Source organism: Carettochelys insculpta, chromosome 11 (genome assembly GCF_033958435.1).
Source record: "Carettochelys insculpta isolate YL-2023 chromosome 11, ASM3395843v1, whole genome shotgun sequence".
Lineage (NCBI taxonomy): Eukaryota > Metazoa > Chordata > Testudines > Carettochelyidae > Carettochelys > Carettochelys insculpta.
The window spans coordinates 2,853,739-3,116,105 of NC_134147.1; the positions used below are offsets into that span (position 1 = coordinate 2,853,739).

General features: G+C 54.2%; 4 protein-coding genes across 6 annotated transcripts; 1 reads left to right on the forward strand and 3 right to left on the reverse strand.

Annotated features, from left to right (window-relative positions):
* The first annotated feature begins 25,206 nt into the window (after positions 1-25,206).
* On the forward strand, positions 25,207-150,183 carry DNAH1 (dynein axonemal heavy chain 1). Its single transcript, XM_075005859.1, has 78 exons — positions 25,207-25,433; positions 28,186-28,258; positions 31,472-31,646; positions 32,294-32,450; positions 33,070-33,202; positions 35,119-35,280; positions 35,711-35,963; positions 40,296-40,453; positions 41,973-42,184; positions 43,677-43,975; positions 44,664-44,814; positions 45,250-45,443; positions 46,458-46,683; positions 47,421-47,540; positions 48,711-48,793; positions 49,419-49,560; positions 51,007-51,162; positions 53,240-53,438; positions 54,693-54,946; positions 55,733-55,945; positions 65,015-65,179; positions 66,156-66,277; positions 66,989-67,094; positions 68,295-68,474; positions 69,342-69,482; positions 70,196-70,359; positions 71,212-71,325; positions 72,398-72,586; positions 74,064-74,169; positions 75,781-75,894; positions 77,910-78,059; positions 78,586-78,672; positions 79,689-79,875; positions 82,435-82,526; positions 83,501-83,655; positions 85,253-85,430; positions 86,031-86,225; positions 86,957-87,076; positions 88,618-88,776; positions 89,067-89,171; positions 90,259-90,399; positions 90,962-91,122; positions 92,024-92,181; positions 92,283-92,456; positions 92,785-92,823; positions 94,320-94,498; positions 96,357-96,587; positions 98,987-99,183; positions 99,870-100,005; positions 100,831-101,039; positions 101,699-101,870; positions 102,223-102,414; positions 103,812-103,922; positions 107,916-108,101; positions 115,934-116,125; positions 117,129-117,296; positions 119,266-119,457; positions 120,380-120,511; positions 121,102-121,227; positions 123,974-124,093; positions 125,228-125,377; positions 125,666-125,826; positions 127,391-127,616; positions 127,718-127,913; positions 128,990-129,141; positions 132,764-132,960; positions 133,378-133,522; positions 135,215-135,373; positions 135,934-136,065; positions 142,417-142,587; positions 142,993-143,172; positions 144,007-144,183; positions 144,933-145,103; positions 146,866-146,996; positions 148,025-148,169; positions 148,556-148,762; positions 149,241-149,475; positions 149,951-150,183. Exons 1-78 carry the CDS (start codon positions 25,218-25,220, stop codon positions 150,070-150,072), a joined length of 12,678 nt encoding a protein of 4,225 aa, XP_074861960.1. The 5' UTR covers positions 25,207-25,217; the 3' UTR covers positions 150,073-150,183.
* On the reverse strand, positions 111,127-114,180 carry LOC142019247 (HAUS augmin-like complex subunit 3). Its single transcript, XM_075005858.1, has 4 exons — positions 112,966-114,180; positions 112,414-112,850; positions 111,672-111,888; positions 111,127-111,342 (listed from the first exon to the last, which is right to left on the reverse strand). The coding sequence occupies exons 1-4, from the start codon at positions 114,178-114,180 to the stop codon at positions 111,127-111,129; spliced, it is 2,085 nt and encodes a 694-aa protein (XP_074861959.1).
* Positions 150,184-150,336: 153 nt separating the features above from the next.
* BAP1 (BRCA1 associated deubiquitinase 1) lies at positions 150,337-164,986 on the reverse strand. Of its 2 annotated transcripts, XM_075005856.1 has the most exons (17): positions 164,871-164,986; positions 163,413-163,442; positions 163,264-163,318; positions 162,677-162,809; positions 161,633-161,752; positions 160,554-160,615; positions 160,323-160,465; positions 158,878-158,956; positions 157,148-157,271; positions 156,609-156,756; positions 156,001-156,185; positions 155,209-155,342; positions 153,331-153,803; positions 152,996-153,156; positions 152,193-152,285; positions 151,644-151,716; positions 150,337-151,313 (listed from the first exon to the last, which is right to left on the reverse strand). In XM_075005856.1, the coding sequence occupies exons 1-17, from the start codon at positions 164,905-164,907 to the stop codon at positions 151,180-151,182; spliced, it is 2,184 nt and encodes a 727-aa protein (XP_074861957.1). In that variant the 5' UTR covers positions 164,908-164,986; the 3' UTR covers positions 150,337-151,179. The 2 variants fall into 2 exon arrangements, with proteins under 2 accessions (XP_074861957.1, XP_074861958.1); XM_075005857.1 differs by lacking the exon at positions 152,193-152,285.
* Positions 164,987-172,007: 7,021 nt separating this feature from the next.
* Positions 172,008-241,147, reverse strand: SEMA3G (semaphorin 3G). 2 transcript variants are annotated; one of them, XM_075005136.1, is made up of 16 exons: positions 240,963-241,147; positions 211,487-211,647; positions 207,344-207,406; positions 194,879-194,998; positions 193,126-193,216; positions 192,555-192,671; positions 191,741-191,883; positions 186,222-186,336; positions 185,693-185,762; positions 184,014-184,158; positions 183,089-183,320; positions 177,370-177,464; positions 176,225-176,266; positions 175,247-175,472; positions 174,620-174,759; positions 172,008-173,601 (listed from the first exon to the last, which is right to left on the reverse strand). In XM_075005136.1, the coding sequence occupies exons 1-16, from the start codon at positions 241,075-241,077 to the stop codon at positions 173,143-173,145; spliced, it is 2,334 nt and encodes a 777-aa protein (XP_074861237.1). In that variant the 5' UTR covers positions 241,078-241,147; the 3' UTR covers positions 172,008-173,142. The 2 variants fall into 2 exon arrangements, with proteins under 2 accessions (XP_074861237.1, XP_074861238.1); XM_075005137.1 differs by lacking the exon at positions 240,963-241,147 and adding an exon at positions 236,655-236,925.
* Between the last annotated feature and the right edge of the window lie 21,220 nt (positions 241,148-262,367).

Here is a 262,367-nt window from a genome sequence, read left to right on the forward strand (position 1 = left end):
TGCTTCCAACTCCCAGTTCCAATTCAAACCCCTCAGGCTGCATCTCCTCCTTTGTCTGCAGTACAAAGGTGTCACCTGGTCACCAGGTTACCCTCAGCAGGAGCCCCCAAACTCTGTGTGAGACACAGGTACACACGTATCCCCCCACTCCATCACAATACCACGTTCACCACTTCTTCCTTATCCACAAGACTTGTTATTCTATCAAACCAGATTGGTTTGGCATGATTTGTTCTTTATAAATCCATGCTGGCTGTTATTTTCTTCCAGATGTTTGCAGATGAATTCTTTAATTACTTGTTCTATTATCTTTCCCAGCACAGAAGTGAAACTGAATGGTCTGTAGTTTCCAGAGTTATTCCTTTTTATAGATGGGCACTATATTTTCCCTTTTTCCAGCCTTCTGGAATCTCTCCTGACTTCCAGGACTTCTCAAAGATGATAGCTAAAGGCTGAGATACCTCCTCTATCAGCTCCTTGAGTACTCTGGGATGCATTCCATCAGGCCCTGGTGATTTGCAGACATCTAATGTTAACTTTTTTTTTTTAATTTTATCATCTAAACCTATCTCCTTCTCACTAACGTTCACTATGGTAGGCACTTCTTCATCAGACTTCTTGGTGAAGACTGAAACAAAGAAGTCATTAAGCATCTCTGCCTTTTCCTCATTTCCTGATACTGTTTCTCCACCCTCACTGAGCAGTGGGCCTACCCTGTCCTTGGTCTTCCTCTTGCTTCTAATATAAAGTGTCTTCTTGTTCCCCTTTATGTCTCTAGCTAGTTTGAACTCGTTTTGTGCCTTTGTCTTTCTAATCTTGCCCCTGCAAACATGTATTTGTTTGCTTATATTCATCCTTTGTAATGTCTCCTAATTTCCACGTTTTACGTGATTCCTTTTTGATTTTGAGAACATGCAAGATCTCCTGGCTAAGCCAAGGTGATCCTTTACCATACATTCCAGCTGTCCCAGGCAGTGGTATAGCTTGCTTTTGGGCCCTTAATAATGTCCCTTTGAAAAACTGCCAACTCTCTTTAGGTGTTTTTCCTCTTATTCTTACTTCCCGTGGGATCTTACCTACCAGCTCTGTGAGTTTACCAAAATCTGGCTTCCTGAAATCTATTGTCTCTGTTTTGCTGTTCTGCCTTTTGCCATTTCTTGGACTCATGAACTCTGATTTCACGGTCACTTTCTCCCAGGCTACCTTCCACTTTCAAATTCTCATCCAGTTCCTCTCTGTTTTCTAATCAAATCTAGAACAGCTTCTACCCTAGTAGCTTTTTCCACTTATGGGAAAAAAAAAACTGTCATCAAATGTAGTCCAAGAACTTACTGGACAGTTTGTGCCTCACTGTTAGTTTCCCGACATACATCTGGAAAGTTAAAGTCCCCCATCACCGCCAAATCCTGCTCTTTGGACAATTTTGTTAGTTGTTTAGAAAGAGCCTCGTCCACCTTTTCTGTCTAGGTAGGTGGCCTGTCGCAGACCCTTAGCGTGATGCTACCCTTGTGTTTTATCCCTTTTTAACCTAACCCAGAGACTCTCAATGTGTCTCTCAGGTCCACGTCAGTCCAGGGGTGCCCATTTTTTAATAATATAAGGCAACATCTTCTCTCTGTTTACCCTGCCTGTCCTTCCTGAGTGAGCTGTTCCCTTCTATACCAATATTCCAATTGTGTGTAGTATCCCCCCAAGTCTCTGTGACACCAACTGTGTCATATTTGCTTTGTTTATTACGACTTCAAGTTCTTCCTGGTCATTACCCACACTTCTTGCATTGGTATATAGGCATCTAAGATATTGATTTGCTTTTTTTTCCCCAGTTCTGTCCAGTCCCTCTTTTTTTCTCTGCTATTGTAGCCCATGATCCCTCCAGTTTCCAACCCAACTCCCAGGTCTCCAGGCTTTTTATTTACCTGTGGGCTTTGGTTACCTGTCCCCTTTGAACCTAGTTTAAAGCCCTCCACACAAGGTTAGCCAGTCTTGATCCAAATACCATCTTCCCATTCCTTGGAAAGTGAACCTCATTCCTGCTTAGCAGTACTTCTTGGAATAGTGTCCTGTGGTCCAGAAAGCCAAAGTGCTCCTGATGACACCATCTTCACAGCCAGGCATTCACCTCTAGGATGCACCTGTCTCTGCCTGGGCCCCTGCCTTTGACAGGAATGGTTGACGACAACACCACTTGTGCTCCAAACTCCTTCTCTCAGACTCCCAGAGCCCTGTAGTCACGCTTCATCTGCTCAAGGTTACATCTGGCAGTACCATTTGTGCCCTCGTGGACGAGTAACATGGGGTAGTAGTCAGAAGGCCAGATAATTCTCGACAGTGGTTCCATAATGTCTCAGATACAGGCTTCTGGCAGGCAGCAAACATCCCGAGGTGACATGTCAGGGCGACAGATGGGTGCCTCCGTCCCCCTCAAAAGAGAGTCTCCGACTACCACTACCCTACGTCTCCTGCTTGTGGTGGCAGCAGACCTCCCAGCCTTGGGGGTTCAAGGCTTCTCTTCTGCTGTAGGGGGTGATTCCTTATCTCCTGTGTCTTCCACATCCAGAAAAACATAATGGTTTCCCAGTACCGTGGTGGGAGGGTTGGGAGCAGAAGTGACCAGCTGCCAGTGTCCCCCTGAGCCATCTCTTCCTACTCCAGTGGTGTGTCAGACTTTTGTAGTGGGCCAGCTACCTTAGCCTCAGCTGTCTCCACATGAATCTCCATCATCAAAAACCATGGGCCCAACCCCAGTTGGTGCCCGCTGCCTCCCTCACTGTTTCCTTCTGTCTTTCCCTGTCCATGGTGGAGTGGCTTAGTTTGGTGCGGAGCTAGTCTACAGAATCTGCTATATCATCCACCCTTTGTGGGGTCTGCCTCTTCTATTTGAACTGTCCATTATACCAAATACCAGGGTCTTGATTTTTCTTTCATTCTGCAGATATGCCTGAATAGCTGTGACTTCCATTGTACAATTTTCTGCAGTGGGTTCTCTCCTCAGCTGCGTCTTCCTATATAATTCCTCGTTGGTGACCTTCTGCATCCATCCTATTCTCAGGATCTTTCTATAACAACACCTCTTGAATGCCAATCTCCTTCTCTTTGAATCTTTCATTAACACCATGTCTCACATCTGTGCAACAGGCTGCTGAATACACACATTTTCAAGATGCTCAGCTTTGTTCCTAAGCTAATTGCTTTGCTTTTCCAGATCTTATCCATCACCTTCAAACTTGCTCTTGCTACTATTTCCTTCTTACAATCTAGATCATACACACACATCTCTAAGAGCTGGAAGGGACCTTGGGAAGTCACCTAGTCCAGTCCCCTGCCCTCTTGGCAGGACCAAGCACCATCCCTGGCACCTATTTGCCCCAATCCCTAAATGGCCTCCTCAAGGATTGAGCTCACAACCCTGGGTTTAGCAGGCCAATGCTCAAACCACTGAGCTATCCCTCCCCCTATGCTTCCCACCTAAGTGAACTTCTCTACGTTCTCTAGTCCAATCCCATCTACACTGATCTTCTTTCCTATTTCCTTATCTCCAAATACCATTGTTTTTGTTTTATCAATGTTCATAATCAGCCCCTACCATTTCTCTTCCTCGTTTAGCACCTGCGCTGTTCTTGCTAGCTTGTCTTCATCTTCAGCGATAACTGTATCATCCGCAAACCTCAAGTTGTTGATTCTCATCCCGTGCACAGATATCCTTTCTACCTCTTCCTTGATCTTGTCCATCACGCTCTAGGTGTGTGATGAAGATACTCGGTGATATCTGATCTCCTTGCCTCGTACCTCTACTCATTCTAAACCAACTCCCCAACTCCGTAAATGTTCTCACCGCTGCCTCCGTGCTGTTGTTGATATCCTTCAACAACCTTATCAGTGTATCCACTCCGCACGACTCCAGCGCCACCCAAGTTACTTTCTGATCTATACTGTCAACCATGCCAGTCCCAAGCCTGGATAAAGGAGGAGGGTTGGTCAAATGAGTGAGAGTGCACTGATCGTTAAACAACAGTATGAATGAAGTCTGATGCCTGTATGACTAACTGATAAACGATGCCAGCTCAGAAGTTGCTCAGATAAACAAGGTCTGCGGCACCAATCGAGCAATCAGGGTCGGGTCGATAAGTTGGCTACCGAAAGAAAATTATTGCCAAAGGATAAATGGCCATAAATCTGACATGAGGAATGTTACACAAACCTGTAAGCCATCATTTTAACCTCCCTGGATATTCAATAATACATTTAAAAGTATCCACTCTTCTACATAAGAATTTTACCATAAGATTACCAAGGGAGACATCTGAATTAGAATTCATGTAGAAATTTAACACCTTTACCATTGGCATGAATAGAGATCTTAATTGGCTTGTGCCTTACAAGAGCAATTTCCCCACCTTTGACATTTGCAGGAATGAGACACAGCCTACTTGATTTGCTTCATTACCTGGTCCTGCGAGTGGTAGGTTACCCTTTTTCCTCGCTCCCCCTCTCCCCCATCTTGCTGTATAAGGCCTGGATGTTGTATTTCCACTCCCAGTCCCTCTGAAGAAGTGGGTTTTAACCACAAAAGCTCATGACCTAATACACACATTGCTCTCTAAGGTGCCACAGGATGGCTTATTATTTTGAGGAACTTAGGCTACGTCTACACGTGCACCCAACTTCGAAATAGCTTATTTCGATGTTGCGACATCGAAATAGACTATTTCGATGAATAACGTCTACACGTCCTCCAGGGCTGGCAACGTCGATGTTCAACTTCGACGTTGCTCAGCCCAACATCGAAATAGGCGCTGCGAGGGAACGTCTACATGCTAAAGTAGCACACATCGAAATAAGGGAGCCAGGCACAGCTGCAGACAGGGTCACAGGGAGGACTCAACAGCAAGTCGCTCCCTTAAAGGGCCCCTCCCAGACACGCTTTCATTAAACAGTGCAAGATACACAGAGCCAACAACTAGTTGCAGACCCTGTATATGCAGCACGGACCCCCAGCTGCAGCAGCAGCAGCCAGAAGCCCTGGGCTAAGGGCTGCTGCCCACGGTGACCACAGAGCCCCGCAAGGGCTGGAGAGAGAGTATCTCTCAACCCCCCAGCTGATGGCCGCCATGGAGGACCCCGCTATTTCGATGTTGCGGGACGCGGATCGTCTACACGTCCCTACTTCGATGTTGAACGTCGAAGTAGGGCGCTATTCCCATCCCCTCATGGGGTTAGCGACTTCGACGTCTCGCCGCCTAACGTCGATTTCAACTTCGAAATAGCGCCCAACACGTGTAGACGTGACGGGTGCTATTTCGAAGTTACTGCCGCTACTTCGAAGTAGCGTGCACGTGTAGACGCAGCTTTAGAGTGAAATTCTCTGCTCTGTGTGGTAAGAGGAGCTGACCCTCTTGGTCCCATCAGGTATTAAAATCCATAAAGCCATGTGTGTGGCTTTGTGGGCTTTGCTTTACTGCAAAGCACCAGTGCTGAGGGAGAATAACATGCTGTCCCAGAGCGTGGCTGGGCTTTGCCATCCAGCAAACGCAAGTTGTGCTTATGCCTGTGCGAGACTCCTGGGAGCAATAGCCTGTGAAAACCCAGACACGCAAACTACAACCACCAACCTCTGTATGCATCCCAGCTAACTACTCCCCTGGGATTTTCCCGCTGCTCTTTCTCTCGCTCCTTATTCCTGTAATGGGAGAGCAAGCCAACCAGGGAATCTGATACTTTGATCCCACCCCAAGGGACTCAAACTTTCCAAATACTTGCTGCACGAAATTGGATCTAAAAGAAAAGGAGGGGAGGAGAATGGAGATGGATCCATTATTCATAAAGGAGATAGTACTACAACAGTCGTCTTCAATGACCCCAGACTCTTCGGTATAAAGTTACTGGAGTGACACTAGCTACAGATGGCCACCTCTGCAGCCATTTCTTAACAGAGCACAGAGCCTGGCTTTCTTGGTCACGCTGAGCCTTGCAACCCCCCTCTGCAGCTTGGAGAAGAGCAAAATAGGACAGAGCCACCAACCCCCTCAGGACATCTGAGGCTGCATTTGTGCTTCCATGACATGCCCCCCACTTTACAGGCCACAGCCTGAACTCGTTGCAGGATGGGGATAAGCAGGAGCTGGGGATATAGTCTACGGCCCTTGGCAGAGCATGGATTTCAGAGCGGGAAGCGAAGTGGCATGCAGGCCTCAGAGCCAATGGCAGCACAGGTCCAAAGGAAGCTATGTTGCTCAGCTGGCGAGAGCCCCGAATGCCACTCGGAGGGGCTGCCCGTCCGCCAGAACTGCAGATCCATGATCCTTGGGGTTGCACATCTTGTCTCCTTCCTGTGTGTCCATGGGCTCTCCTCCCCTCCACTGTGACTTTAAGTCCCTGAACTCCACGGTGTGACACCCATTTGTAACCCCCCTGCCCAACACGGGAATGCAGGGTGGCTCTGCTCTGAGCCCGTTACTACGGCATGGTGCTGACTTCTTGTGAATGACTCATGCTCGGTCTGCCCCGCATAAGGACCCTTTCTCTTCTTTGCGGCTTTGTCTCTTTCCTCCACTGTAAGATACCGGCTGCTGCTTAGCAGGCTGTTCGCTATGGATTTCGTGGTGCTGGGTTGGTGAGCAGTGCTTAGGCACAGACTCAGAGCTGGAGCACCCCCAGGAGAAAAAGAGTGGGTGCTCAGCACCTGTAGGTGGCCCTGCAGGTCAGCTGCCCCACCCCCATATCCATCTGCCCACTGGTGGGCTCTGCCTATCCGTCCCTTTCCCTTCCTCCCAGTGCCTCCCACCTGTCACAGCTCAGTGGTGCACAGGAGGCACCGAGAGGAGGAGAAGTTGGAGCAGGATGAAGCAGGGTTGGGGTGGAATGAGGCAGGTGTTAGGATCTGGGCAGAGTCAGGGTTGGGTGCCCCTGGGAACTGAGAATATTTAGCATCATAGTGGTAGCCACTTCCAAGCTTTGCAGGTGTCTGTAGACTGTCAGTTGGAATCACAAGGAGGGTGTCACCTAGTAGTTCTCCAGGGGAATCAGCTGGTTCTGGACTCTTCTGAGTGCTGATCTGGTGATGGGGCTGATAGGGGCTATTCCCAGAACATACTGTAGTCGGGACGCAGTAAAGAAGTGGGGGCCCACAGAGAACCTTCACAAAGAGCTGTAGAATTTGTGGAGCTTACTTTCCTCCATGTGTTACCCACAACGGCCTCTATCAGTCGTGCCCAGTTCGTGCCAAATATATTAGATGGCTTTAGCGCTGCTTACTTCTGTTTGCAGATTGTTAATGTTTGTGTTACAGTAGCTTTAAGTGGCCACATTGGGGGTGAGGGGGGAATGACTCATTTTATTGAAGACCCATTTTTCAAGAGTTGTATTATCAGTGGGTGGAGATTTCTGGAAGAGAGACTCAGATCAGAAAGGTCAGACTGGGCATTTCAGTGTAATTCCATTTTGTGAAAAAGGTTTTGATTTTGTTCCCATGGAGGAAGTTGCTTCTAAACTCAATTGTCATCATCTGGTCAGTTTTAAAATATAAAACATAACCCCTGAGACCCGTCCCTGCTTGTATAAATCTACAAACTCAGTCTAGAATGAGAACAAGTGGAGCCACCAAGGAGATGGAGAGACATGAGGGGGGCATCCACTCCACTCTGGCACAGAAGGGGTTAAAAGAGCCCAGGTGAATCTGTGGGGGAAAAGGGCTGTTCCTCACTGCCCATCAGGACCCAGCAGGTCTCTATAAAAGGAAGCCGCAGGGCTCCTGGCCCTGGGAAGAGGGAGAAGAAGGTGCTACGGTTGTAGGGAAATGGCCCAGGGAATTTGAGGTAACACTGAGAAGTTAAGGAGAGGTGACGGGAGGCTGCTAGCTACAGGGATGCTGGGTAAAGACGTAGAGCAGTGGGTGGGCCCAGCCCCACTCCTTGCCACTGGGGGAAGTGACTAGAGTCTAGAACTGAGTCTCCTCCCCACTTCCAGAAGGGATGGAGGTGCTACTGACAGTCCAGCAGCCCTTCTGCGTAGGAGAGTCTCCCACCAGCTCTGCCCTTGGAGCTCTCCATGGTGCTGCCGCTCTTTGTAGCAGCCAGTCCATTGGTCCTCTCTCTTCGAGATCTTCTGTGGCACTGAGCTGACTCTGGTCCTGTGGCTCTTCTTATAAGGTTTTTCTGGCCCCTGATTGGCTGCTCCCTCTGGCTGACATTCTAGCCTCTGTTGGAGGACTTCTCTATGGTTCACTGGTACAGAATGGGACAAGGGCACAAACCTCCAGGAGTGGCTTCAAAGCCCAGTCTGCCTCATCACACTGGAGCACAGGTTCTTAGGTCACCTGTTAGTCCTTTTTGAAGTCAATGGCTGTGGGTAGATAAGATCAGAAACTGGCTCTAGATGGATCTAATTCCTAACAGCCTGCATTGCACATCATCCAGAATGAGGCTGATCGACACTATGGGTTGTGTTTTCATGTGTTCCATTAACTGCTCTTAGCAATAGGCCTTGTCAAAAGAAAAGTGACTTCCCCCTATTTCATTACTCAAAATGGCTTAATATTCTTTTGGCCTCAATGAGACTATTTCAGTCAATCAGTGGTAACAAGAACTAGCCAAGTTCACGGAGGTTAGGTTGGTATGAGCCCTGCTGGGCAGGGAAGGTGTCCCTAGCCTCTGTTCATCAGACGCTGGAAATGGGTGACATGGGAAGGGATCACTTGATGAGCACCTTTTCTGTTCACTCCCTCTGGGACATCTGCCATTGGCCACTGTCGGAAGACAGGATACCGGGCTAAGATGACCTTTGGTCTGATCTAATAGGGCCGTTCTTATGTTCATTTTTATGTTACCCATATTCCACCCTCCCATGCTATATTCTGAGGAATCTTTAATTTTCTTACCTCTTTTATGAGCATTAAGTCATTGTACCGCTTACGTGAATGACGTGAATCACACCCTCCCAGCAGTACACCTTGCTTGTGCAACACTCTGCTTATGTCTGTGGGCTTTCTCAGGTGACTGAGCAGTGTAGGACTGCGTTCTGTGGTTTCGCTAATCATCCTAGCGGGTGATGATACCAAATGATGCTGGACCAAGGGGGATCTCAGGTTCAGACACACTGTCTTGGAGCACAGCCTATGCACTGCAGCTAGAAGCACTTGGTTGTCCCCTGGAATATGCGGGGCAGTGTGTCTGAAAATTCAGTTTTTAACTGCAGTTAGGTTTTTTGATCTTCTGGCTGGTGGTTGGCCTCTTGTTTAAAAATGCCACCCAGCAGCATGTGGGCCCAGTGTTAGGCGGTAAACAGATCCCCATCTGGCTTTAATTACTAGCATCACATTGGCAGAAGAACGAGCTATTTAAACACAAACATTTGATGTTTGCATAGCAAATGTTGGGATGGAAAGCTCTTGCTGCTTTACCAGGTTGCAGGTTACAACTGAGGGGCATTCTGAGAGATGTATGTATCTGAGGGAATTATATGACCCTGCTCACCATAGTGTCTGAGCACCTTGGTCTTTAATGTATTTATCCTCATAGCACCCATGGAAGGCAGGACACTGCTATTAGTTCCATTGTACAGATGAGGGAAACTGAGGTATGGAATGTGACTTGCACAAGGTCTCATAGCAAGTCAGTGGCAGAGCAGGGAATCCTTGGCTAGTCCCATACCCACTGTATGATCCTTCCTTTCTGAAGAGGAGCCCAGGATGGGAGCGGCAGTGCTGAAGCTCGGGACTGAGGTGCACGAGTGGAGCTGGGTGGCAAGTTAGGTCTGGAAAACCAAAGGGTGTACCTGTGAGGAAGTAAGGGTCGCTAAGAGACCTCCTGCCACTGGGGGGGAGCAGGGTGGCTGCTGGCCAGGTGTCTGGTTTTCAACTGAACACACGGTCAAAAAGAGACCCTCTCCAGCCCGATAAAAATGAACGAGTGAGGGTGGGGGGAAGCAAGCAAGGGAGGGAGGGAGATGGAGTCAGTGGGATGGGGCCTCCGAGAAGGGCTCAGGCCGAGATGATCAGTTATGTTTGGTCAGAAAGCTGGCAACCCTACTGCTGAAGGCACAGATGACGTGACACAGGGCGGGCTGAAAGCACCCATGAAAAAGTGCAGCATTGGTGTTGACACTTGGGAGAGCCTCGCTGAGGACCATCCCCAGTGGAGAGTGGTAATCCGTGAGGGGGGATGCAATTTGAGAGGTCCCGCCGCAGCGCAGATGAGGAGAGGCGGCGAAAGAACAGCAAAAGCTGCCCCGTCCCCATCCAAGAGCTACCAACACCTGCCCTTTCCTTGATAAGACCTGCAGCTCAGAATCCAGCTAGGCAGTCATCAAGGGACTCACAAAGAGGAGAGTGACATGAAGACGTCCTACTCGTTATCAAGTGACCACCAAGGAGAAGGACCCTACTGTGGAAAACAAGGTGTTCTGGAGCATTGGGTGAGAGAGGAGCAGACAGTGGAATGGTAGATGTCTAGCTACCTCGCCTGATATGGGTACAGAGCAACATGGCTTATGCTTGCTCCTAGGTGCATATCCCAAGCTGGCTGTGGCATTCCTCTTGAACATTGTACACACATCACCCACAATGCACAGCCAAATGACTAACCAGGGAAACTACAGCTCCTGGGCTACCTCCCTCTTGGGGAAATGGTGCCTGAGCTCACCACAGCTGGGAACCATGACTGAGTTTCCTGTCTTTGCACCGTGTGGCGGCTGCTATCAGAAACTGGCATGACAGCTAATTGTGACTTGACATTTACTTTAGCCTGAGTGAGGTGGAGGGGTGCGTGTTGGAGAAGATGTAAGCATAACAAATGTCTCCTCAATATACAAGTTGGCACAAGAGCTTATTGAAGGCAGCATGTTTGCCTGAGTTCAGATAGCCTTGTTGTCCTCTCCACGGAGCACTGCTCGGCTTGGCAAACTTTAAAGACAAAATGTGACAGACCAAAATCAATCCATCAGTAAATAAATTGTCCGTCTCGTCTCTGGGATCCTGCAGTTTATTTCCTTGGCACTGATGAAAAATAGCGGAATGCTTAGTAGCTTCATGAGACTAATTATGATAAATGGCCCCATTGCTGTTAATATCCGGCCATTAATTCTGAGATGGAGCTGCGGAAAAATGTCAGGAATGGAAATGTCAGCTCTCTAAGAGGACCTGGCAGCTGCTGATGTGGGGACTGTAGCATCAACACACGGAGGGGGAAGGGTTGAGCTAGAAATCATCACAGTGATGATATAAAATAAGAATTTATAATGTTCTGACTTGATATCCCAGTCCTTTCCTATCAGGCTCACCTCCTGCACACTCCTGGCTAGGGTTTACTTAAAACTGTGGATTCTGTGCCGTTCCTCACTTTGAAACAGAAGCACTTGCATCCCCTGGGTGTGTTACACACTCACACCGGCTCATCTGGAGCTTCAGAAGTTCCTCCACCTCAAATCCCCATGTGGACCACTGCTTGTAATGCTGCACTTCAGTGAAGATCACAGGCGGTGAGAAGTGAATCCATAGACTCGTAGGGCTGGAAGAGAGCTCAAGAGGCCATTGAGTCCAAGCCCCTGCTCAAAGCAGGACCAATCCCAACTAAATCATCCCAGCCAGGGTATTGTCCAGATGGGACTTAAAAACCTCCAGGGACAGAGATTCTACCACCTCCCTGGTCAACTCATTCCAGTGCTTCACCACCCTCCTAGTGAGAAAGTGTTTCCTAATATTCAACTTAGACCACCCACACTGTAACTTTAGACGATTGCTCCTGACTGGGTCGTCTCCCACCACTGAGAACAACCTGGCTCCATCCTCTTTGGAACCTCCCTTCAGGTAGTGGAAGGTGGCTATCAAATCCTCCCCACCCCACTTTTCTGCTCGGGATCTGACAAAAAGAGTCACCTCTGTCTGGGCAAAGCGTCTGTAATCCTGTGTCGTAGCCACCATGAAAGGACAATGGAGCACTACAAGTATATCCCAGACTTACGTGGAGGTTGCGTTCTGGTGCAACCCTGCGTCAGTCAAATTTTGCATAACTCGGGGAAGCTGGGAAACTCACCAGCACAGCAGTGCTGGTCAGTTTCTTCCTCCTGTGAGTAGTGGGCAGCCGAGAGAGTCGGGCTCTAGGCTGCCTGCTGCTCACAGGAGAGGGAAACTGACCAGCGCTGCTGTGCTGGTCAGTCCCCAGCTCCCAAGTGGTGGACAGCTCCAAGCCAGGTGCTAGCTCCCCACCACTCAAAATCACGTTAACCCGAGACTCACACAACTTCAGTGCGCGTATCTCGGGTTTCTGTGGTACACAGAATGGGTGTACATTACACAAACTTGTCACAACTTCAACACAACAGCCCCTGCAGTCCAGTGTCCACTGATGGTGTCCACTGGTGACAGCTCCCTGACGTGTTCTCTGCAGCAGAGCTCCACCTTCCAAGATGGAGGATGTCCTTTGACAGGCATCCCATACGTTCTTGCAAATTAATGACAGCTGCTGCATGCAACCCTGTAACTGGGCAGGAGGGACAAAAAAGATTTGTTTATTTTTTTGTGTGTAAAGTGGCTGTATCCAGTCACACCAACTCTCCTGACGAGCCCTGCCCCAAAGTCATGTTGATTCCTTTTAGTTGCACATTATAAACAATCCTCCTTTGTACAGTTACCAGACAAAATATTGCACAAAGTGCTATGTATTGCCTGCTGCCCTTGAATGTTCTCATCATTTGTGTGGGTGTTTCAAAGGGAAGCTGGCCAGAAGATTCACTACTGCGTAAACAGTAAAGCATTCCAAATATGCAGGTAAATAACGGGGAAACAGGGGTGCAGGCAATCTAGCATTCCTGATGATAGAAAGCCCAAGTGCTAGTTGGTGCAGTAAACGGAGTGATGAACAAGTAGCAGGAAGATGCCCTTGGGGTGACTGGGACCAATCTATATATAGGACCTAGAGTGGCATCATGCTACATGAGTCAACAATTCAGATGTTGGCCTGGGTGTATCATATTCCCCTGAAATGTTGGTTTTTTTCTCTAGCGGTTCAGAAGCCTTTTGGTAGTTTTAAAGGGTGTGGATGACATTTCCTAGGAGAAAAAACATCTTCTGCTTGTATCTTCCTATGCATTGTACTCTGCAGGCTGGCATGGGGATAAGCTGGAAACTTTCCAAATCGCTGGGCAGGGCCAGAAAAACATGATCTTCCTGGCCATAACCTTTCCAGCAGAGACTGAGGCCTCTGAGTCCATGGTTGGCCAGCTTCTGAGATTCTGGTCTGCAGAGACTCGTACCTGACCTTGCGAAAGTGCCTGCAGTCTGTGGCATCAACTTGGTGCGAGTAAGGGTATTGTATTGCAGTCGGCCTTTCATTTAATGAGCTCTGGTAATCAGAAGTGTGACTAGTTTCAAGAAGGTGAAGAACAGTCCGCAGCACACTCTCTATGGGACTCTGGAATTAGAATGCCCCTTTCTTTTTGTGGTGCAGTGACTTGTCTGTGCATCATCTGGGGCTGGCTAACCACCTGGCTTTTTTTCCTTTTATGTTGGCTCTTACAAGAGAGCCGGGAGCCCAACTGCCATTTAACTTCTCTTTGCCTCTAAGGGCATGTATATATTTACTGGAAGATGGACCCAGTCAAGGTCCATCTTCCAGGATTCGATTTAGCTCACCTAGTAGGGAAACGCTTAATCGAATCATCAGAGCTCAACAGTTGACCCTGGTACTCTTCATTCTCAAGAGGAGTAAGGGAGGCCAATGGGGAAGTTCCTTTCGTCGACCTCCCTCAACGAGGATGGCCGGGTAAGTCGATCCTAGATACGTTGATTCCAGCTACGCAATTGCATCCTTGGAATTGATGTATCTAGAATCGACTTTCAGGCCTAGCGTTGACCTGTCCTGACCCTTCTCAGTTCACTTTGCAATGTGGACACCAGCTGGTGTCTGTTTCCAGTCGCATCCTCCTTGGGGAAGTTTGAAAACCCGCCTCTTTGAAATTCCATGATTTGTAGTCTGAAAGAACTGATCTAGGGAGACCATCCTGAGCTGGGACACCATGTGTGGCATTGTGGGAAATACTGAAGCAGTCTCTGCCCTATGTAGGTAACCAGCCTAGCTTTACAATTGCCTTATGGTTGCAGTTTCAGCATGGTATTTGCACTGGAAATTGTAGTTAAAGATAAGGATTTGTTCCATTGATTTTTTTTTTGTTTTGCTTATTTTTAGTAAAAAACAAAAGACAAAATAAAATGTGTAGGCTCACTTCTGCACCCTGGCTGCTTAATACCACTCTAGCTTCAAACCAAAATTCCCATCAGCTCACTTTAACTGGCTGGTTTCTGGCTGCTTTGTATTATCAGAGCAGTTGGAAGCAGCTGGAACATAAAGGGAATGTGGCCTCGGATTCTCTCTCTCTCTCTCTCTCTCTCTCTCTCTCTCTCATACAAAGTCAAAGATGTCTTTATCCTTGACTCTCACCATTTCTAGATGACTGTCGGTGATATTGCATTTTAAGGCATGATTAAGTAGTTCTTGTTGGCTGCGTTGTTAGGGTGTTGGCTGAACATGTGGTGTTTACTCTAGTTTAATACCATGGTGCTGGAGCGTGGGAACACACGTAGGTGTAGAATGGCAGTCCAGGGCCTGATTCATCAAGGGCTTTGCCCCTTATGTATCATTTACCCCTTCTGCAGAATGAAGGCTGGGGGAGGGCTGTAAAAACACAGCTGTATCTGACTGTTCTGCACCCACTTTTCCTGGGTGTGAAGGATGACATGAAAACAGCAGCAAATCTTGCTCCTCACATCCGCCCTCATCTTTAAAGTTCAAGGGAGTTGGACACTTTCTATAGGAATAAGGGAATTTCGAAGTGTGCTGGGTCCTTTTGAAAAGGCCCCCATGTAGATGAGCCACGCGCGATCGGAAGCGGCACTTTCGAAGTGCCGCGGCCGCCGTTATGTTAATGAGGCACTGCATACTCCTTGCAGTGCCTCTTTAGCATATCCCGAACTGTCTCATTAGCATCGCCCTTTGAAAGCAGGGTGCTAGTGTAGACACAGACATGATATTGTAGCAAGATCCCAGAAGGTAATTTCTATAAAATTACCTTTATTACTGTATACATTTTTACTGTGTTAAAACTATTTTACCTGTTTCCATTCATATTTTGTCATTAACCTCTCTTATGCACACTCTTTGTGCAACTGTTTTGAAGTTTTTTTATATTTAAAAAACTGCGGCCCACATGTACAGAAAAGCTGTAGACCCCCTCCACCCCTGAAATTCCTGTGTACGGTGCTACCAGGAGAGAGTCAGGTGGCAACCAGCTGATTAATAGACAGCCTGCAGCCACCCAACATTGACCCCATGTGTTTCTATTGGTGGGGAACATCTGCACATGCCTTGGTGCACGTAACAAAATTTATTCCACACATAGATGGAAAAAAAATTAGAGGGAACCCTCGTGCTGAGTTCCCTGCATGGACATGCAGCCAAGCTAACCCCTGAGCCCCAGGTAATGCACTCTCAACACTTGTCTGTAGTCCTCAGAACAATACAGCATCCTGTCTAAATATCTTCAGACCAAGCCCCAGCTGGAGAGGAAGCAGGGTAAAGAACTGTTGTAGTAAACTTGGCTGAGCTCCCGCTGGTGCTGCTGGGCCATGCTCACACCAGAGTGAGGGTGTCTAGATGAGCAGTGGGCAATGATAGTTGATGGAGGCCACACCAAGATTTGGGTAAGTGCTCAAGGGCTGCATCTTTTCTGTGGAGAAAGTGCAGGGTCTGGGAAGGAGGTTAGGTGCTCTCAGGGTAGGGGACTGGTGTGCAGAATAGGGTATGGGGTCTGAGAGGGAGTTTAGGTGAAGGAGAAGGGTGTGATTGGGGTAGGGAATTGGGTTGCAGGGTCCAGGGGGAGGTATAGATGCAGGGGAGGATGCTGGTGTTGGAGGGGTGCAAGATCTGTGATGGAGCTGGGATACGGGAGTGGGGGGCGTGTCAGAGGCAGGCTCTGACTGTGAGGCACTGACCTCAGCAGCACACTCAGGCAAGCTTCCAGGGTTGCTAGCAGCCCTAGAGCACTCCCTGCAGCTCTCTGTGCCGCAGGGGTCTTTGCATGCTGCCCCTTCCCCAGCAAAACTTCTCAATTACTAGTGGTAAGCAACCGGCCAATGGCACCTGAGAGATTTAGCTGGAGGCGGGGGCAGTGCGTGAAACCTCCCTTCTCCCTGCCCCCCCCCGGCCCACTGCACTGCAGGCAGCCGGAGTAAAAGTCACGGTGGGCTGGATCTGTCCTGCCCCACTACAGACACAGAAACAGACGCTGCGCTAGTGACTCTGTCAGCTGACAGCCACCCACGCTTTGTGTGACTCTTACGCACCCCTCTAGACCGGACCCTCCTGTGGTTCAGCCCTCCCGGCCCAAATCACCATCCTAGGGAAACTGGGCATCTGCTAACGAGCGTGGCAAGCAGTCAGCTGCAGGTGGGTATCTCTCCTTGGGACATCAGGCTGTGCCGCTTTCAAAGGAGAGTGGGGAAGAGAAGCAGTCAATACACACTAGTGCTCTAGACTTCCAGGGCTGTCTGTCACGCACCCGTCTGGCCTCTGTTCTGGCTCGATAGCTTCTTGAAAGCCTAAAAGTTTAACCAGCCAGGGCTTCATCTTCTGACTCACTGAAGCATTTTGTATCGACCCTTGAAATGCATGGGAAAGAGAGAGGCGGTGGGGCTGGGCCAGCCTGCTCTGAATTCATTGTCTCCTGTTGCTGAGGAGACAGGGCCAAAGTTAAATCACTTGGGCTCACCACTGGGAATACTCAGCCAGGGTGTACCTACCCAGCCGCTTGCCACCTTGCAGGAAGAGCTGAGCTCCAAGGACTGGGAAATGTAATTAACGATATCAATGCTAGCCAGTGTGCCCCTCTTTAATAAGGCACAAGACCTGGGGTAACCAGCGGGCATGCACCAGTGCGACTTTCCTTAACAGCTGGTGCTTTGGCTGGGGTCTGGGGCAGCTGAGCTCCAGGTGCATCAGCTTCTGGGGAGCTGCTTGTTAGGCTGCCGTGTAGGAGGTGTGTACTGCTGGAAAGGTAACCTGTGTACAGGAAGAAGCTGCTATCCCCCTTCCCTCTGGGAGCGCCCTCCCAGCTCTCATTTCACTCCATCTAACTGGGTTTGCAGGGCGGTTGTAGCAGCGTTGGCCTCAGGATATTCCAGAGACAACGTGGGGGAGGCAGTGTCTTTTATGGGGCTAGCTTCTGTTGAAAGACCTCAGAAGCTTAGCTCCCACCAACAAAAGTTGACCCAAGAAAAGATACTGCCTCCCTCACTTTGTCTGTGCCTAACCTGGATGTTTTAGTGCTAGCAAATTCTACAAATGCACCACTGCTTCCCTCACTGTAAGGAGCCCTGCTCTCCCACTAAGGTGGTTCTTACAGCAAGTAACAAGCCGTGGAATCCTGCATTCATTGTGTGAACTCTGCTGCCCCCCTGAGGCCAGATTCTCTGCCCCGGGCTCTAATGGAAGCCCCCAAGCACAGGGGCCAGAAGAGTCTGGACCATTACAAGGTTAGGTGGTTCTAGCAGAATTTCTGTCCAGCCTCATACAGACAGCCTGCACCTAGCACACCTTTCGTCCATTGCTGCAGCTCTGTGTGTGACGGCACCTGTCATCGAATCCCAGGCGTAAGTCTCTGAGTAGCTGAATTGCACGGTTGCAAGTGGCACATGCCAGCCACATTAGCTCCCACATAGCCAAACCAACCAGCGTGTGTGGGGGTGAAGGAATTTCTACTACGGTATCTGGAAGGCTTTAGGACCAGGAGCAACATTCTGATCATCTGCCTCCGGCCACGTACCACTCACCTCCTTTTGCATTTTAATCCAATTTCATATCTATCTTCCTGCAAGTTCTTCTCTACTTCTCCATCACCCTCTTCCTTTCCTTCCATTTTTACCCTACTTTCCCTCTCTTCCCCCCACCAAAAATATCTATGGAATGAACAAAACAGGTAGCAATTTTCATCCTAACAGCCTGTCTCTAATATCCCTTTCCATCACTGTCCGCTTATTTTAGATTGCAAGTTCAGTCGGGGAAGTAGCAATACCTTCCTATGAGTTGGTAGAGCTCCTAGCACAGTGGGGCCTTCACACACTGTTAGAGTAATAAATAATAATGATGGCTGGCAGATTTCATGCATTACAATTGTTTATGCCTCTTTAAAGTGTACACAATGGCATTTCAGAAATGAAACTATTACAGAGGTAATGCTTGCAGGGGGAGACGAATTCTATGCAACCTTGAGATTAATTAATTAGTCACACTTTTCCCATAGCTCCATTTCAGTGACTTTCCAAACCCCTGAAGTTCAAGCTCAAGCAGCCCCTTTTTTTTTAAATAATCACCCTGTTTCTTCCTTTCTAGATTTTAAGCCCAGAATGAGTCTTTATGATTATCTAGTACAACCATAATTCGGGCCAGAAAAGTTCCCTCACTGATCCCTGCATCAAACCTATAACTTGTGCCTGAGCAAGGGTGTAATCTCAGAAGAGCATCCAGCCTTTGCTTTTGTGAAGATTTCTTCCTTGCCTTGCTCTGCCCCGGTGTGGAGGCTAGCCCTAACCGCCAAATAGCACTAGCCTGAGGCACAGGATGGGCAAAACAGGGACCTGGATCAGTAACAGGTTGTCTTCATTGCAGTAGCTCCAGCACGAGCCAGACCCCAGTGCGTGAGGCACTGTGCACAGTCCTACTGCGAGGCAGCCCCAGCCCCACAGAGCTTGCAGCCCAACCAGAGACACCAGCCCAGGGTGGGGTGGAATTGCACAGCCCCAGCTCACCCTGAGCAAGGACTGGAGCGTGGGTCTCCAGAGTGCCAGACCCACAGGCCATTGCCAGAAGGCCCAGGGGAGAGGCTAGGAAGGCAATGGCTGAGGGACCACCCTAACCCAACCCCTTGGCACTGCAGCAGCTGGGTCTGGGCGCACGAGGTTCCCTGCCATCCAGCCCAAGAGCCTGCACTGACCACCGAGTGCCCTCCCTAGCAGCAAGAGAGGACAACTTCCGGATTGGCACAGGGCATTCTAGCCTACGGCGCAAGTCCTACTCCACTCGTCTTCCATACTCCCCCTCCCCTTCAGGTCTCTGCTTGGACGGAACCAACTTCACTATCAGGGGGAGAGTGCAACGCACGTGTAAATGCCATTCAAACTGCGGGCTGGTAAGTCAGACCCTCTGTGGTGGAAGTAACGCTGGAGGAACGACCCGCGGAGTGTATGGCAGTTACTATTTCACACGCCGTGTGTGGGGGGAGTTGAACCGCCCCTCCCCGCTGGAATGGTTTTGTCCCTTAGCAACGGGCTCAGGCGTCTGAGGCTTGGCGACGAGGCCATTCCGCAGCCCGGCAGGGGGACGCTGGGCGGGCTGGTGCGTACTGACGGCCCGCGGGGCAGACCTGGAGGGCAGCCCATGGTTCAGCCCGGGGGCGGGGGGAGGTTGCTGCCTTAGCTGGGGCCTGGCAGAGGTCCCAGCATGCACTGCTCCTGCCCCATAGGGGGCACCCCAGGCAGCAGAGCCTGCTGGGAAGTGGTGCCCCTGGCATGGGGCTGGCCTGCCCCCCAGCACAACCTGCCCCAGGCACACCCGGCGGGCGGCTGTCCCTGCTGGGCCACGCTCCGCCCCACAGGTGGCAGGAGCCAGGCCCTGCCCCGTTTGCTGCCCGTGGCTCCTGGCAAGCCGCGGCCGTGGCCCCCGTGGGGAGATGGGGGCTCCAGGCCCACCCCTGCGCCTGCCTGGTGCGGAGGTGGCCGTCAGGGGCGGGGGAAGCGGCTCAGAGGTCGCACATGTCCCTGGATGGGTCTGTCACTGCTGAGAAGGGCTGAAATTCTTCCCCTGCTGCGTCGTGCTGTGGTTTGGCAACTGCGGCACTCGGGGAACGGGCGCCAGCCCACCCCCAGATACTCCGCCCTTGGATGGCACGAGATGTGGGAGCCCAGTTTCTCCGCCGCCTTCATTTCGGGGGGTTTCTAGAGACGAGACTCGTATTTGCCCACTCTCCAGATTTCCACCCCTCTTTGCATTCGGACAGCAACAAAAAACACTGAATTTTCAAAGGAAGCTGTTTTTACCAGTCTCTGCCCCTTGTGAGGCCGTTTTCCCCTTTGGGTTTCGATGGCAGCTTGATCCCTTTTTGTATTCTTGTTGCTGCCTGCATAATGGTAGGGTTAGGGCTCAATCCGATGCTTGTTACGATGTGTTAGGCCCTATCAAACACTTTTTGAAGTCAAAGGCACTGGATCAGGTCCTTAATATTTAATTAATTATTTTAATTAGTTTTGTAGTATTCATAAACACTTAGGCAATGGAGTGAATGGAAATATTATTAGTGTTGCTGGTGGAACTCTAACAATTTTTGTTACAATACCCAAGGCTGGTGTAACTAAAGAAAGTGCTAGCTAGTCAACTCTATTCTTCGTTTGATTTCTTTGTGGATTTGGCAGCATTATTTATGGTCTGTGTCACTGTTTTCCCTGTATAGTCGATGCCCTTTGTTGTTTGTTTGGGTCTTTCCTTTAGCATTACAGAGGGAAATAATTAAAAAAAACTGTAACAGGAAAATGTAATTGTAAATCTATCAAGGCTGTCACGGGGAGAGAGGATGGTGTAGTCCTTTATTTTTAACTCAGTTTTTTGAAACAGACAAGATTCAAATAGACTAAAGTTTAAAGGTGTATGCATCATTATGTTGAACTCGTGTTGTATGTCTTATACTAGGGCAAGAAAGAATTCCCATCTATTAGTGTCTAGAAACTGTGGTGACTGGGGCACTAAGAGTGCATACATAGAGATGAATGCTTCTTTTCTGCCTATCTTTCATTCAGCTTTTGCCCTTCTAACTTTTTGTTGTTGGGATTGATTTTTTTTAAAGTAATTTTCTTTGTCTGTTACATTCGCTGAAGTATTTTTGAACCTCATTTTGTAAAAAAAAATTGTTGGTTTTTGGTTGATTTGATTGAAACCATGGATCAAAGAATCGAAGAGGAGGCAAGAGATCAAAAGCTCATACCAGGCTGAGAAAAATGTGTGGGAGTTTGACTTCTTGGTTATGTAAAAACTGGATTTACTGAGAAATTGTAATTATAGTTTTGCTATCCTGCCATGCATACTGTAACTAATGTTGTGTCAGCAGCTCCATTATAATATGATCTCTTTTTGCATAGTCCCATTTAACCACTTCTGCTTTTATATCTACATCTATCTATCTCTAGGGAACAAAGTTTCCAGGTGTCCAGTGATAATTGGGCTTTGTTTGACTGGCATTTGAGTAGTGAACTGCTAGAAAGATGCCTTGAAGTGCTTATTATAGTTAAATGGCTCAGGACTTGACAAACCCAGTTGTCCATTTGCCAGTGTTGTGTGGAGGAAGTTTCTTGGGAAGGCTCTACTTTCTGGAGACATTGTGTACAAAGTTTTCTGAGAGTTATGGGTGTGTGATATTCTCAAGAGGAGATTTTTGACTTCCAGCGAGAATCGTGTGCCTAGCTCTCATTTGTGCCTTTGAATATCTCTTCCACACAGTCAAGTTTCCCAGCATTTGTGGTTTTGAAGAAAATCTTATAACTAAGACGTGAATGTAACCTGCAACCCTGGGTTTAGCAAGCCAATGCTCAAACCACTGAACTGTGAGTTTGCATATCGATGGCTTTATTGCCACAGCTACAGCCAAGGGAGAACAAAATTTACAAGACTAGAGGCAGTTTTGTTGCTAGCATTACAGACTCTTTTGAAAGCAAGGGTGTTGTCCAGAAAAAGGTTAGTTTTACATTACAACTGCAAGGGTTAGCTGTGAGCAGCAGCAGGGGCAACCCTTGAAGAAGAGGATCCAAAAAGCAGAGGTTGAGGGAGGATATTGCATATCTTTGGAGGCCCTGGCCCTCATTGCCTCAGATAGGAAGCTGAGAGGGAGGTGGAGTATCTGAGAAGCTCTTCCATTCAAAAACAGCCCAGAGACTGTGGATGGAGGAGAAAAGAGAGATTGCTACTCCCACTTTTCAGTGGCAGGGCATGATCATTAGAACAGCCATACTGGGTCAGACCAAGGTCTATCTAGCCCAGTAGTCTTCTTCCGATGGTGGCCATTGCCAGATGCCCCAGAGGGAGCGAACAAAACAGCCAGCCATCAAGTGATTCATCCCTATTCCCAGCCCTGACAAACAAATAAGATCCCGTGAGCATCTAATTTACCAGTCGTCTACTAGCTAGAGGCTGATATGAAAGCTGGAGTTCCGAGCAGGATCCAGGAATAGCACTCCAGTAGAAATCCCTTGGAGGGGACTGGAATTTCCTCTGGGTTTGCTGATGCGCCTGCTATCTATTTAAAAACTCTGGCTTGTCATTTTACTTCTTTGTTTGCTAAGTGGCTGGTAAATTTTTCAAGATCTGATTTTGTTCTCTTAGATTTTGGACAGTGTGTCAACGTTGTGTTAGCCACGCAAATACGTTATCGTCTTGTCTTGTGTAGCTGCTCAGGCCTGACAGATGGATATTTACGTGCGGGATGCTGAATAAGGGGTTTATTTTAAATGGTGAATAAATTTAGTGATCATAAAGGACATTCTGGAGGTGTAGATGATTACACAAGGTGTAAAGCAGCGGAGAAGGTGTAGTAGACACTTCCCCCACACAGCTGTCAATGGAACTCAGCCCTGACCTGCAGCAGCTTATGGTATTTCAGTCCTGGGCAGAAATTGCTAATCATGCACGTGGGGAAGAGAGAGAGAGAGAGCGAGGAGGTTTGTGATGTTCACTAACATAGTCTAGGATGAGAATGTCACGCTAATTTTTGCATTATGCAGGCTTTAAACTCATGGCTTCAGAGGTAAAAGGGGTAGCAGGGTAACTTGCTGTACCCGCTTGCCTTCCCACAGACCACTGAGCTGTCATACCAAGAAAGCCTCAGCAGGGTCATTTTGCATTATTCTTGTTGTACGGTCTTGGTGCAGCAGGCATAAAAGAGTCCAGCAGTGATTCATCAGGAGTCCTTGGATCTCAGCTGATACCAATCAATCCTGCTGCGCTGCTAAAACAGATGTGGCCAGAGCATAAAACAACTAATAACAAACAAAATCTGCCATGGAAAATTCATTCTTTAGGGTCTGAGCTCTTCGTTGACAAACAAAAGAGAGGCGCTGGGAGGAGAAAGTGTTGGTGATTTCTGGGTTAGATCCTCTCTCCAGAGTCTCCCCCACTTCACTCATTTACTCACATAATGGGAACCTTAATTTATTATCTCATGGTGTTTTTTAAAGAGTCATTCCAACTGTCCACTGATTTGAGCCCGACAATAACAAGCCTGTGTGCAGATATTCACTGCTATCTCAGGTGTGTATGTGATACTTTCCCTGTTGTGTGTATCTGATTCTTTCTCATAGGCAGGCAGCTAGGTGAAATTTACAATCTTCATGCTCTCTGAACAGAGGAGATGGGATGTTTGTAAATTTCATTTCACTGCCTTCAGGAGCAGAGCGGAGGGTCTCAGTAGGCAAATGCATTTGTTTTGTCACTGCTGAGTGACAGCAAAGCCCAGTACCGTGACAGCACTAGTTTTCAACTATGAGCCTTGACAAGACCTTTTTAATGAAGATCCACTACGGGAAGTTGGAAAACTCTCAACCAGCGGATTGCGGGGCAGACATTTTATCCCCCAGGATTAAACCAGATAGAGCGACAGGTCTTTCATAGGATGAAGAACAGACATCTCTGTCAATCACAAAATCATGGGAATGGGATGGACCTTGAGAGGTCATCTAGTCTAGTTCCCTGCACTCATGGCATGATTGAGTATTATCTAGATCAGGGTAGGGCAGACTATAGCCTGCAGGCTGCATTCAGCATGTCAGGATTTTTCATTTGGCCTTTAGTTTTACCAGTCTTGCCTTAACGCCACCGGTTACTCGCAGCCGCCCCCACCCCCAAGAATATAGGTGGTGGGCGATCAGCCTTTATCCCTGCTTGTTCTGGCAGTTTCCCCCACTGTGGCTCTGCATTTAAAAGGCTGAACCGGCACACAGGCTGTCTCATCTTCTGTCCCCGCTCTGGGGATTGGTCTCTCTCCCATCTTCCCTCCCGTGCCGCTCTGCATTTAAAAGGCTGAACCAGCCTGTGTGCCCGCTTTTTACAAAGCTTTTTCAATGCAGAGCGGCAGGGTGTGGGAGGGCAGTTAACCAAGTAACCAACAGAAATTTTGGTGGTTACACCATAACCAAATTACTCACTCTTTAACATCCCCTATAGAATTCCCTTACATGTATGGTAATAAGCTATAACAGCATAAGCATCTTTATACCTGTGTAACTGCATCAACCCTGTGGGAGCGGCACTACTTTAACTAGTCCCACTTAGTTATGGCAATATATATTTTTTTAAATTAGAGAAGCTCTTAGTTTAAGGGTTGAATTTTTCAGTCCTTCATTTTACATTAGCATCTTGCCAGGAGTCTGAGGGCTTTCACTTCATTAGCATCTGCAACTATGTAAAGATTTTCTTGGTATCTGACATACATGCACACACTGGTAATATTTGCCTGTGCTTGTCTCTTCCTGTTGGTGGAATAGAAGCTGTGAGTTTAGCAAAACCAAGTAAATAAATCCCCTGCAGTAGTAGGGAGTGGGGAGCATCTGCCTAATTTTAATAATCAACAGGCCTCACTTAGCCACTGCTGCTTTAATTGTCTGAGACATGGAGTCAGCACTTACGTCTGGAACTGGCTGGGTGGCTATGAAGGGTTATGTTTACTAAAGTCAAGGTAAGTTTGGAGGGGACTGTTTCCTCTAAGGGATTTGGTAAAGCCCCTTCATACTTGGTGGGAGCTTATCTCAGAGGGGCTTTTCTGCTGGTTCGGTGCAGGACTACTCCCATTCTACTGGTGGCCTCTTGAATGCTGTTTCAGGAGAGCAGCTTTTCACTCATCCACTGTTGAGTTTTCTGTTTCCAAACCTGTGCGGAATCTGAAGCTCCCCCTTTGCTCCAGGGTTAGCGAGCCATCCAGTCAGCTGTGTGAGACAGACGGCCACCAGGCCATAAAAGTTAAGTGCGGTGTCATGACGGGGGGGGACAAATGCACCTCATTACCCACTAGCGAACCAGCAATGCGAAAACTGCTGAGAAGTATTTTACAAGCAGCAGAGACACCATTTGAACAGTGTCAATTGGTTTCCTTTTCACAAGGCCCATGATCGTTTCGCAACATCTTTCCCCTGAATGGTGAAGAGGATGGATAAGACAAAGAAAGACTTGACAAACTCTCTGGGGAGGAGCCTCTATTCTCCTCATTCCAACATCCAGGCTCAGGTCTTGGACCCTAGCCCAGGAACAAGCTCTTCCACAACAGAGAGCACGTACAGGGGAACCAACAGGAAATACCCAATGGTCAAACAAAAGGGATTTTACTCGAATGTCCTCTATCCAGGAGCCGCAACTCTCTTGGGGGTAAGTGCAAAGAGCCTCCTCTTTCTTCATCTTTTCTGCTAGAGTCACAGATCACCCTGCCAGTAAGCCTCCATGGGAAAAGCAGACAATCTGCCAGGCTTGCTCATGTGCAGTGTAGGATGACACCCACCAATCACAGAGCGCCTTGCTGTTCTTTTCTCTTGCCCCAAATTATTCCCTTTTTACTCCTCCCGTGGTTTGTCTCTTCACCCAGTCTCCTCTGCGCAAGGCAGGGAGCTCCGGGGGCCCCATTTCAGATTTTGTGTGTGTGTCACAGGGAAGAACTTTAGCTAGAATGTTCCTGTCAGATAAGAATTTTTAATTCCCAGATAAAGAAAGAAAATTAAATAAATATTAGACCCAATTTGCTCTCATACTAACATGTTCTGACATCTTGTGTCAGTCCACGTAAGGGATTCTGGTTAGGTTTAATATGTTAATGTCTATTCTTAACTCTTGAATGCAACAATTAAAACAAGTGTAGAAAAATCTAGATTACTTTCTATCACTTTTTTTCCAATTCGTGGTGCTTGGAATAGATCATTTTAAAGTTCTGGAAACATTTTAGTAGGGCAAGACCCCTGTAAATTTATACTGCACCTCGCTGGGGTCCTAGAGGTATTAACTTTAAACAGCAGTGACATGGATACTGTCAAATCACCGTCATAATATTGCCAACCCCAAATGTCCCAAAATCATGACTCAGGCTCATCAAAAATCATGAGATTGGCTTTAAAAATAATGGGATTATTTTAAAATAATAGATTTGATGCTCTTTTTATTTACATTCTATTTCAGCCTCTACAGTGAACTGGGGTCAAATTTTGAATCTTTCTGAACAGCCACAAAGGCCAGAAACTTCATTTCTCTTTGAGAATGAAGGATGAAATCATCGTAGGTATATACACTTAACTCCAGGAGCTGGGGCTGTACGGAAAACAAGAATTCTGATGGATATTTTGGAGCATAGGCTTTCTTGGGCAAAGACCTGCTTCTTCAGACACGTGAGCGGTTCTTTGCCCACAAAAGCTTATGCTCCAAAATATCTGCTAGTCTGTAAGGTGCCACAGGACTTCTTGTTGTTTTTGAAGGTACAGACTAACTCGGCTACCTCTCTGATAATAATTCTAATGAGACTCATGACAAAATCATGAGAGCTGGCAACACTGTTTAGGTGAGCTTTCGTGGGACAGACCCACTTCTTCAGACCATAGCCAGACCAGAACAGGCTCAATATTTAAGGCACAGAGAACCAAAAACAGTAATCAAGGTTGACAAATCAGAAAAAAATTATCAAGGTGAATGAATCAGAGAGTAGAGGAGCGGCAGGTGGGGGAGTCAAGAATTAGATTAAGCCAAGTATGCAAAAGAGCTACTATAATGACCCAGAAAATTCGCTTCCCGGTTCGAACCACATGTTAATGTGTTGAATTTGAATATAAAAGAGAGTTCAGCAGCCTCTCTTTCAAGACTGTTGTGAAAATTCCTCTTCAGTAAGATGCAGACTTTTAAGGCATTAACAGAATGGCCCACTCCATTAAAATGTTGGTTGGCCGGTTTGTAGATCAGGAGTGTTTTTATGTCTGTTTTGTGCCCATTAACTCTTTGTCTAAGAGAGTTTGAAGTGTGTCCAATGTACAAAGCATCTGGGCATTGTTGGCACATGATGGCATGTGTGATGTTAGTTGAGGAACATGAGAATGTGCCTGTGATTCTGTGAATAACCTGGTTAGGTCCAGGGATGGTATCTCCAGAATAGATATGTGGACAAAGCTAGGAGCGGCCTTTGTTGCAAGGATGCAAGTTCCAGGACTGGTGTTCCTGCGGTATAGACTGTGGTTGTGGGTGAGAATCCTCATAAGGTTGGGAGGTTGTCTGTAGGAGAGAACAGGCCTGTCACCCAGAGCCTTCTAGCATGGCTTTCTCTCTATTACTATTTCATGTTTAAAGTTGAGAAAAAAAAATTGAGACTTTTCAGGGCCACCGCAGGTGGGAAAGGAAAATAAATGGCACAAGAGCTCTGGGCAGCTCTTCCCCTTGAAAAAAAGTTGGAGGACCAAATCTTCTAGAGGTCAGTCAAGTAAAATTATTGTCATCAGTGCCCCCACTCATAGACATTAACATTGCAGTGAACATGTGGTACCAATTGAGGTCAATAACTATACACTTCATACTTAAATATCTGAGCCATCTTAACCTGAATTACATGTCCCACCTGCACTGGCTGTGTGACTACATTTCCCCACTAGGTGCCTTTGAAAAACTGGCCTTCAGCTTGTGTCCCCAAGGGGGACCGAATAGCAGCTGTGAAAAATTGGGACTGGGATGGAGGGTAGTAAGCACCTATATAAGACAAAGCCCTCAAAATTGCAACAGCCCCTATAAAATGGGGACATCTGGTCACCATAACGTGTCCCTCAGTGCCCTGTCTGTGCAATGGGGGTAACAGCACTGCTCTACCTCACCGAGGGGCTGTGGTGTCAGGTGCTCAGATGTTACGTGTTGGGCACATATCATTGCTATCCTGAGGCTTTGACCCCATCTTTTCACCTGCCCCACTCATGCCTCCCTCTTTTCTGTACTCGAACTTGGCTCAGAAGGCTTCAGTGCTTTCCTGCCGACAAAGCGAAACTGCAGAAGTGCTGACAAAAAGTATTCATGCCCACCTGCTTTTAGTGACAGGGTTGCGGCAACATGGTTAAACGATTGGTGATACTCTCCCCAGTGATACTCTTATGTGCTGGATTTGTAGGATGTGTGTGCTGGTCCCAGCGTGTACAAGAATTTACTCAGACAGGCTGATCTTGAGCAACATACGCCAAAAGGTAAATGCACTGGAAAGAATAATGCCTGTGGCTGTAGGCATGTTGGGAATTGAGGCCTTAAAGGGTTAATGTTGATAGCGCTAGGCATGCTGGGAAATTAGTGCTTCAGCTGATTGCTTTAGGCTAGATGGAATCACTTGGGAATTATGGGGTGATGTGAACCAAATCAGCAGAATTATCCCCTTCTTGAGCAGCAAGTGATTTACTAAGTGTCAGGGCATACTTGGTCCCTGTGATGTCCATGAAGCTTTTGGGTCCATTCCTAATCTTGTAGCTACACCTGTGAGGTACCGTGGGAAGAATAACATGACTGATATTGCTACGAATACGCTTTCCTTCTCGGGTGCATTGTGCTTGCCAATCCATGGTCATAGACATAACCAAAGGCAGTGGAATGTGTCCGTTACTGCTGTGGCTGGTGCAGGACTTGGTCAGACAGGAAATGCACCCTCCTTTTATGACCTGGAGTCCAGCTCCGTATTCACTATAAAACAGAACTTAGCGCATTTTACAAAAGGATCTGCCATTCCCTTCCCATTTGCAAATGCTGCACATACCCTGAAGGTTGGAGTATGGCCAGAGAGACTGGCTATGGGGGGATCTTTCTTTCCCCAAAGCCTGACAGACCCCCAGGACACAGTCTGGTTAATTGAACTGTAGGCTGGAGAGAGATGGCAGCTGTATACCACCTTAGTGTGTGTGACAGGGTCAGGCCAGAGGGCTACAGAAGAGTGATAGGAAAGAAATATATGAGTCGTAGATTAAATAGGTCCCTGTTCCTAGAGTAGACCAGCAAGGGCTAATCCATACCCAGGAGGAATCTGCTAAAATCAGTTGGGGCAATCAAGCCACTTAAAACACTTGGAGCCAGGCTAATTAGGACCCTGGGCCAATGAAAAACCAGCCGAGACTGGTTTTTCAAAAGGCTCCTCTTCTGTTGGCTCAGTATTATGTGAGGAGTGGAGGAGATAAGGAGCTGTGGAGATTCTGAGAGGGGCAGTTACAAAGGGAAGAGCCTGTAGTAAGGAAGGTACTAGGGACCACTGTGGGGAAGTGGCCCAGGGAAATCTTTGCTGTCAGGCAGCTGAGATTTGAAACGTTGCAGGCAGCTGCTATCACAGGGTCCCTGGGCTGGAGCCCAGAGTAGAGGACAGGTCTGGGTCCCCTCCCATCCATTCTGTCATTCCCTATACAGCATAGGAGAAGGACTGATATTGATAGCGGGGTTTGTCCTGCCTGAATCTCGTGGAGGGGCAGCAGAGAATATGGAATTTGGTCTCCCCTCTTTTCCTGATGCTGGCCAATGATGAGAGTAGCTCATCAAACAGTGAGCGGGTGGCTAAACTGCGAGCTGTTGTGAGCCTCTGAGGCAAATAATCCACCAAAAAGCATGGGACCCACCAAGCGAAAGGAGGAGTTTTGTCACAGTGCTTTAGCTATGGTATTTACTGCCATGAATAAAGGAAAAGAACTTCATCCACAAATTACTCTTAACAAAACCACCTCATTGCTAACATGTGGAGACAGATCTTTATTTACCACATACTAGTCATGTAATGCAGGAAAAATCCGGCAGTAAGTATAAATTCTGATGACACGCTACAGATTGACATAAATAACTGATAATGCACAAAGTCTGCAATGAATAGCTTCATAGATTTCAATGAAGCAGAATGCCACAGTTGGAATAATAGCATTTATTGACAATAAATGTGTAAACCAGGACAGTTCTGTGACATAACCAGCCAAGATTTGTGCAGGGTTAACGATATTCTGTTCAAACTTCTGTGCTTTATCGACTCTGCAGTAAAAGCAGATCTTCAAAAATATCATAAACTAGCTGTTCATATGGACAGGTCATGATTCTGTACAATATTTGATAGTGATATGAATAAAAAGGAAATTAAATATATAAAGTAGGTTCCTTAGGATTAGTCTCCATTAGTAAAATGGTCTTTTCGTACAAAGTCAATGGATTCTGATCCTGAAATAACATTGACATTAGCATTTTTGTCTTCAGTGAAAGCAGTAGGTGCTCAGTGCCTTGTGGAATTGGTTTCAAAGGCTGCAACCCTGCAAACTGCTCTGCAGAATTGCTTTGATGTCTGTGCCGCTCTGTATTGACATTAAGATCCAAGTAGACAGAGCAAGTTGCTGCCCCACATTATTAACAGCCTTAATCATGTCCAGGTGTCCAGTTAAAGGCCCCAAATTTCAAGATTCTCCTTGGCCAGCATGCAAGTTTCTTAAGTAAGAGATTAAAAGAGCCCACACTCCCTCAAAGTCCTTCATCTTATTTTTAGCTCTGTAGTAGGTTCTCTCCTGGGGGAAGATGATCTAGCATCTAGCAACCAATTACTTATTTCAGGTAAAACAACTAATTCCCAGTTGTTGCAATTCTTTTATTTTCAGCTATACTTGGATGTAAACATTTGTGTTTTATTTAACGTTATCTAAGATGGCTTTTCTTTGGGCCAAAGTCTTGGAGACCTTTATACCCTTAGAGCATCATTCCTACTGAAGACAATAGGCTGAAGTCCTGAGGTTGTTAAGTCAGTTTATATTGAGTCCTTAATCAAACTTCTGTTGAAGTGAATGGAAATTTTGCCGGAGCAAAAACTGAGGTTTGCCTGAATAAAACATGAAGAAGCACATCGGAATTTAGTGGTTATCTGACTTGCTCTCTGTCTAGATGTAGATGCTCCTTGTCATCATAGTATCTGAGTGCCTCACCGTGATTAATGAATCTTATCTTCACAAAATCCCCGTAGGGTTTCTCCAGTTCTTCTCCATTTTACACATGGGGAGCTGAGGCACTGGGTAGATTAAGCGTCTTGTCCAGCTCTCCTGAGTCCCAGTCCAAAGCCCTGTCCACGAGCCACCTGTTTTATAGTAATTCTTAATGCACAGTATTGCTGTCACTGAGCCCAGAGTGGTGTTTGGGTATTATACTAACGCAATAACATGTATAAGCATACAACAAAAGAAAGCAAGGGAGAAAATAAGGTCGGCTTCCACTCATCAGGACAACCTGACTCAGGATCTGCTTGACTGCTCCAGTTCCCCCATGTAGTACAGTCATTCCGACTCTTGCAGAATGTGCGTGTGTTCAACTCAAGAGGTGGTGTAAATTTGTGTGTAAGTGCATGGGATCGTAACAACATTGTTTGTGAATTTAGGACTTTGCTTGTGGTTTTTTTTTTTTAATGTCAGTCACAACATTTGAGACTCCTGAGAACATTGAGTCTTACCTGGAGAAGCAAGCGATTGGACCAACCACCGAGATCCTGGCCAAATCAGACTTCCCATTGCAAGCATTCAAGCCAAAGGTGCAGCTGTGCTTTCAGGGGCTGCCAGGACAGTGCCCACGGAAGATTGTGATAGAGAGGTAACCTCAAGAAAGGCGGCAAATTGGTAGTTGTTGTATACATCTAATAGCTACACGATCACTGGGTATGAATTCTGCTCTGAAGATGAGAAGGTGCTATGTGGATAACGATGCGAGAATGATAGCGTTTTATTGTAGGGTTTAACTTTACCTCTTGACACCTCTCTGTTGACCTAGGTTGCATAGAGAGAGGATCACCTTTTTGACAGAGTGAATTAAAGTTTGGGTGCTTTGTAGATGTTGGATATGGGAAAGACCTCTGAGATCAGCCAGCCCACCTCTGATAATGCAGGAGTGATCCCTAGAATCCATGCCTGAGGATGGAATTTTCATAGTGCTTGGCTTTGGCCTAATTCGGCCTCTGCTGTGGTCAATGGTAGAACTCCCACTCAAGTCACTGGTACAGAGTGAGGTCCAAACTGAGCACTTTAGGGAATCCCACCCATAATTCGGTGTTCAGTGTAAATATTCCATCCATCTGTTCTGCCTTCCAGGCAGTATCCAACTGTAATGGCACAGGTGCTGTATTGAACCTGTAGTTACTGGAACAGATATCCTTCCCAGGAGCAGATTCAAAGACAATTGAATAATCACAGTTCACATAACTTCACAAAGCATACCATTCAATCTCATTAACTCTGAACTAGGAAGCGACGGCTATATCTCAAACTCGATATTGCTCAGCTCTTAGCCGATGAGGGGATAGATTCTAATCAGCTGATGCCCAGGCACCAAGATCCTGACAATATGCCAACCATTGAGCAAAAGAGAGATCCTCTCTTTCCCATCTACCTCCCTTTGCAGGTAAGCAAGCAGCCTCAGAACTGACACCTGTCTTACTGCTGATGCTCTCTGGACTCACTCAAAATGTCAGGGCATGTGATGGCTACTTTTGATTTAGTAAGTAACAAAGATAAGCAGAATAGAATAGAATAGAAGCCCTGTGGGGCCGGGAATCTGGAGGATTCAATGTTGCATGGGACTGAAAGTTAATGAGTGCCCACAGCTTGTAAGTTAATGAGCGCCCACGGTTTTCATTAGAGTCCATGGGATTTGAAAGCGCTCAGCATCTTGCAGGGCTGGTCCAAAGATGGTGGTTTAGGCTTTTTAAATACTGCTGTTACAGAAATTCAGATTTCCTTCTGGATAAAATGTTGGTGGCATTGGTTGCTTGAGACTTCTCCAGTTGAGAATCTTTTCCTCATTCTTTACTCCCTGGAAGGGCGTCTAGATGCCACTCTTGGAAGTAAGTTCTTCATGTGGCAGCACATTATGTGGTTTCTGCACCTTTGCTGTTTTTCTCTCATTATATAAAATTCAGGGAGTGTGTTTCTTTTCCTCTCATGAACTTCTGTGCCATGTTGTTATCTTCTTCCCCAAGCAGGGATTCATTTCCATTGCTCACACTCTCTTGCCTACGTAGATATTTGATGATGAAGAGTATGATTGCCGGACTCCGGAAGAGTGGCTCTTGTTGGGGTTGGAGCCAGGATTTCAAGACAGAAAACCAGTTCCCGGAAGAGCACTTTTACCTACAGATGATCTACTGGGACACGGTAAAGCATGAATGAGCTGTAGTTCAGGTGCTCTACATGATTACACTCGGCCAATGACACTTACGGAGTCATTGCAATAGAATGGCTAATATTTGGAAAGGAACTTTCCAACTCAGATGAATGTAATGCTGTTGAATGGAACAGAGAGGATTGAGTCACAGTGAGTACTTGGGTAATCTGCTGTAGTCATTAGAGTAGGGGACTAAGAGTCAGGAGAATTGAGTTCTTTTCTCAGATCTGCCACGCATCTGGTGGATCTTGTTTGTAAAAGTAGCCTCTGATTTGGAGCCACATTTCTGTGCCTAGACATAATTGCTGGCTAATTTTATAGTTCTTAAATATTTATCTCTCTGTTCAAACCTGCAAGTCAAGTAGTTAGAAGTTTAGCAATGAAACATGTCTGTATTTGCGTATGAGTGCAAAACTGGAGCTCAAGTTTAAGCCCTTCTGAAAAGTGGAGCCACTGTGTTGTGTGATCCAGTCCTGGTGTCCAGAATTTAAACAATGGGAAGGGTTTACAGAGCACGTGTCGGGAAGTGATTACATGCATGATTATTTGGCATGGTTGTCCTGGGGGACTTTATTTTACTTTTTTAAGGAAAACCTTTAGTTCAGAGCAGCTGAGGTTGACCCTATGGGACATACACCAATGAAGACATACACCAAGAAGCAACCTCAGTTCACTTATTTTGATTGCGAAATCTCCCCTGCCACAAGACCTTGTGGCTACGTCTACGCTAGCCCAAAACTTTGAAATGGCCATTTTTATTAATGAAGGGCTGAAGTACATATTCAGCGCCTCCTTAGCATGCGGATAGCGCTAAGGGGATTTCGAAATTGGTAGGGTCCTTTCGAAAAGGGCCCCTGTCTGGATGAGCCGCGCGGCAGCGAGCTGTGGCAATTTGCAAGTGCCGCGACTGCCCGCATGCTAATGAGGTGCTGAATATGTATTTCAGCACTTCATTAGTAATTGTTGAAATTGTTATTTGCATGGCCATTTCGAAGTTTTGGGCTAACGTAGACATGGCCTGTGAGAATCAACTAAACCCTCTTTTAGAACCTCAAAGCCTAAAAATGGCCATACTGAGTCAGACCAATGGCCCAGTGTCCTCTGTTTCATTGGTCAGTGCCAAATGCATCAGAGGATGAACAAAACACATTACTATCATCTAATCAGTGCCAGCACCTAGCAATCAGAAGTTTAGGACACCCAGAACATAGGGCTATATTTATGACCAGGTTGGCTCGTGGTCTGTCCTCCATGAACTTTTCTAAGTCTTTTTTGACCTAGTTATATTTTTGGCCTTCCCAGCATGCCCTGATAATGAGTCCCACAGATTGACTGTGCATTGTGGGAAGTATTTCCTTATATCTGTTTTAAATCTGTTGCCTTTTAAATTCACTCAGTGACCCTAGGTCTGGTGTTACATGAAGGGGTAAATAACACTTCCTTATTCGCTTTCTCCACACCCTTCCTGATCTTATGGTCCTCTATCATACCCCTGCTTAATCATCCCTTTTCTAAACTGAACAGTCCCAGGCTTTTTAATCTCTCCTCACATATGAGCTGTTCCATATCCCTAATGATTTTTGTTTCCATACCATGTGCTGCTCCCAATTCTGATGTTGTCTTTTTGAGGTGGGGCAACCAGAACTGAACACCATATTCAAGGTGTGGGTGTATCAGGACTATCTATAGTGGCATTGTGATGTTTTCTTTCTCGTTATCTATCCCTTTCCTAATGAGTTTTAATATTGTCTTAGCTTCTCTTTAAATTGCTGCTGCAATTGAGCAGATTTTTTTTATTTGTGGTATACATATCATGTGAGCCTCTGTAATGGTGTTTTTAAAAAGTTTCTGTGCAGCTAGCAGGCCTTTCACTCCTGTGACTTGTAATGATTATATCTTCCCTCAGAGGATCCCAAAAGCCAGGAGCTGATCTACAAGTGGGTCAGCGTTGGCGTCCTGGATTACGACCAGGAGACAAAACTGTACTTGGTCCATAAGACAAATGAGCGGGGACTGGTGCGTGATGGAGAAGGGAAGCCTATCCTAAACGGAGGAGTGACTTCAGAAGGTGTGTTCAGACTGGGTTCGTGAAGGGATGGGAGATGCTAATTTTCCCATTTGCTTCCTTTTCCTCCACCGTGGTCCTGCATTATGGTAAGACTTGTCCCCTCTTCTTCCCACCATTGAGGAGGGCTGGACATCACTCCTCCTGGAACCAGTGCCATTTGGGGGGTGTTGCAGGGGTATTTGAAGTGCACATCATTTGCAGCAGTTGAGGATGCTACCACTCCAGCACCCAGCCACCGCCAACCCAGACCTGAACTCTGATCCCTCATTTGTCAGCCTCTTGTGCTGCCATTCCCCCGTCTGCCTGACCCCGATTGTGCAGTCAACCTAGTGGCTACAATAAATAGGGAATTTGCTTTCCGTAGTCGCTATCGATCCCTTCATGAAGAGCTTTGGATGTGTTACTCATATCTCTCCTTCTTTGCTCCCAGGGAGAGCCCCTCTTCTGCCCTGTCAGTACTGGGTACCACGAATCTGTCTGCTGTTTCTCGCAGAAGATCCCCGTGTGTTTGCTCAGCGAGTGGTGTCTGCCAGTGCCCTGCGAAAGAAAACTCAGGCACTGTTGCGGTACAATCTGTATGTGGACTGCATGCCTGTGGATGGGCTGCGGAGCATTGATGAGAAGAGCCTGGCTAGAATGAAGCAGCTGGCAATGAGCACTTCGCACCTGAGAAAGGAGATGAGGTGAGGGGCCCGGGGGCGGGGGGGGAGTGGAGGAGAGGCTGGATCAGGCTTATTGAAAGCCTCAGACAATGGCTGTGTTTTAGTGTATTGTCCTGGATGTCTCTAGTGGTACAGCATAGCCTTGTCTAATGCTTGAGATGGAAACGGCACGCTTTCAGTTACAGGCACTGGAAGCAGCTTCCACAACACGGGTTGTCAGTGGTTTCCACGTGAGTCTCTGGATCACCAGCTCTTTAACTGCTTCCTGCTGGCTGACAAAGAGCTGTCCAGCTGTCTAACACCAGCTCCCTGTGTGGCTGCTCATCACATGAAAAGAAAGAGGTTAAAAGAAAGGGAGCATGTGAAATCAAATAGATGAGGGAAGGAGCAGCTTGGGGACAAATGAGGAGAGGGGTCCCTAAGGCAGGATGGCAAAGGGGGCAGTTGTCCCCAAGCCCGGCATTTCAGAGAGGCCTGGCACTCCAACCTCTTACTGCCGCTGCCCAAGTTGCAGTGATGGAGATTCAGGCCCCTTTGAAACACTGCAGAGCACTGTGCTACCATTCTGTGTGCAGCTCTGAGGGAGCATGGGGAGAGCGGGAGCAGAGCTGACTGCCCTAAGCCCCACCCCTTTCACCCTTGGTCCCACCCCTTCCAGGAGCAGGGAGTCAGGCCCCCCTCCCACTTTGCCCCTGGGCCCATGGTGATTGTCAATGCTGCTGTCTAAGGCCATGTCTACACTAGCCCCAAACTTCGAAATGGCCACGCAAGTGGCCATTTCGAAGTTTACTAATGAAGCGCTGAAATGCATATTCAGCGCTTCATTAGCATGCGGGCGGCTGCAGCACTTCGAAATTGACGCACCTCGCCGCCGCGCAGCTCGTCCAGACGGGGCTCCTTTTCTAAAGGACCCTGCCTAATTCCAAGTCCCCTTATTCCCATCTGCTCCTGGGAATAAGGGGACTTCAAAGTAGGCGGGGTCCTTTCGAAAAAGAGCCCAGTCGGGACAAGCCACGTGGTGGCGAGGTGCGTCAATTTCGAAGTGGCGCGGCCGCTCGCATGCTAATGAAGCGCTGAATATGCATTTCAGCGCTTCATTAGTAAACTTCGAAATGGCCATTTGCGTGGCCATTTCGAAGTTTGGGGCTAATGTAGACGTAGCCTAAGACAGTTTCTTTGCTGAGATGCAGCCTAGGCAAGGGAAAAGTTTTGAAGTCCCTGGGCTTGCTGAATCACCCACTAGTCATGGTATTGCCTTTGGTCCCTTGGAATGACCCACCGCTTAAACCCCCTTCAGAAAGAGGTGGCTGTGTAATCTAGCTGCAGCTGAGATTGGTAGGTAAAGTCTCTGTTTATGAACAGCTTTCTCCAGCCCCATAGGCTGTCTCTCTTCCGCCTTTCCATTACTTTTCTCCTCACATCCCTCCAGTCCATACTTTATTTCCCTGCCACTTTGTTCTGTACCAGTCATTCAGATATGATGATCCTCATCAGCTGCTAGCAGTACAAGCAGAACAGAATGATAAGGAGACAGCTTAGTAACTGGATGGCAAGGCAGAGAGAGAAAAAGGAGTGCAAGTCATGACTTCCAGCCTGATCCTCTCTCAGATTTACATCCCATCCCCTTGGGTGGAGCAAGTTTGCAGTGTCACTCCTTCATCCTGTGGCTATATACAACTCTCTGCAGGTTCAGCTGCTCTAACCTGGCACCCTTGGGACCTGACTGGTGCCGAATGAGAGAATCATAGGAGAGTAGGACTGGAAGGGACCTCGAGAGGCCATCAAGTCCAGCCCCCTGCCCTCATGGCAGGACCAAGCACTTTCTAGACCATCCCTGAAAGCCATCTATCTAACCTCTTCTTAAATATCTCCAGTGATGGAGATTCTACCACCTCCCTTGGCAATTCGTTCCAGTGTTTGATCACCCTGACAGTTAGGAACTTTTTCCTAATGTCCAACCTGAACCTCCCCTGCTGCAGTTTAAGTCCATTGCCTCTTGTTCTATCCTCAGAGGCAAGGAAGAAGAAGTTCCCTTCCTCTGCCTTATGACACCCTTTTAGATACCTGAAAACTGCTGTCATGTCCCCTCTCAATCTTCTCTTTTCCAAACTAAACAAGCCCAATTCTTTCAGCCTTTCTTCATAGGTCATGTTCTCTAGACCTTTGATCATTCTCGTTGCTCTCCTCTGGACCCTCTCCGATTTCTCCACATCCTTCCTGAACTGCAGTGCCCAGAACTGGATACAATACTCCAGCTGAGGCCTAACCAGCACAGAGTAGAGCGGGAGAATGACTTCTTGTGTCTTGTTCACAACACACCTATTAATGTGTCCTAGAATCACGTTTGCTTTTTTTGCCACAGCATCACACTGTTGACTCATATTTAGCCTGTGGTCCACTATAACCCCCAGATCCTTTTCTGCTGTAGTCATTCCTAGGCAGTCCTTTCCCATTCTGTATGTGTGACACTGATTGTTCCTTCCTAAGTGGAGCACTTTGCATTTGTCCTTATTAAACTTCATCCTGTTTGCCTCAGCCCATTTCTCCAGTTTATCCAGATCCTTTTGAATTATGACCCTGTCCTCCAAAGAAGTTGCAACCCCTCCCAGCTTGGTATCATCTGCAAACTTAATAAGTGTACTTTCTATGTCAATATCTAAATCGTTAATGAAGATATTGAACAGAACCGGTCCTAAAACAGATGCCTGTGGAATCCCACTAGTTATGCTTTTCCAGCAGGATTGAAAGCCATTAATAACTACGCTCTGGGTACGGTTATCCAGCCAGTTGTTCACCCACCTTATAGTAGCCCCATCTAAGTTGTATTTGCGTAGTTTATTGATAAGTATATTATGTGAGAACGTGTCAAATGCTTTACTGAAGTCTAGGTATACCACATCCACTGCTTCTCCCTTATCCACAAGGCTCGTTATTCTATCAAAGAAAGCTATTAGATTGGTTTGACATGATCTGTTTTTAACAAACCCATGCTGGCTGTTCCCTATCACCTTACCACCTTCCAATGCTTGCAGATGATTTCTTTAATTACCTGCTCCATTATCTTTCCTGGCACAGAACTTAAGCTGACTGGCCTGTAGTTTCCTGGGTTATTCTTGTTCCCCTTTTTATAAATGGGTACTATATTTGCCCTTTTCCAGTCTTCTGGAATCTCTCCCGTCTCCCACGATTTTCCAAAAATGATTGCTAAAGGCTCAGGTACCTCTTCTATCAGCTCCTTGAGGATTCTAGGATGCATTTCATCAGTCCCTCGTGATTTGCAGACATCTAATTTTTCTAAGTAAATTTTAATTTGTTCTTTTCTTATTTCAACTTCTAAACCTACCCCTTTTTCACTAGCATTCTCTATGTCAGGCATTCCTTCAGATTTTTCTGTGAAGACCGAAACAAAGAAATCATTAAACACCTCTGCCATTTCCAAATTCCCTGTTACTGTTTCTCCCTCCTCACTGACCAATGGCCCTACCCTCTCCTTGGTCTTCCTCTTGTTACCAATGTATTTGTAAAAAGCCTTCTTGTTTCCCTTTATGCTTGTAGCTAGTTTGAGCTGATTTTGTGCCTTAGCCTTTCTAATCTTGCTCCTGCATGCTCGTGTTGTTTGCCTATATTCGTCCTTTGTAATTTGTCCTAGTTTCCATTTCTTATACGATTCCTTTTTCATTTTGAGATCATGCAAGATCTCCTGGTTAAGCCAAGGCGGTCTTTTGCCATGTTTTCTACCTTTCCTATGCAGCGGGGTAGCTTGCTTTTGGGCCCTTAATAATGTCCCTTTGAAAAACTGCCAACTCTCCTCAGCCGTTTTTCCCCTCAGTTTAGCTTCCCATGGGACCTTACCTACCAGCTGTCTGAGTTTACCAAAATCTGCCAGACCTTGGGAGGTCAGTATTGTCTAGCAGCATTACCAATGATCCCGGTGCTTACTGGGCTCTTAGAAGACATTTAGGGGTAAATTAGAGGTAAATAATAGCACAGAACACTGAGAGCCAGGACTTGGAGCTGGAAGCAAACTTTATGGGACCATGGGAACCTTGGCCGCAACCATGGTAAGTAGTCATCCATCTAACTAAAATCATACTGGTTTATGGGTCTTGCTAGCTGAGAGTGTTCCTGATTAGAGAGGTTCAACCTGTACCAATGATTCTCAGACCCGTAGCATCATCTTCTGCTCTGTTCCTGGACCTTCATAGCTCAGCTAATCTAATTCAGATCTTTTTAGCGAGCAAGCTAAGTGTAAGTGAACCCAAGAGAACTAAACTGGGGGTAAGGCCTTTGAGGATTGGTACAGCTGTGCAGATCTGAGTGGTCAATGTTCATTCATTTTGTAATCATAATCAGTGTGTTGAACTGTCTGCAATGCCTGGAAAAGGAGGTGAGCCTAGACTATGAACGCACCATGAACAAGATCATCTTTGACAGAGTCATCACATCGAAGCCCCATACGTTTTCGTATGTCACCCTGCCAGAGAAAGAGGAGGAGAAAGTGCCAGAGAGAGGTATGGGATCTGGTGGAGAAAGTTGGGGTCCAGCTGGGTTGCAAGAATCCTTGTGGGAGACCTTCAAACACACCTTGGTTAAGATTTTTAATGCAACAGGATATACAAGATGGTAGGTTTGCCAATTATTCTGGGGGACAAGGAGACAGCCAAAGCAGGTGCATACATGGAGAGCTCATTTACACTAGGGGGTTAGATAAGTTCCTTGAACTGCATATGCCTATCCAAGGACAGAATTTGGCCTTGCCTTTTGAGTGAGATTGCACAGGCTGAGACTTCCTGTGGGCCGTCCAGCTTTATGAACAGTTACTGAAAAGTGGGTGTAGGCGGGGAGGGAGGAACAGTGTTCTCTGCAAGCTGAGCACTTGGGAGGCAGCCCAGGAGAGAATCCCATGGTGAGCCGAGCACCCATTGCCATCGACTGTGGGCAGCATGTGTTTTTATTGGCAGAGCACATCTGCACCTGCCTCGGTGCACATAACAAAATTCATTCCACTTGGGGGGTACACTGGTGAGGAAGTCTTACATTTTTCAGGCACGTGCAGAATCTTCATTTCTTCTTTGTGCTGGCTTCTGCCCCATCCCATTCCGGGACATGGCCCCATCCTGACCCATTCACGCATACCAAAAAGGACCTCAGGAAGGAGGACCTATGAACCAGAAAGACAGATCTGTCCCTGGATCAGGAGCCCATTTCTGTGCAGGAACAGGGCAGATGTTTGTTAACGGGGAAGAGGAACCTTTGGTGCCAAGACCAGCCCTATCATTCAGCTTCGAACAGGCAGAACATTTCCTGTCTGTTGGGACTTAGGGATATAGGTTTTACTCACATGAGTAAAGCGTTGTGGGATCAAGCCATATGTTTGGCCCAACCTATGGTGAGACATACAAACCTCATAATGGGCAACATGGAGTTAAAGGATTATTTTGGACTCAGCTAGTCCTGCCACACCTGTTGCAAATGTTCCATCTTCTGGAGGACTTAAAAGGCGGGGAATTAGCTCTTTTGAGAGGCAGCGCTGGAAATGAGCTACCCTACAGCTCTGGCAACTGCAGTGCAAAACAGAGGGAACCCTAATGGCTGTGACACAGCAGCCCAAAGGGGCATTCCCTGCTTGAAGGGAAGGTGCACCCCAGAGACAGTCAGTGAGGGGAGGATCCTGTGGACCTGGGTCATTGGTAATACCCTGTTCTTTATTTTGGTTTGGGTTTCCCCACTGGGGAAAGCCTTGGACTAAGCTGACCAAGGGGCATGGAGAAATCAGAGGGACGAGGTCCAGGGAGGACAGCCTTAAGCAGCCTTGGTTGCCAGACTGCAGTATTCCAGACAGCTTTAGATCAAAGCCCAGTTGCGTGAGTGGGCCCAGGCTGTCCTCTTTACAGCCCACTTGGCAGTCAGGGGTTGCAGTGGTGCCCACTAGGCCTTGATCCCCAGCCAGATCCCAAGGAACTTGACCCAACCTAAAAAGGGATTGCAAACGCTCTTCCTATTAAAACAATCCCTCCTTTTTGCTGGCAGGCCTGGTCCAAATCCCAGACTATCCATTTAGTGAGCAACGGGCGTCTTTTATTTTCGTCTCACTCCTGACCAGGCCAGAAGTCATCCTGGCCTTATCACAGGTACGGGATGAGTGCAACAAAGCTGCAGCCATGTCTCTGTTCCATTCCACCTTATCTAAGTACGGCCGCCTGGAAGAGTTTGAACAGATTCAGACGCAGACCTTCACCCAGGTAAGGAAGGGCAGGGAGAGAACATTTAGGCGAGATATAGAACAATCTACAGGGCATTTAGCATATGCCAACCAAGCCAGACAGATCTTAGCAATCAGGGTTTTATTGCAACTGGACAAAGCTTTTTTAGAGAACATGGGGCAAAATCTGCATGGTAAAGGCTTATTCAAGCACCCAGAAATTTCCAGTACTATTGTTATTCCTTCTCCCCCTAGGGTTTCAGGAACCAGAGCTTTGATTCCGCTAAAAAGGCTGATTTCCTTAACCACAGGGATAATGAAACAATAGAATTCCTCTGAGTTCTTGCCTAATTCAGTGAAAAAGCTTTCGTTAGTAGCAACAAATAGAGCAAAACTATAAACCCTTATAAGGCTCTTATCTTTCACCAGAGGATTTTCATACACTGTGTACAAGGCTGCTTAATCCACCTTTTATGTATGGAAAGCTGAGGCACAAAGAAGCTGAGAGACTTTTCCAAGGCTGCACCATCCGGGATAGAAAACCGCAAGGAAAAGAGAGTTTCATTTGAACAGGCAGAGGGTATATAAGGTCCCAACTCTCCTGACCCTCACTCCTGTACGCTATCAATTAGAAACTGCTGTCTCCCTTTGTCCAAGCTGAACTCCGATTTCTACACGCAAACAGCAGAAGTCCCTGGAACAAGTTTAACTCCTTGTAGCATTTTAATGACTCAAAGCTTTGCAGAAGTCTGCTGCTCTGAGTTCTTTCTCATAACATTCATCAGTTCTAATGGAAGACAGATTTGTCTCCGTCTATTCTCAGTCATATTTTACAGAGAGTTTTGGGGGAAGTGAAACTTATCTTATGATACTGATCTGTATAATACAATCGAGAATAGTAAACTGAAAATGAGGAGAGTGGGGTGAAAATGAAGCAGACTGATCCAGTGTAATCTGGATTGCTTGGTCACCTAGGCGCAAGCAAGCAATGTGTTTTCAGATGGCCAAGTGAAAAGTCATACACATAGGAACAAAGAACATAAGCTGTGCTTACAAGCTGGGGAGGGCTCCGTCTCAGGTAAGTTGTGGTGGATTCTCCATCAGTGGATGTTTCTCTAAAAGACATGCTCTAGTTTAAAGAAGAAGTATTTCAGGGAAGTTCTGTGGCCTGTGTTATGGAAGATGTCAGATTAGATGATCATAATGGTCCCATACGGTTTAATTTATGACAGCAGGAAAGGAAAGCAGAAGCTTCAGTGAGATGGAGAAGCACAGCTTTGATGTTATCTCAGCCTCAGGCCTGTTTATGGCCATTTGTTAAAGAACTAAATAGAAAGCATGTTGGGTATAGATGCATAAATATGAGGATTGTTGGCCTACAGAAAAGGATCAGAGGGGGCACGACTTTTTTCTCAGCAGATTGGTACTGGACTGGGCGTTTGTGGTCCCTGCCAGTGGTCAATAATGGCCCGACTGCCTTCACATCAGTCTTCTGAGGAGAAACTCCTTCACTGTATGTTTCTTTGTTCTAGGTTCAAATGTTTCTCAAGGACACCTGGATCAACACTCTAAAGATAGCCGTGAAGAGCAGTCTGAGGGAGATTGGTAAAGGGTGGTACAATCTGAATCAGTCCAACTGGGGTGTTTACCAGATGTCCAAGCTGCATAAGCTGATGGAGCTCATCAAGTTCAACTTGCAAGACTCTGTGCGCTTCCTGGTCCAGGACTCACTGGTCAGCTTCACTCAGCTTTTGCTGGATGCTTGCTGCAGTGTCCTGAATTGCTCTGAAGATATGGACTGGGGAGAGGACCTCATCAACAGCCCATACAAGTGAGGAGGGGTCAGGCTGGGAGGAGAACAGTGGAGCAGGGAAGAGTGGTGACCTCTTTGTACTTATAATTGCAATCCATTTTTACAGCAAAACTTTGCATTTGGGGCGAGGTTTCAGGATGCTTCTTGCAATGAAGAGCTCCCCAGTTCCATCCCTCCTTCTTGACAAGTCTCCGGCACATACCCTGGGGCTGTGGGCTAATCCCCAGCTGTTGTGTTAGTGCAGGCCTTGTTGGAGGCCAGGGTCTAGTTCAATACTTAAATAATAATATAATTGGAGATACACATTTCCTAGAACTGGAAGGGGGTACTCCTGTCCAGTCCCCTGCCCTCTTGGAAGGATCAAGCACCATCCCTGACATTTGTTTGCCCCAATCCCTAAATGGCCTCCTCAAGGATTGAGCTCACAACCCCAGATTTAGCAGGCCAACGCTCAAACCACTGAGCTCTTCCCTCCCTCCAATACTTCTGTTGTGCCTTACTAATGTTAGCTAGTGAAGTCTCTCAGTACCCCCAGGTGAAAAGCAAGTACCACTAGCTCCATTTTACAGCCTGCCAAAGCAAATAAGGTCACACAGCTGGTCAGTTTCATGGTTAGGATGTAAATATGCAAGGTAACAACAGTGATAGGGGAGCCATTCTTTCTACAAACCACCACACAACAAATAGCCCATGTCTTCCCTTTCAGGCCACGAAAGAATCCTCTCTTCGTAGTTGATCTGATCTTAGATAGCAGCGGGGTTCACTTCAGCACGCCTCTGGAGAACTTTGAGACCTCCCTCATTTCTCTGTTTGACAAGGGAATTCTGGCAACCCACACCATACCACAACTGGAGACGGTGCGTTTGTATGCCAGAGACTAAGTAACCTGCAGGCTCGGAATGTATGCCAGCTGGGGAGGGTAGAGTCCTGAAGGGAAGTGGCATGTAGACTTACTGCCTTAAACTTGTTGGGGAAAGTCCCTTTGGAATATCTTTTTTTCTCCCTGTTGAGAGAGGCTTTTGTCCTCCAAGGTCCTCCCACCTTTCCTCTATGTTTATCTTTGTATTGGGCATGGGGTCGGATGAATGAAGTGCAATGGAGAAGGATGGTTGTCATAACCTTCTAGAGGAGCCATCCCTCTTGATGGTGATTGTACGATCCATCTTACGTGGCCATACATTGTGGAGAATGTGAATTCTTCATGCTGTAAAACCTATTCCCCTTCTGGAGACTGAGAAGCAACAGGGTGGTCCCTGCTCATTTGGATGACCTCTCCCTTTGCACTCTTCCAGTTTGTACTGGAGAACATGTTTATTAGGGGCACACCATTGCTGGAGTCGGTGGGTCTACACGAGCCCATGGTAGAAGCACTGCGTGACGCTATCCGATCTGCCATCCGCAAGGCAGTGATCCCCCTCCAAGCCTATGCCAAGAAGTATGAGAACCAGCTAGAGCTGAATAACAACGACATCCATTCATTTCTAAAGTAAGTAATGGCAGAAAGAAACACCACACACAGGACTTTCATGTTCCTTAGAAGCTTAAGACTGCAGTACGTCCCCATCTCATATATCCTTGCTTGAGTGTGTCTGTGTATTTGCTGTTCTGCTGTCTCAAAAGCATCTGGGATGTACTTCGGCAGACAGGTACAAGGGATTATCTTTACCAAATCTGAACGCTGATGCTTGAGTTCCAGTCTCCAGAAGTAGCCAATAACTGATGCTTCCAGAGGAAGGCAAAACAGCTAATGGTTCCAAGCTGTACATTGGTGGTGAAGAATTCCTGTTTGCCCCTAACAACTGTCAAACTCCCTTCTGATCTGATTGCTTATAAAACTACTCCTCCCTTTTCAAAACGGGTTAGTGTTGCCGACCTATTCAGGTTGATCACAGGGGATAGGAAGTAGTAGTCTTAATGGTCCCACTGCTAAAACCCACACCCACACCTCAGCCATCCTTTTGCTTCAGTTACTTTCACCTCCTTTTCAGGCCCCCTGTCCTCGCCAGTCTTTAAACTGAGCATTAAAACTCTTCTCCCAAGAAAAAGCAGTCAAGTAGCACTTTAAAGACTAGCAAAATAGACTATTTTGCTAGTCTTTAAAGTGCTAGTTGACTGATTTTTGTTTTGATAGTGTATAGACTAGCACGGCTTCCTCTCTGTTACTTCTCCCAAGAACTGCTCCTTTCTGCTGCTTCTCACTCCTTCCTTGAACAGCTGTCTGTTGGTTTAATGTGTGATGTCATCTCTAGCTCAGATTGTAAACTCTCAGAGGCAGGGAGTGTATGTCATTCCGTGGTTCTAAAATATGTAAATTCAAGGAAACGTGTGACTTTAAAAAAAGATAGCGAACGGACCTGTTGTTAATTTCATTTCTTGAACTTTTAGACAGTGGGCTAATGACAGTAATGTTAATGTGTATGTTTGTGGAAGGGAAGGATGAGTGTTCTCATGTGCTGTGCATTAGGGGTTGGTTCGTTTTTGATTATATTTCCGGTTGCAGAGAGTACCAAGCCCAATGCCCCTCTGCCCAAGATGTGAGAACAATAGTAAACCTGCACTTGTCCGAAAAGGAGATGCTGGACAGCACTCTGCCAAGCTCCATCATCATTGGTCCTTTCCACGTCAGCGTCGAAGGCGTCAAGCAAAATCTGTCCAAAAAGCGCAAAGCCCTCGCCACCTCCATGTTGGACCTGCTGGCTAAGAACCTTCACCTGCAGGTGGAAAGTGTAAGTTTCACACTTTTATGTCTTGTCTTGCACTTCAGGTGTCATCACTGCAGGAAATCTGGGATTTAATCGTGGCCAAAATTAGCAATCTGGACCAGGCTCAGGAGGGTGTTTTTTCAGCTTGCGTTGGAAGGATTGCATTGGCAGGAGTCGGGGCAGGAGCCAATGAAAAAAGGCTAGAAGGCAGATGTGAAGAGTGAGCTAAATTCGAGTGCCTGCACTCATCATAAATTCAGTGCAAGAAAGCTACAGCTATTGGCATGGAAATATTAGTGGCTCTCTACTGACTCCTAAATAGTTATGCTCATGGATGTAAAATTGTCCACCTGGCTGCCAGTTCCTGCAGGGAGCTGAGGAGGTTAATTAGAACATACAAACACTTACGTGTGCGAGGCAAGTTCTGAAGAGCTACTAACAGGAAGAACTAAAATAATACAGCATATCTGTAGTTTTCAGACCACCCTTAGAGCGGCTCACCACCATGTTTGTTACTCACGGTGGAGTCCGGCATACTAGAGAGCGGTGCCTTGATTTTTTACAGAAGTACTTTGTACACATTATTGCTGTAATGCTACAGGGAGTTGTGAGTTCTCCGAGAACCAGTTCTTAAGCCTCTACTGTAGCCCACTGATTAAAGGACCCTATAGGAATGAAACCTCATAGCCCACTAGAGCAGGCTACAGCTGCCTCTCTCTTCAGCGAGTGCACATATACACATTCTCTGTGTCCTCCTGCAGATCTGTGAAGTATTCAAAGCCATCAGCCGGAAAATGTATGAAAAACCAAACAGCATTGAGGAGCTGGCTGAGCTGCGGGAGTGGATGAAGGGAGTCCCTGAACAGCTGAAAGTGCAGGAAGTAAGGCATGCTTTTCTCATCAAAACAAGTTGCCCAAGAGATCCACAGCATAAAAACTTGGGAGTAGAGTGGATGTAATGTTGGAAGCAGATGTCTCACTATTCGGACATTTCCTGGGACAATAGCTCATTGAAGAATCTGGTTCAGCTTCTTTAACTTAATCCCAGTTTGAACAACTGAGATCTGGCCAGTCAGTCCAATTACCTGTGTTGTTGCCTGGGAGACCTTGCCTGATCCCAGCTGTTGTGAAGCTTTGAGAGTTTGCATAGTGCTCACAGGCTTTGTAGCTGCCAAGCCCTTAGATCTACATTTCAGATTATATGAAATTTCACCCCAGTGTCATTTAAGCAACTGGCCGTGTGTGTATAAAACCAGTGAGTCTACGCAAATTGTGTAGTCGGATGCCTAGCTACCAGACTGGTATGTGCAAAGGCAGGTTATGTTGCATGCCAATGTCTGGGCAAGGGAAATTTGCAGAGGCATTTGAACCTGTTGTCCTTAATGTGTGCTGTAGATCCTTTCTAGTACTTGGCTATCCATTCAATAATTCTGCTCAGATATTGAATCTCGACTTACTCTGTCTTCAGAAAACTAATTACAAACTTTCAAACCATTAAAAATATTGTCATGATTTTCCTCTCTCTGATGTTAACTCCAGAGGATTCCATGATGTTCCTCCTAAATTGTACTGGTGCAGTATATTCATGTTATAATTAATTTGGCAGTAATCCCACCAAGCGATTAGACAGAGTTTTTCACCTGTAGAGCTCAAAGCACATTACAAAGGGGAATGTATCATCCCACTTTTATAAACAGGGAAACAGAAGCACTGAATGATGAAGTGACCTGCCCAGGGTCATTCAGGAGGCCAGTGCCAAAGCCTGGAAAAGAGCTGGGCTTCCCAGTTCCTTGACCAGTGTCCTACCTGTTAGGTCATACTCCCTTTCATATATGTAGTCTGAGGATCACTCACAGGGGAAGTGGCTGGACACTCAAACCCACTGCTTAGGTGATGCAGAAGTCCTCTTTTTTGTGGTAAGGGTGTGTGATGATGGCCTTCACCAAGTGTTTTTGTGTAAATGTGGCATGTGTCCTGCGAGACAATCCAACATATTCAGGACATGTGATTTAGAGAGTGTGATCTTTTTCTCTCTGTGTGTGCCTATGTAGGAACTGATAAGTAAGGTCATGGAAGATTATGAGGTTATGGAGGAGTTCCTTTACAACCTTACGCAAGAGGATTTCAATGACAAGTGAGCATTTCTCTTACTGCCAAAGCAGCCTGTTCTGTGGTAATCACCATTCTTCAGGGCTTGATTTATATACCAGGTGCTTCAGCACTTTTCCTGTTAGCTGTGCATTGAGTGCCTGAGTCAGCAATTGAGTGCACAAAGGTGTGCAGGTTCACACTGCCTCCTGGCCTGTGTGGGAGGCCAGCTTGGCATGACTGACCTCTTGAACAAACAGAAGACCGTACCTGCCAGCTTATTTTTATTTTATTTTTAGTATTTCTATAACAATAGCAATGTAAAGTCACACCCACGATTGGGACCTGATCTTGCTAGGTCCTGTGCAGGCAGATTGTGAGAAATGTGATCCCCACTGGACTTCTTGAAACTGATTAGCAATCCACTCATCATCTACTAATACACTGGATTTCTCTTTTTCAAAAAAATACCTCTCGTTTCTTAACCTCTTGTAAGTGACCGGTTTAGTCACAGTCACTACATGTCAAATAGTAGAGCACAAAAAATATACTTTGAAATCCTGCATGTTTCTGTCACCACTGAGCCTTCTGATCTAGTGATCTAATCCTTAGCTTTGTTGTCATTCCAATCATATGCCTTAAGTTTGCATTCTCCTTTCATCTGAGCTCAGATGGGCTGCAAGTAACTGGCCTCTGAAGATCGCCACGCAGATGGAGACGATTCGGCAGCAGCACCTGGAAGATGAAGAGAGGTTCCGCAAAATTCAGCTCATGGATCAGAACAACTTCCTGGAACGGCTGGATGGGCTGCAGGTACGGGTGACCCAATGCTAGGGGAGGCTGCCCGAAGCCAAGCCTCATCATAAAGACTTGAAATTGTTGCTGTTTGTTAGCTAGGGAATCTTCAGAAACGTTTGCAATTCAGCAGGGTTCTCAAAGCTGCTTTTGGAGGAGAAATTGGGGCAGTGGGAGAGGGGGATTTATGTAATTACTTTTGCTTGAGGTGTTTGAATTCCATGGATGGTTTTTTTGAGAAACTGAGCTCTCTGCACAGATATTTTGATTCTGAAATGCTGCTGTGTTGCCTCGGGGAGTTATAGTTTGACTACCTCATGCTTGCTGTGGGTTGAGCTCCCAGCTAGACTTCAGTCTCCCATGATGCACCATGAGCATGTCACTACCGTGATACACCGCCTCTCCTCTCCCACAGTGAGGACTCAAGTCCACTGATGGGGAGGCAAGGAGGGGTAGCTGCACTGTGTCTGGTGCTTCAAAGGGGTCCGGAACTCCCAACTGCCACTGCTATGGCAGCCAGAGCTCCAGCTGCCTTTGAATTGCCACTGGACCGCTGCTCCGGAGAGCTCTGAGGGCTGGGACGGGGGTGCGCCACAGTCTGGCGTAGGGCTGACTGCCTGAGGCCCCGCCTCTTCTGCCCAAAACCCTGCCCTGGGGCCCACAGTGGCTGTCAGCCCCCTTGGGAAGACTAGGGTGCCCCCTAAGATGTCTAGTCTGGACAGGGAACCCAGCCTAGGGAGGAGACTGAGATCATGGGGAGCCTGAACCAGGGCAATGGCAGTGGTTCAAAATCGACATATTTTGGAGTTAATCTTCCACCAAACACTTGAAATTTTCCATGGGAAAAACCCCTTATTTTTGGGCCAGCTCTAATCACCATCCAACATATTTCAAAGATGATCCCCAGATGGGTGTCACGAAGGGTAGGGACTGAAAAAGTACGAAGAACCTGCTAACCGTGAGGACTGGTTGGCTGTGGACTAGCCTACCAAAAGAAGTGACAGGAGACCCTGACGCTTTATTAAGGAACGAAAAAGACTGGGTAGGACCCTGGAGAATATAATATTGTGAACATTTGTGGGAGATGGACAATATGACTTAGTAGATCTTTCGTGTTAATTTCTGTGGTTCCACATGGCTGGTGGTGCAGCTCAGTACAGATAAACGTGGGTGTGGATTGACAGCCCTTACTCTAGGTGGGTGGCAATTGATTGCAAGAGGAAGAGGCTGGCAGTGCCCACATTTGTTCTTTCTGTGAGCTGATCTTGATGAGGGCTTATCTTCAACAACACCTTCTCCGGGGCCTGAGAAGAGCTGGAATTAGAATAGGGGAGGGAGAACATGAGATGTAAAATGGACTTTAGTGAGAGTTGTTCAGTTCTCTACATGCTGGAGAACAACGAAGAGTGAGCAGTAAAGCCGAATCTAGTGTTCCACATTCTGCACTTGCCTTTTCTTTTCCAGCTGGTCGTGGCTGGATTTTCTGTCCATGTGGACCTGACCCGAGCACACGAGATAGCAAATGAAGCGAGAAGGGTCAAGAAGCAGTTGAAGGAGTCTCAGCAGATGGCACAGCTTTACAACAACAGGGAGCGGATATTTGGATTACCGGTCACTAACGTAAGTGTCAGATCAGAGGTTCCGTTGCATTAGACCCTATAAAAACAACAGGGGTCTAGTCCTGACCAGGGCCTTTGTGTGCTACTGTAATACAAACAAATTAAATAAATCCCCTAGGTAATATTCCACCTGTAGGATTAAACAGTTTCTTTAGTCCTCCACCATTTTGGCTTATCCCCCAGGCCTTCTGTTGACTAGGGAGGACATTCTGGTGGTCCCTCCACTTCAATGCTCTTCTGCTTATCTCACCTACGTTGTGGAAGAGCTGGTCCAAGAAGAGATGGTGTCTGAGCAAGTCCGTAGGGTGTTTTATAGCCACTTCTGTGGCCCAGCTCTGTCTGTCCATGCTCCTAGATCAAGAGCATGTGGAGCAGTTTTATCCAGGTGTATGGGAGGTTTGGCTCATAGAGATGGGACAGTTCATGATGCAGCAATTAGTTCCATTCGTTGCAGCGGGGGAGTCGCTGCACAGAATACTGGGGGGTGAGAGGCTGCGAATACATTTTACCTGCAACCAGGTTAGGTAAATATCTACCAGGGATGATCTAGATGGTGCTTGGTCCTGCCGTGAGGGCGGATGACTTCTTGAGGTCCCTTCCAGGTCTAGTGTTCTGGGAGTCTGTGTGTCAATCGTGGCTAAGAGTCAGGTGTACAGGAAAGTGAGATGGTGGGTTTGGAAGGCAGAGTGTTGTCTTAAGGACATGACGCTAGAGACTCTAACTGCTCATAAATGCCCCAGCACATTTTCTCTCTCTTTCCTTTATGGCTATTGAGTGGGCTTATTTTCCGTCATTCCTGTGTGTTACCTTTCAACAGTTAGCAGGCAATTTTCTTCTTTACCGTGAAGGACTCAAGTTGCACCTGTGGCTCTAACAGGTACATTCTCACTATGTGTGTGGGTCCATTACAGTCACAAAAAGTCTCCTATTAACGGATGTGATAACAGAGCATTTACAGAGGGAGATCAGCTAACTGCTCGTCAGGCTGTTTGCATGCACAAATGGACGACAGGAAGTGGGTGATAGGAGAGGCATCACTCAGTGATGATTACCTGTTCTGTTCACTCCCTCTGGGGCATCTGCCATTGACCACTGCTGGAAGACAGGACGGTGGGCTAGATGGACCCTTGGTGTGACCTAGTATGGTCGTTCTTATGTTCTTAGATATGGGCTTCTGCGGGTGAGTAAGAGTGTGAGAGGAAGGCCAGGCAGGGTAGGGGTTAAACAGGGCCTGTTGGCCCAACCAGCCCCACCCCAGTTTGCCTGCAGCCAGTGTCAGGCCTGGAGGGGTATAAAGGGAGAGAAGTCAGCCCAGTCTGGGGCTGACCAGCCAAGAGGCAGGAGCTGGCTCTGAGGCAGCAGGGCCCGAGCCAGAGCTGCCACCCCATCAGCCGCCGGAGGGTACGGTCTCAGGACCCTCCCCCAGGCACAAAGCAGGGGAAGCCCCTCCCAGGGAACCCCTTTCCCGCCAGGGGGGAACTTGGTTCTCAGGGCCATGCCCCGAACTTATCCAACAGCCTCCCAGGTGGGGCTGAAGACCCATACCCCAGGCCCTGGCAAGCGGGCCTGCCCACTAGGGCACCTTGTCACTGGTGGGGGCCGGTCACAGGGTGCAAGTGGAATGCCTGCATTTTGGTTAGCATTCCTGGTGCTCCCTCCTTTGAGAACGGGCACTAAATATCATAGGAATAAACAAAGTCATGGTTTTAACTTGGATTGAAGTTAAATGGAGTTGTGCCCATGTATGCCAAGATGAAACTTTTTCTGCGGTTGTCTTGTCTTTATCTACAATTCGGTATTGTTTCATGGCTGATTAGTAAGAGTAAGTTATGCTTTGGGCTGGAAGCTGGAAGTGACGCTATGGCCCTACGCCTGTCTCTTTTGGCTAGCAGTGTGGAGGGGGAGCCTAATAAACCGTCTTGAAGGACGTTGGACTATGCGCATTCCCCTGGCTTATTCAGAACCTCCAAGTAGGATTGTGCCCTTTTGCCAGGGCAAGGTGGTTCTATAAAGTGTGAGACATTGCTGGAGAAAAATACACCCATTGTTCATTAATACTCTTCTTCTTTTTCACAAAGTATGATAAGCTATCCAGGATGGTTAAGGAATTCCAGCCGTACTGGGATCTTTGGACCACAGCATCAGACTGGATGCGCTGGTCTGAGAGCTGGATGAATGACCCCCTCAATGAAATTGATGCCGAACAGCTAGAAAAAAATGTCAATGAATCCTTTAAGACGATGCACAAGTGTGTGAAGCAGTTCAAGGATGTACAAGGTAAGGGGCAGAGTTTGGTTTGTGCATCCCAGCACACAAGGCTATGAGGAGTGGGACGACCTAATTTCTGTGATTTAGCAGGTTAATCCATAGGTATTCTGGGTGCTCGTATGCCGGGCTGCGTCAGACTGCTTCAAGTGACAAGTATCAGAGGGGGAGCCATGTTAGTCTGTATCTGCAAAAACAACGAGAAGTCCTGTGGCACCTTCTAGACTAACAGATGTTTTGGAGCATAAGCTTTCGCGGGCAAAGACCCCCTTCATCAGATATATCTGATGAAATGAGTCTTTGCCTACAAAAGCTTGTGCTCCAAAAAAATATGTGAGTCTAGAAGGTGCTGCAGGAGTTCCTGCTGTTTTTGCTTCAAGTGAACGTCTGCCGCACAAAAATGACACGAGGTTTCAATATGTAGGTAAATTTCCCCATATCCCATTCCAGGATTCTCAAAGATGCATCCCACCTGTCTTTAGCAGTAGTTCTAAAACTCTCTTCCAGTTGGGTTAGAGTAAAATATATTCTACCACGGGAGATTTTTAACCTGATCTGTCCCCTGAGCAACGCAGTGAATCATCCCCAGTGGAGGAGGTGGTGAGTGGCTGTTTGAATGAGTGTGAATCACAGGGTGAGTAGAAACAATGAGAAGACCTGCTTTTGATCTTTCTTTTCATTCGGCTGCTCCTCCAGGATCTAGTACAATATCCAGTACAGCCATAAGGCTGCCAGTCCTCGTGTGACACACAGCAAGGACTGCAAGGCTGCTGCACATCTTTTGCAAGTGCAACCAGAGGCCACACTTGGCTGCAATTAAAGTGAAGCCTTGGGTATAGCAGACATACTAAACAGAAGTGCTACTAAATGGCATGGCCTTTGCCTGTTCAGTGCCTTACTTTAAAGGTACTAGAAGAGGGCACAGTCTGAAGAGTGAATAGTTGTGTCTGAGAAGATGTGGGCTAACCTGTAGCTTCCAACATGCAGATGTAGCACGTGGCTATGCTCTTCCCTTTTCGGCTGTACTCCTGCTTTGAGGCAGGAGCAACTTTACGGTCACCCAGGAGCACCCTCCTCAATGCAAGCTTCAGTTCCCCAATGCTCCTTGTCCTGCTGCTCGCTCGGTTTTTGCCTTATTGGAAAGCACAGCACCCTAACTCGCACTGTGCAGAATCCAACTCTGGGAGGCAGTGGCCTCCAGCCATCATCTCATTGTTATGGTTGTTGTCTCTCTCTCTTTTTTTCCCCACCCCCTTCTCCTTTAAGCGTGCCAGGATGTGGCTGTGGAAATTCGGGGCAGGATTGAGGAATTCAGACCATATATCCCCCTGATTCAGGGCCTGCGCAATCCTGGCATGCGGAACCGGCACTGGGAGATGCTTTCCAAGGAGATCAACATCAATATTAAGCCCAAGGCTAATCTGACATTTTCTCGCTGTCTGGAGATGAAGCTGCTGGACCACATTGACAGCATTGCCAAAATAGCTGAGATAGCGGGCAAGGAGTTCTCCATTGAGAATGTGAGGAGTGCATCTAATGAGGGTCTCCTTTCAGTGTCCTAGTTCGGGCCCCAAAGTTGCCTCCAGATGAAAACTTTTCTTCTGAGAGCTCCATGCTGTCATGGGCATTAAAATTCATTCTGAGCATTTCTGAAATCCCAGGGAAAAGCAGAAAGTGGCTGAGAATGTTGGTGTCCTCACATGATTGGACACACCCTTTGTGTATGCGTCTGGAAGATTAGTCAATGGTATGGTGAATCAGCCACCATGCTTGTTTTTATGGAAATGGGAGGGAACTGGATGGCTCAGGGGATTCATTGATTGTATAGATACAGAGCCTTTCACCTTCCGCTCACAAGTTCAAATAGGGCCTGCGACGGTAAGGACTGAAAGGCACTAAGAGTGGATATCATTCTGTTTTGTGAATGTCCTGGTGAGCTGAGGTCCCAGACGACAGATATCCCTACAGCAAAAGCCATCATTACTGCTGTGTCTAATGGTGCTCTGTTGCCAGACTCAGTGGAGGTGCCGTGGCATCACTGGGTATAGAAATGACACTATTCTGTGTCTTTGAGCCTGGTCCTTCAGAATCTTTGTCTGGACAGGGCAGCTGAAATCTGTGCTGCAGCTGACTGTTCTGTGGATTAACTAGGTGGCAGCAGTTTCCAGTGTGGAGACAAGCACCTTTCACAGCCCCTCGCTTAGGTTTTATATGGTGGTATTTCAGAGACCTGTAACTGGAAGACAGCATCATGCAATGTCCATATATTGAGACCTACAGTTAAATTGTTTCTCTCTGTTTCCCAGGCACTTGATAAGATGGAGAGTGAATGGGTCTCCATCCTGTTTAATGTGCTGCCATATAAAGACACAGAAACGTACATTCTGAAGAGCCCTGATGAAGCCTCTCAGCTCCTTGATGATCACATTGTCATGACTCAAAGCATGTCCTTCTCACCATACAAGAAGCCCTTTGAGGACAGGATGAACACCTGGGAAAACAAGCTGAAGATGACACAGGTACCAATTTACATCAGCTGCTGTGTGCTCAAAGGAGGGATTGGGCTGTTGGAATTGATGAAATATGCAGTTGCAGCTAAGAAACTGGATGATACGTAGATATTCTCAGTACATCTATGGTCAGAGAGCCAGAGATGTTCTGATGCTGCTTCTACTTTAGTTAAAGGAACAACTAAATCATAGAATCATACAATCCTAGGGCTGGAAGGGACCTTAGGAGGTCATCTAGTCCAGCCCCCTGCCTGAAGCAGGATCAACCCTAACTAAATCATCCCAGCCAGGACTTTGTCTCCTCTCGGGATGGAGATTCCACCACCTCTCTCGGTAATGCATTTCAGTGCTTCACCACCCTCCTAGTGAAATAGTTTTCCCCTAATAGCCACTCCCCCTCCCCCTCTGTAACTTTAGACCATTGCTCCTTGTTCTGCCATCAGTCATTACTGAGAACAGCCTCTCTCCATCAGACTTCTTTTGGCCCAATCCTCCAATTTATCTAGGTCACTCTGGACCCTATCCCTACCCTCCAACATATCTACCTGCCCCCCTAGCTTAGTGTCATCTGCTAATTTGCTGAGGCGAGCCCTGCATGACCCCTCACCCAGGTCATTAATAAAGACGTTGAACAATACTGGTCTAGAACTGATCCTTGGGGCACCCCACTTGAAACTGACCATCAACCAGACATTGAGCCATTAATAGCTACATTTTGGGCCTGACCATCTAGCCAGTTTTTTATCCATTTTGCAGTCCATGTATCCAATCCATACTTCCTTAACTTATGGGTAAGAATGTTGTGGGAGACTGTATCAAAAGCTTTACTAAAGTCAAGGTATAGCACATCCAATGACTTCCCCATGTCCACAGAGCCAGTTACCTCATCATGGAAGCTAATCGAATCGGTCAGGCATGACTTGCCCTTGGTGAATCCATATTGACTACTCTTGGTCACTTTGCCCTCTCCCAAGTGTTTCAAAACGGATTCCTTGAGGATCCCCTCCATGATTTTTCTTGGGACTGAGGTAAATCTGACTGGTCTCTAGTTCCCTGGGTTCATCCTTCTTTCCTTTTTGGAGATGGGCACTACATTTGGCTATTTCCAATCATCTGGGACCTCTCCCGATCTCCACAAGTTTTCAAAGATAATAGCCAAAGGCTGTGCCATGACATCTGCCAGTTCTCTCGGTACCCTTGGGTGCATTCAGTCTGGACTCATGGATTTGTGTGCATCTAGTTTTTTAAATAGCTCTTAGCCTGTTCTTTCATCACCGAGGGCTGCCCACCTGCTTCCCATATTGCATTGCCTAGTGCTGTAATCTGGTAGCTGACCTTGTCCGTGAAGACTGAGGCAAAGAAGGCATTGAGTACTTCAGCCTTTCTCACATCATCTATCGCCAGGTTACCTCCCTCGTCCAGTAACAGCCCCACATGCCAAACCAAGGGCCTGTTCCCACAAGCAGCAGAGGTGAAATCCTGATTTTGTTGCAGTTAATGGCAGCACACATTGAAGAATGGGGCCAAGGTTCTAGGTGAGGTGTAGTTCTCCCCAGAAATAGTTCTGGTGACCTGCATAGTAGATAGCACTTTGCCTAGTCCTACCACAATCAAACTGCATGCTAAGGGCTTGATTCTGCACCATGTTGTTCATTTCTGTCTTGATCTGCTAAGCACTTGAAGCACATGCTTCACTTTGATTAGCAAATGAGGCATTCCACTGAACTTTGGTGCTCCACATAAATGCTTAAAGTGAGGCACTTTCTTACGTACTTTGCTGGTTACGGGTAGAAAAGAGTTCTGAGCTCCTAGCAGGGATCATACCCAACTTGGGTGGTTAGTTGCAGATGGAAGCAGGAAAAAAATCCTAATTAGCTAATGTTTGTCAAGTGCTCTGTAAAATATGGGAGTGACACCATTGTCGCTGGTTGATTATTGTAATGGTTTCATTTTGTTTATGGGAACTTACCAGCCTTTGTGTGATTGGGTAGAGGTATGTCACATCTGCTGTGCTTGGCTAAGAGAAGCACATTATGGAAGCAGGTAGTGCAGGGATCTGGCTGTTTATTGTTTGTGTTTTGGCTGTGACACTGTGGCTACGTCTACACGTGAAGCCAACATCGAAATAGCTTATTTCGATGTAGCAACATCGAAATAGGCTATTTCGATGAATAACGTCTACACGTCCTCCAGGGCTGGCAACGTCGATGTTCAACTTCGACGTTGTGCGGCACCACATCGAAATAGGCGCTGCGAGGGTACGTCTACACGCCAAAGTAGCACACATCAAAATAAGGGTGCCAGGCACAGCTGCAGACAAGGTCACAGGGTGGACTCAACAGCAAGCCGCTCCCTTAAAGGGCCCCTTCCAGACACAGTTGCACTAAACAACACAAGATACACAGAGCCGACAACTGGTTGCAGACCCTGTGCCTGCAGCATGGATCCCCAGCTGCCGCAGCAGCAGCCAGAAGCCCTGGGCTAAGGGCTGCTGCCCACGGTGACCATAGAGCCCCGCAGGGGCTGGAGAGAGAGCGTCTCTCAACCCCCCAGCTGATGGCCGCCATGGAGGACCCGCCAATTTCGACGTTGCGGGACGCGGATCGTCTACACGGTCCCTACTTCGACGATGAACGTCGAAGTAGGGCGCTATTCCGATCCCCTCATGAGGTTAGCGACTTCGACTTCTCGCCGCCTAACGTCGAAGTTAACTTCGAAATAGCGCTCGACGCGTGTAGCCACAACGGGCGCTATTTCGAAGTTAGTGTCGCTACTTCGAAGTAGCGTGCACGTGTAGACACAGCTTGTGTGTGTTTTTGTTCCTGGCTGCTGTTCTTATTTTTTGCCTTTTATTCCTGTCATTAAAATCCAGGCTTCCACAGAGTGATTGCACTGACTTTTCTGCCGAGATAGCAAAACTTTTCCACATAGTCTTCCTTTCTCTGATGTAACGAAAGCAGTCTGAAAGTGGGGAAGATGGCCTTGTAGCACTGAGATGATCTAAGGGTTGATCAGCTCAGTTGTTACCAGGTGTACTTGTCAGACTGTCTGGAGTGGTTCACAACTGATCAGTGCCAGACCCTGGACAGAATGTCAAAAAGCAGGGCAGACATCCCAAACTGGTGCTATCATCTGTATTTACATTTCGTCAACCCAGTAACAAATGGGAATGCCTGAAGAGCTCTAAGCCTTATCAAAGGCCACAGACGGTCCCTTTGGGTGTTCCACTCAGCTGGCCTGAGGAGCAAGATAAATCTCAGAGACAGCTGGTTGCCATACACCAAAGGCTGCTTCCAATCCCAAGAGACCAGTCATTTATCCCAGGTCAATTTGTACTTCAGATCAGATCTTACACCAAAGACAAAATCTACAGTAAACTAAGGAGTCATTCACGAAAGAGTTATTTACAGGATAAAGCAGGAAAAAATATACAGCAGTGAGTTCCAGTCTATGGTTTCAGAGGGTGACAAAGAAGTAGCAATCTGTCAGTGCAGAATGTCTTTTAGTGCTACCCCAGGTTGATTCTGGGGGTCTCTGCTTCTGTTTCCTAACTCCAGTCCTGTGACAGTCCAAGCAGCAAAGGAGGTGAAAAAATGTCATGTTGGCGATCTTTGTTTCCTTCTTCCCGAATTCAAGTGGATGGGACAAGTCCCTTTGCACATAGCCTGTGGGAGGGCAATTTGCAAAGCCTTTGTACTCTGATGTTCCATAATGGCCCATTTAGTTTTGATAGTCCCGCCTGGTGGGCAAGAGATAATATCTTTCACAGGCATTAAGCACTAATGAAATTTCTTTTTGTTTCCTCTGAACTATGTAACTCACCAAACATTTTACAGCTGCATAGCGAACACTCATCTATTGCCTTTACAGCCTGGCATATGGACATTGTAGCTGTGTCTACACGTGCACGCTACTTCGAAGTAGCGGCACTAACTTCGAAATAGCGCCCGTCGCGGCTACACGTGTTGGGCGCTATTTCGAAGTTAACTTCGACGTTAGGCGGCAAGAAGTCGAAGTCGCTAACCTCATGAGGGGATCGGAATAGCGCCCTACTTCGACGTTCAACGTTGAAGTAGGGACCGTGTAGACGATCCGCGTCCCGCAACGTCGAAATTGCCGGGTCCTCCATGGCGGCCATCAGCTGAGGGGTTGAGAGACGCTCTCTCTCCAGCCCCTGCGGGGCTCTATGGTCACCGTGGGCAGCAGCCCTTAGCCCAGGGCTTCTGGCTGCTGCTGCGGCAGCTGGGGATCCATGCTGCAGGCACAGGGTCTGCAACCAGTTGTCGGCTCTGTGGATCTTGTGCTGTTTAGTGCAACTGTGTCTGGGAGGGGCCCTTTAAGGGAGCGGCTTGCTGTTGAGTCCGCCCTGTGACCCTGTCTGCAGCTGTGCCTGGCACCCTTATTTCGATGTGTGCTACTTTGGCATGTAGACGTTCCCTCGCAGCGCCTATTTCGATGTGGTGCTGCGCAACGTCGAAGTTGAACATCGACGTTGCCAGCCCTGGAGGACGTGTAGACGTTATGCATCGAAATAGCCTATTTCGATGTTGGCTTCACGTGTAGACGTAGCCTGTAAGTAGGATTAATACATGTACCAATTTACAAGCATTTCATAAAGTCTAAGCACATTTTAACTGTAACCCTTCTGCCGGAAGGAGTCGGCAGCAACCAGGGCCAGGTTCAGCATCTAGGGGTTCCTTTTCATCCATCTCACATAGAACCAGCTTGAGCCCCTACCCAGTACCCTGGAAAATTCACAGACCCCAGGCTCCTCAGAGAGGCAATGCTTCCCCACTCGCAAGCACAGAGTCTGAGTGTAAAAAAGAAACTTCGAATGAAAGAGGCAGAGAAGTCACATGGCATAAGCTTGGGAAAATACCACACCCAGAGTTCATAACCAACCCTCAAGTAACTGTCCCAGCTCTAATGACTTGAGCAGTGTCCTTTGCTTCTCAGACTCACCAGTCCAGTACTGTAGGGATCCAATCCACACACCCAAACGTTCTCCGTACCCCCTTCAGATGCCCCACTTACAACTCTGTCCAGTCCACGCAGGCCCTGACCCAACACCGGATGCATTCCCTCATGGAGCCTGAGGCAATGCCACCTTTGTGCTGGTCCGGCACTCTGCTTGTCCCTGCCAGCTGCCCCACCAGCCGCCTGCCGGTTGCTCCTGCCCGCCGTCCTACTGTCTGCCTGCTCCTGCCAGTTGCCCTGCTGGCCACCTGCTGCTTCTCCTGCTGGCTGGTCGCTCCTGCCAGCTGCCTACTGCTTCTCTTACCAGCCACCCACTACTTGCTCCTGCCAGCCGCCTGTCCACTGTGCTCTGCCGTTTGCCCCCGGTCCTGTGGGTTTTGTTGTAGGCAAAACCCTGTAATTCCAGCTCTCTGTGGCTTCAGCTACCAGTGATTTCATCACTCAGTGATTCCAGCTCATAGTGGCATTGAGCATCTCAGTATCCACCAAGGTGGATTCTGACAAAATAACTATAGACCCAGCTTTAGATCCACCTTTGAACAGTGTGGGGGAAAACTAGGAAAACCAGTCTTACAGCTGTAGGGCCAGAAGGCTCCCAGCCTGGTAGTTCAACCACTATCCCTCCCTCCTTCTACCTCGCAATGCTTAAACGGAGGGAGGCCCGTGTGATCCATATCTTACGCAGCAGTGATGACTGCCCTGTACCCCACAACAACTTCAAGCATTGGTGAGACTCCACAATTCTTACACTGGTTGGTAGCATAAATTGTGACTTTACAACATGTTGTTTACAATAGATGAAACCTCACTGCTTCACTTGCTACCCATCAGGCTTTGTTTCCCGGGTATTACATATGCACACCTTTGCATTTTCATGCAAATGATCTCTAAAAGACACATTCTCCAGATCCTTCAGCAGTATTGCGCTCCTGCTGGCACATTCCTTACATAACCATACTAACATACAGATGATTGGTTTCTCGCAGTGAATTTGTCAGCGACATCTGAGGCCTAAAGCTAGGGCAAGAGCTGTCATCTTCTCTGCCAGCATCACAGTATGGACTACCCTTAAAAGGGGTTACTTTAGACTCTAAATCTAAAAAGACTATCTGCACATTAAAAATCAAGGTAAATTCCATGTGGGATTCTACTTAGTGTCCACAGTAATGCTAAAAGCATTCCTTATTGATGAGATCACAACAACAGCCGAAAGTGGGAACCCTCCTATAGCACTTCAGCCAGACTTGAACATCCCAGACTAGGAGATTTGGCCATCGAATTCCTAGTAATTTAAACTACAATTGGGTATCCAAATCCCTTATATGACTTGAAAATCTCAGATTTAGTGGTTTCCAACTTCATGTGGACATTTGGTTTTGGCATAGCTCTGTGAGTGGTCACAGAAACTTCTCTTCTGCCTGTCTTTGTAGAAAAGACACTTAATTATACAGCTGTCTGCCCATTCAATCTGACGAGCAGTGAGTAAAATAAAGCAGAGAGATGAGGCACACCAGCAGCTGCCAGCTTAGAGGAGTTCTTATCGCTTCTCAGAATCAGGCCCCTGTGCTGCACTTGTAGCCTGGCTAAAACACTTCACTCTGTTAGACTGGGGCCCTCCTGTCCCTAAGTAGCTCTTTTGTCCAGCTGCTCATACAATGCTTTATCCTGCATCACTGAAGTTAATGGGAGTTTGGCCAGTGGTTCCATGCCACAATGAGCATGTCTAGCCCATTGTTTTTCCATAGCTTCTTTTACTCAGTATATTCTTTCTTCCTAAATTAACACTAGGGATGGGACTTTCGAAAGGGATCAGTCTTGGGTTAACTCTGCTAATGAGAGCGGAATTCTTCCAGTGCTGGCTTTTCTGCAGATCCTCCACAATGTGATTATAAGGAAATGACCCTTGGTCTTTATACATGTGGTAGATACTGGCATGGGGTGGATGGCACTCCTGCACTTGATGTATATACACACTCAGCAAGCTGTCAGGTTGCAATCACTTGCTCTTGCCCTTACATAAGTGCAAGATTTCCCTGTGATGAACAAATGGTTTATTACAGGCACAACTGACTCTTTTTCTGGAGTGAGTACATTGTTTGACATACATTCCGTTGTGTTCAGCTCAGTGCTCTGGAAGGCTGCAGGGTAGTTCCGTAACCTTTGTGATCTTGTATGAAAACCCAAGTCACACAGAACTTTGGAGAAGAGCAGTCCAGAAGCACTTTAAAGACTAACAAAATAATTTATTAGGTGGTGAGCTTTCATGGGACAGACCCACTTCTTCAGATCATAGCCATACCAGAACAGACTTCGTTCTCTGTGCCTTAAATATTGAGTCTGTTCTGGTATGGCTATGATCTGAAGAAGAGGGTCTGTCCCATGAAAGCTCATCACCTAATAAATTATTTTGTTAGTCTTTAAAGTGCTACTGGACTGCTTGTTTGTTTTGATAGTATATAGACCAGCACGGCTATCTCTCTCTTACTATTCAGCACTTTGGAGCTTGTTCCTCACAGCTGCCATCTGCCTGAAGGGGCTTTGCTTGAGAGACCAACAGCATGGGATGGTCCAGTGAAGAGGTCATAAGCAGAAAGGCCCTGTCTAAGCTAACCCTTGCTCCACTGATTTACACATGACTGACAAACACAGCTAATGTTACAACATGACTTATTCTTGCTTATGTGGACAGGACCAGGTTTTAATTTAGGAGTCTGCTAGGGTGAATGGGTGGGTTTTAACCTTGATCTGAGATTGCATTTTTTTCCTGCCGCACTGATAAAAATAATTCAAATACATGGGGAGTGGGGGGTTGACTGCATCCCTGTTTAACCAGATCCTTGTAATTTTTGCCCCTCTGTTAGCTGCTTAACTTTCACTGAGCGTGTTCTCTCCCCAGCTGGGTACATCTCCACCAGTGCTAGCAAAGGCAGGAGTCCTGATGTAGGTCAGATTCAGGGATTCTTACCACTGTGTCATTGACAGCTGCTCTGATCGGGGTTGGCTGACACACAGTAATAAAACCAGCAGTATCTGGTCCACTTTAGTAAATGTACCATTGGGGGCTGTACTGGTGCCAGAGAAGTGCAATGAGAAGTTAAGAAAATTTCCTTGTGGATGCAGCCTTCAGGATGTAGTGCCATTAGCTGAATGCATGTCACATCTCAGAGGCACGCTACAAAGCTCTGCAGGGTTCGGTGGAGCTTGGGACACTAAGTGAATGAACGCTGAACAATTATTTCCATGTCTTAGCTGATTTATGAACTGTATTCTGAATCCCTTTCAAGCAATGTGTTTGGTGTGTTTTCTTATCTTGAATGTTTGGAATATGTCCAAATATTTGATTTGAAATGCTCTTAATTGAAGTTTTCAATGAGCATCCTGTGTACAAGGGCAGCTTGAGCTGGCATTGACTGACTGAAGGTTTATCTCTCTGGAGCAGCAATACACACAGTGGGGGTGTGATTTCCAACCTGCACTGTGTTGCGCATTAGTTGGTTGGTATAGCCCCATATAGCACCCTGGCGTGCCTTAGCATAGTACTGTTTGAAACAGCGCTTTGTTCATGCACGCCAGAGAATCTGGAGTGCCCACCAGCCACTCTACACAGACCAGTTAATGACAAGGCCTCAGTGCGCTCTAGAAATTGGACCCCCTAGAGCCTATTACCCCACCCTGTAGACGAGCCCTGCGTGTAATCTGATGTAGGGCTGTCCTCTGCCAGGGGTCAGAAAGAATCATTCTAGTAGCTTAATGCTGCACTGCTAAGGCCGTGACTGTTTCAGTGTTACCTCAACGGGAGAAGGATAGGATCTACGTATAGATGTGAACACCCCCATTCTTCTCTGTGGGTGTTGACGGTGAACCCTCGTGATGAGAATTTAAATGTCAGTACAGCATGGTTAGCAATGGACTTGGTAATTATTTTAGTAGGAACAACCAGCTGCTCTGGGATTATCTGTGGATCTTAGTACCATGGGCAGAAATGTAGGGGAGGATCACCTTTTACCTCCAGTCTGAGCCCAGGGCATGTAGAGAGGAACTGTTTTTGCAGCTGTGCTCATTGCAGTAGCCTCTTTACCTGACTACGTGACTTCCCACCAGGATGTCCTAGAGGAGTGGCTGACATGCCAGCGCTCCTGGCTGTACCTGGAGCCCATCTTTAGCTCAGAGGACATCAATAGACAGCTGCCAGTGGAAAGCAAACGCTACCAAACCATGGACAGGACCTGGAGGAAGATCATGAAGAATGCTCATGACAACAGAGAGGTGAGGCTGTGTGTGTCACTTTGCCTGAGCACACCCAGGTGCTGCGTGCATCCATCTGTGTCTGGGAGGACTATCACAGCTGCAGCTTGTTTTTGTGAGTTCTTCGTTCACTTGCTCAGACTGCGGACTTCTCAAGGAGGTGCCCTGAGCCAAATTTAGCCCAGATGGAAACAGATAGTGAGTTCCTGCAGTGGTGCCCTCTTACACCAAAGCTAAATGTAGTTCCTTTTCCTGTAGCTACATCATGTGCGTGCATGGCCCTGTATGGATAATACCAGTGGTCAGGGAAGCTTGCTTGTTTTCCTCCTTTAAAATGCTGCTTGCAGCCCAGAGGCCGGGCTGTTTCTGAACGGTGTGCCGAGTCACTAGCCATGGCTCTGTCACATCAGTAACTTGCCTGCATCTCCACTTCCAATCCAGTGGAGCTGCAGAGACACACATCTGAGATCTGCCCCACGGTGCGCAGGAATGGGCACAAAGTCTGTTTTCCCCTTACCTCCCATGCAGCAGAGCTGCAGCCTTTAAGCTGCTTTGGCTTCTCCTGATTTGTGCCAGGGGCTGATTCTGTCAGGGCTTTGAGGCTGGGCCTGGCTCTCTCCTGTCGCCCACATCCTTGTGCCTGAGTCCTACTTCCACTTCCACCCACTGCCTGGCTCCCTCTCTTCACCCCATGCTCTGCCTCCTCAGCTCCATTCCTCTGCTGTTGGCACCACCTCTCTGCTGTCTCCCACTGCCGCGCCTTTTCCTCTAGAGAGACTGTGGCATTGTTTGTATTCAGTATTTGAATGCAGCTCATCACTCTTGGACAAAGTCCTTTCCGTAATTCCCCTTTCCTTACCCATGGAGTTCCACACATGAGCCACTCTGATCCCCCCAGTAGTAACTCTCTGTAACCCCCCTTGCCTCTCATGTGGTCACCTAACCAGGACCTGGTATACCAATGCTTTTTTTTTAAATATCTTCCTGTCCTTTCCAGGTGATTTCCCTGTGTCCTGATCCCAGGCTGCTGGAGAGCCTTCGGAAATGTAATCAGTTACTTGACCTGGTGCAAAAGGGGCTGAGTGAATACCTGGAGACCAAGAGAGGAGCTTTCCCCAGGTAATCAGAGGACTCAGGGCCATTCTTATGTTCTACTGAGTCATAGGAGTAGAGTTAGAGAAGTCTCCCAGGAACAAGTGCATCATTCTTTCCCCTCCAGAGCATGATCTGATGGAACTCTCGTGAGTTTGCAGGTCTCAGCAAGGCTTCTCCTTTCAACCCTGAGATCTGATGGAGGGGAAAATAGGGCAGGTTTTGTGAAAGAGAGAACATGCAATGATCAAGGATGGAGGCAGGGATAGACTGATAGCATCACTGCATGCCTGCGCCTTTAAACATCAGCATGTCCAATAAAACCGTGAGGGGGAGGGAGGATGAAGTGAAATGGGGGAAAATAAATAATTTGGCCTTTATTCTCTTTTAGACCTCTACCCAGAATAGAGTTTTTGCCGTACAAAATGGGAGTAAAATGCTGCCATTCTGATTGGGTGTCATTTTATACCCACTCTGCACGGGTATACATGGCTGCTCCAGGGAAGGACATCAGAGAATCGGGCCCTTTTGCTGCGTAGTAGGAATCTCTTTTAAACGGGCTGTGGTCACTTTTCTCCTGCTCTGATGCAAATAATCCATGTGCAGCACAGGACGTCTTGAAGACCACCACAGTCCTGCTCACCAAAATCTCAGGACTCTTGCCAAGGATGCCAGGACCCTGCATTGCACCACAGAGCAGAGACCAAAGTCAGCTGCTCATCCTCTCTCTGTTTTCAGGTTCTACTTCCTTTCGGATGATGAGCTGCTGGAGATTTTGTCTCAAACAAAGGACCCCACTGCTGTACAGCCGCACCTCCGCAAGTGCTTTGAGAACATTGCACGGGTAGGTAAAGCAAGCTCTTTCCTCTAGTAGGCCTGATGCTGGAAGTCCTGTATTATGGAAACGTAGAGGTATTCCCCAGCACTGCAGTAAGAAGTGGGGAAGAGTGGGACACAGGCTCACTGCCTTGGGAGGACAGCACCTGGATTCTTTTCAAATAGCCTCTGCATCTCCCCCTGAAAGAGAAGGATAGAACTGGCTCTGCTCTCCTCTAAATTACATTAAGGTGGCAGGTGGTTGCTGCATGGCTGGGATAAGTTCTACGCTTTTTCTCGGGCAGTAATTACCACAACACATCCTAATGTCTCAATGGAGAAGTACTGACAGCGCCACCACCACACCTGCTTGTGTTGCATGAAGTCTCACGAGAGGCCGAGAACTGAACGGGCTACAGAAATTGAGTTACTCTCTTAGTCCTGGGTGTCCTACCTAAACAGGATTAAAGCTCACTAGCAGGGTCCTATGGAAGACACTTACACAGCTGATTTGCCTGTTTTATTATTTCTCAAAGACTTGAAACCCCAGAGTTGCTGGTTCCACAGCTCACATCAGGACTCAAACTACATTAGCCTGGGCAAAGGCAGAAAGGAAGCTTGGTTGGGGGTCTGATGCAAAGCCTCTTGGAGTCAATAGACTGACTTCCTTGGGCTTCTTTGAGCTTTGGATTGTTTCCTTACACCTTTATTTTTGAAACAAGGAACTCCAGCCATGGGGACTGAGACCTGGGGAAGCGGACCTGAGAGTAAAAAAGGATGTATTGACTCCTAGACGTGCAGTGGGACCAATTCATCCCTCCTGTAACTTGCTTCACTTCACTCATTCCAGGGATGAACATGGGGCTCCATGTTGTCACGTAATCCTGTTCGCGTCAGGCAGAGAGACAATGATTTTGTAGTACATTTAGGATTGGTAACCACAACCAAATTGTGGGTTAGATCTATAACTAGCCAAGATCAATGTAGCTCTAGTGTCTTCAATGGAGCTACACAACTTTGTACCAGCAAACAATCTGGCTCTAGTCCTGTGTGGTTAATTTTGCCATAGACCTGGAGGCTTAATTGTTTACTGTCAGTAGGATAAAATCATTGCACCCACTCTTACGGAAACAACGCATCAATTCTCTGTGTCTTGACCTGCGTTGATAGGAAGGTGGGGCTAGAAGGACAACTCTCCACTAATACCACGCTGTGATTCCTCCATTAGCTGCTCTTCCAAGAGGACCTACAGATCACACACATGTACTCAGCAGAAGGGGAGGAAGTGGCATTGTATTACCCCCTTTATCCCACGGGTAACGTAGAGGACTGGCTGCTGGAAGTCGAGAGATCTATGAAAGCCAGCGTGCGGGACAATATTGAAAGATCAATCCGGGCATATCCACATGTGAGTGACTTACTCCCTCCACTGTTCTTTCGCTCTCCACCCAGCAGTGCAGGCGGCGTTCGGTAGGTGCGTTTGGAATGGCTTTGTTCCAGAGAGAGTGGTCACCAATGACAGCCAGCAGAATTAATTCTCTTACACCCTGTGGTTTTTATAATGTACCCTCTGACCCTACTATGATTCCATTTCTACTCCCCACACAGTTCTGCTCCTTCCTGGGGGTGGGGGTTGGGGGGGTGCTACCTCTTCTATCTTCTCCTCCAGCACTTGGGTCCATCACATAATGCAAAGTGATGACAATAGTAACATAGGAGCAGGTGAATTCCTGGGGCCAGTGACGGCACACCAGGGATGAACCTCAGTCATAAGTTTCTATGGACGCAGGTAGAAAATCGAAATCACACTTTAATTGGTTGTTGGGAGAAAATAATGCTTTAAAAAAAGAGATGGAGCATCCAAAATCTTAGGCATTATTGTACTCCAAGAATGTGATGCTCCAAAACACCGGAATTGGCTGTAGGAATAGAATTTTATTCTCTTGGTTCTGGGGATTCCTCATCTTCGCCTGCATTTGAGTAAAGTTCTCTGTACCTTGCATAGCCAGATGATAGGCTGCAGAGAGGGCACCTGAGCGTTCATTGTCTGGCTGCTGCCCAGTGTCTTGGGGAAGCCTTTTCATGACAACTGGAAGAAATAGGATACAGAACAAAGTAGAAATTGTTATATCTGACACCACATTGGATGGGTTCCAGGCCTGGGGCATGAAAGGGCTGGGAGCATACAGAGACAAGGCACCACGAAAGAAAAGAGATTCATTGTGCTTATTGCTAATACCATGTATGGCGATCAGTTTTGTTCCATTTTTTAAAGATGCCACGTAGTGTGTGGGTCCTGCAGTGGCCTGGGCAGGTGACCATTGCTGGCTGTCAGACTTTCTGGACAAAGGAAGTATCTGAGGCCCTGGAAGCTGGGGATTTGTCCACCAGGCTGTTTCCACAGCTGAGTGCTCAGGTAGGAAAGATGAATGATTGCAGACCACATTTAGATTTCCCAGCACAGAGACCTGGCCTTTTACCACCACCTGTGTGTAGAACAGTCCTGACTTCAAAGCAATCAACAGCCATAACCTGAGATTTTGATGCCACTGCATCCAGAGAAATTCTCCACAGTTAGGTCAACTGTTTTCCGGAGTACGTTACGTTACCATGTGAAAGAATTGAACTCCAAAAATAGTGGGAGAGGGAAAGAGTGAATGAAATGACATGAGATCTCTGAGTTCTGCCACTGTCTTGTTAACCTGTATAGATACCTATCTAGCATATGACCTTATGAGAGCTCTTTGGTCAGTTCACCCACAGCCTGCCTTAAGTCACAGTTCAGTGCCTTCTGGGAAGGGTGGTACCTCCCATTTTCAGAGTGCCTCACCATCTTCAATGTATTTATTCTCATGACATCCCTCTGAAGCAGGGCAGTGCTATTATACCCATCCTATGGATGGGAACTGTGGCAGAGAGAAGCTAAGTGACTGTCTCAGTTTCACAAAGGAAATCTGTGGCAGAAGAGGGAATTGAATCCTGGACTCCCAGGGTCCAGATTAATGCCCTGTGTACAGAGCTGTCCTTCCTCTCCTCCTGCTGCCATCGTTTAGTACCTGATGGGTTAGAGACTAGGAGCCAGAATGCTGTTCAGGGCCAGTTCTGACTAGCTTCCCTTCCCTGGCACAGCTGAGTGATCTGGTAGCCCTCGTTCGAGGAAAGTTGTCGAGGATGCAGCGAACAGTGTTATCTGCTCTCATTGTGATTGAAGTTCATGCCAAGGATGTGGCTGCTAAGCTGATCGAGGAGAATGTGATGAGTGAGAATGATTTTGAGTGGATCTCTCAACTCAGGTGAGGGAAACGGCCGTCATATCTGGTTGGGATTCATTGTCCACCATCCTCTATCGCCGACTATGTTCTCACAGTGTGTCTATTTAAGACTAATCCTGGAGCTGAGTTGATTGAAGCTGTTACACCCCCTTGCCTGCTTAGCCATAATCCAAGTCATGAATGCCTCTGTCAACGTATGTTAAGACAGACCCAAGCTCCGGGCACTTTCTCCTTGCATGTGATACATGCATTAGATTGCTCCATAATGTTCTAAAGGCATTGACCTGCCTCACCTTTAAGAGATGTGCCCTTGATCTCAATGGAACTGCAGCCTGCTGAGGGGGCAGGAGACTGGACTTGATGACCTCTCAAGGTCCCTTCTAGTTCTAGTGTTCTATGATTCTGTGCTTGACAACATCATCAGGTGTCCTGACCGGTGTTCCCATAAGCTGAGCACTTACATGGCCAGCCAGGAGAGGTTCACATACTGCCCAGCTGATGAGCAGAGCGCCCACAGCCAGCAGCGTGTGTTTCTGCTGATGGTGCACAGCCTCATGATTTATTCCACTCATGGATGTAGAAAATTGGAGAGAGCATTTTCCTGACCAGTGAGAAACCTAGAGCACAACCCCTCCTTCATGTAATTGCTTTGTGGCGCCCATAGAGAGCAGGATCGTCCTTCCAGCCAACACCACTGCCCTCCTAAAGCAACTGTTTGTCGTCTCTGACCAGTGCTGCAGTGGTGCATGACTTCTAGGGCCTGAAGTGCAGTGCATTTTACCAGCCACAGACAGTGACACTTCTAGCACTCACTGTAGTTGTGCCCTGCCAGTGCTTGTTTGTCTCTGAGAGCTCATTTTCACTCACCATTAGATACTACTGGACCAGGAATGATCTGTACATCCGAGCAGTGAATGCTGAATTCATCTATGGCTATGAATATTTGGGGAACAGTGGACGCCTGGTAATCACACCCCTCACTGACAGGTACAGAGATTAAGTATCAGAGGGGTAGCTGTGTTAGTCTGGATCTGTAACAGCAATGAAGGGTCCTGGTCCAGCATCTGATGAAGTGAGTCTCTGCTCATGAAAGCTCATGCTCAAAACTTTTCTGTTAGTCTGTAAGGTGCCACAGGACCCTTCGCTGCAGGTACAGAGATTGTTCTCTGAATGATAGCTCAGCATCCGTGTCATTCTGGGGGAACAGATCTCTCTGAGTTAAACCAACAGTCTTGCTCTGCCAGCCTTAGGCATGCTGAGCTGTACTTCATTGCACGAGTAACATTAGGGCTGTTTGTGTAGCCAGGTGTTACTTGGAGGGAGGTAACTTGGACCCCGGCTGACAGTGGATTGACAGGGTTTCTGATGATCCATGCTCCCAGTGACCAGTTAGGTGATGCCTACGCTAGAAGCATCTGTCTACAGAAGTTACTGTTGGAAGAGATGTTTTGACAAAACTCCTGTCATCAGATCCTGTGTACGGGCAAAAGCAGATAGATCTTTTTGTCTGCTTTGTTGACAAAAGGGCCCCCGGAGTGTCCACATGGCTCTTCTGCAGACTTTTTCTGTTGACAAAACACATTGTGTGTGTAAAAGCTCCGTGAGTTTTGTCTACAAAACCCCAGTTTTGTTTACAAAACTCTCTAGTGTAGATGCGCCCTTCAAGAGTTGTGCTGTGGTATGACACTCAACTGCTCTGAGACATATAAAAAAAAATCCATCAGAATAACAAAGGAACCATTCTCTTCCCTTGGCTATGTAAACTGGTATCATGGAGCATGCATGTTTCGTAGTAGCAATAATAAAAAATATTTTAGCTCTCATATAGTCATCATCCTTACGGACAGATAGAGTCAAGCTGTGCAAGGGTTTATCCATGCAAGTCTCATTAATGTAACAAAAGCGGCTTAGCTAAATCCCTATGCACCACCAGTAAAGCATTGACTAATATGGGATGGATTTCCAGAGATCATGCCAGGCAGATGGATAAAGCAGATCACCTTAAATAATGAAATGGGATCTATGGTTTTTACAATCACCGGTTTCTTCATGCTTGTAGGTGCTACTTGACACTTACTGGAGCCCTGCATCTAAAATTTGGAGGCGCACCTGCGGGACCTGCTGGAACTGGGAAAACGGAAACAACTAAAGATCTGGGGAAAGCTCTAGCCATCCAGACTGTAGTGTTCAACTGCTCCGACCAGCTCGACTTCATGGCTATGGGGAAGTTCCTGAAGGGACTCGCCAGGTGCAAAAAATGATTTTAGAAGAAAGAAGTGCCACCCGTGCCGTACAAGTGGGGAAGGGATGGGATGCAGGCAGTCAGTCAGAATGAAGAAGGGTGTTGGGGTGATGGCCGCATAAAAGAGAGGGGACCCTAGGCATCGCAGTCTGGGGAAGTGAAGAGAACCTTCCTTTGTTGTTTAGGTCATCTCAGAGCTTTGCAGGTCCAGAGCAAATGAGTGAGGGGACGGCCATGGGATGCTAGTCCTCCTGCCCCTTGGAAGGAAAGGCAAAGGCATTGTTGTGCCAGTATATAGGAATAAGCGGATTCTTGTCAAGCCAAAATAAGCTGCTTTAGAGCTGCCCACAAATGCTACCAGCTCAAACATACACATCTGAGCCTTTGCATAGTGTTTTACATGTCAGGCTCAGGTCAATTATTGGACTGTCAGAAGCGAGAAACTGCTGAGCGCAGCAATGATTGGGTAGCCTCCAAGAAAGCCTATTGTTAGAGTCCTGTGCAGATACAAAATCAGTATCCTCATCTGCAGAACTGATCTGCAGATATCTGCAGCCACATCCCTGGCAGAAAGCGATAGCTGCAAACGTTTAGGGTTGTAGATGCAAATTTGGTATCTGCTTCCATAGCTGCAAAAAGGGTTATAAAGTGGCTACCTGCAGATTTGCAAGGCTCCTACTGGGGTCCCCAAGGGATCCTGCTAGAATTGGCCCCGTGTTCTCTGCATAACAAACAGAGCTGGTCTGATTGTGTATTGCAGACCTGCAGACAATGCATCTGGATATCTTTTGCCACTACTTTTTTGTGAGTAGTTGTGGGGCCGTTTTAGAACATCCCCATTGATGACAGCACCTTTCTCATGTGCAGCCTTCTCTTCCTGCCATGCAATGCAGGCGTCTTGGATGTCTCAATGATATCAGCTGCATCCACATTATGAGACGCTGAGCTGACGTCCCTTTGGGTAGCAGGCCTGGAATCTGCTGTGTTTGTGTCAGGCTGCCCGTGGGGTTACCTCCCAAGGTAATCCTGGGGTAGAATCCTTGCAGCAGTGCTGAGAACTGTTGGATTCTTTTACTGTCTCTCTCTCACATGGCCACACCCACACAGAGCTGATCCTTAGGGGGAAATTCTAGTAGCTCGACTCAGGGCTGCCAAAGGGGGAGGAGCGCAAAGGGGGCAGTCGCCCTGGGACCTGATGATTCAAAAGCAGCAGTGTCTGGAGCCCAGGCACTTCAAATCACTTGAAACACTGCGCTGGGCAGTGTGCTCTGGATGGTGCTGAGGTCTGGTGGCTGAGGGAGTGCATGTCATGGTCCAGGTGCGGCTGAGGGCTGGCTGTATCTAGCCCCGCCCTTTCTGCCTGAAGCCCCGCCCCTTTCAGGAGCGCGGAGCTGGCCCCCATATGTTGCCCAGCGGCCCGGCTTGCCTGGTTCAGCCTATTTCTGTGTTCCTGACACTGTCCTGATTTCCCTTCCCTGCCTAGCTCCGGAGCATGGGCTTGCTTCGATGAGTTTAACCGCATTGACGTTGAAGTGCTGTCGGTGGTGGCCCAGCAGATCACAACCATTCAGAAGGCCCAGCAGCAAAGGGTGAGTGAAGAGTATGTGGCACCACAGGGAGAAGGACAAGCTAGGCCTTGCCTTTACTTCTCTGTCCTGTGCTTGGTTCCAGTCCTAGCCACACATTCGGTGGCACAATGGGACTGTTGGCCTTAACTGCAGTGCAGAAAGATGTACGTTGTCAATACTACAACCCAGGTGGTCGCTCATAAGCAAGTGAGATACTTCAAGGTGTGTTATCCAGCCTCCAGGTTTTTCCAAAGCAGCCCCTCTTCCCACCACACACACCTGGGAGTTTGTGTCCCCAGACGGAGATTCAGCTGTCGGTAATTCTAGCAGCCACATGCTGTGCTGCTCCTGGGAGGGTTGGTAAAGGTTAAGGTCTGAAGCTGCTTGACATGGGCTCAGTGTTGGAAACTCGCTTGCCATGAATTCTGCTGCTTTATTCACCATCTGAATCTGTCCCAACTCCCTCAAAAGGGATTTCAAACTTTCTCGTGCCACAAATTAATTCTGCCCCCAATTCTCAGCCAGAAGGCATGTTTGATTATAACTGGGGGTTGGGAGCCAGTTAGTGAGGGTCATGGGGCAAACTCACCGCCACAGCGCCTCCTGCTGGCTGCTCAGGGAATTAGTTGCTCTCCTCAGCAGAGCGCCTCCCTCTGGCTGGTGTGCCATCCACCGCCACTCCCCAGTCCACCTCTATGCTCTGCTCAGGACCTACGTCACTCCCAGGATCACTGGGCCTTCTTTGGGACGCTGCCCTCCGGAAGTTCCCACGCTGGTCCTTTGCCCCCTTCCAGGGGGTCTCAGCCCATGATTCCCACCAGGGTGGCCAGCTGTAGCCTCTGTCTAACCACCTGCCTCAGGGGCAAGCCACAGCCCATATTGGTCACCACTGGTGTGACTAGGTACAGTGCAAGGGTGGGCAGAAAGGGACTCAGGCCTGCCCACTTCTCTGAGTCTCAGACCAGGGATCCTCTGGTGGCAGCCAAATCCCACCCTCCTCTTCTTTCCCCTTCACTGCCTCACTCCCTGGGCCGTTTTCCCTATGTCTCCTTGGCTGGGCCTCTCTGTTGGGGCCAGCAGTTTGGCAGGCATCAGGCTGGAGTCTCTCCCTAGCTCCCGTTAGCCTGCCCAGTACCACTCCAGCTGAGGTGCTTGCTCTTACTGGGAGCTGATCCTGCACCTTCCCTAGTCAGAATCTAACTGACCCAGCTCTGCTGGAGCAGCTCCTTATATGTGGGGCTGCTCCAGCAAGCTGCCCTCTGATTGGCTGCCCCAGGAGCCCTTCACTCATTGGCTAGGAGTGTTATGCAGGCTCCCTCCACCCTGCCTTAACCTGTTCCTCGCAGTCCTGGGACACTCACGCTACTACAACGAGCAAAAGAAAAATCGTAAGTGACCGTGAAATCTATGTAAGGGCCGGGCTCCTCAGGAAGGAGAAGTGCTGCTGGTAAGACTGGGTTTCCATGTTGGCGGTAGAGCTGGTCCATCCCACCAGTGGGGCGGCCGTTGCTTCCCCGCTGCTCATTTCAGTAGAATTGTTTCTCGGGCACAGAGGAAGATACTGTCATTGGCTTATTTGATTCCGGGTCCTTGCCCTGATCTCTTGGGCATGGCCGTGCTTTGGTTTGCTAGGTGGACCGCTTCATGTTTGAAGGCACTGAGATCCCTCTGGTCCCATCCTGCGCAGTCTTCATTACCATGAACCCTGGCTACGCTGGACGCACCGAATTACCTGACAACTTAAAGGTCAGTGAACACATCGCTGCACTAGCACAGAGAGACAGCACAGTTCTGTGATCTGTTGGCCTGGGACGGTGGAGGCATGGATCCAGTCTCCTGCTCTGCCACAGGCTTCCTGTGTGGCCATGGGCAAGGCTGTTAGTGTCTCAGTGCCTCAGTTCCCCATGTGTGCAATGGGAATAATAGTTCTGTCGTGTCTCACAGGCATGTTGGGAGGATACATACATGACAGGAGGGTAAAATAAGGACCTAAACTACCCAGATTGCTACTGAAAAGTGAATATATTCTGTACCTCACCTCACATTGGGGTGGGAGTTGGATATAGCTGCCCACTTGGGATTATGAAGTCGCAGTATTTGACCAAAGCTTTCGGGGGTTTGGAGGCCTAACATTAATACGGAAAGCCTGTGACTGCTGTTCCGTACAGTGCAGGAGCATCTTAGCGTGGGCTAACCTGGGAGATTTGACAACAGCCCAGCGTGGAAGACTCAGTTGCACGACCAGCTTACTGACTTCTTGGTTCCATCTCTTGTGGGGAGGTAAAAGGCAGGCCCAGCTAGTGATTACCGTGTCTTGTGGCTGCAGCGTCTTTTGTCCAGGCACACAGATTGTCCAGGTCTTGTGGAGACTCCTTGCTACCTCCAGTGAACTTGTACCACCTGAGGGTTTGCGTTCACATTATCTCCTGACAGAACAGTGCCCTGTGTCCTGGAGGCCACGCAGTAGCCCCGGCACAGCCAGTCTGTGCTGCTCCATCTCCCCAGGCCTTACCCCTTTGGCATTCATGAAGGCTGAAATGCCTGCTGAGACTGGTTTCTGCTCGTTGGGGGCTGGCTGGGCACTCAGAAAACAGGGGATGGAATAAGGAAAATAAAATTACTACGACTGTCACTACTAGAAACATCCGGATCACCATCTTCAGAAAGCCAAGCGATTCTGGGGACTTCAGCTGGAGACCCCTTCAAGGGCCAGATTTCCTGAGCGTACTGAGTGCCCACCCTCAACAAACCTCAAAAATCCAATCAGATGTGTCAGGTTAGGCCCCCGCAAAATGGAGGCACCTAAAATCCCTAGTTTCTTCAGAAAACACAGGCCCTTAATGTCACAAACTTCATGATGAGCGTGAATAAGGCAAAGAAGGTTTCCTTGTTGCTTGCCCCTGAGGTGCTTGTGGCATGGTTTGTTATAACCTGCTCGTTTTATTGGGAGACACTAAATCTGCACTTCCATATGGCCATCTTTATCTTGCACCTTTACCGGATAACTACACATTGGTAGTTACACTATTAATAGTGAAACTGGACTGTGCAAAGCCTGAGGCCAGAGCCCCTGAAACTGTAAATTGCTCATCCCTGGAATCTGATGCCTCAGGAGAAATTCATCTGAAGAAAGGACAGGATCTTGTCCTTGCTGTACTCCTTCAGGGTTTCAGTTGTGGCAGGGAAGCTGTCAGGTGTGTCTGGAGATCCATAGGAGTAAACCTAGGGAGATGAAGAGAATCAGTCTGTTCTCTGGCTGTCTAGGGCATGCCTTTTCCTCCACCAGCATTATGTCCTATATGAAGAGCACTGACCCCCAGCAAACCTCTTGGCACAGAAGAGCTGGTGCGGCCTTTTTGTGCCATTGCAGCTTACCCAGCCTGGACTGAGGTGTGACTCTGAACCATGGTGTCCACCTTAGAACTCTGACCTGACCATGGTGTCCACCTTAGAACAATGTGCCCAGTAGTGTAAGAAGTAGACTAAACTGTGCTTCTGTCAGTCAGTGTAAGCAGGGGAGGTGGTGATCTGGAAGCCCGTGTCACAAGAGATAAGAGAGAATATGCTTTTGACAGGATTCTAGGACTGTTTAGATACCAAAAATCATATCTGTGAGTAAACACTGAGACTGGGACACATCCCACAGAAGAACTCCTACTGCAGCCCAGCAGTAGAATCCACCCAATTCTAGACTTGCTGGAGCAGGGAGTGGGGAACAGAGTGGTGTCTTTGTCTTGTCCTGGTAGATCTGTATGTTCTAGGCTCTGTTCCGTCCTGTGGCTATGATGGTTCCAGATTATTCCATGATTGCAGAGATCTCTCTTTACTCCTTTGGGTTCAATGAAGCCAAGGTCTTAGCAAAGAAGATCACCACTACGTTCAAGCTGTCATCGGAACAGCTCAGCAGCCAGGTCTGTGACTTCCTGACACCTACCCTTTTCAAAAATGGGGAAGTCCTGGAATATCAAAGTGTCTCTCTTCATCCAAATCTCAATAATTGCTCGGTGTTCCCCAAACCCCTCGTGCCTTTCCCATTTTCACGACCACCTCAGTGGCCATCCGTCAGCCATCTCCTCCTTCTTTAATACTGATTTGTAACCAGTCGTGGCCCAGCTCTCCCTCGTGCTTTAATTTTGTTTACACTAATGTGCAAAGCTGCTTTTGCATGACATTTGGGTCCAACAGAAGTTCTAATCAAAATCCCTCATCATCCAGTTGTCCCCCACCTCCTCACCTGGGACAAAGGTTCTGGCGGATAAGATTAGCTGGTAAAGGAGATGATTTTTCTAGATTACCTAGCAAAGGGGTAAGGATGGGAGGGCTTCTGTTCCAAGGAACTAATCACTTCCCCATACCTCATAGACTGAGATTGCAGATTCACTGTTGCAAGGTGATGCCCTGCTGTCTAATTTCTTCATTTCTTCATGCCTGCTACAGGATCATTATGACTTCGGAATGAGAGCTGTGAAGACTGTGATCTCAGCTGCGGGCAATCTAAAAAGAGAGAATCCTACCATGAATGAAGCAAGTACACTCTAGTTTAGGGGTTGGAAAAATCAGCTGTGGACACTTTTATATGGCCTGCCAAGCACTTATCTCTGGGCCGGGTAACTGGTTAGCAGAGCATGCGTACTTACAGCCAGCAGCATGCTTTCAGCTGCCCCTCCTCTGCCTTGTTCTGTCCGCAGCTGAGCTGCTCCTAGGATTCTCCTATCTGCTGTGCAGAGAGACAAGGGGTGGCAGGGAGACGGGTTTGCTGAAGTCACTCCCAGCAGTGCCGGGGCCACCGTGGACCAGGGATGCTCTGGCTGGGCTTCAGCAACCCCTGCTCCTGTACCCCATCTCTTCAGAGCAGAGATCGGGGAGAGGATGAGACACAGAGAAGCTGCTCCAGTCTGAAGCATAGATGGTAAGTGACTCACTCAGGAGCGCAGAGCTGGGGAGGAGAGGGACAGCAGAGTAGGACAGACTTCCCTTAAAGAGACAGAATGTGGCTTCTCTCAGAAACTTACTCAGCAGCAGCCAGGACACACTCTGTGTCACTGTCACACACACACACACCCAGTCTGGGCCCCACATGTCACCGTCACACACACACTGCAGCACACACTCAATCTGTGTCACAAAGTCTGTCTTGCATACACAGTGTTTCTCTCTCATACTCATGCATTCTCTTTGTCTCTCTCTGTAGCCCCCAGCTCCAACCCTTCTGCCCAAGGCTCCTCCCTTCCATTGAGCCCAGAGCTGGCCCAGGATCAAAATCCAGAGTGGCCCCTCTGCGAAAATCATTACCCACTCTGATTCTAGTTTCATCCAGACTGGTTGCACACTCTGTGTTCTATAGTCACCAGCAGAGGCCACTGCCGTCAACAAGAATTCCATGGAGACAGAATTCTAAAAGGCTCACAAAAGAGCAACCTGAGAGAAAGTGAAGAACAAAATAGGCATGACTTCTGAAGTGAGGACTCCGGTTGAGGATGATGGATGTGACAGGCACCTTGCAGAAGTTCATTTACGTTTTGGGCCTTAATTCTTTGTAGGAGCTGATCTGCCTCAGGGCCATCCGGGATGTCAATGTACCCAAGTTCCTGCAGGATGACCTCAAGCTGTTCAATGGTATTGTCTCCGACTTGTTTCCCAAGATCAAAGAGGAGCCGATTGAATACGGCATCTTGGAAGAAGCCATCCGCAAATCCTGCATCAAAGACAACCTCAGGGATGTTGAGGGTGAGTGGAGGAGCTCTTAAAGGTGAATGGCAAAGTGAACTAAATCTTTTGGGTGCGTGGGCGTGAACTGCCTCCTCTGTGGCATGTGAAAATAGCTTCATTAGCTTGTTCCCTGATGTTTTACTGCTCGTTATGAGAGAAATATCCGGTTCTCACTTTCCTCTTTTTTGCAGATGTTTGGAGGACTTGGAAAGTAACCTTAGAGTTGGAGAAAAACAAAGCAGCAGAAATGTAGCATTTTAAAGACTAACAAAATGATTTATTCGGTGATGGGCTTTCGTGGGACAGACCCACTTTTTCACATCAATTTCATTTCCAGTACAGACTGACATATGTAGGCACAGAGGACCAAAGAGAAAAAAAATTGCAATAAAAACTGATGAATCAAATAGGATAGAAGGAAGAGGGTGAGAGGTGGGGGGATGTTTATTGTCCTGCCTGAGATAATTACGATCATCAAAGGAAGGGAAGCAGCCCGTGTAATAGGTGAGATAGTTGATGTCTCTGTTCATACCACGTTAATGTGTCGAATTTGAATACGTACTCTAACTCAGAAATCTCTCGCTCTAATCTGTTGTTAATTTTCTATATTCCAGGACACAAATTCTGAGGTCTTTAGTGGAATGGCCCACTCCATTGAAGTGTTCATTCAATACACATAAGCCTGTCAGTGAACACTTCAATGGAAAGGGCCATTCTGTTAAAGACCTGAGAATTTGTGTCCTGGAACATAGAGAAATTAACAACAGATTAGAGGGAGAGATTTCTGAGTTAGAGTACCTATTCAAATTCGACACATTAAAACGTGGTATGAACAGAGACATCAACTACCTCACCCATTACAAGGGCTGCTTCCCTTCCTTTGATGCTCATAATTATCTCAGGCAGGACAATTAACATCCCCCCACCTCTCACCCCCTTCCTTCTATCCTATTTAATTTATCAGTTTTTATGGCAATATTTTTTCTTTTTGGTCCTCTGTACTTATATATGTCAGTCTGTATTGGAAATTAAATTGATCTGAAGAAGTGGGCCTGTCCCACAAAAGCCCATCACCAAATAAATCATTTTGTTAGTCTTTAAAGTGCTACATTTCTGCTGCTTTGTTTTGTTGGAGGACAGACTAACCCAGCTCCCTCTCTGTTAGAGTTGGAGGTTAGAGCCCAAATGGCAACCCTCTCGCCCTGGGAGACCTCAGCCTTGGATTTCAATCTCCTGCTGTGATGTCACATTCCAACATCTCCAAAACTTGTCAGAGGCCTCCAGAAAAATGGACCAATTCAAAATCTGGCATTTCCAATGCAAAATAGAAGTCAAAAGCTTTAAACAAGCAGAGCACATCTTTGAGATAAGCTCTGTGCATTGTAGCAGAGCAGGAAAGGGCTCCAAGCAATTGTTTTCTGCGGCTTTGCCATTTCCCCTTAACACTGCAGATGATACCAGGTGCTCCCTTTGTTCGGTGCCCTGCTGCTCAGGGAGATTGCTGAGCAGTGAAAAGAAGGGATGCAATACAGAGCGTGGTGCCACTGGTCCTTGATGAGCTATTGAAATGCGACACCAATAGTCAGTTGCTGAGTGATTGATGGGAACTGAATTACTGGGCTACAGTGACACGCAGATTGAAGCGGCTGAGCTGCAAGTATCTCTTTAATGCGTCTCCGGCGGCTCTTTGCAGCACGTGATATTAAAATGCTGTGATTTAATTATTAACTAAGCTAAGTTATTAACCAGTCAGGGTGCCTCTCCTATGTTAATCAGTTGTAGCTGATAAAATAATACTTGGTCAGTTGTTCTGCTCTAAGAAATACACAGAAATATATATATATAGCGGGTTGAAACTCTCTAGTCCAGCAGCCTCAGGACCTGACTGGTGCCGAACAGCGAATTTGCTGGACCACAGGAGGTCAATATTGTATAACTGCATTGCTAACACTTCCACTGCTTACTGGGCTCTTGGAAGACATTGAGGGGAAATTAGAGCTAAATAACAACACAGAACGCAGAGAGCCAGGACTGGTGGCTGGAAACAAACTTTATGGGACCACTGGAAACTTGGCCACACCCATGATAAGTGGTCATCCGGCAAACTAACAACAAGCTAGATTATGGATGTTGCCACACAAGAGAGGTTCAGCCTGTAGTAAATGAAACAATGAATTTGCACTGCCATGGTTAGCGTAGGTAATGCTGATCACTAATTTGGCTTCTGAACTACTGAAGTCTTGGTAGCGCTGCTCTAATGGCTGTGGCCAATGACTGACCAGAAGGGCCAATGACATTCATCATCAGTTGTGGGGTTTCCTGCCAACTTAACTTTGTGGCACCTGCTTAACTTTCAGGATAGGGCTAATCTCACTGTTGCCTGCAGGACTGCTTTTGCTTAACGTTCAGCACATACATGAATGCTTTGCTGCATGGGAGCCAGGGTCATTACAGGTCAATAAAATCACACTGTGGCAATGAGTCCATTGCTCTGCTGGCTTGAGCATGATCTGCTCGGATCTGATGTCAAGCGAAACAGATGACAAGACCCACATGCAGAACCTTGTTCCTTCTCAGGTTTTGTGATGAAGTGCATCCAGCTGTATGAGACCACAGTGGTGCGCCACGGCCTCATGTTGGTGGGGCCAGCAGGCTCGGGGAAGACCAAGGTAAAGCTGATTGCGATGCTGCTTGGAGTACAGTGAGCCTTTGGTGGCATATGACCAGCTAGACAGGAGTGGAAGGGGAAAGCACAAGACACTCATGCTGTAGCATTCCTTGTCTCTCTTAGGGATATAAAATCCCATGTCATTAGTTACTGGTAAATCGTTCCGTTCAGCCCATTAACTGATTAAACAGGGGAGGAGCACCAAGGGGGTGCTGTTTCAGCCCCGCTGAGTCGGAGCAGCCCCTCCTCACCACAGATGGGGCCTGCTCTGGACAGGCTGGAATGCCCCTGCCCATGGTGTGCCTGGTGCTGCTGCAGATCAGGGCTGCTCTGGCCTGGCTGGAGCACACACTGCTCACAGCACTCCTGGGCTGGGCCTGCCATGGATGAGAGCTGCTCAGGCTGCAGTGGAGCACCCTCTGCTCGTGGCAGGCAGGAGACTGCCAGGCCTCACCAGTTAGCTGTAACCAGTAAGCCTCGTCTGTTTAAGGTGAGGCTTACCAGTTAACATCCCTAGTCTCTCTGTGCACTGAACATATGGGAGTGAGAGGGTTTTGCTGGGATGTGAAATGTGGATGAGAATGCGGATTTGCAGCGGTGGTATGAGCAGCCTGCTCTTTTGGGCTTTGCGATCAGGCTCTGAGGCTTTCGAGCAACGTCCTACGCTTCAGAGTGACGTGTTAAAGTTTGGGAATGGCTTTGAGGCAGCTCAGCTTCAGCGATTATCATGTGGGGCTCCAGATATTTCAGCAGCCTCTGTATTGGTGATTTAAGTTCCTACCCTGCTTTTTTGATGCTCATCCTCTTCCTCACTGATCCAGTTCCCAGGCTACTTTGAGACATTTCAGCAAAGTCCTTTATTACACCTCCCCCTTCCTCACTATCTTCTGAATCGTGTCACTGTGTGCTTACTGCGCCTCTGACTGCGGTCTTAGAAGTCATAATGATTAATTCCTTTGCCTCCTGTCTCTGCAGTGTTACAAAGTTCTGGCAGCTGCGATGACCTCGCTGAAAGGTCAGCCTTCTGTCAGTGGTGGGAATTATGAAGCAGTCGACTACTTTATATTGAATCCGAAATCCATCACTATGGGCCAGCTTTATGGAGAGTTTGACTTGCTAACACATGAATGGTAAAGGATAAAGCCCATCCTCCTCCTGCTCCTGTGGTCCAGGGTTTCTTATTTGTCCCTCTAGGTCTGTGAATGCTTTATTTGCCTTAGAGGCAGGAGTGAAATGCCTGTTGTGCTGCGTATATCTGGCTTGTGCCGATGGCGTTCTGTAACTCAGGCCTGGTCTGCACTAGGGATGAAACTCGATCCCAGCTACGCAATTCTAGCCACGCCATTAGCTAGCTAGAATCGATGTATCAGAATCGATTTTGTTCCCTTGTGTAGATCAGGGCTCTTCGGACTTGTGCTGACATCCATTACTCCACGTGGCAGCGAGGAGTACGGGGGTCAGTGGCTGAGCTCAGAAAGATCGATTTTTTTGCTGCATCTTCACTGACATTGCAAAATCGAACTCCAGGGGATTGATTGCGTCACGTCAAACGTGTCATAAGTATTGACATACCCTAAGGGAAGATAGTTAGAGAGCACTTAGGCTCCAAATTCCTAATGGGAATTGGGAGCCTGTCTTCCTGCCTTTGAATATCATCCGTGTATTTATTATTTCAGTGGTTCTCCATCCTCCTTCTGCAGACAGCTTCATGAGAGAGGATCTCTGATGGGCTGTCTCTTCTCTCCACGGCCCACTTTCCACTGGTTGGGTTTTTAAATGTTCCCCTCTGAGGCTGACTCAGAAGGGCTTAGTTGGTTGCTGGAGGTCCACATTCTATTTATGTAAGATCCCCTTGAGTTATTTTAACGCTTCCTGTCGTATCAGTGAGATGTTTAGGAGCAAAGTTAAAGAACGTAAGTTCCAGAAGACTATGAAAATCAATAGAAGAAGAACTCTGAGTAAAGCTAAAGCAAATATATTTCTCATGTTGTACTCTGGAGCTTACTTGCTCTGGGCACCAGTGGCTCTCTTGAAGGATATTCCAGTTAAGCCTGACAGCTTATTTACGATGTGGTTCCTGCCGAAGGGCAGCACACAGGTACATCAGCGTGACAGAAAATACAGTCTCCTTATAAAACACACTTAGAGACATAAATCCATCTGTTTTAATCAGCTGGGCCTCAGACGAGTCTTGTTTTCTTTTGATCTCCAGTACCAATGACTGTGAACATCTGTGGCGCTATAGAAATAGCAATAATTATTTAATAATGGGAGAGCAGTTGAGGGTCGGAGCAGCAATTGTACTGTCAACTTTCACGTATGGATTAAATCCCCAGCGTCAACATCCATCATGCACTGCTCCACTATCCTACTCACCCCCAGCAGCGCTGCTGGCCCTGTATGGAGGCATTGTCTGTGTTATGCTGTGTCCATAGGAGCAATAGACGTTGGGGGTTTTGCTCACAAAGTGGGGAAGACTCAGTCACGTAAGCTGTGCAGGTGCTAAAGATTCTTTTGGGAAGGAAAGAGAGAGAGAGAGAGAGAGAGAGCTTTATTTGTTCACTTTAATAAACTTGTGAGGCCTTCAGATATACAGGAGTGAAATCTGGCTCCAGGACATTGGTGGAAATTTTGCCATTGACTGCAGTGGGGTCTGAATTTCACTTGGAGATAGATGCAGAGAATGCAACTGTTAATCTTCTCTTGCCTCTTCCCTCCCGGTTGCAGGACGGATGGGATCCTTTCGTCACTCATCCGGGTGGGTGCCATCGCCAGCGATACCAAGAAGAAATGGTATGTGTTTGATGGACCAGTCGATGCGGTCTGGATCGAAAATATGAACACGGTGCTGGATGATAATAAGAAGCTGTGTCTCAGCTCAGGAGAAATCATTAAGCTCACGGAGGTGACTAACCTCTCCTCTCCTGTACTCCTGCTTCTCGCTCCTGGGATGTGCTTCTCTTCTCTTTCTCTAACAGGCAGCAGACTTGCCTTTGGGTTTCCCGTTAATGTTATGTGCAGGATGGGTTCCTGCTGAGATTATCACCTGTGTAACAGTAACAGCTAAGAGCCCCCATCAGGGAGTGGGAGCCCGTATGCTAAGCACAATACAGCTGTAGAACAACAGGCCTGTCCCTACTCTAAAGGGCAGACAGGCTCTATTTGGTAATTTTTGTCAGGCTGCAGTATACCCACTGTACCTGTGCAGGAGGGCCCTGAGCCTTAGAGGTGCCAAGGGAGAGTGAGATGGGCCAATGCTATTGGCATTCGAGGGGAGCTGGGAACTCTAACTCCCTAGTTTCGGTTTGAATCCACTGCGATGGAAATCCAGGGACTCCCAGCCTTCGCTTTACCACCTTCCCTCCCTGCACCGGTGGCAGAGAACAGCACTGTTAGTGCCGATCCTTTGAGCTATGTCGGTGACCTGATCCCTGAGCCATGCTGCCTGGCTTTCCTAAGGCAGAGCTGTGCTGATGGGTCCTTGTGTTCCGTCCATGCTTTTCAGACGATGACTATGATGTTTGAAGTGCAGGATCTGGCTGTCGCCTCCCCGGCCACAGTCTCCCGGTGTGGCATGGTTTATCTGGAGCCCAGCATCTTAGGGCTTCAGCCCTTCACTGCATGCTGGCTGAGGAGAATGCCAGATATCATGAAGCCTTTCACGGAGCAGTTAGCATCCCTTTTCAGCAGATTTCTAGAGGTAAGTGCCTGCTGTGTTCCAGATCTCTCCCCAGCTGGCTGACGGACCTGGCTCTCGGCTGCCTGTGGCTTAGCTCCCGTTGGGTTAGTTTTACAGTGGTTGGTCCTTCTAAGGGTCTAAGATTTTAGCCTCATCTAAGGTTAAATGCCTTTAGGATACATTTCATGCTACTGCTACCCAGAGAGAATGTGCTGGTCTTAATAATGAACATACTCACTGATCCGTATAAATGTGTCTTCTTCCTGCTGGCCCAAAGAACTGTGTAATTTTTTAGAATCCGTGTGCCAGATTCATTCCTGTGGAAACACCGTTTCAGTCTGTGAAGTTATTCCGCGGAGGGACCTAACTCTGAATTGTAAAACTAAGCCTTGCTATTTCCATCATTTTGATGGCAAACAACAGAGTATTGCTAGAGATATCTTAAAAGCAATTTATCACCAATGACAGCAGCACAGAGTGGTTGCTGTACAGACGCAAGGAGCAGGACTGTATTATAATCTGTTCAGTATTAAACAGAAGAGGTATTACTCAGACTGGCTCCTGGGCCTCCATTCTCTGGCTGAAGCGAACGGTATTTGGGGCACAGCTTGAAATGGCGAGTATTCAGCTGTGACCGCCCTGATAAATGTAACATGCAGTGAGAAAAGAGGAAGGAGAAGCCCTAGGAGGTAAATAAACTCTTGAAAGGAAGGTGACACAGGAGCTGAGCTGGGTCTGCCTGTTCTTTGCAGGAGTCCATCAGCTTTGTCCGGAGATCAGTGAAAGAGATAATTGCCTCAACAGACAGTAACCTGACCATGAGCCTGCTCAAGCTACTGGAGTGCTTCTTTGAACCTTTCATTCCCACTGAGGTAGGAATTCTTGCACCATCCATTTGTCACTCTTGCTGCTCATAGCGCTGGTGGGTTAAACTGCAGAGTGTAGAAGGAACACAGGAGCTGCCAACTGGGGCACAGTACAGGATGGAAGTTGCAGAAAAAAGGTGTTCTATGAAAAACAAACAAACCACTAACGAGGAGCCCAGTGGAGCCTCAAAGATTAACAAATCTATTAGAACACAAACTTCCACTCAGACTCATGAAGTGACAGAAAGGCTGGGATACAGAGATGGGCGTGTAACATCAGTGCTAATTAAATCGAGGTGGACATGGCTCACCTCCAACAGTGATGAAAAGGTCAAAGTACCTGAAGGGGAAATTACTTATTGTAAGGAGCAAGCCATTCCCAGGCTCTATTCAGATTCCTCCCGAAGGTGTCAAATTTGCATATGAATTCCAGCAGAGCAGGGTTGCGTTGTAGTCTGTTTTCAAAGATTCTTTGCCTGAGAAAGTCAGGTGCTGCAAGTCGTTGCCTGTGTGTCCAGGGAGGTTCAAGTGCCTCCCATTGGTATTTTTCTATATTGCCATTCTTGATGTCTGACTCATGTCCATTTATTATTTTGCATAGCGACGGTCTGGTTTGTCCGAGGTACATGGCAGAGGGCCATTGCTGGCACATGATGGCGTATCCCATTAGTAGCTGTGAAGGTGAATGAGCCTTTGATAGTATAGATGACGTGATGATGTCACCTGGGTAGAATCATAGAATCCTAGGGCAGGAAGAGACCTTAGGAGGTCATCAACTCCAACCCCCTGCTCAAAGCAGGACCAATCCCAACTAAATCATCCCAGCCAGGGTTTTGTCATTCTGAGTAGGTACCTGGACAGAGTTGACAACAAGGTTTGTTGCAGGGATTGTTTCCTGGGTTAATGTTTCTGTTGTGGGGTGTGAAATTGGTAGTGTTTGTCTCAGGTTAGGGTTTATCTGTAAGTGAGCACTGGCCTGTTCTGTAAGCATGAGGGATCATCATTTAAAGTGCTGGAGGGAGTTTTGTCAGATACTCCTGAAGCTCATCTGCATACAACATTGCCCTGACTCATGCAGAATGCAGGGCTATGTTGAAGATTATCTGCAATATACCAGGGAAGGATGACTGGCTCTGTACACAAAAGAGGATTATGCTATAAAGCAAGAGGATAATCTGCTAAACACAGCAATAGCTCCACAAGATAGTGCTGGATGAAATAGGTTGCACATTTATATTTAGCAATATACCTGGGATGGTAATCTCTGTTGATACTGAAGGAGTCAGTAAATTCTAGTATTAAAATCTAGAGGCCGAATTCTGCTTTCAGTTACAGTAACAAAAATTCAGAGTGACAGTGGAACTGCTCCAGATTTGCCCCAGTGTAACTCAGAGCAAAATGTGGCTCTCAGTCTGCAATGAATTGGCTCATCTAAGAAAAGCCGTAAATAAACTAAGTGGAGGAGTCAGGACTTCCAGTGTATTTAATCTCCATTTCAACTGAACTGTGCGTGAGGATTAAATTTGTGCTGCCCGTTGCACGTGCAGGGAATTAGGAAGCTTCCCCGGGAGAAGACTGCTCGACTTGGGGAACTGATTGAGCCCTGGTTCATGTTCGCTTTGCTCTGGAGCGTGGGTGCGACTGGAGATGCCCAAAGCCGCATGGCCTTCAGCTTGTGGTTGAGAGAGAAGATGGCAAAAGAACAGGTGAGTGGACGGAATGGTGAGACCTGCTCATGGTGGTAGCACCTGACAGCAGCGAATTTCCAGAAGAGTTGGGGGAAGCTCCTTCCTGGGGTGTTGTTTCCAGGTGGAAAACTTCAAGCTTCATCAGAATGTCTGCATCAAGGAAAGAGGCTAGAGAAAGTTGTGCTGTAGAGGCTGGACAGAATTCCATTGCTGAAAACCAGTGTTCTCCACACTAGCCTGGCTCTTGTGGATCACCTGATCGAACCAGAGCTGGGTGTGGCATTCATGCTCTACTTTATTCCCCACAGATCCAGTTACTTTTCCCAGCGGAGGGGCTGGTTTACGATTATAAGCTGGACGATGCAGGACTCAGCAGTCCCGAGGACGACATAGATGAAGATGTTGTCAAGGAGGTAGAGACTTTACCCGCCTCTGGCTCGGGGATTAAGAACCCGATTAATTAGTCAAACCAAAGGATAGGAGGGAGGGACCTGAAGCTAAGGTACACGTACAAAGTACATCTACTCATCAGAGGTGAGCAGGAGCCTTGCTGTGCTGGGAGGAGAGGTCTGAGGAGAAAGCAAACATTAAGTTTAAAAAATGGGTTCTCACCCTTGTGCCTGTGAAGTAGATCTTCCAAATGCGCAGCACCTGCCACTGCTCCAGCCTTTCCCCTAGTTGGGAAGTGTCCAGTGTCTGGTCAATTTCATGTCTGTTACTCAGATCCCTGGAGAGGAGGGAGGGAGAGAGAGAGAAGTAAAAATGAGAGGAGAAATGTCAGTTTCGCGGGGCAGGCCCATGGGAAAGCCATAAGCTAAGTGAATATGGGCCCCTCAGCAATGTTCCCTCTGGTTTTCTTCATTCACGTGCAGAATAAATTTTTGTCCTGTGCACTGAGGCATATGGGGATGTGCACCACCAGGAGAAACATACACCAGCAGCTGTGGGCTAATCTGCTAACCATCTGGGCAGCACCTAAATCTCCTGGGCGGCTGCCCAAGTGCTCAGCTTACAGGGAACACTGGTTCTCAGTGTGATGCAGCTGCAAAACAGACCAATACTGTTCTGGGCACTGTTAACTGAAGTGTCGTATGGAAGGCATGGTAGGTAACTGCCTTGCTGTAAGCAGCACTGCTGAGATCCCGCCTGGTGTGCTGGGTCCAATTCTGTGCACCGCTGTTTGGGAAGGATGTGGAGAAATTGGAGAGGATCCAGAGTAGTGCAACAAATTTGACAAAAGGTTTAGAAAATGTGGTCTGTGTGGTAAGATTTACAGCAGAGGGTGTGTTTAGTCTTGGTCACAGAAGACAGAGACTTGATATGTGTGTCGCAGTATCTTGAGGGTAGCAATCAAGGAACCAGGAGTCAGAACACCTAGGAAATCCATTCCTGATGTGTGCATACAGAGCGTTGACGAGGAAAAGCGCAGTGTAAGGGCTGACGTTCAGCCTCCTCGTTTTAGAGGCAGTTGTTTCTTCCAATAACAACTCTGTCTTTCAGGTGGGCTGGGTGAATTGGATGGATTCCATTGCACAGTTCACCCTAGTCCCTGACACCAGCTTCTGTGACATCATAATCCCCACAATGAACACTGTGCAGATGGCCCACCTGCTGGAAATGCTGCTCACCAATCGAAAACCAGTATGTGGCCAGACTTTGTCTCTGCTTTTGGATTGCACCTTTTTCTCATTGGCTGTGGTCTCGTTTTCGTTCTCTTCCAAGGTGACAGGTGCTGTAGAAACAGCTAATAAAGTTACATGCTGCGGACATCCTTCCTATGGTTGGACATGGTGCTAGGCTTACAAGCATCATTTCTTTCCCTTAGTGACTTGCCTGGTGCCAATAGAAAAATACCAGTTTCCCTAGGTATTCCAAGGCAGTGCAGATGCCAGGCTCTGCCTCACCTGCTCTAACATGTAAAATGATGGCCAATCACCACCCAAGATTTTCCTGCTCTCTCGGGCTGCATCCCCTACTTCTCCAGGGTGGTTCTTTCCATTGTCAGAGAGCTCTGCTGTCTTGATCTGTCTCCCTAACTAGGATGGAAAAGTCTGTAGTCCTTGGCTGGCTTGGGAAGCCCGATAGGAGGGGAGTCTGCATTGCCCCGACTCAGCTGGTGAAAGCAAACCAGTGGGCAAATAGTAATTCCGTCTGTCTGGGTTTACCCAGCAGGGATGACTGCCTTTCCTTTTTCTCAGTGCAGGTTCTGTGCATTGGCCCGACTGGCACTGGGAAGACGCTCACTATTTCAGACAAGCTGTTGAAGAATTTGCCTCTTGAATACATCACTCACTTTCTGACGTTTTCAGCTCGCACCTCAGCCAACCAAACCCAGGACCTCATTGACAGCAAACTGGACAAAAGGCAAAGCCCTTGTGCTAGCAAAGGGAGCATTCCTTTAATTAACACACCTCTGTTACTACCATTGCCCTTGGCTTTCACCCTAAGCACTGGATGGACAATTGTCCAAACCTAACTCTGGCCGAGGGAAATAAAGGGCATTCCAATCCTAACTCTGGATCAGGGTGGGCCAGAAACATTGGGTGCAATGGACAATAAAAGACAAGCAGGGCTCTGAGTCTTCTGAGTTTGCACCATTCCTCCTTATCCCTTAAATGCTGCACAATTTGGCCGTCATTCCCACAATGTGGGTACTGGGTCTTTAAGAAAATGGGCGAGAGGAGGAAACTTTAGCAGTTGCATGCATTGCACGCCAGCATGGGCTAGCACCATTAATTCGTAAGCCCAGAGAGTCTGGCTGTGCCTTGTGCCCTTCCATCACCACTCACAGTCTGGTATGTGGCATGCAGACCCTGTCAGATATTCTCTCCAAACACCATTCAGGTTCACGTCAGTTTCTCCTGAATGACGAGAAAGCATTTAGCTGTAGATCCTGTTACTTCAGACTGCAAGTGACTCATCCTCCTTTATGGCTGTCACATGCATTCATCAAAGGCGCAAATAGACTCATGGGGCCAAATCCTGGTCTGTCTTACCCCACGGCAACTATCTGAGCTCCACAGGTACTGCACAGGTGGCACTTGAAACTCAATTTGGCCCCTGGAGTCCTGAGGTAACCTGAGCGCTGTGCTTCCCCTTTGTTGGAAATGGGGTGGAATGCAGATCTAGGGAGAGGGGAGGAACCCACAGACAGCTTACGCCGAGGGTCTTTTAGACTGGGTTGTGTGACGAATGCTTTGGTGATGGAAGTGCTGACCTGCTCTCCCATCACCCATATTCTCACACGCTTTCTCCGGCCGTACAGGAGAAAGGGGGTATTTGGACCTCCCCTGGGCAAGTACTTTGTATTTTTCATCGATGACCTGAACATGCCGGCGCTGGAGACCTATGGTGCTCAGCCTCCCATTGAGCTACTTCGGCAGTGGATGGACCACCAGGGCTGGTACGACAGGAAACAGATTGGTATGAGCCACGTTCTTTGCCTAACACGACTTACATTCTCTATGTTTCTGGTTTAATCTTGGCTGGCTGCAGCCATTAGTCTGTTCTGGTCCATTTCGCAGGTACCTTTAAGAAACTGGTGGATATTAACTTTGTCTGCGCCATGGGCCCCCCAGGTGGGGGAAGGAATGCCATCACTCCACGCCTCACCCGCCATTTCAACTATCTCTCCTTTACGGAGATGGAGGACAGCAGCAAGAAGACAATCTTCTCCACCATTCTCGGCAGCTGGATGGGTAAGTCAGAAGGACCCGACGCTTTCCCTCTTCACTCCACAGATCTCGGCCCACCCACATTCCCTCTCGGTTAAGAATTCAGCTAATGAAGGGCTCAGGAACTGCTGGAAGCTGAAATGTTAATGGAAAGTGCTTCTGAGAAATTATCATTTGACTCCGAGCAAGGAGGCAGCACTGCAGTCTTAGGGCCAAATTCTCTACTAATTGGCATGCTTTCCTTGTATTCAGTGGCAATGTGTCAGTTTACCATCACAGAGAACCTGGCCTTTAAGAGTCTCTATCTCTGTCAGTAAAAGACCATCTTTGTTTTTCTTCCTTGATTTTCTAGCTGGACTCCTTGGAGAAAGAAGTTACAGAGATCCAGTCCGTAAGTGCAAGTGGCAGAACACAAGCTGGACATTGCAAACAGGAGAGTAGTCGCAGAGTGCTGAGAAAGATTCTAAATCTATAGGTTACCTTCAGTGTTGCCTGTAAGCGCAGCTTGGGCAGCTGCCCAGGAGAGAGTCAGGTGCCACTCATCTAATTTGGAGCCCACGGCCACCCACAGCTGGCAGCATGTGTTAATATGGGTGGTGCACATCTGTACATGCCTTGGTGTACATAAAAAAATTATTACACCCACAATGGAAGAAATCAGAAGGAACACTAGTTACTTGTATCCTTCAGTAGATTCAGGCATTGACCAGATGACAGGGCAAGACGTGCTGTATGATCTCTCCAGTTGGCTTCAGATTTTGTTGAAGAAGCAGGGGGTTCTTTTATTCTCCAGCAGCAGTAGCCTGGGAGCAGCTGAGCACTGAGTATGTCAGTCTGTGAAGGTGCTGTGACAACCCAGGAAATGATTTTCAAAGTAGAACCAGCCACCTGGAATTGGTTTCATGTTGTGTCCGAGACTGCTCACCCTTTGTCAGTTTCCAGGTGCTTTTTACTTCCATCCATGGGTCTGCCTGATCTGATCTGGGACTAAGGTGTGAATTTGAAATCGCCTCCACACAGCTGAGCATCAGAGTGTGAACACTGGAAAGGAAAATGAACCTCAGGCAGTAATCAGAGGCCAAAGCAGAGATTCCTGGGCATGGGGGAGAAGGTTGTGAGCAGTGACAGGCTATGCTGGCACCTAGGTGTGAGCTCAGGGCTGTAAGGAGGTACCTGGGTGTGAATCAGAGGTACAAGCAGTGAACTGAGCGATGTGGGTGGGATCTCAGTGGGTATAGACTGTCCCAGGGATGTTACTGAGATGTTTTTTTTATAAGAAACTGGATGAGGATAAATATTTTGGCACCTGGCAATCTTTAAATCTGCCATTCCCCACCACACAGGAAATCTGTCCTTCAAAACCCCACATTGACTGAGTTTCATGTGTGACAATTGTGTCCCGGAAACCCAAGATGCTATAGGGCTGGTTTGTCGTCCCCCCACGCATTCTGTTATCAGTGACATCTCCCATTACTTTCTACTCCATTTTCTTTAGTCTTGCCCCCCACACAAGATGGTTTTGGACACGTTCAGCCACTGCAGATGCTCTGGGCTTGACTCTTGTGCTGCACTGCTGCGTGGCTGGTAAGGGTTGTCCCCTTGGTTGGACAGGCTGGATGCTTCACTCCTGAGCTCACGTGGGCTGACTAGCTGTACAAAGTCTGGCCGTGATTGATGGAGAGTGGCTGGCGAACACTGTGTCTGTGAGCTGCAGATTCAGCACGTAGAGCAAGTAGGCAAGGTCCCCAGGGGAGACCAATAGTGAAGGCTGTTACTAAACACTAGCAACAGCGGCATCCATGCCACGTCAGTCTGCCTGCCTCTTGCGCCTGAATTCTGCCGATACGTCACCCCCCAAGATGCCGCCACTGTCTTCTCTTCCTGCAGCGGGAGCCCCTGGAGTCAAGCACTTGAACGAGCCCCTTGTGGATGCCACCATTCACGTGTATTCTACCATCACATCCCAACTGTTGCCCACTCCAGCAAAGTCGCACTACACCTTTAATCTGAGGGACCTCTCCAAAGTTTTCCAGGGCATGCTCATGGCCGAAGCCTGCAGAATCGAGGTGAGTCCCCCCATGCTTTCCTCTCCATCCTTCCATCTGTCGTGCGTGGGGCAGTCCAATCTCAGTGGATGGAGGTCAAGGTTCAAAAGGGTCATAGGAAAGGCTAGAGGATGCTCAAGGCCTTGCATTATTAGCAGGGCCTTGTTCCCCTTCACAGGGTATTCAGACTTGTGCGTATTGATGCTCCCCAATGTGTAATAAATGCACAGAAATGTCCCATTTGTTGCATCTTCTTGCACAACTGCATGTGAGAACCCACCCTGGTCTCTTGGAATGGATGCTGCTGGAGCAGTTCCAACATCCAGGATGCGATCTTGTATCACTTCCCCCAGTGGGAAGAAAGACATGTGTACACAGCAACGCTATTTCCAGCTAAGCTATTCTGGAAGAGCGATTCCAAAACAGCTTGTTTCGAAATAACACATTTACACACACAATGTGTTTTGAACTAGTCCGCAGCTATTTCGAAATAGTGTCTACACACAATAGAGCTTACACTCATCCCTCGTTAAATGAGTACTTTACTTATGATTACTCACTAAAACGAGGGGCACACATACCTACCTTTGTTCACTAGTTGAGTGAACTCCCCCTGCTAATAAGAGCCTTTCCCCCCTCCCTGCAAACCCAACCCGTCGCAGCCTGAAACCCCACCACCTCCACAGACCCAACCCGCCGCAGCCTGAGACTCCACTGGCCCTGCAGACCCAACTTTCCACAGCCTGACCCCCTTCAGCAGCCCCACAGACCCAACCCACAGCAGCCTGAATCCCCCTGCTGGCTCTGCGGCCCCAACCCGCCTCAGCCTGAACACCTTGCCCTTCCCGGGAACCCAACCTAGCACCAGATTTTAACCCTCCCTCCTGCTCATGGCCCCAGATTGCCCCCAGCCTTTAACCCTCCCCAAACCTCCCCCCACCCCAAACCCAAGATTCACATACCTTTCAAAAGCAGCGCCACATGCTGCCACTTCTTCGCCGAGTTACGAGCACTTGGAACGAATCAGAGACTTTGACTTGTATTTTAATGAGAATGTAGCATCTCTCTCACGAGTTTTCACCTACGAGCAGAAATTTGGGAACCATTTGTGCTCGTATAGCAAGGGATGGGCGTATTTCAAAACAGAGCCATCGGACGCCCTCTGGCTTATTTCAAAATGCGCTCTATCCCCTGTCTCTGTAGCCCCTATTTCGAAAGAGGCGCTATTCATCATGGAATGAGGTTTACCTATTTTGAAATATGCCAACTGCTATTTTGAAATTATTTTGAAATAGCAGTTGCGTTGTGTGGACACTAGCAAAGTTATTTTGAAATAATGGTTGTTATTTTGAAATCACATTGCTGTGCAGATGCACCGAAAGAGAGTTTAACTGAGGATGTGTTGTTTTCTTCTCTTGGAGTTGTTAAATCAAGATGACGTGTCCTTCTAAACAATACGCTGTAGCAAGATACGCACTTGCTACAGGAATTGCTGGCAGCGATTTTTTGGTCTATGTTATGTGAGGCAGGTTAGATGATCATGAAGGGTCATTCCAGTTTTAATCTCAGACCCTGTGACAAAAATAATGAAGGAAGAATTGAAATCTAGTGAGAGAAAATGGAGTACACTCTAACAATGTGGATTTTAAAGTTACCCCAGTGTGGGGAAGAGTATCACAGATATGTGTCATCTAACTCCTCTGGAGAACACATGCAGGGAATGCGGATGAGAAAAGGGCCTAGTGGCATCATAGGCCGTTCTTCTTCCCTCCCAACTAACCTGTGAGTTAGAAAATGGCCAGATGGCCTGGAGATGACCTAGCAATCCTGCAGGGAGGACTCAGCCTAACGGGTGTGTCTCACTGGGACTCTCTGCCAGGACAAACTACACCTGCTCAGGCTCTGGTACCACGAGAGCTGCCGCGTGTTCCGTGACCGCCTTGTGAATGAGGAGGATCGCAGCTGGTTTGATGATCTGATGAAGAGCATGATGGCCGAGTGGGACACCACTTTTGAGGAGGTTATCCCCTACCAGCCAGTTCTCTATGGGGATTTCATGATGCCTGGGGCTGATGTCAAAGTATATGAACTAATTGATGACCAGGAAAAGGTAGGGTGCTGGTAATTTCTCCCCGGTTTTACATGTTTTCTTTTCCATTTCTTCAGCTGTGTTGAACTCTTAGAAGGTGGAGCTGATACAAGCTATGGAGCTTCCCTAGCTGTGTTTGGAATGTGTCCTCTACCGTGTATTAACACTGCCAGCCTGTGTTGAAGGGATTAGGATATGATCCCATGCCCAGTGCTAACCGTGTAAGGCACTAGAGGGGCAGGCTAGGCTGTAAATGCATGAAGGAAGGGCCTGAACAGAACTGAACTAGGAAGCGTTGCCTTCTGAATTCCCCGACTTCCTCTGGTGTTTTGGTACTGCTAAGAGAACCAAACCTGGACAAATTGCTTAAAACCAGACCACTTACAGCCCAGAGTGGGGTTGTCTCCTCTATGAGGCAAACCAGGCCAGTCACAAAAAGCACCTCTGCTGCCTTCCTGGCCAGCAAAACGTTATACAAAGAAGTCCCGTAGGCTTCCCAGCATCCCTGGTCCCCAAACCAGTTCCGCTTCTTACACAGATGAGAGGTTCTGAAAATCAGTTTCACCAAATCCACACAGGTTTTCCCAGCCCCCAAAGGGACCAGCAACATTCCCTGGTCAGTATATACTTAGATCTCACTCAAAACAGCACACTGTACCAATCCTTTAGAGCCTTAAATCTAAAGGCTTATTAACAAAGCAAGAAAGAATAGGGTGAGAGAGAATTGTTAAAGTGGTTACATTACATACACCAATTATAAATCTTTTGATGGGGGCCACAGCAGATGGTAAAGTCTGCTATCTTAAGTCTCTGGAAACACATTCTTTGGGGGATGTGTCCCTTCTCCATTCAGACTTCGCTCATAAGCAGAAAAGCTCTTGCAAACTGCTGAAAAGACGGAAGCTAGAAAGCCTGAGGGATTTGCTTGTGTATCCCCTTGCTAGCTAGGAAGGCAGCAGAGGTACTTTTGTAACTGGCTTGGTTTGCCTCATGCAGTCTGGGCTGGAAGTGGCGTGCTTTTAAGCAATTTGCCCAGGTTTGGTTCTCTTAGAAGTGTTCTGGAAACCTTCTACGCATTGCAGCAGGTAATAATGATCCTGCAAAGAGCTGTAAGCAACCCTCCTGACCTGAGCTCCTCCCGGTCGGCTTCTGACATTGGCCGAATTCCAGCAGGGATACCTCAGTGGAACGCTCAAAACTGTTTGATGGACCAGACAGGCAGAATCCCGGCTTCAGCAGAGTGATGCTGGCCAATAAGATCTTTGCGGTTGACCTTCACAAGTAATTATCAACACCGCAGGGTTCCCTGTGGAGTGGGGAGTGGGAATATGGAGGTAATGTTCATTAAGGCAAAGGTTTTAATGATGAGCAATGTGCTTTGCAGTTGCTACCAGAAACCTGCGATAATCGCATCATCACCTCTCATCTCACGATTGCTAAGCGGGTTACGTTCATGCCTGACGATATCCTCTCCGGTAGCTACATGTTCCCATGCCTATTTTAAGGGTGGATAAAACTCACAGTTGGGCCCAGATCATTTCCATTGATTTCAATCTGGGCTCAAGAGATGAAGTTACTCGCTCAAGTTCACGCTGTGAATTCATGGCAGAACTGAGAGTAGAACCTGTAAAATACTGGCCTCTAGTCCTTTGCACTAAACCCTGGGCAGCACTGCTGAAGAAGGCCCTGATGGAATGGGCACGGGATACTGTTAAAGCAGCAGTGCCGACAGTCACCGTAGGCCCCGGGGCAAGGTCAGAGGTGGGGCCCAGCTCTGCACCCTGGAAAAGGCAGGGCCTTAGGGGAAAGGGCGGGGCCTCAGGCATTCAGCCCTCAGGGCTGCCAGGACTACAGCGCTGCCCCCGGCCCCCCCCAGCCACACACAGCAGTGCTGACGCAGCAATTCAATAGGGCCCAGAGCTCTGGCCACCATCGCTACCAAAGTAGCAGCAGCAGTAATGGCTGGAGCTGTGGGTCCCTTTGAAATGCCAGGTCTAGGGGCAATTACCTCTTTTGCCCCTCCCTCTTCCCCCTATCTGAAGTCCTGTGGTAAAGATATTGTGTGTGTGTGAGACCATTTTGGCTACGGAGGTGAAACTCAGCGCAGTCTTTCATCTTCTCCAAAGGGCTGGAGTCAGGTGTGCCTGTTTCAGCAGCTACTTTTTCCCCCTTGAATCCAGAGAGTGAGACTCAGGTGGCCCCTACTGCGCTGCTCAGTGGCCTAGCCAGCAGGAAACGAGCAGGCGCAGGGCTGGTGGTGCTTCCCGAAGTGAAACCACATCAGATGTGCATCATTTCCACCTGCGTGTGGTTCTCAAGGTCCATCTCAGCCACTAGGGGCTGATCTTTCCCTAGGGTTACCTCTGGGAGGCAGCTGCACTTGCCCCATCTCTGTCTTACCTGTCTCTGTTTGCCTGCAGCTGATGCGTGTGATTGAGGATTACATGGAGGAGTACAATCAGATCAACACCACCAAGATGAAGCTGGTGCTCTTTATGGACGCTTTGCAGCACATCTGCCGGATCAGCCGGATCTTGCGCCAGGCGCTGGGGAACGCTCTCCTCCTGGGTGTTGGAGGGAGTGGACGGGAGTCTCTCACCAGGCTGGCATCTCACATGTAAGAAAAAAGAAGACTCCTGGGCAGTTAGCACCAAGCAGGACCAGAGATGCAAATCTCACAGTCTGTTCGCTAAAACCATAACCACCGTGATAGTGCTAACTCTCACGATTTCCCTTTCTGTCCCATGAGGTGAGCCCAGCCCAGCCTAGTGCGAGAGCAGGTTCAGTTCCTGGACTCTCTCCCATGCCAGCAGGAGCACTGGAGAGCAGTGAGGAATGGCATGAGTTGCAGAGTAGTAGCCCCTTAGTAAGGCATTTGTATTGACAGTCTGTAAGAGCAGTACCAAGTGCCTCCAGAGCTGGAAGGTGTGGATCTTGAGAGCACAGGCGTGTAAACATGGGAGTAAAAGGGTCCTTGCGACAGAGAACAGCTCTATAAAAATATACTCATTGCTGTTTCTCAGAGAAGTAGATTCTAACCCTCTTGCAAGGTAAATATGAATTTTATTCCAACCTTCCCATTTATCTCTGAGTGCACTGCAGTATCCTGCTCCTGGTGGAATGTGCATAAGGATAGCCACAGGTCATCATGAGGAGGTGGACCAAAATGTATGCAATGTGTTCATTTCGCACAGTTAGGGTTACAAAAAATCCTGGAGTGGCTGCTGGAGTCTCGTGGGAAGAAGCCGAGTCCTGTTTAGTGCATGATTGTGCAGTTCTACTTGGAGTCTCTCACCCTTCTAGGGCTGACTATGAGTGTTTCCAGATTGAACTTTCCAAAAACTATGGGATGGCAGAGTGGCGAGAAGACGTCAAGAAGATCATGCTGAAGGCTGGCTTGCAGAGACTGCCCATTACTTTTCTATTCACAGACTCACAGGTACTGGTGTGGCATGGCTCCTAAGTTCTAGCTCCCGGGAACTTCTCCGGGAAGTTCTAACACATGAGGACTTCACTTGGAGCTAGACCCTTCTCTTCCTCATCATCCCACCACTCTTCGTGCCTGTCATCAGTATATGAAAACTGGCACAGCATAATCTGAAGCAGTGGGGCTTCCCCTCAGAAGCTCATGACCTAAGAAATTTGTTAGTCTTAAAGGTGCTACAGGACTGCTTATTGTTTGTGAATCTACAGACCAACATGGCTACCCCTCTGAGACTATTTACCATCTGTGCTCTGCATGCATGGGGTTGAATGCTGTCATTATTGGGTGCTTATAGTCTTGGGCCGGGGGCTGGACTCGATGACCTCCTGAGGTCTCTTCCAGCCCAAGGATTCTCTGAAATAGCTATGAAATCTGTAGCGTATAGCTGTCCGTTTCACCACCCCAACCCCTGCTGGCCCACTGGGTTATAACTGTTCCAAGCCTCATCTCTGGCCCTTTGCTACCCCCTTGTGGTCATTCTCCAGTATAACTATTCCTCCTACCAGACCTCTCCCTTTCCATTTTATGAGAAACAATCAAATTCCAGGCACATCCCATTGTCCTGGCAAAGCAAACTCTTACCTTGCTTAAAGTTACAATAAGAGGAAGCCGCATACCAAATTTAGCGGTCCAAGCTCTTACCGTTTAGGAAGAGGTCTTGAACAGACAGATCCACAGACAGATGGACAGACAGACACGCAAGTTGCTAAAATACGTAGTAGATATCTGGAGAACCACTCCTGGGCTTACCATGGACGCTCTTTTTATTCTTCTGTCTAGATTAAGAGTGAGTCCTTCCTGGAGGATATCAACAATGTGTTAAACTCCGGAGACATCCCCAATCTGTATGCCCCGGATGAGCAGGATCAGATCATGACTACTATGAGGCCTATCGTTCAGGACCTCGGACAGCAACCTACCAAGGCCAACCTGATGGCGGCCTACACGGGACTAGTTCGGAGTAATATCCATATGGTCCTATGCATGAGGTATGAGCCCTCCCAGCCTATGGGTGAAGTTGCAGCGTGATCCCAGGGACTGCAGAGGTTCCTAGATTAAGCACGCGGCCTCCTCTCCCCTTGTGCACAATTATTCCTTTTGTTCGGGGTAATAAGGACTCCACACTAGCTCATTTGGGGCTTGGTTCCACTGTGACTCCTCACATAAGTAGTGCTTGATTACTGATTGCAGTGGGGCTGCTTGAGGAGCAAGGCGCTGCCCCATATGGCAAGGATGGCAGGACCAGGGCCTGGTGATACAATGCTACAATACTTGCTCCAGGTCACCTTAACATCAGCTTTACTTCTAAGATACTACTTGCAGGCTGACTGTTCCTGTACTGTTGTTATACTTGGGTAGGCCTCTGACAATCCAAGGAGGCGGATTTCCCTGAGTACACCTTAGACCTTCCAATGAGATACCTGCCCCAGAGCCATGTCTGCTAAGGTACCTGTCTCTTGCAGACCTGTAGAGCATTGCACACGGTGATCTCCTGTTCGTTCTCCTCTCACAATTTGTCCTGTCATTGCTAACTGCACCACCTTCTGCTGTTGGTGCCTAGCATGCGTTTAACTGAGAGTCAGTATTTCTCCCAGCCTATCATAATGTGCCATTCTCTGTCCCCCTCAACCCAATCCTTGCTGCTTAGTCCTATTGGAGAGGTCTTCCGGGCCCGGCTGAGGCAGTTCCCCTCTCTCGTGAACTGCTGTACCATTGACTGGTTTAATGAGTGGCCAGCAGAAGCCTTGGAGTGTGTTGCATCTTCCTTTTTGCAAGATATCCCAGACCTTGAAGCCACCTCTGAAGTGATCTCTGGAATGGTAAGTGGCATCCTGTGTGGTCAGCGTGGGTTTGTGCTGGGTGATTGTAGGACCTAGGTAGAAGGTCCCCATTTGCCTTGTCATGGAGAAGTATTTTCTGGTGTGTGTCAAATCAGGAACTAACTGTCGGAGTTCGAGATGGTCATCTCTTCTTTTCTTAAACTGCTGTGCAGTGGTGGCTTTCAGAAGGGACTGCTGGGCCTTCCTTTCCCATTGTAGCCCAACTGCATGTAAGGGAATAGTAGTTTGACTACTTCCGTGCTCCTCTCCAAGTCTCATGCCACCTACTTCAAATCTGGGGGTGCCCGTACCCACTCCTAACAGATTGGCTGGCTTTCCCTGCTCCTTGCAGATTCAGATGTGTGTCACGATCCACCAGAGTGTAGCGGTGAAGTGCAAAGTGTACCTGGCGGAGCTGGCCAGACACAATTACGTGACTCCCAAGAGCTACCTGGAGCTCCTGAGCATCTTCACAGCCCTGATTGGGAAGAAGAAACAGGAGCTGAACACTGCGAAGAAGAGGATGAAGAGTGGCTTGGACAAGGTTGGTTCCTCAGAAGCAGGGGAGCTTTGGGCTACCAGCTATTTAATGAGCATACTCCTACAGCGAACGGCCCTTCTGTGATACCCCCTGCCCCCACGCTGCCACGTAGCCCTTTACTCATCGCTATTCATTGAAAGAAATCATCTACCTCTAGCTCACACTAATGTAGCATGGGGCGATCCCCCCTTCCGCATGTAGTAGCCAGTCCCTGGAGAGGTTCTGTGAGCCTGCTTCAGACACTACATTTGGTCTTCAGCTCGGGTAGTCAGGACTCACGGTTTTAGACCCAGAGGCCCCTGGGCTCAATGCCAGTTGCCAGTGGCCCATCAGGGTGGCCTACAAGGATGTTTCTTAAGGCTCGAGAGGGTTCTGAATTTCTTGGGCTGAAAACACAATTTGATTGACTGCCTGTGGGCCCTAAATGTTCCTTTTGAGAACTCTGAGTCCTATTGCTGCAGTCGTGGCTGTAGCACATGCACCGGCGTGTTCTGCCTGCAGAAGAAATCAGCCTTCGGGGTCTCAGGAGAGCCACCTGTAGTTGTGGTAACTACTAAACCTTTGGCTAAATGTGGTGTGTTCTCCCCTGGCCAGGGAAGCTTTGGTGTGGGGTGGGAGGGAGTGTTGGCACCCTGTGTTGCCCTTTTCTTGCTCTTGAGGCACGAACTTGTAGGCCGCACACCTGCTGGTTGTGGTTCACTGTCCCACGTAGTGGTGCCCAGACCACTGAGAGAGAGAGAAAAAATGAGTCTCCTCTACTGCCTTAACTAAGAGCAAGCAGGCTTTTAGCTCAAGCTTTAGAGGCTCCCAGCTTAAGCTCTAGAGGACCCAGGTTCAAGTCCGCCTGTGGGCGGTTACACACTCACATCCCTTCTGGCTGTACTCATTTTGTGTGGGCAGGATGGAAGAGGAACATTTTTTTCCCTGTGTCCTCCCACCCTACCATGCTGCACGTAAACTTTACACAGTCCTGCAGCTGTGGAAATAGGATCAGCCCCCACCACAGCATCAGGCTATCACTGCTGCACGCGAGGTGTGCTTTGCAAAATTTTCTTTCGGCCCTTTTACATAAGGGGTGTATCTGTGCCAGACAGCTGCTCAGACAAATGCCCATCGAGCGACCCAGATGCATGCGTGTGCAGCAGACACCCACAGCTGAATATGCGACCCACCTGTCAGATACTGTGAAGCTTCTTTCACGGTAAGATAGTCAATGAAAAAGGGCATTTGAATGCCCCCTGCAAACATCCACTTATTGTCAGACACCGCACAGCCCGTTCCATCCCTGGGGGCAGCATGCCTGACCTTCACTTCACCTTCTCAAATGCTATGTCATCGTGTTATCTTGGCTTTCACTGAGCACGGGACTGGGGGGACTGAATCATTCTCGCTTCCTCCAGCTACTGCGAACAGCAGAAGACGTAGCAAAGATGCAGGAAGAGCTGGAATCAGCACGTCCCCTGCTGGCAGAGGCAGCTAAAGACACACTGGCAACTATGGAACAAATAAAGGTAGGGGATGTGTATTTAGAGACATGGCCTTGCCGCCAGCCAACGGTGTAGAGGACAAGGGAAGAGTTAGATGGGGTAGTTTATACTTCAGAAACCATTGTTCTCTTTTCTCCCTCCCCACGCCCTGGAACGTGGTGTAATTGACATGGGAAGCAGGGAAAAAAAACCTGCTGTATCAGTTCATAGATTATAAGGCCTGGAAAGACTTGTTACAATTGTGTAGTCGGACTTCCTGGCTTGCATGGGCCAGAGAATGTCTCCCCAGTAATTCACAGAGCAGAGCTTTTAGCAGCACATCCCAGCTTCATTTCAAAAGGGCCGCAACCTTTGATATATTGCTCCAGGGGTTAATTACTCTCACCATGAGAGCTGTACGCTTTGTTTCCGGTCTGAGTTTGCCTAACTTTAGCTTCCCACCACTGTCTCATGTTAGATCTTTCTCTGCTTGGCTAAAGAGCTAATAATGGAATATTTCGTTCCCTGTGTCGTTTTAACCCACACACCTACTGGTTCACTGTCATGCACTGAACTCCAGAGGTGCGAGCTTTGGCTCTGCCTGCCAGCATTACAGAGGTACATACACACTGTGATCAAGTCAACCTTTAACCTTTTTGTTAAGTTCAATAGAGGCACTCCTGGAGTCTCTCATTATAAGGCAAATTTTCTAATCCCTCATCATTCTCACAGCTCTTCTCTGAACGCCTTCCAATTTATCAACCTCCTGGAACTGCAGGCACCAGCACTGGCCCAGCACTCCAGCCGCAGCGTTCCCTCTAACTTTTCCATCCAGGTGCGGAATATGCCTTCTAGGTGCACCTGGACATGTGTGAATGTGTCCGACCAGTAGAAGTAAAATACCTACCTGTGGGCGCTCTGCTAATAAGCTGGGCAGCATTTGCATCTCTCCTGAGTGGCCACACAAGCGCTCAGCTTTAAGGGAGCACTGTTCAGCAGTGGTCACACTAGCGCCAAATACAGCAGTAAAATAACCTCTCTACTGCTACTCCAGGAGAATTTCTCTGCCTATGACTCCTAGGATCCTAGGTCCACAGCATCAGATGGGGAGCTCCTGTTCAGGTGATTATCCTCCATGACCCCCAAATCTTTTTCAGTGTCACTCTTCCCATAATAGATCCCTCCTTCCCTCCCTCATTGGCTGACGTTCCTTGACCCTAGAGCAGTGGTTCCCAATATTTTCGAGACGGTGACCCGTTTTCACAATTCAGTAAGACTTTATCACCGAAGGCAATTCAAAACCTGGGGCGGGGGGCAGTGGTCTCCGCACTCGGCCCCAAACCATGCCCTACTTACCTCATGCGAGCTCCGCTGCTACCCCCCGCTGCTCCTTTGCTGGGCTGCCACCTCCTCTGTGCTGCTTCCCCCAGCCCTCCTACTCCCTTCTCCCACCTGCAGCGTGGGCAGTTCCCTGCCCCGCCGCACTGAAATGGGACTTAACTGAATTGGCTTAAGGGCCAGATCCCTCCTGGGAGCTGGAGGAGGAGTCAGATGTCAGTGTCCGGAGGCGAAAATGGCTCCTTAAAGAGCCACATTCAGCTTGGAGCCTCCCAGCCAGCGACCCTCACCAAATCTAATGGCGACCCAGGTTTGGGTTGGGACCCATAGGCTGGGAATCCCTGTCCGAGATGAATACATTTGCACTTAGCTGTATTAAGGTTGCCAACTTCCTAAGATCACAAAACCGAACACCCCTGCCCTGCCCCTTCCCTGTGGCCACGCCTATGCCTCGCACCTTCTCCAAGTCTCTACCCACAGGGCTGGCCATCTGGCTTCTCCCCAGGACTATGCAGCCCACCCACTGGCTTTACCCTGGGGCTGGCCTGGGGCAAGGGGGGCTGCACAGGCTTCCCACTGGCTTCTTCCAAGGTCTGGCCTGGAGCAGCGGAGGCCACGTGCTATGGTGGCCTGGAGGCAGCCTGGGGCAGCATGGACTTCAAGGTGGCCAGCATCTGCTTCCCGGGGCAGGCCATGCTGCCAGCCAGTGGCAGCTCCCTGGGGCCGGGGCACTTGCTGCCCACCCCCCCCCCGTGGTCATTCATGAAAGTAACTGTCTCTCCCATCATACCCCTCCCTTTCCATTTGATTCAAAAAAATCACATCCCATGCTCAGCCCATTGTTCTGGCACTGCCAAGCCTTGACCTTGCTTTAAGTTAAGACAATAGGAAGCTGCATACCAAATTTGGTGGCCCTAGCTGTGACCACCAGTTTAGGAGGAGCTGTTGAACAAAGGGACTCTCAGATGGAGGGACACAAAGGCTGGACGCTCACATACACACAGATGCACAAACTTTCTGAAATATATCGTAGATTGTTTTCTTCCAGGTCATTGATAAAGATGTTCAACAGTCTAGGGCCAGGAACTGATCCCTGGTGACTTCACTAGGAACAGAACTGTTGGTGCTGGTTTCCCATGTACGGTTTGAGTTATCAGTTAGCCACTTTTCAATCCGTTCAATGTGTGGCATGTCAGCTTTGTGTCATTCTAGTTTTGACTCAAAATGCCGTGTAGTACCAAGTCAGAACCTAACAGAAGTCGATTACCTGAACACTCTTAGTTTTCATCCTAACTTCTAATCTCATCAAAACACGATGGGGTTAGTGTGACAAGGTTTCTTTTCCATAACCCTTGTTGACTTACACTAATCACATTAGTCTCCTTTAGTACTTTGTCAATCAGATGCTTCATTATTTTGCCTGGGATCAATGGCCCTCTGAAAGGCATATAATTAATTAGGTCGTCTTGTATATCCTTTATAAAAATTAGCATAATGGCTTTCTTCCAATCTGGGGGAATTTCCAAGTTTTACTGAAAATCAACATTAGCGGTGCAAGCAGTCCCTTGCCCAATTCCTTTAAAACTCTTGGATGCAAGTTATGGGGGCCTGCTGATTTAAAAACGTCTATCGTGAATCGCTTTTGTTTAATAGAGCTGCTAGCGGCATGGAAAGAGTTATTGCCCAAACCCGGGCAGACGCACTGAGTGAACTCTTCAGCTTTTTCCTTATGATTGTGTTTTCCATTTGCATCTAGCAGTGGACTGATCGCCTCAAGATTTTGTTCCTAATGTATTTTTAAAAAATCCTTTATTATTCAAATACGCACTGGCAGACTCACTCAGCATTCTATCACTGCACCCCACGTGCATGACAGATTGTACAAAGGGTTGTTTAACGTGACCGTGTGTAACCAGTCCCATTCTGAGCCGTGCACTGTACAATTAGGAGCCTTGATAGTCACCCTTATCCACTGCTGGAGGCCCCGTATTGGTAATTTTCTTTGCCAGAAACAGGTGCTCCTCACATTTCCCATTATGCCTACAGCTATATTCAGCCAGGTATGGTGAGGCAGCCTGATTGCATGTAATAAGCTGCTGACATTTGCAAACAATCCTCAGTCAATAGTGGCCCTGGATGATGGTCCTTTTCAATCTGTCTATTTTCCCCACAGCTCTTCCTAGCAAAGCCCTGTCTCCATTATATAACCTCCCGAGGCTTTTTTTAGACCACGTGAGGCTGTGAAAAAGCCTACGTACAATCAGAAAAGTGACTTTCAAAAGAAGCCCCTTGTTATTCAGTGCTGTCATTTAGCTGTGTTAATTTAGGGCTGCTCACTGTGCTGCCAAAAATAAACTGGCTGCAGAGAATGAGAGAGTCTCTTCTGGCTCATCCATCAATAGAGCAGTGACAAACGTCGGCTGCAAAACCTGGACTACTGGCAGTGATGCACCAGCTCAGATAGACACCTGTGCTGGCGTTTGGAGCCCCCTTTGAGTCTGTAACACTGGCAGTGAGAGAAAGCATCTTGTACCCTGTGCAGAGTTGACTGGGTGTCAGTGACACTGGCGCACACTGTGGTAGGGGAAATGCTGGATGTTATCAATGCAAACAAGGCCCTGAGCCAAGCAGTGCAGGTGCTTTGGCTCAGGGCTTCGGAAAACAACTGCCCTTGTTCTGGGTCTGGGTCTGATGCTGCAGGTGGACACGGCCGTGGCAGAGGAGACTCGGAATGCTGTGCAGGCTGAAGAGATGAAAGCCAAGGTGAAGGCGCAGACAGCCCAGGCCATTGCAGACGACGCCCAGAAGGACCTGGCCGAAGCTCTCCCTGCACTGGATGCTGCTCTGGCCAGCCTAAGAAATCTGAACAAAAACGATGTCACAGAGGTAACGGGCTTAATGCTTTTCATGATTAAATTTTATGCAGCCCTCTCTGAATGACTGGGTCAACCAGTGGGGTAGCCGTGTTAGTCTGGATCTGCAAGAGCAACAAGGGGTCCTGTGACACCTTATAGACTAACAGAAATGTATGAGCCTAAGCTTTCATGGGCAAAGACCCACTTTGTCAGATAACAAAGTGGGTCTTTGCCCCCGAAAGCTTATGCCCCTACATTTCTGTTAGTCTATAAGGTGCCACAGGACCCCTCGTTGCTTTTGGGTCAACCAGAGCACTCCTAGATACCATGTTATGGAGGAAGGCTCCATGGTAGGTGTATGGGACACTAGCAGGTGAAGCCATGTGTAGGCACCAGTTGCACAGGTTCCCCAGCCAGTTTCCTGAGTGCTAGTCTTCCAAATTCCTACTCCTTTACCCACCTTTAAATCTTGCCCAGGAAGGCTCCACAGCCATGGGTGGGAAAAGTTCCCCAACAAGTTACTTGAGTAAATATACAGTTGCTTTGCAAACAATGTATATAAGTCAGCCTATCCTTCTGGAAAATGAGGGGTAAAAGCATAAAGGTGTTGCGTCTTGATAGTACTCAAGTGTCCAGCAGTAAAAAGTAGACATCCCATAGAAATCTATGGTTAACCACCTGAGTTATCATGGGGCTGCATTATTTTTCATATGTATATGCGCCCCCCCCACCCCTAATGTGCATATGTATATACACTTGTGTGTGCGTGTGTACGTATTATATACCATACATACACATACTATGCATTTATATTATAAATCTGGAATTTAAATGGAGTCGTAACCTTTTTTATGAAGTTGAAGAGTGACTAAATTAAGTGCAGGAGTCAAATGACAGAAATTTGTTTATTTTGTCCACATGCATAAGCGTGTGTGTTAGCATCGTAATAATTACAAAAATGCTCGTTTAACCTTAGAAGCAGTTGATTTCAAAAATTATCAGCATCAAGCCTTAGGGAAAATGGTGCCCTGGGCAAACTTGCATTTTAGTGCCCGGACAAAAACATTGCAGTGTTATAAAAACAAGAAGTGCATTCCGCCGAGCCTTTTTACAAGCCAAAGCAGCAGGGGTGAGACATTGCAGAGGGGATGTGGGGCAGAGCCTGTATTCCTCTGCGGTTCAGTGCCACAAGGAAGCTGCAAGTCACAAAAATCACACCTTCTCATCAGAGTCTCACGCTAGGAACCTCAGTGACTTCCAGAGCATGAAGGAGGTTTGCAGGTTAAGATTGGAGCAAAGAAAAATTCCTTATTCTTAATCTTGATGCAACAAACACTGTACTCCACAATTTCCCAGGTCGGGGGCTTTAACAAAGCCTAAAAAAGCGTACTTGGGTAACAAAGTATTTCTGCTTCCTTTCTACACCAATCCAATTCCCAGTCCTGTTCGCTAATGTGAACCTAGGTGATTAGGCAGGAGGAATCAGGCCAACAGTGGGATTTGGAGCAACCACACTGAAGTCACCATTTCAAAACCAGCCCAGGGAAACAGCGATCACAGAGTTGGCTACCACCTGAAGGCATAAGCGAGCAAATGCCATTAGGAACTGGACCAGCACCCACATCTCTAATCATTGCCACAAAAACTAAACCCTGTCCCCAAAGGTTAGGGCTGACCAGTCAGCTAGCTCTGTGCTGGTAGCCAAGCCTGGCTGGTCTTATCTCACCAGGGACAGCTGGCTCCTGGGCAGTCCAACACTTGTACAATCTAACTACAGTTTGTTAAACAGCTTTGGTCACAGTCATCTCACTCTCAGTTGGCATGTGCAGTTGCTCTGCCTTCAGTATTTTTTTTGGCTGTTGCTGTGACCAGCTGGCACCTGTCCACACCATGATGGTATAATCAGCCCATTGGGTTTGGAGGTTCAGTGGCAGGACAGCCTAATGTTGCTTGCACTGCCGCTACAGGAGCTGTTTCTCCTCTCTGGCCAGAGAGGACTTCACTGTAGCTGCAGGGTTGGGAGGCTGGATGCTGAAGTATCCTTTCCCAAAGGAGGAGGGGGACAGAATTAGCACGGGTTAACGGATTTCAAACAGTGTCTTTGAGTTAGCGTTAACCATGGAGAAAGAAGGCACGTTTCTGGTTTCAGTAGGTGAGGAGTGCCAAGCAATCTCCTCACCAGAATAAGACCTAAGTCCCACCTCTAAATGATACAGGCAGGAGGCCGTCACCAGCTGAGCTTGGCTGGTGCCCAGTAAAACAGAGGGGAGATAAGGTGACCTCAAAGCCCCAGCTCTGTGCTTTCCAAAGGGCTAAGAGACAACCAGCCCTGGAGGGGTCCCACGGCAGGGTGTGGGAGGACTGGCTCCATGCCCCTGGAAGGGGCAGACCTGAGGCAGAAAGGGCAAGACCAGGACAGCCAACCCCTCAGAACACAGCATTCTATCAGCTGTTCAGAGGGGCTGGGGCTCTGGCTGCTGACATTGCAGTAGTACCAGCAGCAGCCAGGAGCCCTGGGCCCTTTTGAATCACCAGGCCCTGGGGGCCACTGCCCACTTGCTCGCTGCAGGGGAGATGATAGATGCAAGCAGAAGGCCAGGGAGAGACACATGCCCCTGCCCCATGAGGATGAAGCAACATCACATTAGGAAATCTCATGAAATATGCTTTTATTTTGTTAACCTGGCCGCCATTCACCCCTTCTCCACACACACATACACCCCTCCTGCCAGCGGAGGGCTCCAGACCCACCCCTCACTTGTCCACCAACAGAGCACCTTGTCCCCACCCCTCCAGCTGCGTGGGCATAACACCAATCCCTCCTGCCCCACAGCGAGTCATGGAGACCATTACTTTCTCTTCAGGGGTCTGCTCAGCACAAGAAACCCACCCACCCTCAGGGCACAGGGGTTATGCAGGTGGGGAGTACAGGACAATATGCAGCTTGGATCCCCAGCATTCTCCTCCCGTTGGGGCCAAACACTTCCAGAACAGATGACAACAGTTGCCCCCCCCACCCCCCAGGATGCCAGGGGAGGATGTTCCCTTTCTGGGCCCTATGAAAAGGGCAAGGCCTCCTTCTCCAGCTGCTGCACCACCTCCCTCAGCCGGTGGGCATCACAGAAGAAGTGCACATACAGGCTGCGCTCCGTCTGCTGGTGCTTGCCCTGCAGGGACTTCCGCTTGGCCCTCAGGTTGCTCAGGAGGTCCATCACCATCTGATAGAGTTTGGCCTGTGTGGCATAGAGTTGCTCCATAGGCTCAGTCAGCTCCTGCAGGGGAAGCGGGGGAAAAACAAAAACAAAAAAAAAAAACAAAACCAAACAACTGTGTGGTAGGAGGGCAGGAAGGACAAAGCCGCCACCCACGATAGTTACAGTGAGGAAATCGCAGGGCAGGGGGAGCAAGCGGCTCCACAGCAACCTATCAGGATCCCCGAGCATCCAGAGGGGATGCTACAAGCAAAATATAGAGGCCGCTGCAGCATGACCTCTGGCTGCTGATTGGTTGGCAAGGTCATATGACTGAGGCTTTGCAGAGAGGCTGCATGGCAAAGGAAGTCATGTGTGTCACCGCCCCACATGCTGGGGCCTTTGCACACCTGGGCATTCAGCAGCACCTGGTTGGAGTCCCCATATATCATCCCATAGAGCAGCTCACTGTCAGACTCCAGTGCAGGCAGCTGGAGTGGGGACCCAGCAAGCTGGACCTCCAGCATGCGCTTGTCCTGGCACAGGCGCGAGCCCCGGCTCGCCAGCGTCTCATAGGTGCGGAAAAGCTGCTTCTCCTGACCCTGCTTCTTCAGTATCTCCCAGAGTCTGAGGTAAGGAGAAAGGCAGCATGAAGACCGAGGGCAGAAGCCAGATCTTAGGCTCATCATAGAAACTTTAGCTGTCCACCACCAGGTTATCTGCCCACAGCAGAGGTTCCTGCCTTGCCAGAGGGACTCCAAAGAACTGTAGTACCCAGGGGCAGGAGCTTGCGCTCTCGTTAGCTGAATGGAAGCCCTTGCTCAAGCATAGGGCAATAGGTGGGCACAGAAGGTCCACACCCCTTTCCTTGTCCCCAGCTCTGCAGCTACCTGCCTGGGACGTTTGCATCTTTGCTGCTGCCCAGGTTCCAGCCCTTCCCTTTGCGTTACGAGGGGGTGAAAAGCAGCGATAGGTTTGCCTTTCCTAAGCTAGTCATCGTTTGCATGCGTCATGCCCCCTCTGAGCCTCCTGCCTCGAACCGAATCGCCACCTCTTCCTCTGGCGGCATCTCCTGCTCTAATGTACGCGGCCCCCACTGACCGGCATCGTGCCTCCCCAAAGCCCTCAGCTCCAAGGCAGAGCCACCTTTACCTCAGGGCAGCGAGATCTGTGGACTGCATCACGATGCGCGGACTGTCCTTCACGTACAGGCTGGAGTCCTCGAGGCAGGCAAGCCGCTCTCGTAGCTCGGCGCTGGCTTCCTGGAGGGCAGCTGCCATCTCTTCCAGCCACGTCCCCACCTGCTGCTGCTCTTTCTTCTCCCTCTCCAGCTGCAGCCTCAGCAGCTCCAGGCGGCTATGCTGGGCCATCAGCTGCCCTGCAACCTCTTCCTGCTTCAAGGTGAGTTGCCCCAGATTAAGCGCCTCCTCCTCGAGTGTTGCATGCAGAACAGGCAACCGAAGGAGGCGAGCAGCAGCCTGCAGGAGGGGCATGAGGCGTTGGGTTTGGATCTGCTCTCTCTCACTTTGGAGGGCGCACAGCTGCTTCTGGGAGGTGGCTATGTGGCACCCGCTCTCTTCCTCCGTCATCTGCAGGGGAGCACGCAACAGAGTGAGAGATCTGCCTCCGCTCTGCAGGAGAAGCCCTGGCCAGCATTGTGGCCCTATGTGGAGGACAGCAGCAGGGAGGGGAGCAGAGCCCTACCTTGTTCACTTTGATGCTCTTCAGGGTCCTCTCTGCCCACTGCAGCCCAGCTGAGATACCCTCAACTTCGGCCGAGGTGGCGATTCTCTCTTTCTGGCAGCAGACGTAAGCCAGCTGCATGCGCTCCAGCTCCTCCTGTACACGGCCCCGGCTGCAGAAGAGCTCGGCTTCAGGAGTCCCCATGCTCCCCAACAGGCCATGAGCAGCTTCTGCTAGTCCCATCCCCACGTCCCAGCAGCCCTCCCAGCCAACCAGATTCTGCACATCCTCTGCTTTGGCTCCGTCGTCGCCTTTGGAATAGGCCTTCTGGGGAAGCCCAGCCACCGTTGCCCTGACCAGCTCTTCCTGGGTCTCTACACCTACTTTGGGATCCACCACATGCTTCTGGAGACTCCCCGTGTTCTCTGGCATCACAGTCTGAGCTAACTCTGCCCTGGCCTGAGCTTCTGGGTTTGCCTGGGGGCTTTCCTGTCTCTTCACTCTCTGAAAGCCTGTGCCCTCCACACCTGGCAGTGCCTTCTGGATGAAGGCTGCCAACACTCCTGTGGTCAGCTCCTCCAGCTCTGTGTAGTGGCCCAGGTCTACCTCAGACATCAGCACTGGAGGCCTCCCACTGCCGGCCTCCCTGTGCCACTCCACCAGCTTGTTTGCTGTCTTGCAGGCCTGGCTGAGGACACAGTTGGTTTGAGAGTTCTCCCTGTCCACATCCAGCTGGGCCCTCCTCAGCTCCTGGAGCACCTTCTCTTCCTTGTCTGACAAGTGGTACAAGTCCTGCTTCAGGCTAGCCGAGCGGCTCTGCAGCTTGTTGAGCCGTTGCAGCTGGCGGTCACGATGGCTTTGCAATGCTCGTGCCTCTTCTTCTAGCACCTCCAGGCGTGGGGCCTCCTCCTCTGACATGGCGCTCTTCAGCTGTGGGCATGGGTGGCAGGTCTGCAGCACCTGCTCGAGGGCTTCCCCTTCCAGAATGGGCTTCCCTGAATCGAGCAGGGCCCGATAGGCTTCTACTTCCCCAGGACTCAGTGCGTTCTCCTCACCCACTGTGTTGCAGAACCACTCGAGGAACTGCACGGTCTCAGAACAGTCAAAGAGCCAGTCAAAGTCCTTCCCGTCAAGGGCATCGGCCTTGGGGCAGCTGATAGTCTTGAGGGTCTCCAGGAACTCTGCCCCTCTGACCGTGTCCAGCAAGAAGCCCCTGGAGCGTCTCCGAGTGAACATGGCAAGAGCAGTTAGTGCTGAAGGAAACAAAAGATGAGGCACGTTTCTAGCGTACCTCATGCGGCAGCGCAGCACAACACAACTCTGCTCAGCTGCCGCAAGGGCTCCAGGTCTACCCTGCACAGCAGCCTCTGCCTGCGCGCTGGGGAGGAGTCAAGCCAAGCTCTTCTCCGGCTCCGCAGACAAAGCCCCGAGTGCAAGACATGGCTTCCAGCAAACCCAACCCCCAGGGCAGCAAGAGCTCCACAGGACGATCCGTATCACTATGCAGCGAGCATGGGTCGGGGGTGAATCTAAAGCAGGGGGAGCCACGCCCCCAGCCCCACCCCTTCCTCCCAAGCCCCTGCCATGGGAGACAAGCCCCCAGCCCATGCACGTGAGCCTCTCCAGCCCCAGAGCGCCAGGTGTCCCATCTCCTGCCCCAGCACAGCTGAGCCAAGCTGCACTGAAGCCGGGGGTGTTCTGGGACCAGCAGGGGCACAGCTGGACTGCCTTTCCCTGCAGCAGGCAATCCTCACACTCTCAGACCTACCGGTTGAACACACCTGAGCTGCCTGGGATCCACACACAGTTCTCTGCTGAGACTGGATCATACAGCTACCTCCTGAAAACCTGTCCACACGGTAGCATTTCCAGCCTTACAAACCATGGAGAGACCTAACCCCAAGGCCAGGCACTCAGCTACTCACCAGCACAGCCCTTGAGGGCCTCACTTAAATGAATCTTTCCTCATCAATCATGCTGATTTCACCTGTAGCCTCACCCCACCCCACCTCCTCCCCTGGACCAGGAGCTGCACCTGCTGGCTCAGTTGAGATGCTTTACCAGTCGCAGTAGTCAGTAGTAATTTTGCTGATGGCCTTGACACTGGAAGAAGGAGAGAACAGGAAGCCCAATGCCCACAGGACAGGCTGTACCGCCTGACCAGAAAAGAGGGGGAGGAAATCAGCTGGTGGATGCCAAGTTTCTGATTAGGTTTAGGCAGTAGGTAGGTTCTATTGCCACTGATCTCAGAGAGCACCCAGGTGCCTTGTGTTGCTGTTTTACAGGGGGAACAAATGTCCTGTGTCCATAGCATAAGATCTGCTTATAGGTTACACACAAGTCAGCCTGTGGACAAGAGAGCCCCAGCTGGGGGTCGGGGGAAGAACTATGCCAATGAAACTGCCAAACAGAGACAATCAGGTGGCACGTCTTACACTGCTGGGGCAGCAAATCCAAATGTAAAGGGATGTTGTAGGATTCCCCATGGGGGTGCACTTCTGGCAATCAGAACAATGGGCTTGGTGTTTCCCTGAATGGGGTTCTTGCCTTTGCCACTGACTGCCTCTGTGGTCTTGGGTAAGTCACTTCACTCCTCTGCATGCACTGCATGGTAGATGGTGGTAAGAAATCCCACTGTGGATAGCATTGGACAATAATGCTGGATTCAGTCCCCTCCTTGGCTCGATAGCTGTGCTGGGCGAGCTGGTGGTCCATAGCGCTAAGGGAAGGAGTTACCCTCCACACTGTTGCCTGGAGGGACCACTCCCGTTGCCCCTCATCACCCCATGAAGAAGACCCCTCTGCAAACACAGTGGCCCTGTAAAAGGTGGGCCCAGGTTAAGGCTTACGCACAAGGAGACAGAAGGAAGGCTCCTTGTGCGTGATTTCTTGGCCGTCATGTGGCATGATCTGGTCATGGCAGGCAGGAGTTTTTTTGCCATGCAGAAGATCAGGATGTGGGTTTGACAGGGCCACGTGTTTTTGCTAGGTGCGAGCTATGCAGCGGCCTCCCGTCGGGGTGAAGATGGTGATTGAGGCTGTCTGTATTATGAAAGGAATCAAGCCCAAGAAAGTGGCTGGAGACAAGCCAGGCTCTAAGGTGGACGACTACTGGGAGCCAGGCAAGGGCCTTCTTCAGGACCCAGGGAAGTTCCTGGAAAGCCTGTTTAAGTATGACAAGGTCAGTGATGGCAGAGGGAGTGGGGATGGGCTCTGTGCGCTCCAATAGCGAGGAGGCCTGCAGGAAACAAGCCCATGTTCTGGAGGCTGGTATGGCTAATTGGAGCCACCTTTCAAACCAAAAGCCACCCAGGGCAGTACATTTTAAGGGGTGTGAAGGGAGTGCTAGGGCACTTGGGGAGCAGGGGTCGCTCTAATTTTGTCCATCCGTGGGCAAAATAAATTTTACGCGTACCGAGGTATGTGCAGATGTGCACCACCCATAGAAACACAGGCTGGCAGCTGTGGCTGCTCTGGTAGTCAGCTGGGTGGCACCTGAACCTCTGCTGGGCAGCTGCCCAAGAACTCAGCTTACAAGGAACACTGGTGGGGATTCACTTGTGCTAGATCACCCGTGGTTTGTCGGTGTTCGGGCAGTGAGAAATTATTAAAGCCCTAAGCTTCCCCCTCCCAGTTCTCTCCTAGCCTTGCACAGGAGCCGGGTTGCAGCACGCACGGCTACCATTCTGGGAAGGTGGTTCCCTGATCTTGCACCAGGAGACGACTAAACAGCCATTGTACCTCTGTGCTGCAAAGCTCTTAAGAGTCAGCAGCCCGGAAGCATAACTGTCCAGCCCAGAGCCCAGTGGCTGCCAGGCTTGGGAAATCCAGGCTCATGAGCTGTCTTGGATCTCCATAACCAGTGGAGCTGAGGTTCCCTGCCTTCGATGGGGTCTAGCAGGAGGATGGTTGTCTGCCCACCACTCGGGGGTCTGGGTAGCTGCTTCAGGGGTTGGGGATTAACCCTGACACCGGGGGTGAAGTCAGTATATCTGTGAGGCTCAGAGGTGTGTCTTTTTCAGTAGAGCGAATGGCTTTTACGGCCTTTCCCAGTGGGAGCTATTGACATCTGACAGCCTCATGGGAGGAGACCAGGGAGTAGTTAAAAATGAAAGAAACTGCAGTGGTATGATGAATCCGTTGCTTGTTCTTCCCTGCCCTCCACCGGCTCCTCTTCCTTCCAGGACAACATTGCCGATGCAGTGATCAAAGCCATCCAGCCGTATATCGATAACGAAGAGTTCCAACCCGCAGCCATTGCCAAAGTGTCCAAGGCCTGCACCTCCATCTGCCAGTGGGTGCGGGCCATGCACAAATACCACTTTGTAGCCAGAGCAGTGGAACCAAAGCGGGTAAGAGCTACAGCCTTGCCGGGGTGCGACGCACAAACCCAGGGCACTAGAGTGCCTTAAAGAAGGGCTTGGCTACATTCACAGTGCTGCAGCTGTGGCGTGTAGTGAAGGTGATGGGCGTAAGTACTGACGTTCCCTCTCTTTCTTCCGTTTGTGCGGAATAAATTTTGTCGTGGGTCTGTGCAGATGCGCACCGGCAATAGAGACACAGGCTGCCAGCTGTGGGCACTCTGCTAATCAGCTGGCCAGCACCTGGCTCTCTCCTGGGCAGCTGCCCAAGCACTCAGCTTACAGGGAGCACTGGTAGGTTCTCCACCTTCCTGAGAGGCAGGAGCTGTGTCGACAAGAGAAGCCCTCCCTTTTACATAGTGCTGTCTGTGCCAGGGGTTCGGTAAGTAAATCTGTGATGCTCAGAGGTGTGGCTTTTTCAGCAGAGGGAATGGGATTTATAGCCTTTCCTGGTGGGAGCTATTGAAATCCACCAGCCTCCTTGGAGGAGACCAGAGAGTATTTAAAAATTAATAGAATGAGCTCCCCTGGCACTGCATGGCTTTACCAAGGAGTTGGGACTCCAACTGCGGGGAACCAGGTGTGAAGTGTCAGCCCCAAATGGGCCACCCGGGGGAAAACGGCAATCCCAGCAAGATCCCTTCTCCCGGACAGCTCCGGAACTAGTCCTCGGACCGGTGCAAACTGTGCTTAAGGACGCTCTCCCTTGTCCCACCTGTGTTGTACTTAATTCTCCAATGTGCTCTGTTCCGCAGGTGGGGCGAAAAGCAACGCTAGGGGCTCAGCCTAGGCCCAGCTCCATGGGGGGTGTCAATCAAGGGGGCTTTGCTGCAGACAGAACAATGCTGACTGAGGAGCCAGCACCTGCCCCCTGCTTTACTTTTGGCTTGTGGGTGGCAATAACTCCCTGGAGATGGAATAGGCAGTCAGATGGGAATTGGAAAAACAAGTTATAAAGTGCTCACATCACAGCCTTGGCAGCGAAGTAAACCAGGGGCCTTGCGTTTGCTTAGCAAAGTAACACCACACCCTGGCCAGCTAGAGAGTTTGCGAGGTTACGTTGGAACTCCTCCCCCACCAACTCCCAGCAACCCTCTGTTCCATCCATCAACCTTGTTGCAGTGTCTGAGCCGGCTCCTCAGCTGGTTTAACTCCGCATAGCTCTGATTTACAACAGCTGAGGAGCTGGCCCACGTCTCCCTCTAGCTCTGGGAACCAGCTGGTGGCTTTTCTCAGTGGTGAAGAGTTGATGGGAATTTTGGGTTTTACGATTCAGTGCTTGCTGGGGAGGCAGACATTCCTCTGTTCCCACGGGGTGGGGGCTCACCTTTCCCCCTGCCCCTGGGGCACATGTGCTGTGGAAGGGTAGAAGGGAGCAAGACCCTGGTGTGATGCTCGGGAAAGTTTAGACATTGGATCAGACAGAAGCTCTTCTGTGAGCTTGCGTAAGTCACCATGTATCTGCTTCTGCGTCCCTGTGTGGCCAAGGGGCTCACCTGTCTCTAAGGGAGTTCACAGAGGCATTAGTTGGCGTTCACAGGAAGCTCTGCACATGGAAAACGCTACACTTGTATTATCGTAGTCCCTACCCAACGTGAGCATTTTCAAGATCCTCAGCAAGACCTTGGTGCTGCGTTTCCTGCTGAGAGCTCCCACGGCCACTTTTCTCTGCAGAGTCAGGATTTCAGAGGAGGGAGGTAACGGTGGCCAAGTCACCTAGGTGCTTAACTCCCATCTATGATGACTCCTAACAGCGAGCCAGGCTCCAGGCAGCCTGTGGTTAACCTTGGTAGACCTGCCTCTGAAAGGTGAGGGTTGGCTGAGCCAAGGCGCACAGTAAGTTAGAGACAACTAGTTTGTGGTGACTGGAGCTCAGCTCTCAGCTCTCTCCCTCAGTGGGTGGAAATCTGTTTGCACGCCGGAGGGATCTGGAGTTCTGCTGCTGCTTGTCTTTCCCCAGCAAGCCTTGCGGGAGGCAGAGGAGGACCTGCAGGTCACGCAGAAGATCCTGGATGAAGCCAAGGAGCGCCTGAGGGAAGTGGAGGATGGCATTGCCACCCTGCAAGCCAAGTACAGGAGCTGCATTGCCAAGAAGGAGGAGCTGGAGATGAAGTGTGAGCTGTGTGAGCAGCGGCTGGGCCGGGCCGACAAGGTGAGAGACAGAGCTGAGTTCCCTCTCGGGCTCCCCACCTCTCAGCAGCAGGTGCCGGGAACAAAATTCACGGGGTGAGATTGGGACCGGGGGGCTCTGAGCTGGGCCAGTGCGCTTGGATGCAAGGGCTCTAGCTGGGGGGGCAGGCTCTGGGGTGGGGCTAGGGACGAGGAGTTTGAGGTGTAGGAGGGTGCTCAGGGCTGGGGGAGCTCTCAGGGTGGGGCAGGGGTTTGGTCCTGGGCTCACCTGGGCTGTTCCCTGCTGCAGCTGGTAAGGAGGGGCCCCTTTCTTCTGGTCACAGCAATTCAGGGCTGGGACCGGCATGGAGGGGCTCCCTTCAGAGAGATCTCTCCCTGCAACAGCCCTGAGCCCCTGTGTGGGTGCACAGCTGTGTGGCTTAAGGGGAACATAGGGACAGAGCCCCATCCTCGGGCTTTTGGTCTGTTCCGGGCTGCTGAGGGGTCGCTGTGGCTAACAATAAAGGTCTCCACTCCACGCTGTTTGCCACCCAGCTCCTCCAGTAACAGAGCAGAACTGCCTGGCCCAACTGCAACAGCACAAAGGGGTTAGGATCCAGTTTAACCGCCCCACCCCCTACCCCCTGCCCCGGGGATTGCTCTGGCCTGGGAGAAGCCCCAGATGACACAGCTGTCTGGCTTCCACCCCCTCTCATCACAGCCTCAGTGGGGAGGAGGTGTGTGAGATAGGTTGGGGCCTGACCAGAGCATCAGTAAGCCCCAGCAATGCACGGTATCTGGGGCACTGTTGCAGCCTGTCACAATTTAAAGTCCTTGGAGCTGTGGTACAGCTAGAGCTCTGGCCCCTGTCCAGCCATGACCCTCCTGGTAGGGATGTGGCACAGGAACGGAGTTGTCCGACGAGAAAGCTGGCTGGTGACCTGCCATGTGTGGCTATTCCACAGCTAATCAACGGCCTGGCTGATGAGAAGGTGCGCTGGCAGGACACGGTCCAAAACCTGGATTACATGATCAACAATATCGCAGGAGACGTGTTGATGGCAGCAGGCTTCGTGGCATACCTGGGCCCTTTCACAGTAAGCAGAGAACGTGGGCTCTTTCCCTGAAGGACCTGAGTTCAGCCTTACCCCTCTCCTAATGCAGAGGTCGATCAATCCGCCTGCTTTGGTGGTAGACTACCTGCCAAAACCTGAATGGAAAAGCCAACCACTGGGCGAGTTCAGCTCTCAGTGACGCCCGGGCAATTCCACTGAAATTGAAGAGGTTGCGCTAGTGGTACAGCAGTGAGCTCAGGCTGGTGCCCAAGAACTGGCTGGCTCACTGGGGTTACCCAATTCGAACAGCAATCCGACTGCCCTTGGGGATCCCAAATGCAGGTTCTCTAATTGGTCCTAAAGTGGAAGGTTTCTGATGCAGTTCCAAGGGCCTCGTGGGTAAGTCTAGACCCCGTAGAGGCTGTGCTGTGGAGCACGTGTGCAGCAGCCAGGCAAATGGGCCTCAGTTTACCCCTTCTTGCGTCTCCCTTCACTGTGTGAAGAGGTTAGGTTGAGCCACAGAGCTGGATTTGAACCCGAACAGCGGGAGGAGGATTGCTCTTAAAAGCCAATCACGCCTGTGCTCAATTCCCACTAACCTGTGACTGACGGGGCTTTGCTTTTCCTGGCAGGGCCAGTACCGTACCGCCCTGTGTGAGGAATGGCTAAAGAAACTGGAGGAACACGAGGTCCCGCACACGAGGGAACCAAACTTGATAAGCACTCTGGGAGACCCCGTGAAAATCCGATCATGGCAGGTAAGTGGAGGACAAGAGCAAAGGGAGGCGTTGTGTGAGGATGGGCTCTTCTGATTTCTGGGCAATAAAAGCCTTCAGACCAAAGGACAGCGCCAGGGATAACACAAAGGCTGTGTCTACACCAGAAGCATCTGCCGACAGATTGCAGCTGCACGAAACTTGCTCTGTTGACAGAGCGCTGCCAGACTGCACTGCCCTCTGGTGCCAGAAAGCGGAATGGCAGCTCTGCAAAGAGGGCTGCCTGGCAACTAGACGTCTTCTCTGTCAACAGAAGTGTCTGCACTGCACTTCTGTCGACAGTACTCTGTCTGAAGGCCCCTTCTGTCGACAAAACTCTCCAGTGTAGACGCAGCCAAAGAGTTTGGAGAGCAGGAGCAGCCAGTTTCCTGGCAGGACTGGCCAAGGGAGACAGCCTGGAAAGGAACAATCTCTCCATCTGTTAAAAGCACCAGCGTATCCCAGCAAGCGATCCCACCACAAAACAAACAAGCAGGCCTGTAGCACTTTACAGACTAACAAAACAATGTATTAGGTGATGAGCTTCCATGGGACAGAGCCGCTTCTTCAGCTCTGGAGACTCCAACAGGAGTAAACTGGCACAACAAGAATTTAACAGAAAGATAGGGAAAAAAATGAAATGGAAACTGATGAATCAGCTACATAGGACAGAAGAAGGGGAAGAGGGGAAAGAAGATTCCTTATTGCAAGTGTCTGTTCAAGGAGAAAGCAGTCATGTAGCACTTCAGAGACTAATAACTTCATAGACATCAGCTAATAAATTATTTGAAGGGACTTGCCTGAGATCAGTGTGAATCTCAAAGATGGGGAAACTGTCCTTGTAATGCGTAAGGTAATTGCTGTCTTTATTGACACCCAGGCGCAAAGTGTCAAACTTGAGAACAAACTCCCGTTCAGATGCCGCCCTTTGTAATCTGATGTTAAAGGCTCCTTGCTTTTGGATTCAGGTGCAGCCAAAGGCCAGTTAGGTAGGGCTCTGATAAGAACAGTGCAGCAGTAAATAACACAGTCCTGTCTTACTCCTTGTATCGATATCTGGAAAAGGTTCATCTCCCATGCAGTCCTGGTATCATGACAGGAAGAATCAGCCCAACCTCATCCTGTGAACCAGCTGCACAGTGCATAGGGATTGCCTGCCTAGAACAATACAGACTCCTGCCTACGCTGCAGATTTCCCTGTGTTACCACACTGCGATGCCCTGGCCGCTAACTGCCTGGTTGTTACATTACAGAACACTAACACCGGAAGGGACCTCGAGAGGTCATCAAGTCCAGTCCCCTGCCCTCATGGCAGGGCCAAGCACTATCTAGACCATCCCCGATAGGTGTCTGTCCAGGCTGCTCTTAAATATCCCCAGTGATGGAGATTCCACAACCTCCCTTGGCAATTTATTCCAGTGTTTAACCACCCTGACAGTGAGGATGATTTTCCTAATGTCCAACCTGAACCTCTTTTGCTGCAGTTTAAGCCCGTTGCTCCTTGTCCTGTCCTCAGAGGCCAAGGAGAACAATTTTCATCCCTCTTCATTTTAGGTACTTGAAAACTGCTTTTAGGTACTTGAAAACCGCTATCATGTCCCCTCTACGTCTTCTCTTCTCTAAACTAAACAAGCCCAGTTCTCATAGCTCATGTTCTCTAGACCTTCAATCATTCTAGTTGCTCTGCTCTGGACCTTTTCCAATTTCTCCACATCTTTCTTGAAATGTGGTGCCCAGAACTGGACACAGTACTCCAATTGAGGCCTAACAAGTGCTGAGTAGAGTGGAAGAAGGACTCCTCGTGTCTTGCTCTCCACACTCCTGTCAATGCATCAAAGAATCATGATTGCTTTTTTCCCAACAGCATCACACTGTTGACTCATATTTAAATTGTGGTCTGCTATGACCCCCACAAATCCCTTTCCGCAGGACTCCTTCCTAGAGAGTCGCTTCCCATTCTATATGTATGAAGCTGGTTGTTCCTGTCCAAGTGGAGCACTTTGCATTTGTCCTTATTAAACTTCATCCTCTTTACCTCAGACCATTTCTCCAGTTTGTCCAGATCATTCTGAATTCTGACCCTGTCCTCCAACACAGTTGCAACCCCTCCCAGCTTGGTATCATCTGCAACCTTAACAAGCGCACTCTCTGTGCCAATGTCTAAATTGCCGATGAAGATATTGAACAGAACCGGTCCCAAAACCAGACCCCTGTGGCGCCCCTTCCGGCATGACTACAAACCATTAAGAGCTACACTCTGAGAATGGGCTGTATTGTTGCAGACAGGCAATCCCAATGCACACTGCACTCACTAGTGCACCAGTATAAAGCCCAGTAATATAGGTCCTAGTGTAACGAAAGGAAGAATCAGCCCAGCCTCTTCCTGTGAGCTCAGTGTGCAGCTTCCTGGAGGACGAGAAGGCGGCGTTTTGGAAGGGTGATGTGTTAGAACCATGCTTGGCGAGGCCATCGCTGGAGAGAAGAATCGCTGTCCTCCCCGGGCAGAGAAGCATTGTTAGAACCTTGCTAGCTCGAGCCCGGTTTGCGTGGTTGGCACTGGCCAGGTCCCGAGTCCGGTGTACGTAAGCCCCATGTGAGTCACTCATACGTGTGTATGAGACGCTAGTGCGCTGGCAGAGGGTTAGCTCCGTGGGTTGTCACGCCCTGACCGGTGGCAGGGAAGGACGCCTGTGGTGTGATAGACACCGTTGCTGTTTGACGTCTGATGTGCTTTTTCGGCTGCGATCAGATCGCCGGCTTACCCAACGACACCCTGTCCGTGGAGAACGGCGTCATCACCCAGTTTTCCCAGCGCTGGACTCACTTCATAGACCCCCAGGGCCAAGCCAACAAATGGATCAAGAACTTGGTGAGGGCTTCTTCCACTCTTCATTGGGGTTGGCCAGGTTTGCTGGTGGGGGTGGGAGCCGTCCCTTGCTGTAGCCCTCCTGATTCCTTCCATTCCCCTCCCCGCTTTCTCTTTCCTTCCTTCCTGTTGCAATGTCCTCTGTCTGCAGCTGTGGCCTTAAATCCCTTGGGGGTGGATTTTCACAGGAAAAGACAAGGTCCACCGGTGCCAAGTCTCTCCCACCCCAAGGTCAGGCAGAGTAGCTGGGCTTTGCCACCTGCCTTTAAGGCTCCCAGAGACAGGCTGCTTTGCGCTACAGTGGGAGAAGAGCTCAGCTCCCTCACTGAGCACTCCTGCTTTATTCCAAGGGGGCTCCGGCCTGCGCCCCTTTTCTGACTGTAGAACTGGGGGAGGGTCGCACCAGGAGGAGAGAGACGAACTTCCTTGCAGGGTGGCCTAGCAACTGATGCTCTGGCTTGGGACCCAGGAGACCTGGCCTGTTGGGTGTCTTTGGGCAACTCACTTCAACCACTCAGTGCCTCTGTTTGCCCCACCTGTGGAGATAACGGTACTGCCCCATAGTGTCAAGTGCCCTAAGATTTGCTGGTGAAAAGTGTAACGAGAGCTGAAGTGCTCACTGTGTCTTCTGTCCTCTGGGCTTCAGTGCAGAGGTGGTGGGGGGGGGTGTAATTTAGCAACTTTCCCCACAGCAGCTGCTGCTCCTTTACTCCTGAGAGGCCTCTGTGGCCCCACCTGTGCCGGCCTGGCAGGGTAACAAGATGCCCAGGCTCTGCCCTGGCAGCTAGTGGAACCTGCATCCTGTAGCTCCTCCTCCCTGGTGGCTCCCACATCTGTGGCCCTTGAAGCCCTGCAGGGGGAGGGATTCCAGCAGAGTTGCAGGTAGGAATGTGGGGAGGTGGGAAATCAAAAGCCCGGCCATATTACCGTGGTTACAGTGCACGTACCAGGCACTAGCTAAGGCTGATACAAGGCGCTCATAGACAAGTCAGGTGTAACTGAGAAGAAGCCTGCGTCCTCTTTTGGGGAGGATTTGCAATCTGAATGTTGCACCAGCGCAGTTGTATGTTTCCTGCATCAGCACTTTGGCTTCCCTGCATTGTCCACCCCTGCGTGCTCTTGCCTCCCGTCCTGCAGGAGAAGGAGAACGGTCTGGAGGTGGCGAAGCTGAGCGACCGGGACTTCCTGCGCAGCTTGGAGAACTCCATTCGCTTTGGGAAGCCGTTCCTGCTGGAGAACGTCGGGGAGGAGCTGGATCCGGCCCTGGAGCCCGTCTTGCTGAAACAGGTTCTTCCCTGCTCTTGCGCTGCTGAGAGCTTTTCCCTTCCTTAGTGGGGAGGTGCCTGGGGAGGCTGAGATTTTGGAGGCCCGAAGTGCAGATACTCCTTACAGGTTGGTGGAAATTGGGCCGCTCCGCCTCCTAAATGGCTTTGAAAAATATCTAGCTGGCTTCTGGCAGCCAGCCCGCAATGGAGCAGCTTCCGAAGCGGGGCTCTCTCTTTGCCAGGCCCGCCACACGTCTGGTTTTAAATGTGGCCGTTCCGACTAGTGCTGTGCACGTCCCTCTCTTTGCAGACGTACAAACAGCAAGGGAGCACGGTGCTGAAGCTGGGAGATACAGTGATTCCATACCACGAGGACTTCAAGATGTACATCACCACCAATCTGCCCAATCCCCACTACACGCCGGAAGTCTCCACCAAGCTCACGCTGATTAACTTCACCCTCTCGCCCAGGTACCCGTCGCCCTTTGTACCTGTGCAGCTGACCTGCTGTAAGCCCCGGCCTCGCTCCTGAGCTCTAGAAATCAAACTCAACCTGGTGCGAGTAAGGAGGGTGCTTGTGCTTAGGGGGCCACCCCGGGACTCCGGAAAATTGGGCTCCATTCCCTGCCTGGCTCCCTGATCTTGAGCAAATCACTTGGTTCTTCTGTGCTCCGTGAAGGTCACAGGGTTTCTCGGCCAGGCTGGTGTGCTGTGGGGCACCCAGGGATATAGAACTGGGGGTCAAGGACTCAGCGGGTGCTGTGGAGCTGGCTTTGCACCCAACAGCAGCCAGCTTCCCTCCACTGCCCATATGCCAGTGGCCCTGACGATCAGTTCCTCCCCTTCTGTCCCAGCGCCTCCCATCTGCTTTCTCATGGGGTGTGGAAGGAGGAGGGGAGAGCAGAGATGGGGTGCTCTGAAGGGCAAGGGATGGAAAGAGGTGGGGTGAGGGTGGGGCCTAGGGTGGAGCAGAGAGAGAATTGAGGTGGGGGTTTAGGGCAGAGCCTCAGGGGAGTGGGAGTTTGAGCACTCCTGGGACCAAGAGGCAGCTAGTGCTGGGCATAGTCCCACCATAGCTAGTTGCACTGTGTGCCTCTAGCGGCGATGGGATGTACAGGGCAGTGGGTCTCACCCAGGGGAACGCGACAGTCTTCAGGGTGCATCCAGTCCTCGAGGTCTCGGCCTGGCTTCACAACAGGCTGCCCGGAAAGCACGAGCCAAGCCCGTACAAACGAGCCTGTCGTGCCGTGCAGGGCTCCGTACGGTACCCGGAGGTGGGAGTCCCACACTTCTGGTCCAGCCGATTGGTTTTGTGATTCTGGGGTCCGAATGAGAAAATAAGCAATCCGTGGGCAATGGCACGGCCGGGACCCATCTGTGGTTTTGGGTGAGGTGGAACTTGGGGGGTACGTGAGACAAGTCAGACCCCGACAGGGGTACCCGGAGTCTAGAAGTGCTGAGAGTCACTGCTTAAGGGTAGTGACGATCCATTGCACCTCGGGTGCGTCCCCTCCCCGCTTTGGCGGACGCTGCCTAGGGAGCTTCCCCCCGCCTTGGACGTAAAGCTTCTCTTCACCTAGACCATAGCGTCCTCTGGGAGCTCCACCCCAGGCTCTGCATCTACCTGACAGCTTCCCCGAAGCCCCCCGCCCACTTCTTACCCCTCTCCCAGCCGGGCCCCACCCCATCCCCCCTCCTCCCCTCCCTCCCTCCCACACGCTGCACAACCAGCTGATTGCAGTGGGCCGGAGGTGCTCGGAGCCAGGGGAAGGAGTTGATGGTGGCGGAGTCGGGGGCTGGCAGGTGCAAGAGGAGAAGCTGACTGCTGGTGGGGGGTAAGCACCTGCTCCAGCCCCAGGACCCCCATGGAGTCGACATTAGTGTGGACCTCGTTCCTCATCTTTAGCTGCTGTAGATTTCAAGTTAGGTGCTGCCTCAGCAGAGCTCTTGAAAGGGCGACTTATCCCTTGCCCTGAGCCCCGCTGTCGGAGAGATCCGGCCTCCACAGCGATGACCCCCCGGGGTTTTGTTACAGTGGCCTGGAAGACCAGTTGCTGGGACAAGTGGTCGCTGAGGAGCGACCGGACTTAGAAGAGGCCAAGAACCAGCTGATCGTTAGCAACGCCAAGATGCGCCAAGAGCTGAAGGAGATAGAGGATCAGATCCTCTACCGGCTCAGCTCCTCCGAGGGAAATCCCGTTGATGACTTGGAGCTCATCAAAGTGCTGGAGGCGTCCAAGCTCAAAGCCGGAGAGATCCAGGTAAGAGGCTGATTTGCCTGCCCCCACACCCAGCCCTGGTCAGCTTCATGCTTTAGGACCACACAACTGTGCAGCTGGAATGCCTCTGAATGTCCCCCCAGGCCAAAGTGAAGATAGCAGAGCAGACCGAAAAAGACATCGACACCACTCGCCTGGAGTACGTGCCTGTCGCTGTCCGCACTCAGATCCTTTACTTCTGCGTCTCTGACCTGTCCAATGTCGACCCCATGTATCAGTATTCGCTCGAGTGGTTCCTCAACATCTTCTTGTCCGGAATCACAAACTCCGAGAGAGCAGGTACCTCCGAAGCCTTAGGGTCTTGCTGCTGGGAGGCTGTGGTCATGGCACTGCTTTGCCACATTCAGTCCTAGGGGAACTAGTAGCTGTTTTTTGCAGAGCTGCTCCATCAGGGACTCATCACTCAAGCTCAAAAGTTTCTTTCGCTAGTTCAACATTTGCTACGGAAGCATCCTACGTCCGCCAGCTTGGCGCTGTCAGCATGAGAGAATTCTCTCTGGCCGTGAGAATCTCTCTCCTCCAGTCGTTCTCTCCTGACAGGCCAACCAGGGGTCAGCAGTTTGTCTTTAGCAGTGAGTGGCTCTGCTCCTTCATTTGGGGATTGCTTTTTCCATGCCGTAAACTTTATTGAGCCCTTCAAGCGTTTCCTAGCAGCTACCAGCCATCAGCATGATGTTCCGAGGAGCAAGTCAAGGCTCAGGGGAGCTCTGAGCTACTCTCTGACAGCCCTTTTCCCTGCTTCTGGGCCACCTGGCTGGTCCCATGCAAAGATGCTGAGGTTCTGGCCAGACTGCTGCTGTTAATTAGCAGCGCTAAATTTCATGGATCAGGGCATTTAAAAGAGTGGCAGCACAGAGTAACCTTGAAACGGATGCAGGGGCAGAAGCATCTTGCTCAGCTCCTACCCCTTTGCTGTCATCCCAGGCAGAGCACAGAGACCTTGGCCAGACACATGTGCTGAGCTGCAGACGGAGTGGGCTGGGGGCAGTTCATTAGCATAGCAATATTCTATACACCTGCTCTCAGCCGAAACGTCCTAAGTGTGTTTGTAATGGGCCACACCCAGAGGTTCTGGCACAGCTTTCAGCAGCGTTTGCCTGCCTCAGTGGGCTGAGGTCTGGAGAGCCCACTGTTTCTTGTGACGGAGCAAGTTTTCTTGGGCCAGACCTGACGGAAGCTGGGATAGACAGCAGGAAGTGGGTACAAAGGATGTGAGCTCCTGGCATAGCTTACACATGTAATCTCATACACTGAAACTTACCCAGATCCCAGCTGGCCAAGAGCTGCACCTCTACCAAGTGTGGGTTCTTTCCCCTCCACGCTGAGCATTGTTGTTCTGTGCCTGGCTTTTTCAGACACCCTGAAGAAGCGGATCGTGAACATAAACAACTACCTGACCTTCAGCCTCTACTGCAATGTGTGCCGCAGTCTCTTTGAGAAGCACAAGCTCATGTTTGCCTTCCTGCTCTGCATCCGGATCATGATGAATGAAGGCAAAATCAACATGGTGAGTAAACAGCAGGCTCCCTCATCTGTTTAAATGAGCGGCTATCCTGGGACGGCCGAAGTCCAGACTGCGCCTGCTGTACAGATGGTTCTCCACCAGGGTCTGACAGGCTGGATTATCTGGCCAAGTTTCTGTTCATAAGGGAAGAGTTACTCATCATGGTCCTCTGCGAGGACTTGGCTGATGTTCTGAATCTTCCAAATGTTCGTACATTGAAACAAGAGTTCAATCCCCCAGGTCTCTGCTAAGTAATTTAGTTTGCAGCGCACACCTTTCGCCAGTGTTTGCTGTGATGAAATGAATTCAGGGTGGTTGACTCTAGCTCTTTCATGGGCAATCTGCTGTCGGACTCATTAAACCGGCTGTTTCTGCACCACAAGGGAGGATTGGCAGATGGCAGTGTCTCACCATGAGGGTTTGCAAGGGGTGGGCTTTTATAGAAAGCTTTGCCCGCAGAAAGATCCAGGTGAAGCTGGCTAAAGAGAAGGGGTGTTCTAGAAAATGGTGAGTCTGGCAGCTAATGTGGAAAGGAAACAGCAGCTGATACCAGTGTCCTGCCTTTTCTTGCATGGTCGTAGGGAGCTTTCTGCTTTAGGCGTTGCTTCTGTGGGCATGTTTTCACTCCCCACTGGATCAACAGGCAGCGAATGATCCAGCGGGGGTCAATTTATCGCTCCTAGTGGAGATGCAGTAAGTCACCACTGAATGCTGTCCCATCAACGCTAGCACACCACCAGTTGGTGACGTCAACAGGAGAGCATCAGCTGTTGACTTACCACAGTGAGGACAGCACGTTAAGCAATGTGTAGCAGAAATTAACACAACTTACACCAACTGCATGCAGCTGAAGATGCGTAACTTAGATCAACAGACCAGGGACAAAGCCTGAGTGAACCTAACACTGGGCCCTGGCATGTTGCAGGCAGACCCCAAAGGGCTCTGCAGAAGGGAGTTAAGCACTTGTTTGCCAGCCCTGTTGTAGGGTCTCTAGGGAATCTAGAGTTTCTCATACCCTGGAGTGGTAAGGATCATTACGTTTCCTCCATGCTCTGACCCTGTGACTGTATAGTCAGATCAGTCGCGTTATAAGCTCTGTCACTCACTGTGAGTCTGCCTGGGTGGCCCTTGCTGAAAATGCCAAGATCAGGGCAAGCTGCAAAACTGGCTGATGACACTGAAGTTAAACTTCGGTCTCATGATCCCCCACATTGGTTATCAAGAAGCTACAAAAGAAATCACACGGCCCCCGTACTTGCATTCCAGTTCTCTGGCTCAGAATTAGCACAGTGGTCCAGTACAGTAAGAAGTGATTTAAAAACTCTTCTTGCTATACAAAATGTTCTTCTGACCCCAAAGGGTCAGCTACATTACAAGTCAGTATTATTTTGGCTCTTACCCAAATACCAGCCTGCCAGCCAAGCCTTTAGTGTCCGAAGTGAAAGGTTTATTATAAAGAAAAATAAACAAGAGCAAGAAGGCCGTGTCTACACTGCAGAGTGCCTGTGGCTACACAACATGCCGCACTCTGAAGTTGCCGCAGGGGAGAATTTGCCTAATGAAGTGCTGCATATGCATCACAGCACCTCATTAGTCATCTCCGGTCACCCTGATTACTATGGCCCCTTTGAAGACGGGCAGGTGTAGACATAGCCGAAGAGTTGTTAAATGGTCAAGCAGTCAGCTGCCGATGTAAAACTACAAAGTCCACCAAGTTCTTAGCAGTATCGGTGAGTTTGCTGGCTGGAAAGGCCCTCTGGAAAACATTCACTGCTTGGGAGGGTCAGTCAGTCCTTTGTTCAGCGATCCAGGCTGTAGAAAAGAGGTACTCCAAAGGTAAGAAGCAGGAATGAAACTGAGATGGTGCAGCTGTCTTTTATATTCCTTTTGCCATGGGGCGGCCCGTACATCCTGTGCTCCAAACCCAAGCTTCACAGCACATGGCATGGAAAATCTTCTCTGCCCAGAGGCAGGCCCCTACACGTCCTGCTGACTCCTAAGATGTAGCCCCCGGCTCCTTTCAGTGGGTTCTTTGTACAGCTGATGACCCTGGATCCAACAGGCTAGGCCGTGCCAATGCCAGTCTGCCTCGGGGTGTCCTCCAGAAACACAGCCCAGGTGTGGAATTGCAGGTACACCCGATGTGTGGATGGCTCACGATCCAAAGGTGATACAAACCTATAACTAAGATGGTCCTATTTCGCACGTCGGAACGCTCTGCAGATGCCTTACGTGGCCTCTCCGACCCCCTTCTTTGCCATAATGGCACTGCTGATACTGATGATAAGAAATCTGTAACACATTCCATACAGTACCCTGCTTACACACCCATCTGTTGGGTTTGAAAGGTAAGGCTGGGAAATGCACCATGACAGGATCGCAGGGCTTTTGTTCCTTTAGCGTAGTGGTGTTAGTGTTGTGGGGTGCTGCCGGTTTCTGGAGCTCCTGCGTACTTGATACAGAGCAGCTTGCTGAGGCAGCAGATCTCAGGCCTCCTGAAGAAAGATCACAGGCCTGGCTTAGTGGCAGCAGTGTTTATTATCAGCAAAACGTGGTGCTTGCGCCCTGGGATGTGCATCACGGGGACACTGACACATGGATGCCCCTGGCAAGGTATCGGCTCAGGCAGCGTAACAGGATGCTGTCCCATAACAGAACCACTTCCTGGGCCTTCTGCTTTTATACACTGATAGGAGCAAGTTACATGATTTCCATGTTCTGTTGTTATCCTGTATCTTGTACCTGCTCCAGGGTTCCCGCTAAGCTGAGTAGCTGTCTAATAAACCCTAGGCAAGGGCTCAGGACTGCTGCACATGGAGCTGCTGCAGCCAGGGGACAGAAAGGCTTCTCCAGCCCCAGCAGGGAGCAGCCAGAGCTAGGGGAGAGATGGGCTCCTGCTGCACCAGCAACAGGGCTGGGCTATAAAAGGGGTTTTCGGGGCTGCAGTCCGAAGGCCCCTTTAGTCCATGAGCCTGGGCTACAGCCCGTAAGGTCCATGTTCCAGACCAGCCTTTTCTGGCAGTGAGGCTGGTGACTCTGCGACCTGGGGTTCCTTCTCCCCCAGGCGGAGCTGCGAGCCCTGGGAAGCTCTGTCCCTGGAGGCTCTGCCCCCGCCACGCCCATTTTGGTCAATTTCAGTTGCGGAGAGCAGTGCCTGCAGGGTGGTGCAGGTGGCACTTAGCCACCAGTCTCCCAACTGGGAGCCACCCCAGATAAGCACCCCTCACTCCAATCGCCAGCCCTGATCTCTCTCCCACACACTGAACCCCTTTGCCGCCCCGCCAGCTGCCCACGTGGAGAATGAATTTTGTTACGTGTACCACTATGGGTGGCCACCTCTGTGTCACGCGCCAGCTGCCTATTGGAGCGTGTGACAAAATTCATTCCACACATGGACGTGAAAAATAAGAGGGAAGAGGGAAGACAGACCTGCGCCTTCAGACAAGTCATCCTCTGGGGCAGGCTAACGTGGTGTGTTGCTGGTCCCTCGAGGCCGGACTTGCTTTGGGTCACGCTTGGTCATACCGAAAGCTCCAGCAACGCCTTCGCTTCATAGTGGCTGTGTGCCAGGGAGATCGCGGGGGCCGACCAGGCTGGTGTTAAGCGTGGGCTGTGTGCTCCACAGGAGGAATGGCGTTACCTCCTGTCTGGAGGGACCATCAGACAAATGCGAGAGAACCCAGCTCCCGAGTGGCTCTACGAGAGAGCCTGGGGGGACATCTTGGCCTTGACCAACCTGAAGAATTTTGCCAGCTTTGCGGATGATTTTGTGGACAATATCCAGGCGTTCCGTGCAATTTTTGACAGTGCTGAGCCGCACAGGTGAGTCCTTTCCCCTCCGCTGGGATCTGCGTTCTGTGTGCTGGGCATTACAGACCGGGGTTCCCGCCAACTGTTTCCATTCGTGTGTGTAATAAATTTTATGTGCACCAATGAATGTGCGGATGTGCACCACCTAGAGAAACACACACTGCCAGCTGTGGGAGCTCTGCTTATCAGCTGGGCAGCATCTGAATCTCTCCTGGATGGCCTCCCATTAGTGGGAACACAATAAGACAGCCATATTGGCTGGAGAAAATACCGGGAAACCGAGGCACTGAATTGTGAGATCATCAGAAGCTCCTGGGGCATATTTGGGTGGTTTTTAGGAGAGCTCTTTTCCCTTGGGCTGATGCATTTGACCTGTGGTTTAGGCCTTTTCCAGCCCAGGAGAGTAACTTAAAGTTAATTCTCTTGCAGAGAGCCCCTGCCTGGGAAGTGGGACAGCCGGCTGGACTCCTTCCAGAAGTTGCTGCCCCTACGCTGCCTGCGAGGGGATAAGGTCACCAACGCCATGCAGGACTTCGTGGCCGTGAATCTGGACCAACGCTTCATTGAACCTCAGGTGAAGCGCGCCAGTGGTGTTTCCTCCATTTAGCAAACAGGCAAGCTGAAGCACAGAGCAATGAAGTGACTTGGCCATGGTCAGCAGGCCGCTGGCAGAGCCAGGCATCGAATCCAGCCCTCCCGAATCCCAGTCCAAGGCTGTATCCACCAGCCACGCTGTCTGTATTCAGTGAGGGAATGTTTGTTTGTGGTGGTGAGACCCACTCAGTGCCCTTTAACTTCAGAACGGCCGCTGGAACCTCCCTGACCCAGCACCCTTGGGCCCTGAGCAGTCCCGGACCAGGGATTTTGCCTCCAGCCCCTGCTCGTGGGCTGCCCTCCCAGCTGTCATCCACGGCTATGTGGCTCCCCAAGTATAAGCTCCCAGTTCCCAGCCACGAGCTCTCTGGCCACAGCCACAGCTCACCAGCCCCAACTGTGGCTTCCCCAAGGCACTGCTTCCTGGCCCAGCCACCACGAGCCAACCATGAATGTAGATGACAGTGGAGATTAGGGAGATGGCAGGCCTAGATTCTGCTCTCCACTTTACTCCAAGAACCTGAGCACATCACTGAGATGACGTGTGCCTCAGTTTCCCCATGTGGAAAAGGGGACTACTTGGTGAAGCTGTTTGAGATGGGTGAGTAGAGTAGAGGAGGCCTCCCCGCCTGCACTGCTGGCTCTGTTCTCTACATGGCCCTCTACGCATCCAAGCAGCGCCTTGTCCACCCACACTGTTTAGCATGGGAGAGTCCGGCTACCGGTGCCTCGCTTCTGCTGGAGGCTTTCACTGCAGTCTGCAGCCCCCTGTTGTACCTCTGTGCTACAGGCAGCCGTAAGCGTACCCCTAGCCTAGACCCTGGCGCAACCAAACCCCTAAGGGCCATAATCATACTGGGACAACTGCCCGGTTTATGCACCTGAGTGCCAGTCAGCAGCCAAAGGTGGGCCTTTACCATCTTCCCAGAAGCGTCTCCGTACGCACAAATTGGGCCCCGCTGTCTCAGCCCTGGCAGAGCTGGGGGAGCTGACGGGCAGTTGTTCCCTGGCGTTAGCTTGCCAGGTTTAACATCAAGCCATTTTCCAGAGTACCCTGTACAGAAAACACAGGCGTTTCCCTTTGTCAGCCAGCGACTTCCATTTGCTCAGGAGCATGTAGCTGTCTGCCTGCCACATGCCCCTGTTACCCTCCAAGCCTCAGTCTTCAGAGCCAGCTGCCCCGAGTCGGGCACTAGATCCATACAGCAGGGCGGGAATTCCAGAGATGGAACCAAGCGGCAACTCGCTGGAGGTGGCAGGAGCAGGAGCTGAATGGCTCCTGGAGCACGTGCTGGCGGAAGTGAGTCAGGGAAAGGAGGGAGGAGTTAGAGCAAATAGGTATGGAAGGGAAGGGCGCCAGCACTCTGCTCCAAAGCCTACCACAACCAGTGGGGAGCCTCCCTTGGGCTTCCCTGAACTTCGGAGCAGCGATGCAGTGGAAACGGGTGGAAAAAGGAAGGAGCAGAGGCCTCTCTGGGCAGGGCCCCCTTTAGCATTGTCTGGGCCAGGGACCTATCTCCGGCATGGATGATGTGCACTGATGGTGCTGACGGTGGAACGAAGGGATAGAGGTGGTGCACTCGACCCGAGCGAGCGCCTTCTGCCTTTGCTTGCTGGCGGCAGCGCCAGGCATCTGACTTCGTTCTAAGCAGGAAGCCTTCCTGTCTTTCAGACCTCAGACCTCACGGCGGTGTTCAAAGAGTCCACCCCTACCACCCCTCTGATATTCGTGCTGTCTCCGGGGACGGACCCAGCCGCTGACCTCTACAAATTTGCTGAAGAAATGAAGTTCTCCAAGAAGCTGTCGGCTATTTCCCTGGGCCAGGGCCAGGTAAGCCGCTGGCTGCACCGCCCTCGTTCTGAGCCATGTAGACACCCCAGTGCACAGGGGTTACTCATGGAGCTCCCGGGAAACCAAATCCTAGCCCCCGGGTCTGAAAAGTCCCCCCCTGCTGGTCCCAGCATGTCTCAGAGGTTCCTACGGCTTGAGGGGTTCGTTCAGCAGTGACACCCTCTCACGTTCCTTCAGTGGGTTGGTAACGCCCCTGGTTGGACGTCGTCGTCGTCGTAACAAACCATACAGCCCACAGGAGGCCTGGTACAGTTGGGGCTCTCCAGGGTTGAGGAAGGAGGCAAGTGGATGTCTAACCACTGGTCAGCAGAGCGGGTCTGTAACAGCCCCAGCTGCAGAGCCTGGGTCTTTTGTCTGAGATGTGGAGACTGGCTGTCGAGCTCCGTGCGGACCCAGTACAAGCCTCTGTGATGGCTAAAATGGCAGCCAATGTGCCAGTATATCCCAACAGTTCCAGCTGCGCCCCGTCCTCCAGGGAAGGCCACGGCCACCGCCGAAGCGGCAGCCCCAAGGCTGATGGGGGGGGGGTTCTTCCCTAGGGTCCCCGAGCCGAAGCGATGATGCGCAGTGCAATGGAACGTGGGAAGTGGGTCTTCTTCCAGAACTGCCACCTCGCCCCGAGCTGGATGCCTTCGCTGGAGAGACTCATCGAGAGCATCAACCCGGACAAGGTGACACGAACGCACCTGGGTGTTGTACTCCGCAGCTCTACCCGGCCTCCTCTGCTCTGCGACCCGTCTCTGTGCCCGTTCCGGGGGCCCAGAGTTAGCTCCTGTTTGGGAGGGTGTGGCTCCCTAGTCCCAGGATGCGCTGCTGCCCTGGGCACGCCTCCTCCTCCGGCCCAACGTTGGCGTGCCATCAAAGTGATGGCTTGTTGATGGCCGCTCCTGCACAGATCCAGTTAAGTTCCCGTGCTCGGTTATCCCCTTCCCCTCACACCTGCTGATGGAACGTGGTCCTGGTGCCCCTGTGACTCATGTGCTCCAATCACTCACTGATGTTTCCTGCCTGGGATGGGACCGTAGCCTGTGTGTTATGCCAGCCTCTTAAGGAAGTTACAGCTCTTCTCTGAGTGATTGCACGCTCATGCCCAGTTGCCGGACGTCCTTATGCCCTAGCCGGTAGCCATCAGGTCGGTGCAGCGCCCCTGGAGTGGCAGCCTTACGGTCACCAATATATACACCGGCAGACCCTCTCCCAACTCAGTTCCTTCTCGCCATGGTGACAGTTGTCAGAGCTCCCTGTGCTCATTCGAGCAGCTTTTGTCTGGCTGGTAGCCTGGGCTGCAAATAGTTAACAGTTAGTCATTAGTTAGGTAGTCAGCGCATTATCAGTTGTTGTGTACATAGTTGTCGGAGGAGTTGGGGAGGCTGGCTCCCCACTCTTGGGCCCCAGCGCCAGTGCAGTCCTCACTCGTCGGAGATCCTTTGACACCTAAGGCGTTCTGGATGGCACAAAGTCTCCTGGGGATCATGGTGCTCCCCTCACCTCCAAGGACTTTGGCACTGCTGGTGCACATACGGAGCCGGCCTCTGTCACGGGGCCAACCAGATATGACGGCACCGTCTTTGACAGCGGTGGTACGTTCGGTGACTGCGGTATCCATGCAGGCACCTGTGGGGCAGACACCTCCCTCGTGCTTGGTGTCAAAGGCGTCGGGTCCCAAGTCGGACTCTTACCTTTCAGGATCAGACGGGAGCGGGAGTGGCCGGTCCTCATCCCATTGGAGCTGACACTCTGAGCATGGTTGGAGCCATCGCAATTGGCAGCGCCTCCACAATGGCCCTTTTGGACCCCGTGGGCATAATGGGAATCTCAGGGCCAATTCCTCAGACCACACCCTGGGGCCCCGTTGCTGCTGGTGGCATTGGGATTCCCATGGTGCCGTGGGGGGCACCTCTGTGGGAGGCACTGACAGACCACTCACACCAGGGGACAGACCGGTGTAGGTGCCATCCCTGACGGTGGTGCCGACCTCAATGGCGCCAGCACCGGCTGTATCGGTGCAAATGCCCTGGGCTTCAGTGCCATATACATGGGCTCTGTCGGTGCTGGGACCCTCAACAGCTTTGGCACCTCCCCCACCGGTGATGACTTCAGCACCACCAGTGGTGGCCTCCGTGGTGCCAACAATGCAATTGTTTCCTCCACCGCTGGTGGTGGGTATGGACCCCTCAATGGCCATGGACCCGAGTGGGTTGGGACAGGCTGGCACCTCTTCATTGTCCTCCCCATACGAAGCAGTGGCAGGTTCCTCTGCTTCTCCTGTGTTGGAGGATGGCCGGGCACTTCAGCAGCTCCTTCGTAGGGTGGCTTAGAACTTGGGTGTCCAAGCTGAGGGGTTAAAGATGAGGTAGACCCATGACGGACATTCTTTCATCTTCCGGGATGGCCTTAATCATTACAGAAACAATTTCCCACACGTCCAGAACTGTGTGGCAGGCGCCGGCGTCTGCCCAGCCAACCACTAGGAAAAACAAAAGGTGGTCCCCTCTGCGGAGCACAAACACCTGTTTACTCGCCTTCATCCCAACTCCTTGGTTGTAAACACAGCCAGCAGGGAGCGGCAAGGCTTTCAAGGTTCTTCTCCCAAAAACAGAGAAGCCAAGCAATTGGACTTGTGTGGGAGAAAGGTTTATTCCACAAGGGTTTTACAGCTGTGTATAGCAAACCAGCAGGCGCTGGCGAGCAGGTTCTCTTTTAATAGTGTCCCCACTGTCTGCGTTCTTGGAACTGGTCCCTCTGGACGCTAAGCAAGAGTTCACTTTGGTGGTAGAGGAGAATAAACTAATCTCACTTGCAGCCCTCCAAGCTGCCCTGGATGCTGCGAACACGGCTACCTGGGTTATGGCTTCGGGTTTTACCACGAGGTGTGGGGCGGGCTTACAGGTCTCCGGCCTGCCGCAGGAGGTTCAGCAAACCACACAAGACCTCCCCTTTGAGGGACCCACTTTGTTTTCTGAGCAAACAGACAAAAGACTTCACAGTCTAAAAGACTCAAGAGCGACCTTAAGGTCTTTGGGCCTTCGTGCTCCTGCAACTCAGCACAGGTGCTCTTCCCCTGGGCCTTTCCTAGGCAGTCTCCACAGCAGCAGCAGCAGCAGCAGCCTAGGGACTATAACAGGAGATGTGGCCGGAGCAGCAGGACGTGCTCTAGCCAGCCTGGCCAGGGTCAGGGACAGCAGAAGCCCCCTCTGGGCCACAACCAAACTGTTGATGATGCAGTTGGGCTCATTGAACCACTTCACCCTTGGGATACAGCACTCCCCCAGAGCCATGGGAAAGTGGCGGCCACGGGCCCTCCCGGCCCTGGAGCCCCGGGAAAGCAGCAGCTGTGGGTGCTCCCACCCCTACCCGCAAAGGGTCTAAATACGGGACAGTTTGTCCCTTTTGAAAAATAAATAGGGACACCTTTTTGGCCTCTCAAATAAGGGACCATCCCGCCTAATATGGGATGGATGGTCACCCGATGCTAATCTCAACGCAAAGTGCCAGACATTTTGCTCTTACCAGACCCAGAGCCCAGTATCTTGGGCAGATGCCTTCAGCATCTCATGGGAGGGCCTGCTCCTGTATGTGTTCCCTCTGGTTCCTCTTGGCCACAAGGTCCTCCTCAAAATTCAGTCAGATCAGGACTTGTTTATCCTGGTGGCTCCACCGTGGGCCTGGCAGCACTGGTACTCGGTCCTGTTAGACTTGTCAGTGAGCAACCAGTAATGCTCCCTTTATGCCTGAACCTCTTGATGCAGGACGAGGAGTGGTTACAGCACCCCAACCTTCTGTCGCGTCACCTCACAACATGGAAGCTTCACGGCTGAGTGCCGGGGAACTTTCCTGCTCAGAGCCAGTCAGGGATGTGCTCCTGAGCAGTAGAAAACCCTCCACTAGGATCACGTATCTAAGGAAGTGGAAAAGGTTTCCAAGTTGCTGGGTCAGTGAGGTTTACTTCCACTCCAGGCCTTGATCCTGGTCATTTTAGATTACTTGTGGCACCTAGGTCAGGAAGGGCTGGCCCTTTCCTTCGTTAAGGTGCACTTGGTGGCCATTTTTGCTTTTCATCCTGGCTCAGGTTTTTCATCAGTGTTCTCAGACCCGGTGGTGAAAAGGTTTCTTAAAGGCCTGGAGAGGGTTAAGCCACAAGTGCGAGATCCCTTGCCCCCATGGGACCTTAATCTGGTGCTATCTAAACTTATGGGGGCCCCCTTTGAACCTCTTGCTTCCTGCTCCCTACTGTTTTTAACTTACAAAACAGCCTTTCTGGTGGCCATTACATTGGCCAAAAGGGTTTCCAAACTGAGAGCCTGACTGTGGACCCACTGTGTATGGTGTTCCACAAGGACAAAGTTATATTGAGACCACATCCAGCTTTTCTGCCCAAGGTGGTCTCCTTCCGTGTCAGTCGGGCTGTTTCTTTACCGGTTTTTTATCCTAACCCACATGCCGCCCCAAGGGAGCAGAGCCTGCATACCCTCAATGTATGCAGGGCACTGGCTTTTTAGAGAGAGAGAGGCACCTTTCAGAGAGTCACACGCAGCAGCTTTTAGTCGTGGTGGCAGACAGGATGAAGAGCTGCCTGGTTTCCTCCCAAAGGATCTCCTCTTGGATAGTGGCATGTATCAGGGAATGCTACAGGCTAACAGGTGTGCCCCCTGCCCCGATTAGGGCTCATTCTGTGAGGGTGCAGGCGTCCGTAGCAGCACTCCTGGCCAATGCCCCCGTTCAGGAGATCTGTAGGGCAACCACCTGGTCCTGCATACGTGTACGTGGCTCTTTACACAGTTGTGCATGCTAGGGAGGATGCAGCAGCAGCCAGGGCCGTGCTGCAGTCGTTCCGGGGCTCGAACCCCACCTCCGAACGTCAGCTTGTATTCACCTGCACTGCGATGCACTTGAGCAATCCCTCGAAGAAAAAAAGACAGTGACCTGTTTCCAGAGCTGGTGTTCTCTGAGATGTGTTGCTCATGCCCGTTCCAAAACCCGCCCACCTTCCCCACTGTTGGAGTACCCACCAAGACGGAACTGAGCAGGGAGAGGGCTGGGCAGCGTATATACTGGCAACCGTAATGGCCCCACTCCGGTGCCATGTCTACACTAGCCCAAAACTTCAAAATGGCCATTTGGATGGCCATTTCGAAGTTTTGGGCTAGTGTAGACGCAGCCCGGGAGGTGCTGCACCGACCCAATTGCTACCAGCTAGGGGAAGAAGACTTCCAGCAACTGGGCACGTGCCTGCATTGGAATGGACCTGAGCAACACACCGCGAAGAACACCAGCTGCAGACAAACGGTAACTGACCTATGTCACTGGCCTGACGGAGGAATGAGGGGCAGACCTTGGCACTCGAGATTTCTCTTCTGTCTTACGACGCTACAAAGAGAACCACAGGATGACGCCCATGTCCAACAGGAGAGCCTGGACCCATTTGGGGCAATAAGGGGAACCCCAGCAACTCACATGTTAAATACTTACCCAGTTGGCACCACCAAAGTGGCTGTGAGGGCTGGAAGCAGCATATCTATCACATGACGTGACTGGGCACCCAAATGGGAAGAAATCATAAAAATCACCTAAAGGGCTAAAAAGCTATAAAGTAGCTTAACTTTGAGCAAAGCGGGCAGGAAATGCAATTGCTAATGCAACTGTGGGCTCAAACCAGCCTGGTTTTAGCAAGTTGGGGAAATATTTAGCCCAGTACTATATTTTATGCATTTTTCCATACTTTTGTGCAGTTGATTGCAATAACATCAGCTTGTTTCTACCATGTAACACATCAAAAGATTTGCCATTGTTTGTAGAGCGGACTGATGGGAGAAAAGTTTCTCAGTCTGCTATTATTAGGAAGCTGTGCAGATAATAAAACACGTGATACAAAAGACATTTTGAAGTTACCTGCGCAGCCAGAGACCTAAGTCTAAAGCACACACAGTACAACTATAATTGTATAAACTATCACTGACTGCAGCAAGATAAAAAAAGAGAAACCAAACTACTTCTAACAGTAATGACTCTTGGAAGAACCGTAGAATGTCTTGTATAAATAAGCATAACCATGCACTCATCTATAATCCCTACAGCGAACTATGAGTTCCTGACTGCCTAGGGCAACCCTCCCTTGAGTTATAGGTACTTACAAAACTGAACATGCCAGCCACTGTCAGTGGCAATTTCTCACGTGGTGTCTTCTTAGCAAATGCCTCCATGCCCACCTTACCCAGGGATGCTTCTTACCACAGTAGAGGACAGACAGTGGGGAGCCATACGCTGCTGACGGAGAAAGCTGCAGTTGGGTTGGACTGTAGTTAGCTACCTTCAAATCTCGCTGGTGATGTTGATCAGGGACTGCTTGACTGACCACACCTTGGTTCTTCATTAACTCTTTGGTTAGGTCAGACCCGTCCATGTCATGAATGCAAAGTAGTGGTAACAATATGTGAACAGGCAGAGGGATAGTGTCAGGGAACCCTGTTCCGCTGGGGTACCTCCTAGATTGTCCTATCAGCTTTGATATCTGACTGTATCCAAGTGTTTATGCTCTTTGCCCTTAACCTGCTCACATGTGGTACAGAAAAGCTGCACCGCTTCAAGCAGCTATTCCTTCCTGTTGATCACCACCAGAGAGGTGTCCTCTGTGGGACAGCCACAGAATTTGTCTAGCTGATGGGCTATCCCACTTCGTTACCCTGCCTTTTACAAGCTGGTGGGCAGAGACCTGCATTGTATTGGAACTTGGGGAGCTAACCACATGCTACATGCCTGGGTAGCTAGCTGGGCTAGCATCACGCATCCGCGCAAAAACCATTCCTGGGGCTGGGGGCACAAACAGGGCATCTTTGCTGAAACAGTTTCCTGTGGGTCTCAGCACAGAAGCTCTCAGGAGGATCCCTCTGGGAAGACCTGGGAAGAGCACTGCCTGGTGGTGAGAGAGGCGATCCTCCAGTTAGGAAGGCTCCCAATAATCGTCCTTAGTAAATGGGTATCTTAAACTTAACCTCCGAGCACTCACTGTCCCTCTAATTGTCTAGGTGCACCGTGACTTTCGCCTTTGGCTCACCAGCCTACCCAGTAACAAGTTCCCAGTGTCCATCCTTCAGAATGGCTCCAAGATGACCATTGAACCTCCCCGAGGGGTCAAGGCCAATCTGCTGAAGTCCTACATTAGCCTGAGTGATGACTTCCTGAACTCCTGCTCCAAGGTGAGCTCTCTGCCTTTCTTCTCCATGCCCTTGGATCACTGAGGGGCTCGCCGATCCTCTGCCAAAGGGCCTGAGCTGCTGAGGGATCCTCTCTTGGGCTCTGCTGTGCAACCTCAGCTGGGTTCAACCTCGGTAGGTTCCATCACTTGCTTCAAAAAGCAGGACCTGATTTTATTTCTCACCAGGCAGGATTGCCTCTGTGGCCGCCCATTGGAAACATTGCAGCCTACCCGTCTCAAACTGGGTGTCTAAAATTCACCCTCATGGTCTTATTTAGGGCCATAACTCTGATTTGGAAACGTCGGTCCACGCTGTGCCTAGGAGCGGGCATATGCCCCACAAAAGGGAGCTCAACAAAAGCCAACCACTAACAATTGCTCCGCCTCTTCTCCTCATGCCCTGCAGGTTTCCGAGTTTAAGGCCCTGCTGCTGTCGCTTTGTCTGTTCCACGGGAATGCACTGGAGCGGAGGAAGTTTGGGCCACTGGGGTTCAATATCCCCTATGAGTTCACGGACGGGGACCTTCGCATCTGCATCAGCCAACTGAAGATGTTCCTGGATGAATACACAGATATTCCCTACAAGGTGGGGCTGGAGAGCTGGTCTGCCTTACCGCAGGCAGTGTGCTTTGGCAGTGGATAGGAGGACTAGCCCGAGCTGGGCATGTCCATAGAAGCAGTAGGGGGTGTGGTAACGGGAGAGGGTGTGGTAAGGGGAGAGGATGGGCAGCATTGAAGGGGCGTAGACACAGCCTAGGAGAGGTTGGTTAGAGAGCTGGCATGTCAGAAGCCAGGCCTGTCCACGTGTCAATTTCATTCCCTCTGACTTGTGGAAAGTTGCGTGGAACTGTTTGCAGGCTCACAAATCCAGGAGCAGCAAAATATACAAACCCTGATGTGCCTGCAGAACCCACGTGGCTGGCCATAACTCCCATTCCATGGGTCTCCAGCCATTCTTCGGCCACCCCGGGCTTCTGGTGGGCCCCTATGTTCACCACGGTGACCAGAGAGCGAGAGAGCCGCCTGAAATGGTAGCTCTACCACTGCCCAGAAACCATACAAACAAACGTAGAAATGTTGCATGAAGAAGTCTGGATCTCTACCACTGCAGACTTGTTCCCAGCAGTAATTTCTCCCGGACTATTGACTAGAAGTTTATAACTAGAGCCCTGCTCGCATACAAAATTGGTATCTGCATCCACAAATTGATCGGTGGATGTGAATACCTAGGAATATAAAGCAGGTATCCGCTGATTCACAGGGTACTATTTATAACAGACCCAGCAAAGAGACGGCCTTTCCCAAATGTTTGCAAGTCATCCTTTGCTTGGTTTCTTGCTGAGATTCAAGTTCGTGTCCCAGCTCTTTGGGGTAGGTTGTTGCTTCCAAGGTACCACCTCGGCTCCATTTTCCTTTGCAGGTTCTGAAGTACACAGCCGGTGAGATCAATTACGGAGGCCGAGTGACGGATGACTGGGACAGGCGCTGCATCATGAATATATTAGAAGATTTCTACAAGCCGGAAGTTCTAACTCAGGATTTTGCTTATTCTGAGTCAGGGATCTACAGACAGATCAGCACCACCTATGACCTGAATGTAAGTCCTCAGACAGCAACCCCACATGTTCCCTGAGCCTCTCAGACACACACAATTCTAGATGGAACCTGGAGCTTCCATACGTGGTGCCTACAGCGTTTGACACTTGCTTGTCTGTACATAGCGAGGTTGTGGCTGTGTCCATCACAGGAGATTAGAGACAAGGCGAGGGAGACAACCTCTTTGAGTGGACCCACTTCCAGTGGGCGAGAGACCAGCTCTGTGTGGCTTGAGAGCACGTCTCTCGCACCAACGGAAGCAGGTCCAGGAAAAGCCACGCTCACCAAGAGACCAGCTTGCCCTGATCCTCGATCCTTCATGCATCTGACGAAGCGGGTCTTTGCCCACGAAAGCTTATGCTCTAAAATAGCTGCTAGTCTATAAGGTGCCACAGGACTTCTTGTTGTCCTTTCAGCTGGCCCCCATATCCCTCTTCTTTCAGTGCGTTGCTGAGCACCACCCAGCAGACTCTGCCTTCATGCCAGCTTCCCTCCCATCAGCCTTTCTGCACTCCCATTATCACTCTCTGAATTCTCTCTGGGCACCTCTTTGGTGCTGGAGCCTTCCAAACGAGCCAGTCTGGTAACACTTGGTTGGTCCAGCCCCTTGCAAGGCACACGGCAGTAGAAAGGCAGCAAGTCAGAAGGTTCTCTGGCAGGTGTCTTCGAAAACCTACTGCGCCAGTAACCACGAGACTCTAGCTGGGCTCTTTCTCCTTTCAACACAATCTCATGGCTGATTTCACCCAGGGATACCTCCAGTACATCAAGAGCCTGCCACTCAATGACATCCCGGAGATCTTTGGCTTGCACGACAATGCCAACATCACCTTTGCGCAGAACGAGACCTTTGCCCTGCTGGGAGCCATCGTTCAGCTGCAGCCCAAGACGTCCACGTCAGGAGGCCAAGGCCGGGAGGAGGTGTGTAGCCCCAGTGGCTGGGTGAGCCACATGTTCAGGGTGGTGTGTGCAGCGCTGTGGCCTGAATTGCTGCCTGGGGCAGAAAGTCCACCCTCCTCTTCAGCTGTGCTGTGCCAGATTTGATAAGGCAAGCGGGGCGGGGGGGCAGGTAAGTCCCGGGAGGGGAGCACCAGCACGCCTGCTTCCTGGGGACCACCCAAGAGCTACCTGATGGGCTGAGTGGTGCTCAGGACTGAAGGGAGGATGTTGTGTCACTGGAGGCTCAACGCAGGGCTCCAGACCCTTCTGCTCATTTAAAAAAACAAACAAAAAACCACCGCAGTTTGCGCAAGGGCCGTGGCCTGTGTGTCCTGGTCCGGGGGCGGGGGGGGCGGCACTCGGATTAAAACAACAGCCGAGATAAAGCATGGCTGCCTCCCATTCCCAGAGAGGTGTTTCCTGTCCTGGTGAAGGGGCAGGCAGGCCTGGTGTACATCAGTGGTGGGAAGCTGCTGTGGCCTGGGGGCTTCCTATGGCCCACCGAGGCACCATCTATAACTCGCAGAGCCTGGATGGGCCCCTGCACCGCGCCCCCCCCCCCCACGCCCTCCTGGGAAGGGAGCACTACAGCTCAGCTGTACATGCCCCCCGCGCCCCCCCCCACCCACCCCCCAGCCAGCGCTGGGAGGGAGGCCCAGGACCAATGGGTGAATTGGGCAATTTGTATGCACTCCAAGTGCTGGAGGGGGGGGGGGGCAGGTAAGTGTGGGGCTCTAGTGCCCCAGTGCAAGAGGTACGGGGGCGGGGGGGCCAGGTGGAACCCCCATGGGCTGCAGCCCATGAAGGTGAACGAAGCCATGAATGCGGCCTATGGACTTGCTGTGGTTGCCCATCCCTGGGGTAGGCGGAGTGAGAGCAGCTCTCGGACGATTATCAGGCTGGACTCTAGTTCCCTGCGGGTAAGCCCGACCCTGTGGGGAGCGGCGCGGGCGCAGTACTGCAGCAGCTGGGTTGGTGTTACGCTCTTAGCACCTTAGCCTGGCCCAGGGCCTGGGCACACCATCTCCTCCACACAGCTGTGGCACCAGTTCAGCAGAGAGACTCCGCCACCTCCTGGTGCACGAGAGCAGAACACCCGACAGAGCTAAGCCCAGCCCTGGAGCGGTGCCTCCCTCCAGGCCTGAAGAAAAGCCTGTAGCGCTTGTCTCACATGCCCCCAGCTGCTGGGCCGATAACAGCCATTACCCTCCACACACACCCTGGCTCAAGTCGCTCTTGGCAGCCTTTGGCTGCTTTCCCAGGGGCCTGGCACCCTATTGTGTCCCTTCCCCAGTGAGCTCCTGAGCGCATCAGGGAGAGGCCTGTCGTGTGCAACACAAGAATTCCTCCCTCGGGGGCATGGGGCAGCGACTATAACCCACAGCAACGCTATTTCCCAGGAGGCTGGTGAAGCCCTGAACTGTGTTCCCGAGAGACCTGGGGAGGGAATTTCCACACCTGGAGGTTTTTATGTCCCAGCAGGTGATTTAGTTGGGGCTGGTCCTGCTTTGGGCAGGGGGCTGGAGTTGACCCTGTGAGGTCTGTTCCAGCCCTAGCAGTCCATGAGTACAGCTGGCCCCCTGTGTAAGGCTGACCCTAGGGACCAGAGAGAGTCATTTCCCCTTTGGCTGCAGTCAGGCTCGTTCCTCCCGCCGCCCAGGCACGACGGCAGCTGCCACCGACGTTCTCGACCCCGAAGCCCTTCCAGAGCAGCTTCTCATGCCTTGTTCCATCTGCTCCGCAGCTTGTAGAGGAGACATCGAAGGACATCTTAACGAAGGTCCCTGAGCCCATTAACCTGCAGGAGGTTATGGCGAAATACCCAGTGCTGTATGAGGAGTCCATGAACACAGTGCTGGTGCAGGAGGTGATCAGGTAAAGCTCTCACACCCAGCATCCCGGCCTGCAGCTACACCCCTTTTCAGCAGCACTATGAGCACTGGCCCATGAGCCTCTGCCCCCCACCCCGCGGGAAGGGGCCCTCCTTGGGGAGGGCAACAGTGGTAGCACATAGCCCCTTTCCAGCTGGTCCTCATGGCAGCCATTGGGCAGCTTGTGCCCCAGGTGTGATGGAACCAGCGTTCCTGCCTTGATTCGGTTCAGATGGGTCTACAGCAGTGGTTCCCAACCCAGTCAGCATCACGCCCCCCACCCCCCATTTGATTTTTGAGAAACCCTAACCTTCCCGCCCCCTTTTCACCATGGGCCGCCAGCCACCACCACCGCCTGCCTGAGCCCCTTGCCTCCCCCAAAGCCAGGCACCGCCAGCCCCTCAGCTAACTCCCTCCGCCTCTTGCCTCTGCAACCCACACTCACTCACCATTGCAGGAGGCAGCGAGCTCCCTGTGAGCCTTCGCCTGCTGCCTGCTTTGTATAGCAGCTGTGCCAGGTTGCCTCCGTGAAATAGCAGGGGCCGAGAGCCGCAAGCAAGGGCCGGCTTTTTCTTCAGGTGTGGGGAATTGCCGCACGCGCACACACACACCCTCTCCCCTGCCCCAACCCAGAATTGCTTCACACTGCGGCCTCGTTTGGGGAGCCATGGTCTACAGCCTCAAACTCCCACCTGTCCTGCAGGGCGCGCGTGTTTTCTCAGTACAGGACCTCCAGGTTACTCAGTGGAGGTGCCATTTGTTGGTAAGAACTTACTGTGCATTCGCCTAGGTGGGCATTCTGGTAGGGTCCAAGTTTATACCTTTTCCATCCTCTTCGGAAGCCTCTCTGGGTTGGGGCATCAGGCCCGAAGGCCCCACTCCAGTAGGGCCAAGGTCAGGCAACAAATCAACATAGCATTTATTACAACACATTGCTGAGCACCTTGGAAGACCTCAGCCAGTGGTCATACATCATAGGGTTGGTTGGGCTGCTCTTTCCCCACACCTGGGCTCTCTCTCGCTGTCACTCAGATACAATCGGCTGCTGGAAGTAATTGCACAAAGCCTCCAGGATCTGCTGAAAGCTCTCAAGGGCCTGGTGGTGATGTCCTCCCAGTTGGAACTCATGGCCAACAGCTTGTTCAACAATATTGTTCCAGAGCTCTGGAATGCCAAGGTAGGTGTCCATATGCCTGCTCGACTCGGGCTACCCTTCTGCGGCCTTCGTAGGGCCATGTCCTGCCGCTCAGGAGCATTGACTTGTCAGCTTTTGAACACTGGGCCTTCCTTCATGGTTGAGCAGCTCAGGCTGACTAAACAGCAGGCCTATGGGCCAACGAATGGAGACCGCCCCCCACTGGAAGGGGTCTCATTCAGTCACATACTGCAATGAGCTGGCGCGCCCCAGCGCTGGAGGCTGCTGGTAGAGCCACACCCATTAGCTGTCCCTTTGCTTGTAGTGGGTGGTGGCTGGCTGGAGCGTACAGCCTCCTGCCGCCTGCCAGGTGACTGACCAGGCCCAGGGTGCCAGGCAGCACAAAGCACTCTGTGGCGTCTCCCCAGGCGTACCCCTCCCTGAAGCCCTTGGCCTCCTGGGTGAACGACCTGCTGCAGCGGATCGACTTCCTGCAGCGTTGGATCATCAAGGGCATCCCGCCTGTCTTCTGGATCAGCGGCTTCTTCTTCCCCCAAGCCTTCCTCACGGGCACGCTGCAGAACTTCGCCAGGAAGCGCGTCATCTCCATCGACACCATTGCCTTCGACTTCCAGGTCAGCTGTGCTCTAGCCCGGCCGGACGCTCCCTTGCCCCAAGCAGAGCGCAGCAGCCCTGGGCCTTGCCTAGTTTGGGGCAGGTGCCGCAGGCTGCCCTTGACATACCCCTCCGCCTCCGCCCAGCGTAACCAATGTCAGGGCTCCAGCACAGGGAGCTCTTCCCCCTCCCCGCCCGCCTTGCACACGCCTGCGCCTCCCCAGCGTGACTTGGGCATTTTGCCCACTTGTTGCTCCTAGCACATCCCCATGGGGCATTTGTAGGGCCCAGTGTCACCCCCTTCCTCCCCGGTCACGGGGCCTGGCCCCAGAGCTGCCTCCTGCCCCACCTGCAGTGAGTGGTGCCTGTTCAGCTCCAAAACTCAGCCCCCCACCCCCAGTTTAGGAATGGGAGCGAGGGGCCACAAGCCCTGCAGGAGCTCAGCGAGGGTCAGCTTCTGTGGTGGGCACTGGGGACGTTCTGCTCTTGGGCCGGCAGGTGATGAAGGAGGCGGCGAGCGAGCTGGCCCAGCGGCCGGCTGAGGGCTGTTACATTCACGGCTTGTTCCTGGAAGGAGCGCGCTGGGATCCCCTCTCCTTCCAGCTCACAGAGTCGCGCCCCAAGGAGCTGTACACGGAGATGGCCGTCATCTGGCTTGTTCCCGTTCCCAACCGCAAGCCGCCGGCCGGGGGCTTCTACCTGTGTCCCATCTACAAGACGCTGACGCGCGCAGGTACAGCCAGGGAGGCAGGACCCGCACTGGCTCCTGGGGCGAGACAGTGGCAGCGGCCGGCTACGGGGTAGTGCTGCGGCTCAAAGGGCCCAGGCTGCTGCCAGCACGATGCGCCCATGACCAACAGCCTGGTCCCTGCGGGCCCATTGCCAGGGGCAGGCTCAGAGATCCCAACTCCTTAGGGCTGTGAGAACAGCCCTGGCTGGGTGGCTTTAGGAACCAGCTGCCCAAATCTGCAGGCAGCACCTTACGATGCTGCAAAGAGAACGAGGCAGAGGGTTGGTGTAGACAGACCTTTATCCATTAACTTCCCAGGCACGCACAGCCCGTCTCCCTGCCCTCACTAACCCACCAGGGGCTCTCTCACCTGCTGGTGCTGGCCCCAGGTTGCTCCATGCGCATACAGCGCTGGCTGTGTACTCCCCCCGCCCCCCGGGGTCAAGCTCTAACCCAGCGTTACCTCCTTCCATTCCAGGGACGCTGTCCACGACAGGTCATTCCACGAACTACGTGATCGCCGTGGAGATCCCCAGCAGTAAGCCCCAGCGGCACTGGATCAAACGGGGGGTGGCCCTGATCTGTGCACTAGACTTCTAGGCTGCCAGGGCAGCACACCCTGGTGCCGGCGAGGATGGGCGGGTACTAACCCCCCCTCCCTCCAGTCACTGTAAATAAACAGCTGGTTTTGCCAGTCTGGGCTCGGTTCTTTGCAGCAGGTGCTGCTGCTCCTCCCAGGCGGGTGTCAACCAGGCAGCCCTAGGGTCGGGAATCACAGAGCCTGCCTGGCACTGGTTTGTATTCCAGCCAGCCCCCCACGGCTGCACACCAAGTCTGCACCCAGCAGCTTCTGTTAAACAGCCCTTCCCCAAACAGGCCCAGGGCAGGCCAGCTTTATTCTTTCCCCCAGGGCTGCTCCGTACAGCAGGGCCCGTTTGCCACAGCCCTGCTTTCAGCGGACAGTCACGCTCTGTGCAAAGCAGCACGTTTGGTAAATCCTGTGCTTAGCTGAGCAGGGCTGCTTCCCGCCCCCTCCTCAAACACCAACAGCCTTGGCTGGCCTCCAGCCCCTCTGTTCGAGTGATGCTGCTGGGGGGGAGAGAGACGCCTCCTGGCAGCAGGCACTGCTAGGCTGAAGCCAGGCGTGAGACAGAGCTCAGCCTTGGGGCAGGAGGTTCTGCTCCTGAATCCAGTAGCCCCAGCTGATGGAACGAGGGCCGGCAGCAGCCCTCCGGCTCCAGGCCTGAGAAGAAAGGGGCCGCACTTCTCCAAGGTCTGCTGCCCACCTGCTCGCGGGTTCATTTCCACGTACGCATTACAAGTCCATGAAGCAAACAGGGCGGCTCAGCCCCGCCTCAGGCTCCTCCCTGCTAGGAATTCTCCTGGGGAGGGTCCAGGTAGGACATGAGAGCCTCTGAGCAACCAGATCGGCCTGTAGGGACCACCCTGCGCCAAAGTCACCCAAGCAGCTGGCCCCATTCCTGAGTGCTGCACGAACACACCGTGACCAGCAGGGAGAGAGGAAGGAACCGGCCCCGCCACAGGGGGCCCAGGCCACTAAACTCCAAATTTCGCGTGAAACAGGCTGGGCCGCCCCTCCCTTCCCAACGCGGTGAGGGACATGAGCAGGAAGGGCCCAGGCCCCTGCGTCCAGGTGGGACTCGCCCCGGGCAGCGTAGGGCTCCGCTCCCCTCTCGACCGCCGCCCCTACTGGCGCTTGGCTTTGTACGGCCGGGAGCGTTTCCGGCGATCCGGCTTCCTCTGCTTGTGGAGACGCCCGATGCTGACGCCTTGCCGGCGGCGGACTGAGATGTTCTGCTCCACGAGGCTAGCCAGCATGCCTGCAGGGGAGCAGCCATGCCACGGGTGAGAAGCGGCTCACAGGGACAATAGCCCCCTCCCCACACACCTGCCCCAGTTTGCAGGAGCCCCAGCTAATAGCTTAGCCCTGGGCCCCAGCTCACTGGAGGACAAAGCCTGCGGGTCCCAGAGCCAAAGGCCCACGCTCAGGGCTGTCCCAGCTGCAGTAGTGAGGAGTGAGCCCCGAGTGGTCCCTCCAGCGTGCGGGGACCCCCAAGAGAAGCAGCAGCCCTGCACCGGTGAAGAGTGACCGCAGGGCAACCCCTCAGCACCAGCTCAGCTGCACAGCCGCGAGGAGCAGCCAGCCTCACCTTCCTGCGCCAGCATGGAGATGAAGGTGCAGATGAACTCGTCGTAGTTGTGGGTTCTCCTCTGGTCGTCGATCTGCGGAGAGAGCTGCAGGTGAACGGCTGCCGCCTGGGCCAGCAGGCAAGGGGAGCCCAGCCCAAGAGGCTGCAGCCAGGGTGGTTTGGGTGCGGCGTTGAGCTGAAAGCAGCACCCAACCCAGCTTCTGGCTGCTGCCTGGACTGAGGGCTCTGACGGGGGGCGCAGGCAGGTCGGCTGCATGGAGCTCACAGGAAGCCCTGCGCCGGCGGGGAATCACGCTGGACACACTGGGAGAAGGCTGCTGCCCAGCAAGGCAAGCCCAGCCCGGGTGCAGGCTCCAGCCCGGGTTCAGCTGCGCTGCCCACTCAGCGCCCCCGAGACGGCTCAGGCAGCTGGCTCGCTCTCCCCGGCTGCTGTCCCGGGCAAGTGGCTGCCCAGCCCGGCCTACCCCCAGGAGTCTCTCCCCACAGGCCCATGCAAAGGCGCTGGGTGGGCTCAGCCTCCCAAGGGCTGCAGGGACCCAGGCAGCGCACCTTGAACTTCTTCCTCTTCTCCACCTCCTCCTTCAGGCAGGCCTCGTAGTTCACGATCTCGGCTTCCACGCACTTGAGCAGCGCCAGCAGCTCCTGGCAGAGCCGAGCAGAGAACGTGACCCACCCGGCCCCTGCCGCAGCCCGGGGATGGAGAAGGGGCCAGGTGGTGCCCGCTGGCCGCACAGCCAAGCAGCGCCAAGCTGCAGCGATGCCCAGCCCCAGCTCACCCCCGCGGGAAAGGGCTCCCTCCACCAGCACAGGGCTGTGCTGGGCAGCCGCACTGGAGAGCATCTCGATGGGATCGGCGCACTGCTAGTTAGCGGCAGCAGAGCGGGGGCTGCCGAGACCAGGCTCTTAGCCGAGCAGCTCTCAGCTCAAGGCCCCGGCGCCAGCACACACGGGGGAAGCAGCCCCCAGCCACGCAGAGGCGGTGGCCTTGGGCCGGTTCCCAACGGCCGTGTCCCCGTGACCAAGTGAGCCGCACAGCCCAGCCTCTGCTCCCCTTCCCAGAGACGCAGCGTGACCCCTTGGGGCAGCGCCCCCACTCGCAGGCCAGCATCCGCCCTAGCGGCAGGGAGGCGCTGCCATGCCCTGCGGGGAAGGGAGTAAGGGCGGCACGGGCAGGGAGTTAGAGCAAGGGCCGGTTATGGGCAGGAGCGTCTAGAGACCAAAGCGCCCGGTGTGGCTGGGCAGAAACCAGCCCCATGGGCTGGTGGGGAAGAGGCTGTGCCCCTGCCACTAACGCAGGCCCTGGCCGCGTGGAGCTGCTGCTGCCTGGCTTGGGCGGACGGTCGGTCACTCACTTTGGGCGAATACTTCTCCCCGCAGGGGTGGTCGCTGGGCCTGCAGAGAGCCGCCCTCTCCTTGCCGTCGCTTGGCTCACCCGCCTCCTTCTCGGCCCCCCTGACGGCAGCCTGGCCCTCTTCGCTCTGCCTGCTGGAGGCGGGGGAGCTCTTCCCCCCTTCTGGGCACACCAGGGAAGAAAGCGTTACGGACCACAGCCCGGTACCTGCACCTGCTCCAACCCCCCGGCTGCCTCCCAGGGCATCTTAAGGGCCCACCCTGCCACCCACCCTCTTCCCCTTCAGCCATGGTGCCCCCTCCCTCAGTGAAGGCCCATGGCCCTTCCCACCCCTACCTGTGATGGCAAGCGGGCAGAAGACCCCCTCCTCGGTGAGGTGCAGGAGGCCAATGCTGACGACGGGCCCCAGGTCCCGCACAGCTCGGTTGAACCGCATGCAGTCCACCCGCAGCAGGCTGTCCTCCTCCCCGAAGAGCACCTTGGAGATGTGGGAGGTGACGGGGCTGGAGGGCCGGGTGGGGTTGGCCGAGCGGATGGGGGAGCGCAGCGGGGAGTTGAAGGCGCTGCCGATCTCCGAGGCAGTGTCCGTGCTCTCGTTGCTGGGCGTGGGGGAGGGCTGTGAGTGGCCCACCACGGCCACGGCGGCCCCCCCACTCCCGGTCTTGATGGAGAGGGGGATGGACAGGTCCTTCTGGGACTCCTTGAGCTTCTCTGCCAGGACGTTGATGGTGTTGGGCTGGAGGACGGAGAGCTGGCTGTCAGCAGCCCCGGCCACGACCTCCTGCTTCGCCTGCCCCTTCCGAGCGTACCTGCCCCAGGACGCAAACAGGAGGTCAAGGACAGACACCAACCAGGCTGCTGGCGGCACCAGGCCCGGCACCCCAGCAGCTGGGGAGAGCTGACACGGTACGGCCTCCGGCACCACACGACGCAACCTGCGGGAGTCTGGACCCCCACCGAGCCTGGCACAGCCTGAGCGAGTTGAACCACGGCGGCAGGGGAAACGGGGGGGAACCTCCGCTGCTCATGTGACTGGACAGGTCTGCGAGTGCTTGGCCCGCCCAGCCCAGGGCTCCCCAAAGCGCCCGCTGAATGGCCTGCGCCATGTGGGAACCTGCCCGGCACTCTATAAATACCACAGCAGCAACGTGGGAACCAAGCGGGCCTGGCCGGGGCGATGCTCGGAAATTAGGCTGGTCCATGTGCGAAATCCCCCTGCCCTGCGAGAGAGCGAAACCGACTAAGCCCAGCGCAGCCAGCACTAGGGCCTGTCTGCACAGGCGGCGTCTGCAGGCGAGAGCTGTTCAACGTGTAGACGAGGCCGGAGCGTTTTTCACCTTCCCCCTCCGGGGCAGCCCCACTACAGTCTGAACCGCAGTGCGAGGGGCCGATCTGGCTCGCTCACAGCCTCCCCGCTTGGGAGCTCTCTGTGCGCCCTTCGTGCCAGGCTGCGCCCCACTCTCCGAGCGCCTCCAGGCCGCAAAGGGCCCAGTTCTCAGCTTTCTGCTGACACCGCTGGGATCTGTGGGGCTCCCACCCCACCCGCAGGCTCCCAGGGCTCACATACGAATATCAGCACGGCCTGGGCACCGGGGGAACTGACCGCTCAAGGTGAGGGACAACAGGAGACCACAGGGGCCATCCTCAAGATGGGCACCCAAAGTGAGCTGAGCCTTGAAAGACTCCAGAGACCCCCGAGGAATGCGCACGGGAGTTGGGCGTATCTGGGCTTAACGGGACTCTCAGGGGTACCACTGAAAGGGTCCGGCCTGCTGGCTCACCATCAGCCTTCGCTACCGCCAGCCAGACCCAAGCAAGAGCGCTAGTGCCCACCCCGCCATGCTCGGCCAGACGCTGCCGTCCTCTCTCCCCAGCTGCAGCCAGCGGGCAGGAGCTGACTCAGGGAGGCAGGCTTGGAGATGAGCCCCGGCCCGGTGGGACTAGATGAAGAGATCAGCTGACCGGGGCTGGATAAATATCCCGCTCGGCCTCTTTGGCCAGCCACTCTGTGCCCAGGGCACCCTCCTGCCAGCGCTCCCTGAGCTAGGGCTGCCTTCACACCCAGCCACGTGCGGGATCAGTGTGCTGCTCACCTACCTGGTGAAACGCTCCCCCAGGCATCTTCCGCCTCCCCGGTCTGCCCTGGGGAACACAGGCTGAAGGAAAGCGGGTCTCACTCTCCCATCACTCTGCGGTTCCAATGCCAGCCCTTACCTGAGGGCAGGGGCGGTGTTAGAAACCTCTTCCTCCTCCTCCTCGTCATAGTCGTCCTCGTCGTCTGAGTAGTGCTGGTGCTGGTGGACTGGAACCCGGCTGCGACCCACACCCGCTGCCAAGTCCTCCTCCTCCTGCAACACACACCCGCTCACTGCCCGAGGGGCCCATCCCTTGCTGTCAGCCCTCCCTGGAAGCCGGGCAAAGACACCAGCACCAGCCACGGGCTGGCCGGCAGCATCTCTGGGAGAGCCCCTGCCTCGGAGCAGTCCTGGGGGCTCCACGAAGCCCACGTTGGAGGGCACCACCTCCCCCCACACAGGCTAGGTTTGCCCTGGGCACTGCCATACCCAGCCAAACGTGATCTCAGGGTAGAACTGAGCCCGCCGATTCAGGACCAGAAGTCCCAGCTTTGGCTTCTGTGTACCCCCAGAACCCGGGTGCAACAAGCATGCCTGGACCCCGGTGCACCTGGTCCCGCAAACCAGAACAGGCTAGAAACCCAGCAACACAGCCCCGGAGGGGCAGCACGAGAGACAGTGGAAACAGTGCGCCTCTCCCCGCTTGTGTGCGCTCGGGGAGCTGGAAGGGTACCAGACCTCCAGGCACATGGGGGGCCTCTAAAACCCTGTGAACTGGCACAGCCAGCTGCTGCAGCGGCAGGGATAGAAAGTTATCCCTTGATGTCCTTTTCCCCCAGGCTTCATTCACGAGGCTGGCAAGGCGCAGCCTAGTCTCTGGCTGTCTCCGGCCTGCCGCCCGCCATGAGAAGAAAGGCCGGGCCCCACGTACCTGCATGGGCGACTTGGCGTAGTTGTGGTTATCCAAGAAGGCCGGGAGCCTCTGCACAATCGGGTTGGGGTTAGCCGGAGCCCCATTGATGCAGCTCCCGGAGGGCTTTGCAACCAGTTTGGATTTGTTGGGCAGGTTCTGTGCAGCGGCAGTGTGGCCCTGGCCCGGCGACTCCTCAGTGCTGTCTGCAACGCACAGGCCTGACCTCAGAGAGCTTTTCCCAAAGGACTCTAGCTCCTGGGATTCCCGGGGGCTCTCCTTAACCTCTTCCCTGCCCCTCCAGACACTGAAACCCTCCTAGGACTACACCGCCAAGAGCAACAATAAACGTCACTCGAGTTCTCCCTTCTCAAGCTCTGTGGCCTGCATCCCTGCCGGTGGCGGCCTGGCCAGCAGGCACTGAATCCAGGCACAGGCTGCAGGGCACCATATATCCATGCCCGGAGGCTATTTGGGAACACAACAATCAAGGCTGAGCCAGCACGGCCCCGCTCTATCCCATGGCTCTTTCCTCCACCGCTTGGTGGACAGATCCAGGACTCAAGTGATCAAGCCACAGTGGGGCGCTTCTGGGCAGGGCTCTCCCCACAGCTGAGCGAGGCCCACACCTGGGCGAGAGCTCTCCGGAGCCAGCTGCACTCTGCTCATCTCCAGCGTCCCACAGGCCTTGCTGCTGGCCGGCTTGGCCTCCTCGGCTGGCTGAGACTCCTGGGACTTCTGGGTCTGAATCAGCTCCGGCTGAGTTACCCGGATCAGCTGGAAAGCAAAAAAGACAATCAGCCCCAGAGCGTTGAATCAGGTTCCCAGTTGCACAAGGCCTAAGGGAGGGAAGGAGGAACCCATGTGGCTGAGCCAACTTCCCAGCTCTGGCCAGCAGCCAGCCACGTGCGCTGCTGGAACATCACGGGGCGAGAAGGTCAGTGAGTCCCACCTGGGAAACGCAGTCACATGGGACACGGCTACAGGCGGGAAGCACAGCGCGTGGTACCAAGCCGTGGCCAAGGGTCTGAGGTACTCCTTCCACCCGCCCTAGGACAGCACAGCGCAGCCAGGCTGCCCGGAGGACGGAGGGAGAGAGAGTAGGGCTGAGCAGTGCCTGGGGAAGCCAGCGCTTGCAGCCTGCTGGCAAAGCCTGCACCTCCCCTACCTGCTGCAGGGCCTCCAGCACCGTCTGCCTGTTCATCTTCAGGATGTGCAGCCTGGATTCGTACTTCACCCTCCGGTCAGGCACCACCGCCATCAGATTGAAGCGGATGTCGTGGTACGGCTCCCTGCAGCAAAGCACATCGGCCGCATTAGCGTGGGCTCACCCAGAGGAACGGGGTTGCCCTGACAAGCTGCAGGTGGGGATTCAGATGCCACCAGCGTGCAACGCAGGGGCTGCAGAACTGCAGGTTCCAGGCAGCAGGGCCGGAGAAGCCAAGATGCTCATGGTCCGCACAGAAGACCAGAGGTGGTTATGTGGCAAACGAGCAGCTCCCCCCAGCACCCGTGCGAAGACACGTTAAGTGACTTTCACAGCATGTCCTGCAGACCTTCCTCCACTTGCATGTCCCTATAAACAAGGCACAAGCAACCCAGCTGGCTGAGCAGGACTCCAAATACACGGCCAGCTGGGCAGGGCACTCCCTAGCCAAGGGGCAGGGCTCTGCGTCACCGGCACTTGGGAACAAACGGATGGTTTCGAGTCAGATCAGTCAGGAGTTACCACGCTGCGGCCCCGGAGTCCTGCCCCTGCCGGTGGAACCTCAGTGCAGCGCAGGGGCAGGAAACGGGAGCTGTTACTTTCACGGGGCTGGCTGCGGGGCAACCAAAACTCACCGCATAGGGAGGAAAAACCCCTCCCCAATTCTGAGCACCTCTTTGCGAGCCAGGAGTTGTGACTAGGAGGGAGGAGATGGCCCTACACTGGGGAGCTGCAGGTCCATTACCCACCTCTGCCACTGATTCCTAGTACAGCCCTTAGTCAAGTCACTTTGCCTGTCCGCACTATTGTAAACCGCCTCCTGAAAGCCAGACCCCCACCCGCCTGGGCTGCATCAGGGACTGCCCTGACTGGGCTCACGCAAGGCCTAGGGAGGCAGTCCCAAAGCTGTAATGACTCAGCCAAGCAGCAGCGCACCAGGAAGAGGGTAACGTATCACACTGCCCACTGGCACAGCGCACCCAGGGGCCACTGCACAGCCCCCCCGGGCTTGGGTACCTCCTGAGCCACACAGCAGCCCAGGCACCGCTGTGTCAGCCCAGGGCTGTCCTAAGGCAGATGGTAACGGGGAAGGGCAGCCCCCATTCATTCCCCCACGGCCGCGCCTGGGAACAGAGTGGTTTCTTGTTCCCAGGGTGGGCGCAGAACGGTCACTTCCGGGGTCCCTCTTGCACAAGGAAGGGCTCAGCCACCACATCCCAGCCACTGTCCCACAGCAGTCGGGGCCAGGAGCCCACCAGGACTCCCACAGGTGCAGGTGTGCCCCGAGTAACCAAGAGCATAAGTCACACAGCTGCTTGGCCTCATGCTGCAGCATCCGCAGGAGCTCCCAGACCGCAGCTGGGCCCCTCCCAGGCTTCCTCAGAGGCCCAATTCAGCCACAACAGATCAAACAAGACACCAAACTCATCTGCAGGGGTGCCATGACCAGAGGGCTAAGCAAGCAAAGACCCCCTTTACCACCCTTCCCCTGCCCTGTCCCTGCAGGCCGAGCGGGGCAGAAACAAGCAGGCCCTGCGCCCAAGCGTCTCACGCTGCTATGGCACGATCCAACCCGTCCCCTTCCACGGGGGACCCAACCATCCAGCCCTCCTGAGCCACCATGCTGTGAAACAGACCTCAGCGTCTCCCAGGCCAGCCACCCCCTCCCCCGAGCTTATGTGGGCACCGACCCTGCTGTGGCCAGGCCAATGCGCTCCATGATCACTCTCCTGGCTTTGTCCGTCCACTCTTCGTCCTCGGCCCAAGGCCCTGGGAAACAGAGAAACGCGTTAGCAGAGCAAACCCCGCCCCCAAGCTCGGCCTGGGCCGGCACAGCCGCTAGGCCGCTCGCCTGGGGTCAGCCAGCCACAAGGACGGGCCGCCTGTCCAACCGCAAGGCCTGCCAGGGACCAATCCCATCGCTCTCTGCGAGCGCATCGGTCCTGCCCTGGGCTCAGTACTGCCAACAGGGCTCCACGGTGGGACCCGCGGCCACACGCAGCGCCCCTCCTGCTCTGCCGCGGCTGGGATCTGTGCTGGGGAGACAGGTGCAAACAAGCCTGTCCCAGGGCCGGTCGTAGGCCGCTCCCGCCAGGAGACTGCTTGCTTGGAACCAGCACTCCCTGTGAGCTGAGCGGGCAGGCGCCCAGGAGAGGTTCAGCTGCCACTCAGCTGATTTGCAGCGCCGCCCCCAGCCAGCAGCATGTTTCCATTGGCGGTGCACCTCTGCACAGGCCTCGGTGTGCATAAAATTTATTCCGCCCACGGACAGAAGGCGTCGGAGGGGCACTGCTTGTAACCTTGCTCTAGCTGTCACGGGCAGAGGTCGTTATGATTTCCTGGAGGGAAATAAGTCTGAAAGCAAAAAGCCCAATGCCTAACCTAGCGAAAGGACCCAGGCTGAGACCCTGCCAACAGCCACCGAAACCCGGATCTCCCTTGGGGACAACTGGATTCTCCCAGGAACCGGATTCCGGGGGCCCCCAGGGGACAGGCGCCCACCTCTGCACAACCCCTGCTGACCCTGCAAGTAACAGGAGTGTGGCCGAGTCCGACCCTGGATCTCAGCTACCGACGCAGCACCAGTGGGACACCCCAGACTGCCACGGCAGCGGGCAGGGCAGGACTGGCACAGCTGGGAGCACGAGGAGCAGCTGTGCGAGGACTCATGCTGGGATACGGCTGAGGTGGCACTGGGCTGTAGGTGGAGGTGCGGTCACGTGCCAGCCTGGGCCAGGGCAATATAGAGCGTGCAGGCACACAAGGACCGTCCTTGGGGCCTCCTTGCATTCTGTGCTTTAGCTCGTGCCGCCGCCGTCGTTTTCTGGGGAGGCAGCAGCGGCCCTGCTGGGTGTTCCTGCATCGCGCTGGGGATCGAGATTTCCTCCACAACCCACGTGCGCACGGTCAGGACAATTCCACTGACCGGGAGAGCCTCCTGCTGCAGGGGCCAGACAGAGATGCCCAGCGGGAAGGCCAGGCCACCAAGAGATCAAGCTTGAGGCAAGGGATAGCTGCAGGAGCTCCAGCAATGCTAAAGGACACTCCCAGCACCTCCAGCCCGGGAATCGTGCCCAGGCAGGGTCTGTTCTGGCCAGCACTGGGGCTGCAGGCGCTGGGGCCCAGGGCTCCTTACCGTGGTCGATGGGATAGACCTTCAGTCCGTCCAGCTCAAAGAGTCGCCCCTTGATGGGAACGTAACTGACGAAGTGAAAGGCCTCCATGGTCCGCACGGCGCTGATTCCATTCTGCTTTTCCGGCAGGTGCCGAGGCTCCGGCCTGTGCGAGGGAACACAACCGAGAGGTGAGCGCAGCAGCCGCCTCCCTTCCCCCAGGGCGCAGAGCTGCAGGAGGTACCCACACTCACCTGGCATGGCTGTTATGGGCCTTGGCCAACTCTGGGGCATTCCCAATAGCATAGCCCTTACTCTGCAAAAAGCAAAGAGCACAAGAACAGCCACCACTGGGTCAGACCAACGGTCCATCCAGCCCAGCATCCCGTCTCCCAACAGCGGCCAGTGCCACGTGCCCAGAGGGGGTGGCCCAAAGACAATGATCAAGCAGCTTGTCTCCTGCCATCCATCTCCAGCCTCTGACAAACAGAGCCCAGGGACACCCACTCCTACCCCCGGCTAATCGCCTTTTATGGACCTAACCTCCATGAACTTATCTAGCTCTTCCTTGAACTCTCTTCTAGTCCTGGCCTTCCCAGCCTCCTCTGGCCAGGAGTTCCACAGGTTGACTGTGCGCTGTGTGAAAAAGAACTTCCTTTTATTAGTTTTAAACCTGCTGCCCATTAATTTCATTTGGTGTCCTCTAGTTCTTGTACTATGGGAACAAGTAAATAACATTTTTTACTAACCCTCTCCACACCACCCAGGATTTTATATACCTCTGTCATATCCCCTCTTTTCTAAACTGAAAAGCCGCAGTCTGTTTAACCTCTCATAGGGGACCCGTTCCAACCCCCTCATCATTTCAGTCGCCCTTTTCTGAACCGTCAGCAAAGGCAGACAAAGATCCCCAAAGTGGAGGGGTGCAATGGCGGGAACCCCTGAACGCCGTGCCGCGAGCCCGCATCTCTGGAGATGCCTCCCTCCCCGAGAGGCATGTCGGAGCGGATGCACAGGAATGGATCGTGGCCTGGGGAGGCAACTCCGAGGTAACAAGGTGGGGGAGGAAGGAGGGCATGCTTGAAGAAGGGGTTGTAGAGAAAGATGTGAAGGCCAGAGGGAGCCTATCTAGAGGACAGCACAGTTAGGCAAGGGCAAAGGTGAAGGGAGGAAAAGGGGTTGGGAAGAAGGCAGGAATGTGAATGGGGATGGGAACAGAGCTGGGCTGAGGCTGCACAGAACCATCCCTTCGCAAACAGATCACAGGAAAGGAGCAGGACCCCCCGACCCCCAACCCAGCAAGCCGCAGCCCCACACCCCACCCCGCGCCAACCTCCGGGCTGAAGCCCTTGGTGAAATCCTTCATGCGACTCAACGTCGGCCCCAGGTCCACATTGCTGCAATTCAGGAGGACACTCAGCAGGGCGTGAGTGGCACAGGAATTGGGAATCAGCTACAGGAAAGAGAGACCAAGTTACATAACAGAAACGGGGGGGATCCTTCAGCCCCAGCGTCCAGATGCTCCCCGACACCCTGCAGTAACTGCTGCCAAAAATCCAGCACAACAGCTGCCTGGAACCCTCAGCTGAGGAACACAACCCCTGTCCCACTGCGTAGGGTCACAGCCTTCCCACAAATCACATCACCCCACCTGCTTCATGGCAAGGCCAGGGCTGGCACAGATGAGACCAGCCCTCTGCTCTAACAATTCGTGTGGATTCCCTCTGCCTTTGCCAGCCTCCTGCACTGTCCCTGAGCAGACAAGGGAAGACGCTAGATCTATACAGCCATTAAGTAAAGCCTACAGCAAGCAGGGCGCCAGGGGCGAGTGCAAGTCCAGAACGCCGGGGGGCTGGAGCTTGCAACTTCCAACTCCCTGCGCCCCAAGGCCAGTGCCACACCCCAGGTTCACCTCCGGGAGGGGACTACAGCTCACACACCAGCCAACGCACTGCAAGACCACTGTGCTGGCTCAACTCTAGGTCCCCTTCTGGAAGCAAAAGGCCATTCCTTTGTGATAAGGAGGGACCCAGGGAAAAAGTGTTAGGTTCACATCCAACCTCTGTCCCCAACATACAAATCTTCCAGTCTCTGTTCTTCAGGCCTCATGTCCAACACCCCACAGAGGCCGGCTGCCTTCTCGAACGCATTATGTCCCTAAATACCCAGGTGACAGATATAAAAGCCAACCCTGAGCTGAGCCACAGCCTCCTGATCTGCAGTAGGCCAAGCAGGCAATCTGCACAGAATCAGGCTGTCCACCAGTCGGGGGAACTGCAGCACGGCTATGGACCATTCCTGCCACAATCTGGATGGCCACAGATAAGCTCAGCGCATGAGCATGCCCTCGCTGCCCACTCGTCCCCAGCCAGCCTACCTGATGAGCGAAGAACATGTTATTGACGATGTCATCGTCGATCACCGACGTCTCATCCACCAGGGTGGAGACCTTCCGGCGGGACCGACGCTCTTCAATCCATTTGAAGAGGAAGATGAACCCGTACACAGGGCTGGCAGAGAAAGAAACACAAAGGGGCTGGTGTTGGCAGTGGCACCAGTTTGCAAGTTTCCATTAACATGAACCATGCAGCTCTCGTCAAGTGGAGCCCACAGGACACATCTAAGGTGGGATATGAGGGTGTGATTCCTGAAACACACTGATGTCTGGGCACTCCAGTCTGCAGAGACCACGTCTGGTCCAGTCCAGTCCGGAGAGGCCATGCTGGCGCAAACTAAAAGCTCCCCAATGTATGTTAACTTCACTCTAAACAGCATTACATCAACATATAATAGGGAACTTACAGGGTGCAGCAGCAGGATTTAGAAAACCAGTTACTGCCAAGAGATCGGTGTCTTTAGAAACCGCACCCCTGTACCCACATCACTGCTGTGCAAGGACGAGCCCAGGGGAGCTTTTGCTGGATGAAATCTACTCCAATAAGTCAGGCTGAGCTGAAAACTTACCCTTGGCACTTGCTCTGTAGATCATAGATTTCCTCAACCTGCACCCCTTTAACGCCTACAAAAAAAAGAGAACGGGAGCCAGTGATGTGAGACCAGCAGAAGGGGGTCTGGGCTTGAAACCAACCTGGCAGAACAGCTCCCCTACTCACCAAAATCCTCCACTAACAGGGTGAAGAGACCTGGAGGGGAACAAGACAGAGGTTACCTCTGGCGGAACAGACAGGAAATTTCTGTCCCCCAGCTCTGGTTAGCACCAGGGCAAATTTGACAAAAACCACAAGTTTGGAACAGTGACAAATAATAATACATTTGGAACACTAGCTCGATCAGTTCCAGCTGCACTACAGACAGACTCTTAGAGTTTAAGGCCAGAAGAGACCACCAGGTCATCTCATCTGACCACCTGCTCAGGACACCCCAGAGCTGGGCACCTTACAACTCCCAGGCTGTTTCTCAAGAGTAGGCAAAGCAATAACAGGGCTCGAGGCAGACAAGCTATTAACTTAAGGAGTTTTGCTTCTGATTTATCTGCAACCTTTCAAAACCCTTTCCTTTCACTTCACGCATTCAGCGGTTACTTCAGCATCCAACAAAGGGAACAGGCCAACCATCCTGGTCGGTGCAGGGAAAGGAAGCTTTTAGATTAGATCTTCTGAAGGGTCGGTAGCTTAAAACAAATGATCTGAAGACCCCCAGTTCCCTCTTCAACCCTCCAAGACACCAAGAAAGACAGTGGGGAGGAAGAATAAAGAGTGTGACATTAAAACAATCATGCTATTGGTGCCATGCACAGTGAAGATGAATTGAAGATACTATTACCTAGGCTACGGCTACGCCACCATGTATGAAAGCATAACTCAGGGGCGCGAAGACACAATACCCAGATGGCATAATTTACAGGGGCCTAAATGTTGATATAACACATCTTTTAATGCCAATATGAGCAGGTACAGACCAGTGGGGAATCCCACGCCCAGCGTTCACACCCTGACAGCTCACTGACACCTGAGCCACTTAAAGATACTTGGCTCAATGGCGAATTCAAATGACTATTTCAGCACACGCCTGATGTGTGAATACTGGTCCCGGGTTGTCCTCCACTTTCAGGAGCCCATCTCTCAAACTCACCGAGGAGGTGCTTGTTGGACTCCCACACCCCCTCCAACAGCCATCACTGCGCATGGGAATGAATCTGAGTGAGGCCCAGCAAGACATCAGGGGGACACATGAGGGTGGGAGGCCACTTGTCAAGTATTAACCAAAGAGGGGCCCAAGCACCTGGGGTTTCAGACCACCAGAAAAGGCTTTTCTTTAACTCCCACCTCACTTCGGGGCAAACTGCTCACCCACAGCCTGCCCCTCCCCCCACAACCCCCATGCTGCCCCCACAGCCTGCCCCTCCCCCCACAACACCCACGCTCCCTCCCCCACAGCCTGCCCCTCCCCCCACAACACCCACGCTCCCTCCCCCACAGCCTGCCCCTCCCCCACAACCCCCACGCTGCCCCCACTGCCTGCCCCTCCCCCACCCTCCCTCCACAGCCTGCCCCTCCCCCCACAACCCCCACGCTCCCTCCCCTCACAGCCCACCCCGCCCCCCACCTCACCGGGGTCGCTCTCCAGCTCCAGCCAGCCCTTATTCATCTTCCCCCGGACCGGGCCACGGCGCCATGTCCTGCCCCCTCCCCCTCAGCTGCACCGACGTTCGGGCCCCACAAGCCCATCCGCCCCAGGCCACGCCCACTTCCCTTTCGTCATCTCACCGCGACGCGCAGGCGCACGGAGGCAGGACGCGGCGGGATATCAGTCCCAGCCGCGGCTGCCGGGCGCGTGAAATAAGTCTCGGAGCCGCGCTGGGGCCGCGGGGCGGATCCCCTCACGGGTCCCCAGACCCCCATGTCCCGCTGCGCTGCGCGCCCCGTGCCTGCACATTGGGCTCTGGGCGGGGGCGCAGGCCGCGGAGCGCCCCCGGCCGGACACGGGGCCACCCACTCCCCGCCGGGTCGCCCGGTGCTCGGCGCTGCGCAGCCCACGCGACGGGACCAGCGGGCAGCCGCCCGGGAGCCGAGTCGGAGTCCCGCACGATGGCACCGTCGGCACAGGGACCGTGCGAAGGCCCCGCTGCCAGATCCCGGGCCCTGCACCCCGCTGCTACGCCTCCAGCGCCCCTTCCCCCTACACCGCCAGGGCCCCGAGTCCCACCCCCCGACATACAGCACCCAGAATCCTGTACCCCCCATCCTGTACTGCCAGGACCCCTCCCCTCCACACCGCCAGGGCCCCGAGTCCCCCCTCTCCCCAGCATACTGCACCCAGAATCCTGTACCCCCCATCCTATACTGCCAGGACCCCTCCCCCCCACACCGCCAGGACCCCAAGTCCCCCCTCTCCCCAGCATACTGCACCCAGAATCCTGTACCCTCCCTCCTATACTGCCAGGACCCCGAGAACCCCCTCCCCTGGCATACAGCACCCAGAATCCTGAAACTCCCTCATCCTACACCTCCAGGACCCTGAGAACCCCCTCCCCTCGGCATACAGCACCCAGACTCCTGTACCCCCCCAATCCTACACCGCCGGGACCCCTCCCCCCAACACCACCAGGACTCCGAGTCCCCCCCTCCCCTGGCATACAGCACCCGGAATCCTGTACTCCGCATCCTACACCGTCAGGACCTCTTAACCCCTCACCCCCACATGCTATAGCACCCAGAGTCCTGAGACCCCTGCCCCCCCATGCTACAGTGCCAGGACCCCTCCCCCCTGCACCATCAGGACTCCGAGTCTCCCCCTCCCCCATCATACAGCACCCAGAATCCTGTGTCCCCCCCCCCACACACACACCCTGGGCTACAGCACCCAGGACTCTGAGCCCCTCAAACCCCATCCCCCGTCCCCTGGTCCCACAGAAACCGGTGCCCTGAGTCCCCCTCCCACCTTACATCACCACAGGCCCCAAGTTCCCCTCCCCATCCTACAGCTCCAGGGACCCTAAGCTCCTCACTCCCACCCCCACTATGGACCCTTAGCCCCTCTGCAACTATCCTACAGCACCAGGGACTCTGAGCCTGCCCCTCTTACACTTCCTGGGGGGCAGAACCTGAATACATCCTCGGTGCAACTGGGAAATGGGCCAGCTGCCCAGTTATTGCCCACCTAGAGAAATGGCCTTTGCCCTCTGTCATTGAGGAAGTCGCCTGTTGCCAGCACAAATCTTGGCGATGGAAAGTTGCAAGGATTTCTCCTGCTGGGTAAACTGGGAGAAGCCTGCTGGGGAGCACAGCTGCTGTGGGGTAGAGGGGAGGTTGGGGGGACACAACATCATGTACTGGGGCATCTGCCCGAGAGAGTCTGGGGTGACTTAGAAGCAAGGAGAAGCTTTCCGAGAGTCGTGCTCAAAGGTGAGCGCTTGCTCAGAGAGGTAACGCATGCCTAACCCCAGGAGTAAACGGAAGCGCTCGCCTTCGCTGGCCATCCTCATGCTTCAGGGCACAAGCTGATGGTCACCTGGGGTCAGGAAGGACGCACCCTCCCTGCAGACTGGTCCTGCGCAATCCCAGGCACAGTGGGGGCTTTGGCGCCGCCCCGAGAGCGCTCTCGTATGGCACAACCTGTGCTCCTTCCCACGTTGGAAACCCACCCGCACCTCCAGCTCTCCCGTGTGCTGCCCACGGCGCTCAGCCCCCGAGGTTTTGTTAGGACAGGAGCTGGCTCAGTGATAAAGTGGCTGTTTGTTACATAAGCCTGTGGGAAGAGATCTGCACTGCCCTCCCCTAATAAGCCAGGAGCTGGGGGCCAGGTGGAGGCATCCCACTTGGTGAGGTCACTGGCAGCAGCAAACCAGCCTGCCCAGGGGTGTTTGCATGGTGTGTGCCCTGCTCAGCACATTGCTGCCCGCCGCCCCCTCACCTCCTGCCTGGTCACCATGCCCGGTGCATTTCCGAGAGGCCTGGGGTCCCAGGGGCAGGAGTTCAGAAAGTACAGGGGCTGCCTGGCTCCACAACCCCTGGAGTGACGCCACCCGCGGCTGAGCGAAGCAGGCTGAGCGCCCAGCGCAACCTTGGCTTTCCTGGGAACGGCCACACAGCTAACCTGGCACGTGCTTGCTGCCCTGGCGGCTGCCAGCGGGGCCCTCTTTCTCCTGCGCCCTCCTCCCCTCAGCCAAAGACAGCCTAGGACGCGGGGGCAGACCCAGCCGCTGCAAAGGCTGCTGCTCCAGCTGGGGAGCTCTCCCCTCAGCTGCCAGGGCTACCAAGAGCCTGCAGCAGCACCCTGACCCTCCCCACTCTGCTGGGCCCCCACCCCCGGGAGGCATGGAGAAGCAGGGCCTGATCCCCGACACACTAAGGTCAGGCCCAGGCGACAGAGGAGGAAAGTAAGGGGGGGATCCAGTCTAGCTCTGCCTCCCAGCCCCCAGAAACTCCTCCTTCCTCCCTGCACAGCCCCACGTAGGAGTGGGAGGGGGGCTTAGCCAAGAGGCAAAGCCCCTGGCAGGCAGGGTGAGGCAGGTCCCCTTCAGGCTGCCTTAGCCTCAGGCAGCTTAATTAAAGCGCAAGCCACCAAGCCCCTGGGGGGGGTGTTTCCCCCAAGTCTGCCCCACGTGTGCAAGGAGCTGGCCAGGAGCTCTGGGGTCGTCTTCGTTACGTCCAATGGAAATTCCACCCTGCAAAGCCTCGCGGGGCTGGGGAGGTCGAGGCTGGGTGGCCAAACTGGGGGAAAAACCTCCTCCTTTTGGGCTGAGCTGAAACCAACCAAGGGATTTGTTGTTTTTTCAAACAGAAAAAGTTGAGAAACAAATGAGTTTGGGGCCAGGGGACCGAGTTGGAAACGAACGTTTCATTCGGCCGAGCTGCTGGCCCGGCCCATCCAGCAGCATCTTCTGGCTTTCCCGGCCGGGCCTGGTCTGACATGTTCCTAGCAAGGGGGCGCACACCCTTCCCCAGAGCACCCACACTCCGGCTCGGCGCGGGGCCACCGGCTGCACGTCGATTGCAATTTTCCCCAATGCTTCAAACCAGAAAGGTCAGGGGGTTGTACGGCGCAAGGGCAGCAGGCCCCACTGAGCTCCAGAGCTGACGTAAGGCCTGATCCAACGCCCAACAAACCCAGTGAGTACCCAAGGCCTTCGAAGCATCCCCCTTACCCCCCATGCCGGGTGACACCCTCTGGCACCTGACACCAGGGAGCACTTTCTCGCTTGGTTCCCGCTCCCAGCCGCGAGAGGACGTGGTGCATGCGTCCAATGTGAGATTAACCCGTGCGTGCCCGAGCCGTTCAGCCTGGGATGTTTCTCCAGCTGTCCCTCCCTCTTTTAACATCCCCGTGTGTTGCTTACGCCCTTCAAACACCTGCATAGACTCAGCTCTCAGCCAAGTGACGAGTATTCTGCTCTCTCTTTTCCTTGTTAACCAGCCTGTTCAGTATCCCTGCTCCCCAGCCATCCCCCACACACTTATTTTGTTGTGCGTTCCAGAGGCTCCTGCATCTTGCGGGCAAGGAGGTGCCTGGATCCACCCTGTACTTGGAGTGGGACATGCACAGGCGAGGAAGTGACAATGAAACCAACACAACTGGATGCAGTGGGGCTGGATTTAGCCCTGCGATCCACAGCCAGCACCGGCCAAATCCTGCCCTCTGTTGCAGCTGAGGGGAAAAAGTAAAATGATTTTCCTCCCCGCACTTGCTGGGCCCCCCCCAGCTGGGGGTGGCCATGCCCAGTGGGTGCACAGCTGGTTGGCTAACAAGGCTTGGGGAGCAGCTATCAATGGCGGCGGAAGGACATAAGGAGCTGGGTTTGGGGTCTGGTTCTGGTCAATAGCTTCGTGGGTGATTGAGCTGCTGGCACAAAGAGTACGCGTGCAAAGGCCGGGGATGGTGCCACATGGGGCAGGGCAGGCTGCTAAGTTGGCTCCCTGGTGGCCGAGGACCCCCCCAACGGAAGGGAATCCTGCCCCTGCCCGCAGCCAGCTGTGTTAGCTCCCCTGCCCCGGCGCGGCACTGGGCCTTGCTTGGGGTGAGGGAGGCTTTGATCTCTTGGCCAGGCCGCCCGCAGCCAACACGCCTGTCCTCGCCCGTCGGCAAACCTGCCAGGACGGCCCGCCCCTCCCGGCGCCGCGCATGGGCTTGTTCCTGCCTTGGAAGGCTCCTCCTGCATCCTGGGGCAAGGAAACCCCCATGCCCAGGGAACAATTCCTCATTGTGCGGCCCTGCGGCGGGAAGGGGGGGGTGGCTCCGGCTGGCTGGGGTTCTCCACAGCCGGGGCCTGGGTTAGGCTCACTCCAGCTGCGCGTCGGTGCGCGAGGCCTTTCCGCTCTCTTAACAAAGCCCTTCCCAGCAGTCCCCAGGGTCACACTATTGTGTGGGGCTGGGGCTGCAGGAAGGAGCGAGATGCTTATCGGCCTTGGGGAGTTTATGCGGCCAGTGAGATCACGCAGGCCGCGTAGAAAAGGAGCTGCTGCTGCCTGCCACGAAACCGAGTTCCCTTCTGCCTGGGGGAACTACGCCAAGAAGCCACCTGGGGCCCCCGGGGGAGGGCCGGAGCACCCCCCCATGGGCTGCTGAGCAGAGGGCGGCAAGCCAGGGAAAGGCGCTGAATTTCCCTCCCTTCCGCCCATCACGTCTCTTGCCGGCGGCCACTCGAGAGCACCTTGCCTTCCTGAAACAGGCTGGGGAACGCTCTGCAGCTGATCCCCACCTCCAGGTCCAAGGGGGTGAGCAGCAGATCAGCCTGCAAGCCGGGGAGGAGCTGGCTCTGAGCTGCTCCTTGCTGTCAAACACAGGCCCAGCCCTGGCTCAGCCCCGCTCTGGGGTGTCAGGCCTGCTGCCCCAGAGCCCACAGTTGCCTGGCTCAGAGGGCCTGCTTCGTGCCAGCTGTACGCACGGCCCTGGCCCTCTGCCCCACCTGGAAGTGCTCAGAGGGGTCCCCGAGCAGCAGGAGCACTGGCTCCTGGCACTAGCCTGAGCTCAGGGGCCCCAGCAGCTCAGCAGCTGCCCCGGCGCGGTTGGATGAGCAGTTGGGATGCGCTGTTGGGCTTCCGCGGTGGCAGCATCTCCATGCGGGCGCCCCCGGCCCTGGCAGCCCGTCTGACTCAGGCTCACTCCCTGCTCCGCAGCCAGGCCCGAGGTGAGCCCCCAGTCAAGCACAGCCCAGGCTCCCACCGCCCCCGCCCGGCAGGGAGTGCCGTGTGGAGCCGTGTCCAGGGGAAACGGGGAGCCAGCTGCACCGAGCAGCCAGGACAGGGCACACAGGACAGGGACAGTCGGGGAGTGTCTAAATTTTCACTGGTTCCGGCCCTGCTTCTCCCCTTCGACTGCACAGCTCCGAGCTTGAGCCGTAAGCCCCACCCCCCCTTGCAACCGCCAGCCACTGCCCCTGCTGCCCTCCTGCGGCAGTGAGTTCCGCAGGGCAGCCCTGCGTGGGACCCTTGCTGGTGGGGGGCTGTGGAGGCATTCCAGGGGGTGTGGGCCAGTGACAGAGGGTGAGGGGCAACAGGTTGAGTCAGGTTGGTGTGGGTGCTGGGGAGCCAAAGAACAGGGAGGGGGGAAACTATGGAACAGGTGCCCACACACGACCCAGCCACTTCCCCTCCTGAGCTGCACCAGGCAGCTAGGGTGCTGTGTGCGCCTAGGAACCAGTCTGACCAGTCCCCCAGTCAGCTCTATCTCCAGTCTCACAGGTCACCTGGGGTACACCAAACATTCCACACTGACGGGAGCCCTCAACACGGGTCCAGAGCGGGGCCCCTCCGCCCAGCCCGGGAGCACTAGCCTGGGGCCAGCACTGGCCCAGACAATGCCACTCACCTAAATAGCTTAAAGCCCCCAGGCGCTCGGCTGCTGGCCTGCGCAGGCTTCTCCCAGAGCCCTGCTTTGCCCAGAAGATAGGCAAGAGGGCAGGTCAGATCAGGGTGCCCTTCCTTGCTCAGTCACCCTAGGCTGGGCACACACCAGTGACGCCCCTGGCAGCCCCCTTGCTTTGGGAACAGAGTTTTCACACTTCAGGCTCTCCTGTCCTTGAACTTCTGGAGAATCTCCACTCGTGCTCCGCTGTATAGGGCCTATAGCACACATTTCGAGACAGTCCTGTTCACATACCGATTATTGCCAGCCTGGCATGGTGGGGGTAAGTTGGGATGGCCTGTTCTTATGCCACTCCTCCCCCAAGGTAGGCTGAAGCATTGCTGCTCCCTGTCTCTTTTTGGCTGGCCAACAGACCCTCTGAAAGGGTGATCAGAAGGTGTACATCAGAGCAGCCCTTAGGCTGCTCTAATTGGCACCAGGACCAAGCAGAAAATCAGGTGCCGATAACTGGCTGACATGGCCAGGTCAGGTTGAGTGGATTCCCAAGCGGCAGCAGCCGCCGCCAAGATATGACCTTATTATTCCCAGCTAACCAAGGGTGGCCCAAGATCTGCACTAGCCCTATCGTTACCATGCTGAACATCTGTTGCACTCTCTTGGAGGCTGTATCCGTGATGGCTTTGGGGGTAAACCAGCTGATTTCCCAGACTACAGAGCTCTAAAGGACTAAGTCCAGAAGGAAACGCCCCTAATAAATCAATGAACACAGAACAGGCATCGAATCCTGGCTAACTTGGTCACTGACACAGCCACTGGTCTCGCCAGGGGTGGGAACCCACCTCCCGCCGCACGTGGGACTGCAGCTAGGAAGCAAATATTAAATTTCAAGCATTGCTCACTGGCACAATGTTCATCCTCTCCGCCAGCCCCACTCCGGACACAGGCAAGAGACTCCCTGGCTGCGCTGCCACAGCAACGGCAGGTTTATTTGTTCCAGCCGCTGTGGGATTTCACCAGCAGTCAGTGGGTGATGAGTCTGGCGAGGGGCTCGCCGAGCTCGGGGCTCGGCGGGGAGAGACGGAGCCTTTCAGTTCTGGATCGCTGGCTCAGTGAAGGCACCCTCAGTCCTGAATAGTGGGGCAGGGCGGGGTGAGTGTTGCCAGGCACCGACTGACAGGGTTCCAGGGCCGGGGGGTGGTGGGGGGGACGTTGCCGTGACGCCTGGCGGGGGATTCCGCAGCTGGGTGACTGTTGCCATGACACCGAGCAGCAGGGTTCCATGGCTGGAGATCATCACCGTGATGCTGCGTGGGTGTGGGAGGCTGCAGCCAGGCATGCACTGAGGCGTGTTCTGTAACCAAGGGCGTGCCTGACACAGCCTGAGGTCACCTGCAAAGCAGCTCGCTGGGCCCCCTTTTCTGACTGCAGCTCAGTGCCAGGCTGGGGGGAGACCGCAGGGTCCCTGCGGAGGCAAATAAAGTTCAACTCCACTCCAGTGCCACTTCTGTCCATCACTGGGCCAAAGCTGAGGAGAACCGCTCCTCTGCCGACCTCGCTGGTGCTGCGGAGATGGTCAGAGCAGGCTGGCAGCCTCTCACCGATCAGCTGATCACGGGCACCCCTCTGGGAGCATAGGAACAAGCCGCCCCAGTCCTGGGAGATGCTTCACACCCAAACCAAGCTGCCCTGGTGCTGCATATGTAGCAGTCTTTTCCTTCTCTCCCATCAGGGACGTAGCCGGCTCCTGCATCTAGCCCCTCCATCAGTCCCTCTGCCACAGAGCATCACGCCCCTCTAGGGCTGCACGGATGGCCGTAGAGACCCCCGGGGCCATGACTCAGGCTGCAGTGGCTCCTCCAGGCACCAGCAGCCTAGCCGGAAACAAGACACCCCCAGCTGGGGGAGACGGTGGGGCTGGGGGGCTCCCCCTGCCTCTGGGCTCAAGCCGCGAGGGGAAGCCACCCTCGGCTTGGCAGGTCCCGTGGTCAGGATGCTGTTCCTAGGCAAGCAAAGGGTCGTTCCCGAATCATCCCTCCCCTCCCAGCTCCCCATTCACGTCCACCCTCCTCCCGTCAGTCTCTATGTGGCCACAGCCTGCCTGGGCACCCGGTTCCTCTCATGCAGCTTGGCCCTCCCTTTCTTGCCGGCCTCCAGGCTGCTCAGCGTGGTTTTACTCCTGGGAGGCTTGGCCTTGCGGCGCTGCCGGTCACCGCACCACACGCGCTCACAGTACTCCTCCACCCGGTGCAGGTCGGTGTAGCCGATCAGGTGCATGATGTCCTTGAACCAGGCCCTGTGGCCCGGCGCCAGGCGAGGCTCCGGCGCCAGGCAGGGCAGGCGAGGGGACTCGGCCTCGTGGTCCCGCTGGAAGAAGTGTTCCAGCTGCTCACTCTCGAGCACCTCCAGCGTGATCTTGACCACGGTGCGGGCGAAGCCGTGCTCCAGGCTCTGGCAGTAGTAGGTGCCGGTGTCCTGGCGGTACAGCTTCCGGAACAGCAGCCCCTGCTCTGTCTGCAGGATCCGCTCGTCCATCTTCACCTGCGGGAGACCACTTGACAATGAACCATGGGAACTGCTGGGTGGGATTAGACCACTGAGCCGTGTAACCCCCCTCCCAACACACTGGTTCCGACCACTCAGCCATGGGGTCCTCTATCCCGCCCCCCACCACGCCGGCTCAGAGCCCTGGGCCACACGATCCCATATGCCACCTCCCACCACGCCGGCTCTGCCCAAGGACCCCAGCAAAGGGAAGCTGATAGCTTGTGTGCCTTCCAGACATTCCCAGCCTTGCTCCCTGATCAGCCTTCCCCCAGGCCCATGACAGCAGCGCGGGTAAGGTCCCACCACCTGGCCAGCTGCAGCAGGATCAAGGGCAGCATGGCTGAGGTCTCACCTCCTTGGTGAGGAACACCGAGGGGCACGTATGGGAGGCACCTGGGGATGCAGGAAGAGCTGGAGCTGGCTTGGGATGAGCCGGATGGGGCTGATCCTCAGACAGCAGAGGCCAAATGGGTCAGGGGGCACCCCCGGGGTGATGGGCCCCGGGGCTGTGTGCCCCTCCCCACACAGAGCCGGGGGTGCTTGCAAAGCACCCCAGCCCCTGTCACCAGAGGAGAAAATCAGACCCAGAAGCCCTCCTCTGGGGGACCCTTGGGGAGGTGTCCCCAGGGAACAGGTGGCTCCCCAGTGCTAGCTCCAAGGGGCGGCCCTGCTTCAGTCTGCCGTTCCGCCCGGCCCCCTGGAATTCCCCGCGAGCCCTGCCCTGGAGCTATCTGGACATCCCTGAGGAGAGGCTCCGGCAAGCTGCAGCAGCCACCACTGCTGGGGAACGGGCCACCGGGTGTGCTCAGGGTGGACCCCACTCGGGCAACGCTCCAGCCCCGAGCGCGGCTGGTAGGAGAACGTGGAGGGCAGGTGACCACAGCAGGCGCACGGTGCCCTGGGCAAGGGGCGCATTGGCTGGGGGGCCGAGAGGAGGGGCAAGAGACCCGGCTCAGTGGGCGTGGGGCAGGGGGCTCTGGCACAGCGGGGGGAGGATGGGGGAGCCCCTCACCTCATCCCGTCGCTTGTCAGGGGGCCTCCGCAGGAACCACTGCACGGCGGCCTGGGGCGACTTGGGGACGCACTCCAGAAAGGTGGCGTTGTGCTCCGTTCCGTAGACCACCTTCTCCTCAGCGCCATCGAAGCCATCCACTGGTGGGGCACAGGTGCCCGCTCAGAGCCCGAGGGCCATGGGGCGCCCCCCCGGAGCAGGCAGGCAGCTGGGGCCTCCCACCCCACGGGACAGCCCCGACTCGGCTCATCCTGCGGCGCGCGGAAGGGCCCCCGACCCCGTGCAGAACGGGCAGGGCGCCTTCGGCCAGGTTTGCTCCGGGGGGCAGGGGTGATTTGTCCCCACTTGGGGCCTTTGGTCCCCCGCGTGGCAGGACATCTGCCCCGGCCCTGTCTAGGCGCACGCTGGGACGCGGGGGCAGGAGGTTGCCGCTGGAGCCAGGGGCTGATGAGTTACCTCAGCACAGCCTCGCGGGGGGCCCAGCCCTGCTCAGCCCACGATGCTGGGGCCGCTGGCTGGCTCCTCTAGGAACAGCGGCACCCAGCCCCAGACGCGGAGGCAGAAGCTGGGCCCCCTTGGCCACGCGCGAGCCAGGCAGAGCAGGGCCGGGGGAGGCGTGCGTCTTACCAGTCAGGTTCTGGTCCGGACACTGGTGCATGGGGTTCCCGGTGCGGACGTCCTGGCGGCGGAACCGGCGCTTGCCCGACGCCTGGTACCTGGTGCAGGAGACGCCGTCCCAGGCGCAGTACGGGTCGCGGGCCAGGCAGCACTCGGCACAGGCCGTGCCGTAGGTCTCACACTGGTGCAGCATCACCTGGGCCAGCCCCAGCTGGGAGCCCACGTAGAGCATTTGCTGTGGGTGTGAATGGAGCCAGGCTGGTGGTCAGCTGCAGGGGCTGCTGGACCCCAGCTCTGCATGCGGCTCCCATGGCGAATGGTGCTGGGCCAGACAGCGGGGCTGGGGCACCCCCCCGTCCCCAGCAGGAACCAGCATTCAAAGCCTGCCTGGGGCTGTGTAAGAGAGGGACCTCCCCAGCCTCCTCACCAGGGGCTGCTCCGGGCCCAAGCCTGGTGGGAAGGGCAGAGCCTGAGGTAATAGGAACGCGAGGCAGACCTGGATGGGGGAGCCCCAGGCTGGCAGCTGCAGAGGGGGGACACTTGTGTAGCTTTGGGGCGAGAGGCAAGCCAGGACGGAGGCCCACCAGCAGAGCAGTGCAGGAGGCTGGTGAGCAGCCAGGCAGCGCCCTCAAGGCCTCCGGGATGGAAGGATGAGCCGTCCTGCGCCTCCGTTCCAGCTGGGTACGGGGGTTTCACCGGGCCGAGAGGATGGGCCGTGGGGGAAGCTGGGGAACGGTGCCCCCCGGCAGAAGCCCGGCGTGTGACTGCCCTGTGGTCTGCAGAGCTGATCTGCCATCACAGCCGCAAAGTACTGGCCGCTCTTCGGGGCCTGGCGCTGCCGGCTGGTTCTCACCCGAGCCAGGCCGGCGCTGGGGTTTAAAATACCGACACTCCCCACCCACGGCTGCCCCCAGCCCCTCCGCGGGCTGCATGGGCTGGGTTCTGGCCCCGCGCTTGTCCCACCGAGGAGGAGGAGCCGCCACTCACTCGTTTGACGGAGATTTCCATCTCGGTAATGGGCGTGGGCACCTGGGGAAGGCAGAGAGCTCTCAGCAGAGGCCTGGCCTGGCCCTCGCCTTCATAAATTCCTTCTTCTCTCCTCCGCATCTTTAATCTCAGCGCTCCCCTCCCTCCGTGCCCCATGCTGAACGGCCTGCTCCCGGGGCAACACAGCTTTACTAACACAAGCGAGAACCGGTGCCGAAGGGAGCCAGCCCCTGCCCTCAGCGGCCCACCCAGACCACACCACTTTCTCCTCTCACTTCCACCTCCGGCACAGGGCTGAGTTCCTGATCTGTGCCAGCAGGAGAGGCTGCCCCAGCCCCTGGCATAGAACCCCAGAACACGAGAATCGCAAGGGACCTCGAGAGGCCATCAACTCCGGTCCCTTTCCCTCATGGCAGGGCCAAGCACCGACTACATCATCCCTGTCACCTCCAACCTGTTCTTAAATCTCTCCAGTGATGGGGACCGTACAACCCAGTGCTTAACCACCTGGACAGGAAACTTGTCCTAATGTCCAACTTAAACCCCCCTTGCTGAAATTTAAGCCCGTTGCTTCTTGTCCTGTCCTCAGAGGCCAAGGAAAATAATGTTTCTCCCTCCTGCTTGTAACACCCTTTTCGGCACTTCAAAACCGCTCTCTCCGTCTTCTCTTTTCTAAACTAAACAAGCCCAGTTCTTTCAGTCCTCCCTCAGGGCTCATGTTCTCTGGACCTTTAATCATTCTTGTTGCTCTTCTCTGGACCTTCTCCACATCTTTCTTGAAACGCGGCGTCTAGAACTGGACACAACCCTCCAGCTGAGGCCCAACCAGCGCAGAGCAGAGCACCAGAACGACGTCTTGCTCACAACGCTCTGGGTGACATCTCCTGTCAGGCACTGGAGACATTCAGACACACGGCCCACGTGCCCACACGCTCACCCAAACAGAAAGCAAGAGGCCACACGTGCAAGAGTAACACACATGGGGGCAGGTGCCGTGAATGAAGCAGTCACGCACACGAGGAACCTACTTCGCACGGCTCGTACGTGCACACCATGTGCACGCTGCTGATGACACGGACACACGCGCGTGCTGCACTTGGGCCAACGCCCAAAGACGCCCGCTCACGCGAGGCCGATTAGCTCACCTTAAAAACCTGCAGCTCTTCCAGAATGACTTCTTCAGCGGCGGCGGCGGCGCTGCCTTTCGGAAGGGCGAGAACCTTGAGGACTGAGCCGGCGTCTGGATGGGAACGAAGCTAGATGGCTGACAAGTCACACCCTGCCCACAACAGCAAGCTCTTCCCCATCCCTCTGCACCCAGAGCAGCGCCCTGCCCCAGCGATGTCAGGGCCAGGGCTGGATTACCCTCCTCCGGACCTGGAGCTATTAAATTTGGGGCCCCCTGTACACACGCCTTATTCCCAGTTTAAAACCAAGTGATCCCAATTACTGCACAGCCTGACTAGGGCAGGGGGTTGGGGTGCAGGAGGGAGTAAGGGGTGCAGGCTCTGGGAGGGAGGCTGACCTGCAGAGGGGATTCAGGCAGGCTGCCCACACGCCATGGCCCCCTGCTGCTCCTGGAAGGCTGGCAGCTGGCATGTCCCTGCGCACCGTGGGGGACGGGGACAGCGTGTCTCAATGCACTGCAAGCACCACCCCTGCAGCTCCCATTGGCTGGGAACGTGCTGGGGGGGCGGAGACAGAACGCAGAGCCGCCTCTCCCCCCGCCACCAGGGGTCGCAGAGACGTGCCAGCTGCCGGGAGTGACGTGGGGCCATAACACACACAGGCAGCCAGTCCGAGCCCAGCTGCGTCGCTGCACTTTTCGCGGCCTGGAGACGGTGACCGACGGGGAGATGCTCCAGCATCGACCAAGCAGTTGTGATCCGCAGGCTGATGACACTGAGTAGTTCTTCGTTTATTTCTGTGGTGCTCCCGGCCCGCAGCCCCTAAATCCCCTGCGTTAATCCAGCCCTTGTCCAGGCCTGGACCCGAGAGAAGGCATCCGCTGGTTTTCCCTGCCAGGGCGATGGAATGAGTCCCACCCAGCCAGCTGCCCACGGCAAGGGTAGGACTCACACCAGCAACCATATTACCCCCTTTCTCCACCAGAAACCTTGGCAGCTGTGGTGAGCTGGGGAAACTGAGGCACAAAGCGGCCACGCAACTCGCCCAGCATCGCTCAGCAGGTGAGTGGCACAGCCACGAACAGAAGCCAGGTCCCGGCTTCTCATGGTGAAGGCTGGCCCATGATGCTCTCTGCCCTAGCGCTACGGCTGCGTCAGGCCTTGTGTTAAACCTTCAGGGGCTGCTCCTGAAGCGTGGAGGGCTATCGCAGTCACTGCTAACCTGCCCCGTGAAAACAACCAGCGGGGTTTAGCTTCACCAGGAGATCATTTCCGCCCAGCAGGAGGGGGGCCCCGAACACAGCCAGCGCCCATCAGAGTGGGCTTTGCATCACGCTGACAGGACGGAGCGTGCCAGGGTCTAGCCTTCACCAAAAGAGGTGAGAAGCAGGGTTCCCGCCAACCTTTTTCACATCCGTGGCTGGAATAAATTTTGCTCTGTGCACCAAAGCGTGTGCCGACATGGACCACCCATGGAAACACACGCTAACGGCTGGGGGCGCTCTGCTAATCAGCTGGGCAGCACCTGAATCTCCCCTGAGCGGCCGCCCAAGCACTCAGCTTACAGGGAGCCCGGGTTGGGAGCTGGGTTCTCTTCTCGGCTTTACATGTCCCTGGCCCAGTGACGCCGGGCGAGTCCCTTGGCCTCTCTGGCCTCAGCATCCCCCTCTCACCACATTTTCTAAAAGCACTTTTAACAGTTTAATGATGTTCTTATATTTCCTGCATCATTCTTTGCTCTAGATTCCACTAACCTCTTGTTTTTCCAAGCCCAGGTTAGCTGATTAGAGCCGTGTCTACACGTGCACGCTATTTTGAAGTAGCGGCGCCAACTTCGAAACAGCGCCCGTCATGGCTACATGTGTTGGGCGCTATTTCGAAGTTGAAATCGACATTAGGCGGTGAGACGTCGAAGTCGCTAACCCCATGAGGGGATGGGAATAGCGCCCTACTTTGACGTTCAACGTCGAAGTAGGGAACGTGTAGACGATCCGCATCCCGCAACATCGAAATAGAGGGGTCCTCCATGGCAGCCATCAGCTGGGGGGTTGAGAGACGCTCTCTCTCCAGCCCTTGCGGGGCTCTATGGTCACCATGTGCAGCAGCCCGTAGGCCAGGGCTTCTGGCTGCTGCTGCTGCTGCTGCAGCTGGGGATCCATGCTGCATGCACAGGGTCTGCAACTAGTTGTCGGCTCTGTGTATCTTGCGCTGTTTAGTGAAAGTCTGTCTGGGGGGGCCCTTTAAGGGAGCGACTTGCTGTTGAGTCCACCCTGTGACCCTGTCTGCAGCTGTGCCTGGCACCCTTATTTCGATGTGTGCTACTTTGGCGTGTAGACGTTCCCTCGCAGGGCCTATTTCGATGTGGTGCTGCGCAACGTCAATGTTGAACATCGACATTGCCAGCCCTGGAGGACGTGCAGATGTTATACATCGAAGTAGCCTATTTCGATGTCGCCGCATCGAAATAGGCTACTTCGATGTAGGGTTCACGTGTAGACGTAGCCTAGGTGTGTGGAACGTGAGACCATGGGAGGGCGTACAATTATGTGCGGTGGCTAGTCAGAAAGGTGTTTTCATAACTGAGGCTTGCCACGAACTTAGCCAGGCAGTCAATGTACAAAAGAGACCGGAGCTTCACAAGAACTGAGCATCACGTGCAAAGGAGCCATTTCTACAGCCTCCCTTGGGGCTGGCTGTGGTGGGCGTGGGGGAGACCGGTAGCATGGACACTTCTGCTTATCCTTCACAGAGGAGGCATCAAGACACATTTGCTCATGTCTCCAGAAAAGAGCACGGTGGATTCAGCTAGCCTGCCGAGACTTACAAGGCAATGACCCTTGCCCGGGTGCCCTGATAGGGAGGGGAGACCCAGGAAGTGGACAGAGAGAACAAAGGAGCGTTGAGACCATGGGGCCAATAACATGGACCCTTCTGGGAAACTCAGACAAACCCTGAGTGCGCGTTCGTGGGGTACGACTATAACCTCTCATTTTGGCCTACCTGGAAACCAGGGCTGTTTTCAATCAATGGACCCAGGACAGGACTGGGGCAACAAAGACTTGCTGAGAGGGTTCACAGATTGTTGGGCTCCTGGTAGAAGGGAAGGTGCCCAACCAGAAGTTAAGAGAGAAGAACAGATGTGCTGGACCGTCGGCCTAACAAGTGGACAAAAGAAAAAGGGTGGGATGAACTATGTCTGCCACTCTTGTCCTCCTGAGGTTCCTCCAGGAAGGACTTTGGTAAAGCGCTTTCAGTTCTCAAGTTCCTCCCCACTCCAGCTTCTTCCCTCGGTTCATCCCCAACCTGTGGGCACTGCAACCCATCTGAAGAATTTTTTCCCTGTGGGGAGGCTGGCTGGCTTTGCTCTTGTTTAAAAGAGCTTTGTCATCAGTGAGCGAGGGAAGTCATCACCTCAGCGTGACACGCGGTCCTCAACCTGCTTTGCGGCCCTTCCTTGTGTTACTTTGTGCCTCGTTATTTCTTTCCTCCTCTCTCAGCTTGTCAACAAATCCAGAAACTACCCGAACAGCATCCACCCAAACCTGCCCTCTCTCAGGAAAAAGGAGGCAGAAGATGACGGCCTTGACTCTGACCAGATTGGAACTCCCCAGGGCCCGAACATCAAGTTTTGAAGTCAACTTTCCAGCTAAACCACATGCTCAAGTGGTCTGGTAAGCTAAACCTGAGAAGTCATGCTTCCTCTGTCCTCTGTGCTGATTCAGGCCTCAGTTGGAGTATTGTGTCCAGTTCTGGGCACCACATTTCAAGAAAGATGTGGAGAAATTGGAGAAGGTCCAGAGAAGAGCAACAAGAACGACTAATGGTCTAGAACAGCAACGAAGGGTCCTGTGGCACCTTACAGACTAACAGAAAAGTTCTGACCATGAGCTTTCGTGAGATGAAGTGAGTCTGTGCTCACGAAAGCTCATGCTCAAAACTTTTCTGTTAGTCTATAAGGTGCCACAGGACCCTTCGTTGCCGTTACAGATCCAGACTAACACGGCTACCCCTGTGATACTTAACGGTCTAGAGAACATGAACAATGAGGGAAGACAAAGAATTGGACTTGTTTAGTTTAGAAAAGAGAAGATAGAGGGTATAAGAGAGCAGTTTTCAAGTACTTACAAGAGTGTTAACAAGGAAGAGGGAGGAAAATTGTTCTCCCTGGGCTCTGAGGACAGCACAAGGAGCAATGGGCTTAAACTGCAGCAAGGGAGGTTTAGGTTGGACACTAGGAAAAACTTCCTAACTGCATAGTGGTTAAACACTGGAATAAGTTACCTAGGGAGGCTGTGAGATCTCCACCACTGGAGATATTTAAGAGCAGGTTGGATAGACGTCTGTCAGGGATGATCTAGATGGTGCTTTGTCCTTCTGCGAGGGAAAGGAAATGGACTTGATGATCTCCTGAGGTCCCTTCTAGTTCTAGTGTTCTATGACTCTATGACAACAAACCAGCAGTTGAGTATTCCAAAGACATCAAGAAAAGCCATATTCTGCCCCTCTTTTCTGTCGTGTCTTTCCTCTATCTGGCGTTCGTTAAGACTAGGATAAAGGAGCGGTCTTCACATCAGGATTGAGAGTAGAATTAACCGTGTCTCTTTCAGCAAAGAAAGGCTTATTTTCACAGCAGCCCGATCACTGGACTTCAAAAGAGGAGGCACTTTGATATGGTCCGACTAAGCCGATTTTGCATAATCACACAGCCACCGTTTCAAAGCCGGTCGGTGGGTTAGTGCCACTCTCTTCCGTGTTTAATCAGGAAACTTCCAATGGGAGACATATTTTTGTATGTCTGCCACGTCACCAAGTAAAAGCAAGAACTCTCTTGACAAACAATCCTAAACCCACCTATTACTGTTTCATTTGGGACAGTGCCGGATTATAAACACCTTTAGCTCTCGAAGGTGCAGCTACACTTACTGGGAGGTCGATCTTCTGGGATTCCATTTCGCGTGCCTAGTGGGGATGCAGGAAACAGAACCACGAGGGCTCGACAAATGACCCTGGTACTCCTCGTTCTCGCGAGGAGTAAGGGAGGACGGCCGGAGAAGTTGATCGCACATACATCGATTCCAGCTACGCAACTGCCAGAGGTGGAACTGCGTATCTAGGATAGACTTTAAGGTCTAGTATAGAACTGCTCTGAGACCAACACCAGTGCAACAGGGGCCAGACCTGGGTCAAAGGGACACCCTCCCGGAGGTTGGGAGGGGGCAGAAGCAGACTGATACCTAGCCTCCAGAGGCAGTCTGAGCCCAGGGCTCTCCAAGGCTGTCATGGAGTCACCAGGAATTACAGAATGACAGAATCCTAGGGTTGGAAAGGACCTCAGGAGGTCATCCAGTCCAGCCCCCTGCCGAAAGCAGGAGAACCGGATATCGTACCATGGGAAGAAACCGCAAGAAACACGTCCAACGAAACTGGGTTGCACCGACAGAAGAGGTGGCGTGGGAATGGTCGCTAGCAAGGCAGCACTTGGGAGAGATTAAGAGAGAGCTAAAGGAGCAGCTACCCCTATAACTGGGACAGCTGGTCTATGCTACCAACAGGTAGCCAACAGCCAGAGCAGGTTCAGCTCCAGCGGGGCTAGCAAGGTGATGGTCAGCAACATGGGATTTGGTGAGCAGCGGCTGAAGTAACCAGAGGAGGATGGCCCAGGCAGGGGACAGCCAGGGGAAGGAGGGTAGGGAGCTCCACCAGGAAATGGAGGTTCTCCACCTGCGCGCCAACTCACCTGTCCCGAGGAACATGACGTCATACTGCCCATCCTCAGCGTCCACCCGGTCCACCACGAGCTGCTGCAGCCGGTGCTGCAGGTTGGTCTTCACCAGGAGGGGCCGGCGGTGCAGCGGGTACACGGGCCGGAACATGAGCGGGTGAGCGCGGGCGAAGTGCAGCACCTCGTCGGGGTAGTCCTTGGTGGATCCGTACTGCCGGCGGGGCTGGTTGGTGGTTTTGCTAGGACACTGGCAGAAGAGACAGCCATTCAGCCTGGTGGCTGCTCTGCGCCCGAACGGCAGAACACCCCCACCTCCAGCCTCTCCCATCCCTGTGCTTGCGAGCCACCTGCTCCACCTCAACAAGCACCTGGGCAAGCTCTGTTCCAGCACACTGCCTGGGCTTCTACCGCCGTCTCCAGCCCAGCTCCACCTGGCTGAGAACCCAGGGGGGAAGGCGTGCTCCCATTAGCTGCCCTGTGATACCTCCTCCTCAATCACCCACAGGGCAGCTTGGGATGGGGAGATTCAGGTGCCACCTCGCTAATGAGCAGAGCACCCACGGACGGCAGTCTCATGGTGGTGCACGTCTGCGCATGCCTCGATGTGCATAAAATTTCTTCTGCCCACGGATGTTAAAAATTAGAGGGAACCCTGGCTCCCACCTCTTGAAACAAACTCTGACAACGGTCCCAGGAGGAACAACCGCTGTGGAGCTCGTGCCAGGGCACAGCCATCACTGCTTGCTGGTGCCCTGTGCCAAAGGGCAGCCCACCGCCATCAGATGGGAAACTCATCAGCCTTGGCCTGAGGTGAGGCCAGGTGGGATTCATAATGGACATCCCAGGCTCTGGAGCAGGTGTGAATGTTGTCAGCCCCCCGAAAAGATCATTTTATGAGTCTCCTCCAGACATATTCCAAATAAGGGTGAGAGCCACTTACAACTCCTGGCCTGGGGTAGGGCACCTTGCCCTCATACGCTGCCCACTGGTGATCCGGGCCATCCTTATGGGCAAAGGGCCCATTGAAAACTTCCCAGATGTCTGCCATGCGGTACACACATATGGCAGAGCCTTGGAAGACGTTGCTGAAACGAGAGGGATTGGTCACAGGTGAGGAGACCACAGCCCTTCCCGAGTGTGTCGAGAGATGTGTGTAGTGAGGAAGAATAAAAATGACCACATCCGACCCCAGAACCGAAAGCTAATTGCAAATCCACCGTCCACAGCCTGCTTAAGAAGATGGGACTCGGCCTTCCGCTCCCCATCAGCTCGGCGCTCACTGATCAGAGTCAGACTGAACCCATCACAGTCGAAATCCCCAGAGGACAATTCTCAGCGAGGTAGCCGAGTTAGTCTGTATCTTCAAAAACATCAAGAAGTCCCAGGGGCACCTTATAGACTAGCAGATATTTTGGAGCACGAGCTTTCCTGGGCAACGACCCGCTTTGCCCGCGAAAGCTCATGCTCCAAAATATCTGCTAGGCTATAAGGTGCCCCTGGGACTTCTTGATGTTTTCCAGAGGACAATGTGAATTCAAACTAACCCGGCCCCTGAGAAAAGTATAAACATTAGAAACAACATCTGTCATGAATGTCACAGGTGAAACCAAGTGAAGCCTAGCTCTTAAAGACTGGGAACGTTCACATCGGACATCCCAATAACCTTATCGCTGCCCCCAGCACAGGTTGTAGTACAGTACAGTAGTACAGGTTGAACCTCACTCGGCCAGCAACATGCATGGTCGAGCATGATTTTGGTTAGCGGGACGACCACTTATCACGCGTGTGGCCAAGTTTCCTGGGGTCCCGTAAAGTTTGTTCCCAGCCACCAGTCCTGACTCTCAGTGTCCTGTGCTGTTATTTTGCTCTAATGTGCCCCTACATGCCTCCTAAGAGCCCCGTCAGCAGTGGAAGTGTTGGGGATGTTCTAGACAGTATTGACCTCCCGTGGTCCAGCAAATTCTTTTGTTCATCACCGAACAGGTCGTGAGGGTGCTGGACTAGAAAGGTGCAACCTATGTGACCATTTCCAGGCTATAAAAGACCACTTTAGAAGACTGAACAGGTTAGCTTTGAGTCATCGTGCAATCATATTTTCTTGCTCCTAATTAAATAAATCACATCCTGGGACGTCTGTCAACGGCACATGGTGGTTCCGGCTGTCCAATGCTGTCCATTTGGATTATGCGCCTACGGCACAATCTGGTATCTAATATTGGTGCGTTTAATTACGACAAAGGTATCTGTAGGAACTTCGGGAGGTCTGCTTCTTTATACTAGCCTATTACACCCAAACCAACCCAGGGCATTCACATTATTCATCACTATGCTGCGAACCTCCTCCACCATGGCGTAGTTATTCGACAAACAAACCGTCTGTTCTCACCGGATTGAGCATGTTTTGGAGCAGGGACTCCTTCCAGCACCTAGCACAGTGCGCTAGGAGACCTCCCAGCACAACCACAATGTAAAACAATAAACAATGAGAATATTGATCAGCCTGGACCCGCCCCGGGGCTGGTGCGAGTTAAGGGTGGCGTTGGAACAGCGGATGTTAATTTGGAGCGGCAGGGGAGGAGATGTTGGTTACAGACAGAGAGAGGAGCTGGGAGAGGTTACCTGATGGTGCTGAAGAGGGCATAGATCTCCGGGCTCTTGCCATCTTTGGTCCTCAGTAAGAAGACGTCCTCTAGGGAAGAGGAGGCGGGTCACCCTGCAGCCCAAACTACCCCCTACCACAGCCAGCTACGCCGCAGTGCCCTTCGCATCTCTTTGGCTTGCCAAGTCTCACATCCCAAGGAACACAACCACCCCCAGCGTAGTTCCAGTCAAGAACGGCCCCCCCAGCTCCACCTCCTGGGGGGGTGGATGGGTGGGACGCAGGGAGGGGATGAGCCCGGTACCCTCTTCCCAAGAGGCAAAGGTCAAGCGGAGGAGCGTTTCTGGACACCCAGCATCCCAGAAGCCAACGGAGACCAGAGGCCCCTCCCCAGTCAGCAGAGCACGACTGCACTTGCCCAGCTTCCAGCCCATACTGAACATCCGGGGCTTTCTCCTTCCACCCACCCCTGCCGAGCGGCCAGCCGAGGAGCCCTCTGGCCGGACGACCCCAGCTCCAGAGCCCCACAGCGGCCAGTGGCCCTCTTACCCAGGTCATCAAAGTAGGTGTCTATCCCATCAGGCCCTGGGACGGAGCACACCAGCCGGGCTTTGTTGAAGGTGCTCCACTTGTTGACCAGCACTCGCTGCCCCCCGGCGTCGTTCTGGAAGGAGAAGGGAGATCACTGCACGCACTTGGAAGCGGTCTGATGGAAGGCCAGCCTGGAGACCGAGAGCTCAGGAGGTCTGAGCCCCCTGAGCTGCCACAGAGCTGCTTCCTCCAGAGGGGACACGGCCACGGTAGTGTGACAGAAGACAGCGGGAGATGGACCTTCCGCTCAGATGGGATTATTGCGCACCTGGCCAGGGGAACACTGCTGCAGCCCCAGCAACGAACCTGCCCAGCTCACTCCGGTCACCTGCTGTGGCCCGTGGAGACCGCTACTGCTGGAGGGAAAGGAGGCCAAGCCAGCGTGCAGGTTCACCAGCACAGATCCACGGAGACAGTCAAAAGCCAGTGGCCACTTTGGCTGCTTACTTCTCAAGCCAGGGTCCCACACCGGGAGCCTCGCGTTGGGTCACATTTTTGCCTCAGAGTCAGTGACTTGTCCAAGATGACGCAACGAGTCAGTGGCAGAACTGGGAACTGTTCCCAGATGGGCCGGTTCCCAGGCTGGCGTTCGATCCTCCACAATCCTTCCTTCCTCCGTTTCCCAGCCAAACCTTTCCATAGCCCCTCGCCTTGGCTGAGACACACAGGGGATTCTGTGCCAGCAGAAGCAGCTTCTGCTCCTGGACAGGAGCACTACTACCTGGCTAGTGACGTACGTGAGAGCAGCTGTCAGGCACCTCTAACTTGTGCCAGGAGCCAGGTCAGCCCTAGCATCGGAGGAGGCAGGGGCATGGCTCAGAGACAAATATGCGCCCCTGCGTGCTCAGCTGCCCGGTGCCCTCGGTCCGCAGGGCCAGGTCACTGCGCTGACCCGCTAGGCCTGTTTGTTAGGCAGTGCGGGCGACCTCATGCCTGTCTGTTTTCACTGTGTCCAAATAGATCCTCAACCGGTTCTTGTTCCCCACCAGCCCCGGCCCAAACAAGAATCCCAGTCCCTGCAGAGACAGAGCACCCACCAACCCACCCCTTTGGTCCTGCGTCTCAGGGTCGTTTCTGGAGCAGGGAACGTGCAGCCTTACTCTGAGCCCCCTCGAGCAAGCCTATGCAAACATCTCCCTGCAATTCCAGAGCTCAGGAGGATGGGGGGAGCCCACAGTCACGCTCGGCGTGTGTTACAACTCAGTCAATCGCGCAGCTAAGATGCACTCGGGGACAGGGGCCTGCACTGAGACGCAATCCGCAGGCATCCTGGCACCTCCAAGCAGGAAGCCCCTTGGGTGAGCACCTGAAGAACATTTAGCTTTGACTTCCTTCTGCCAAATCCAGAGCGGCGCCGTGCACAAAGTCTGGAAACCATCAGGTGCCTCTCAAGTTCTCGCACAGCTCCCGACTCCCCTATCAAGGGAGAAAACTGTCCCTCCTCTTTCCCCACGAACAAAAGGTGCAGGGAAAAAAGGCTTCCGGGAGACTAGAGGCTGTATCCCCTGATTAAATTTGCGATCAGTCACAGTTTCTGAAGGTCAGACCGAGGTCAAGGCAGCTGATTTCAGAACACAGGTCGCATTCCCTAGAGAAGCCAAATGTGACCCAGGATGGAATCTGAAAACCTTTGGATGGCAGATGGCTGGCGTTCCCTGTAAGCTGAGCACTTGGGCAGCTGCCCAGGAGAGATTCAGGTGCTGCCCAGCTGCTTAGCAGAGCATCCACAGCCGGCAACGTATTTCTACCGGTGGTGTACATCTGCACATCCCTCGGTGCACATAAAATTTATTCCACCCAGGACGGTAAAAATAGAGCGAACGCTGGTAGTGGCTCATGGCTCTGACACACACGCTACCTAAGACGGAGAGACAGGGCCATCTCTAGTCATACACATAATATGCAGCTGTGTAGGGCACTTGAAATTTTGGGGCATCGCTGGGTCTTAACATCCACCCACCCACCCACCTCTTCCGACCCCTGTTCTGTGGCTCAGCTTCCTCCAGAGAGCATCTAGTTAATTTAACAGTGAAAGAGCCGGTAGGAGCTATCAGCACAACATGGAAGCTGTGAAGCAATTTAACAGGCATTTGCCTACCCCAGATATATACGGTCAGTTTCTGAATTCACTGCGTTCATTGACAGGACCTTAGTTTAAAATTTGCTTTAGGAATATTTCATTAGTGTGAGGCTGACGATCATAAAAGTCACATCTCTAAAAAAAAACTCATCATTTGCACTGCCCCGGCCTGCCATCAGGAATAGAGGAAACATTTTAATTCCACTGTGCAGGGCCCCACAGAACCAGCGCTGCTGAGCCATCAGGCAGAACAAAAGACCAATACAGAAAGGAGACTCATGCACATGCAGGGTGGGAAAACCATTCCTAACCCACTCTGCTGAACACAGGATCAACATGTGGCTTAACTGACCGCACTGATCAAGTCAGAATGGTTTTCAGTCCTGAAAAACGACAGCTTGTCACGATCGCAAAAATATTCATGACCCAAGAAGCTGAAAAACATTCGGATCAGGACAGCGGGTCAGACGTTTCATTTCAGATCATTTCATTTTCATTTCAATCTTCTTAAAATGTCGAACCTTTTTTGGTATAAATTAACAAAGACATTGAATATGCAAAGTTGTTTCAAATCAGAAGATAAAAGTTTCTCACTTAGAGATGGTGAAAAACAGGACATTTCAACTGTTAAAAAAAAAATTAAAAATTGTTGAACCAGGAGATTTTCACCAAAGCCAACTTGATTGTGAAAAGCTTTGGTGTCAAGGAGTCAACTACAGTTTCCACAAACAAAATCATTCCTCAGAAAGTTACCAGTCAACTTGATTTCTCAGCCACTTGTGACCAGGCTTCTCCACCCGTGATCCCAAATCCTTTCAGTCAATCGCCACGGTCCATCAGAAGAACAGGTTGGATATTAGGAAAAATTGATTTCGCCAGGAGGGTGTTGAAGCTCTTGAATGCGTTGCCTAGAGAAGTGGTAGAATCTCCATCCCTAGAGGTTTTCAAGTTCCGGCTGAGATGATTTAGTTGGGATTGGTCCTGCTTTGGGCAGCGTGCCAGACCTGATGACCTCCGGAGGCCTCTCCCAGCCCCAGGTTTCTATGAACAGCTGGGAGTCTTTAAGGGTTTCATGTCACCCAGCTGTGCATGGAGCCTTCAGAATAGTCCTAATGGCACGGGGACATGCACTGCTCTCCAGCCCTGGACGCCACTCCAGGAAGAGTCTGAGAGTTGATAGCCCTGAGGAGTTGCAGTTAATGGGGGCTCTCACCGTTCAACTTGGACCAGATGGTGCCACCGAAGACCTACCTACTCCCACCGTCCCACCGAACTCACCGAGTAAGGCGTTACTGGGGCATGGGGGGAAATGTTAGAATCTGGCCCTTCGTCTTGCATACTGTTGCTATTCCAACCCACGGTGGTTTACATTTGAGGCACGATGAATTAATTGAAACCAGGGAGACGAAAATGCGGTTGGAGCAAAGGATGGGAAGGATCACTGTGAGCAAATCGGTGGCCTGGAAGAGGCCCAAGAGCTGTGATTTATAAAGGAACAAAAAAGGAAAGGAGAAATGGCCGGGAATCTGGTGAGTTTCCACATGAACCGTCATCCTCATTCCCCACGGCACTCGTCAAAGGCTCGGGCGGGATTGTTATGCCAACCACGCTGAAGAGAGACGTGAAGCCGAATTTTCCTGGGCCAGGCTGGAAAAGAGCCATTCGCAGCCATGAGATATTTCCAGTGCAAACTGGACGACCCACGTGGGCTTTGCACCAATGGCTGAAGACCGACCCCTTTGTGGTTAGGGACGTAGGAGACCTTGGCTTTGTTCCTAGCTCTGCTACAAACTTCCTGAGAACCCTGGGCAAGCCACTTCTTCTCCCAGCCTCAGCTTCCCTTCTGCAAAAGGGGAACAACAGCCAGGCCTCCAGGCCTACTAACAAGGCAGGGCAAAGGGAGCCAGAGCCAAGTGCCGCTCACCTGATTAGCAGAACACCCACAGCGGGCAGCATGTGTTGTGTTGGTGGTGCGCAACCCCACATATCTCGGTGCATGTAAAATTTATTCTGCCCATAGATGGAAAAAATTAAAGGAAACGCTGTCCGGGCCCCTGGGAAGGGCTCTGCTAATCCACCTGGCCGTAAGGGAGAGGAGGGCCCAGCATTGTGCTCAGAGTGGCACTAAGGGCTGGCTGCCCTAGGCTCCTCCACTTCTTCTCTTAGCCCCACCCCATGTGGGTCACACAGCCCGGCCCCTCCCACTTCGCCCCACGGCCCGCGATGGCTGTCAGCACCGTTGCTTGCGTCACAGGGCGGTGGGAGTTGAAAGCTGAGGAGAGCCACAGACAGAGGGTTCTGGCTGGCCCTCAGTAAGAAATCTCCCACCGGTGAGGTCTAACTACCGCCTGTCGGAAGAGGCGTGAACTCCAGCTCTTTGGCCATCAGAGCCTGGAGTAGGAAAAGCCCGGATGGCTACAGGGCTCAGCTCGCTTGAAAAGCTGCCCAGAAATGTCTGCACCATGTGGGACCAATGAAAGGCCACCTACGTTGTCCCCCCTCCAGAACATGGAGCGCTATAGACTTTCAGGGCTGTGTACAGCCCATGGGCAGCCACATGCCAGAATGGCCAGGAGCTGCTCACGCTTATTCAGGGAGCTGGTTCAGCCCCTGGAGCGGCCTACAGTCCAGAAGGGGCCTAAAACCTGCCTGTAGGCCACAGCCTGATGGCGGTGCAGGCCAGGACCGGAGCCCAGCGCTCCAGGCGCTGCTGCTTCGTGGCTGAGCTCGTTAGCAAACAGGGACTTTTTCCCCCGGTGGGAAAAGCTGCAATTTTTCAGCAAAAAGCCAAATAAGCAGCCAAACCCTTTAGCTATTGTAGCAGTAAATAGATGTCTTTTGATGGTGAACATCACCATGGTGCTTCAAGTGAGTTGTAGCTCACGTGCCTTATGTTCCCATTCTCGCTGTGAAGCTAGACTGCCTAGTAAGCCTACATCTCCCAAGATGCATCTCTGCCTCGACTGTTGGAGGAGCCCGGCATCATGGGAAATGAAGTCTGGCTGAGACACCTGCTCCATAGAGGAGAACAGGGTCACGAGGGACTTGAACTACGGCTCCCATAAGGAACCAGGGTGGCATTTCTGAATTGAAATATTTTGGCTGGGGGCGGATTGAGTCTGATGAAAGAATGAAGATTTTCCGGAATGAAAAAAATCTCAATTTCCCACAGAAAAATAAGACTTTTAACAGATTCTTTTTAACTAACCCAACATGCACCTTTTTCAGAACAAAGCTATTTACAGGAGGGAAGCAAATATGAGTGAGGTGAGCCGCCCCATAACCTCTCCCCATTAAGCCCGGAAGACCCATTAATGCACCCACTGGGGTCCCACCACCCAAAATCCATCAGAACAGTCACTCCAGTGACACGACACATCCCCTCCCGTGACCTCACCACGCAGATTCGTCCAACTCGGCTGAAGATGGCCTGGCCTTTGCCATCTGACTCCACTGCCTTCTCCGTGAAGAAGAAATAGACTTTGTCGTTGTCCCGGTCGTCGTTGTCTGGGATCAAGTACGTGGCCACAAACTTGGGATCTGAGTGAGAAAGAGAGCCCAGGTCGGAGCTAGAACATCCAGGGGAGAAAGAGGCAGGGCAGAGCCCAGCCCTGCACCGCTCCACTCCAAACGGCACGGGCTCTAGGAGAAGCAGGCAGGATGCACACAGCCAGTTCTGCAGGTGGGACCTCCCCTCCAGCCAGGGAGCTCAAAGTTGCCATGACATGGGCCACATCTCAGCCCAATCTCCGCTCCCATTCACTGGCTCCCAGACCACTGTCTTAGAATCACCAGCACTAAACTGGAAGGGACCTTGAGAGGTCACCATGTTCAGTCCCCAGCCCTCAAGGCAGGACCTCGTCTAGACCATCCCTGATAGGTGTCCTTCTAACCTGCTCTTAAATATCTCCAGTGATGGAGATTCCACAACTTCCCCAGGCAATTTATTCCAGTGCTTCACCACCCTGACAGGTGCGGAGTTTTTCCTAATGTCCAACGTAAACCTTTCTTCCTGCAGTTTAATGTCCCCCTAGCCTGGTCATATTCCTATGGCCTTCTGCATGGCAGGGTGGGTGGTGTCCAGGGGTTGTATTAAAAGACAAACATGGCTGCAATTTGCCCCATTGAATCCCCATTATCTGTGCCATCCGACTCCAGGGGCTTGGCCGAAATAGCTCTCACCGAGGCGGCGTCGGAGAATATGCTTTTACCATTGAGCAGGCGCTGATCCATCTCTGTGCGGAGAGAGGAGCGGGACCCCATGCTGCGGAAGATCACTGAGTCCCGACCCAGGAAGTCTGCGGTAAGGCCTGTGTACAGCTCCCCGCCTGGGAAAACAGCCCCACAGAGAAAATAAAACACCAGCATGGCCTTGTGGACAGCTAAGAGGGAACCCTGGCTATGGGAGGCCTCCGGGAGGGGGAAAAGCCCTGATCTGGATTTCTATGCCCACCTGGAATGGATTCCTGGCACAGCTACTAGACGTGTGGGCTTCAGCTGGGTGTCCAGCCAAGGAAGAATCCCAGAGGAGATATCTAGCTGGTTACAAATTTCTCCAGGCTCCAGTGTGCTGACCAAGAGAGCCATATTTCATCCAGGCTGGCAGCAGCTGAATCCCATGGTCCCTGAACTGCTGCAAGGGACGATCATCCAATATAACCTCTCTCTGGTCCGTGCGTGAGCACAGGAGAGTCCCTGACCTGAAATCTCGGGGCTGTGCCAGGTCCTATCAGGGCAGCCCCCGGGGGGCCGGGTGTTCCGCTGACCCAGCTGGCCGCTTACCAATGAAGATGCTGGCAAAGGCCCTGCTGGGCTCATGCGGACACTTGCCCCGCCCGCTCTGCACGCTCCTGGGATCCAAGCTGAACACGTGCTGGGGAGAGGAAGGATGCACGTTACAGGGGAGGCACAGAAGAGGTGCCACCAGGTCACCCAGAACATGAGCCAGGCCTGACAGCTCAGCTGGAGTCCAGATGCAAAGCCTGGGTTGGGGGGCGGGGGTGGGTAACGTGGCGGCCAGCAGCCTGCAGCTCGTCTAGGTGGGAGTAAGAGACACCCCGGAGAGGCTGGGAGAAGGGGTGTGACGCAATAGACTTGCCAGACCCTGCTCTGCGTTTGGCCCCAGGCCTAGTTCTGGGCAGCAGGAGTGGACGTGGCCCTTGTAGCCTGGGCACTTCACAACCCTGGCCCCGCGTGGCGTCAGAGGAGGCTGGGAGCAGGACCCTGGGGCTGATCCGCCTCCCAGCACGGTCTGGGGGGCTCTGCCGCTGACCCCTTCCCCCGCACCCCACAGCTTAGATGTGAGGAGGCAGCTCTGGGAAGGTGCAGCCTTGTCCCAGCAGAGAAAGTGGTTCACAATAACAGAGCAAACGCCTCCGGAAAGAAAAGCCCGGCCCTGGAGAACCAAACGCTCCTGCTGCGCACCCCGCTCCAGGCCAGGGGGCTCCGGAGTCTGCAGTACCTCACCGGCGGAGGGCCAGATTCCCAGCTATGCTATGGAGCTGGGCCCACCGATGCCAGCTGAGGAGCTGACCTCAGGAGCCCAGCATGCCACCGAGCCCGTCCTTGGGTCCTTCCTACGGCGCACGGATGGGTGGAAAGCTTTGATCCTCGGCCCAGCTCACGGAGTGCTTTAAGAAATGTGCTAGTAGGTCTCCCCCTGCCCTGCCCCTGCTGACCAGCCACATCGCTTTTGGCATCTCCTGCCTGGCACAAAGCAGCCCTTTCATGCGACATGGGCAGCCGAGCCACGCGGGGGGCGGGGGGCACGGCCACACTGAGGCCCAGCTAAAGGTCTGCAGAGTTTCTGCAGCACCACAAACAGGGCCCCGATTGTGCCCCGCTGGCAGGAGGCGACGCAGGGACAGGACATCCCAGGCACCGGCCGATAGACGGCTGTGCTGAAAGGGCCCTTTCTCCTCCAGGCTCAGCTGCAGAGGCTCGACGCCTGCGGGGCAGAAGGGAAGGAGGAGAGGCCCCGAGGAGGCCAGGCTGATTTACGAGCAGGGAGCCTGGGCGTGGGGAGACATGCTAGCCACAGAGCAGGCCGGGGCAGGAAGCCAGAGCTGGGGAGGGCAAGTGTCTAGGCAGCGATTCAGCCTCGCTGAGAGGTGGGGAAAGCAGATGATCTGCGCTCCGCATGGGGAGCAGAGCTGCCGGGGCAGGCGGGCGTGCAGGGAGCAACTCCCCTCCCTGGGCACAAGGCTGGTGCTGGGCAGCGATCCCTCCACAGGGCAAAGCAGGCGTACGCCAGCCGCTCATCGCCCCGCCATGCAATGCTCCATGCAGGACGGATGCCAGCCACGTCCTGGGCAGGGCTCACCCACTCATGCTCCATTCCCACATCTCATGGCTCTGCAGAACACATCCCAATCCCAGCCCTTCCCGGCAGGCTGCACAGGCTGGATCGGGCAAGAAATGACCCCGGTCGGCACCAGGCTCCGGCGCTAGCCCTGCGCGTGCCGCGGCGGGTCAGTGGGGAGGGATCTCGGGGTACCGCGGGACTCTGCCTGGCCGCACCAGCGTGCCCCCTTACCTCGCCACGGTGGCCCACATCGACGAAGGCGCAGACTGGGTGGAAGGCCCCCGTCCCACAGGCCAGAAGGTGGGTGCGGTTGAAGGGGTGAAGCACCCGGACATAGTTGGCGCACTCGGTCTGGAAGAGAAACACGGGAGTGAGAGGCTGTTTGACCCAGCAGTGCCCCTAGATCCTGTAGCAACCCTGGAGAGTAGCAGAAGCTCTGTATTACTAGGAGAACACCAAGAAGTCCTGTGGCACCTTCTAGACTAACAGCTATTTTGGAGCATAAGCTTTCCTGGGCAAAGACCCGACAAAAGCTCATGCTCCAAAATATCTGTTAGTCTGGAAGATGCCACAGGACTTCTTGTTCTCAAAGATACAGACTAACACGGCTCCCTCTGTGACGTGAGTCTTTGGCTACGTCTACACTTGCACGCTGCATCGAAATAGCTTATTTCGATGAGTAACGTCTGCACGTCCTCCAGGGCTGGCAACATCGACGTTCAACATCGACGTTGCGCAGCACCACATCGAAAGAGGCGCTGCGAGGGAACGTCTACACGCCAAAGTAGCACACATCGAAATAAGGGTGCCAGGCACAGCTGCAGACAGGGTCACAGGGCGGACTCAACAGCAAGCCGCTCCCTTAAAGGGCCCCTCCCAGACACAGTTGCACTAAACAACACAAGATCCACAGAGCCGACAACTGGTTGCAGACCCTGTGCCTGCAGCACGGAGCCCCAGCTGCAGCAGCAGCAGCCAGAAGCCCTAAGATAAGGGCTGCTGCACACGGTGACCATAGAGCCCCGCAGGGGCTGGAGAGAGAGCATCTCTCAACCCCTCAGCTGATGGCCGCCATGGAGGACCCCGCTATTTCGATGTTGCAGGACACAGATCGTCTACACATGCCCTACTTCGACGTTCAACTTCGAAGTAGGGCGCTATTCCCATCCCCTCATGGGGTTAGCGATCTCGACGTCTCGCCACCTAACGTCGATTTCAACTTCGAAATAGCGCCCGACGCGTGTAGCCGTGACAGGCGCTATTTCGAAGTTGGCGCCGCTACTTCAAAGTAGCGTGCACGTGTAGACGCGGCCTTTGTATCACCCTATATCTTTTTAAAAGGCCACCGACTTTTGTGTTACTCTTAAGCTTTGTTATTTTATCCACTACTTTCTACCTTCGTATTTCCCTTTACGCTGGTTATTTTATAGTCATAGACACTTTTTACCTGACTTCATACTGTATTTAAAACTCCACTTTAACTTTGTATTAGCCTGTAAACCTGGTGCTATCTGTGTGAGAGCCACCTGGAGGTGGGAATGTAGATGCTTAGAGAGTTGCCCTCTGGACAACAAAGACCTGGTGGCTGAAGAACAATCAGAATGGGACTGTACAGCAGTGACCCACCCAGAGAGGAAGATTAAGTCCCATCTGCAGGTGATGGGTCACACAGAAACCTGGGGCAGTGGGAAAGGATCCCATCTGCCACTGAGTGGTGACTCATCCTGCCTGGGGCAGTAGGATAGAACCAGAACTCTGGGCTAAGAGCTATGAAAGACGTGTGCCCCACTACAGGGCTGGGTTCCTCTTCTCCTCTCGTCAGCCTCGGAGCATTGAGCCAGATGGACAGAACCTGGCTCCACACTCACCTCTCAACCATCTGGCCAACGGATTAGAGCGAGCAACCTGGGGCAACTATAAGCAACCACAAGATATGTGTGTGTGTGTGTGTGTGTTATACGCATATAATATAATGGTGCTGAATTCTCAATAAACGCGGTGCTCTTACCTTGTCTCTCTAAACAGATCTTGAGTGCTTCTCATAAGCATAACTATCCCTCGCCACCGACCAGCTACAGCTGGGTCAGTGTGCGGGTAGGACTCAGCACCGCTTTCCTCGGTGTGCAGGGCAGTGCAGCCGGTGCCTTAGCAATGGGTCTGAAGTCTCCCTCTTAACGAGCTTGTTTAGACCGCGTCCTACCCAGCACAGAATGGCCAGCGCATGGGATTTCACTGGGTTGCCTGTCTGCCGATTGTGGCTGCTTTCTGTTAATTAAGAATTGCCAGGGCGTGGCAGGTTCCGGTCCCAAGATCAGGGCTGGCATGAGAGCTAAGCTGGGACCCCCAATGTGCAATGCTCACATTCAGGGAAACACGCCAGTGAGACCAGGGACACACGCTCCAGCCCAGCAAGGCTTACGCCAGCCCCCGAAAGAACAACCTGCCATGCTAGCTGCTACCTTCCTCTGCGGCCGCATCTTCTGCCCTGTCGCCGACGCCAGCGGGTGTCTCCATGCAGGCCGGGAGACAACCTTCACAACACCTAACGCGTTCTCAAATCGAGGTACCCTCTCCTTGTCCTGATCGGTATTTCCTGCCCCAACAAATGTTGGGGTGCCTTTCTCCCCCAGGCTGCTAGCCCACTGGCCTCCCATTTACCAGCACAGTGTCAGCTAATTACCCAGTGTCTTGTGGCTACCTATCAGCAGTTCAGTCTTTCCAGTGCTCTGTCTTGTGATAGCTTATGATCTGGGGTTACTCCTGGTTAGCAGCTCGTGCTCTGGCTTTTCAAGGCTTGGTTGGGTTGCCTCAGCTAGTGTCTTGCGGGCTTTGGGGCTTGTAGGTCCCCTGCATTACTGCCTCAACCGCTACCTAAGTCTTACCAAAGGCTCTTATGTAAATTAGGTGGTCATGGGACAGGAGGAAAGATCCTTTCATGGATTGGAAACTGGTTAAAAGACATGAAACAAAGGGTTGGAATAAATGGTAAATTCTCACAATGGAGGAGGGTAACTAGTGGTGTTCCCCAAGGGTCAGTCCTGGGACCGATCCTGTTCAACTTGTTCATCAATGATCTAGAGAAAGGGGTAAGCAGTGAGGTGGCAAAGTTTGCAGATGATACCAAGCTGTTCAAGATAGTCAAAACCAAAGTAGATTATGAAGAACTTCAAAAAGATCTCAGCAAACTGAGTGATTGGGCAGCAAAATGGCAAATGAAATTTAATGTGGGTAAGTGTAAGGTAATGCACATTGGGAAAAATAACCCCAATTATACATACAATGTGATGGGGGCAAATTTAGATACAACAGATCAGGAAAGGGATCTTGGAATTTTAGTGGATAGTTCTCTGAAAACATCCACGCAGTGTGCAGCGGCAGTCAGTAAAGCAAATAGGATGTTAGGAATTATTAAAAAAGGGATAGAAAATAAGACGAAGAATATCTTACTTCCCCTATATAAAACTATGGTACGCCCACATCTTGAGTACTGCGTGCAGATGTGGTCTCCTCACCTCAAAAAAGATATACTGGCGTTAGAAAAAGTTCAGAAAAGGGCAACTAAAATGATTAAGGGTTTGGAAAGGGTCCCATATGAGGAGAGGTTAAAGAGACTGAGCCTTTTCAGTTTGGAAAAGAGGAGATTGAGGGGGGATATGATAGAGGTACATAAAATCATGAATGGTGTGGAGAAAGTGAATATTGGAAAGTTATTTACTTGTTCCCATAATACAAGAACTAGAGGACACCAAATGAAATTAATGGGTAGTAGGTTCAAAACTAATAAAAGAAAATTTTTCTTCACACAGCGCACAGTCAACCTGTGGAACTCCTTGCCGGAGGAGGCTGTGAAGGCCAGCAATCTAAGGCCGTGTCTACACGTGCCCCAAACTTCGAAATGGCCACGCAAATGGCCATTTCGAAGTTTACTAATGAAGCGCTGAAATGCATATTCAGCGCTTCATTAGCATGCGGGCGGCAGCGGCACTTCAAAATTGACGCGCCTTGCCGCCGCATGTCTCGTCCCAAGGGGGCTCCTTTTCAAAAGGATGCCGCCTACTTCGAAGTCCCCTTATTCCCATGAGCTCATGGGAATAAGGGGACTTCGAAGTAGGCGGGGCCCTTTTGAAAAGGAGCCCCGTCTGGACGCGCCGCGCGGCGCTGAGGCGCGTCAATTTCGAAGCGCCGCTGCCGCCCGCATGCTAATGAAGTGCTGAATATGCATTTCAGCGCTTCATTAGTAAACTTCAAAATGGCCGTTTGCGTGGCCATTTCGAAGTTTGGGGCACGTGTAGACGTAGCCTAACAGAGTTTAAAATAGAGCTTGACAAATTTTTGGAGGTTAGGTCCATAAATGGCTATTAGCCAAGGGTAAAGTGTGGTGCCCCTAGTCTTTAGTCAAAGGCTGGAGACAGATGGCAGGAGACAAATCGCTTGATCATTGTCTTCAGTTCACCTCCTCTGGGGCATCTGGCACTGGCCACTGTCGGCAGACAGGCTACTGGGCTGGATGGACCTTTGGTCTGACCCAGTATGGCCGTTCTTATGTTCTTACCTAGCAGGTAGTTGTACCTATAGGCTACACCAGTGGTCTCAACCTTTTCAGTAACACTGCACACTTCAGAACAATTCCACGGCACACCAGCTCCAACAGGCTTCCGCCCCCTCTCTCTTGCCCCAGCAGGGTGGTGTGGGGAGGGACGGGCTCCCCGCCAGCCCATTCAAGCCAGGAAGCAGCATTTCAGTGCAAATGGGCTTGCGCAGGGTCAGCTCTGCAAAGACCAGCCCTGCGCCAGCTGGGACTCAGACGGCCTTGCTGCTTGAGCCTCAGCTGCTGCAAAGGGCAGCGCGCTTGGACAGTTCCCATGGCACACCAGCGTGTCACAGCCCACCGGTTGAGAGCCACTGGGCTACACTTGCCCGTCTTGTGCCATCAGGCGCTTTTCTGAAAGCTCCAAGCGTCACGGAGTTATGGGAAGTCCCCACTTGCACTTAACAAGCAGAGCTCATTTCAAACCAGCCTGGCTGCTGCTGGGCTGAGGAATCCGAAGAAAACGAAGATGTGCCCAGCGCGTAGTCACCTAAAGCCACTGCAGGTTATTTACGGCAACCACATGATACTGCGGGAGGCCAAGTTCCAAGCACTTGGACGTGGCCACCCTGCACATGCCCTGTCACGTGAAATCAGGGGACAGAAATGGAGCTTCATGGCCTCGGGCCGGGACATGCCACGCCCAGGGTCAAGCCCCTGCTGTACTAATTCCGAGCTCAGTTCTTCATCCCACGTCACCCCAAATCAGGGGCTTGAAACTGGTCCCCCAGGCAGGGCACAACCCTCCTCCCTCCCCGTGCTCCAGTTTCATGGAAACTAATCAATCTCAGCAGAGATGTTCCAACTGGCTCTGCTCTGCAAACAGCTGGCCAGCAAGCTGACTGTGCGAGGTCCTGGCGCTGCCTTCGGCAGCTGTGAATTTGCCCTTTGTTCGAGAGTGCGGGTGGGGCGGGGGGGGAAGAAGCCAATGAGTCCCAGCACATTCGGTCCAGAACAGCTTCTCCCAGCACCTCTGCAACCCCACTACAAGCTCTCTGAAAAACTCCCGTCACACAGGGATTTCCCAGCTGGAGCAGGGTGGGGGGGTCCGAGCCAATCCCTGGCTCTTGGCCACAAGAGCAGGAAGCAACATGTGCTGGCTCACAGCTGTGGATTCCGCAGGGGAGCAGTACCAGGAGAGAACCCATACAGGGCCCCCGCTCCTTCCCGGCGGAACAACGTCATTCCCAAGCAGTTCCTCAAGTCACAGGCTCCTTCCCCATCAGGGGGGTCAGGTGATCCCCGGGCCGCTGCGTTGCTGCCCTGCTTGGAGAGGCAGGTTCCTCTCTCGGCACTTGTCCCCTGCCTGGCTGCTCAGCACGAACCCCACTCCCAGCCCACAATGGCACTGGCGTCACCCCCAGCCCGCTGGCGTACCTCGGGCCAGGAAGCGAGGTCTGCGCATTGCTCTGTGCAGGGACCTCCTGTGTTAGCCCCAGAGCTGCAGACAGGGCTTTAGGCTGGCAGGTCAGTGGGGAGAGGGCACGCCCAGGGAGACAGGCCTCGGGAGTGAGAGCCCGGAAAAGCGGGCCAAGGCGGGTGGCACGGGCTGCAGGCATCCGGCTCAGATGCTGAGCTGGTGTAAAATCAGCCCAAGCCCAGGAGCTGGGCCGAGCTGGCCAGGGTGAGGGGCTGGCCCCTTCTTGTACTGGTAAGGGCCCCTGCCTACCCCTTCTACAGTTCAGGCCACCCCTGGGTTCTTAGTGCAGGCACCCACCTTCCAGCATGAGTGATGCTGGGTTGCTCCTACCTCTGTTACTGGAGGAGGGGCGGCAAACAGGACCTGGTCCCTGCCTGATGCTGCGGGGGATCACCCGCTGGGCAGCTCACCCTGCAGCCCTTCCCACGCTATCGGGGCAGCTGCAGCACATGCTCAGACCAGGGCTCCCTCTAATTTCGTCCATCCGTGGGCAGAATAACATTTGTTCTGTACACCACGACCTATGTGGATGTGCACCACCACGGGAGCACAGGCTGCTGGCTGTGACTTCAGCTGGGCAGCCCCTGAATCTCTCCTGAGCGGGTGCCCAAGCGTTCCGCTTATGGGGAACCCTGGCTCAGACCCTGGGGCCTCATTTCCCATCGTAGCTCGTGGGCCCTGCTGTGTAGTGGGACCTGTGTAGGCAGGTGCAGGCCTGCTGGCCTGTCGTCCCAGCCCACGAGAGCCTGAGCCCGCCCAAACCCACACTCCCCAGCCACTCGGACTACAGGCACCCAGAGGCCTCTTCCCTGAATGGCCTACCCCGGCATCAGGATCTGACTGGCTTCCTAAAGCTTCCTCAGGCCTTTTGTGGGCACAGCCTGACCCCTTCCCAGCTGGGTCTGAGAAGCCGGTAGGGCTGGCCCAGGCCCTTAAAGGAGCAGCAAGCCAATGACAGCTGAGAATAACGCAGAGCCCGCCATAATGGCCTGGAAGGAGGGAACAAACTTTTCCCTGCTCCCCAAGGGCAACCTCAGGAGCAGGCTCCGGCTGGGCAGATCACACCTCTGCGAGGCGAAGCTCTTTGCGGCTGTAGGAAAAGCGCCCGATTAAGCTTCCTGGCTCAGCCCCCATCCACCTGTCTGTCCTCGCTAAACGCTCTGGAAGCTCACAGGTGACTGCCTCCAGCCGCCACCGCTCCTCCGACAAGGGCCGGTGCCCTCAGCCTGCCGCAGACGCCCGCCTGCAGTTGCCCAGCCCTTCCTCCGGCTCCCACGCCACGCTTGCTGGAAAAGGAGGACGGGGAAACAATGGCAGGAAGTGCAGGAGACGGACAGAAGGACACGCACGGCCGTCTGCTGGATGGTGAGTCATTTAAAGCAGGACTGGCTTGTTTCGGGTAGGGGTGGGGGGCAGGATTATAAATGGCCTTTCTGGATTAATTGCTCCCTTTTCCAGAGCAGCGACCTCCTGGCTGCTAAGCAGGGGCTGTTGGAGCATCCTCCGCAGGGCTTCACAAAGAAACCAGCTGCTTTACTGGGGCAGATCAGACGCTCTCCCTTGGTCAGTTTCTCCAGCCCCTCTCTGCATATTCCTTGCAATGCAGGCCTGAAACAGATTTAAAAAACAGGCACACAGGGGACCTTTGCTGTAACCACCCAGGTTCATGCAAAGAAAGCAGGCTGCCTCTGGAGCTCCCATCTCAGCCCTGCAGCAGGCAATGCTGGCATGCCAAGAGCTTTGCCGGCGGCACAAGGCATCCTAAGGCCTCTGCCAGAATCCGTAGGCTGAATTATGGCATTACAAGAGGCCTTGGCAGCAGCATGATGAGGCCAAGGTGCGCCTCGGGCAAGAGGGCTCTGGTGACAGGAACCGTAGTTAGAACTCAAATCACTTGTTCTGCTCCTGCCGTCCCTGCTGTTAGGGCCCTTTCTTGCTGCCCAATGGGCAGGAGGGAAAGACCCAAGCGTAATTGGTAGGTAACTCCCACCTGTCACCCGCCTCCATTTTTCTGTCCTTAGAGAAGTCAAGAGAGCAACGAAGCGTCACGACCCAAGAAAACGAGACTCTGTTGGTGAAACGACAGCGGGTAGCAAAGCCATCAACAAAACCTAAACCGAGACTCTCAGCCACATGGGCTTCATGCTCAATGTCTGACTGCCGCTCCATAGGCTGCCCTCTTTGGGCTGATTGCTCCATCGCTGCTGCACTAACCAACAAGAAGAGGCTTTGGTCGGCTCTCCAGCTGAGGTCAGATCTTGAGCTGACGGGAATGGACACAGCTGTGCCGAGCTCAGTTCAGAGATGCTGATCTACTGAGGACCCATCCTGTAGTTGTTATTCCTTGGGAAATAAAAGTATCACAGTCCAACAGCTTGTACAAAGACCAGCCCCTCTGACCCCATCAAGAAACACAAGCTGGAATCTGGGGGCCTTCTGGACAACAGTTTGGGAACAGTGCCCAGCAAGAAAGACAGCATGTGCTGGGTATCAGCTGGGGATGGGCAAGCCAGTTTCTATAACACAAGCACCAGCTGAGATTTGAGTTCTGATCTCCAGCTGAACCCATCAGAACCTTGTCTGACATGCGGTTAAGGGGCCCAGTCCCTGAACCTTCTGCGCTCCTTACAGGACCGCCACGTTGGCTGGAAGTCTTCGCGCTCTTCTGCGCCAGCTTGTATCTTTAGATCTTACTAGTTCTGGGTGCTCCACCACCCTCGCCGACAGCCCAATCTCACGTACCTTCTACTGAAGTCAACAGAGAACTGCTGGAAAACGCGGAGCACTTCCCGTACCTGGGAAGTCATCTTTCCACTAAAATCGACATGGACCCAGAAATCGTCGTTGTCTGAGCCGGGCAAGTTCTGCTTTCGCCCACCTGAGACAAAGGGTCTTTGAGAACAGGGACACCCATGCCAAGACAAAGCTCCTTGCATACCGTACAGTGGTTGTTCCAACGCTACCGGACACATGTCAAACCTGGAGAACATACAAGTGTCATTTGAACAAGATTATCAACGCTGCCTCAGGAGAATCCTAAATATCTCTTGGGAGGACAGGCACACGAACACCAGCGTCCTCGAAGAGTCGAACTTGACCAGCACTGAAGCCATCATCATTTATCACCAACTTCGTTGGAAAACAGAATCTGTTTTGGGAGGCGCTGATCAGACATCCGAACCATGTGAGCAGTCCGAGTTGGAGGAAGGACCGACGAGCGCTGGGGACCAGCGGAAGTGATATCAGGACGTGCTGAAGGCACACACAGAAAAGGGCAGCATCATTGTCGACACTTGGGAGAACCTTGCCCAAGCCTGTCCCCAGTGAAGAACGGTAATCCTTGAGGGAGCGGCGCAGTTTGAGAGGTCCCGCCTCAGTGCAGATGAGGAGAGGCGGAGAAGAAGAAGAGGAGCATCAAAAACTGCCCCGCGCCTCTCCAACAGCAACCAACACCTGCCCCTTCTGCGATAAGACCTGCAGCTCCAGATCCGGGCTTTGCAGCCATCAACGGACTCACAAATAGGAGGGCGACATGAAGACGTTCTACTCCTTATCGAGTGACGGCCAAGAAACAGGAGACTAGGTCTGGGGTCCTGTTGTGGTTGCTGCTTGCCGGTGGCATGTGCACTTGCCGGGGAGAGGGCATTGGCTCATCAAAACGAGACCCAACGGGTTGAAGGGCTTGGAAGGAGAAGGACGGGGCTGGGGAATGAAACGGAAGCCATACCTCAGATCATTGGAGCCAACCCACCAGCTCTTCTGAGCCTCACCTCCTGCTGCTGCCAGCTGCAGACCCCAGACAAAACCCTTCCAGCCCCAGAGCAGCTGCTGAACAATGAGAGAAGCAGCCAGAAGAGGATGAGATGAGAAAACCCAGAAGGAAACTGCAGCTGCGGAAAGCATGGATCGGCAAGCAGGGAATAGAAGGGAAATGGATCAACCCTTGTAAATCCCGGGTAAATGCAAAAGGGGTAGCAGCAGGCCTTTGATGGACCTGCCCATGAAGCTAGGGAAAGCGTTAACTCCACCCTGGCTACAAATCCAAGGAGATGCTGGTATTTGTAACACGGCACACCTGACAATCACAGCAGGCGCATCGCTGGCAAGAGGGAATTCTTTGCAACTCCATCAGCACACGCAGCAATCCGATCGGAGAAGCCTGGCTCGCAGCTGCTAGAGGCCAGAGAATTCCACGAAGCCAACATCGGAACTTACACCCACAAAGTCCCCTCGCGTCCTCCGCCCTAAGATGGCGTGAGCCCCGATCTCCCTGCTCTGCTGAGAACACAGATGCTGAGCCGGGTTTCTCAGCCTCCCTGCTGTTTATTTTTCCAGGGCAAAAGTCTCTCAAATAGCAATGGCTAGAGGAACTGAGAAAGGCCGCCCCAGGGCCTGGATTCACTGGTGAGAGCTTGCAAAATAAACATGGGGAGGCCCGGCTGAGTGACAGCCACTCCTGGGAGCAATTAACTTTGGGCTGGATACCAACAAGGGGTTCTCCTGCCCCCTCGCTCCCTCCAAGGTCTCTGATCAGAGGGTTTAAAATAACCCTTGTAAGGGGCACAGGAAAGAGTCAGGTGATCAGGGAACTGAAATCTGCTCAATGTCCTCCGGCAAAGAATTCCACCAGGCCAGTCTTGCCATCAAATCCCCGGCGAGGATCACTAGCCCCCTCACACACAGCTGTTCTGATGGGAGACACCAAACCTGCCTGCTGCTAGGTCCCAGCGCACGCTCTGGGATGTTGCGGAAAGCAGGAGGGGAAGGAAGGTGCGGGAAGATAACAGGCCAAAGGATGGGCCTGCACCGCGGTCAGGAAGGGAGACTGCAGCATGTGTGTCCACAGAGGCTGCAACCAGATCTCGCAAGGGCAGTGTGTGGACGCATCCCTAGACTAAATTCACTGAGCACGTGGGCTGCTTTCCACGCTCCAAGCCCCCAAGCGTTCCGCTGCCAGTCCAGTGGCCAGAGGTCTGAGTTCAGGTTCTGGCTCCTTCAGATTCCAGGCCAGTTATTTAGTTCCCGTGCCTCAGTTTCCCCAGCTGTAACATGGGGATAACCACCTTTCCTGCCTCCAAGGGGCTTTGTGGGGGATCAGTCCAGTAATGCTGATGAGGAGCCTGGATGTGACAGTGGGGGAGGCCACCGGAGAACCTAGATGTGAGCACAGAAAGAGAAAACGACTCGACTGACGTCACACGTAAGCTGTGACGCCACCAGCCGAGGGCTACGCACGGTCCCCAGATGTGTCCCCTGCCGATGGGAAGCAGCATCACACCCCCGAATGCAGAAACAGAGACCACCTCTTCAAATTGCAGAGCGGGAAGAGGCCTCCAGAGCAGCCCCCTGCCCTCACGGCAGCACCAAGCACCAGCTAGACCATCCCTCATAGATGTCTGTCTAAACTGGTCTTAAACATCTCCAGAGAGGGAGATTCCCCAGCTTCCCTGGACAATTTATTGCAGCGTTCAACCGCCCTGACAGTTGGGAAGTTTTTCCTAATGTCCAACCTAAACCTCCCCTGCTGCAGTTTAAGCCCATTGCTCCTGTCCTGTCCTCAGAGGTTAAATAGAAAAACTTTTCTCCCTCCTCCTTGCAACAGCCTCACACTGTTGACTTGTACTCAGCTTGTGGTCCCCTATGAGCCTGGGGTCCCTGTCTGCAAGGTCCCTTCCTTGGCAGTCATTTCCTATTTTGGTTGTGTGAAACTGACTGGACCTCCCTACGCAGAGTTCTGTGCATTTGTCCTCATGAATTTCATCCTTTGCATCTCAGACCATTTCTCCAGCTTGTCCAGGTCGTTTTGAATTCTGACCCTGTCCTCCAAAGCACTTGCAGCCCCTCCCAGCTTGGTATCATCTGCCAACTTCATAAGCGTACTCTCTATGCCAATATCTAAATCACTGTTGGATATGGAACAGAACCAGTCCCAAACTGACCCCTGCAGAATCCCACTTCTTATTCCCTTCCAGCACAACTGCGAGCCATTGATAACCGGCTGGATAATGGTCCCAGGGACTAGTTATAGTAGCTCCAGGAGGTTTTAGAGGGGTAGCTACAGTCAATTTCAGCAAAAGCAGCAAGGACTCCTGGAGCACCTTGCAGACTAAGATTTTGTGGGGGGTAAGCTTTCGTGGGCTGGTGCCCGCTCCGTGCAGCTGACGCCCAAATACATCTTTTAGTCTGCAAGATGGCCCAGGACTCCTAGTTGTTTCACCTGGGTTTTACTCCCCTCCTTTGTCAATGCCCAGACCCAGAACGCGGTCTCATCACCAGCCGTTTGCTACCGTCTGTGAGCAGACGCATCCCAGCAGAGCTCGGGGACGGAGCAGTCGCCACCCAGGAAGGACGAGAAAGGCTATCGCATGCATGGGGCAAGGTGAATCCCACTATAAAGAGGGCTGACCCTTGCTTAGTGGCCAGGCAGAGGTGAAGGAACCAAGCAGGAGCGCACGCCTGCTGGGGCTCCCTTAGCAAATTGGCCTTGACAGTTGAGAATGGTGCAGGAGAAGGGCCCAGAGATATCTCCATCCCGGGAAACAGGGAAGAGCAGGGGGCTGATGGAGACACAACCAGCCCCTTTATCTCCTGCTCTGAGAGCAGGAAATGCGTGGATGAACGTCAGCCCAGCCAAGGGGGAATCTAGAGCGAGTCCCTCGAGGGATTCAGGAGGAACAGAGCAACTCACCGCTGGGTCCTTCCCCTTCTGAACACACTCTTCCTTCTGCCCGGGGAGAGGTGGCCAGTGAATCTGAAATGGAAGACAGGAACCTGAGGCCCAGGCGCTGGCGACACAAGCTAGGGATTGGTGGGAGACAGAGGGAAAGTTCTCCCTTGGGAAGCCACCTCCTCCGTGAGGTTTCTGGAGTTCTAGAAGCAGCAGAGGCGTTGGGCTCCCCAGGCTCTCAGCTTCTGCCAGGTGGATCTGATCCCTTGGCCAAGGCAGCACAGCAGGACACAAAAGCTTCACAGCTTAACCCTTCCAGAGAGCTGATAGGGACCTCTCGCTACTCATAAACATGAAGGGTTAACAGAGCAGGCTGCAGGTGGGAGTGACACAGCCAGGGTCCCTTCCCAAGGCACCCCAGTCCCGACCTGCAGGCCCCTGCTGCTCCAGCTTTGGGGTCCCAGCCCCTCCTCTGAGCTTGGTTGGAATTCACTTTCACGAGTGTAAGCCCCCAGCTTCATGCTCCCTCTCCCACCCACTGTCCATAACCCTGGTAAATCTTTACCCGAGGCACCCAGGGATTTGTAGCATTCTCATGCGGCTAAGCAGAACAGTCTGGATACACAGGAGACTAATTTTTTTTTGTTGTTTTTTAGAAGCGAGACCTTGCTGATCTTCTCATGCCCCCAGGGAGGGCTCACCCGCTCACTGCCAGAGTCACATAACACACTTAATCTTCTGCTGTTTGTCCAAATAAAGCCAAAATTCCAGCCGGCAAAGACAGCGGCTGAAGCGAGAGGGGCTGAGGCACTCAGAAAGACCCTGACATGGGGCCTTGCGGCTCCTGGGCTCCGAAGATGGAAAGACCATTCTTTGCAAAGAGGAGTCCGCTTCCTTACTGCCCCAGTCTACAGGTGGGGAAACTGAGGCATGAGGCAGGGCCGTGACTCTTCCCAGGTCCCTCCCCCTGCGGAAGAGCTGGGAACAGAGCCATGTTTCTCAAGGGCCATTTTAGTGCCCTGCCCACAGAGTGCTAAGGGATAATTAATTAAGATAATTAAGCCTCCTGGAATACTAGCCCCCTTTGGCGCTTCACGAGCACATTTCGCTCTCTCTTTACACCTAAGGAGGGTCCTGCTACCTGTTTTACAACCACACCAACGGCCGCAGAGCAAGTCAGTGCCAGGGCTGGGACTAGAACCCAGGAGGCCTAGAACCCCTCTAACCGCTACGCCACACTGCCACAAGGGAAAGCCCTGGGTCAGGGTCTCCTGTAAGCTGAGTGCTCGGGCAGCTGCCCAGGCAAGGTTCAGGGGCTGCTGGCCGATTAGCAGAGGGCCCACAGCTGCCCAGTGGCCTGTGTTTCTATCTGTGGTGGACACCCGCACATGCCTTGGTGCACATAAAATTGATTCCGCCCCGGGACGGAAGACATCAGAGCGAACACTGGGAGCGTCGCTGTGTGTCTGACAGCTGGGCTTGCGGCGTCCGCCTGCGCTGGGCCCGGGCACGGCCTGACCACCTGAATCCCATGAGCGCCCTGTGTGCGAAAGGTGGCTGCGGCGTGGGGCTGGGGAGGGGCGTCATTCCCCACTGGTGCGCGTGTACCGGTGAGCCAGAGAGCAGGCAAGGGTGTGACGGGTCAGGCAGACTGTGCGTGCGCACAGGAGAGGTCAGGAGACCCCCCTCACCCCAAGAGGCCAAGCCACAGCACCGCTCACTGTGAGGCTCAGGGCCTGGATCTCTCTGCCAGGCCCTGCCTCCGGCCCGGCCGTCCCTCGGGGATTCGGTGCCAGCCCTCAGGCAGGGAGGGGAGCTTGCAGAGTGGACTACAGCCTGCTCTGTAATCCCGCGTGGCACAGGAGCTGGAGAGCTGGGACCAGGCTGAGGCCAGGCTAGCAGGGAACCAGGCCCAGGGGTCTCCTCGCAGGAATGCACCCAGATATGGGTGGTGGGGGGCAGTTTTCTCCCTGGAACAGCGTCACGGAGCGTGGGGTCCCCAGGCCCTGCACCCAGCCGTGACTCTCGCTCAGCAGGAGAGCAGGAGGTGATCAGGCGACAGGGATGCAGCATAGAACAGATCTGTCAGCACAGAAGCCACCAGTACTGTCCATCTTGGGCAGGGGGGCCCAGAGGGGGTCCCCGAGCCAGGCCCTGGTCCTCCTTCCTCCCTCCAGCCAGACCAGACTGCCCCACTCCCCAGCCCAGCTCCAATTTGAACCAGCCGGGCCCTTCCTCCCTCCTTTCCTCTGTTTCTCGGGGAGGAAAGGGGTCACCTGGGGGCCCAGGTTACAAAGAGCAGGGAGGGCCCTGGCCTACGTGTGAGACGTCATCACCCCAAAACTCCCCTCACCACTGCGCACTGAGGCCGTGCCTGGGGAAACTGAGGCACACGCCTGGGGTTGCTACGGGACACCTGCGACCCAACCAGAAGGCAGCATATGGCCTCATTTGAGGGCGGCTCAGAACTCGTCAGGTGAGAGCCCAGCAGGGCAGAGACGGCTCAGCTAACAACGTTATTTCCCGTCTATTAGCAGAGACCGCGGCCCCGGGGCTGTTCAAACAACCCCGCTTCCGGCCAGAGGGGCCTTCAGCCCACGGAGCTGGGGGGAGGCGCTGCGATAAGGTAGCGGCTATTTATTTATTCTACTCACCCGGCTGCAAACGGTGGACGAAGCCGGGCTGCCCACGGCAGGCGCCCACAGCTCCTAATTCAATGTGTGGCAGGCTCGGGCTGCACAGGAAGGGGAGGAAATGAGCTCCAATTACACCGACTTCCCCGGGGACCCAGCCGCTGGCTGTCTTAGGGAAGGGGAGCCCCCACGCTGACTGCCAGGGAGGTTTCCTCGGGTCTCCTCCTCCGGGGGAGAGCGCGCTGGCCGAGGCAGGCCTGGAGAGGGGCCTCCCCAGACTCCTCTCCGCGGGTGCTCACGAGGGACCCGGGGGGAGGCATGGGGGAAGAGCTCGGCTGGGGTGGGAGACAGCCCCCCACAGGGCACATCTGCGGAGTCCAGCTGACACCCTTCCATCCCGCTGGCCAAGCAGGCCAAGAGCCCGCTGGCCTTGGGGAGTCTGCCCCACAGAAGCTGGGGTCGAGCGCTTTGGAAAAGCGCAGCCCTCAACACCGACCGGGCCAAGGAGAGCAGTGGCGGGGGGCGGGGACGCCCACGCGGGCAGGAGCCCCTGGAGAGTCATCTGTGGTGCAGGGGGGCGTGTGAGGCTTTCATTCCCCCAGTTAGGTTGCACGTGCGTCGTACGCTCCCGTAGGGAAGTCACAGGGAGGTAGCCCCGGTAGAGGACAGGCTGACAAACAAACCAGCAGTCACGCAGCCCTTTAACGACGGACAAATACCGTCTTCGGCGATGAGCTTTCGTGGGGCAGACCCGCTTCTTCGGCTCCGGAGAGCGTTACGAAGCGGTCAGGGCCGTACTGGCCACGGCACGTCTCCAGAGCCGAAGAAGCGGGTCTGCCCCACGAAAGCTCACCACCTAATACGTCGTTCGGGTAGTTTCGAGAGAGCTCCAGGGCTGCTGCTTCTGCTGTACCACCCGGGGGGGGGGTGCCTCAGTTTCCCTGGGCACAGCATCAGCGTGAGGCGGTGATGGGATTCCTCACACGTGAGCAGTGGGGGTCCAGGTTCTTTGTAACCTAGGCAACCGGGGGGACCCCTTTCTTCCCTGAGAAACAGGGCAAAGGCAGGAGGAGGGGCCTGGTCGGTTTGAATGGGAGCTGGGCTGCTGTGTGGGGGGAGTCTCAGGGGACTTAGGGAGGGAGAGCCAAGGCCCCGGCTCAGGGCCCCCCTTTGGGCCCCTCTCCCCGAGGGGGATGGTACTGACGGCTTCTGGGTTCTCTACTGATGAGTCAGTTCTACCCTGTGTCCCTGTTGCACCAGCTGAATGAGTCACCTCTGCCTGCGGACGGGGGGCAGGGCCGGGGGACCCCCCACACTCCGTCACACCCTCGAAAGCCAGCCACCCGTGGCTACCGGCCTGCTGTGCCTCCAGCACAGACAGAGACATGTGGGGTGAACTTCTGGGCCCACTGGAGGCCGGAGGTCCCCGGCTCCTGCTGGCATTCCACTGCACCCAACCCAGCCAGCGTCGCATGCATTGCGAGCCCAGCGTGGTACGGCACCGCCCTGCTCAGCCGCGGGTTGGCATTACCTCCCTGGCGCCCGCGCCGGGCTGATCCAGCCGCAGAGAGTAGAGCGCGTCCTTTCCCCCGACGAAGAGCCGGTCACGGTACTCGTCCAGGTAGAGGGAGCGGAAGTCGAGGAAACCCCGGTGGCCGAAGAACAGGCTGGAGCGGTTAGCGACCAAGAGATCTGAAGGCAGAGAACAAAGAGAATCTGGTGACACCGCAGCACACTGGCGAGGCAAGGGGGCAACGCAGATCCTCAGCTCTAGCCCGTCTGCAAACCCAGCACAGTCACGCCCGCTGGCCACCCTCTGCAGAAGCGCCATCATAACCAACTAGAGCAGCCTCAGGGCTGCTCTAACTTGCCCTCTGCTTCCCCATCCCACCGCACGCCCTACGCTGTGGAGAGCGGCTGCAGCATAACACACTCAGGCCCCAGCCCCAGCATGCCCCTGATTTCCACCTCTGCTGGGGTTTGGCTACAGCTGCGGAGACCCCATGCCAGGGCTGTCTCTGCCCACCATGAGGTCCCTCTACATTGCTTCTATCAGCCGTCGCTGCATTGCAGCTGGAGACCCAGACGCCTTCTGCTACAGCGTCCCTGGCTGGGGCAGGCACACAGAGAGGGGTCAAATGCAAACTGATCCAAGCTGCCAGCCACCCCAAACGCCAGCTCCACTTGAGGTGTTTGGTGCCAGTGCCTGCCAGGCCCGGGAGCCGCAGGATGGGCACTCTGACAACCCTGGGAGTGTCACAGAAGGCCCTGTGCACCGGGGTGCCCCGACCTTTGGGGTTCACCCTGTGTTAGTTTCACACCGGGGCCCAGAGCATCAGACCCTCCCTGCAGCGGGGGAGCTCTCACCACGCTTAGGAGGGGCTGGACACAGCCATCATCAGCGGGAGCGAGGACAGGAGGGAAATTAACAGCTGACTAGAGTCCTGAAGATAACACGGATTAAACTCCAGCACACGAGGCAACCCCAGGGACCGCAGGAAAAGGGCCCGGAGGCCAGGAGACCATCGCAAGGGGGAGAAGAGAGCAATGCCCCGGGGACGGGCTGCCTGGGGAATGGAGAAAGGAATTCCGCACTCTGCGAGCCCACGTGCCCCAGCCCCGCTTGCTCCTGCACACCGGGGTGAGGTACCAGCCACACGCACAACGCTTCTGTCCTGGGCACCCTCACTTATGAGCTTTACCAGGGCCATAAAGCCTGCCCCTTGCAGTGCACCCGAGCGACCCACGGCACTGGCATGCCCGAGGAAGGCACCCGCAGCCATGACTCCTTGGGGGAGAGTCCACCTCCGCAGCCCCCAGATCTGCCCTCTCCTTGGATGCATGTGGCCCCATGTGTGTGCGCCGGCCCAGGGAAGGAATGAACGCCCATGCCCCCTTCCCAGCCCCAAGGGGGCGCTCCTGTCCCCACAGCAGAGCAGAGGGAAGGGGAGAAGGCCTGGCCGCCTGGCCGGGGCTCCCCTGTGCATTCCTCCTGCATACCAAGTGAGGAAACCAGCATCCGCCGGAGCAGGCAGCCGGAGCCTGCGGTGCACTGGGGCAACCCGGGAATTCGGGCTGCGGGAGGGAAGACAGCGATTGTGGCTCGCCGCGAGTGAGCTGCCTGCCAAAGGCAGGCCCGGCCAACTTCCCGGGAAGGATGCCAGTCACCCTGGCATTTCCTGGGCCAAGGGAGCACAGCCCCCAGGAGGACAACTCGACGGCTCGCCGAACGCAGCGGGCACCTACGGCTACGCGACAACCCAAAGGTCCCTCTAACTTGTGCCATCCATGCGGAATCAGTTTTGTTGCGCGCGCTGAGGGCTGTACAGCTGCGCACCACCATAGAAACATGCACCACCCACTGCGGCCTCCACCCTCGCTCTGCCCTTGGGCCTGGTGGTCGTGGGCGAGCTGGAGGCACGCCATTGGGAAGCCATCCTCAGCTGGCCATTTTCCAGGCCCCGCTTGTCCTTATCCCCCTGGGCCGCAGACGGGGGACAGGCTGCCTTGGGGATCAGGGGGTGTTACAGGGAGCAGCTGGAACCGGTGCGAACTGACCATGGCTTACAGTCGCCGCTCGCTCGGCGCTCTGGGCTCAGGGGCAGGATCGGAGCTCTCCTGCGGAGAGGGGACGGGTCCCAGTAGCACTACAGCCGCGCACCTGTTACCAATGGCAAGGGGACCAGGCTGTGTCCCTGAGTGACCTTGACCCAGCTCAGAGCGGGTGCAGGGAGGCTTATCGCAGGCCTGGCTCCAGCCTGCCGGCTGCGTGTCTGCAACTCGCTAAGCTGAAAGAGAGGAGATGGCGGTGCCAGCTCCCAGGTGCTCTCTCCCCCCGCCTTAGTTACTGCCAGTCATCTCGGCTCGAGAATCCCCACACCCACGCTGACGCCTAAGGGAAGCCGGAACGGTCCCTTGGTGTCGGGGCGCAGGTGGGGGCAGGGTGCCTCTGGCGGGGGCAGTGGATCAATAAACTGCCCTCTTCCCTTCCAGGACCTGAGCTGGTCGTCTTCCATGAAGCGAGTTCGGCTGTTCTCAGCCGCACTCAAAAACGATCCATCTGCAGCAAGATGCCCCATCCCTGCAATGGGGCAGCAGCCATTTCTCAGGCTCTAGGGGGGCAAGGGGGCGGGGGGTGTTCTGTGGCTCCCAACACCCCAGAGCAAGAGCAGAGGAACCCCCCCAGCACAATGGGGAGCACACATGGAACCAGCACCTCCCAGGGGCGAGAACACCACCGCTGAATCAGCACGGCTCAAGGCGCGCTTTCCCCAGCCTTGCCTGGCGTTGGCTGTGGGATCTCAACGCAGACACACTGGCCTCTGGCCCTACAGCCTCTGCCCTCCCTAGCAAAGCCGGGCACTTCCTCTCCTGGATCAAGCCCTCTGCCACTTGCTGGGCGTGGAGGTGGATTCAGGAAGCGGCTGACAATACAGGGCTGCAGCGTGCTAGTGTAGACAGGGTGCAGGAGGCGTTGCAAGCACCACATCTGCTGGGCTTACCACAGACAGCAAGGTGGTTTTCTGTCTACACTAGGGCCTCCTCCTTCAGCGTTCCCTATAAGCCGAGTGCTCGGAGCTGCCCAGCAGAGATTCAGAGGCTGCCCAGCTGATTAGCGGAGCAACCACAGCCGGCAGTGTGTATTCCTATCGGTGGTGCACCTCCACACATCTCAGTGCGCATAAAATTTATTCTGCCCCAGGTGGAAAAAAATCGCGGGAACCCTGCTCCCCGGCTCCCGCCACCCTGCACCAAAGGTGGCGAGAACCGCTCAGCATGAAAACCTAGTGCAGGCCAGGCCAGCAGAAGAGAAATGGAGTAATTCGAGTTCTCTGCCTACAGTGATAGCAGCCACGTCCAGTGGTTCCCGGTAGCCCCATGAAACATTCGTTCTGCTGTGGCGCGATGGGAACATATGAGTCCAGAACAGCCCACTCCCAAGGGAGACCCTGCCCCGAGCACAGGAGGGTGTCATTCACCGCAGTGACGACCAGCCCCCAGCACATGGAGGGGAGACGGGGGAATTTGTCATCAAGTCCACCAAGTTGGGCCGACGCTGGCGGGCAAGGATGCGGCTCCTTCCTCTGCCTGTGCTTGGGACCCTGGTGGCTCCTTACCCCAGCAGCCGGGACGGTTGGATCTGGAGGAGATGGTGAGCAGCTCAGCGAGGGGGACCCAAGGAAACCCCAGAGCACAAAGCTGCATCGTTCCCTGCCCTCGACGTGCGTTTCCCAAGCAGCCCTGACAACTGCGCAGACTTACACCCAGCTGCGGCCTCTTCCCCTGAAGTCCTCGGCTGCTACCCTTGGGGCTCACGGCCTTTCCCCTCCCAACCTCCGAGTTCAATGATTTCCCAACGAGATTATTTTCCCTGCGGCAGCGGGATCTCTGAGCCGAAGCAGGAGCAAGGCAGGGCAGCAATGAGAGCAAGCCAGGGAGAAAACGGCGTTAGCCGGGCTGGGCAAAGGAGGGAAAATACCGTCCACGCTCCGTCCTGCTGGCTTGGTTCGGCAGGACAGAAATGCCCGCGCTGGCAGGGTGACAGCGCCCACCCATATTTGCACATCTCTTAACCACTCGTGTGCACCTCTTCCTACGCCCAGCACCGCACCCCAGCTGCTCTGCTTGTCCACGCGCCCCGAACGCAGCTCCACACGCCTCCTGTGGGATGCAGCGCGACCCACGCTGCCAGCAGGCAATGCCCAGGGAGCCGAGGGCTACAGCCAAATAAACCAACTTGGCGTTGATTACGGGCCACCAAAGCTCCCCTTCTAATCCTCCCCTGGTGGTATTGGGCGAGGGATCTCCTGCAGCAGCCGGGGCAGCATGCAACACAAATAATGTCCTGAGGCTTTAAAAGGGCACTTAGCCCGCGGCAGGGCTGGCCAACCACTCTGAGCACGGTCACAGGGGCTGTAAACGGCAGCCGAGTTGCTGGGCAGGCGCGAGCCAGACAACAATCCCCCTTCCCCCAAACAGATGGGCCTCCACCTGCAGGGGGCTCGGACGCAGCTACCTCCTCCGCCTCCAAGGCCAAGCTGGGAGAGACAGGGAGCTGTCTGCGGCAGGAGAATCACCCTCAACCAGTGCAATCAAAGCCGGGGAGAGCAGAGACCAGGAGCCCTGCCCCCTCCTCCCTGCCAGCCTCTCGCGAGGTCAGAGGCTGGGGGTGACACCAGGGTCCCTGTAAGCTGAGGGCTGGGGCGGGCACCCCGGAGAGTCAGGTGCTGCCCAGCGGATTAGCAGAGCGCCCCCCAGCCGGCCGATTGAGTTTCTAGCAGTGGTGCCCCTCCGCACAGGCCTCTGTGCATAAAATGTGTTCCACACATGGCTGGCAAAGAACGAGAGGCCCCTTGGGTAACACTCAGCCCTAAAGGCGCTGGCACTGGAGGACTGGGAGACGGCTGGCCTATTACTGCACTTGCTGTCCCAGCCGAGGCCACGCCGGAGCTCTCTGCAGGGAGGGGGCCAGGGCGCGGCTGAGGGGCACCAAGCCAGGCGGACGCCACAGGCCCCGCCCTCCGCTGTGGGCCTCCACTGTGCCCCATGCCTCCAACTCCCTGGTCTCATTCTGCCCGCCCCGTCGCCTCCCCCTGCTCCCTTTGATGAGGTTTCTTTGCCGAGCCCAGCGTTCCCTTCCCTGCGGCTTGTTTTCTTTAGCTGTGTCATTTATTTCCAGCTGACTCTTTGCTTATTTGCACTGGGCTGTGTAATTACTTCTCAGGGGAAGGCAGCTGGGCCGGGGGGATGCAGTCACCCGATCCTGCCAGGGCCCAGAGCCATTTATAACCCAGCCAGACGCCGCAACCCACATCCCACCAATGAGGGTGGGCGGAGACGGGGCAGCCAGATGACAGCGGGCATGGGGAGGAGAAGCCCAGAGAGGGGCGGCAGTGGAGGGACCCAGGAGTGGTTCCAATGGAGAGTGGGCGGCCGTCAAGCCAAGAGACCCCGCCAGGGAGGGAACTGGATGGTTGAGATGGGGCCCAGGGAGCTACACTGCTCCCCCAGAGCCGGTGGGGTAGCTGCATGAGTGGGGCCCCTTGGACCGGGAGCCACAGCTGGGGCTGCCCTTCCAAGGAGCGTGGTTCGGAGAACCGGGCACCCCGGTGCCACTCACTGCGGCTCAGCCCAGGCCCCCCGCGCCCTGCCCAGGCTGGCCACTGCGCACAGACAGGAGGCATTGCCGGGTCGGCCGGCTCCAGGCTCAGGGCTGCAGCTCCCCGGGTGGGCCAAGCCGCAGGAGGGGAGAGCTGGGGAGGAGAAGAGACGAGAGAGGCAAAAGCGGGGAAATCAGTCGGCTGACTGAGTGCTGCCCTTCAGGGAAGGCTCCCGAGGCAACAGGCTGCCAGCTCTCCCACGCGGGCAGCACAGCCACCAACAGCAGCCGGCCCGGGAGCTGGCAACCCTCGGGCAAAGGGGGTCTGGCTGTCCAAAGCCATCATCCCCCAGGCCGCTGCTCAGCTCCTTCACCTGCCTGTGCGCGCGAGCCCCTCCCTCCCTCCCTCCCTCCCCACCCCCACCTCGCCCCTCCAGCCGCTGAGGAAGGAAGGGGTTCACTCAACCCAGACGGAGCTCAGCAAAGCGTGAGGGACGCAGCCGAGCCCCTGGCGCCAGGGCAGAAGATGGGGAACAGGGAGGTGCTGGGACACATCCCCCACATTGCCCTCTGCGCATCCCGGAGAGCAAGATGGGGGTGTCATTAGCGCGGAGTGTCGGCCCGGCCCGGCCCTGGCAAGATTCGGGGGATCGCTGTGGCCATGCGTTTGGGGAGGAGCCGGGCAGCTGGACCAGTGCTGCTTACACCATAACACAAGCCCACCCTGACCCAGTCCATCGAGCCGAGGGCTGGTTCTACACCTGGTTGGACAGATGAGCCCAAGGGATGGGGAAGCAGCCGAGGCCATGGAGAGACGCCCCAGGCTGTGGGTCCCAGAGGCAGAACAGGTGCCCTTATTCATGCTGCCGGGGGAACTCATTTGCCTCCTTCCACACACACAGCCTCAGCCCCAGAGGCACCGCACTGACACAAACAGGAACACACCCCCACGAGCACACTCTTGCCAACACAACCCGCCAAGCAATTGAAAACGCGGTGAGTAGTTTAAAAAGCAAGCGGCGGCCGTGAGAGGCAGATACCAACGTCCGCTCGCCCCCTCCCTCTCCCACGCACATGGGCCTGCCCTGCCCCCAGACATGGAAAGCTCCAGTCCCAGGCTCTGGGCCCCCGCTACCGTGTTAAGTGAGAAGTGGAGCAGCCGAGTCCCTGATCGTAGAGTGCTAGAGCTGGAAGGGACCTCGAGAGGTCATTGAGTCCAGCCCCCGCCTTACAGCAGGACCAAGCACCATCTAGACCATCCCCGAGAGGCGTCCCTCTGACCTGCTCTTCAAGATCTCCAGTGGTGGAGATTCCACATCCTCCCTTGGCAATTTATTCCAGGGCTTCAGCACCCTGACAGTTGGGAAGATTTTCCTAATGTCCAACCGGAACCTCCCTGGCTGCAGCTTAAGCCCGTTGCTCCTTGTCCTGTCCTCAGAGGCCAAGGAGATAATTTCTCTCCCTCCTCCTTGTAACCCTCTTTTACGTACCTGAAAGCTGCCGTCACGTCACCTCTCAGCCTTTGCGTTTCCAAACTAAACCGCCCCCGTTTTCGTCAGTGGTCTCTCGTAGCTCAGCCGCTCCCGCCCTTCAATCATGTTCGTCGCTCTTCTCTGAGCCTTCTCCAGTTTGGCCGCAGCCTTCCTGAAACGCGGCGCCCAGAACTGGACACAACTCACCAGCTGGGGCCTCAGCAGCGTGGGATAGAGCAGAAGCAGGACTCCTCGTGTCTTGCTTAGGACACTCCTGTTAATACGTCCCAGAAGGATGTTGGCATTTTTTGCAGCGGAGTCACCCTGCTGGCTCACAGTTAGCGCGTGGTCCGATAGCTGCTCCCTCGGTGACAAAGCCCCTCACTCCGGAAGAGCTCATGCCCGACGCCAGGAAAGGAAATCCACGGCCACTCCCAGCTGAAAGCACCAACACCTGGCCCCAGTCTTGCGGGGGGTCCCGGCCTTCCCCCCGCCCATCAAGCTCTCGCACGGCAGCTCAGGCCCTGCCTCCGCGGTCTCCCTGGCCCCCATGACCAGGAACGGGCTGTGCTAGGCAATCAGGGATTTCCTCCTCAATACCCCCAGCCCACTAGCTCCGCAGCTGACAGGAGCTGGAAAGGGTTAGCCGTCTCCGCAGGCCGCGCGGCACAAACATACCAACCCGCCAAGGCCGCAGCCGCCAACAGAAGCCAGATCTGCTCACCCCACACCCGTGTAGAGCCAGCTGCGGGGTTCCCATCACTCAGCCATGACACTGCCAGCGTAGGTGGGGGAAACAAGGAGCCCTCAGTGTTTTACTTTCGCCAGAGGTTAGTAGGCATCCTTCAGTCTGCATAGACTATGGATCGCGCCCTTTAAAGTTTCAATTGAGGACTTCATTTACAGCATCTATTGTGACTATGAAGACCCACACGAGAGTGACAGTCCTTGCTGCATCTCTTGCAGATGTGGTGGGTGTCTGGCAAGTCCTTATTGTGCTTTCTGTGCGCTCGCTGCTCCTCTGCTAGCTGTCTGATCTTCAACTCGCCCTTCTGAAGGCCCTTGTGTAACCCCTGCCTCCATCTGCTGCGGTCGTCTGCTAGTTCTTCCCAGTTGTCCAGCTCAATGTCTACCTCTCCGAGGTCTCTCTTGCAGACATCTTTGTAGCGCAACTGGGGGCGTCCGGGAGGTCTTTTGCCAGAGGCTAGCTCACCATACAGGATGTCTTTAGGAATCCTTCCATCATTCATCCTGTGGACGTGGCCAAGCCAGCGGAGTCGACGCTGCCTGAGGAGGGTGTGCATGGTTGGGATTCCAGCTTGCTCGAGGACGGCGGTGTTGGTCACTCTGTCCTTCCATGATATTCCAAGGATGCGCCTGAGGCAGCGCAAGTGGAAGACGTTCAGCCTCTTTTCCTGGCGGGCATACAGGGTCCAAGTCTCGCTGCCGTAAAGGAGGGTGCTGAGGATGCAGGCTCTGTAGACTTGCATTTTGGTGTGAGTGTACAGCTTGTTGTTATTCCACTCTCTTGCTGAGTCTGGACAGAGTTGTGGCCGCTTTTCCGATCCTCCTATTTAGCTGAGTGTCCAACGACAGGGTGTCAGTGATGGTGGATCCGAGGTAAACGAACTCGTGGACGACCTCTAACGTATAGTTGTCAATGCTGATTGATGGGGATTCAGCAACATCCTGACCGAGTACGTTTGTTGTCTTTAGGCTGATGGTAAGTCCAAAGTCCTTGCACGCTTTGGAGAACCGATCCAGCAGTTTTTGAAGCTGGTCTTCTGTGTGAGACACTAGAGCAGCATCGCCTGCGAACAGCATGTCTCTGATGAGGACTTCCCGCACCTTAGACTTAGCTTTCAGCCTTGCAAGGTTAAACAGTTTCCCATCAGATCTTGTGTGCAGCAAGATGCCCTCTGTTGAAGATCCAAAGGCATGCTTCAGGAGGAGTGCGAAGAAGATCCCGAACAATGTCAGAGCAAGCACGCATCCTTGTTTGACACCGCTCCTGATTCTGAAAGCATCCGATAATGCGCCGTCATGTTGGATGGTTCCTCTCATGTCTTTGTGGAACGACTGGATCATCTTGAATAACCGTGGAGGACAGCCTATCTTGTGGAGCAGTTTGAACAGACCATCCCTGCTGACCAAGTCAAAGGCCTTGGTCAGGTCGATGAAGGCTATGTAGAGTGGCTTCCTCTGCTCCCTGCACTTCTCCTGCAGCTGCCTCAGAGAGAAGACCATATCAACGACAGACCTCTCTGCGCGGAATCCGCACTGCGATTCGGGGTACACCCTCTCAGCAATCTTCTGGAGTCTGCCAAGGATGACGCGAGCGAACAGTTTACCAGTGATGCTTAGGAGGGAGATTCCACGGTAGTTGTTGCAGTCGCTTCTGTCTCCTTTGTTCTTATACAACGTTACAATGTTAGCGTCGCGCATATCCTGTGGAACCTCACCCTCTCTCCAGCACAGGCACAGTAGCTCATGTAGGGGGTCCAGGAGTGTGTCCGCGGCACATTTGATTACCTCTGGTGGTACCATCCTGGCCAGGGGCCTTTCCTGCTGCAATGCTGTCGATGGCTCTCTTCAGTTCATCCACAGTCGGTTCTTGACCCAGTTAGTCCATTACTGGTAGGAGACATTCACCCAATTCCCATTGACCCAATTGGCCAGAGGTTGGTGCTGAGCTAATGCTGCAGGTCGGCTGGAGGAGACGCACGCGCTGTCTCGCGCCGAGATTTTTGTGGTCTTTCCCTGAGCCGAAGAAAGGCCGTTTTCTGGAGAGAGCAGGTGGTCTAGCGGGCAGCCGAGGCAGCCTGGGTTCTAGCCCCAGCTCTCCCAGGACCTGTTTGTTCCTCTTTCCTCCTCCCACTTAAGCTGCAAGCTCTTGGGGCCCGGCCTGGGTTTCTGCAGCATGGAACACGCTGCTCCCTTCCAAACCAATGCCCTTCCCGTCCTCAGCCCCACTGCTGGCGTCCTCCTGCTGCTTGGCCCCCCGACCCCGCACCAACCGTTCTCTGCACCACGAATGCCACCGCCTCCCCCGGCCCCACTCCCACAGCACCACGCTCCCCCGATCCTCCAGGAGGCTGTCTCCCTGTGGGCCTTCTCCCGGCACGCTGTCTTCCAGGGATACAGGCTGGGCAGGGACAACCCCAGTGTCCTCATGGGGAGCTCAGAGCTCCGTCAGCCACAGGCCACAAGCCCCACCAGCCGTGGAGCGCTGCAGGTGCTTCAGATCTAACCCCACTGGAGATGGGGCCTTTCCCGCACCAAGTCCCCTGCTGGCAGGGGCAGGGAGGCCCAGCTGCAGTTCCTGCAAGGTCGTGCTGAAGCTCGGAGCCACGCTACCCTCCCAGCCTGCTGCAAAGGGCACGGTTACAGCCCTGCCATTTCCTCCGTCCTACAGGATTTCCCTCCCCGCCACTGCTGCCAGGTCTTCAAAGAGCCACCGAGGCTGGCACAGCTCCGGGCAGGACGGGAGATTCCCAGGACGGGGACGTGGCGGTGGAAATCAACAGGATGCAAGCTGGGCTGCTGCCTGGGATAGGGCAGGACTCCTGCTGCCCAGCCCCCGGCTGGCAGCACTTCCCACTGGCAGAACGGCAAGCTGTACGCTCTGCCCTAGGCGTGTGGGGATGCGGTGCCAGCAGCAGTACGATGGAAAGGGACCTAGGGGTTATGGTGGATGAAAGGCTGGATATGAGTGACCATTGTGCCCTTGTAGCCAAGAAGGCTAACGGCACACTGGGGTGCACCAGGAGGAGCATTTCCAGCAGATCTGGAGAAGGGGTTGTTCCCCTCTATTCGGCACCGGTGAGGCCTCATCTGGAATCCTGCATCCAGTTTTGGGCCCCCCACTATAAAAAGGATGTGGATTTGCTGGAGCAGGTTCAGCAGAGGGCAACAAAAATGATTAAAGAGCTGGAGCACAAGACCTGTGAGGAGAGGCTGAGGGATGTGGGCTTGTTTGGTTTACAGTAGAGAAGGATGAGGGATGATTTAATAGCAGCCTTCAACGTCCTGAAGGGGAGCTGTAAAGAGGGTGGAGTGAGGCTGCTCCCATTAGTGACAGGTGACAGAACAAGGAGCGATGGTCTGACGTTACAGAGGGGGAGGTGTAGGTTGGATATTAGGAAAAACTACTTCCCCAGGAGGGTGATGAAGCACTGGAATGTGTTGCCTAGAGAGGTGGTGGATTCTCCATCCCTTGAGGTTTTTAAGTCCCGGCTGGACAAGGTCCTGGCTGGGATGACTTAGTGGGGGTTGGTCCTGCTTGAAGCAGGGGGCTGGACTAGATGGCCTCCTGAGGTCCCTTCCAGCCCTGGGATTCTATGATCCTATGATTCCACCAGGGAAACCCCAGCCCCAGAGTCACAGCCACCCTGGGGGGCAAAACTTCCCCCCAGAGCAACGCAGGCAAAACTGGGCCTGCCCTGTTTGTGCTGCCCCTGGCTCCCCAACTCGCCTGCAGCGTTCCCCACCGCCCTGTCAGACCCGGCTGCGCTGCCCTGGCCTGCCCCACTCGCAGACCTGGTAGTTCCTCCAGCCCCACAGATGGGCCTGTGGCGTTTTCCTATTGCTAGACAGCGCTAATATTTTCCCACCTCAGAATATCACTGGCAAGGCTCCTCGCTCTTTTATTGCTCCAGAAAACTATCCCCGGCAAAGTCCTCCACAGCCTGGCAGCTTTCCTGGCTGCATTAATCCCCCAGAGCAGCCGTGCGGGGAGAGGGGGCTGCTCCCTGCCAGAGGCAAAGGCCCCCCCCAGACAGTTGGGCTTTCTTCCCAAGACCAGAAGAGCCATCGAGCCGGCCCCGGCTAAGCAGCTACAAACAAAGCTCTGCTGGCAGCCTCGGCGGACGGGTCCCTCCAGGCCTGCTCACCCCCAGACCTCCCCCACCCCCCCACGCCGAAGCTGGCATCTCACCCGCCGGGGTTTAGGTCCAGCGCAGAAAGTGGGGAGGTCACCCCCGCCCCATCCCATCCCCAGTTGCTCGTCAGACACTAGGCTGCTGTGACACCAGCCCCATTGGAAGGGGCGTGGCCCGCCGGGCGGTTGTGGGGCAAGGCGGTACCAATGTGGTGCCGGGGGGCCAGGGGAGCAGTGCACACCCAATACAGTGTCTCTTTCCAGTGGGGGCTGGGCGGCCTCTGCCTGCAGGGTCCAGCCCGCTCCTGGCCGGTGTGCTGGGGAAGCAGTGGGAGCCCAGCTCAGCTGGCCCAGCTGCTGTTTTGTCTGGTGGCTGAGCCAGGAGCCGCGCAGAGCAGGCTGCGGCCGGCGGGACGGACAGCCCAGAGCAGGAAGTGGGGCAGAGGTTCAGAGCCCCGTCTGAGGCAGCCCGTGCGCCTCCTTCCCCAGCTGGCAGGTCCTGTCCTGGAGTGTTTCCTCTGAGTCACTCAGACACCCCCCTGGGAGAACCCCGCCCTGTCCCCCTGGGCCCTGCAAAGAACAAACCCAGAGGCCGCCTGCCGCACCTGCGGCAACATGAGACACAGCCCCGGCCTCTACCCGGCAGACAGGAGACCTGAGTGGAAGTCCAGCCTGTATCCCTGCATGACATCAGACAGGTCACGGCACCTCGGTGCCTCAGTTTCCCCAGCTGTAAAATGGGATGGACGCTGCTTGGCTTGGAGATCTGGCCAGGAACGCCACCCTAGAGCGCTGACGCAGAGTTAAGGGCACCAGGACACAGGGTCCTGGAAGCCAGACCCTGGGGCAATCCGCCCGCTCCAGAGAGTACCTAGGTGCCAGTCCCTTGCCCCAGCCCGGATCCAAGCAGCTCCCCGTGTAATTCACCCCTGTATGGTGCAGCGTGTGGGTGGCGTTTTCAGGGCTACAGGGCTTCTCCCTCGGAGCTCCCTGACTGCACAGAGCCTGCAGCCCGAACGCAGAGATAACTCCCAGGGAGAGAGGGAGGACAAAGCAGGAACACCCCCAGGCTTCGGCTGCATCATTGCAAGGCGCCCCGGTGCGCAGCCTGGAACCAGAGCAGCGTGGCCCTGGGGCATTTCATGGGGCAAATCTCCCAGCAGCCCTTAATCGACCCCAGCTGAAGGGCCGCAGTGACCCCTGTCAAGTGCCTTCCAGCCACGAGCTGAACCTCAGCCACACACAGGGCAGGACTTTCAATCCCCACCTGCGGCGGGGTGGGGGAACTGAGGCACTGCACGACGTTATCAGCTCCAGGCGCACCTCCAGGGACAGAGGAGTCGCGGCCCCCCCCAGGGTTAGCCGGCCAGTAACCAAGCCTGGGCTAGAGCTCGAGTCCTCCTGACTCCTTCACAGCCCCAGCCCCAGCAGTGAGCAGCAAGCAAGCGACAAGGGGTGTGGGATTCCTGCAGCTTCCCCCGGCAGCTGCTCCCCACAGAGGACCGGGGCGCAGACCGGGAAGCACCCGCTGCTTGCAGGATTTCACGGTCCAGCTCTGCTCCTGCCCCTTCCATGCACAGCCCAAATCCACCAGCGCCGAGAACCTCAGCCGCCCCCCAGCCCTGCCCCCCCCATGGGAGGGAGGAGAGGCTCAGCACCCCGGCCAACCCATGAACAAGCTGTAAACAGGCCGGGGGGCCCCTTGAACAGGAGCAGCAGGAGCAGCACCTCCTGCGGGCACCCGGCCCCCTCCCTGGGCAAGAGGCTGCAGCGCATGTTAGTGCCCGGCAATCCGTGCTGGGGCTGCTTCCCTCCCTCCCGCCGGCCAGATTCCAGCTCCGGGCACTCCCGCCGGCGTTGGCATCACCGCCGCTTGTTTCGCAAAAGCCCCGGTTCTTCCCAAAGGCCCCTCCGGCTCCCTGTTCCAACCAATCACAGCCTCCCAGCAGGCAGAGGGTAGACATCTGTGGGTGGTGCACATCAGCATGTGTGCTGGTGCATGTAACAAAATTTATTCTGCCCCAATGAAAAAAATTAGGGGGCGCACTGACCAGGACCGGTGGGTTCTCCTCCTGTCTCTGCCAGGCTGGTGGTGGGACTCCAGGTAAGTCAACTCCAGCCTCTGTGTGATGGCTCCTCCACCAGTAACAGAAACAATCTCAATCCACCGCTCTGGGCGGCTTCGTCGATCTGTGCTTCCGCCAGTCACAGTGGGGCTGCCCAGATTGAGCCTGGCGGGGTTGGCCCAGTTTCAGATCGGCTGTGCCGGTGGACATCCGTTGCCAGACGGCGACGGAGTGAGGGGGACTCGCCTGCGGAGCCGAAAGGAGCAACTGGCGCACCGGAGGCAGGGAAGAGCGACCGTGGGCCAGGCAGGGCAATTGGCCGAGCCACCGCGCCCAGAGGGTTAGCCGAAGCAAGCAGCTGCAATGCGGCGAGCCCTGCCCCAAGGCTGCTCTCGCCTTGGTCCAGTTCGCTTCCAAGGTGCTCTCACGTTGTCTCTGCAAACGCAGGTGGTTCGGGGGCCAAATCCCGGGCAGCCGAGGAGCATTAAGAGAGGGGAAAGTAAACCCAGGTGCATCGGTTCCAGACCCGGGCGCACCGGAGAGGTGGACAGCAGAGGAGGGGACCTGCAGATGGCAGCTCTTTGCCTTCCTTTGCCAGCAGGGACCACTGCAGCCAGACGGCCCACGGAACAGACTGGAAGATGGCCACCGAGCCCGGGGGCTGAACAGGGCTCCGCTGCCCTCTCCAGTGGGGATCCCAGGGTACAGCGGGTAGCTCTTCCACCAGCTGGGCACAGGCAGGCGCAAGACCAACACCCGGCCTGCTCCTTTGGGGGGGAGCGCCAAGCACGTCCCCAGGCGGGAAGAAAGGGGGAAGGTGCCTGGAGCGCCACGGGGGCTCCCAACCCGCTCCGGTACCCCCGGCAGGCTGGGTGGGGAAGTGACGCTGCAGCAGAAAGCCAGCGCCACCAGCCGCTGGGAAGACAGAGCGACCCCTTTGGAGGGGGGCTGCCCAGGAGTCTTGACGTTTTCCAGGGCCAGGCGGAGGGGTTTGCCCCAGCCTGGAGAGCGAATGTTCCCCAGGGAGGCGCAGCTGCTGCTCGGGATTCCTCCACAGGGCCAGAGCCCTTGGACTCTGCAACAGGACCCTCCTCCAAGCCCATTTCCGCAGACCTTTCTCCCCCTCCCCGCAGGAGGAGCCGGGCTCTGGAGCTGCCCTGCTGGGGTCTCTGCCAAGCGGGAGTCTCCAGGGGCAGCAACTCAAGGACAGTGGGTTTTCTGCAGGACTCTTTCCGGCTAACGAGCTGCAGCGCGTCGCGCACATAGACCAGGGGACCGCAGGCCGATCCAAGGGCCAGAAGCCACCTTCCTTTCCAAGAGATCCCAGGACTCCAGGCCTGGTTCTTCCCCTGCTCTTACGGGATGTATCTGGGGCCGACACAGGATTCCAGCTCAGGTTTTCTGCCATAGGGCTCGGCAGTCCAGCTCAGGTCCCCTCCGCCTGCACGGGTGCTGGGCTCAGTCCATCCCAGGCAGAGCAAACACTACAACAAGAAGGGACCTCGAGAGCTCACCGAGTTCGGTCCCCTGCCCTCATGGCAGCACCAAGCACCAGCTCGATGCTAGATCAGCGATTGCCAACGTGTTCCGCACCCCGGCGCACCCCCGCTTTTCAGCTGAGCCCACTGCTCGGCGTGTGCTTACATTGACCGGGCCTACGGGCCAACCAGAGAGCTTTGCACCGCAACAGCTAAACGTGGATGAAACGCATTCGTCTCTCAAACGCACCGACCTGGACCGCGAGCCAGGACGCCTTTGCAAAGGCTGCTCAGCGCCACCCTGCGATGCTGAGCAAACGAGGAACCACTGGCAGCAGACCCCATCCCCGCCAGCCTGCTGGAGCCAGGAGGCAGCATTTAAACCACATCCCAGCTCCAACGGGCTCCGGCCTTCCCCCCCACCGCGCCGCGACCGGGAGTGCAGACGGGCTCCCCGCCAGCTCGTTCGGGCTGGGAAGCAGCATTTCTACTGGCTCCCAGCACAAACGGGGTCCTGTACGGTCGGCAATGCCCCTCCTGGCGGCTCTGCAAAGACCGACCGCGAGCCGCGAGCCAGCCGGGATTCAGGACATCAGTCCTCACGCACTGCTCTGCAAAGAGCCACAGTGCCCTGTCCTCAGAGGCCAAGGAGCACAATTTTCTCCCTCCTCCTTGTAACACCCATTTTGGTACTTGAAAGATGCTCTCAGATCCCCTCTCACCCAAACTAAACTTTTCCAAACTACGCCAGCCCAGTTCTGTCCCTCGTCCCCCAGAGCTCCTGCTCTCTAGGCCTTTCAGTTGCTTGTTTCTGGACCTTTGCCAATTTCGCCACATCCTTCCAGAAACGTGGGGCCCAGCGCCGGGACGCAGCACTCCAGTCAGGCCTCGTTCTGATGCCCCTCCTCGCGCCAGATTCCCACCATCCCCGCCCCACGGCTTTTGCACCTGGCTCAGGCCAGCTCCACCCCGGGAGCACGGATCCGCGACGGCTGCAGCCTGCTCCAGGGAGTGATTCTCAGCAGCGCTAGCCTGAATCTCCCCGACTCTGCCGTGCGGCTCCGGCCGCGGGGGCCCGGGGCTGTGCTTGGGCTGCCCGGCTCTTGGTCCTTAGAGCAGCCTGCAGCACAAGGCACAGAAGAGCCCAGATACCGGGCGGGAGGCTGAGACAGTCCCAGCAGCCCAGCCAGAGGCCTCAGCTCCTGTAATGGAGTGGGGGGAGTGCATGTGAGAGTCAGGCTGGATGTCTGATGCAAGCAGCAGCTCCCAGTGGCTAAGGATGACCCTGGGGCTACAACTGACAGGTGACACCTCTGCCCTGAACAAAGAGGAGAAAGGAGCTAAGCTGGGTTTTTGAATCGGGGGCGGCAGTTAGGAAGTGGGGAAAAAAGGAGCTGGAAGGCAGCCAGCCTGAGGAGGGGGAAAGCTACACCCCAGAGGGGCACCCCTCGGGGTCTTCTCCCCAGGACGGGTTGGAAGGACTGTCTCTGGCTGCTGTGCTATCGCTTCTGTAAAAAACGGGGCATCTGTTGCCTAATAAACCTTCTGTTGTACCTGCTGAGTGAGAGTCTCTCCTGCCAGCGGACGGGGTGCAGTGCAGGGGAACCCCTAAACCCCATCACACTGGTGTTAGAAGTGGGATGCACTGCACCCACGGACGAGCTCCCAGCAGTGGCTGTCTAAGCACAAGAGAAGGAAGGAGTCTCACAAGAGCCAGAGGGGGAGCAGAGCAATTCCTGCAGCTGCTGCTGGTGAGTGGATACCCCAGGAGGCAGCGGGGAGATGGATTATACCCGACTCCTGAAGGCAGAGCTGGCGGGGCTGTGCAGAGAGAGGGGCCTGACCGTGGGGAAGGCGACCAAGGCTCAGCTGATTGTCCAGCTGGAAGAGAATGACCGATCCGGGGGGGCAGAGCCTGTCCCGGCAAAAAGTGGCCGGTCAGCCTCGGGAAGCGTTTCGGATTCTCCAACAGGAGCAGGGGCTCGACGCCATCAGACAGAGGCGGTGCCCGCCAGGTCGCACTCAGCTAGCGGTGGTCCATCGCGGGCAGAGTCCCCCGCCGCAAATCTGCGACGGCTGGAACTCGAGGTGAGATTAAAGGAACTGGAGCACCAGAAACGGGACAGAGAGCGTAAGCGCCAGGAACGGAAAAAAGAGCGTGAGCGCGAGCGCGAGTGCCAGGAACGGGAAAGAGAGCGTGAGCACGAGTGCCAGCTACAAGAGAGACAGCGGGAGGAGAGAGAGCGAGAGCGGGAGCACGAGCGAGCCATGGCAGAGGCGAGACGCCAAGAGGCCCCAGCTGCGGTAAGCGGGGAGAGGGCCAGGCAGCTCGGGGTGGCCAGTCACTTGGAGACGCGTGTGCTGGCCCAGTGTCAGGACCCAGGGGACATGGACGAGTTCCTTACCGCCTTTGAGCGAGCCTGTGAGTTGCATGAGGTTCCCCCAGATGAGTGGCTCCGGCACCTCACCCCCTTGCTGGGCCAGAAGGCTGCAGTGGTGCTCAGCCAGCTGGAGGGGCTGCAGCCTGGGGACTATGAACGGTTCAAACAGGCCCTGCTGCATAAGTTTGGGCTGACTCCGGAGATGTACAAAAAGAAGTTCCAGGAGGCGCAGAAGAGGCCAGAGGAAACCCACGTAGATACAACCGCCCGCCTGAAGCAATACTACCAGAAGTGGGCGTTCGGAATGGGAGTCCAGTCCGTAGAGGACCTGATCGAGCTGGCGGTCGTGGAGCGATTCTACCAGATGTGCGCACCTGACCTGAGGGTGTGGCTCGTGGACCGGAAGCCGGGGGACTCACACGATGCAGGGAAACTGGCAAATGACTTCACAAATAGCCGGGCCAGGTTTAAAAGTAAGCCCCATAAAGAAAGTGAGCCCCGGGGAAAGAGGAAGTCCTGGAGGGAGAGGAAGTCCCGGAGAGACCGAGAATCTCAAAAAACCCGGTCCCTGACTGTACAACAGAGGGGACCACCTCTTGGGCAAGCCCAGCAAAGAGGGGCCAGCCACCCACCCCCCAGAGAGCCAAACAGCCCGGACACAGCAGCCGGCCCGAGGGACACAACAAGACCCAGGCTGTTATCGCTGTGGGCGAAAGGGGCATAGAGCAGCCCAGTGCCCCAGGCTCCCAGACAGGTTGAGCAGGCCAGGGGGTCGTGGAGTCAACTGGGTGGAGTCCCAGAAGCCCAAGAGGCTGGCGGCCAAGGCGGATGGTGCTGACAATGGGCACTCGGATTGGGCCGAGTCTGCCCCACAGACCAGCTCACCAGGGGGACCAAATGCACAGAGGTCAGTTTACAGAGTGGGGGCGGCACTGCCTCTGTGGAGCAAACGGCTCAAACACCTCGAGGTAGACGGGAAAAAGGTCACGGGGTTCTGGGACACAGGCGCTGACGTGACGCTGGCCCGACCCGGGGTGGTGGCACCGGGCCGCATGATACCCAGTTCCCACCTGACTGTAACAGGAATTGACAGGACCCCTTTCAAGGTGCCCATGGCGAGGGTGCACCTGAAATGGGGGGACAAGGAAGGCCCCAAGGAGGTGGGCGTGCACAGCCATTTGCCGGCGGATGTACTGATGGGGGGTGACCTGGAGAACTGGCAAGGTGAACGCCCTCATGCCCTGGTCCTGACCCGTAGCCAAAGAAAACGAGGGGTGCGCTCCCCAGATTCAGGGGTACAGGCCCAGCCAAAGTCACAGGAGCCACAGGGGCCAACCCTGAGAGAAAGGGGGCCCCCAAAACCAGATTTCACAGGCCAGGGGTGCTGGAGACAAGCAGGGATGGGGAAGTGGCTTCTGCCCCTGCCCCAGCCGAAGAGTTTCAGGCAGAGCAGCAGAGAGACCCCTCCTTGCAGAAGCTGAGGGAACTGGCCAGTCTCAGCCCAGCTCCACAGCTGGGGGAGGGCTGCAAGGAGAGATTCCTGTGGGAAAAGGGATTCCTGTACCGGGAATGGGCTCCCAGACGCAAAGCGGAGCCATGGAAGGTCCAGAGGCAACTGGTGGTCCCCCAAAAGTACCTGCGCAGGCTGCTGTACCTAGCCCATGATGTCCCGCTCGCAGGACACCAGGGGATCCACCGCACCAGGAGAAGGTTGTTACAGAACTTTTTTTGGCCTGGGATCTTTGCAGCTGTCCATCTGTATTGCCTGTCCTGCGATCCCTGCCAGAGGGTGGGGAAGACACGGGACAAGGGGAAAGCTCCCCTAAGGCCACTGCCCATCATAGAGGAGCCTTTCCAAAAAGTGGCTATAAACATAGTGGGCCCCTTCAGCAAGGCAACGCGTTCGGGGAAGAAATATATTTTGGTGGTGGTAAATTTTGCCACGCGATACCCAAAAGCAGTGGCCTTGACCTCTATCAACGCTAACACCGTGGCGGATGCACTGCTGTCCATTTTCAGCAGAGTGGGGTTCCCCAAGGAAGTCCTCACAAATCAGGGGTCCAACTTCATGTCAGCCCTACTGCAAAGCTTGTGGGTCAAGTGTGGGGTCCAGCACACCTGGGCCACAGCCTACCACCCGCAGACCAATGGGCTGGTGGAAAGGTTCAATGGGACTCTGAAGCAGATGCTGAGAACCTTCATAAATCAATACCCCCATAACTGGGACAAGTACTTACCCCACCTGCTGTTTGCATACAGGGAGGTGCCCCAGAAATCCACGGGATTCTCCCCGTTTGAGCTGCTGTACGAAAGGAGGGTACGGGGACCCTTGGACTTGCTCAGAGAAGAGTGGGAGGGGACGGCCTCTCCTGAAGGGGAGTCAGTGGTACAGTATGTACTGTCCTTCCAAAAAAAACTCACCAAGCTCATGGGCCTGGCCAGGGAGAACCTCTCCATGGCCCAAAGGAAGCAAAAGGTCTGGTATAACCGTAACGCCAGGGCCCGAGCCTATGCCACCGGGGACCAAGTGATGGTCCTTGTACCTGTGCGGCGAAACAAGCTGCAAGCGGCCTGGGATGGGCCCTTCAAGGTCGTCAAACAGCTAAATAACGTAAATTATGTGGTTAAACTGTCAAACCGGGCCCACAGCCACCGGGTCTATCATGTAAACATAATAAAACCTTACTGGGACAAAGAAAACTTGGTGCTGGCCGTGTGCAGGCACTGGGAGGGGCAGGAAAGTAATCCCTTGGTGGATTTACTCACAAGGGCTGGAGCCAGCTCCTTGCTGGAGTTTATTCCCCTCTCAGACCAGCTAACCTCTGCCCAGCAGACGGAAATCAAGGAGGTGCTGCATTCGCATCAAGAGCTGTTCTCTAACAAACCTAAACGCACTAACCTAGCTGTCCACCAAATAGAGACAGGCACCCACGCCCCTATCAAGTGTGTGCCATTCAAAGTCACAGGGAAGACGGCTCAGGACATAGAGCAGGAGGTTAAAGACATGCTGGCTCTGGGGGTGATCCAACCCTCGTCCAGCCCCTGGGCCTCTCCCGTGGTGTTAGTCCCTAAAAAAGATGGGTCTGTTCGGTTTTGTGTGGACTATCGCAAGCTTAACGCCATCACTGTCTCGGACACCTACCCCATGCCCAGGCCGAATAACCTTTTAAACAAGCTGGGGGGAGCCCGTTACCTCACCACCATAAACCTCACCAAGGGATACTGGCAAGTGCCATTAGACCACAATGCCCGGCTCAAGTCGGCTTTCATCACCCCTGTGGGGCTCTACGAGTTCCTGGTCCTGCCCTTTGGCCTCAAGGGGGCACCCGCTACCTTCCAGCGTCTGGTGGACCAGCTACTGAAAGGGATGGAGAGCTTTGCCCTGGCGTACATGGACGAAGTTTGCATCTTCAGCCAGACGTGGGAGGACCATGTGTCCCAGGTCAAGCAGGTGCTGAACCAACTCCAGAAGGCTGGTCAAACTATCAAGGCAGGGAAGTGCAAGGTGGGAATGGCTGAGGTGACCTACCTGGGCCACAAGGTGGGCAGCGGCTGCTTAAAGCCAGAGCCAGCTAAAGTGGAGGCTGTCAAAAATTGTCCCACACCCCAAACTAAAAAGCATGTCCAGGCCTTCATTGGGATGGCGGGGTACTACCGGAGGTTTGTGCCCCACTTTAGCTCCATCGCAGCCCCCCTCACGGAGCTGTGTAAAAAGGGAAAGCCTGACAAGGTGGTCTGGACCGAGCAGTGCCAAGAGGCCCTCTGCGCGCTGAAGGAGGCTCTGGTCAGGGCCCCAGTGCTGGCAAATCCAAACTTCAACAAACCCTTCCTGGTGTTCACCGATGCCTCAAACGTGGGGCTGGGGGCTGTGCTAATGCAGGTAAATAACAAAGGGAAAAAACACCCCATCGTGTACCTAAGTAAAAAGCTGCTGCCCCGGGAGCAAAACTACGCAGCCATAAAAAAGGAATGTCTGACCATGGTGTGGGCGCTGGGGAAGCTGCAGCCGTACCTATTTGGACGGCGTTTCACCGTGTACACCAATCGCTCACCCCTGACCTGGCTGCATCACATAAAAGGGGCCAACGCCAAGCTCCTGCGGTGGAGTCTGCTCCTGCAGGACTACGACATAAAAGTGGTCCATGTAAAGGGGAACAACAACACCATAGCCAATGCCCTGTCACGCAGGGAGGGCCCCGAACTTCCCCAGGTCACTGGCTAAGTGACCCCGCTCAGTTCGGTCTGGAAGTGGGGAGAGATGTAATGGAGTGGGGGGAGTGCATGTGTGAGTCAGGCTGAATGTCTGAGGCAAGCAGCAGCTCCCAGTGGCTAAGGATGACCCTGGGGCTACAACTGGCAGGTAACACCTCTACCCTAAACAAAGAGGAGGGAGGAGCTAAGCTGGGTTTTTAAATCGGGGGCGGCAGTTAGAAAGTGGGGAAAAAAGGAGCTGAAAGGCAGCCAGCCGGAGGAGGGGGAAAGCTACACCCTAGAGGGGCACCCCTCGGGGTCTTCTCCCCAGGACGGGTTGGAAGGACTGTCTCTGGCTGCTGTGCTATCGCTTCTGTAAAAAACTGGGCATCTGTTGCCTAATAAACCTTCTGTTGTACCTGCTAAGTGAAAGTCACTCCCGCCAGCAGACGGGGTGCAGTGCAGGGAAACCCCTAAACCCCATCACAGCTCCTAAGCATGGCCACTTGGCTCTGAGTCCAGAGCCCCTTGTTCCGAGGCTCACGCCTGCCTATCCCCGCATGAGTCCCTTGATCCCCCTGAATCCCATGCCAAACAGAGGGGCAGAGTCCTACCACCCTGCCCCCTCGCTCCCCCGGGCCACGCTCCCCCTTCACCGCCCACCAGCACAGTCCTACGAGGGGCAGAGGCCGGAACCAGGGTGAGCAGCTGAGACCTGGGACCCACGCAGCACAGGGCCAGCATGCCCACAGGGTCCATCCTGCGTCATGGCCCGGCTGCCTGCTGCAAGCAGGAGACGGGGGGAGCTCGGGAGAGGCACTGAAGCTCAGGAACGATGAGGCCGACTCCAAGCCGAGCGGCCGGATTGCCGGCTGGGGGATGGGGGAGGGAGGTGGCACGTGTGTGACCTCCTGGACCACGGGCCAGCTCCAGCCTCGGGGTAACTCCCAACGTCAAGGGTTACACCCAGGATGAAACTGGTTCAGGGCCAAGCGAGAGAGGGGAGATCAACCGCCCCTAGAGAGAAGGGGTTCGACCCCTTCCTGCCCTGCGTCACTACCAGCCAGCACCACCCCACGCCTCGTCGGGGGCTCTGTGCCAGCCCCATCTCGGGGGTCAATCTGCTGTGCCTGGGAGCTAAGCAGCGGGGCCGAAACAGCCTCCCCCTCCACTTCCGATGCGGCTGTGGCCTCCCTCTCGCCTCCTTCCCAACAGCTCACGGGCTGCGCCGGCCGGAGTTTGTTAGCAGCAGATTCCCACGGTCGGCCTGGCAGATTTCCCCATGTGGCCTTCCTCAGAAAACCATGACGGAGAGCAGCCCGGGGAGAGCCGGCCCGGGGCTCCCACCTGCGTGGGAACAGCTCCCAGGGAAAAAGGCCTTGAAGCCACTAACTTCTCCTCCTCCTGCAGGGCTCCCCTGGAAACACCCATCTGCCCCGAGGCACACAGAGCTGCCAGCTGGTAATTCTTTGGCCCCTGGGGAGTTGAGCTCAGAACTGCCTAGGATCCCTCTGTTCACGGGGCTGGTCCTTCAGAGAAGAAATATTGCAGGGTCCCCAGCACTTCCGCAACAGAAGGGTCAGTTCACAAAGGGATAGACTTCAAAGGCAGCGTTAACCAGTGGCGAGATGGTCTAAAAACAGCTCACTGAAAGGGCGGGGGGGAGGAAAAAAGGACTTTTGAAAAATAAACCACAATTAACTTGTGGTACTCACCGCTGCAGCAGAGTGTGCTGCTAAGTTGCGGGAAAGGAGAAGACGTTCCTCTGCCCAGGAAACGGGCATCACTTTCAAGAGTGCCTAAGTGAGTTAGAATCACAGGTCCCCCTTTCAAACACTCAAACACATAGGAGCCCGGGCCAATGGGAATTAGGCGCTTTTGGAAACATTACCTGGGAAACAGAGCTGCTCAGATACAGTCCTAATCCGCAGCTCTCATCGAGGGCAGAGCCCGAAGAGTTTCACCAAGGAGCCCGGGCTCCTTGTCCCGGTTTTACGGGTGGGGAAACTGAGGCACCGCAGGTTCGTGTGACTTATCCAGAGTGACTCATCCAGCCAGGAACAGAGCCAGAGCTCCAGCTCCCCGGTTCAGTGCAACATCCAGAGCAGGGACCTCCATGTGCTACTTTGCCCTGCCCGCTCCTTAACCAAGTAGCACCCCCAGGGCTAGGCCTAGCTCTGGACTCCACCAAAAAATCATTGATTCAAATCACACTATCAAAAAAGCGAAGCTGGGCTTTGCTTTCGGGGGTCTTACCACGAACGCTCATGACCTAAAACCCAGTTCGTCTCCAAGCTGCTGCAGGGCTGCTTGTTATTTACGAAGCTACTGACCAACACAGCTTCCCCTCCCAGACTTCGGTTTGGAGGAAGCTGCATTCAGCTCCCCGGGCTGTCACTTGGAGACAAGTCCCGAGTGGGGTTCCCTCGGGAAAGCTGAAGCAAAATGGGGACTGAACTCACAGCATCGCCGTTATGATCCACCACAAGGGGCAGGTATTACGGAACATAAAACAAGCCCACCACCACTTGGGCAACTCTAGATTTCACCCGTCGTTGCTTTTTGTACTGTATGCTCGAGTGATCGCTTCTAAATCTAGTTAGCTACTTAAACTAGCCATAGACTGAGTTTAGCTAATCCTGAAAAGTAACAGAGAGATAGCGGGGTTAGTCTGTATACTATCAAAACAAAAAGAGCAGAGGGGGGAAAAAGTCAAGAGTCAGATAAATCAAAGTATGTAAAAGAGTCCTTATAACGGCCCACGTAATTGGTGTCCTGGTGTACCGCCCCTCTGCTCTTCCGATTTGCCCACCTTGATTACAATTTTTCTGATTTGTCCACTTTGATAACTATTTTTGGTTCTCTGTGCCTGCAATATGGAGTCTGTTCTGGTATGGCTGTGGTCTGAAGTGGGGCTGTGCCACGAAAGCTCCTCACCTAATAAATTATTTTGTTAGTCTTTAAAGTGCTACTGGACTGCTTCTTGGTTTTGTTAGCTAATCCTGTTTTTCCTAGCAGCACCCAAACAGCAAACAGCTTGGGAACGGACTCGTCAAGTCACACTTACACCAAAAGGCACAGAGAGAGTCTTGCAGAATGAAGCGTTGCAAAGCGCATTATTAGAGTTACTAACCAGCTGATCCGCTCAGCCATGTCCACATTTTCTTCTCCCAGTAATCCAATCTCCTCATGGTTCCTTCTTGCACCTAGGCCCTGCGCCGTCTCCCTGCCCTGCTTACACTTGGCACATTTTTATAAAGCCTTTCTAACAAGCCAGGGAACAAAATTTCTCCAAAAGATTCCCAGATAGGGTCTCCCTTGGGCCCAGAAGCCTGACAGCTTTTCCTGGGCAAAAGTGGGGGTGGAAATACAGGAAGCTGTGTGCGCAGACTGATGCTGTTCCTTTGTCTTTCCAGTCACAGAATCACAGGGCTGGAAGGGACCTCACGAGGTCATCTAGTCCAGCCCCCTGCCTAAAGCAGGATCAGCCCCAACTAAGTCTTCCCAGCCAGGACCTTGTCCAGCCAGGACTTACAAACCTCAAGGGATGGAGAATCCACCACCTCTCTAGGCAATGCAAACCAGTGCTTCACCACCCGCCTGGGGAAGTAGTTTTTCCCTCATATCCAACCTACACCTCCCCCTCTGTAACTTCAGACCATTGCTCCATGTTCTGCCATCTGACACCTCTGAGAACAGTTTCTCACCCTCCTCTTTAGAGCTCCCCTGCAGGAAGTTGAAGGCTGCTATTAAATCACCCCCAAGTCTTCTCTTCTGTAAACTAAACAAGCCCATATCCCTCAGCCTCTCCTCATAGGTCTTGTGCTCCAGCCCCTTAACCATTTTTGTTGCCCTCCGCTGAACCTGCTCCAGCAAATCCACATCCCTTTTATACTGGGGGGCCCAAAACCGGACACAATATTCCAGATGTGGCCTCACCACTGCCAAATAGAGGGGAACAACCCCTTCTCCAGATCTGCTGGAAATGCTCCTCCTAGTGCACCCCAGTGTGCCGTTAGCCTTCTTGGCTACAAGGGCACAACGGTCACTCATATCCAGCCTTTCATCCACTATAACCCCTAGGTCCCTTTCTATCGTACAGCTTCTTAGCCAGTCGGTCCCCAGCCTGTAACAATGTCTGGGATTCTTCCGCCCCAGGTGCAGGACTCTACACTTCTCCTTATTGAACCGCATCAGATTTCCTTTGGCCCAGTCCTCCAATGTATCCAGGTCCCTCTGGATTCTCTCTCTACCCTCCAACGTATCTACCTCTCCTCCTAATTTTGTGTCACCCACAAGCTTGCCGAGGGTGCAATCCACGTCATTAATAAAGATGTTGAATAACACCGGCCCCAGAGCTGAGCCTTGCAGCACTCCGCTTGAAACCGACTGCCTTCCGGCTATTGAGCCATTGACCACTCCCTGTTGGGCCCGACCATCAAGCCAGCTTTCTATCCATCTTGTAGTCCAAGGATCCAATCCATATTTCCTTAACTTCTGGACAAGAATGCTGTGGCAGACCATATCAAAAGCCTTGCTGAAGTCAAGGTATAGCACATCCGCTGACTTCCCAGTGTCCACAGAGCCTGTTACCTCCTCATAGAAGCTAATCAGATTGGTCAGGCAGGACTTGCCCCTCGTGAATCCATGTTAGCTACTTTTGATCACTTTCCCCTCTCCCAAGTGGATGTTAAACAGCCTTCTCAGAGCTTGAACCCGCAACCCCAAGTTTAGCAGCCCAGCGCACAAACCGCTGAGCAATCCCCCACCCCACACTGCATGCTGCCGTTTCTCTCGATGCCGCTTCCCTCCTTTCCCATGTCTTGTCTCTCAGCCTTTAAGGCAATGTCTAAACTAACTTCTCTGCCCAGCTTGGTCAAAGGCCACTTGGGCAACGTTAATGGTTAACCAGTAAACCTCACCCTTAACGGAGGGGGCTTATGGGTTAGGTTAGCCGGTGGGGGCTGCTCTAGCACTGGGGGCCTGCCACAGGCGGGGCCATGCTCCATCCCAGCTTCAGCAGCCCTCATCTGTGGCAGGCCTCCCCCAGGAGTGCATCCCCCCCACCCATTTAATGGGTTGGGCCATTAAACTTAATGTTTAAGCGGCTGGCTAATGAAACGGGATTGCACATCCCAAGTCTAGCAGCGTGCAAGGCCGGACACCCAGAGCCCAGGCCAGCTCGCGCCTGCCTTCGCACGGGTGACGTTTCCAGCCACCAAGAATCAGGACCGGAAAGCCCGGCGCTCCGAAGCCGTGAGGGCGGCTAGGTAGGCGGGATGGAGCAGAGCTGGGGGCATTCGTGCAGCACGGCTGGGCTGAGAACTTGGGTGTGTTACGGAGGATTTAAAATAAACGAATTCCCCTTTAAATGAAAAACTCCAATTTTTTGTAAATCACCGGTTTTGAACTGCTGCCCCCAGCTCCGGACTAAGGGAGCCTTCCCGGCTTAACCGGTGCTTCGTGGCCCCTGGGATTCAGAGGAGCGGAGCAGGGCAGCCTCGGTGTCCCACAGCCTGCCCTGCCCTCCTCCCACAAACGGAGCCATCGGCGGCGAGCTCAGGTCTATGCAAGCAGCCACCTGAGGGGAGGCAGCCTCAGCACAAGAGCTCTGTGCCAGAGGCTGACTCACCCTCCCCGTTGAGTCCGGCCCTAGGAAGCGAGCAGAGCTCCCTGTCAGCTCAGCGCTCAGGAGGCCGCCCAGCAGATTAACAGAGCCCCCGCGGCCGGCAGCGTGTGTCTACGGTGGTGCACCTCCACGCATGCCTCGGGCGCGCAAAATTTATTCTGCACACGGATGGAAAAAAGTAGAGGGAACCCTGGAGGCCGCTGCAACGCGAAGGGTCACTGTCCCCGGCTCTGTGGGCCGTGCGCCACATGATGCACAGACCACAGCCGGCTGAGCTGAGCCGCCAGGACCGCTGTGTCCAAGGAGCCCGTGCAGCAAACCCTCCAGAGCGCCCGGACCGACCCAGCTCTTCTGACGCCTGTTTCCGCCACTCTCTCGGCTGGGTTCCCCCCAGCCCTGTGCCACGCAGGCCCAGCGCCGGGAGCAGGGAAGCAGGGGCGACGCTGGCCGGCCGCAAACGCTTTAGAAATAGCCCATCTAACGCTACTTCCTCTGTAGTCCCCAGCCCGTGTCGCCCCTCTGAAGCACACGGCGAGCTGGGAACAGGTGATGGCCCTTGGCAGCACCCGGTACCCCCAAGTGCCCACGAGCCCCCAGCCGGTGCCTGCCCCCGGCGAGGCCTTTCCAGCCCAGCGAAGCGCCCGTCCTCGGCCCTTTCCCAGCTCAACCACAGGGCGCGACGGAGGCAAGGGACGTTGCTGCATTTCCCGCCCCCCAGGGGAGCGCCAGGCAGCGCAGGGGAACGCGGGCACCGTGCGGCCCGGAGCGGGGACGAGGATGGTCACTGAAGCACCTGCCGCTCCAGGAGCGCGTCCTTCCTGCGCCTCCCGGACTGGAGCCGGCGCCGAGCGCCAGGCGCTGGCCAGCAGGGGGCAGACAGCTCAGGCCCACACCCCAGCGGCGGCCCGCGGGCAGAGCGCCCGGCTAACTCTGCCCAAGTTCAAGGCTGGCGTGAGGAGCGCGGGGAAGCCGCCCCCAGCCCAGGACCGCGGATACACAGAGCGGTCCCAGCGGCTCTTACCGGGGCACCTGCACCTGCAGCAGGCAGCGCAGACGCGCCCGAAGAGCCCCCCCGCCCCCACTGTGCAAACGCCCCTGCCCACCCGCGCAGCGCAGCCATAACCCCCCCTGCAGCGGCACTGGCCCCCGGCACCGCGGCACACGGGGTGTCTCTCCAGGGCAGGAGCACCGTGGCGGGGCTCTCCCGGTAGCCGGGCTGGCGGATCGTTTCGCAGCAGGGCACCCCGGGGAGAGTAACCGAGGGGCAGGGCGCCAAACGCTCTCCCTGCAGCCAGCTGCAGCCAGAGCCGGCCCCGGGCTGCTCGTCCGGCCCGGGGGTCAGACCGCTGCGCAGGCTGGGGACAAACAAGCCTGGAGGGGCAGTGCCCGGGGGGGGGGGAGGGCACATGCCCCCCCCCCGCAGCCGTAAGCGCCGCGCGGCACTTGGGAAGCCCACGCGGGGGACGGCCAAGGGCTGCGCAGGGCTGGGCTGCCGGGCTTACAGCGCACACCCGGGCTGAGTGGGGCTGGGGTAACTCGGTGGAAGATTCACCCTGACTCGCCCCTGCCCAGTGGTTCTCTCACCTCCCTGCCCCTTCGCTGCCCCAGACCCCTCCCCACGTCCAGCGGCCCGCTCGGCACTGGAGACCGCTCCGGCCAGGCCCAGGCGGGCGAGGGAGGGTGGCCCCATGCGGCTTGCAGGGTTGAATCCTGGACCAGCCTCTGCCAGCGGAGTTTACAGGGAGCTGGGGGGTAGAGGGGCTGCTCGGGCTCCTCTCTAACATCCCGGGACCCCCCCGCCCTGCCCATTACCTTTGTGAGCCAGGCGCAGTCTGGGCACGCCCCCCTTGGTGCCCCAGCAGCTGGCGAGGAGACTCCAGAGGAGCCAGCCGGTTGCCAGGAGGTGGCAGAAGCCGCCTCTCTCCATGCCCGCTCGCAGCTTCGCTCAAGGCACCCCGGCCTGGCTCTCAGGGGGATCCCGGCCGCTCCAGCAGCCTCCCGCGCCGCGCCTGCCACAAGCCGCTGGCTCCGAGCAGCCTACGGGGGAGTTTTATGCAGCCAGGGCTCCACCCAGCTCCTTGCGAGGAGGCTGCCGCGGAGATGGGGGAGACCCGCCTTCCCAGGACTTCCCCGGCTGCTGTTCCAGCTCCCTGGGACTCAGCTCCCTGCGGCTTCTGTGCCGTCTCCCCAGCAAGCTGGCAGAGGCAGGGAGGCGTATCCGTGCCGGCGGGGACACCGCTGAATCCCGGGCAGTCGCACCACAGGAGGGCTCGGTCCTTGGCATGGAGAGGCGTAAAACGCCAGGCGGATTTCTCCCCCGATCTCCCCCGGGCTCGGCCCAGCAGCCCGGCCCAGGCCGACACATTTCTTCCCTCGCAAGGAAGGAGACGGAGGATGTGGGGGGGGGGGGTCAGCTGATATCTGCCCCCCACCTGCAGATGCTCCTCGGATGCTGGGGGGCCCGAGGCCTGTCCTGCCCAGAGCGGGGGCCAAGCCAGGGACCTATGACTGGCTGGAGGGCGGTTCTGCCCCATGCCCTATATTAATACCTAGGCTGGGCTACGGACTGACAAGCCCATGGGTCAGGCCGCTCGCCTGTCTGCCTGGGTTGGGTTTCGCTCGGAGCGGGGCCCTGCCGGTACGAAACAGAAATGGGAAAAGGGTCTGTCTAAAATATTACCTATGGCCGCAGTGTGCGCAGCCACCGGCCGTCTCCCTGTTACGGCCACGGCAGGGCTCTCAGCTGCAGCTTACAAGCAGGAAACGAGTCAGAGAGTAAGTGACTTGCCAGAGGTCACCCGGGACACCTGTGGCAGAGGAGGGAATCGAACGTGGGTTCCTCCCAAGGGCCAGCTGAGCCACCGCCGCTCAGTTGCCGAATCCCGTCCTGCCGTGCTCACAGCCTCCCCTCGTGCAAGGGACCAAAGCCGCCATTTCCCGAAGGAGCCTCCGGGTGGGACGCTCCCATTTTGGGAGGCCCAATGGGGCCTGGGTGGTTCTCAGCTGTGGGGCACTCACTTCCCCTGCGGCAGTCCCTGCGCTGCAGAGGCAGAGAGACCCTCCCTGCCCAAGAACAGGCAGCCGGGGGTGCAAAGCCCAAGGCAGGAAGGAGCAGGGGAACCAGGTACAACAGACGCACACGCCGGACAGGCTGCCCACAGGTCGGCCGCTTGTTACCTTTCCACCATCGCCAAACTCAAGCGCTCGAACGTCACCGGCAACGTCACAAGATTGACCTGAAAAAAAGCACCACCCTAAGAACTACAGAAAACCTTCTGGGTGCACCTAGGTCACATTTTCAGGCATTGCTCCCTCCGCACAGGCTAGAAACTTACTTTTTATTGAGCTAAAAACCTCAAGATTCTCCCCAAACCGTGACTCCAGGGTCTGAAGCTCTGCGGGGAAAAAACCACCAACTCGCATAGAAACCAACCAGCTGGCAACAGTGTCTTTTAGCCAAGCCCAGTAAATTACCCGCTCCTTAAATTCCCTTTGCTCTGTCAACATTCCACATTCGGCTGCCAGTTTAATAATCCCTCGCTTCTATTCCAGCATCCTTCCCTCCATCTCTCTGCATAGTCAGCCTTTCCTCCATAGAAATCACTCCCCAGGAAATGAAACAACCAGTAGATGACTGAGTCACGTAGTTCCGGGCAGGTTTTGGAGGACTAAGATATCTACAAACCCTAACAGGAAAAAAGAAAAAAAGGGATTTCAAATTTGAGGGCAATTTTCTCTCACATGCTACATTTAATTCAAGGGTTTTGTTTGTGTCTTACAGCAAAAGCTTCCCCAGCAAAGGTATAAAACCAAAAGAGTTGCAATTTTGGGCTTGTGTAGGAGAAAACGTGAAGTGAAACAGATTATAAACATGACATGAAACCGATCAGCTTAGTTTCAAACTCCAGCCTGATGAAGTGCAAAAGGTAAACAAACAGCACTGCCAGGAAATAGAGAGGAAAATTTAAGTTTCTTTCCTGTTTTAATCAGCTCTCGTGTCCAAGCTAGAAAGAGGCTGGAGCAGTTTGAAAATGATTTCTGAGTCGGGTGGGGTATGGCCTTGAATCCCTTGGCAAGGACGGGGAGGTAGCACATCCTGGTCCCACTCTGAAAAGGAAGGGGCCCAACCTTTGGAAATGCAGAGCACCCGTGTCTTAGCGAGGCAGCGGAGAGCACGAACATTAGGGATTTTGTTCAGGAGTTCAAGCCCCCAGTTTATATCACAAATGTCGGCTTACCACGGTGATGAATTTCGCAGCCTAGACCCCTGTGGTTCCCAACGTGAGCGTCCGTGGAAAAAATACAGAAGATAGATTAAAAAAAAAAATCAGCAAAGGAATTGCCAAGTTACCATCCCCCCTCTTTAAATGAAATCTTTCCCACTCATGGTCCGAATGGCCGCCTGCAAACCTGCCCTGTGGCTAGAATTGGCTTTGATGGGGCTCCATGAAGCAGCCTGGAGGGGAAGAGGTGCTGTCTGGACCAGAGAGCTCCGCCCCAGAGGGGGTCGGGAGAGGCCATGGTGCTGGGTTCATCCCTCTATGAAACCGATTCGCGTGGGTGAGGCGGGAGATCAGGGCTCAGGACTCCTGGGGTTTAGTCTCCGTTCTGCTAGTGACTCTTTGGGAGGCCTCAGCCGCTGCCCCGTGCCTCAGTTTCCCCTCTCGCCAAAGGGGGCTCGATGGCACCAGTCTCGTCTCGCTAACATCAGGGAAGGGCTTTGAGGCACTCCGGGGCAAAGGGTTACTATTGTGGTTTCCGTTTGTGTTGCAGACACTCCCACTGTGCCGCCAAGCCCCCCGAGACCCGGCGCTTGCTCCACTCAGTGCCTCTGGGGCAGTTTGCTGTCCCTGGGGTGCCAGGGCTGCTGAGACCCCAGCTGTGCCCTGCATCCCTTCAGGCCGGGGAGAGAGGGGAAGCGCTTTCCCCAGCCGGCAAAGGCAGCGCCGCAGGGCCTGTGCAATTACAGTCCGCAGGAGGGAGTGCTAATTGAATCCGATTTGGTCCGGGCTGGCCCTGAAGCCCTGGGGAGGGGGGTGGGGAGATGAGGGGGCAGGGGCTGGCCTTCAGGCTAGGCTGGCCCATGGGGGAGTTAGAGGTGGAAGAGACCTCCAAGGCCAAGTGCATCCCATTGGGCCAGTGTCTGGCAGGGCGGCCTGTCCAGGCCGGGACAGAGCTGCCCAGGAGGGGAAGAATTCTCCCTGGCACAGCGGTAGCGTCTCCCCCTGCAGGATCTGGGCCCCGAAAGACACTTCCCCACGCAGCCTCCTCCTGGAGGGCTCCTCTGGCCCCAGCCCCTTCCCCTCCCGCTGCACCCACCTGCCCTCTGAGAGGGGAGCCCAGGGCCCTTGTGACCCACGATTCCTCTGCATTTCCCAGCCTTTCCCTCCCCGCCCCCAATTCCAACTCGGCAACCGTCAGGCAGGGCCCCTTGTCACCCAGGAGCTCCAGGGGAGAAGATCACTGTGATGGAGTGGGGGGATGCAAATGCGAGCCTCAGGCTGGATGTGAGAGACAAGCAGAGCAGCTCCCAGTGGCTAAGGATGACCCTGGGGCTACAAGTGGCAGGTAACACATCTGCCCTGAGCAAAGAGGAGGGAGGGAGCCGAGCAGGGTTCTTTTTTGAATTGGGGAGGCAGTTAGAGGCTAGGGGAAGAGAGAGCTGGAAGGAGCCAGCCTGAGGAGGGAGAAAACTACACCCCAGAGGGGCACCCCTCAGGGTCTTCTCCGCAGGACGGGTTGGAAGGACTGTCTCTGACTGCTGCACTGTCTCTTCTGTGAGAAACTGGGCATCTGTTGCCTAATAAACCTCCTGTTGTTCCTGCTGAGTAAGAGTCTCCCCTGCCAGCGGACGGGGTGCAGTGCAGGGGGACCCCTGAACCCCATAACACTGGTGTCAGGAGTGGGATGCACTGCACCTACGGATGAGCTCCCAGCAGTGGCTGACTGAGCGCAGGAGAAGGAAGGAGCCTCACAAGAGCCAGAGGGGGAACAGAGCAATTCCTGCAGCTGCTGCTGGTGAGTGGATACCCCAGGAGACAGTGGGGAGATGGATTCCACCCAACTCCTGAAGGCAGAGCTAGCGGGGCTGTACAGAGAGAGGGGCCTGACCGTGGGGAAGGCAACCAAGGCCCAGGTGATTGCCCAGCTGGAAGAGAATGACCAATCAGGGGGGCAGAGCCTGTCCCGGCAGGAAGTGGCCGGTCACCCTCGGGAAGCGTTTCAGATTCTCCGACAGGAGCTGGGGCTCGAAGCCGTCAGACACACACGGTGCCCGCCAGGTCGCGCTCAGCTAGTGGTAGTCCATCATGGGCAGAGTCCCCCACCGCAGAGCTGCGACAGCTGGAGCACGAGGTGAGATTAAAGGAACTGGAAGCCCAGGAACGGCAGAGGGAACATGAGCACCAGGAATGGGACACAGAGCGTGAGCACAAGCGCCAGCTGCAAGAGAGACAGCGGGAGGAGAGAGAGCGAGAGCGTGAGGAGAGAGAGCGAGAGCGGGAGCATGAGCAGGCCATGGCAGAGGCGAGATGCCAAGAGGCCCCAGCTGCGGTAAGCAGGGAGAGGGCCAGATGGCTCGGGGTGGCCAGTCACTTGGAGACGCGCGTGCTGGCCCAGTGTCAGGACCCAGGGGACATGGACGAGTTCCTTACCGCCTTTGAGCGAGCCTGTGAGTTGCACGAGGTTCCCCCAGATGAGTGGCTCCGGCACCTCACCCCCTTGCTGGGCCAGAAGGCCGCAGCGATGCTCAGCCGGCTGGAGGGGCTGCAGCCTGGGGACTATGAACGGTTCAAACAGGCCCTGCTGCATAAGTTCAGGCTGACCCCGGAGATGTACAAGAAGAGGTTCCAGGACACGCAGAAGGGGCCAGAGGAAACCTATGTAGATGCGACCTCCCGCCTGAGGCAATACTACCGGAAGTGGGTGTTCGGGACGGGAGTCTAGTCCGTAGAGGACCTGATCGAGCTGGCGGTCCTGGAGTGATTCTACGAGATGTGCGCACCTGACCTGAGGGTGTGGCTCGTGGACCGGAGGCCTGGAGATTCACACAATGCAGGAAAACTGGCAGATGACTTCACAAACAGCTGGGCCAGGTTTGAAAGTGAGCCCCACAAAGGGAGGGAGTCCCGGAGAGAGAGGGAGTCCCGGAGAGACCGAGAATCTCAGAGAGACCGGTTCCTGACCGTACAACAGAGGGGACCACCTCTTGAGCGGGCCCAGGAAAGAGGGGCCAGCCACCCACCCCCCAGAGAGCCAAGCAGAGCCTGGACAGAGCAGCCGGCCCGAGGGACACAACAAGACCCAGGCTGTTATCGCTGTGGGCGAAAGGGGCACAGAGCAGCCCAGTGCCCCAAGCTCCCAGACAGGTTGAGCAGGCCGGGGGGTCATGGAGTCAACTGGGTGGAGTCCCAGAAGCCAGAGGGGCTGGCGGCCAAGGCGGGTGGTGCTGACAGTAGGTACTTGGATTGGGCCGAGTCCGCCCCACAGACCAGCTCCTCAGGGGGTCCAAATGCTCAGAGGTCAGTTTACAGAGTGGGGGCGGCACTACCTCTGCAGACCGAGTGTCTTACACCCCTCGAGGTAGACGGGAGAAAGGTTACAGGGTTCTGGGACACAGGCGCTGACGTGACGCTGGCCCGACCCGGGGAGGTGGCACCGGGCTGCATGATACCCAATTCCCACCTGACGGTAACAGGAATTGACGGGGCCCCTTTCAAGGTGCCCATGGCGAGGGTGCACCTGAAATGGGGGGACAAGGAAGGCCCCAAGGAGGTGGGCGTGCACAGCCATTTGCCGGCGGATGTACTGATGGGGGGTGACCTGGAGAACTGGCAAGGTGAACGCCCTCGTGCCCTGGTCCTGACCCGTAGCCAAAGAAAACGAGGGGTGCGTTCCCCAGATTCAGGGGTACAGGCCCAGCCAAAGTCACAGGAGCCACAGGGGCCAACCCTGAGAGAAAGGGGGCCCCCAAAACCAGATCTCACAGGCCAGGGGTGCTGGAGACAGGCAGGGATGGGGAAGTGGCTTCTGCCCCTGCCCCAGCCGAAGAGTTTCAGGCAGAGCAGCAGAGAGACCCCTCCTTGCAGAAGCTGAGGGAACTGGCCAGTCTCAGCCCAGCTCCACAGCTGGGGGAGGGCTGCAAGGAGAGATTCCTGTGGGAAAAGGGATTCCTGTACCGGGAATGGGCTCCCAGACGCAAAGCGGAGCCATGGAAGGTCCAGAGGCAACTGGTGGTCCCCCAAAAGTACCTGCGCAGGCTGCTGTACCTAGCCCATGATGTCCCACTCGCAGGACACCAGGGGATCCACCGCACCAGGAGAAGGTTGTTACAGAACTTTTTTTGGCCAGGGATCTTTGCAGCTGTCCGTCAATATTGCCTGTCCTGCGATCCCTGCCAGAGGGTGGGGAAGACCCGAGACAAGGGGAAAGCTGCCCTGAGGCCACTGCCCATCATAGAGGAGCCTTTCCAGAAAGTGGCTATAGACATAGTGGGCCCCTTCAGAAAGGCAACGCGTTCGGGGAAGAAATATATTTTGGTAGTGGTAGATTTTGCCACGCGATACCCAGAAACAGTGGCCTTCACCTCTATCGACCCTGACACCGTGGCGGATACTCTGCTGTCCATTTTCAGCAGAGTGGGGTTCCCCAAAGAGGTCCTCACAGATCAGGGGTCCAACTTCATGTCGGCCCTGCTGCAAAGCTTGTGGGAAAAGTGTGGGGTCCGGCACACCTGGGCCACAGCCTACCACCCGCAAACCAATGGGCTGGTGGAGAGGTTCAATGGGACTCTGAAGCAGATGCTGAGAACCTTCATGAATCAATACCCCCATGACTGGGACAAGTACTTACCCCACCTGCTGTTTGCATACAGGGAGGTGCCCCAGGAATCCACGGGGTTCTCCCCGTTTGAGCTGCTGTATGGAAGGAGGGTACGGGGACCCTTGGACTTGCTCAGAGAAGAGTGGGAGGGGACGGCCTCTCCTGAAGGGGAGTCAGTGGTACAGTATGTACTGATCTTCCGGGAAAAACTCACCGAGCTCATGGGCCTGGCCAGGGAGAACCTCTCCATGGCCCAAAGGAAGCAAAAGGTCTGGTATGACCATAACGCCAGGGCCCAAGCCTATGCCACCAGGGATCAAGTGATGGTCCTTGTACCTGTGCGGCGGAACAAGCTGCAAGCGGCCTGGGATGGGCCCTTCAAGGTCGTCAAACAGCTAAATGAGGAGAAATATGTGGTGCAACTGTCAAACCGGGCCCACAGCCACCGGGTCTATCATGTGAACATGATGAAACCTTACTGATACAGACAGAACTTGGTGCTGGCCGTGTGCAGACACTGGAAGGGGCAGGGGGATGATCCCTTGGTGGATTTACTCACAGGGACTGGAGCCGGCTCCTTGCTGGAGTCTGTTCCCCTCTCAGACCAGCTGACCCCTGCCCAGCAGACGGAGATCAAGGAGGTGCTGCATTCGCACCAACAGCTGTTCTCGGACAGACCCGGACCCACTGACCTGGCTGTCCACCGAATAGAGACAGGCACCCACGCCCCTATCAAGTGTGTGCCATTCAGAGCCACAGGGAGGACGGCTCAGGACATAGAGCAGGAGGTTGAAGACATGCTGGCTCTGGGGGTGATCCAACCCTCGTCCAGCCCCTGGGCCTCTCCCGTGGTGTTATTCCCTAAAAAAGATGGGTCTGTTCGGTTTTGTGTGGACTATCGCAAGCTTAACGCCATCACTGTATCGGACGCCTACCCCATGCCCAGGCCTGATGACCTTTTAGACAAGCTGGGGGGAGCCCGTTACCTCACCACCATAGACCTCACCAAGGGGTACTGGCAAGTGCCATTAGACCAAGATGCCCGGCTCAAGTCGGCTTTCATCACCCCTGTGGGGCTCTACGAGTTCCTGGTCCTGCCCTTCGGCCTCAAAGGAGGCACCTGCTACCTTCCAGCGTCTGGTGGACCAGCTACTGAAAGGGATGGAGAGCTTTGCCCTGGCTTACATGGACGACATTTGCATCTTCAGCCAGACGTGGGAGGACCATGTGTCCCAGGTCAAGCAGGTGCTGGACTGACTCCAGAAGGCTGGGCTGACTATCAAGGCAGGGAAGTGCAAGGTGGGAAAGGCTGAGGTGACCTACCTGGGCCACAAGGTGGGCAGCAGCTGCTTAAAGCCAGAGCCAGCTAAAGTGGAGGCTGTCAGAGATTGGCCAACACCCCAGACTAAGAAGCAGGTCCAGGCCTTCATTGGGATGGCGGGGTACTACCGGAGGTTTGTGCCCCACTTTAGCTCCATCGCAGCCCCCCTCACGGAGCTGTGTAAAAAGGGAAAGCCTGACAAGGTGGTCTGGACCGAGCAGTGCCAAGGGGCCCTCTGCGCGCTGAAGGAGGCTCTGGTCAGGGCCCCAGTGCTGGCAAATCCAGACTTCAACAAACCCTTCCTGGTGTTCACTGATGCCTCAGACGTGGGGCTGGGGGCGGTGCTAATGCAGGTGACTGACAAAGGGGAGAAACACCCCATCGTGTACCTGAGTAAGAAGCTGCTGCCCCGGGAGCAGAACTACGCAGCTATAGAGAAGGAATGTCTGGTCATGGTGTCGGCGCTGGGGAAGCTGCAGCCGTACCTGTTTGGACGGCGTTTCACCGTGTACACCGATCACTCACCCCTGACCTGGCTGCATCACATGAAAGGGGCCAACGCCAAGCTCCTGCAGTGGAGTCTGCTCCTGCACGCCGACGACATGGAGGTGGTCCCGTGAAGGGGAACAACAACACCATAGCCGATGCCCTGTCACGCAGGGAGGGCCCCGAACTTCCCCAGGTCACTGGCTAAGTGACCCCGCTCAGTTCGGTCTGGAAGAGGGGAGAGATGTGATGGAGTGGGGGGGTGCATGTGTGAGTCAGGCTGGGTGTCTGAGGCAAGCAGCAGCTCCCAGTGGCTAAGGATGACCCTGGGGCTACAACTGGCAGGTAACACCTCTGCCTGAACAAAGAGCAGGGAGGAGCTGAGCTGGGTTTTGAATCGGGGGTGGCAGTGAGAGGCTAGGAAAAGGGAGAGCTGGAAGGCAGCCAGCCTGAGGAGGGGGAAAGCTACACCCCAGAGGGGCCCCCTCGGGGTCTTCCCCCCAGGACAGGTTGGAAGGACTGTCTCTGGCTGCTGTGCTGTCGCTTCTGTGAGAAACTGGGCATCTGGTGCCTAATAAACCTGCTGTTGTGCCTGCTGAGTGAGTCACTCCTGCCAGCGGACGGGGTGCAGTGCAGGGGGACCCCTGAACCCCATCACACTCTGGAAGAGCCGCAGTGGAGGGAAGCGGACGAGGTTTCACGGCGCACTTGGACAGTTCTCACCGCACCCTGGCTGACAGCCACTGCCCTGGGACACTTACCGAAGCGCAGGCCGGGCCAGGACTGGCAGCAGCGCGCAGCAGCCAACGGGACATCCTGCCCGGGGGATGCGCAACTCCAACCCGACACACCCCAGCGCGGGGAGCGCCCCCCGCGCTCGGTGCTGCAAGTGCCCAGCTCGGAGAGCAAACGGTCTCGAGCGCCAGGAGCGAGGACGCGGCGGGGCTGGCTGGGAAGAGGCTCCCCCAGCCCTGGGAAAATTGTAACCGCAGGTTAGGAGCAGCTCGGTTTCGGCAGCACCGCGGAAGGGCTTTGCGGAGAAAATGCGCCGCTTGTCGCAGCCACCCAAGTTATTCTCCCGTCTGGAGCCTGGACCCGACGGACGCCAGGAGATGAAGGCAGCGGGGCAGCATCACCCCGCAAGTCCCCAGTGGAGACTTGGAACCCACCTCCCCACAGGCCTTAGTGCGTAACGCCAGGCTCGTTCCCCCGCGGGCAGAGACGCCCCATGGGTGCCTGGCCCAGACGCTGCGGCTGTACACCTGGCCGGGCAGCAGGCGGCTTGCCCCGGGAAATGCCAGCGCGACAGGTGCCGGACGCCGGGCGTGAGGGGGGGCTGCGCAGGAGGGTGGCTAGGCCTCAGTGGCCTTCAGTGAACTAGGTCCCTAATGTTAGGCCTCCCACGGCCCCAGCCCCTCTCCACGCGGTCTGCTGTCATCCGTGGAAGAGATCGGGGAGAACAAGGCCTGCGAGTCTTGAGCGAGGCCAGAGCGGAGCAGCCAGATCAGCAAGTCTGAGGACCAAGGGTTCCCTCTAGCTTTCCCCGTCCACGTGTGGAATAAATTTTAAGTGCGCCAAGGCATGTGGGGATGCGCACCACCGATAGAAACACACACTGCCGGCCGGGGGCGCTCTGCTAATCAGCTGGGCAGCCCCTGAATCGCTCCTGGGCGGCCGCCCGAGCCCTCAGCTCGCTGGGAACGCTGCTGGGGACAGCGTGACCGTGGGTGGTCTGGGCAGGAGACAGGGACGAGCCAAGAGGCAGCGGCAGGTCGTGGGAAACCCTGGGAGTAGATTTCCCACGCCGGCGGCCCCCCCCCCCCCCCCCCCGCAGCGCCCGGCAAACCCCACGCCGCTGAGCCAGGCTGTGCTGCTGCCCCCACCCCGCGCATTGTCCGCCAGGAGCAACGCCCGCTCGGTAGAGGCTCGGCTGCTGCTCAGCCCGCGAGCGACTCACGAGGGCGTGGGCCTGCAGGGGGGATCACGCAGGGCTCCCGGCACTAGCTGGCTGGCCGTGCCAGCCGGGGTGCAGGGGGAGAGGGCGCGGAAAGGCAGCAGGGCCGCGTTTGAGTCCCTGCCCTCGTGGGCGACGGACACCCCCCTTCCCACCCCTGGGCCGTCGCAGCCACATGCGCCCAGGTGCCGCGGCTCTGCAGAGCTGCTCGCGTGGGGCACCCTAGGAGCACCCCACGGATGGGGTGGGGGTGGGCTCCGGCTGACTACGGCTCAGCGCCAGGCTGCTCTAGCCACACGAGAGCGGCGGTGGCTGCGAGCGCTGGGGGGAGCCCCCGCCTCCCGGCTCGGAGAGGCTGCCGGACCGGAGGTCCATTATCCGAGCAGTGAAGAACCATCGACTCCGCCGGCCAGCCGGGCCTGGCTTATCTACCAGCGCAGCCAGAGAGGCGGCTCCCAGGTCCTGTCCAGACACCTTCGCTCCCCTCTGATCTCTGCCCAGTCTCCCCGAGTCTTACCAGCCGCTGTGTGAGAACGGCAAGGGGGGCTCTAGCCACGCGGGCAGCGTCTGGTGCTCCGGCTGCCTTGGCTTCGGCTTCCCTCTGAGCTCATCTGCCGGCTGCTCCTGTGGTCCGGCTGGAGACGCCCCCGGAAAACTCAGCAGCCAGGACCCCTCACGGAAGGGATGACTCCAGGTGGCCGGTGCGCGCCTGTCCCCTCGGAGCCTCGCCTCTTACCCCAGAGAGGACTCTGGTGCAGGGGACAGGGAACTGAACAGCATCTCTGCTGGCCAGACCCTGCTTCCCAGCCAGCTGCAGGGTTCCCCCTGGTTTTCCCCACCCAGAGGTGGAATAAATTTTATGGGCCCCGAGGCCTGTGCGGATGCGCACCACCACCAGAAAGGCGCACTCTGCTCATCAGCGGGGCGGCACCCCACCCTCTCCTAGGCGGCCACCCCAGCGTGCAGAGGGCGGGTTTTTACTGCCCGACTTCCCCAGCTGCCGCAGCCAGTGCCCTGGGGCGGAGACGTTCCCCCAGCCAGCTGGTAGCTCAGCCAGGTCTGTCCACCCCGCCCACCACTGCCCCCTTACCCGAGAGCCCGCCGGCAACCCAGCTCCTCCTCCTCACCCGGAGGCACCAACCCCCGCGGCTGTCACCGCCGCCGCCGCGCAGCCCTGCGCACGTGCGCCAAGCGAGCGCGGATGAGCGCCACCGCCAAGCCGCCCGGCGTGCGCCCTCGCTCGGGAGCTGCGCAAAGCGCAAGAGCCAGGGCCGGTGGTTTCTCCCCTTCCAGCAGAGCCACCGCCCTGCCAGCCAGCGGGCTCTCCCCCTGCTGCATCCAGGCCTCAGCCCGCCGGGCCTCCCACCTGCCCGATCCCCACCAGCAGCCGGGCTGCCGCCCCCGGGGGCGAGCTGAAGGCTGGGGGGCAGGGCAGAGTAACGGAGCCCAGGTCGGGCAGAGGAAAGGCTCACACTGCCTCAGTCCAGCAGAAATGCAAACCCCAGGCAGCGGTAACTGGAGTCAGACGCTGGCACTCGGCAGCGCACGTCGGCGCCACTGGCTGAGCAGGGGGCCGGGCCCTACTGCTTGGGAAATGGGGCCGCAGCACAGGCTGGGGGAAGGGCTTGCAGCTCGGCAACCCGGTCCCCGGCAGCCCTACCTCACCCGCCCTGGGCCAGGCGAGCCCCGGCGCGCTCTGGAGCCCGGCTGGTGCCAGCTCAGCTGCCCGCAGGCCCGCTCCGCGTAGCCCATCTCGTGCTCTGCCAGGGCGCAGCGCAGCTGCCAGCCGCGCTCCCGGACTGCGGGCCTCCTTCCAGCTCGCACCAGGAGCGAGCCGTCTGCCGTCCGCCCTGGCCCAGGCGCCGGCAACGGGCCAGGCTTCCGGCTCCCCCGCCCCACATTAACATCACCACCGTGCTGAGGCCTTACGGTCTATTCCCGGTTGGTCTGACGCACGCGCCCCAATCGAGTCACACTCGGGTTTGAAACCAGCCCACGGGGCACTTCTTTGGCTGTATGAAAGCGAGTGGTTTAAACAACACAGAGTCACGGACCTGGGGCACCTGCCCCGTGTTACCCGAGCACTTGGCACAACCCCCCACCCCCCAGGGCGCTCACAGCTCATCCCCAGCTGCTTAGCGCGGAGGGCAGCGCTCCCCTGGATACCCCTCGGAGCAAGGCCGCTCCAGCTCCCCGGCGTCCCCTGGACACCTGCCCTGGGAAGCTGCCTTCCGCAGGACGCTGCAGCCAACACAAAGCGTCTCTTCAGCAGCAGCCCTATGACCTCGTGCAGCCCACGGCTCCCAGCTGCCCCGGGAGAGCGGCCGGGTGTTTGGCTTAGGCTGGCGGCCGTCGGGCTGGCCCAGGCCCAGCGTCACCAGCGTTGGAGGCCGTGGGCCGGGGACACGCGCAGCTCAAATGGAATAAAGATGCGAAGGGAAGTTTGGGGTTAGCCAGTTTTGAGGCTCCTGAAAAGGACCCTCAAGTAGCAGGGGGGCCACCGGGTGAGTGCAGCGTCCCAGCGCCCACCGCCCTGGGGTGCAGGGGCCCCGGGGCCTGGGCTCCCCGCAGAGCTCTGCCACGCCCGCAATCCTGGCCTAGGGCCCCCAGACAGACACCCCAGCCCCGGCCCAGGCTTCCCCTCAGCTCTGCTGCTGCCCGTGGCCTGGGCAGGCTGCAGCGCGTGCAGCAGCCGCTCCGCTGGCCTGGCACAGAGGGAGTTGGGTACAGCTGGGGGCAGGGGGCGCTCCAGCTTTGCCCATCAGACCTGGGCTCCTTGCTCAGGCCCGGGCTGTTCCCACAGCCCTGTACTGCTACCGCCTCGGCCTCGCCGGCTGTCCTGAGCCATCGGCCCACCCTGCCGCCGGCGGCGATGAGCTTAGCCCGGCTCCAGCCAGGGAGGAGAGCCCAGGAGGCAGCTGCCCGGGGACCCAGCGATCGCTGATTCAGGGCCTGCCGCAGCGGGCGGAGGGCAAGTCACACCCTTCAGTGAGGGCTGAGCACCCAGCTGCGCCCGGGTCTCCTCGCTGGGCCTCGGTATTACCCCAGCTCGGGGGGATGGGGTCCGATCCAGAAACCCGGCGGCTCTGCACGGAGCTGGGCCAAGGCAGCCGTGCCACAAGGCTCACTCGCCGGGCAGCCGGCGCGCCTGCCGGGCCAAGGTTTTCCGCGCCGGCCGGCCTGGGGCAGCGAGCTGCGCCGCAAGCCTCGGCCCCGCGTCTGGCTGAACGAGCTTATGGCCAAGCGTGGGGTCCCCAGGTCCGGCACCCTCCTCCGCAGCCAGAGGCGACTCACGCAGCGCGGGGAGCAGAAGGGTGATTCGGCCGCAGGGCCGCGGCATAGAAGCCACCGGTAGAGCAGGCCCAGAGGGGGTCCCCAAGCCGGGGCCGTAGCTCTTCTCCCTCCCGCTCAAGTCAGAGACTGCTCCGCTCCCCAGTGCGGAGCCAAACCCGGAGAACCGGGGCACTTCCTCGCCGAGGCTCCAAAGAGCCTGGAGCCTCATTGCCTACGCGCGAGCAGCCCGCACCCTCCCCTCTGCGCGCCGGTGCTGCGCCCAGGGAAACCGAGGCGCCCGCCTGGGGCTACTCTGGGGCACGAGGAAACCCAGGAGCACAACCCCGCCCCCCTTCGCCCCCCGGCCCCATCCACAGTAACCGGCACCTTGGCCAGAACCGAGGGGTTGTTGCCTGGAGGCGGTTTCGGGGGAGGCTGGGAAGGCGCAGGGCAGCTGCGCCGAGAGTTACGTGTGGGGGCCCTGGGATGGGGGAGAAAAGCGGGCGAGGCCCGGGGACGCCAGGAGAGGAGAAGCTGCCCAGAACCCACCCGCAGACACTGCGGGACCCCCAGCCGGCGCAAACCCGCGGAGCCTCGGGGCCCCGCCTCTCCCCCAGCGAACCTGCCGCCCTTCCCAGGCTCAGGGGCCTGACCGCAAGAGGCGCGTTGCTGGGGGGTTCCATTGCCCCCTCGCGGCCGGAGAGCAAAGAAAGCGCCCCCCGAGGCCAGCCCCACCGGCAGCAGAAAGGCGAGGCCGGCGCCGTCGCAGCCCCCGTAGGAGAAGGGCGACCAGAGCCCCGCGGCACGTCCCTTTTGGGCCGGGAGGCCCCCGGTTACGCCGCCCCGGCACTGCAGGTTCCCCGTAGGGACGGCGGGATTTACCAATCCCACGCCCCAGTGCTGAAGATGGTCCCTGAAGCGGGCCGGGCCTGCGCCCTGGGGTGGGGAAAGGCTCCGCTGGTTCGTGCTCCTTCGCTCAGCCGGCCGGCTGCAGCTCCGCCTCCGCCGGGAAATCCCAGGCGGCGAAGCAGGGCGCACGCTAATCGCCAGCAGCTGCTCAGCAGACCGCAGCCTCGCTCCCAAGGAGGTCGAAGGCGCTGGCTGGGGCCAGTCGCAGGGGAGAAACCCACCGCAGTGCTGGCACAGGACCGAGACCGCTTCCTGCCGAGACGCGAGGGAGAACCGGACCCACCGCTCACCGCCGGCCCCCGGTTCCCCAGCGCGCGGGTGGAGAGCAAACGGCCAGGTAGAGCCCCAGCTACAGCCAAGGCTTTGCAGAGCTCAGCAGGACCCCCCCGAAATCCCCTCCTGGCACCGCACTGCGCCCCAGCCTGACCCTCAGGCCGCCCTGGCACACAGGCTGCTGGCACAGAGGCTTCACGGCATATGAACAGGGGTCGCTGCCCCCCAGACTCTTTCGCCTGTCACCTGCCGTGGGATTTGAACCCACCTCTCCAGCGGCGGGAAGTTCACCAGCGTTTCTAGCAGGTCTGCCCTAGGGAAGCTTTGCTGACGCCCCCTGGGAATTCCCCCGCCTCCCAGCTCTCACCCGCAGCGAGATAAATTAGCAGCGAACAGACCCAAAGCCGCCAAGGGGATGGTTTGGCTCTGCGGCTTGGCCTTGAGCCAACCCGCCTTTCGCTAGCGGCACACGCGTTTCCTCTCCCTGTCCTGGGTCCAGCAGGCCCCCCCCCCCCCCAAGAGCTTCCCACCTGGTTTTCCACACCCAGCAGCACAGCGTCCCCCATCCGGCCACTCACCCAGCTGCCCCGCCCCAGCCCGCGCAGGTCCCTGGCGAAGCGCAGCACGGGGGACACCAGAGCTGTCACGCTCCTGCTTACGGAAGCCGGGACATCACGCGTCACGGCAGACAGGGGGGTTTAATGTGTTGGCTACACGCGTGACCAGCGCTGCAACTCCCACACACCGCTGCATAGGACGGGGCTGCCCCTAGAGGGGTGGGGGACCTCATCCCGCCGCCCCACGCCGGCAGAAGGGCCCCTGCTAAGTCTGAGCTTGAGCTCACACGTTCCAAGGCCCAGCAGCCCCCAGACAGTGCCGGGCCCGCTTCTCACCTCGCCAGATGTTAACTCCAGGCGTCTCGGGGGTTCACCAGCCAACACACTCATGAATTTCTCACGTGCTCTTTCCTACGTCACGGATGACTTTGGCCCCCTTCTCTCCTCTGGCACCTGCTCATCTTTCCCGCCCATAGGGGAATTAGGCCCCCTTGCGCAGAAGGCCAGTGCCCCACCTGCGAAAGGCGTCCTCAGCTGGCTCCGCCCGGGCCCTCCCCCTCCAACCTGGGCGCCGTGCCCTGAGCCGGGCGCGTTGCCAGCGAAGCGTGGGAAGGGGGGCGTTAGTTTGAGCTCGGAGGGCTGCTCACGCTGCAGCTGCTAACTGTTATTCTTGGGCAGCGTCCTTTGAACCCCCGAAGAGCGTCACTCCAGCCTGCACCCAGTTAATTAGCCCTGAACACTGAGACGAGCGTTTGTTTAACTAGGAACGCCCGGAACTGGGAGCGGTGGGTTTGCTAACTCAGCTGGCAGCCCGTGGGAACGCCTGGCCTCTTTCTGCTCCAGCCTGCGCTGTGCCAGGCCTCTCCCGGGCTGGACTGGCCGTCATACCCCGAGGCCTCTGCCAAGCACCACAGCAGCTGGCCACAGACAGGAGTCCGAGCCGGCTCGGGCCAGGCTCTGAAACAGCCATGGGAGAGGGCTGGAGAAGGCACCATATTCGCCCCGGGAAAGGATTACGCGCACCCCATTAACCCCCACAGCCCAGTAAGACCCCGCTGGTGAGAGAGAGGCTTTGGCACCACAACGCAGCGAGCCCCCAAGGCTGCAACATTGCAGCACGAGCGAGGTTAGCCCATAGCAGCGGGGGTGACCCCGAGCCAGGCCGGCAGATGGGACTCGAGGGCCTGGCCTGGCCGCAGTTAGAGCGGAGTCTTTCGTGGCACGCAAACGCAATTGCGCCTCAAAACCAGAGATGAATCCAAGGGGGCAGCTGGGCCGACTCCAGGGCCAACATGTGCCCACGGCTAGGCCAGATTCTGCCCCCTCAGCACTGGCCCACCCCCTTCCCCCAGTACGACAAGCTCTGCCCACGCCCCATCACTGCCTCAGTTTCCCCACCAGCCAGCCAGGGGCCTCCCCTCCCGCCGGCAGGAGCAGCAGTCGGGGTTGGGCCTTTCAGAACAAACCTCAAACGGGCCCTTCCTCTTCCAGGGAGGACGAACGGCCCAGCGAGCCGCAGCCTTCCACGCAGCCCCGAGGGGTCACCCCTTCCCAGCCTCCAGGGCCACCCCGCCGCTCTCGCCAGCAGCGCCCACCGGAGCCTCCTGAGAAAGGGGCAGGTGTTATGTGAGGGCCCCGTCACGCCCAGCAGCACATGGGGCTCTTCTCACCGACCTCGCGCGCCCGCCCGGCCGCCCCGGGGTCCAGCCACTCAACCACACACCCCCCCCCGCTGGGACCTTTCTCCAACTGAGCCCCAGAACGCCCCTTTTATAGGGCCCTGTGCCCACCTGACCTCAGTCACATGACCCTGGGCGCCACTTCCCACCTCCCTTCAGACTACATTTCCCAGCATTCCGTCGCTTTAAAGGGCCACACCCTAGCACCCTCTGCATCCCCCCACTGGTTTGCTCTCCCTCGGGCTCTGTACGCTCGGGCCGGCTTAGCATCGCCGAGGCGGCAGGGGTTTGTGCACCACCAGAGGCTCGGCCTGGGCACTGACTCCGTGATGTCACCACCCAGCACCAGTGTGATGGGGTTCAGGGGTCCCCAGGCTCTGCACCCCATCCCAGGCACGAGTGACTCCCACTCAGCAGCAGAACAGCAGGTTGATAGCCAACAGGACACAGCGTGGTACAGAAGGGTCAGTGCAGCCGGCAGAGACAGCCAGTCCCATCCATGCTGGGGAGAGGAGGCCCCGAGGGGCCCCCGGAGCCAGGGCCTGGCCCCCTCCTTTGTCTCTCTCTCTCTCTCTCCCAGCCCGGACTCACTGCTTCCAACTCCCAGTTCCAATTCAAACCCCTCAGGCTCCACCTCCCCCTTTGTCTGCAGCCCAGAGGCATCACCTGCTTGCCAGGTTACCCCCAGCAGGAGCCCCCCACCCTCTGAGAGCCTCACACGTATACACACGTGCCCCCCACTGCATCACACCAGAACATGCCACTGCTCAGCACCAGGAGAAGGCAGCACCCGGCCCGGGGGCCAGCTGGCCTGACTGGCCATCGCCTCCCTCCAGGAGGGGTCTGCTGGTGATGGGGAGGGGGAAGGACCCCTGCCACGGAAGCCAACCCTCTTCCGCTGCACCACGGGCTGCTCTGCGCGTGGGGCTCAGACATATGGGGCTGGATGTGGGACCTGCCTCTGCCTCCTGGGTGCCATCCCGGGGGAGGCGGCTGGCCCTGCCCCAGGGCCGGGGAGACCGGCTCACTCTCCTCTGCTGTCTCCTGCCAGGACTGACGGAGCCCCCCCAGACCTCCTGCCCCGGTGCACTTGGGTGTAGCTCCCAGGCCCTGGTCCCACCCCAGCTGCTCGCCCACTGCTCCCAGCTGGTCCAGGAGCCCCGCCCACTTGTCTGGGGGAGGAGCCTTAGCCGTGGCCGTAGACCCGCCCACTTCCTGGCATCCAAATAGCGCTCCCCTATTCTACAGGCCTTCCTTGGGGATCTCACACCAGCCCTGACCCGTGTGACCTCATTCACGCCCTCCGTAGCGCTGGCCCAGGCCAACGGGCTGTCTCCCAACCCCCCTGATGCGAATGGGCCACATCCTCCGTGCCCAAACGGCCCTCGTCTGCTCTGGCCCTCCCCTCGCCTGAGATGCCATCTTTAAACCCCCTCTGAGTCCCTCACTCATGCATCTGACGGAGCAGGTCTCTGTCCACCAAAGCTCATGCTCCAAAATATCTGCTGGTCGATAAGGCGCCCCAGGACTTCTTGATGTTTTTGCAGATACAGACTAACTCGGCTACCTCTGATACTCGCCCCCTTCGCTACTCCAGCCACGCGGCCACCTCCCTGAGCCTGACTGACCTTAGGAAATCGCTCTCGGGTGGCCGTTCTCTCCAGGGCCCGGCCAAGCCCTCCCGGCCTGGGAGACAGAACAAGGCCCGTCACATCTCATCTGAGGCCGGTTTCACCCGCACCCTGCAAGCGACTCTAGCAGGGGCCGTATCACGTGGAGCTGAGAGAGCCAGGCAATGGGGCTGGGGCTGCTCTGGCGGGGGACACGGCTCACAGCTTTACTTCCAGGCCTGGGTCACCCGCAGCCGTGCTGGGCTGAGATCTGTGCACCCCTGTGCCCCAAGCTTTCTCCTAGCTGGGTGAGTGCCATGGCACATATTTGTTCAGCTGCCCACAGCCACAGGCAAACGTTCTGCTGAGAAACAGATGGTTCAGGACAGGCCGGGCCACAAACTCCCATGCGTCAGGGCCAGCCCCTGCGCAGAGAGGGTCAGGAAGGAGCTGTCCCCTCCAGGACCACCCACTTCAGGGTATCTTCCTCCTTCCTTTGCAACAGTCACGGGTGTCCCCCCCAGCTCACTCAGCCAATCAGGCAGCAGAAACAATGTCGCAGAATGTGGCTGACCAATCGTAGAGCAAAGAGTTTAACAACCCCCAAGCTGGACCCCCAACCAAGTGGAAATGTGGCTGTTTCAGGCCCCCCCTTGGGCTACCTAGTTGCTTGCCACAGGGCTTCTAAAGTTGCTGGTAGCTAGCGGCTGGCAGCTTCTTGCAAGAGGCCAGGGCGGGCAAGAGCCCCAGACCGCAGGCCAGGGAACCAGCCCCCCAGAGGGTCACGGCTCCTTTACTAGGAAAGTCGGGGAGCTTAGTTACAGCGTGAAAATTGGCACCCGTCAGCTGCAGAGTGGGGAGTGCAAATCCTGGGCCCCTCCCAGCAATAACCAAATGCCCCTTCACCTCTTTGTGGCCCACCTGCAAGGTGCTGCAGGGAGATCCGGCCCTCTGTGCCAGAGCAGGGCAAATCAGCTAGGAAGAGTCACGGGCACAGATGCTGCTCCAGGCAGGCGGGGTAGCTGGCCTTATCCTGAGCGGAGCTGGGTCCCTCCCCGGCCAGCCCGGCTGTTGTGTCTGTTTCACACGGTCACTGGGCAGGTGCAAATCAGACCGCCCTAGCTCAGCTTCAGAACAGAGCCAGTTCCTCGGCGGACGCGTCCCTGGGCTCTGACCTCACACCCCCAGGCCATAGGGGCAGGCGCAGCTGAGTTGGGGCTGGACAGCGCATACCCAGCTTTGGAGGCTTCTTGTCTGACAGTACAACCGCACACCCCCTCCCCACTCCTGGGAATCTCCCTCTGTCGCCCCAGCTCTGACAGCAACTTGGGGGGGGGGTCTCCAGGTACACGGCGCCCCTGGGGGATGGTCAGACCTGATGCCTCCAACATCCAAGAATCCAGCTGGGCTAAGGCTGGAATTGTGGGTCAGACCTATAGATCGGACTGGTTGGAGCCCTGGGGACGCCTCCGGCTGCCAAGCCTGGGCCAGCTCCCCTGGGGAAGGCCTCTGAGCTAAGAGCTTCCAGAGGGAAGCAGCTGGGGCAGGGAATATGTCCAGCTGAGGGGGATTTTGCAGCTCTGGCTTGGCCACCATCCTGGGCTTTGGCTGAGGGCCAAGGGGCAGCATCAGACACGCCCTTAGTTGCACACCCTGCCCCGGCCTTGCCGCTCGTAGGCACAGCACGACGTGCGGTGGCAGGCGAGAGCCTCCCAAAGGCAACAGCCGCAGAGCTACAGCCGCTGGCTGCAGCCACCCCGTCCATACCCTCTCCTCAAAGCACCGATGGCAGAAATCACCGGCCCCCTGGTAACAGTTCCCAGGGCTTGGAACCTGCCGGCAAAGGGCCCCAGCCGGGCTGTAGCCACGCCCGGCTCACCAGCTTCCCGGGAGCCAGAGGGGCCTTTCCCCAGCGGCGCCTGCCAGGCTAGTAACTGACGTGCCATGCTGCCAGCGCTCCGTCAGCAGAGCGCTCAGGCGGAATCCACAGGCCGGGGGCGCAGAAAGGGGCTGGGAGGGGCACACCCTGCAACTCGGGGGCAAGAGCGACAGCTAGGAATGGAGGTCCTGACTGTGCCTCTGCCCGTCTCCTCACACTGCCCAGGCCGGCATCGCTGTCCCTTCCCGCCCCGTCCCTTACTGCATCTTCCTTGCTGTCCCCAGTGCCAGGCCCAGCCTCCCGGCTCCTCCGCTCTTCATCGGCCACGGAACGGGGGCCTGGGTCTGGGCACAGCTCCCAGCCAGAGGGAGGCGAGGGTTTCATCCCCCTGGTGAGGTCGCAGGTGGTGCCCGATGCTCCGTAGTAACACGAGGTGGGTGCCTCAGTTTCCCCAAG

Excerpts from the sequence above, each read along its gene's own strand:
- DNAH1 (XM_075005859.1), top strand. The coding sequence starts at position 25,218 with ATGGATAAGACAAAGAAAGACTTGACAAACTCTCTGGGGAGGAGCCTC. Across the intron at positions 100,006-100,830 it reads TTCTATTCACAGACTCACAG|ATTAAGAGTGAGTCCTTCCT; the intron begins GTACTGGTGTGG and ends TCTTCTGTCTAG. Across the intron at positions 124,094-125,227 it reads ACAAATGGATCAAGAACTTG|GAGAAGGAGAACGGTCTGGA; the intron begins GTGAGGGCTTCT and ends CCCGTCCTGCAG.
- LOC142019247 (XM_075005858.1), bottom strand. The coding sequence starts at position 114,180 with ATGTTCACTCGGAGACGCTCCAGGGGCTTCTTGCTGGACACGGTCAGA. Across the intron at positions 112,851-112,965 it reads AGAGCATCAAAGTGAACAAG|ATGACGGAGGAAGAGAGCGG; the intron begins GTAGGGCTCTGC and ends GCTCCCCTGCAG. Across the intron at positions 111,343-111,671 it reads AGGTGCTGCTGAATGCCCAG|GAGCTGACTGAGCCTATGGA; the intron begins GTGTGCAAAGGC and ends CTTCCCCTGCAG.
- BAP1 (XM_075005856.1), bottom strand. The coding sequence starts at position 164,907 with ATGAATAAGGGCTGGCTGGAGCTGGAGAGCGACCCCG. Across the intron at positions 162,810-163,263 it reads CTACAGAGCAAGTGCCAAGG|CCCTGTGTACGGGTTCATCT; the intron begins GTAAGTTTTCAG and ends TTTCTCTGCCAG. Across the intron at positions 153,157-153,330 it reads CTGCCCGCTTGCCATCACAG|AAGGGGGGAAGAGCTCCCCC; the intron begins GTAGGGGTGGGA and ends TGGTGTGCCCAG.
- SEMA3G (XM_075005136.1), bottom strand. The coding sequence starts at position 241,077 with ATGGAGAGAGGCGGCTTCTGCCACCTCCTGGCAACCGGCTGGCTCCTC. Across the intron at positions 194,999-207,343 it reads AGAAGGGGAAGGACCCAGCG|ACCGAGTGCGCCAACTATGT; the intron begins GTGAGTTGCTCT and ends TTTCTCTTCCAG. Across the intron at positions 184,159-185,692 it reads GCCCTCTTCAGCACCATCAG|CAACGTCTTCCAAGGCTCTG; the intron begins GTAACCTCTCCC and ends CTCTCGTTTCAG.